At 45.7% G+C, this 288,358-nt stretch overlaps 1 protein-coding gene across 1 annotated transcript; it reads left to right on the forward strand.

Moving 5' to 3' along the window:
* Positions 1 to 35,470: 35,470 nt before the first annotated feature.
* Positions 35,471 to 220,186, forward strand: LIN7C (lin-7 cell polarity scaffold C). Its single transcript, XM_086959478.1, has 5 exons — positions 35,471 to 35,563; positions 84,225 to 84,343; positions 122,039 to 122,110; positions 175,866 to 176,075; positions 217,162 to 220,186. Exons 1-5 carry the CDS (start codon positions 35,527 to 35,529, stop codon positions 217,315 to 217,317), a joined length of 594 nt encoding a protein of 197 aa, XP_086815604.1. The 5' UTR covers positions 35,471 to 35,526; the 3' UTR covers positions 217,318 to 220,186.
* The last annotated feature ends 68,172 nt before the right edge of the window (positions 220,187 to 288,358 follow it).

A 288,358-nucleotide genomic window follows, 5' to 3' on the forward strand; every position in this document is an offset into this window, starting at 1 on the left:
ACCATACTTTCACTTCTGGCCCATTTGTCCAATTCAGTCGCCCAGCGCCTACTGGATGGGCCCTCCGACGACTTCCAGCGCCAGGTGATCTCTCTTTGGGCCAAAATAAGACCTAGGTCCATAAATTTACTGGTGACCTTCGTTTTCTTCGTGTGAGGGAACCAGAGCAGCAGACAGGCCGCCTTATCAAAAGTCACCTGTCTATCCATTACTCCATTCAGGAGCTCTCCCACTTCTGTCCAATACAATCCCAGTTTTGGGCAATCCCACATCATGTGGTCCAGCTCCGCCCCTGGGAGGAAGCACCTCGGGCATGCTGCCCCCTCGACATGGAAATGCCTCTGTATCTTGCCTGGAGTTAAATAAGCCCTGTGTACCACAAAGAAGTGTACTTGTTGAAAGCGGGCATTCCTGCATCCCTTCCATGCCCTCCTCAGGAGATGGCCCCATGTCTCATCCGGTATAGGCTTCCCTACACTCTCCTCCCATTTCAGTTTCAACGAGGTGAGGGGTGTCAATCCTTCATGGAGCATTCGTGAATGCAAACACGTAACCGCCTTGAACGTTCCCGCTGACATCACCACAAATTGGCACGCCATCGTGGTCGTCGGCTCCAACTGCCCTGCCCTCCAATGCTTCTTTATTGCCACTGTTACGGCCATGTACAAGAGGAAGCTCCCAGCCGGGATTCCAAATTGATCCCGCACCGCTTGGAAGGGCGCCAGATGCAACCAGCTGGCCGAGTTCTTTTCTTCAAAAATCGACAAAATTCTGACCTCACTCCCGGCCCCCACAAACCCCCATCACCCCTCGCCCCGAGGCGCCACGCCTTCGAACGTTTCCCCAGATCACCACAGAGACTTTCTTGTCCACCTTACAAACTGTAAAAAGTGGTGCCCCTTCAGACCCAGCTCCTATCAGCAAATTAAAATTGGTCGCCTCCACGGTGGCTCCTTCTCTTACTAACCTCATTAACGCCTCCTTTAAATTTTGCTCTGTTCCGGCCAACTGGAAGAAAGCCACTGTCAAGGCTCTCTTAAAAAAACCTCACCTCGATCCCATGGACCCTACCAACTTCAGACCCATATCGCTTCTCCCTGCGATCAGCAAAGTGGTCGAACGAATTGCCAACCACCAACTCTCTAATTTCCTGGAAGCCAACCACCTCTACGCCGATCCCAGACCGGGTTTAGACCGGGACAGGGTACTGACACCGCTCTGCCGTGGTCGAGGAGGCCCGATCCATCATGGACGCAGGAGGATCAGTGGCAGTGATCCTCCTCGACCTGAGTGCCGCCTTCGACACGGTGGACCACGCCATCCTCATCCACCGGCTAAGTCTGATAGGAGTCGCTGACCCCGCCCTATCCTGGATCAAATCCTTCCTGGAAGAAAGATCCTTCCAAGTGTCAGACTGCACCGCCACGTCCAAAGCCCTGCCACTTCAGTGTGGGGTTCCCCAGGGCTCCTCCCTGAGCCCCACGCTTTTTAACGTTTACATGTCCCCCTTAGAGGACATTATCGCTCCTTTTGGCATCAAAACAGTCATGTATGCCGTTGACACCCAGCTGGTGGTCTCTATTAACCAGTCGAGCAATAACCTATACAACTTGGCTACATGCCTAGATAGGGTTTTTCAATGGATGTGTGAATCTCGACAAAAATTGAACAGAGAGAAATCGGAGATACTTCTCCTGGGAAACCCACACAAACTCCCTACAACCCTCGCTTGGCCGCCATGCATGGGAACGCCTCCAACCCCCAAACCCGAGGTCAAAAGTCTTGGCATTTGGCTGGATCAGGACCTCAACTTCAAGACTCAGGCCAGAAAAACCTCAGACACTTGTTTTGGCCTCATCTGAATGGCCCGAAAAATATTCTACTTGATCCCCTTCCAATCAAGGAAACTATTGATGCAGGGGTTGGTGAACTCCAGACTAGACTACGGCAACGTCCTGTATCTAGGGGCACCGGCATCAGTTGTTCGCAGACTGCAGTGCACCCAGAACGCTGCTGCCAGAATCCTAACTGGAACCAAATCGAGATGCTTGGCTAAACCAGCTCTCAGAAGCCTTCACTGGCTCCCAGTGAAAGAAAGAATTACTTTCAAGACACTATGCATCTCACACAAAATAATGCACGAGAAAGGCCCCCCAATTCTGAGACCCCTGATTAAACCTTACCAGTCCAACAAACAATTAAGATCAGACTCTCTCGCCCTCGCCAGCATTCCAAGAATAAGAAAGGCCCGATCGGGGGGGCGTTTGTTCTCTTACAACACCCCAAAACTGTGGAACACCCTCCCACTTGCTATGAGGAGAGAACACAACCTCCTTGCTTTTCAGAGGCAATTAAACACCTGGCTCTTCCCTTAAAACCTCTCAATCTTCCCTCTCCTACTTCTCCTCTGGAACTAAGGTCTTGTCAGAGCTGGGATGCCCTAGGGTAGCTACGCGCTTTATAAATCCCAACTCAACTCAACTCAACTCAACTCAATTCAACTCAAGGGCAGCAATTCTCCGTCGGCGTACAAATCGCCCACCATGTGGAGCCCCATCTCCTCCCACTCCATGAGAGGGGACCAGTCTCCTCCATGCGGTAACGCCGTTAGCATGACCAGGGGTATTTCCGGGGCATATGGGTGTACCACTCCCGCTCGCTTCTGACTCCTATTCCAACCCTTATCTGGGTTGTAACCACATTTTCGCTGCTGCTAACTCTTGACTGTTCTTAATCTGTGTTGTCATGGAAGCACCTTTCCTGTATGTAATGGTAGGTTGCGCAGAGAGCCTTGGGGCAAGCACTCCATTCGTTAGGAATATTGGCCAACTCCGCCTTATTATTGACCTGATCTTTCTTTCTTGTTTGTTGTATGCGGTTATCAATCTAGGGGCATTGTTCATCAGGTTGAATGCTTCCTTTGTCACATTGGTGGAAAATAGGGATTCCCTAGATCTCCCATTCACCTTGCCTACTGCCTCTTGAAGAATCGCATCACTATATACTCTCTTTTTAAATCTAGAGGAGAGAGCCTGCTGGGTACTAATATTGAGATCATCATCTGTACTGATGATTCTTTTGAGGCGTAAAAGTTTCCCGAGTGGAATATTTTTGATAAAGTGTTTCAGATGTGCACTACTGGCATGGAGTGTAGAATTGCCCGCAGTGACTTTTCTGTTTAGTGTGGTGGCTATTTTCCATCTTTTATATACACTTTCACATCCAAAACTTCAATGCTTTCTTTGCTGATATGCGAAGAAAATTGGAGGATAGAAGTATTTGCATTGATGTTATGAATACAATCAATGGCACTCTTTTTGGCTCCTCTCCTCACAATAAAAAAAATGACCTCTGTACCTTAACCAGTGTTGAACATGATTAACATACTCCGTGTAGGGTGTGCACTTAAGGACCCGTTCCTTCCACCAGCCAACGTGCAGACACACATAGCTGGGGGAGAAAGAGTGGTAGAGTGAGGGCGGTAGAGTGGTAGAGTGAGGGTGGTAGAGTGAGGGCGGTAGAGTGGTAGAGTGAGGGCAATAGAGTGGTAGAGTGATAGTGGTAGAGTGAATGCGGTAGAGTGGTAGAGTGAGGGCAGTAGAGTGGTAGAGTGAGGGTGGTAGAGTGAGGGCGGTAGAGCGGTAGAGTGAGGGCCGTAGAGCGGTAGAGTGAGGGAGGTAGAGTGATAGAGTGAGGGTGGTAGAGTGACAAAGTGAGGGCAGTAGAGTGGTAGAGTGAGGGCGGTAGAGTGGTAGAGTAATGGCAATAGAGTGAGGGCGGTAGAGTGGTTGAGTGAGGGAGTTAGAGTGAGGGCGGTAGAGTGGTAGAGTGAGGGCGGTAGAGCGGTAGAGTGAGGGCGGTAGAGTGGTAGAGTGAGGGTGGTAGAGTGGTAGAGTGAGGGTGGCAGAGTGAGGGCGGTAGAGTGGTAGAGTGAGGGCTGTAGAGTGATGGCGGTAGAGTGAGGGCGGTAGAGCGGTAGAGTGAGGGCAGTAGAGTGGTAGAGTGAGGACAGTAGAGTGGTAGAGTGAGGGCGGTAGAGTGGTCAAGTGAGGACGGTAAAGTGAGGGCGTGAGGGCGGTAGAGTGAGGGTGGTCCAGTGGTAGAGTGAGGGTGGTTGAGTGTTAGAGTGAGGGCGGTAGAGTGGTAGAGTGAGGGCTTTAGTGTGGATGTGGTAGAGTGGTAGAGTGTGGGCGGTAGAGCGGTAGAGTGGTAGAGTGACGGCAGTAAAGTGGTAGAGTGAAGGCGGTCGAGTGAGGGCGTTAGAGTGGTAGAGTGAGGGCGGTAGAGTGGTAGAGTGAGGATGGTAGAGTGAGGGCGGTAGAGTGGTAGATTGAGGGCGGTAGAGTGGTCGAGTCAGGGCGGTAGAGTGAGGGCATTAGAGTGAGGGCGGGAGAGTGGTAGAGTGAGGGCGGTAGAATGAGGGCGGTAGAGCGTTAGAGTGAGGGTGGTAGAGTGGTAGAGTGACAGTGGTAGAGCGGTAGAGTGAGGGCGGTAGAGCGGTAGAGTGAGAGCAGTAGAGTGGTAGAGTGAGGGCGGTAGAGTGAGGGTGGTAGAGTGGTAGAGTGAGGGCAGTAGAGTGGTAGAGTGAGGGCGGTAGAGTGGTAGAGTGAGGGCAGTAGAGTGGTAGAGTGAGGGCGGTAGAGTGAGGGCGGTAGAGTGAGGGCGGTAGAGAGGTGGAGTGAGGGCAGTAGAGTGGTAGAGTGAGGGCGGTAGAGCGGTAGAGTGAGGGCTATAGAGCGGTAGAGTGGGCTGTAGAGTGGTAGAGTGAGAGCATGAGGGCTGTAGAGTGAGAGCGGTAGAGTGAGGGCGGTAGAGTGGTAGAGTGAGGGCGGTAGACTGGTAGAGTGAGGGCGGTAGATTGAGGGCAGTAGAGTGGTAGAGTGAGGGCGGTAGAGCGGTAGAGTAGGCACTTCCATACAGACACCTATTCAATGTGGGCTATAAGAGAGGTGGAATGTATCAGGCACACTACAGACATGCAAATTAACAAATATTGCCAAGTGTTACCTTAGTTTGTGATCGTTGACCTCATTCAGTCACATCGATCTAATTTTAAACACTTATTTTGATTTTTGTTTTGCAGATTACCTAACCTCCTTGCATTGGAGTCTATCGAACATTTTGTTTATTATATTGTTATGTTAAAGTTATTTTACTAGTTATTTATTATATTGTTATTTTAAAGTTATGTTTCAAGTTATTTATTGTTGTTTTAATAAAAGTTAATTAAAAAAGTATATACGGCTTCTTTTTCTGACATTTCACTGTTATTTAGTGTGATAATCATATGCTTACAAAACATTTAACAATTAAAATATAAATGATGTTTATAACTAGAAGTATAATACTGAGGCTAACTCTTTACCTGCTCTTTACCAACGTCTCAATCGGGGATTAACGGTTCCTATGGAAAATTTTAAAATCTCCAGCACAGTAACTGTTTGGATTAGCAACATTGTGTGGTTAACTTGCAACCTATGTGCTCACTTAAGTATTCCATGAACTGTTACTATGGTAACAGGCAGTAAGCAGTTTGGAGGTAGAGGTGAAATGTACTGGAAACCATTATATTTACCCAGGATCCTCTACATGACAGAAAGGAAAGCAAACTAAGACAGAAGACTGTGTAGCAGATTTACAAGCCCCTTGCACCACTTTCGCGTCACTTTTACCATGTTAAAAGTAATGCAATAGTGACGAAAGAAAATTGTAAATCTGCCACATTGCATATTCAACGTGCTTAAGTCTACTACAGAACAGATGTTAGGATTCAACATAAACCGCAATTAGCAAGAGTTTTCCTATCGGTCCTCAAATCCAGGGCCGTCTTGTAAATACAACGCTATTGTCATACCTCCCTCTTCCTTTTTATATTCTCATAGAAACACCTACCTTCCCACTGACAACACCTACATTGCAACTCATTAGAGATAGGAGGCGAGCACTTAGCAAACCGACTGCTAACATGCATCTTAGCGTCGTCTAGTAAATAGGGCGATATCATTTTCACCGCGTTTTTGGCTTTTTTTATAAAATCGGTGAAATGGTATTTGTTAATATGCCCTCAAGTTTCCTATGACAGAGCGGGAACCTCGACTCACGCCCTGCCATATCAAACAGCAGTGTCCCGGGGGTAGACACCCCGAGACACAGCAGGAGCCGCTCCTGGTGGTTGGTGTTCCCCAAGGCTTTCAATTGCTCCCGAATGCAACTACGCCCCCTCCCAAAATCTAAAACCCCCCAGAATCTGGTAATCCCCGGGGCTTAGATGGACCTTTGAGCTCCCTCACCCATTTATTTTGTAGCACTGATGAATGGCGGTCCCCGGGCTACAGGGTCCTCTGGACCCCTATCAAATGTAATATTTTAGACCCCGGGATATGATCCTCCCAGGTAGCTAATGCTTAAACAAGTACAGGAGCCCCGCTTTGTTTTTGTTTTTGTTTTTATTTTTATTACGGCGGATCCATGCACCCAACGCACATTTCTCAGTTTAAAAAAAATATATATATTTTTTTTTTGGGACCCTAGGGGTACTTGTGGGACCCCATAATCAGTTCTAGATGATCAAAATATATCTTACATGCCCCCTTTATACCTTTTAAACACTTGTCCCACTATTTTCTAGATCCTTGTTCCTACCAAGGCACAAAATGGCTACCAACAATTCCTGATTTCGAATGTTAACAACCACTTGACAGCCAATTAGCATTCAGCGCGTGATTGGGACAGTGCGCTTAGTGTGCGCACAAGATACGTGCATCCCCGAGGCCATAGATATATATATACTTTTACTTGCAATTTTCTCAGAAACTACTGAACATATTTACACCATTTAAGCAAAAGGCACGAGTCTGAACCGAGGACTACCTCTTTGCCAAAGTTGGTACAATTCCATTCAACCTTATCTGACCTTTCTGTGTGCCTTGGCCTGTTTGTGAATTAACTGTCTGGTTTGTGAGTGACAGGCCTGGGGGATTCCAGGAGACAGAATTAGTCCGCCCAGTGGTGAATAGAGAGATCTGCATCTAGGTGGGAGGGAGGAGTTGCACCTGGGACCTGAATAGGACTGTGCCTGCCCCCCCACAGTGCTAGCTCCACCCCCTGTGGTGCGTCTGATGTGTCTACCCTGCACTGTGAAAGGCGAGTAGGAATCATGTCAACAAAGTGCTCCAGGGCTGTGCTTTCCCTCCACAATGCTGGCTCCACCTCCTGTGGGGCGTCTGATGTTTCTGCACTGTGAAAGGAACGAAGGAGTCATGTAAACAGAGTGCTTAGTTATTTCAAAGACAATATTTTATTTTATTTCTTTTATCTTTTTTGCATTTTAGATATTTATACATACATACAATTTATTTTATCACATGACAACATAATCAAGAATTGATAGACTTTCAAAAGAAATTTTGTAAGTTTCAGCAAGTGCAGTTGAAGCAGAATTTTGAAGTATATCCCGAAACTCCACACCAATCTGAAAATAAAAGAAAGGCAGGCATTAAAACTACTACAAGAAAACAAAGACATCACGATCAAGCCCTGCAACAAAGCAGGAGGGATAGTAGTTATGAATACAAACCACTACTCAGACAAAATTGACCAGATGTTAAAAATAGAAGAACACTACAAAAGAACAAACAGGCGAGCCCTAATCGCTCTGACAGAAGAAATAAAGGAAGTAGTCACCAATGCCTTTACGGAAGGATATATCTGTCAAAAAGAGATGGACTACCTCATTAACACTAACCCAGTGGTTCCTGCTCTCTATGGTGTCCCCAAGACACACAAAAATGCAACTGACCCTCCCCTCAGACCTATTGTAGCATCTATCAATTCCAGCACGGAACCCCTGTCTAAATATCTAGACACCTTTTTATGCCCACTTACCACAACCTATGCATCTTACATCAAAGATACAGGACACATGATTGGTGTTTTAGAACATACTCCATTCAACAATGTCACACAGTTGCTTGTCACATGTGACATTGAATCTTTATACACCAACATACCTCAGGACCAAGCTATAGAGTCGGTGGCAGCGCTCTTAGCTAGAACATCGGGATCCAGACCTAATATGTTCATATTGGAATGTCTCAGAATAGTCCTTCAAAACAAGATCTATACCATCAGATCAAAGGGGTAAGCATGGGGGCCTCTTGTGCCCCCAGCATAGCTAACATCTACATGGGAGAGTTTGAACTCAAAAACATCTTCAACAAGATTGCGCCATTCTATGAAAATATTACACGATGGCACAGATTTATTGATGATGTCTTCTTCATCTAGACTGGATCAGAAGACATGTTGAAAGAATTTATTGAATGGCTAAATCTTGCAGACAAAAACCTATAATTTACCTGTAATTTTTCATCTGATAAGGTAGAATTTCTTGACATATGGATACAACACACTGAAGGTGAACTCACTGTCGACCTATATAGAAAACCGACAGCCAGAAACACCATCCTTGAACACAGGAGTTTTCACCCAGGTTGTCAAAAAGACTCCATCCCCTTCGGAGAATTCCTAAGAATTAAAAGAAATTGTACCACCATGAAGGACTTTATGATACATGCCAGTATGTTAACGGACCTCTTATTACTGCGAGGATATCCCAAAAGACTGGTACGAAATTCCATGAAAAGGGCAAAATACTACAACAGAGATGCCCTCCTCCACCCTACAGAAAAGCCCATGGACCAGAAACTAGTATGCGTCCTCAATCATTCAACCATAAATAACAAGATCAGAAAAGTGATCAATAAGAACTGGAAAATTCTTAACATCAACGAACAAGAAGAGGAACTAAGCGGGCCAATAATAGCTTTCAGACGAAACCAGAATCTAAGAGACAAATTGGTCCATAGTAGATGGAAAAGCAAAGATCCAACACGACAACTGACCATTGATGGGAAACCTTTACCCAAAGGAAACCACAAATGTGGCAATTGCCACGTCTGTGACCAAATAATCCCAGGAGAAACATGGACATATGGCCAAAAAAAAGGAAATCTGAAAGAAATGACCAATTGTAAAACATCAAATGTAATATACCTAATTATGTGCCCTTGTAACATCGGGTACATAGGAGAAACATCCAGAGAATTTCGGACGAGATTCTCAGAACACAAATCTGCAGTAAGAACAAATAAAACCAATGCCCCCATGGTATCGCATTTTTCACAATATGGTAACACCTAAAAAGACATGAGATGGCAGATCCTAGAACGTATCCACGCCACACCAGGTAAAGAAACCACCAGCATCAGAAAAAAACGCGAGACATTTTGGATCTATCATCTAGACACTGTACGATATGGCCACAACGAAGAGATTTTATGGATAGTGAGCCAATGACTGTTTCAATCATCTGTCCTACACTCCTTATATCAGTAATCGTTGTGCACAGAACAGCCTTGGATGACATCCTATCATAGATAATAGCTATGGGCTTTCCCACTTGGTATTCAACCACAGCCTTTAATAAATACTAATAGCATTTGCCACTTCACCCCACCACATATGTCTAGATATGTGCACTATGGTACTAACAGAGACCTAGTGTTATCTGCACATGGACCCTCACTAAAATCTTATAGACTTTGTAAATAGTTCATCTATCAAACGGACTGTTAAAACAGATTGATAAAATCAATTAGGATATTTCAAAAGCATTTACATTAATATGTCTTGTCTCAGCCCCTATTTTCTTCACATCTATCTCAGTATGAGCATATTGCAATTTTTACTTTTTTTATCTATGCCATACGAAAAGCAGACTAACTAGACTTAGAAAGATGTCTAACATGCATCTGCAACGTGTTAGTTCGACTTAGACTCCATGTTGTTAATAGCAATATCGACACGAAAACAGTCCCATTTTTATTTCTCCTACCCACGCTGAATGCACAGCAGTCCTACTTCCCTGTCTCCCACCAATCAAACCAGAACCGGGCAATCCTGCTGTATATGCATCAGTCCTATCTCACTGTTACCTACTAAACACACTATAACTGGGTAATCCAGCTGCACCTAATTAAACTCAGAGCCGGCGGGAACTTGCCTATTTAAAACGGCGTCTTATGTCACAGTGTTTCGTACATGGTGCGGACACGCACGGAACCCCCTGCCACAGCCGTCTTCGTATTCGCTACGGTAAGGAGATCGCTAGAAAAACAGAGCACTAACTATCTTATCTTTAGCCTTCTAGCATAATACTGAAGGGTTCTTCCTGTAAAATCTTTTGGCCCGCTAGCGCGTTGTTTCCCTGTATTGGCAACACACGTTTATATCAGCACTAGCACAACTGTAGGTTGTGTGCTTCCATTCGAAAGAATGTACTGTTGCAATTTTTCTTTGCATCACAATACGTCCCAATACAATCCCTACGCTGCAAACTCTGTTACCAACAGTCACCTTCCAAAGTATTAGCCGGTAATGCACCCGAGCACTGCCAGATAATATAAAATATATGTACATATGCCATTTTTCGAAATGTTGTTACCCAGGGGCCTGTCATTTGTGCCATCTTATGTCGTCTTATTAGCTTTACGAAAATAAGCCTAAATAGTATGGGGCATCCAGGCCCGTTATACAAACTCGCTAAAAAAAAATTCACGTACAATGCATAACAGAACCCCCTTTTTAACTGACATCGTGAGTATTAAAAAAGTGCCCCCCGTTAAAGCCTTAGAATGTAAAAATGTGTCCTTTGACTACATCTTCTAGGTGGAGTGAAGATACCCCAGTAAATACCTGGCATTTGAACAAAAAGACAAACATGTCCAGGTAAACTAATAAATTAATGTATACTGCTTTAAAAATGCTCAACAGTAACTATATGTGGTTTGTAATGTTAGCTATTGAAATTCCTTCATGCAGAATTATGAGAAGAAATCAATGCACAAAGCTCTACCGCTAAATGACACATTTTTATCCAGACCCCAATCAATCCCTGGATTTTCCTCGTACATCGGCTATATTCTACATTCAGGTAACCCCTCCTGACTTTTTGGTAATTTCTACAGATTTACTTTAAGCTAAACAAAATAAAGAATCCTAATAAGCCTGATCACATTTTTTAGATACAACTTTACCTGTGGCAAAAATATTTTTTCCGAAGTCCATTCCGTGTATGAAATAGAACCCAGACGCACAGAAATAGGTAACCTCTCACATCCTCACCATAATCCTTATCTTTTTCACGTTAATCTTATCATCTTCGGTATCTATACCTCATCCTTGGCTGTCCTCAGCACTATAATCACTCTCAATTTCTTATCACTGAGACCTCACTGGGTGTCCCTTTGCTCTACCATTGGCTGCTTGGCACTAAGTTTTTCCTTCTTTATACCTACTATGTCTCTAGAAAGCTCCCACTAGACCTTATACTATAGCAGGTTCTTTGCTCTTATACTTGTAAACAGATTGATCTAATAGACAATCGCACTAGCAGGATGCTATATTAAAAAAATGTTTAACTTAAAACATTTTCTGCATGTAAACTAATATAAAGAGTACAAATGTTCATAGATGCTTTCTCTTACTTTTCAGAAATTGATGAAAAAAATGCCCTGCCCCTTCTTTTAACTTTTTGTATAAGTCTGTTATAGTATATGTTAGCTCTTTTTGTTTTTTGGCCCTGAAGAAGGTGATCCAACCATCTATCATCACCGAAACGTACGTAGGCCGTACACTCTAAAAGACCTGGACAATGTACTGCTGATTGGACAATAATGTATAGATCTATTAATGACTAACTGGTGGGACCCCTATATCCTACATCTATAGCGGGCCACCAGAGATACTTTCGGGTTATTTCTATGTAAAGTTTTGTTTATATGTTTATATGTGTTTTTATAAAAAATAGTGAATGCAGATGTATGTAAGGTATGCATGAGAGAATGTATGTCAGTAGGGTATGAGAAATTGTTAGGGGCATCTTGCTTCAACTGCACTTTCTGAAACTTACAAAATTTCTTTTGAAAGTCTATCAATTCTTGATTATGTTGTCATGTGATAAAATACATTGTATGTATGTATAAATATCTAAAATGCAAAAACAAAAAAGATAAAAGAAAGAAAATAAAATAAAGTCTTTGAAATAACTAAAAGTCTTCTTCTTTGTCTATAGCATCCTTCCTTATGAAAATGTTTTTGGATAACTCCTTATGACAAAGCAATATAGGTCTTATTAGAGGTACTTCTTATGCTTAGTTTATTCCTTTCTCCCCCCTCTGGACCTAAAATAAATTGGGAGAACTCTTCTTTCTATATGTAAACAGAGTGCTCCAGAACTGGTTTGTACCGGGCACAGAGCCCTCCTCCAAAAAGGGAACAAAGACTTTTTGGGGTATAAGTACAGGAACCCAGACCACTGAACTTTAGATCATCCTGGAATCAAGAAGGAACCTCTGGCAAGGAGAAAGCTGGAAGACTGAAGAAAGAAGACTGTCCTGCTGTTGCTTTGCTGCCAAGGATAGGGGAAGGACTTTGCTTTGTGCTGTGTCCCCTTGCGTGAAGGAATCTCCAAGGGCCTGAGAAGAGCTGGCTCCCTGTTAAGAAGTCCCAGGAACAAAAGGACTTCACCCCCAACTTTCCTGAACTCTGCTGAGAGAGTTATGTCCTTCCTACATTGATTGGGCCAGTTGTGGTGCCTCTGGAAGTTGTACCTGTGTTGGGAAGCTGGAAACCAAGATTTTAAAGACTTTCTGCAAGTTTTAACTCATCGCTCGCTTGCGGAGCGCATCCCCGTCAGTGCGAGGAAATTCCCACTGCCGCGAAGACCGAGATTGTCGCAGCGCCTGTTGCCGCTGCCAGAGTCGGCACATCCTTCGCCTGCGGCACTTATACTATAGCAGGTTCTTTGCTCTTATACTTGTAAACAGATTGATCTAATAGACAATCGCACTAGCAGGATGCTATATTAAAAAAATGTTTAACTTAAAACATTTTCTGCATGTAAACTAATATAAAGAGTACAAATGTTCATAGATGCTTTCTCTTACTTTTCAGAAATTGATGAAAAAAATGCCCTGCCCCTTCTTTTAACTTTTTGTATATATCTGTCATAGTATATGTTAGCTCTTTTTGTTTTTTGGCCCTGAAGAAGGTGATCCAACCATCTATCATCACCGAAACGTACGTAGGCCGTACACTCTAAAAGACCTGGACAATGTACTGCTGATTGGACAATAATGTATAGATCTATTAATGACTAACTGGTGGGACCCCTATATCCTACATCTATAGCGGGCCACCAGAGATACTTTCGGGTTATTTCTATGTAAAGTTTTGTTTATATGTTTATATGTGTTTTTATAAAAAAATAGTGAATGCAGATGTATGTAAGGTATGCATGAGAGAATGTATGTCAGTAGGGTATGAGAAATTGTTAGGGGCCTCTTGCTTCAACTGCACTTTCTGAAACTTACAAAATTTCTTTTGAAAGTCTATCAATTCTTGATTATGTTGTCATGTGATAAAATACATTGTATGTATGTATAAATATCTAAAATGCAAAAACAAAAAAGATAAAAGAAAGAAAATAAAATAATGTCTTTGAAATAACTAAAAGTCTTCTTCTTTGTCTATAGCATCCTTCCTTATGAAAATGTTTTTGGATAACTCCTTATGACAAAGCAATATAGGTCTTATTAGAGGTACTTCTTATGCTTAGTTTATTCCTTTCTCCCCCCTCTGGACCTAAAATAAATTGGGAGAACTCTTCTTTCTATATGTAAACAGAGTGCTCCAGAACTGGTTTGTACCGGGCACAGACCACTGAACTTTAGATCATCCTGGAATCAAGAAGGAACCTCTGGCAAGGAGAAAGCTGGAAGACTGAAGAAAGAAGACTGTCCTGCTGTTGCTTTGCTGCCAAGGATAGGGGAAGGACTTTGCTTTGTGCTGTGTCCCCTTGCGTGAAGGAATCTCCAAGGGCCTGAGAAGAGCTGGCTCCCTGTTAAGAAGTCCCAGGAACAAAAGGACTTCACCCCCAACTTTCCTGAACTCTGGTGCGGGAAGATTACCATTGCTCTGAGTATCATCGCAGAGCCTGTCGTCACTTTGTGAGATTGTCACACCGCTTGCTTGCGGACTGCATCACGTCGCTGCGAGAGTCGTTGCAGAGCCATCGCATTGAGGGGCCACGAGAAGAGAAGATCGCTGCTGAGCTGCGCATCATCGCCGCACCGGAGATCGTCGCCGCCCCGAAGATCGTCGCATCGTACCTTTTGCGAGCCGCTTCCACAAAACTTGTGCACCGGAATCCACGCAAGGTAACACATCCCTCCCCATACAGACCGGAGTCATCGCAACACGCACGCTACGTCCAGTGGGCTTGTCGCATCGCCTCTCCAGGGTCTCAGGAGCGACGCATCACTTGCTTTTTAACGCTACAGCTTTCACTTGGAACTTTTGTCACATCTAAAACGTGACACAACTGTGGATTATTTGAACGCAACCTTAAGAACTCTTTTGAAACCATATTCTTGAACTGTTTGATTTTTGTTATTTTGGTCTTGTGTAGCTTAGATTAAATACTTTTATTTTTCTAAACTGTTGTGGAGTCGGGTTTTGGTGTTTTCACTGTGTTAATGTGAGTGTTGGTACAAATACTTTACACATTGCCTTTGATAAGCCTGACTGCTCTTACCAAGCTACCAAGGGGCTGAGCAAGGGTTATCTAACCCTGACTAGAAGCAAGGGTCTCTATTTGGACAGTGGTACCTACCTCTGCCAACTAGAGACCCCCAGTACTAACACCCACTTTATATGCTTTAAACACTTGTGCCACTAATTTCTAGATCCTCGCTTCTACCGAGGCACAAAATGGCTGCCAACACTTCCTGGTTTCGAATGTTGATAAACACTTGACAACTAATCAGCATTCGGCGCGTGATCGGGGTGGGGCGCTTATAATCCGCGCATCCACCGAGGCCATAGATATATATGTACTTTTAATTTTAATTTTCTCATGAACTACTGAACAGATTTACACCATATAATCAAAAGGCACGAGTCTAAACCAAGGACTACAACTTTGCCAAATTTGGTGTAATTAAAGCATGGGCTGAAAATTCGTTCCGCTCGCGGAATTTGTGGATTTTCCGCTATTTTGCGATACGCGAATCTCGCGAAATCGCGGTGAAATCCGCGAATCAGCGGGGACGAATTTTCAGCCAAGCACTTACAGGGTTACAGCAGCAGGTGCAAAAGTTGAAGCTAATTTTTTGTAACCTTTAATAAAAGGGTTACAAAGAAATTAACTTCAACTTGGGCACCTGCTGCTATAAGCCTGTAAGTGCTTCCGGGCGCCTCGTTGCCTACTTGCAACTATTCTCTGACCCTGCTCTGACCCTTGACAAGTAGGCAATGAGGCGCCTGTCACAAAAATTAAACCTCAACAGGAAGCACTGACAGATATAAAAACAAGCATTTGCAATGCAATAGGTCTCGCATTAGGAAAGTTTGGGCTATTGGTCTTGTAAATGAATTTTTTTTTATTTATGTGTTGGTTTTGAAAATAGCTAAATTAATAGCTTTGTCATTTACAATGCCAATAGTTATAACTTTCGCAAATGTGACACCTATAGCATTTGTAATGCAACATGTTTTGTATTTACGTGACTTAGCTGTATTGATATTACAAATTACAATGGCTTTTAATTTTTTTAAATAATTAATACTTAAATAAAAGTGATTTTAATTTATAATGGCAATAGCTTATACTTTTGTAAATAACTTTGTGAAGATTATGTTCAGTGTATTTTATTGTGACGAAAATCCAAGAACAGAAGTGAAATATTAACATCTTTTTGTGACATTTGTAATAAAGTTTGAAACATTGAGGGAATATATTTGAACCAGTTGTTGTTGAATGGTTGCGCAGATTGATGCTGGGGTGGCGCTGAGTGGTGCTGTAGTGGTGCTGAGTGATACTGGGATGGTGCTGAGTGGTGCTGTGATGGTGCTGATTGATGCTGTTGTGGTGCTGAGTGATGCTGTAGTGGTGCTGAGTGATGCTGTGGTGGTGCTGAGTGATGCTGTGGTGGCCCTGAGTGGTGCTGTGGTGGTGCTGATTGGTGCTGTGGTGGTGCTGAGTGATGCTGTTGTGGTGCTGAGTGATGCTGTGGTGGTGCTGAGTGGTGCTGGGGTGGTGCTGAGTGATAATGTGGTGGCACTGAGTGATGCTGTGGTGGCGCTGAGTGATGCTGTGGTGGCGCTGAGTGGTGCTGTGGTGGTGCTGAGTGATAATGTGGTGGTGCTGAGTGATAATGTGGTGGTGCTGAGTGATGCTGGGGTGGCGCTGAGTGATGATGTGGTGATGCAGAGGGCAAAAAGGCACCTAAATCAGTCTAACAAAGGGCAGAAGGGCAGAAAAACAAGGGAAAAACAAGTCTAACAGAGGGCAGAAGGGCACAAAAAAACAGTCTAACAGAAGACAGAAGGGCAGAAAAAAAGGGAAAAGCGATTCTAACAGAGGGCAGAAGGGCACAAAAAACTAGTCTAATGGGGCAGAAAGGCATAGAAACGAGTCTAACAGAGGGCAGAAGGGCACGAAAAATGAGTCTAACAGAGGGCAGAGTGCTCCCTCGTTGGCTAAATGTATAGGGGCAGATTTACAATAACTGGCGCATCCCCAGGGATGCGCCAGTTATTGTGCGCCGCAGCTCCGCCACCCATGGTGCGGCGCATTTACAATACGGCGCACCATGTGGCAAAAACGGCACGGATGCGTCACGCATCTGTGCCGTAAAAGCAGCGCATTGCTGGAACTGCATCGAGCTTGCGACGCAGCTCCAGCAATGCTCTGGGGGGTCCTATCTCCCCAATGCTGCATCAAGCCTTGCACCTGCTTCAAGCAGGCGCAGGGTTTTGACGCAGCATTGGCCTAAAAGTGACTGAGTGAATACTTGTAGATTTCACTCAGCCACTTTTAGGAGGCGTTCCTGAGGAGGAACGCCCTCTCCTGCGCCGGAACGCCTCCTGATGGCGCAGGGCTTTACAACGTGACGCATCTCTCAGAAGCATCACGTTGTTAATACCCAGCACCATGGCGCATCTTTTGTGCTGCTGCTGCGTCACAAAAGGTCTCGGTAGAGGGTGGGAGTGGTGAACCAGAGGGTGGCAGTGATGAACCAGAGGGTGACAGTGATGAACCAGAGGGTGGCAGGGGTGAACCAGAGGGTGACAGTGCTGAACCAGAGGGTGGCAGTGCTGAACCAGAGGGTGGCAGGGGTGAACCAGAGGGTGTCAGTGATGAACCAGATGGTGGCAGGGGTGAACCAGAGGGTGGCAGTGGTGAACCAGAGGGTGGCATGGGTGAACCAGAGGGTGGCAGTGGTGAACCAGAGAGTCGCAGTGGTGAACCAGAGGGTGGCAGTGCTGAACCAGAGGGTGACAGTGGTTAACCAGAGGGTGGCAGTGGTGAACCAAAGGTGCTGTGATAAACCAGAGGGTGGCAGTCATGAACCAGAGGGTGGCAGTGGTGAACCAGAGGGTGACAGTGCCATATCAGAGGGTTGCAGGGTTGAACCAGAGGATGCTGTGATGAACCAGAGGGTGGCAGTGGTGAACCAGAGGGTGACAGTGGTTAACCAGAGAGTGGCAGTGGTGAACCAGAGGTGCTGTGATGAACCAGAGGGTGGCAGTCGTGAACCAGAGGGTGGCAGTGGTGAACCAGAGGGTGACAGTGCTGTACCAGAGGGTGGCAGGGGTGAACCAGAGGTGCTGTGATGAACAGAGGGTGGCAGTCGTGAACCAGAGGGTGGCAGTGGTGAACCAGAGGGTGACAGTGCTGTACCAGAGGGTGGCAGGGGTGAACCAGAGGGTGCTGTGATGAACCAGAGGGTGGCAGTGGTGAACCAGAGGGTAGCAGGGGTGAACCAGAGGGTGGCAGTAGTGAACCAGAGGGTGGCAGTGCTGAACCAGAGGGTGACAGTGGTTAACCAGAGGGTGGCAGTGGTGAACCAGAGGTGTTGTGATCGAGCCAGAGGGTGGCAGTCATGAACCAGAGGGTGGCAGCGGTGAACCAGAGGGTGACAGTGCTGAACCAGAAGGTGGCAGGGGTGAACCAGAGAGTGGCAGTGGTGAACCAGAGGGTGGCAGTGGTGAACCAGAGGGTGGCAGGGGTGAACCAGAGGGTGGCAGGGGTGAACCGGAGGGTGGCAGTGGTGAACCAGAGGGTGGCAGTGATGTACCAGAGGGTGGGAGTGGTGAACCAGAGGGTGCTGTGTCCATACACGACCGCATGGGTAAGTTCGCCATGCAAGCGGCCCACGAACATGCAAAAAGCCCCGCAAACATGCAAAAAACCCGCGAACACGCAAAAAAAACCCCGCAAACACGCAAAAAAACAAAAATCCGCAAATTCGCACGAATTCGCGGATTTTGCGGATTGCGAATTTGATTTTGCGTGAATTGTGAATAGCCTCTAGATTTAAATCGTTTAATGCTATCGCTAGCTGCCTTATCATAGTCTTCAGATCTTGAGCTATTCCTTTTAATTCGTAATAGTTCCCGATAGGGGATACTTCTTATAAGGGAGGCTGGGTGGCTACTACGTCTGTGTAAAAGAGTTACCAGTTGTGGTTTTTTGGTATGGGGCTGTTTGAGTAACATCAGAATCAACATCTGTTCATTACAATAAATCTGTTCAGTACCTTTAAGTCCAAAAAGTTCACTTCGCTTTTACTCATCTCGCTGGTGAATTTTAGATTGAGATCATTGCTATTCAGGGCGGAGATATATCGTTCTGCTGATTTCATTGATCCCTTCCAAATTATGAAGAGATCGTCGATATATCTCCGCCAGCAGATCACCTTTTCCACCCATTCCCCCTTGTCATCGGCCCAGGCCCCTGCTTCTCCCACCAACCCACAAACAAGTTCGCGTAACTGGGGGCAAAACAGGGTCCCATCACCGTGCCCTGTATCTGCAGATATCTTTGGCCCTGGAAGATAAACATTTTGTTATTCAAACAAAACGAGATGAATTCTAACAGCATCTCACTGTGTTCCACATATCTAACTGGCCAATGTCCCAAAAAGGTTTTCACTGCTGTTAGGCCATCTTGATGTCTTATACTCGTATATAGATTGCAAATGTCAAGCGTGATCATGACAAAGTCGTTTTCCCAACCTACATCCTGGATTTGTTTTAAAAATTCTTTAGTGTCTTTTGTATGGGAACTCAATTGCGCAACAAAAAGAGTGAGGAAATAGTCAATGAATTTAGACATATTCTCCGTCAGTCCTCCTATCGATGACACAATCGGTCTTCCTGGTGGTCTAGCAGCGTCTTTGTGCACTTTGGGCAGATGGTAGAATGTTGGGATCTTGGGATGTCTATTCTGTAAAAATAACTGTTCCTCTCTCGATAATATTTCCTTCTCGTGCCAATTGTTGATCATATCAGCATTATCCTGGATACTTTTTTTGTATTCGTCTTCTGTGGTGAGGGCATAGTTATCCTCATCATGAAGTTGTCGCAGGGCTTCCTTGCAAAAGTAGTCCCGAGTCTTTAAGACACCGTTGCCCCCTTATCAGATGGCTTTATTATGATTGAATCTTTTTCCAAATTTTCAATAGCCTTCCTCTGGCTGAACGATAGTGTCAGGAATTCCCGACCTCCGGTAAATCACTGCCTGCAGTACACATCGAAACAAGCCAAAAAACTACATTTCCCATGGTTCCTAGCGCGGCGCGTCTGAATGACGATGCGCGACCAGGAACCAGGATATCTCAGCGTGCACAGTGGAGTCATTGCCGATAATTCGTTCTTGGCGGTTCTCTGGAGGTTCGTGTGTCAGACTTGTGGAGTTCGAGGGTCCAGAGGAGCGGCAGGTTGCTCTCTCTCTCTGGAAGGTTTTCCGTTCTGTTGGATTATCAGGTGGGGCTTAGGAAGCGCCCGTCCCGACTTGCTGATTCCCCGGGTATTTTTACTCGGTACCGCATCGCCTGGTGTGGATTACACGGAGGGGCTTTGGAAGCGCCCACAGCGCTGGGTCATCAAACCCGGATTCAGGTTTTCCCACGGAGTCAGTGGGTTTCCTTTTGTTTATGGGATTGCACGTATACATGCTTATTATCTCCTACTCGGCTGAGTCAGGAGGTTTGGTCAGACACTGAAGCTAAGTGTCTTTGTGGTTACAGGAGGAGTGGCACTGAGAAACTTCGGTGCATTAACGTACTGCCTGGGAGCACGCCACTCTCCTCCTTGATTGTTTTTGGCTGGGCAACATTTATGTTCTTGACATTCATTTCTGGAAGACTCCCTAATTGACTCCCGTGCTGGTTGAGATACTTTTAGGGTGTCTGAGTACCGGCTGGTACTATCCTTTCATTGTAAATAACGGAGGGGAAGGATTTTCATTTCATTTACACTGTGACGGTCAAGGTTAATCTCCACTGGCATCTAGGTTCCCTTCCTGTGGTTTTTGGGTAGGTTATGAATGTTCTGCTTTCATTGAATACCTTAGTTCTATCTTACAGGGGAGGGAAGGAAGGGGCATGTTCATGGTCTTCTTTATGTCTCTAAGCAGGAACGCCTGGGGAGTAAGAAAACGCTTGGTCTGTTACTCATTCTACGGTATCACCTGTATAGCTCAACAGGTGGGTGTCAACCATAACACTGTGTAGTAGAAGGTTGGGGCAGAAAGTGAAGTTTCCATTGATCCCCTGCTTTATATATTTTCAGGTGTCCATTTCCAGTTGCCCAGCTGTTCCCCTCCGGACTACCATCTTTTTCCCCCGCTTGATCTCCTTAATAGTCTGTGATCTACAAAGCCAGACTTGGGACGATCTAGAGGTGGGCCCCTATAGAGCATCAATCCAATCCCGAGGAAGTGCTACGATAGGCCTGACAGAATTATCGGCCCACGAGTTCATCTCCTCCTGGTTGGGTTGATTTAGGATGGCCACCTTGGACGATGTCCTGGCTGCACTTGCCTTGGTGCAAACAGAGCTAGCCACCTCTCGGCAAGAAACCGCAGCATTGCAGGCTCGGTTTGATGCCTCGCAGCGTAACCCCTTTGATGCAGGGGCCGTTGCCCCTCCCCCTGCCTCAGTGGTAGTGGAAATGCCATCCCCTGTTCCATTAGCCCCCCCAGAGCGGTTTATGGGTGATAGAAAAAAGGTACAAGTGTTTATGACCCAGGTGTTGTTACACTTCACCTGTAAACCTAAGTGTTTCCTCACTAACCAAGCCAGAGTATCCTTTTTATTTCGTACTTGGGTGGGGAGGCAGCTCAGTGGGCGGTTCCCATAGTGAAGAGTAATGACGCCATTCTGTATGACTGGGACCTTTTTAGGAATGAGTTCGAAAAGACTTTTGATAGAAGAGCGGAAACCTTTTCAGCAGATAAAGAATTGCTTGTGCTGAAACAGGGTTCTTCCGACTTGGTCACATATTTGAACCACTTTCGGAGACTAATAGCGGAAACCGATTGGCCTGAAGCCAAGCAAATGGTCCTGTTCTACCAGGGACTCACAGAAAACCTTAAAGATATCATAGCCCAAGTAGAACCACAGCCTACGACTTGTGCTGCCTTCATTGATTTAGCATTAAGGCTGGATCATCGTCTACGAGAACGAAAAGGTGAAAGAAGCAGTAAAGACCGACCTCTACTTCTGGGTGAGAAACCCGTCACGGGAGATAAATCGGATGGGAAAACAGAATCTATGGAGATTGGAGCGGTGCGGGCATCCCTAACCCAGAGTGAACGAGAACATCGTCGTAAATTTGGGCTTTGCCTCTATTGTGGGAAGAAAGGACACTTCTTACGGGAATGCCCTGTGAAACCTAAGGGAGGTCGTTATCGCTCAGGACAGGTGGCAGGGTCTACAGTGGAAAAGGGGTCGGAAAACTCCAACGCTTGAGTTTATCAGAAGGGAGTAACTCGAGCGCTCATTCCATCCCTTCAGTCACAGGAGAAGAAGTAGTAGAAAACCGCCTGTTCTTCTTAACCTTTGAGTTGTGGATAGACAACACCCCCAAGAACATCCGCGCAATGATAGACTCTGGTGCCACTGGCTGTTTTATGGATCTAATGGAAGCCCAGCGTTTGGGGGTCGTCCCTGTTACTAAATCTGTTCCTGAGGCAGTATTTGCAGTAGATGGACATGAACTGGAATCTGGCCCAATCAACCAACACACGCCAGATTATGAGATGTGGTATGAGGACTATCATACCGAAACTATCTCATTCAACCTTATTCATGCCCCTACATACGGGGTTATTTTGGGACTTCCCTGGCTGAAAAAACATGAGCCCACCATCAGTTGGACGGAGCAGTCATTGCAATTCCACTCCGCATACTGTCAAGAGCACTGTATTAGAGAAAATTCGAGACCTTCCATATCCTTAGCTGCTATTCATCACATATCCACAGCCGCTGAGAAGGAAGTAACGCTGCCTTGTTGCTATCGGAAGTATGAAGACGTATTCAGTAAGGTAAAAGCGGAAGTTCTTCCTCCTCATCGTGAATACGACTGCCGTATCGATTTGACACCAGGGGCTGTGGTTCCGTGTGGTAGGATTTATGCTTTGTCACAGCCGGAAAATGCACACCTCAGGGAATACTTGGATGACCTTCTTAAACTGGGTTTCATTCGACCCTCCAGATCCCCAGCAGCTTCCCCACTTTTTTTATCCCGAAGGCTAACGGGGAACTTCGCTGCTGCATCGATTATAGGGCTTTGAACGCTATTACGATCAAAAACCAATACCCGCTCCCCTTAATACCGGTGTTATTGGAGCAAGTGAGATCCGCCACTATCTACACCAAATTAGATCTAAGAGGTGCCTACCATTTGGTGAGAGTACGAAGTGGCGACGAGTGGAAAACCGCTTTTAAAACCCGGTACGGGCTTTTTGAGTATCTGGTGATGCCCTTTGGGCTGTGTAATGCCCCCGCCTCTTTTCAATTTTTTTTGAATGAGGTGCTGAGAGACTTTTTGGACATCTTCGTGGTCGTCTACATTGACGATATCCTGATTTACTCCAATGGGGAGACGGAACATCAAAGCCATGTATGTCAAGTCCTTTCCGCCTTACAACAGAACCACCTATATTGTAAGCTAACCAAGTGTGAATTCCATGTTTCCACTGTGGAATTCCTTGGAGTTATGCTCACTCCTTCAGGACAAATCATGGCTGAAAGAAAAGTAAGGGCAATCGTGGAATGGCCAAGACCTAACAACGTCAAAGACATCCAGCGACTCCTTGGTTTTGCGAACTTCTATAGAAGGTTCATTGCTCATTTCTCTGACATGGTCACTCCGCTTACCAAGCTCACTAGGAAGAACACTCCTTTTGTGTGGGGCTCGAGGGAACAGTCAGCTTTCGAACAATTGAAACGTGCCTTCACGACGGCTCCAGTGCTCACTCATGCAGATCCAAAACTCCCGTTTGTAGTTGAAGCAGACGCTTCCGAACTAGCTATAGGGGCCGTGCTCTCCCAGAGAAATGAGAATACTGGTCATCTCCATCCCATCGCCTTCATGTCCCGTAAACTGAACACCGCAGAGCGTAATTACACCATCGCAGAAAAGGAATTGCTTGCAATCAAAGACGCCTTCACGGAATGGAGGCATTGGCTGATGGGAGCCTCTCAGCAAATCACGGTGTTTACGGACCACAGAAACTTACAGTTTATGCGAGCTGCTCGTCATCTCACTCCTCGACAGCTACGCTGGATGCTGTTCTTCGCCGAATACCACTTCATGGTAACCTTTCGTCCTGGTTGTGACAACCGGAAGGCCGATGCCCTCTCGCGTCAAGAAAACACCTCAGCCATGGACGTCCTACCAGAGAAGAGCATCATTGATCCCAGGAAGGTAGTAGGAGTATTACACACCGAGGAACTCCTTCGCAAAGTAAAAAAGGGGATGCAGACCTTTGTCTGGAAGACATGGATTCGCCTACATCCTGAATGGAAGATCCGACAGGGATTACCAAGAAAAGGCTCACTGTTACTCCTGCCCACATTAGCATTGAGGCAACAGGCTTTTCATTGGTGTCATAATGTACCATGTGCAGGTCACACAGGAGGGAAGAAAACATTGGAGAAGTTGCTACGTACGTATTGGTGGCCTGCCATCCGTCCGGATGTCTTTGCATGGGTGCAACGGTGTGACATTTGTTCTCAGGCCAAAAGTGACCATCGTCCAACGCAAGGACTTCTGCAGAGCATGCCCACTCCTGTGAGTCCCTGGGAGAGCTTTTCTGTGGACTTTGTTGTGGGGCTCCCTAAAGATCAAGGGATGACAGCCATTTTGGTAGTAGTAGACTATTTGACCAAGCTAGGTCATTTCATTGCATGTAAAGGGGTCCCTACTGCCAGCCAACTTGCTCATTTATTGCTCCTTCATGTGGTTAGGTTACATGGGTTACCAAAGGTGATCGTTTCAGATAGAGGGGCCCAGTTCACAGCAAAGTTTTGGAAAGTCTGGTGTAGCAGGTTAGGCATAACATCCTCCTTATCCACAAGCTTTCATCCCCAGACAGATGGGCAGACCGAAAGATTAAACCAAACACTCAAGCAATATTTGAGATGTTTTGTTGACACTACTACTGAGGCATGGGTTGATTGGTTGTGGACTGCTGAGGTTTCATATAATGATGCTGCCCACTCTTCTACTTCCTACACCCCGTTTTTCTGCACATATGGGTTTCATCCTCGGCTCGCCCCGTTGAGTGTCCCGTCCTCTGAAGTCCAAATCCCTCAGTTGCACACAAGACTGGTGCAGTTGCGGAAAACGGTTCTTCTGGCTAGGAGAAATCTTGAGAAGGCCAAATTGAAATATAAAGCACAGGCTGATAAACATCGTAGGCCCTGTCCACTGTACAACAAGGGTGATTGGGTTTGGTTGTCCACTAGGAATATTCGCTTTCGCAAGTATAGTGTTTTCAACCCGAGGTTTATAGGCCCGTACCAGGTGCTTCGTCACATCAATCCTGTGGCTGTGAAATTGTGCCTTCCCGGTAATTTCAAAATTCACCCAGTTTTCCATGTGTCGCTGCTTAAACCCGCGAAGGGCCCTCGTTCCAAGCCCCCGGAACCGGTGTGGGTACAGCAGGACATTGAGTACGAGGTGAAAGGTATCATGGATTCTCGTAAGGTGAGGGGTCAGCTTCAGTACTTGGTGGCCTGGAAGGGGTATGGGCCTGAGGAGAATTCTTGGGAGCCTGCGGGTGCTGTACACGCCCCTAGATTGGTGAAGAAGTTCCATCTGTCTTATCCGGGTAAACCTGGTGGCAGTCAGTGAATCTTGTGGAGGGGGGGTGTTCTGTCAGGAATTCCCGACCTCCGGTAAATCACTGCCTGCAGTACACATCGAAACAAGCCAAAAAACTACATTTCCCATGGTTCCTAGCGCGGCGCGTCTGAATGACGATGCGCGACCAGGAACCAGGATATCTCAGCGTGCACAGTGGAGTCATTGCCGATAATTCGTTCTTGGCGGTTCTCTGGAGGTTCGTGTGTCAGACTTGTGGAGTTCGAGGGTCCAGAGGAGCGGCAGGTTGCTCTCTCTCTCTGGAAGGTTTTCCGTTCTGTTGGATTATCAGGTGGGGCTTAGGAAGCGCCCGTCCCGACTTGCTGATTCCCCGGGTATTTTTACTCGGTACCGCATCGCCTGGTGTGGATTACACGGAGGGGCTTTGGAAGCGCCCACAGCGCTGGGTCATCAAACCCGGATTCAGGTTTTCCCACGGAGTCAGTGGGTTTCCTTTTGTTTATGGGATTGCACGTATACATGCTTATTATCTCCTACTCGGCTGAGTCAGGAGGTTTGGTCAGACACTGAAGCTAAGTGTCTTTGTGGTTACAGGAGGAGTGGCACTGAGAAACTTCGGTGCATTAACGTACTGCCTGGGAGCACGCCACTCTCCTCCTTGATTGTTTTTGGCTGGGCAACATTTATGTTCTTGACATTCATTTCTGGAAGACTCCCTAATTGACTCCCGTGCTGGTTGAGATACTTTTAGGGTGTCTGAGTACCGGCTGGTACTATCCTTTCATTGTAAATAACGGAGGGGAAGGATTTTCATTTCATTTACACTGTGACGGTCAAGGTTAATCTCCACTGGCATCTAGGTTCCCTTCCTGTGGTTTTTGGGTAGGTTATGAATGTTCTGCTTTCATTGAATACCTTAGTTCTATCTTACAGGGGAGGGAAGGAAGGGGCATGTTCATGGTCTTCTTTATGTCTCTAAGCAGGAACGCCTGGGGATTAAGAAAACGCTTGGTCTGTTACTCATTCTACGGTATCACCTGTATAGCTCAACAGGTGGGTGTCAACCATAACGCTGTGTAGTAGAAGGTTGGGGCAGAAAGTGAAGTTTCCATTGATCCCCTGCTTTATATATTTTCAGGTGTCCATTTCCAGTTGCCCAGCTGTTCCCCTCCGGACTACCATCTTTTTCCCCCGCTTGATCTCCTTAATAGTCTGTGATCTACAAAGCCAGACTTGGGACGATCTAGAGGTGGGCCCCTATAGAGCATCAATCCAATCCCGAGGAAGTGCTACGATAGGCCTGACAGATAGATTCCACTTCCGTTTTTCCTTTCGAGTCTTCCTCTTTTTTTTTCAGGGTTTGAAGTTCTTGAATCACAGTGTCTAAAAAGATGTTGATTGCGTCGGTGGGCAGTTGAGGACAGAAACGTGATGATGGTTTAAATGGACTTTTTTCTCCTATTTGTGTTATTCCATCTCTGCTGCTCTTCTGGCATTATTGCTTTGTGACACTGGTTGGGTGCTGTTTTCATCTCTCAATTCCTCTAGCATCGCTAGAGTGTCCAAGTTGTGAATATTTATTTCTCCTTGTTCTAGCTCATCTACTGGTCCCCCTGTTGCGCCCCTTATTATCTGTTCACACGGGGTTCTTAGTTGAAAAACTTTAACAACTTGATTTTCTGAATAAACTTGAATAAGTTTAATAGCTTGTGGGGCAGAATGTTTGACCTAATTTGAGCACAGTTTCTTCCTCAGGTGTCAATGTTCTCGGAGAGAGATTCACAATAATTAATTTGACTCCCCGTTCCTGTTGGTTCGTCCCCTCCGGCTTCTGGTGGGTCTTGTTCCGCTTCCAGTGTTTTTTCTCGCCCCTCCTTTTGAGGTGCCTGTGTTTTGAGGTTGATCCGGGGGACGCCTTTTCCCCCCTCCCAGCCATGTGTGTCTGATGAGGTTGAATTCCACACGAAAAGAAGGCTGTTGTCTTTGCAATTGTCCCGCACTGGACCCCTCTTCTTCCGATTGCTCAGTGCTGGTCACTTCAGACTCAGAGGTATCTCTAACCTCTGTTGTTCTTTGTGGCGTTGTCCTCAGATTCCGGTGGGGTGCGTCGTATTTTCTTGCGGAGGTTAAAATCCTTCCTTGCTCGTAATCATGAGCGTCTCTTTCAAATTTTTGTTGTTTTCTTGCTTGGATCTTCTTTTCATATGCGATTAGGCATTTTTTTTATTATTTCCTTCTCCTCATCATGTTTTGTTTGTTCTACTGTCTCAAGAATGTTATTCTCCAGTGATTCAATATCCTTTAAAGCCTTCTCACGATCTCTCCAGGCAAATTTAATTAAGATCTTTAACATTCCCTCAGAGGAATGTGCTGTTTACTCTGCCCACTCACTTAGAAGGTCAGGTTCCGGATTCTCATAAACCGGAACTGTGGATATACGTAGGCCACGTGGCACTCTGTTTACCTCGACGTAGTGCTGTAGGTTGGTGGCCTCCCACCATTTTCTTATCTCCCTTTCATGAAGTCTTTCTAACTGCTGATCTTTACTCTTCAAACTTGTTTGTGCAGCACTTTCTGCCTGGTCTGCCCCCTGTGTGTCTCCTCCAGGGCGGGTTTTAAAGATTCATATATATATATATATATATATATATATATATATATATATATATATATATATATATATATATATATATATATATATATATATATATTCTCGCTCCAGGTTGTCCACCTCTTGAGTAGCACACGAGCAGCAGCTTAATTTATGTGTAGGTGAGGACGGGGATCCGCTTGTAGATGCCGCTCCGTAATGGATCTGCCCGACGCGTTTCGAAGCTCCATCTGCTTCTCTTCAGGGGCTTTAACGGAAGCGGTGTGCGCACCCGCTGACACACTTCTCCAATTTCCATATGACACACCCGCCGATGGGAGGCTCCGATGAGACTGTGCATTATGGGAAGTGTGGTGCGGAAAGCACACAATCAAGTCCTGTATGGACCCCACAAGTGGGCCCGTCCTCGATTCCATGTACGGCTGCTGCTTCACTGCCGTGACCCCCAAGGCTAGCGGGGTGGTGCCTACTCTGCGGCTGGACGGCCGCAATTATATTCTCGCTCCAGGTTGTCCACCTCTTGAGTAGCACACGAACAGCAGCTTAATTTATGTGTAGGTGAGGATGGGGATCCGCTTGTAGATGCCGCTCCGTAATGGATCTGCCCGACGCATTTCGAAGCTCCATCTGCTTCTCTTCAGGGGCTTTAACGGAAGCGGTGTGCTCACCCGCTGACACACTTCTCCCATTTCCATATGACACACCCGCCGATGGGAGGCTCCGATGAGACTGTACATTATGGGAAGTGTGGTGCGGAAAGCACACAATCAAGTCCTGTATGGACCCCACAAGTGGGACCGTCCTCGATTCCATGTACGGCTGCTGCTTCACTGCCGTGACCCCCAAGGCTAGCAGGGTGGTGCCTACTCTGCGGCTGGACGGCCGCAATTATATTCTCGCTCCAGGTTGTCCACCTCTTGAGTAGCACACGAGCAGCAGCTTAATTTATGTGTAGGTGAGGCAGATCCATTACGGAGCGGCATCTACAAGCGGATCCCCGTCCTTACCTACACATAAATTAAGCTGCTGCTCATGTGCTACTCAAGAGGTGGACAACCTGGAGCGAGAATATAATTGCCAAAACTTTCTACCCAAATCCTTAGGTCAAAGAAAGACGGCAGCACTCACGGGTTCTTTTGGCGATTTGCAACAAACTTTAATTCAAGATAGACAAACGCGTTTCGGGAAGCGTCCCTTCCTCAGTGTCATGGGTAAACGCGATGCAGGCGCCATTTTTAAAAGACAATCTAAAACAGTGCCATGATTATCGACAAAGGACAACACTTTTGCGCGACTGTAAGCGCCATCTTAGAGTGTATGTTTGTTACAGTGTTAAGCCCACAATATTCGTGTTTAACCAAATACAGTACATTTCCATACCAAATGCGCGTTGTGCTTTCAGACACACATTTTCCTACCATCATGCCGTGTATCGGCATTGGTGTCTCAACATTAGGGAGACTAGTCCAATGTAACCGTAGTCATGCAATTACTGTTATTTTGGCAGAAATGAATCAGTGTGCATCCAGTGCATATCTCCATCATGCTCCTGATATATGAGGATAATGTGTCAATCAAAAATTTATGTATGACACTAAGGCCAGTATGGCCAGATTTATGTATTGCACATACCGTGCTTACAATGATTCAACTTTTTGCCGTGGATCGGCAATTGCAGCCTAGTGGCTGCATGTCCTCTAAAAATATATATCAAAGAGCCATTTCAAGAGAAACGGACTACAGATACACACCATTCTTCCTGCCAAATAAAATTCTATGGGAATTTTTAAAAAACCTTCAAATTATTTTCATATATAGAATTCATAAGAGAGCTGTCAAACACATTAGAACAGAAAGGTAATCAAATTAAAGACATTGGTCTGAGTTTTCATACAGAGATGTTCTTTTACATGCAACATACTTCATAGCTGTTATCCCAGATGGGAAGAATAATGGAGTTTGGAAGGAGCACTCCGTTTGTTGACTGAGTCTTAGGATTTTATTCAAATGGTGCTGCGATTGTTAAGGATTGTCGGTCCTGGTTCAATGATTCGTTATGGTGGATAAGGGTATCCACCCAATCGCGTACTGTTCACTTAGTGCTGCCGCACCTTTTTGTCTTAGCGTTTTTAAATACAATTTAAACCAACTATGTATCTTATTTTTATCTTTTAGTTTTTATTTTGTGCTGATATTCACCACTTCATATAAACTATAGTTTTGTTATTCACCATTTTCATAACAATTTGCTGTGAAATACATTATTTCAGTACATATTCAATTTCATCATATTTTCCAACATTTTCAATATTGTACATGACACATATAATCAATATTCCTTGGTTGAGCCCAATGCATTTCGGCACTTTTGGAGTGCCTTCATCAGGGGCAATTCTGCAGAAAGATAAAAGTAAAAGAACATGGTGTAAGTGTGTTGACTTATTTGATTCTAGGGGGTTCTCTTGGTTTGTAATATATTGAATGGCGTACCTTAGTATTGCTGATATGTAACGTATGAATGCTGTGCTCCGACTTGGACACAATGCCTTTGTATAAAACAAAATGCAAACTTCTCTGTAAGGCACCTAGTTTAATATGTAAACCTTATATTGAATAACCGACCACTTGATAACCAACGTACCTTCTGCTATTGTGCCAAGGTTTTCTGAAACAACAAACGGGAAATGCCTTAGTACCTAATTATTGTGATCTATTAATGACTAGCCAGCCACTCAATGGGCAACGTACCTTATATTCATGTGCCACAAATTTCTGAAACGACAAACAAACAAACAAATACCTTAGCACCTGATGATAATGAAATATGGGCTTAAAACAACTCTCGGCTGCTAGCCGATTTTACCTTATCTTGCGTGTTCAACTCGTATCTGAGGAAACCAGAACAAAAAATAATCACCATCAGTTGCCCTTCATCTCGCAATGTTGCCAGTTACACTCCTCTAAAAATCAGCATAACGCTCGTTTGTCATACCTGTGTGGAAGCCTTCTGCCGTCCTCAATGTAAACCGCAACCTAGCAAGTTGTTTTACCTTCGGCGTGAATCGAAAATATCTGGGTTTGAAATCACTGCGCAAGACTACGGGTCGGCTCCGCGAGATAAAAACCAAAAACGGACTGTCTGTTGTTATCGTTGTGTTCACTACTTTCCGTTGGGCGCCATCTTAGAGTGGACCTGATCCTGTTGACATTAATAGAACCCATTGTAACAATTCACTATGACCGCATTAGTACTACCTTTCCTCATACTCTTTATATTTAATAGGTGATTATGTTTAAAGATTTATGCGTTTCAGATAGTATAGCGATCTCAATTCTTTAAACAAACCAAACACTCATTATGTTGTGTCGAAAATATTGGGGTTTAAAATCACTCCGCAAGACAACGGGACAACTCCGCGAAATTAGAAGCCAGAAACGGACTCTCTTTGTTATCGTTATGTTCACTACTTTACATTAGGCGCCATCTTAGAGGGGTCCTAATCCTGTTGACTTTAATAGAACCCATTATGACAATTCGCTATGACCGCATTATTGCTGCCTTTCCTCATGCTCTTTATATGTAATAGGTGCTTTTGTTTATAGGTTTATGCGTTTCAGATAATATCACGATCTCAACACTCTGAACAAACCAAACGCTCGTTATGTTATGTGGTTAACTGTTGATGCCACTATCATGGTTGGTCATGAGTGTAGTACTGCTGGCTATAGGATTGCATGTGTAATTTGGTAGTGGCCTTTGGAACGGGGGATATGTGTGACATTGTTGTCTGACTCTCTCATGTGAATATATACATGCAGTGCATAGCAAGATTATTATGGATATTTCATCATAGTCAAATTGACTTCCTCATGTGATTGTATACATGCAGTGGATGGCAAGTTTGTCATCGATGTTTCATTATGGTCTAATTGACATTGAATCAATTTTAACAATCAGAACAACACATTGAGTTATACATCCCTAACTTCAATTGCTATTCAGTTTAACTGCTGTCCCTACAGAAAACACGCTAAATCATATTTATCATTAAGGCCAGTTGGTACCATGGTATTTAAATATTTGATCCAAAACAGTTCACGTTGTAGTAGTTTTTGATGGTTATTGACTCCTTGTTTTAAGGGTACCTGTTCCAAGACTAGAAATCTAAGTTGAGAGATACTGTGTTTCTCTTGTATCCAATGGTGTACCAATGGTGAAGTCAAAGAATTATTGCGAATTCTGCTCTTATGTTCTGATATTCGCACTTTTATTTTACGTTCCGTCTTTCCAATGTACATCTTTCCGCATGGGCACTTAATCCCGTACACCACGTTCTGTGAATTACAGTTACTGGTATGTTTTAACTGAATCAATTTTCCTGAGGTTGGATGAGTACATGAACTTCCTATTATTACGTTGTTACAATGAATGCAATTGAGACAGCGTGTTGTTCCTTTGTTTGTTGTTGATGATGATGGCTGTTGTTTGAGTTTCAATTTTTCTTTTAAGTTCAATCCTCTGGTGTACGCATGTAGTGGAGGCTCTTTGAATAATCCATTGAAATCTGGCTCCATAGATAATAGTTCCCATCTTTTGGTAATGATGTCTCTAATCCTGTGTGATTGAGTTTCCCGTTTGTTGTTTCAGAAAACCTTGGCACAATAGCAGAAGGTACGTTGGTTATCAAGTGGTCGGTTATTCAATATAAGGTTTACATATTAAACTAGGTGCATTACAGAGAAGTTTGCATTTTGTTTTATACAGAGGCATTGTGTCCAAGTCGGAGCACAGCATTCATACATTACATATCAGCAATACTAAGGTACGCCATTCAATATATTACAAACCAAGAGAACCCCCTAGAATCAAATAAGTCAACACACTTACACCATGTTCTTTTACTTTTATCTTTCTGCAGAATTGCCCCTGATGAAGGCACTCCAAAAGTGCCGAAATGCATTGGGCTCAACCAAGGAATATTGATTATATGTGTCATGTACAATATTGAAAATGTTGGAAAATATGATGAAATTGAATATGCACTGAAATAATGTATTTCACAGCAAATTGTTATGAAAATGGTGAATAACAAAACTATAGTTTATATGAAGTGGTGAATATAAGCACAAAATAAAAACTAAAAGATAAAAATAAGATACATAGTTGGTTTAAATTGTATTTAAAAACGCTAAGACAAAAAGGTGCGGCAGCACTAAGTGAACAGTGCGCGATTGGGTGGATACCCTTATCCACCATAACGAATCCCAGATGGGAAGCCATCTCTTCCCCCGTATTAAGCCCCCCCGGTGTCTTTGTTTCCAGATCTACTATATATCTGGATTCAAGACTCCTCAATTTTTGCAGTTTGTTACCTCCTCTGATGTTTTGAGGGACATGATCTATACAGAAATATTTTAGAAGACTTCTATCACTGTTATGTTTGATGGCAAAATGGCGAGCAACAGGATAAGTAAAATCTTTGTTTACAATCGCTCGCATGTGCTCGAGAATTCTTAATTTTACCGGGTTAATAGTGCTGCCTATATATTTAAGATTGCATGGGCAGCTGAGACAATATACTGCATGGCTGGTATGACATGACATAAACTTATCAATCTTCCTTCCCCCACTGTGCCCTCTGATGTCATAAGAAAGGACCCGTTTACTAGACGCGCAGGCCAACATTTTGTACACGGTACACCAACGCGTGGCAGCACCAGCCAACAGAGTGACTCGTGGTACTTGTGGACCCTGGAGCTTTGAGATATATATATATATATATATATATATATATATATATATATATATATATATATATATATATATATATATATATATATTCAATGAAAAAACCATAGGTTATAGACCATATATAGTTAGGGATTAGCATTTAAAAAACCTTATTTTATTTGCACAAAACCATTGAAATTCCATATATAGTTAGTTGCACTAACTATATATTGCGGACCCGCAATCCACTGCTAATGATGTCACATATTACATCATTCATGACATGGTCAGTGACATCACTGATGACATCACTGATGACATCTCAAATGACATCACTGATGACATCACTGATGACATCTCAAATGACATCAGATGTATTTACATCCGTCTCTCACCACCAGCGTGCACTTCCGGGTCTCGCACACTTTGAAGTAATGGCGGCGCCTGACACTTAATTTCGGTAAGATACGGAGCTTCCGTATTGCATATTCTTGGTTTCCTTTAACTGTTGGTTCACTTGGTAACTTATAGGGATATTTTCATGTTTACTTTCGCAGAATCCATTCGGGTTCTTATCCCTACATAATCACCTTATGGACGCTATGACGCTTTAAGGTACTGTTTTTTACATTTTGCGCTTAGCCAGATAGTGGTGACAGCTTTATTATTACATTTGTTTTCTCATTGGCATACTTTGGCATTACAGATATGTACTAGGGATTGAACATTAAATACGTGCCTACGAGACGCATTAACGCTCGACTTCTAAGGTATTTGGTTCATTTATGTTTTCCTCACTTTTTGGACCCCGTTCATTTAAAGCACAAACGCAGATCTCCTTCAGTTTGAACCTCGTCAATGATATGCACAGCGTTTCCGTAACACACCCAGTGCTAACCGGTTCCACTTACACATTTATTGTTTGACATTCATTTGAAATGCATCTATATATCTTTTTACCAGGCACCGTGAGGGTTATAAGGTTTTACCAGTGGTGTAAGGCATTAATTATGATGCATAAAGATTGCAAATCACTATGAGTGACGAATATGTGATTGTTCATGTAAATTGATGTATACTTCCTTTGTTTGTACAGAATTTCGAGCCCCTGAAGAAGGGCCTAGTGCCCGAAATGCATTGGGCATATAATTAGAAAATGTATATAATTGTTTGGATGTGACTGCAACATCACAAAGAAAAGATTGGAAAAATGAAAACATAACCAAAAAAGAACTTTGAATAAAACTTTATTCGTGTAAATCAAATTACAACAGTTTTACAATTTTCTTTACTGTGTGCGTTTGGGGACGTTACCCTCTTTCAGGATAATGCTACAGTGAGTTGACAGGACCCCAATACTCAGTGGGGTATATACCAAACAGCACCTACCTACTCATATTAAAACATTACCTTCCCTTTTGAACAAGGAGTGCGACCGTTCTTTCATTTTCGAAGATATTAAAAACTATTAGTCTTAGGGTGGTCGTCCAACAAACCTTTTGCCTGTTCCTATACTGCCTTGCATTTTTTTGTCGGCCATATAACTCTCTCTGTACACTTTACCATTGCTAACCAGTGCACTTAATTGGCATATTTAATTTGCTTAAAGTACTATTTTAGGTTGTTTAATTAGTAAGTCAGCTTTAGCTGTCTGGAGAGAGCGTCAATGCAAAGAAGCCCCGTCACTTGCCCACAAGCTGCGAGACCGATTGGCTTTGCCAGTGCTTGTTAAAATGTTGCGAGCGTCCAAAGCCAGCATCCACCCTTCCCATAAGGCTGTCTGGTGCGGTCAGGCAAGAGAAAACACACAGTGGCGCTTTAGCTTTGGGATAGTGGTGGCCTTTTAGTCCTTCTTTAGTTACGGCGCCTCCTCCCTCTCCCTCTCCCTCTCTCTTTGAGCGCGTCATTTCCTGACAGTTCATCTCTACGGCTACTGGTGAAGATGGCGGCGCTGTGCGAACCTGCTCGGCTGGAGAGAGGTAAACACTGTCCCCGTTGACTCTTTTGTCCAGTCAGGGGGCTTCGTTCTCGTAACTCTGGCTGACTGTCGCATTTAGTGCCTGTGAATTATGGCAATGATCTTAGTGTCACAGTCGCTGCTGGTCTGTTTGCATGGTATTAAATGGGACGACCCAGCCACTCCGGTACCTGCAAGATATTACTTCGAAAATGAACCCTGGTGGGGACCTCGACTACTGGCATGTTTTGATTCGATAGCAGAACGGCCCTTTGGTCGGCTTATTTTCGTCTGCGGGACCAAAATAACGACATAATGGAGAGTTCCGCCCGTCACCTGTCTTTCGATAATCCCCGAATTCTAACAACTAATGTTATTCATTTGTTAGGTGGTTAAATGTCTTCATTGGAGATATGAATGAGAGGTTCTTTCAATTTTTTGTTAAGTCATACGATTCTCACATACAATGAATACAGTGTGCTTAAAATAACTGAGAGAGGACAGAGTATGTTGAGGGAGCGCTGTCACGCTATATACCTAGAAAAGAAAGACCGTATGTCTCGTAAATATACATAAGCAAGATAAAAGGATGCTCGTTGGGTCAAGTTCAGGGTTGTTAGATGTGGCAATTTGGGCTTTTGCCATATAACTGTCAACGTAGTACACCTTTGTTTTGTTAAACATTTTTCTCTCTAGATTGCTTTGGAGAATGTTGAGATTAAAAAAATCTTATCTGTGGGTTGATATTGTTATGCTTAGTCATACGTCAGACGTATGGGTTTTCTAGAAAACTAATCATCAATCGCTGTACCCATATTTTAATCAACGATGTTAATAATGCATGCTTACTTACATAATTCTAATTTAATTGCATAACTTGTTTTCTCTAGCATCTTTAATAACCAATATTTTCACTTGTGTAGCACTTGCGAATGTAACTGGTTTTTATCCTCATCTAACTGCTGTGGGGTAGAGGAGTGGTTACCTTCTTTTGTTGCCTTCCCAGTCAAAGCGTGTAAATAGCCGATGTGGGTATTCTTTCTGATTTATTAATTCTCTGCTTTTTTAGGAAAACCGGTCTGTTGTTAAGAAAGATCAATCAATTGAATGAAAACACTAGCGTATCAGACACCTGTAGTTCAACAATATTTCTTATTTTGTAGCATGTGAATGCAATTTCAATACGATCACTAGTCCAAGTCTTTATCAGTGCGAGGAATGGAGGTACAGGTGGAAATCCTGCAAACCTTATTAGAGACACCAGCTTAAGGAGCTCCATAGCAATATTTTATTTTATTTTATTTTATTTTATTGAAGTTTTGTATAGCGCTAGCTGGACCCGAGGATATCCGAGCGCTTCACAGCAAATAAGCACCAAAAAGATAGTGTGGACGGTAAACCAGAACAGGGAGCACTCGGGGGAAGTAAAAGTCTGCACAATAACAACATGAGCGCACTACAGGGTGGAGATCGGGAGCGAATCATCCGGCTCTGGGATCATAGAGATAGTGGTCTTTCAAAGTCAAACGTGGGGTTCTCGTTACGATCCAGAGTGCTCAAGGAAGAGGGCTTTGAGTAGCATCTTGAATTTTGGGATTTCGGGAAGTAGGCGGTAATTCTGATATGGGTGGGTGGGGGGGGGTGGAGTTCCATATCTTGGGAGCATTACCCGCAAAGGATTTATTAGAGGTTTTGTGTTTCTGTGATTTCAGAGGGATGAGTAGGAGCAGGTTGGAGCTTCTGAGGTTCCTAAACTCACCGGCCCTATTGAGTTTGGTGGCCAGATATTCTGGTTTGCCTGTATGCAGGGCTTTGTGTGTGACGCAAGCTGTACGGAAGCTGGCTCGTTGGTCAATAGTGAGCCACTTCAGATCCTTGAGTGCTGGGGAGATGTGCTCGTATTTCTTTGTTCCCCTGACCATTCTTGCTGCGGCGTTGAGGGTAGTGGTCTGAGGTCCCAGGTGAGATTTGGCTGTTACAGTCAGAGCTGCAATGCCATAGTCGATTCTGGAGAACACCAGTGCCTGAGTGGCCTATTTCAGATCTTTCGAGGGCAGGAAGAGTTTTAGTTTGTAGAGAAGTTTCTGGTTAAGGAAAGCACTTTTGGCTGTTTTTGAGATGTGTTCTTTCATGTCCAGTTTGGGGTCAAGAGTGATCCCTATAGATTTTACAGAGTCTGTAGGCACAAGAGGAACATTAAGGGCGTTTAAGGCTTTGAGCCATTGTACTATTTGGGGGTTTTCATCTTTATTCGAGATGAGGAGCACTTCTGTTTTTTCTTCATTGAGTTTGAGGTGGTTGGATGAGAGCCAGTGTTGAACCTCTGTGAGTGTGCCATTCAGTCTGTGAATGTCTGCGATCAATGTGGTTTCCAGATAGAGTTGTGTGTCGTCCGCGTAGAGGTGGAAGGGGATGTTGGAGTTCCTTAGAATTGATGTGAGGGGCACCATGTAGATGTTGAAAATTTGCAGGGAGAGTACTGATCCTTGTGGGACTCCTCTACTAATGGGGAGGGGGTCCGATTCTAAGCTTTTGATTTTTATTCTTTGTGTGCGGTTGTTGAGAAAGGAGGAGAACCATTTTAGAACAGTCTTTTCCATTCCCGCTCCCTCTTGGAGGACATTGAGTAGCAGGGTATGATCAACTGTGTCAAACGCAGCACAGAGGTCTAAGAGTATGAGAAGGCTACATTGGTTGGAGTCGAGTGACATGTGTAGATCATGCAGGACATTTAGGATTGTGGTTTCAGTGCTGCAGCCTTTTCTGAACCCTGATTGGTGTGTGTCGAGTAGATTAGTGTTCTCTAGGTGTTGGGTTAGCTGTGACAGCACACATCTTTCAAGAATTTTAGATAAGAGCGGAAGGTTCGAGACCGGTCTGAAGTTGTTCATGTCCTTGGGGTCAAGGCCGGATTTTTTTAGGAGTGGCGTGACTTGACCTAGTTTGAGGCAGTCAGGAATTGAGCCCTCGCTCAAAGAGCTGTTGATGATCTTGGCCCAGATTGGGGCTAGAGTAAGCTTCAGGTCTTTGGTCAGTCTCGAGGGTAGCTGATCAAAGGAGTGTAACGAGGGTTTAGCGGTGGCTATGAGATTGCTTATCACTTCGTCCTGGATAGGCCGGAAGGATCACCAGCAAATAGCTGCAGTTGCTGGCCTGATGTGGTTAGTTGCAGGAGGGCGCGACTCTGTGCGGGAGGAGGGCATAGCGCTGAATGATCGATCAATTTTGGCAATTTTTTCATTGAAAAAGATAGCAAAGTCGTCACATTGGGATTTGGACTCCGCCATGCTGGCTATCACTGGATTGGAGGTTTGGTTCCTGATGATGTTGAAGAGTTCTTTGGGGCGGTTTTTAGCCTTGTCTAAAGCAGAACAGAAGAAGGATGACTTTTTGCTCTTGATATGATTATAGTAGATTTTGCGTGCTGCCTTAAGTTGGTCCCGGTTGAGGGAGGAAGGGTTGTTCCTCCAGGTTCTTTCAATGGATCTAAGGTGTCTTCTTTCCTCATTAATGTCAGTGGAGAACCAAGACCTGGAGGGGATGCTTCTGGGTTTTTTTAGTTTCAGAGGTGCCAGCTGATCCAGGTTAGAATGGTAAAGCGAGGTGAGTTCAGTGGTTGAGAGGAGTTCCATCAAGTTCGGGAGGAGTGAGCTAAGTCCTTCTTCTAGCCTGTCTGGGGGGACTCTCGATGTGTTTCTGACCTACTTGGGGGAGGTTTGAGTAGGTGGGAGGGATAGGGCCGAATGGTTGATATGAAAGAGAATGACGTGATGGTCTGACCAGTCCACCGGGATGATGTGATCAATCGTGATTGCATTTTTGTCCGCAATGATTGCATCCAGGATCGCTCCTCTATGGTGTGTTTCCTCTGAACAGTGCTGGATCATATCGTAGTCTTGCAGAAGGGTGGTGAGAGATTGGAGGAGCAGGTTTTTGGTTTCATTCCATTCTAGGTTGAGGTTGCCCAGAATTATTCTGAAGTCGCTATTGAGTGCGGCTTGAGTTATCTGATCTGACAACTGAGCGCCAAATTCGATAGAGTTGCCTGGCGGATGGTAAAGGAGAAGGCATTGAAGTGGACTGTGGCTAGGCGAATTGAGGTTAACCGAAAGGCATTCGAAGGAGTTATACAGGTAGGAAGGCGATTCAGTGATGGCGAGGTCACTTTTGTGAATAATTGCTATTCCGACACCTTTGTGTACGGGCCTGTCTTTGTGGATAATTGAGAAACCGGGCGGCACTAGCATGTCCATGATGGGGGAAGGATAGAGTGTTTAGCCATGTTTCCGTGATGAAGGCTACATCCAGGTCATGTGAGAGGATGGCGTAGGCTATTTCCGTTGCATGTTTGACGGCGGATCGGCTATTGATAAGCATAAACTTAATGGAAAGGTCTTCATTTGATTTCAGATTGTCAGGTTTAGCTCTGGGTATGGAGAATTGGAGGATAGATATGTTGGGGGTCTTGTGGCTTTTCAGGGGGGCGGGTCCCTACCCACTCCAGTGATGACTTGAATCGAGGAGAAGAGTTAAGAGGTTGGGCTTGGGCTGGCTGGTTAGAAGGGGGTTTGTAAGATGAGACGAGAACGCTCACTTCCTGGGGGGAGAGGGTGGGAATAGTTCTTCTAGGACTGTCTACTCGTGGATCTGTCCGGGGTTTAGTGATGGAGGCCGGGAACCTGGGTGGGCAAGGACCCGATAGGGGGTAGAGAGTCGTTCCTAATGTAGATGAGATGAAGCAGTCAGTTGCATCTGATTTGATCCAGCTGATGGATGGGACATTTCCTTTCTCTGAATAAACTTATCCTTTATTCATCACCTTGGAGAATTATCTTGATTTTACACTGATCTTATTAACCCCTTCGACGCTTATGATGGAATCGTTCCGTCACGCGCCTCGGGTGAGCTGTGCTAGTGACGGAACGGTTCCGTCACGGCCCGCTCAACGCGCCTGCGCGGCGCTGATTTCGCGCCTGCGCGGCGCGTTCTATTGAGCGGGCGCGTTTGTGACGGAGCCGTTCCGTCACTAGCACAGATCACCCGAGGCGCGTGACGGAGCGGTTCCGTCACAAGCGCAGGTGAGCCGTGCGACCCCCCCCCCCCCCCCCAACCCACTAGCACTGCGGCGGAATTGCCGCTGCAGTGAAGGGGTTAATAGCAACAATTCTTAAAAACAACAATGACCGAAAACATAGGCTCAAGATCAAGGAACTACTAGGGCAATGCAAATGTATTCAAAACTAAGACAGTAATTCATACATAGACACGAAAGGACAATCCCATCATTTTATAAATAAATTCAAAAGTTAATTTCATTAAAGTGACACAATAAATATGAATAATAATACCCATCCACATGCCTACTTAAATCATGTCAACATTCACTCTGGCCACATTTTATACAAAAGAGACATAAAAATACATGGACATAATCAGTGACATAGTACACAAACGTGTCTATTGACACGGTTTAAGTAGGCCTGTGGATGGTTTTTATTATTCATATTTATTGTATCACTTTAATAAAATTTACTTTTGAATTTGTTTATAAAATGTCATCGTCCCTTCATGTTTATGTATGAATTATTGTCGTAGTTTTAAATATATTTGAGTTGCCCTAGGAATTTGTCATTTTCAATTTTTCCCTGCCTAGAGTAACTCTCATCCAGTAGCAGGGGTGTCTTTCTCTATTTGCATTTAATAGCCAGCTCATAAAATTACATGTACGTATCTGTATACATCACCATATTGTGCCTGGGGTTCTAAAAGTGCTCTTGAAAAGGTTTTGCCCATCCTGAAACTGCACTGCCTTCCACACCCCAAGCATCAGATAGTCTCTTCCATGGGATGGGCTAGAGGAAGCGTGTCAGAATTGGGGTGTTGGGATGGGAATTTCTGTTTCATGATGTAGAGCTGTGCCCTCTGCTATGAGTGCCCAGTATCTGGTATCCTGGTCCTCATTCTAATCTAGCATTTGTGCTACTGTCTAGACCTGCCCTTCATGTGAGTGCTATTCTGGATCTGGAGCGTCTTACCAAGTATCCTCTACTTGGCGGGAGTGGACTACCATCCCTGTCACACGTGGTCTGTAGAGCAGTGGTGGCAGCATACTGTGTTTTAGTGATTCTATAGTCGCAAGCTGATCTTTTTCTCTGTCACAGGAGAAGTGTCCTTCTGCCGCACTTGTGTAAAACTCACCTGCTATAATCTAACCTGTTTTCTGGAGCCTATTTTTGCTGGCTTTAGGAATCTGGATTTTACAACTGATCTACAGTGAAGCACTGTACTTCTCTCTCTAAATTATGTGCTGTAATTTGGAACACCCTAATTGGACTAGTTAATTTCCCTAAAAGCCCACTGTAAATGGTGCTTTAAATACTCTCCTAGGATGCAAAGTTAAATGTTGTGTGGGCTGCATTGCGTATTTACACCACCCACATATATATGACAAAAATATATTTCTGCCAAGAACTCCACTTTACTGTAGCGAGGCTGCGGTTTAAATGCCCCTCAGTGACACATGGGGGAAACTGCCTTTGCCATGTAGAAAAGCCTATTTTTATATTTTTATTAGCCCCCCTAAATTGTGCCAAGTAAGGGCACTTCGGTAAGGTCACTTATATATATAAAGGGGCATACTTCATATTAGCGTTGGTGTGCCCTCATAGTGCAATAAAAGGCAAATGTAGACCTGGCTATACTTTAATAGACCTAGGTGGGATTTTCCACCTCCGTTATGAAAGGAATATGCCATAAAAGTTCTTCAAAGTTATTTCCTGCTTAGTTTTTATAATCTGACCTAATGGTGAAATATGATTTTTGATTTAGGCAGAATATTAACTTTTGGTAAAAATGTGTTTTAGTCTGCATGAGCCACAAGTAGCTTAAAACCAGTTCTGCTACTCTTAACACATCCAGAGCTGGAATACACTGCATTGGCTGAGAGTACACTTCATTCTCTGAGAGAGTGAACCATTCGATGTGAGAGCAATGGCCTGCCTCTGGGCTAAGAAAAAGCCAATGGGTGTTAACTACTGACCTTTTAGCAAGGATTATCTGTCTAGGAGTGGACGGGGACAGTTGACAGAATAAAGGACAGCTTTAGCATTCCAGGAGGGATTCTTCGATTCACTCCCAGTACACTCTTAGACAGTAAAGGTGCAGTTGGAGGGAAAATCAGTTTTGACACAGTCAAGTAGGGGAGTGGCCAAGAAGCTGACCTGGTGGTAATTTGGTCATGCCGTTTTAAGATGGCGTATCCTGGGCAACTTTACCGTAAGGCAAAGCGGAAGTGCCGCAAAAGGAGGTGGGGGAATTGTTAGGATTGGGTGTAGAATTTCTGTAACCACTGGCTAGCGCACAGGCTAAATCTAGCACCTCTTCCTCAGAGCATTCCTGAACCTTGGAAAAATAAGAAGGCCCTAATGGAAAAAGACTCACACAAGGACTTGAGGACACTTGAATCCTGCTGGCATCTAGGGACTGAAACAGCTCTCCAAGGGTCAAAAGGTTGGCCTTCTATATACTGCTTCAGAGACACAAAAATCAGGACTCCTGACTCCAACATGTGACAGCTGACTAAAGAGAATGAGACCACACAATATAGCTGGCTGTAGGGACCGGGTTCCCACAAGCCTGCCCTGAGGAGCTAAGGGCTTGAGTACTGACCAGAAGAAGGTGTTGAAGCATCTGTAAACTATGTCTGAAGGTAAAATGGGGAAACTCGCTTGGTGTATTCGACTTCTACTCCACTGCGGTTTGCCTGAAATGCACCTGGGTCCCAGTTTTCAGCGAACTGTTGTTCCCTCATAGGACTTCACTTTTTAAATGCTCTTTTTGCCTTTAAAACATGTTTAAAAATCATGTCTCTGGTTCCCCTTAACCATTTTGATGACTTAAGTATCTTTATGTACATTACATTTTCTCTATTTTTCTAAATAGATTATTGTGTTATATTCCTTACTTTAGAATTGTTGGTACTGCTTGAACTAAGAATGCACTTCTCTGGGGATTGCCTGCTGCTAGTGCTACAGCTACCAGGGATTGAGCAAAGATTCTCTCAGAACTCTCTTTAGGCCTAACCATTGTGGGTTTTTTGAGTTGGCCGGGGCACCTCCTCCCAAATCAGTAGCCCCATTTGTGACGCATACATCGTGCTTCTAAGTGGACCAGAATCAAAGAGGCCTAACGGTTCAATTTTGGAAGCCCTGGCCTGCTCATATGGTCAAGGTGGAGGAGGTTACTTCCCAAGCCCTTTGTCTTTCTTCCTGATTGCTGTTGGTGTGGCTTTTCATAGTCTGGTACAGAATCTTCACAACTCTTTGTACCTCTGTTATGGGTGCTCTCAGCTGACAGCGGCCCTGCTTTGAGGAGTATCACTCTCTCCAAAAGCTGAGTCTGGATGCTAGCCTGAGAAGGACACATTAAAGGGGACCAGACCCAATTATTTTCTGAAAGCAGACAGAGAATTCACATCATTTTATAAACTTAAGATTTGAAAAAGGGACCTTGTTGGATCAAGAGGGTTGAGAGGACCATTTGTAAACGAAGGAGGAAGGCGGGATACGTCCTCCCATGTAAATCTGTTTCAACCCAAAAAGTATCCCACCTAAAAACACACAGGTGCTCCTAACCAAACAGGAGGGACAGGGGATATGGGGTTAGATCACCCTAGATGGATACAGTAGCTCTGCATGGCTAGTGCGGGAAAGAAAAAAAAAGTTTTTACATATATATACAAACCCTCACGCACTCTAGTAGTGTCATGCTTCATCATTGGGGTCACCCTGACTTCTAGAGGTCAGTGTAGGCTCAACCGTACTCCAGGGAGCACTTATGAGAGGGATGACGAGGAGGCTTAACTAGAGGTAAAAAATCCCTCTCCTTCTCCAAGGTATCCCTTTATTAGGTCTCGGCTAGCGTAGGCTGCGCCTGCGTAGTCTCACTGGCAAGATTTTGTTTCCTTGTATGGAGGCTTAAACCCGCCCCTCTTCTCCATTGGCTGGCTTCCTAAACGGCGGCCAGCCATTGGAGAAGAGGTTTGTTTTTCAATTTAAGCCCAGTCTTTTTCGGATTGAGGGGTATGTTTTTTCGTTTCTTTCTCTTCTCTTCCCATTGGCTGGAATGTAAACAACATGTCAAAACACACCCGTTATTTACATTCCAGCCAATGGGAAGAGGAGAGAAACAAAAACACGCCCTCTGTCTGAAAATGACGGGCGGTTCTGAGATCCATTTCTGCTTGACCTCGGAGAAACATGGTGGTGTTCATGGCGTGGTCGGGTGCCACCCCGCGTATGTGATTGTTTTTATTGCGTGGGTTCCCACCCTCGACTTTTTCCCAGCATTTATATTTTTAATTCCTAAGCGGGTGCCCATCCCGCTGTTTATTTTCAATTTGGAGGGAGCCTACCCCTCATCTGCCCTGTTTTCACCGCCGCAGCCCGGGACTGCAGGGAATCACCACCGCGGCCGGGGATCACATGAAGTGAGGCAGATTTCCAAAGAGGAAGTCCTGCGCCCGCCGCCGGAAGAAGAAGAGAAGCTGCCGGTGCGGGGCTCCTGTGGTTAAGGGAGAGTCCTGCAGATGCCCCTGGTGCAGCCCGACGGCGGAGGGGGCGCGAGGCACATTGCCGGTACCTGCCCCCACCGTGGGAGAAGCAAGGGAGAACGTCGGAGTCCTCCGCCTCAGCCGGTGAGTTTAGAGGAACTAGATGGGACGAGATCAAGGGATGCATGGAAACCACAGACAGAGCAGGTGAGAACATGCACACAGGGAAGGAATGGCGCACAGGCAGAGGCGAGTGGTTGACTTGCATGCACAGAAGGCAGGTTATTGACCGGCACTTAGCACGCAGAAGGGCAATGACCAAGGCAGGCGCACCGGACATGAAGAGTACACGTTCCAATGGCATGTACACCTGACTGGTAATGGTAAGGGCACCAGTGGCTGGAGAGGCGTAGGACGAAGGCCGAGAACACGGGGCCCTGACAATCACAGGTCACGTGTACTGGCTCTGTTCTTGCTTGTAATGCTCATTATTGCCGGCCAGTTCACTCTTACATTGTAGTGCACTGCAGGGGGGTTTGCACGGAGAAGCGCTAAATGTGCAGCCCTGCAGAACCGGCGAGCAGCAAGAGTCGCCGGGTATGTGACTGGGCTCGGTCCACGAGGTGTCCCCATGCCTTGAACGACGCGATGACAGCAGAGCAGTTGTCGCACTCCACACCATGCGCCGCTCCGACCTCGCACGGGTTAACGGTGGCAAGCGGTTCAGCCTGAAATGCGTTATTTGAGAACTCGAATTGCAGACTGGCAGACGGCATCCCCTCTTCTCCAGGAGTGATTGCACGCGCTGCTTGCAGACCACAGGCGCTGCATTTTCTCTGCCTCCTAGACATCATGCATTGGTCAGTGTCACAGTTAACCGAAATGCTGATGATCCCAATTCGATATCCAAACCACTAGGCCCTCTTTCGGCCTTGTTTGGGCTAAACCTTGCATTCACGTGTGTTTGTGTGTGGCTCTGTGTGTGTGTGTGTGGCTCTGTGTGTGTGCGTGTGTGAGGCTCTGTGTATGTGTAGCTCGGTGTGTGTGGGGGGCTCTGTTTGTGTGTCTTTTCCCTGATTGTGCCCGTTTTCTTGCCTCTGTTCCCTGGTTGTGATCATTTCTTTCGCCTCTGTTCCCTGGTTGTGCTCGCTTTTCCTCCCTCTGCCCTCTGGTTGTGCTCTTTTTTCTTGCCTCTGCCCCCTGGTTGTGCTCTTTTTTCTTGCCTCTGCCCCCTGGTTGTGATTGTTTTTCTTGCCTTTGTTCCCTGGTTGTGCTCGTTTTCCTTGCCTCTGTTCCCTGGTTGTGATTGTTTTTTCTTGCCTCTGTTCGTGATCGTTTTTTCTTGCCTCTGCCCCCTGGTTGTGCTCATTTTTCTTGCCTCTGCCCCCTGGTTGTGATTGTTTTTCTTGCCTTTGTTCCCTGGTTGTGCTCGTTTTCCTTGCCTCTGTTCCCTGGTTGTGATTGTTTTTTCTTGCCTCTGTTCGTGATCGTTTTTTCTTGTCTCTGTTCCCTGGTTGTGCTAGTTTTTCTTGCCTCTGTTCCCTGGTTGTGCTAGTTTTTCTTGCCTCTGTTCCCTGGTTGTGCTAGTTTTTCTTGCCTCTGTTCCCTGGTTGTGCTAGTTTTTCTTGCCTCTGTTCCCTGGTTGTGCTCACTTTTCTTGCCTCTGCCCCCTGGTTGTGCTAGTTTTTCTTGCCTATTTTGCCTGGTAGTGCTCGCTTTTCTTGCCTCTGTTCCATGGTTGTGCTCGCTTTTCTTGCCTCTGTTCTCTGGTTGTGCTCTAAAATCGATAGCAAAAAATGGAGCAAAGGGTGGATACATAAAATAGGCATGGTTGGGAAAAACATACATGGGTATGGCCTACCACAAATATGTAGTATAATCTTTTCGAGTAGTTCCGCATGTGAAAGAATATAATCATGTAAAACATTGATTGGCCTTAGCTGGAGACAGTTCTGACAATACAAAGTGCATGTATGTCAATGCGAGAAATAAAACAAATAACAAAACTAGGTATAGAAGATCAGCACTTCACTTCAATTAATTTAGAGCTAGTGTGTATATGGCTCTGTGTGTGTGTATGTGGGGCTCTGTGTGTGTGGCTATGTGTGTGTGTGGGTGCAAATGCAATAGGTCTCCCATTTGCAAGAGATTAAGCTATTACTCTCTACTACTCTCTAATGCTTACCTATTGCCATTGTAAATGACAATACCATATATTTATCGGTTTAAAAAAAATGAAATAAATGACATTTGCAATGCCAATAGCTCTAATTTTACCAAAGACAAGACCATTGCATTGTAAATGCTTATTAACTGAGGAGGTAGAGAAAGTAAAAACAATAAATAGCGGGTACTGTGGACTATTATGGTCCAACGACCCTGTTTCAAACCGACATGTTTCAGCCCAACTCTAAGGCCCAAAAAGGTCCGGGGCTTTCATCAGGGTTGTGGAGTGGTACCTCTCTGGGTTTGTGGGTGAAATTGATACGTGGTTTATTTGTGCAAAACAAGTTAAAAGCAGAGCAATGATAATCCTTGCCCGAGTGTAGTCTTTTATGCGTGATCGCTTAGAACAAGAGCACAACATTGTCCATATTGTAGTGTGCGTACATATCTCATACTCATTTAGTGCGAACATTGTAGTTAGCACTGTGTTAATTCCAAAGGTATTTGTGGCAGCACTCATCTCCCACTGCATGCAAGTCATATCGTGTATGAGACTACTGGTGTACATTATCGTTCTGTGTTAGTTACAACAGGTAACGGTTGTAGGGACGGCTGGTAAGTGGTCCCTGCTTCCATTTCAATTATTCATCCACACTATTAGTGTGCATGCATACAGTGCATGTATTCTGTTATGGGATTACCGACTAGTCATCCTGATAGTTACACACCTCACTTTATTGTGAAAATTTCTGCGAAATGTTGAGGTCCGTAAATCCACAGTCAAGCTGTACTCATCAATTTAATTTTCCATTCGTGCTCAGAGTGATATGTACTGGACAAACAGTGGAACACTCAAGCATATTTTTTACCTGGCAATACTGGCCCACTATTGTTGGGTAACGTGTATCTCGGGAGCGGGGCGTCCTGTAGTCACACTCCGAAGGTGCCATACAGGAGAAATAAAGAGAGCTTCAATTTAGAAAGGTCGTCTGTCACCTTACCTTCGTGGAGCGTGTGAAACCTATTCCCAATATCCTTTTTATACAAAAAGACACCAAGGGTTGAGGTAAAACAAATTGCACCTGCTTTCACCTGTGGCTTATAATTCAAATTGATGGTGCTTGTGATTCCAAGGAACACAACCCTGTTTGTTTCGTCAAGGGCAAAGCCCAAATCTAAATGTACAATAAGAAATCAGCACCCATCCAGAAAATATTGTCTTTTTAGTCTCAAATGTCCATAGTACATATACAAATGCCCCTTCTTGTAAAAAAAATAAAAGGGATCCAAATTCCTGCAGACCTTCTTATTCAAATTCTTTATTAAAGTGTTTCGGCACAAGAAAAATCCAAGAACACAAAAGGATTCACTTCTTAGCCAGCCAACGCGTTTCGTCTCTTACAATGAGACTTCTTCAGGGCTAAGGATAAAACATATCATAATTAAACACCATACACCATTTACATATGCAATTAAGTTAAAGATAAAAACATTTTTTACAAAAAAACACCTACAATTATGTTGTCTCCATTTGATTTGCCCAAGTTGGCCAATGAGTTTAAATACAAAAGACGTTTTAAATGAAATTTTGTGCAGAAGAAGAGAAAGAATTGATTGAACAAACAGAACAGAAGGAAGCACTGTTCTTTTGAAAGAGCCCTACTTATTACACTAAAGTGCTCACAACCTTTTTTGTCTGTATACAAAGTTTACAGAAAACTGATAAGATTGCAATGCAAAACAAAGTTATACAACAGAAAAAGCAACAGAAACCTGGACCAGTAGCATACCTTCAACGAGAAATGGTAAGCACACATCAATACATCATGGTAAGTTTCTCAAAAACAGGATATTAAGGTAATTTTCTAGAAAGTGCAAAACAAAAACAATTTCCACTTTAGATTATATGACAGAAAACGGAGAAATCCAGCACGAAATGATAACATTTAGGTAAGTCTAGCTCTAAAAGATTATCCATTGCTGCCTATTGCGAAAATTTGGAGTGTTTAATAGTTTGTGACCAAAAAATGTATCTCCCTGGATTCAAGGCATATTCTTATCAATTTGTTGACTGATTCTTCTGCAACGGTACATTGTTATCTAAGTAACCGCTTAGTCTTGTAACCAAAAAGCTGTTTAAGAGCCATCAGTGACAGCCAGGATATTTTTAAGAAGGTATGGGACATTATAGTGTCCCTTATGACTGTATTGCTGTTGGACCTAATAGTCCTCTCTTACATTAGATAAAATCCTGCAAAGTTTATTGCATCAAACTATGTGATTACCTCTTTGTTCTGACGAGCAGTATTCAGGAGGACAGAACCCATACAACGTCGGGATTCCCGGTCTGTTAGATAACTGTATTGCTCACACTGAAAATAAATGCCATATTGACATCAATATCTTAATATTACCCATTAAATTGGGATAAAAAGTTCATAAATCATATAGTCATTGAACATATTTAGAATCAAAAACCTACCTGTTTTTGCTTTGCTTACTCTTAGTAGTTTGGGCATGATTCATAGAAAGAAACGGAAAGGAAAGCATGTCATTATGAGTGTATATCAAATACTAGTTATTAAACAGTTCTAATTTAGATCGTTTATGGAGATTCACAAATTCACAGATTCGGGCCTTCCAAGTTAGTCATGACATTCTTTCTTTATAATACCAGAGTCACAGGCTGTTTACACTTAAATCTAGTATTTTATAAAAAATTCCCTATCAAAACACAACCACTAGTACATAATGTGCAACCTATATTCAAAGTACCGTACCGACATTGAACATGATTTTATCATTCTCCTTAAATTTTATTCAGTATGTCTTTGATTAAACTTCCCTCAGGATTTATCCCCACCTTATAAACCCTGTGCTATTTTAACAAAATTCTTTTATATAGTTAATGGACCAGATAGCAGCTTCCCATATTTTTCTTAATCCCCACAGCATTTTGTTGGGATAACTTTGAATTGTCATACTGAATAAAATTTAAGGAGAATGATAAAATCATGTTCGATGTCGGTACTTTGAATATAGGTTGCACATTATGTACTGATGGTTGTGTTTTGATAGGGAATTTTTTATAAGATACTAGATTTAAGTGTAAACAGCCTGTGACTCTGGTATTATAAAGAAAGAATGTCATGACTAACTTGGAAGGCCCGAATCTGTGAATTTGTGAATCTCCATAAACGATCTAAATTAGAACTGTTTAATAACTAGTATTTGATATACACTCATAATGACATTCTTTCCTTTCCGTTTCTTTCTATGAATCATGCCCAGACTACTAAGAGTAAGCACAGCAAAAACAGGTAGTTTTTTTATTCTAAATATGTTCAATGACTATATGATTTATGAACTTTTCATCCCAATTTAATGGGTAATATTAAGATATTGATGTCAATATGGCATTTATTTTCAGTGTGAGCAATACAGTTATCTAACAGACAGGGAATCCCGACGTTGTATGGGTTCTGTCCTCCTGAATACTGCTCGTCAGAACAAAGAGGTAATCACATAGTTTGATGCAATAAACTTTGCAGGATTTTATCTAATGTAAGAGAGGACTATTAGGTCCAACAGCAATACAGTCATAAGGGACACTATAATGTCCCATACCTTCTTAACAATATCCTGGGTTTCACTGATGGCTCTTAAACAGCTTTTTGGTTACAAGACTAAGCGGTTACTTAGATAACAATGTACCGTTGCAGAAGAATCAGTCAACAAATTGATAAGAATATGCCTTGAATCAAGGGAGATACATTTTTTGGTCACAAACTATTAAACACTCCAAATTTTCGCAATAGACAACAATGGATAATCTTTTAGAGCTAGACTGTTACCTAAATGTTATCATTTCCTGCTGGATTTCTCCGTTTTATGTCATATAATCTAAAGTGGAAATTGTTTTTGTTTTGCACTTTCTAGAAAATTACCTTAATATCCTGTTTTTGAGAAACTTACCATGATGTATTGATGTGTGCTTACCATTTCTCGTTGAAGGTATGCTACGGGTCAAGGTTTTGTTGCTTTTTCTGTTGTATAACTTTGTTTTGTATTGCAATTTTATCAGTTTTCTGTAAACTTTGTATACAGACAATAAAGGTTGTGAGCACTTTAGTGTAATAAATAGGGCTCTTTCAAAAGAACAGTGCTTCCTTCTGTTCTGTTTGTTCAATCAATTCTTTCTCTTTTTCTGCACAAAATTTCATTTAAAATGTCTTTTGTATTTAAACTCATTGGCCAACTTGGGTAAATCAAATGGAGACAACATAATTTTAGGTGGTTTTTTGTTAAAAAAAATTTCTCTTTAACTTAATTGCATATGTGTATGGTGTTTAATTATGATATGTTTTATCCTTAGCCCTGAAGAAGTCTCATTGTAAGAGACGAAACGCGTTGGCTGGCTAAGAAGTGAATCCTTTTGTGTTCTTGGATTTTTCTTGTGCCGAAACACTTTAATAAAGAACTTGAATAAGAAAGTCTGCAGGAATTTGGATCCCTTTTTTTTTTTTTTTACATGACTGTGCATTTGTATATGTACTATGGACATTTGAGACTAAAAAGACAATATTTTCTGGATGGGTGCTGATTTCTTATTGTACACTATTCCCAATATCCGATTGTATGGTGGAGCCACTCACTTCCTCAAGAGTCCAGCCCCAGCTATTAGCCTAGATTTTCTCTCCGCGTTTCCTGGCTTGTGGTGAACGAAGTCCTGTTGGGCGCCTGTTTTAAATGTATAAACGTGGGTCAGTGTTGTCGCACTGAACCGCGTTGTGTGAGTGAAGTGTGACGTACCGTGTGTTGATTTTGTAAGGACGTAGTAACTTGTGGGTTAGAGCCCTCACTGTGACACAGTTGGGGCTCTAACACACAAGTTACTGACCAAAGAACAGCGCTGTGTTTATAAGTTAGAAACACACAAATCAGGATTGAATGATGATATACAATGGGGACAACTGCTGTATTAACTGCACAGAAGTTTAAAAAATATTACCTGCAGGGCTCGACAAATCCACGCGACCGCTCACATTTGGGAGGTAAATTTTATGAGGTCGACCTACGTTTAGGTCCTACTCGCAGGAAAAATGTGACAAGATAACAAGATTTGAAAGCCTTTTTATTGCTCACAAAGCAAATAAGCAATAAAGAGACCTTAAAATCTTGTTATCTTGTCACATTTGCTCCGCTTTCAGAGACGGAGGTCAAGTAGGTTACTGTTAGGTCGAGGAGTTTTTTTTAAAGTACTAGACCTGCAGGACTAGTACCATTTTTCAGATTTGTGAGTCCTGACCTGTACATAATGTATGTATTCTAATCAAAACAAAATAGTTATCTGCACTAACAATGCTGTGACGATACTACATTAGCTATCAAGCTATGATGTACAACTGACTGTAGATTTTTCCTTTCTGATGATACCATCTTATTACAAACAAACAGGATGTTACCAGTATACCTGGTTGCATACCAATCTTTGAATCTGGTGCCCCGTCTGTTTCACAGAATAAGTTTTCATAGGATTAACATTATCGCTTGCCAATCCTATATAAATATCATCCATATTAAATCTAATGAACCACCACGGGGTGATCTCACTATCAGGAGGGAGAGATACCAATGCTGTTAAAAAATTACCTGATCTCTCGTACTAGACCACAAAGTACTGGGGACTACATTTCCCATGTTTCCGCGAAGGTTTGTAGTCCGACTTCTACGCCCTTACACAATCAACGCTCGGTACTTCACTCACACAACGGGTGTCAGCGAGTTTATACATTTAAACAGGCCTTTAAGCATGTGCCTTCAACATAAGGCATTAAACTGTTTAAACATGTTTATATATTAGTATGGAGATTGTACTGTAACATCCTTGTCCATTGCTATAAGTAAACAGAAACCTACATTGCTATACAATTCTACTGCAAGTAATAAAAAATAGATAAAAGCTTATATAATATTTTAATTTACTGTACCACAGGGGCGTCTTCAACTTGTGGGAATATATGCCCAAAGTTGTGATCTTATTTGCAATAAGTCTTGTCTCCATCTTTGATGTTAATAATCAATTTATCAAGAGCAAGGACAAAAACTGTGAACCGTGTAGTATCAGCTAAGTTTTAGAAATTGTCTTTAAAAAAGAAAGTTCTTAGCTTAAGTACCTTGAGTCAAGTTATATTCCTTTGATAGAGATGTCACTTGTGACACTAAATTTAATTACATATTTTGACAACTCTTTAAAAGTTGGCATCATGATTCATACATATATATGGCCCTGTGGAAGACTTCGGCTAAAACGCGTAGGCTTTGGAAAAACTGCACAATGTACTTTATTTGTTAAAAAGGTGAGAAAGATTAAGTAAAAAGGATTTAGATTACCTCTGAGTTGTTCTACTTGGACTAGAAAGTATTGGAATAGGAAAAGGAACTTGTTTGGTGAAATATATATATACTAGCAGCCCGTCCCAACCTTGTCTGGGAGCAACAGGCTTCCCCGCCCGTCCCAACATTGTCCAGAAGCCCGGACCCCGCCCAGTACGTCCTCCGCCTGCCACGACCCCCGCCTGCTCCGACCCCCGCCTGCCCCGACATGGGTCCCCTTACCTCTTCCGCCGCTCCTCCCGCCTGTCCGCTGCTCGCACCGCCGCTAGCCTGTCTGCTGCTCCTCACGTCACCGCTCCTCCCCCGCGCCATGTCCGCCGCTCCCTTACCTCAGCTGCCGCTCCTGCAGCCTGTCCGCTGCTCGCACCGCCGCTGGCCTGTCCGCTGCTCCTCACGTCACCGCTCCTCCCAAGCGCCATGTCCGCCGCTCCTCGTCGCGCTCCTGGACGCCGCTCCTACCCGCGCTCCTGACGTGAGCATGCACGTCGCGGCCGGCGCTACTTCGGAGGGACTACTTTTTTTGTTACTGTAAATTTTTTAAATAACGTTTTTTTTTTAATTTATATAGCCTATAACCATCTACTCACCCTGACGATTCCAACGGTGTATCGGGTGTGTGGATTGGCGCTGTGGTTCCCGAGTTTACTCGCCTCAAAGGCTGAAAGTTCTTCCTTTATTATAGTAGTATAGATATATATAGTCCAAAATGAATGTCCAATAACCACGCTCTCAGAAATCAAAACGTCTCGCACTGGATCAAGTCCAAGGGTGTTTATTGCAATAAACACCCTTGGACTTGATCCAGTGCGAGACGTTTTGATTTCTGAGAGCGTGGTTATTGGACATTCATTTTGGAATTTGAATTCCTGCGTGCTCGGCCGGAGTACACGCCACCTCCCACGGGGCCACGAGCAGGTGGGACGATGCAATGTTGGCAATTATATATATTTCCGGTACCAGGATTCCGTGAAGCCGAGGTGGGGCTACCAGTCGCCCTACAAATCAAAAACACCCAGTTCGTTCATGAACAAGCCGTAAGGTGAAACGCGTTGTTTCCTGCCTAATAAACTTTCGCCCGCTAGCAACTGAGGCGTCAGAGTACGTTTGTTCATATGAACTGGGTGTTTCTGATATATATATATATAATATATATAATATAAGAATTAGTGGGCTCTTGGAAGATCTTGTAATATTCCTAAGCAATTTAAATTACAAACCCATTTGAAAACTTTCTTATGATTTCATACTTTCAAGATGGCACCCCATGTTGGTGAAATGACACAACATGAGCCATCTTGGAAGTATGAAGAAAAAAAAAGATGGTCACTGCATTGAGTCAAGTCAATTGTTACACAACTTGAAATGCATTATGATAATTTTCACATAGTGTAAGAAATTCATCTTCAAGATGGCTGGTTGCCTCAGTTGGCTTTGCCATTGTTGTTTCATTTTTAAAACATTCGGCATTGCCAAAACCAATAGCAGCAGCCACAAAACAGTTGAAAAAGCGAGATTGGTCGACTTTGCCATTGCTTGTAAATCATTGTTTGCTGTGAGTTTCCAGTTAATGCTTGTGAATAAGGTGGTGGTGAGAGGAATGTTGATCCATGGTCAGGTAATCATAATAGCTGTGCATAGAGTTCCTGAGTTAGTCTTTTAAACTCCAAATGCTTAAACGTGGGACATTGCTGTTCTTGTTTTAAAGTGTTGCATTGCTAATTGCTGAACAATTACTAACGTTAAATCATTACTGATTCCGGGTTTTGATTCGGTTTCAAGAGGTCGTGTATTGTATGATGTTTCTTTGAGACACAAATCAGATCATGCATTAACTTTTTGCATTGTGAATATTCACAACAAAATATATGTACACTGCATCTGAATGGGTTAATTTGCATTTTAACTAAGAACCTGAATTGGTGAAGCCCTCGCACACAGCACTTAATATTTCAGTATAGAGCTTTTTCTCAAATTAAAGGTAACTGAAATGTTTTGGGCTTTACTGCAGTTGAACAGCGATCTCAGAGCGAACATTATATCTAATGATGATAGTATGACTGTTAATTTTGTGTTCATAATGAAGTTTGGTAACCCTATTAGTCCGGTTATCTTTTTTCCGATTTGTGTGTCCAAGTGTGTTTCACTGTAGTTGAACACCTCGTTTTTTTGTACGCTATTTTCACCAATTGCTTGCTGTAGGTTTGCATGTTTTTCTCAGCTCTCTTAATGACCGAAGTGTTGGCATTCAGATTAAGATGTGGCCCAACCTAGGGGGGGGGAGGAAAGATTGTTTGACACCTCCTGGAGCCAGAAATAGACTTAACCATGAAAAATGATGGATGCCACTGTACATCCTTTCCCTACTCACTTTTTTAGAAGGCATTCCTACTTTACTTACTGATAATCCTATTTGTCATATTTGTACTCTTTCACATCCAAAGCCTTGCTTTTGAAGCGGAGTTCATGACTGAGACCAAAAACTGTGCTGCCAGCATTTAACACCATCGGTGCGGTGCAGATTTCCGCGGTGCGCTGAACGCAAACGGAAACCTATGCGTTCATGACTAGCTCAGCTCGTCATGAGTGTACGAGAGGTGTACCTCATGACGAGCTGAGCTCGTCATGAGCGTCGGAGGGGTTAATAAAACCAACTTCATGGGCTTAGTCACTCCATAATCTTCTTGCAAATTTGTTTACGTAATCCGGTCAATTTAATCCCTCATTTGAGTGGGAAAGCAGATTTTGAAGCCTAGAGGAAGTTACTTTGTGGTGTACGCTTGACAATAAATACATTAAAGTGTTAGTAGGACTAGAGTAATGAAGAATACGGATGAGTAATGAAGGCACTACCGTTAAATCCGTCCTCCTCATTAGATTTGAGTCCTGCCACATCATAGAAGGCCTTCAACTAAATGTCACAAAAGACACCAAGGCTTTCTATACGCATTCTTAATTAACTTCTCATCTTCACTCTGCATGAAAGCTGTAGTTCTCCACAACAGTAAGGAGAACATTGCTGTTCTATGAAAATGTCCTGTAATGGAATTCCCCAGACATTAGCTGCGGAGATAGCCATCTCCCCTTGAGAGCATCCCATAATTTCGGTCAAACTAGGCTTCTGAGATACTTCGAGAACCACATAAATTGTTGAATAGATTAGTCCGATAGGGCGATGCATCCAGATGTAGGACAAGTGTTTAGGAAAGGAGTGAGTGTTTTAATGCAGTGTTTACCTTGGAAGCCGAAGATGGGGTCCCTGGTACTTGGAAAGGCTGTGGAGGAAGCCAATTTGATTGGCGATACCAGTTTAGATCTCACATAATTTCAATTAAGAAATCGAAGGCTAAGTGTAAGTACACGATAATTCGAAAGCTTGCTTGCTGCTTGGATGTGTTTAGGAATCATTTCATAGGAAGCTAAGAAATCTGTTTAGCAAAAAATGTAATGTATCCTAGCTATCGTAACAGAAAGTTTCATTTCTATTAAGGACTTGGAGGTGAAGATTATGCTTATCTCTCTCCAGGAGCCAGTCTTATTGCAACCTACATTTCCCAAAAACATGGGGGGGGAAAAAAGAACAAGCGTTTAACCAATCAAATAGAGTATTGTCCATAAAGTCCTCTTTCAAAGTTCATGCCTCCTCTTTCTTCTTGCGGTAAGCGCAGTAATCCAAATCCAGACTATTCCTGTTTAGTGGAATCATTGCCTTTAAAAAGAATATGGAGAAATATATTTGAAAACTGAAAACATCCACAGACTTCAAATCAATATACCTGAAAATAGCTGATACTTTAACCAAATGTGTAAATATATGTATTTTCAGCACTGACAACAATTATATGTATATCTAAAAAACATTTATAAAAGGTGATCTTTAACAGAAACTAATTACTTAAAGAATTACAGCTTCTTAATCAAATCCTGAAGACATATAGAGTCAGATGATCTACCCTGATCATGTGGAGGAATAATCCTCGCCTCCAAATTCTTAATAGAATTCCAACTTTCCGTTACAATAGCTAGGAAATTTGATATTCTATATCGGCACCAGAGGTGAGGATTTTGCTTTTAAGGGTTTGACTACTTCTGTGGCCAACATCTAACACTGGCTTAAAATAAAACCTCTTAAAAGTAAAATCTTAGGACCGGTCAGCTGCGTTTAATATATTGTCTAGTCTGCGGCGCTAAAGAGCCCAGCAGCAATATGGCTACAGCATGGTGAGGCTCTGCTTAGAAAACTGCACTGCTTATTGGGCCTTCCATCATGTCCCAACTGACTGCACAGCGGGAGATGCCACTATTGTGGCGGTAGCAGCTGAGGGACAGTTAAGCTTCAATGTAGTCAGCCACGGCCTAGCGAGTGGCTTTGGCCCATCCCACCACAACGGAGTACTCTGGAAATAGCAGGCCCGTGCTCCCGGTCTACGTGCTGCTGTCACCTTGTTGCCACACAACACCAGCTGAGGTGCTGCCCCCTAGGAAGAGCTTTGCTGACATCACCCGCGCTTTCCTAGCGGGAGCCTTTGCGCTGGGAGCAGCCAACTGCCATCAACTCAGCAGTCCTGCCTCTTTATGGTCAACACCCAGGGGCTGCCATGGCCTGGGAGGAGCGGTGCAGCAATGAGGGGCAGCCTGCCTGTGTGGAACACTACCTTGTGTGGCGGCGGCCCTTACCTCTCCAGCTAGAACATCATATGAGGCGACTCCAGTGCTGTTGAGGCCTCTGCTGTGGCTGGCAGTTTCCAGCACTCCCGCCACGCTATCACCCCAGGGGATTGTGCTGCTCCTGGAGGACTAGAAGAGGTGCCAAAACTGGCCGTCCAGGGCTCGACGCTGCATCCCATGCTTGTATCCCTGCATAGAGGCTGGTGTGCTGCTCCCCCCCCCCCCCCCCCCCCCCAACTGGTCAACATTGGGGTGTGGGGGGCAGGGGGGAGTATAGGTGGAGGGCCGGCAGACATTGCCTACATATATGACCTGACTGGTGATACCAGAGCGGACACAAAGGGGGCAGGTGAGAGATGATGGGAGGCGTATTCAGATGGTGAGGATGCCCGGTCTCGAGATGCAGTGGCTATGATTCTACCTGGGGCCCCCTGATGCTTTGAAGACCCCGTGAGACATAGAAGGGGCCTCCTGTGGCGGTCTGTAACCCCAATCTGCCAAAATGTGTTGCTTGTCAGCGTGGACCCCTCACCCTGCTTCAGTCCTGCTTGTGCCCATTAACTGGTTACTGCTTGACTATGGGGTGAAGCGGGTCCCAGGGACACCTGAAGATCACCCCGCCCTCGAGCCATTCACAGCTCACCACCTGGGTCATGGGCGCCTCAAAAGGCCTGAGCATCTCCATATTCCAACCTGCTGACTCCCTTGGCACGATCTCTGGGAGGTGCTCTTACCTACGCTACTTATTCCCCTAGAGCGTGAGACCTGAGTGTAGCAGAATTCAACGAACAGCCCTCTCCTCTGCCATCGCACCATGGGGAAGTTGGAGGCTCTCCAGTCCAAACTTGTATTACAGAGGAAACTCCACACAGACCACAACAGGGATGCTGATCTCCCTCACCCCAAGTTGTCCCAAACCGCCAGTGCGCAAGAACTAGACATCAAGAGGATGTTGGTGGACATAAGAACAGCCTTTGCACAGAGATGCCAAATAGACTTCTTAACCAGCCACATTGACTACATTAAGGAGAGAGTGGACAAGCATGACGACTGCCTCGACCATCTAGAGACCATAATCTCCGGTGTGGAGGACACACAGACTGCCTCAGGTGAGCACCTCCTCCGCATGGGTAAAATCGCGGTAGTCCTTAAGCAGAAAAATGAGGACATTGAGGCACTTTGTAGGCGCAACAATCTTTGTATCATCTGGGTACTTGAATACACTGCTGTTGACAAAGTAGAAGATCACGTTGAACGCATGCTGCGGTCGCTGTTTGCAGATGCTCTATTGATGGTCTTCATCATGGAAAGAGCCCACTGCTAGCTTGACCCTCTCCCTCAGGGTGCACTGGCACGACCTATAGTGGCAAGACATACAAATCACAGAGACCGCAACACAGTACTATGACGTACAGTCCAATATCAGAACATCTATCGTTCCTTATACCCCGACTTCGAACTCACAGTACAGATGGCCTGATGTGAATTTCTCACCGCATAACGTTTGCTCTGGAGAGCTGAAATACCTTGGTTTCTAATGTACCTGGCCAAACTAAGGATTCAGCACAATGGCAAGCCTCATTAGTTCACCAGGCCCAAAGCAGCGATTAAGTTCCCTCGTCAACTAGCCAACTCCAAAACCGTCCCTATCACGGGGCCTGCCTTGCAAGACGACGTCCATCTAAGCAATAATAAATAAGAAGCTACCCGCTTTGACGCAATCGCCCAGCAGAAATCCTGCCATCGGCCTCAGTCCTTCAAGTGTCTCCATTGCTAGACCCTTGCTGATACTATCCATGCATGACATGCCCTGATGCGATTTCGAAGATGGAACACTCATGACTGAATTGCACCAACCCCTTAGCCCACCCCCCACTCCCCCCCCCCCCCCCACTAGGTGGTTCTTCCACTGCCTGTTGGCCAACCCAGTTAATCCATACCTAGTCAGGGTGCCTGGCTCTTTGTTGCCTCACAGGATGATTCCCACTGTATTCTGATATTGTTTGGGGATCCGGAGGGATTGGGTCTCTCAACAGTTTTCAGGGGTTGAAGTGGGTGGAGGGTGTGTTTGTAGGTGATAGATTTGGGGGTCTCTAGTTGGCAGAGTTAGGTAACTTTGACAAATAGGGACCCGTGCGTCTAGTCAGGGTAAGGGGTACACTCCTAAAATAACCCCTGCTCACCCCCTTGGTAGCTTGGCACGAGCAGACAGGCTTATCTCAGAGGCAGTGTGTAAAGCATTTGTGAACATATACAGTAACTCAGTGACCACACTACAGTTGTAGTATGAAAATAAGTATTAAGTATTTTTCCATAGACTTAACACAAGACCACAAACAACAAAAATCCACAATACTGTAATTAAATTGGTAGAAATAGGTTAGTTCTCTTAAGATGTAAAATGCGACACTTTGAGTCAATGTACCTTAGGATGCGTAACGCTATACAACTAAAGTGTTGCAGGGAAGGTGATGTGTCGGTGCTTTACACGCAGGAACGGTGATGCGTCGGTTTCTTACTGCTCTTCCTTGGCGGTGCGTCCCGCAACGCCGGGAGGCGATGAAGATCTGGTGCAATGAAAACAAAGATGGCGTCTTCTTCTTGATGCAACACAATGCGTGCATGCCTGACGGATGTGCAGTGACTCAACAATTCTTCTGAGTCGTGACAGGCCCCGCAACACGCTTCTCCGGTGATGCGAGGCGCTTCGGTGGTGCGATGAGATGCAACAGCTGCAGCAGCGACACCCTTCTTCAGTGATGTGATGACAGAGGCTGCGGCAGCGACGCGCTTCTCCGGTGATGCAAGACGCAAGCTCTTTCTCAAGCCATTGGAGATCCTTCACAAGTTGATGAAAGTACACACAAAGTTCCTCTCTCCTCTCTTTGGTAATTAGGCAACCACTGCAGGCCAATACCCCAAGCAGCGCTTCAGCTTAGGGATAGTCTCTCCTCAGTCTCTCTCGTTCCTCTCCTCAGCAAATGTTTCTTCTTGTTTCCCAAAAGTGATCTAAAGTTCTGGGTCCCCCTTTTATACTACTTTTCTTTGTTCTCTGAAGGCAGAGAGGCCTTTGCCTAGTCCAAACCAGTTCTGGGCAGTCCTGGAGCACTTTGTTGACAAGACTCCTTCTTTCCTTTCACAGTTCAGGGCAGGGACATCAGACACTCCATATGAGGTGGAGCCAGCATTGTGGAGGGCAGGCACAGCCCTGTTCAGGTCCCAGGTGCAACTCCTCCCACCCATATACATGCAGATCTCTCTATTCTGCCCTGTGCTGACTCACCCTGTCTCTTGGAATCCCCCAGCCCCTGTCACTCAAACTCCAGACAAGGAATACACAACCTAGCAGAGGCACGCTTGGATGGTTAGACAAGAAAATACCTACTTTCTAAAAGTGATATTTTCAAACACAGAATGTTAAAACCAACTTCACTAAAATATGTATTTTATCATTCTGAGTTCAGGCATACTAAACTCACATTTTTACCTAGTCCCCTGAGTCAGTTAGGATTATAAGATGTAATAATCAAACTGCCCATTCTGGTCTATTGGAAACAGGTAGCCTTGCTATAGTGAAAAACAAAAATGGCTATAATTCACTATGAGGACATTCCACACACACCAGGGCATGTCCTACCTTCTACTTACAATGCACCCTGCACTTGGGCCTACCATAGGGCTGTCGGATATGAAGAAAAGAGAAGGTTTTGGGACTGGCAAGTGGGTGCACTTGCCCAGTCAACATGGCAGTTCCAGACTGCACACAGGCTCTGCAATGGCAGATCTGAGGCACACTTTTACAGGCTGCTTCTGTGGGTGGCACAACCAGTGCTGCAAGCCCAGTAGCTGCATTTGATTCACCAGCCCTGGGCACCCGCAGTGCACTATACTAGGGTCTGACAGTAAATCAAATAAGCCAATCATGGAGTCACTATTCCATACATCAATTTGCAATAGGGAGAGCATATGCACTCTAGCACTGATCAGCAGTGGTAAAATGCCCAGAGTCATAAAACCAACAAAAACAGGTCGGACAAAATACAGGAGAAAGGCAAAAAGTTCAGGGATGACCCTTCAAAAAGGGCCAAGTCCAACAGTAGGTTTGTTTGCTGTTCTTGGTTTGTCACTTCCCTGACCCAGAGCTGGCGAGACTCCACACCATCACACTGTCTCCAGGGGCTTGCAAGCGGCTCTCTGTCAGTCCCTAACATCGCCAGTATTCCATCCCTAGACACAGGCTGACCGCTGTCCGCTGCCTCACCTGGAATATCCGCAGACTAAAAACAGACGGAAAGCCTTCAGGCAAGGTGGATTGCAGAAACGTACGCGTCCAAGTACTTCAGCTACGCGCGGGGAACTGCCATTCTCATCTGTAAAAGATTACCCTGACGCTTGCAGCAGACACCGTGAAATAAGGAGGGGTGCTTTGTAATATCTGCTGCCACTCTGCACAAGCACACAGTTATCCTAGTCTCAACCCCAATATCGACAGGCCAGGTTTCTTTGCAAACTTTGACGTCTAATTGCCACCATGGTCCCTGTAAACATTATCTGGGGCGGCTATTTAAAGCACCTATATTCATGGTAAGCATGTACACCGTTGCCCAATAGACATTTACCCTGAAGAAGACCTTAGACTTTTTTAGGCCTATATAAATGTCGAAACATGTTGGTAAGAGATTTCAGGTCAGGCGATATATTGATTTTCGCTGGATGACCACACTTTGTTACTTGTTAAAGTAATTTTTAAACATACCAGAGGTACTCGCCGAATAAAATAATATTTTGAGATTACCTCTAGGTATATTTCATAGTCACCCTGTACATAAAAAAAAAACAGGACCAACTGGATTGTCCTGAGAACAGATTTATAAGTACTCCCAGGGCTAGGTTAATTTCCCTCGGTCGAGTCTGCCGGGTTGGCATTGCTCCTAACCCGGTGTGAAAGAGCATCAAATGATGAAGCATGCCTTGATAAGTTGAGGGTGAGATGACCTCTCAAAAAACTTTTGATGACCCACGACCAGGTAAGGCCAGATAAACCTAATTGGACACAATTGGCCCCAAAGACCCTCAAATCTCTTTCTTGTGTTGTACAGTTTTTGGAGGTTAGACTTGAGGTGGAACCTCCCTTACTCTCTTTATAGTTATGTAGCGGCGATTTTAATGTCATCCTTGATCAAACTATAGAACGCTGTGGTACCTCCAGATGACCCCACCCAATGCTGCATACTCATGTGCGACAACTGTCTGTCTGATGTCTGGCGATTAAAGCATGCTGACAGCGCAGTGGCCACTTGCATTATGTCTGCACATGGTACGTGATCAGGGATAAACTACTGGCTGCTCACCCATAATTCCCTCATCTAGGCCGCGGATGTGGTGCATCTACTCCACACTCTATCCAACCAGATCCCGGTTCTACTAGAGCTGATTCCCCGTTGGCCACACTGCGTGCCTTCATGTGGCTCTTAACACCCAATGCTCTCTGTGCCCCTGTCTTATGCGACGAAGAAGGGAACAGTAATCGTTGACTACTACACACACAACAAGGGCTAGGTGGACTCCCAGACGACACTGTGGGATGCCTCTAAAGTCAAAATCCACAGATTGTTTAACAGTCAGGTAGGCTCAGGGCGATTCAAATGCAACTATCCGCCCTGGAGGGGGAAATCCGAACCCATGATCTTGACCTCTTTGCGAAACATAATATCCAGGCCCTCGCTGCCATTAGGGAAAAAGTAGACTTGTGGCGATCGCCCTGGGAAAACGCTGGCACCTAAGCTCCAAAAACCATGGCCCCTATGTGGTGGAGATTGTTTATGACCAGCAGGTTAACTACACGAAACTGAAGGACTATTGCAAACCATGAACTAGTACTATTTCCAGCTGTACAGCGCTGCTGTAATACCTGATTCAGTGGCTCTTGCCGCCTACCTCGACCCAATACAGCTGCTATGGCTCAATCTCGCCCACTGCATGTACCTAGACGCCCCCTTCTCAGTGGAGGAAGTGAACCAGGTGATTCAGAGCCTCCTCTGGGACAAAGCACCAGGACTTGAAGGTTTCACCACATCCTTCTACAAAGAGTATGCTGTGATCCTAGCCACTTGTTTCCTGCTTTTGTATGAGGACTCCCTGACAGCTGGTGTGCTCCCGCCATCTCTGTGGGAAGTTCCTTGCCAACTGGCTACTTCCGCTATTGCTGGATATTGTCATCTCTGACCAGTCGGGATTTGTGCCGAGCTGCTCCACAGCACATAACCTCTGCACGATGTTCACCCTCATGAATGCCATAGAGCCCAGGCTGGCCTTGGTTGTTGCCAAGCTTGATACCACTAAGGCATTCGACTCCCTAGAGTGGCCATACATATTTCATCTCCTCCCGCGACTCTGGCTTAGCCCAGTTCTTGCACTTGTTCCCCCTGTTATATAATTCCCCGACCACGCGCCTCCGCCTTAATGGCATAACCTCTGCCTCATTTTCGGTCACCTGCAGGCCTAAGCTGGGATGTTCCCTATCCCCTGTCCTATTTGATTTATCGATGAAACCCCTGGCTGCCAAGCTGCATCGGCACCACACTCACAGTAGGTTCAACTTTACTGCAAGGCGGATCTTAGTGTCAGTGTATCCTGACAATATTTTCTTCTATGCAAGGGAACTCCAAATAAATCTGTCTCCAATAATAAGCGAAGTGGTAAGGTTTGCCAAATACTCCGGCATGAATATAAACTAGGTTAAATCTACCTTATTCCCCCCACTCCTGGAACACAACCATTTGAGTCCAACTTCCCCCTACAGTGGGCCGATCGCTATCTGGGGATTTTGCTCAGCTGTGATATTCTAAACTCTTGCATACAATATATAGCCTGGCTTTAGGAGCGAGTCCTGGCCTGTCCCTGACTTCCTCTCTCCATGGTGGGGAGGATAGCTATTGCCAAAATGATGGTATTGCCCAAATTCTTATATCTCTTACTCAATCTCCCACTTCTGCTCACCACGTAATTTATGAAACCACTGCGCTCCAATTTGCTCTCTCTGGCCTAGGTGGGAAACAGCAGTGGATTGCATGAGAGAAGATTACCCTGCCCTTGAGGCAAGGCTGCCTGAACGCGCCTGGCTTGTGCCTATACGCTGTGGAGGCTGACCAGGCGGCACCCTGCCCTATAACTACTGCGTTATATCAAACTTCGAAACCTCTCTGTGCCAAGATTGACACTGTGGCTTGCGTTCGCTGGGCGTGGGATGGCCTGCATCGACTCGCCCAGCTTTCCTGTATATCTGCTCCCTCTATGCCATTCGCGCGAAATCCCTTGCTTACACTTCTGTAGGAAGAGGGTGCTAGACGTTGATTCCATCAGCGCGTCCTCTTTGTTTTTGCAACCTCAACCCAGAAGATCACTACTTACCCCCAATGAGGCTAACAAGTGCCCCCAATGGGTGCTGGATGCCCTGCGCTTTATATGCTGCTCGATATGTTCCCGGTGCCACCCCCTGCACCACATGCCCTAGAAAACCTGTTAACGAATCCAACCTACCACCCCCTTAAATTGGTCATTTGACTATATGCTACAATGCAGGACAAGGCACCGTCATGTAGACCTAAATCCAGCCATCTCAGAAGCACAGTGGCTGTATTGATGCAACCAGAGTGCAGCCTTGTTGGCCAACTACAGACTTTAGCTCATTCACTTCAAATTTCTGAATAGACTATACCAGACCCAGTACAATTGCATCGCATGGGCCTGCTGGAGGAGGTGTGCTGCCCCACTGGCCATATTCTTGCATCTCGCTTGGGACTGCCCGCAAGTAACTAGCCATTGGACCATGGTTTATGGTGCCTTTACCCAGATAGAAAAAGTTAAATCATTTATAGCACAATCGTGAATAAAATAATTAACCTATGCAGGATTCCTATATTTGACAAAGGGAGTCATCCAGATAAGAAGATTTATGTATTCTTACGCATATGCATAGTAGATGTCCCTTGAGAAAGATAGGACATCCTTCTGTTTGCCCATTCTGCACTTAATATTGAGAATACTGGTCCTGATAAAAATGTTTAAAGCTTAAACTGAAACGCTGCGTAGACAACTTTTCTCTTTCTGATTTTAATGATTGTATGATATTTTTTGATGATTCCAATGTTTTTATTCATGATTGTGCTGTAAATTAATTTATGAAGATGGAATGATGAGACTTGAAATAAATGATATATATTCTCTTTTTTAAACATTTTTCTTCCTTTTTGATTTTATGTTGTGCATTTATATTAATTTTCCTGTTTTAATTGTTGGCATTATTGTATGGTGTACTATGAGCTCTTGACAACTACGACATCCTTCTGTTTCTTGTACAAAGTGCAAACTAGGGACTTTGTTACTTTTTCGTACCTTCCCCTGTCCCGAATTGGATAGTTAGGGGACCTCCTTAATTTTTCTTCCTTTACCCAGATCACCAACCACTTGCCATCTTTGATCCCACTGGCGGGACTCCTGGGATATGTAAAAGATGCCCCCCCCCCCCCCCACCTTCCCCCGAAGCCCAACGCCTCACTGATGCTACTGTTACTGGCTAGAAAGTGGATGGCAATCCATTGAGGCTATTATAAGCCCCAAATTACCCCAATATAGGCTTAGGTAGCTGTATGACCTTTTCCCTACATTTATCCTACCTTGCTCTACATAACGGCTCTAGTGCTGACCTATTGCCTAGTTATGTACCAAAAAAATGTGTGGTTTTCACCGAAAGCACGCCTCATTTATCATGCATGAGTATTTTTAATATCACACAGCACGATTACCATCTTCTGTATAATAACTCTGTACAAAAACCACCACTATCGTCATCCTTGAAGAACAGGCCCACAGTACCATTACACATCTAAGGATACCCCTCAGAGGGTACCTTTTGTGTATATAAGCACCACAACTTTGATCGGCAAGCCAGGGGAAAAGCTTCCATGTTGACACAAGGAGAAGTCCCTGTATGCAAAAATTCCAGAATGTAGTGGTCTGACATCCCCAACTCGAGACCAAGATGGGGTCCTTCATTCTTTCCCATCAGGTAATGGGGTTGGCTCTTTCCTAGGGGAATTCTTGGCTTCACACCTACATATATCTATACTACTATTATAAAGGAAGAACTTTGAGGCGGGTAAACTCGTGAACCACAGCGCCAATCCACACACCCGATACATCGTTGGAATCCTCAGGGTGTGCAGATGGACATATGCTATATAAATTTAAAAAATACGTTATTTAAAAAATTTACATTAAAAAAAAAAGTAGTCCCTCGAAGTAGCGCCGGCCGCGACCTGCGTGCTGACGTCGTCCAGGAGCGCGAGGAACGTGAGGAGGAGCGGCGGACATGGTGCAGGGGAGGAGCACTGACGAGCGGCACACAGGCGGTGAGCAGCAGCAGACCGGCAGAGCGGCGAGGAGCACTTCACTGACGAGCGGCGGCTGAGCGGCAGACATGGCGCGGGGGAGGAGCACTGACGAGCGGCACACAGGCGGTGAGCAGCAGCGGAGCGGCGAGGAGCACTGAACTGAGGAGCGGCGGCTGAGGTAAGGCACCGGGGGACAATGTCGGGGCGGTTGGGGCACGCGGGGGACGGGGAGTTACAACAAAAAGGCTCCGGGGGACAATGTCAGGGCAGGCGGGGGACCCTCTGGCATAATTGTGCTCAAGCTCCCAACTCCTGCCGACCGCTCCATACTCTGTGAACTCCTATTCATATCCCTGCAACCTCTGCTCATCCTCGCCTCCCTGCAAACAGAGCGCCAGAGCCCCTCTTACCCAGAAAGCTCCCCAGTGCCTCAGGCGCTGCTGCTGGCCACCACTGCAAAACTGGGCCTCTGGCATAATTGTGTGAGGTAAGCCTCCGGAGGACAATGCCAGGGCAGGCGGGGGTCGGGGCAGCCGGGAGACGGGGCGGACGGGGGACCGGGCTGATGGCCAATGTCGGGGCAGGCGGGGGTCGGGGAAGCCTAATTGCTCCTGGACAAGGTCGGGACGGGCTGCTAGTGCTAGATACACTTAGGTACACTTAGCTAGGGTACACATCTTTGGAGTATGCTTGATTATTGCTATGTATCAATATGCCTGCATTTATTCACTGTTTAGCAGCATGGTAGATGTTTACCTTTTATTTATGATACTTGCAATCATACATATCTGTTTCTGTCTAATAGTTGTCGCAGCACACATTTTATACTAGAATTATGCTGGTTCAATAAATACTTATTGAAAACGTCCCCATCATTTATTCTGTTGATCTTTCCGAGACTGAGTGAGCACAAGTGACTGAAAGAAAAGTGCTGTACTGTTTTCCAGATCCCTGAAGGATCAAGGGTTTTCATGTTCGATAGTTGCCAGAAACTATTCACTCCTCGGTAAGGTTAAGGCACTTATAGTGGCACTGTGAGCTAGCTGGTCTAAGGGCTAACAAATTCTTTGGGGGTGTCTGGAGTCAGTCTGGACACCAATCCCTTAGTTTATGTTGTCTAAACATGCAGATTCTGTGTATCATTAGGAACTACACGATGTGAGAAGTTGGCCTGATATGTGATGCTCACTAATTCTAGTGATCACCTTGTATCATGCCAAGCAACCCTTATGATGATTGGTTGTAAGTCAACCTTATAGACCAGTTATCCTAGTGGTAACGTGGACAAAGCAGTCTTAGGCTAAACTCTGAAAGGCATGTGAAGCCAGCTGTATTACCATACACAACCCCCTTGAATACCACATGAAAGGAGACCACACAAAGATATATATTGACACAGACATATATATGCGGGTGCATAGGGTCGAAATAGTGTCGGGTTTCGTCACGCTGGTCGATGGTGCTTGGAGCTGAAGATGCTGCAGGCGGCTCGATGTGAAGAGTTCCGGTGGATCCAAGGGTGGATCTGAAGTTGTGAAGACCTGAAAGCAGAGGGGACAATGTTCAAAGTCACTAGCCAGTGACTACAGTGGAACCAGATTGGAACCAGGCGATGTCGGGTGCAAACAGGCGATGAGGTGTAGCTTCTCTCTGAAGCCACGTGGACACGAGGGGTCGAGGACGTCCGGGAGTCGATCACGAGCTGTCCCACGCAGGCTTCTCGCTGTTGGCGGTGTCGGCAACTTGATTGGAGCAAACAGGCCTTGGCTAATGCAAGCCACGCAGGAATCGAAAAAGGCTTATCACTCGGACCAGCAAGGTCAGAGCAGGTGATCCTTTTTACAGGAGCAAGGGCAAGTCTGGAGCAACCAGACCCGCAGTGTAGTTCGTCGGTTTCGTCGCCAAGATGGCCGCTGACCACGTGGCTAGTGGCCGGGATGGCGCGTCGAGTGGCACAATGCAAAAGGGCCCGACGCAGATCGTGGAGATGCTGGGGGGCTGATTTTCGGTGCAAGGGCTGCTCGGTGGTGGGGGTTCTCAGTCCCCAAAGCACAACGTCGAGGGTGCCTCTGATGCTGCGCAGTCAGCTTTTCGGGTGTCTTCCAAGAGGTCCGGTCCCACGTCTCTCGGTGCCTCCACGGGTCCCTTCTTCGCAGGGACTGTGGATCGGGCTGTGAGAAGTCTGGGAGTCTGGGTCTTGTCAGGCTCTGGGCTCTGGCTCCGGCGGAAGGCGGCGGCAAAGCAGACGTCGAGTTGCTGGTTGGTACCAGTGTTCACAGGGTGGCCACTCCTAGGCCACAAGGGAGATACTCTTCAGTCTTCTGTGCAGCAGAATGTCGAAGTCCAGTCGTCTTCTTAGTTTCAAGTTGATTCAGGATGATCTGAGGTGCTATGGCACTGCTCCCACTCTTATTCCCAATCTGAGGGGTGGATCACCTGCTAGGTCCCTCCTCTGGGTGGGACCAGGAAGGGGGGCGGTTACACCCCCTTTCCTTTGTCCAGCTCCTCGCCAGCCCTGGGTCTGGAAAGTCCCAGGACCGGTTTGGACTGGCTTATGCACGGGGACACCTTGTGTGCCCAGGGCATGTCTGTTTCTATTCCGCCCTGTCCTACCCAATACACAAAATCCTGTCTGGGGTGGTGCTCGCACCTCCCAAGGCAGGAAACCCTTTGTCCAAGCCTCCCTCGCTGGAAGGACTCCCAGCAGCAGGAGGTCAGACTTGTGTCTGTGGTGGCAGCATCCATTTTGTGATGCTGAGGCTCTGGTTAACTTTAACCGGGGTTAAGGTTATGTACATGTTGTGTCCCTCTAGAAGGGTGGAATGCTATCCCCGTCGACAGAACTGTCGAGGGGATAGTATTCCAAATCGTATGACACCTTACTCGACATGTTTTGATAAAGCCAAACCAAAGTTAGCATATAACCGCGAGGATTATAATGCACTTAAGAGTATATGGTATGGCAATATCCCGGAACAGCTAAGGGAGTTGTTCCTGACAGCTGCAGACAGGCTCAGCTCATGCTAGAGCACCATCTCACATGAAACCACGCACTCTGCCCCCAGGATACCAGGGGCCTTCCATAGGAATGGCTTATAGGTTACCATGTGCCCAGTTTAAGGTTAGATATAGGGATACTATATCTAAGCAAGAGGTGATTACACCAACTTACCCCAGCTGAGTGATCAGCCAGTTGTGTCAAATATGGAGGCCAGGCCAGGGGTGGCACAATACATGCTGCAGCCCCTGGTAGGCCTTGAAAACACCTATGCCCTGGGTACCTAGGGTACATTGTTACAGGGGCCAATAAGGTGAACCAGTTCCAATTGTGTATGCACCTAAGGTACATGGAGTCCATTTTAAGGAGAGAGCAATCAGCCTGGGGCCCTGAATAGCAGGATCCTAGGCCAACTATGTCAAAAACCAGCTAAACACCAGGCAAAAAGTTTGGGGGTAACCATAGTCAGATATCCACCTTCCTACACACGACAGTGCAACCAGCCTGCACCAACACTTGTGGACTGGCTGCAGGATGCAGCGTACTGCCAGGAGTTGCTCTCCCACTATTGGGAGCGCATGCCACCACTCTCACGGCTGAAGGACATTTGAGAAACACTGACGTCTTAACTCTGACACAGAGAGCAAGATGCAGCTTTAGAAATGGAGGGGACTCATCCAGATTCAAGGACAGAAGAAGAAGCCCACCCCCTGCCGAGATATGACATCCAATCTCTGATCGTTTGAGCTTCTTGCATCCGCCGTTAAGACTGTCTTGCTCTGCGCTATCCACAGCCTGCTTGTCTATGTGACCTGGACAATACTACTGATCAGATCTTTCGCCAAATTGTGAGATCGTATAAACTGATGTATGCTGTATGTCCCCTGCTTTCTCATTTCCCTCTTTCCAAACCCCTTTTTGGAACCGATTGTTTATTTTCCTAAATACCAGTAAAACAAGCATTTGCAATGCAATCGGTCTCGCCTTTAGGATCTTATATGTGTTTAGCTATGCAGCACATTAGCCTGGGTGCTGAAACATCTAATGTTCTTTAGCATGAAGGGAAAGTAAGCACCAAACTGCGTGTCATGCCTGGTATGGAAACTCTCAGAGAGAAATATTGCCTTTCAGCAGGAAATGTTCTTGTCTAAAGCTCTGTTTCTAATATAAAATCAGGGACTTCGGTAGTCATATCGCTGAAAATACAAGATTTGAAAAAAATATTATTGTCTACGGGTGCTTGTGAAAGACTATATCTATAGACTGGAATCTAGAGAATGCTAAAGTGGTTCTGGTATTTTACTGACCTCTGCTGGTCGTTTTCTATCAAGACAGTTAAATAGAGGCAATGCACTCAGTAGCGTGGCTAGGTTACACCTTGCGCAAAACCAATATTTTAGTAATAGTATGACCAACATTTTCTCCAAGTGCCCTAGGGAACGAAAAGGGAACGGCCACCCACGCCCCAAAAGGACCTCTGTGACCAAAGGGACACAGAGGATATACAGTAAACAGAGAATCGCTCCCGAGCTAATAACCATTTAATATTCACAGTTAAAGCATATCCGGTCAATTCAATAAATTGTCCAAATTCAGGGTGTTATCAAATTCATTTTCTTCTATTTTTTTTTTATTGTTTTCCTTTGTCTTTGTTAGAAATGTAGTTATATTGTACAACAATTCACAATAAATAAGTTGGTATAGATGACATCGCCAAATGTAGCCAGTATCTGACACGTGTTTTGTCTCAGGGAGATTCACCCGCTGACTTCCTCAGGGCTAGAACAACAAAATGTACAATACTCAGATGGTGTTCAGCTAAAATACGCGATATTCAAAAATTCAAAAACCGAAAAGTTTTTTATGAATATAGAGATTAGCAGATGGGTAGTAACCTAAGCCCATAGACACCAGAAAGTCACCCAGCGAAAACAATCACACACATGACTAGTAGTGCAGCACAGAAAAAAAAGAAGCGTGCCTCAGAAATCAACTCACCCATAGTAGTCGCAGAGGTAGTACTGTTGTGTCCATATGAACATAGAACTTCATGATCCTCCTAGGTGGTTAACATAAGCTAGTAAATGGCTAATTCCAATAAAGCAGACATCCATTGTGATAGTTTATTTACATAAGGTGAAAGCACCTGTGCTTGTGCAGACTCATAATAACGCAGACAATACATGAATTGTCCACTCACCAAGCACAAATTCTCTGGGAGCAAATTCACCACATTCCAGGTAGAGCCTGTGTGTGGTGTCCTATAATATGAGTCTGCAACAAAAGGAAGGAATAAGAGATACTTAATATGGAAAGGGAATGCCAAATTATATTTCATTCCCTTCACGATCGGAATACGACCACTAAAGCGACAGTGGATGCACAAAGTATCCACCATACCAATATAAATGCCACTAACAGATGACACACCCATAATGCTATTTTTGATAAATGATCCATTCTCCAACCAATTCTAGTTAAATATCTATCAGAAAGGTCATTAAATTTGGATAAAACTTGTAAATTACCGAAAGAGAATATAGACTATGAGTATCCTTCAGCATTCTGACGATTTCCATTAAAAAAATAGATCTAGAAATGGAGAGGAAGAGAATATTTGTATGTATAAATAAATTAACAAGTTAAATTATCCTCATCAAAGCTAAAGATCACAAGGCCCGCCAGGCCACGAACTCCAGTCTAGTTCAAAATTGTTGTGTGCTAATATACAGGTACACAGTCTCGATATTTCATGTACTCAATATTCAATATACTTAATATTAAGATTCAAGAGAGGGTTACCTCAATCGGACTTGTAATATGGTTCCAGAAGAAGATATATAAAGTCAGTTCTAAGATCAGAGACAAACACAACACAGATTGGTTCATGTATGTTAAGAGCACGGAGCCGTCAGGCCGAGGGAGACATTGGCCTGCAGCCGCTGAGAAGGGACGCCTAGATCTGACCCAAATGGCGGCTGCCATTGCACAGACATCGTGACCTGTTTCTCCGATACGGCGGGGATTGACAGAAAGCCCGGTAGGCCAGCGCGTCTCTGCTCCCCGCCCTCCCCCTGTCGCGGGTCAACGAGGCCGCAGTCGACCAGAACCGGGCACACACAGACTGGCCCATGCGGCGGGGGCCGGTGCCTGGGGTAGAGCCGCTGGCGTAAAAAGCTGCCCCGGGAAGACAGCACGCATAGAGACAGCAGCGGGAGAGTCGCGGATCCTTAATTTTGCAGGCTGGAGTAGACGGGCCGAATCTTCTGATATCAGGGCCTTCTACCCAAGAGGCACATACATAGGGCTGCCTTAAAGTGATGTCCTGTGGGGCCCCCGCTGGGTGTAGCATGTGGGAGGCCAAACGTACAAAGTCCACAGTATCAGTGATTGAGAAATGTGAGAAGGGAAGAACCCATAGTACCGGTGTGGACAAGACAAGAACTATACCGGGTAACGGCCCGTAGTCATTCATCATGTTCAGCAACAATATATAGACACTATCCAATAACAGACTGGCTCCTGAGCAAATGGTGTACTGATAGAGGGGCCCAACACAAACGTCCCTGGAACCCACATTGACACCGGCAGGGGGGTAGCTCTACCCTGGCGCCATCTCGCTTGCGAGTAGGCCCAGAGTCAAGCCAGCAACGTGCACAAGTGACCCACGGGGATTGTGTGCTTGTGCATGGCTGTGCGTGTGATGGTGTGGACATGTACTTGGGTGTTTTTGTACTAGAGCATGTGATTCTATGTGTGCTCGTGTTGATGTGCACAGATGTTTCTGTATGTGTGCTTATGTCTGCGCGTGTGAATGTGTGTGCATGTACTTGAGTGTTTTTGTACTAGAGCATGGTGTTGTATGTGTGCTTGTGCCTGTGGATGCTTCTGTATGCGTGCTTGTGTGCGCCCTCTGTTCGCGTGCTGTGTGCGCTCATTTGTGTGGGCTTTATGCATGTCTGTACGTGTGATGGTGTGTGTGTGCATGTACCTGTGTGTACGTCCTTGGGTATTTTTGTTCTAGAGCTTGTGAATGTATGTGTGTTTGTGGTAGTTTCTGTATATGTGCTTGTGTGTGTGTGCGCGTCTGTGCGTGTATGAGAGTGTGAGCGGATATGTGTGTGCTTGTGCATGTGATGGTGTTTGCGTGTGCATGTACTTGGTTATTTTTCTACTAGAGCATGGGATTTTATGTGCACTTGTGTTTTTGGATGTCTCTGTGTGTGCATATGAGAGTGTGTGCCCACATTTGTATGTGCGTGGGCATATCTGTGCGTGTGATGGTGTGTGCACGCTGGATTTGTTATTCTCTGGCAGCCACTGTCCTGGAAATTGACTTTACCTGCCAGACGCCTGACCTTAAGATGGCCACCAGTGTACAGTACAGTCCCCTGCCTGAACCCAAGATAGCTTCCATAGTGGTCCCCTCCACGTTTTTTTTACTTCCCAGAGACAACAATTGGACATTGATCAGACCTTGAACCTATCCCCTAACCTGCTTACACATCAGGACTTGGAACCTGTGGAGCTTACCCCAGACTGTAGAGATCAAGCCATTTGGCGGATTCCCAGTGGAGCTACCATATAGCTAAAGAGGAGAGGAGTTGTGAACACCCCCCATCACCTACCCAGCCGGACCTTGGGCAGATTTTCCCCTCATCTCTACGACCTATCTTCCTCCTACCCCTTTACCCTATCCCCTTATCCTTCCTTGCGCCATTCACCTTGTCCCCTATGTTCTTTAAATGCTTTTCTTGATACTTATGTAATTTTTAACTAATGTAAATTGCAACATTATTGTTCCTCATGTAAAGCGCTCGGTTTCCTTTGGGTCTAGCCAGCGCTATATAATAACTCATTAATTTAAATTTGTTCCCATGTAGTACTCTTACTCTTTGTCTACTTCCCTAGCTCCTATCCCCTCTCCCCTGAATCTTTCCCCTTGCCTCCTTTTCCCCTTATGTATTTGTGCTTGTTTTATCTCGACCTTACAAGTAACTATGTTGCCATGCTCTAATAACTGTGTAACCTTTGTAACGATGTAACGTATAACTATGATCTGATGCTCATGTAAAGCGCTCCAATACCTCCGGGTCTAGCCAGCGCTATATAAAACCTTTAAAATAAAATAAATAATACATTAAAATCCAAAATTGTAGGTGGATTATTTATATATTGTAGTCAGGTTGTTTATCCAAAGATCCCCGTAAGTTATTTAGCGCCAGTAAGCAAAGCTATTTTAGACGAAAAGTAAGTTCGGTCGTAGGTGCCATACAAACAAGTGGAGTGACCTACATCAGGAAACCCATTGCATCGATAATAAGTAAGCCTGCCTATCACTAAAGAAGATATAGACATTTTCTAGACTAGAATCCAGGCAAAATACACCCTAATATTGTATTAGTAATATTTTGTCAAAGGCCACTGTAAAATAATTGTAGTACATAAGGCAAGTCTAGATAGTCAGGCGAAAAGAAACCTATACCCTAAGTTCAGGCGAAATTGCCAAACAAGCCAGTAAAGCAATATGCATCCGAAAAGCCCATTGCCCCGCCAAAGGTTAAGCCCGCCTGTTGGTAGGGGACATAGACAGTATCTGAAAGGGAGTTAAAGCAAAATATGGCATATCTCAGCGCATTAAAGCTTACCAGAAAAAGGAGAGTACTCCCGCCGTCATCATGGGTTCTAGCGTCCAAAGAACCCGAGCATGCTTGCACCCCCGTTTATATACCGGTAACTAAACGGCAACGTCCACTAATACAATGGCGAGCGAGGGCGGGCTATCTATTCCTTCGATGTGTATAGTATCCGCCATCTTTGAATGGTTTCCAAAGTCAAGCAAGTTAAGATTCTTCATTAGCGTTATCTTAAAGGGCGCATCTCGGCACAAGGATTATTAATATAATACACCAATATCAACAATTAAAGCGGTAATAAATATATTCCATAGTAAACGAGGGCGAACCATCTATTCCTACAACATATAGAAGTACATATGTAAAGTACAAATTGAATAACCTGTTGGATACTTACTGCTGTCCTCATACATCCCTTGTTTATGGACCACAATACTAATGTGTTATCATCATGTTAGGTGTATGGGTATCTCTAACACTTACTAATCCCTCCTCTCTCTTTTTTTTTTGTTGCTTTCCTGCTAACTGTTTGTGAAATACCCAATTCATGTAGTATTATCTGCTATAGATATGCGAAATCGGTTATACGTAAAAAAGAATGTCTAATCTGTTTCTTCTCCTCTTGACAACTTTTATTGATGTTGATCTAGTCTCTTAAATATGACTAATTATATTGATGAGATATTTCTGGATATTCTGCCAGGGATTTTAATCGATTACCTCATATTTAGTCTGATTAGGATTTGAACCTTTCCCCTCTATGTCTGATATGGACAGGGGTGGTTAAGACGATATGACCCCTAGTATCCCATAGATAGGCACTGGAGGAACCGTCAATGCTGTAGTAACTGCTGATGCTAGATTATACTATTCATTTCCATGTTGAGATGCACTTTCAGGATAATAACCTTAATGGGGAATCCTAATTCTGTGTACATTTACAACAATCCTAACATACTATTGTACAGAATATGACCAGTTGTACATATGATCACATTGGATTCATATAGATTATTGATAGCACGCAAAGGGGACACATATCATTCAAATAGATTTCTTCACTTCTAATATACACCTATATGGAAACGTATGAAATGCATATTGTTTCAGCGTCATTCTTCAGCATTAGGTGCATTCACAATTTAGAAGACATGTCAAAAAGAAGAGTCATTAGGGCAAAGCGGCACATAATGTTACAAGAGACAGTGCAAACATATATGCAGAAAAAAGTTCTTGAACAGAAATATAGTATAGATACATTGGTGGCTATTCACATTTGTAGAAAGTAGTGTAATTTAAGGTCTACATTAATTCCACACTCGACTGCTCGAAGTTTTGAAATCCATCTTGCTTCACACTGTCTCAATTTAAGCTCTCTGTCCCCACCCCTTGGGTCATTATGGATAGTTTCTATGCCGTGAAATTGAAACCCAAGTGATGTTCTCTGATCCGGACATATATTAGCATGGCTCCCTATTGGGTATCTCTCATCTAAGTTCTTTAGGGCATGGAAGTGTCCAGGCATTAGCTCCTTTAATGGGCGAATAGTGCTGCCCACATAGATCTTTATGCATTTACACTGAATCACGTAGACCACATATTTAGTCAGGCAGTCTGTGTTCATGGATCTGAAATTTACGTGAGCCATTGTATTCAATCTCCCTCACCCCTTTCTTAGCAAGTCTGCACATACTGCAGCTGTCACATGTATGAGATCCAATATTAAGTTGTCTAAGCCAAGTGGTTTTAGTTCGAGGCTGAGCTGGATAACTTGGGCTAATAATACTCCGAATCGTTTTGCCCTTCGTGTACGTAATGCAAGGGGATTTGGGAATATATTTTTCCAAAGATTTATCCGCCGTAAGCAGAGCCCAGTTCTGTTCAAGTATTGCAAAAAGTTTCTGAGACCAGCGATGATAATTGGTCACCAATCGAACATTTGCATTCTTATTTTTTGTTGTTTTCAAGGTATTTTTAAGGGTGTCAGGACGGTGTAATCTTATGGTTCTGGCTTTAGATTTTTGAATATCAAGTATTTTAGCTGAACACGATCTGAGTATTGTACGTTTGTTATTGTAGCCCTGAGGAAGTCAGCTGGTGAATCTCCATGAGACTGAACGTGTGTCGGCTATTGGCTACATTTGGCGATGTCATCTATACCAACTTATTTATTGTGAATTGTTGTACAATATAACTACATTTCTGACAAAGACAAAAGAAAATAAGAAAATAAAAAGAAGGAAATTCATTTGAGTACACCTTGAATTTGGACAATGTATTGCATTGACCTGATATGGTTTAACTGTGAATGTTAAATAGAGGCAGTTGAACATAAACAAAAGTCCCTAAGCAGAAGCAGACAAGTCCTAGGGCTGATCTCCAGAGCCCACTAAGTACATACACATATAAGTATATACTAAAGTATATAAATATATCCTAAAGTGTATACCAGAGGTCTTGAATGCTTGACCTGAAAAAACGTGTAGGCCATCTCCTATAGAAAAAGCTTTAGAGGCCATAGCCACTCTAGCAGAATGTACACAAGAAGACTTGGTATCAAACCCTGCTTCCTGCATAACCCAACCTACTCATCTGGTAATGGTTGGGAATGAAACTGCCTTGTGTGCCTTACGAATGGAAATTTGCAATTTATTTTTACACTCAGTCATGTTCTCCTAAGCCTTTGAACATTGTACCATACACAATTTAGGATCATTTCTGAAAGCAGGGTTGGATACCACTCTAGAATTATATTTTGTTCTCCTATAAATGTTAAAGGTAACCCCATCTGGGGTGAATACTCTACTTGTTGCGTCAAGGGATCTTACATATGAGATCCTTCTACAAGAGAACAAGCAAAGAAGCATTGTTAACTTTGCAGATAGCTCCTTTGGTGACAATTATTTGTTGCTTTGCCTGGAGAGAAACAAATTTAAGATTCAGACATCCCAAATGTTAAAATATCTAGGATCTGGAGGGAGAGAAAGATTAACACCTTTGGACAATTTCCTGACTTAAGGATGTTACCCAAACAGGGTTACCATCAATTGAGTTATGACCTGCTGAGCCATTCCTTGACCCATAATGTCTGCAAGAAAATTCATTATACTTACAACATCTGACCCCCACACCCGTATGCAATCACCATTGTACCAATCTGGTCCATACCAGTTTATATCTTTTAACTGTTCCTTCCGCCCGTGCTCTAGAAAGGAGGGACTGAGCCGGCCTTGGAAGTCCAGAGCTTTCCGTCTTTTCCTGTAATCCTCTAAGTCATAACGTGCCTCTGTCACAATGTGATGATGCATCCCTAAGGAATCTTGTGGAAGATCTGGGAGATGAGATAGAGGGTTTGGAAAATCCCAGAAAAATGTAATCAGAACTTGATACCATACCTGAGATCTCCGAATCAAAGTCAACACCTCTAGGTCCACCATATGTCTCACCTCCTGCGCTGATAGGTGGGTTAGCATTGCGAACGAGGGAAAATCATTTCCCTGTATCTTTGAACAATCCTGCAGAAATGCAGACACTTCTAGATTCAGTCTCCAACTGAAATATCTTAGAAGTTGATGGTCTAACCTGGAGTCGAAATGATGTATCAAACAGATCCTAGAGATCTGGTCAAAGATCTTCGGCTAGAGCTTTAAAGCACTTGCATCTTTAAAATGACAAGAGTGCCAACCCTCAACCATGTTTGACCTCCCTTTACCAAAAGAGGTATTCTGCCATAACAAGATATTTTTCTCCGGATATAATTACCAGAAGTTCCTGGCCAGAGCCACTAAAATCTTGGATCCTGTTCCTCCAAGATGATTGATATAACAAACTGCCCCAACATTGTCCATCTTTTGGAGTACTTTGGATTGAATCTTGACTCTGGTACAAAATTGTACAGCAAAAGAGCTCGCTGGGAGTTACAAGCAACAAATATCTAATTTTCCAAGGATAACCATCTCCATCCTGTAGTAAAATCTCATACCTATTGCTTAAGTGAGGTAGGAATTCTAGCATCTTTTGAAAGAAAAACAGAGATTTACTTTCATATCGGAGGGATGTCTTGCTGTGAAAAAACTATTGTCCATGATTGTGAAATTTGAACAGGGGTTCCCATAAACTTGATTCAGAAACCTTGTCATGTCTTACGTGCCAAAGCATCTGAATTAAAAATCCACCAATTGTGAACAAATTGTGCCTACCTGTCTCGTACCTTTTAGTTGGAAGGAAGGGGTAACACTCACCTGAGTGAGCTGATCCCGAAGCACCTCCTAGGAAATGGCTTCTGCCTCCCCTGTTCCTCTGGTAACCTTGAGTTGAATGGATCCACCTACTCTAGACACATCCTGCCACTGTCCGCGCTTGGCTCCTTTATCTCTGGAAGGGGCTTTGTGGGCAAAATAGATGGCTGAGCGCACCCAGCCATGACCGACCTCTGCAAAAATCCTTTAGGGGAAAACCCCCTTATTGATGCTTGAGTTTTGTCAAGAGAAGTGAATGTGGCCAAAAACGTACCCAATTCCTTCCTAAATGGATCCCCAAAAAGGCTCCTTGTGCCACTCGGCTAGCCTCTAACCAAGAGGGATCCCCAAACTTTGGGTCCCCCATAATAAAGAATGACCTTCAAAAAAAGGGTACAATTTGCTTTGTATAAATAGATCACCCTATGAGCCCTTCTGGAAAGAATGTCTGAAGGAATTGGATAACCTGATTGTTTAGCCTTTGTGGCCATATCCAGTATCTTTGTTAATGGAACTGTTATGCCATGAAACGTATCTTGGCATGAATGTCAGGAACGAATAATGCTCTTCTTAGGTTCACAAATATACTTATCCAGAAAGGTGGCCATATGTGCATCAATTTCTGTTGTGAGAGCCACTTTTTCATCCAAAGAAGTGCGAGGACAATGGGCCATGAGGCGATTGCACCCTTCCTTATGTAACTGTTTCCGTAAACTACTTGCTGCATTTGCAACTACCAAATAGATCCCATTTCTAAGGGATCCAGCTCTTATGGCTCATCATGTGAGGGGAAACCTAAATAATGTTCCTTTAAATGCTCTCCATGCGATTTTAGAGTCAGTCTGTTTTAAAGATGCAGAAGCTTCAAGATCAACCTCTTCTACATGTTTTCTCTTCACATTGGTTTTTTATTGGGAATGTTTTATTCAGGTTTCTCCTGAGTTGGAGGGTTTATAGGTGATCTGTGAAGAACTTCCCTTTGGAATATAGGTTTTCAACATTTACGCTCCAACATGGCTAATTTCTTCTCTAAATGAGACATCACATTAGGCACTTACCTTATAAATTGAGGCATGAACAGCCTCAGAATCAGAAGAGCCCTCATCCTAAACAATAGATGTATGTTAGGGCTGTACGAACATCTACACATCACACCCTCTTTCCTCTCTCCTCCTCCTCTCTCCTTATCGAGGCAAAACCTTTTAAAGTCACAAGGCAGCCAAACCAGGTCAAAGTCTTACGCGCCCATTTATAAATAGCCCCGGGCATGGAAAAAGCATAGTAGCTATTGAAAGAGAATTAGTCTCTATAACAGACCCCAGGAGGGGTGTCAGACTCCGGGCTGCGTAGGGTGTAAAAAAGAAAAGTTGCTCTGTGCGGTGCTCCTTTGTGGTAGGAGTTTGAGGAGACAGTCTTCCCCCATCATTGCGATTGTCACTTTGGAGCTCGAGATACAGAGATTTGGTCAAGTCAAGTCAAGTCATAGAATTTATATAGCGCACTACATACCCAGAGTGCTGTCACGCTGTCAAATGACGGCTATTGTTCACGTCTTCACCCAAGCAAAATACACAAAGCTGACCGCAAAAGAAACGCGGAAGCATTTCCGCAGTCACTAAACAGACATTAAATGCAATAAAATAAAATTAAGCCTTAACAAAAAACCTATACAAAGAACATAAAATGAAAAGTATTTTCCGGTCCTCCGAAGAGAAACAGGAGCACTTAACGGCTGCTGGAGCAGGGAAGAAAGCGGGGCATGGACATTGAAGGAGGACGTCCCTTTCTCCTCTCTCTGTCTCTAACTTCCAGTCAACTATGACATTCATCAGGGACTGGATGAACCACAACCACCTCAAGCTGAACCCGGATAAAACCGAGCTGGTTCTCACTGGTGGTTCGTCCAGCCCCTGGAACTCTCTCTCTTCTGGCCCCCCTCTCTTGGTCCCGCACCGACCCCCTCCACCACGGTCAAAACACTCGGTGTCAAAATAAACAACCAGCTCACCCTCCATTCACAAATTAGTTCCGTGGTATCCTCCTGCTTCCTCACTCTCCGCACCATCCGCACTGTTTCCCGCTTCTTTTCCCCCCAGGCACTTAAGATCATCATGGCCGCACTAGTGATATCGCGACTGGACTACGCAAACGCTCTCTACCATGGCATCCCCGCGTACAGTTTGCGTAGACTCCAGACTATCCAGAACCAGGCAGCCCGGCTGGTGTACGGCCTCCCTCGTTATCACCATTCCACCCCTCTTCTCAGGGAGCTTCACTGGCTCCCTGTAAAAGAACGTTCCCTCTTTAAGATAGGCTGCATGGTCTTCCAGGCCCGCCAGGGCACTGCCCCCGCTTTCATCTCCTCATTAATCAATCCCTATGTACCTGCAAGAGAACTTCGGTCTTCCTCCAAGTACCTCCTTCAGATCCCTCGCTTCACTCGTAAAAAGTGGGGCGGGGCCAATTTCTCCACCCTGGCTCCAACTTTCTGGAACTCACTCCCTGATCACCTCCGCTCTGCCACCCAGTATCTCCCCTTTCGTAGAGATCTGAAAACGTTCCTCTTCAGCCAGGCTTTCCTCACTTAAACTCTCTCAATACCCCCTTCATCTTCTCTTGGTCTTTTTTCCTCAGTTGCCGATCCCCCTAGCGCCAAGAAACCGCAAGGTGTACGCTGCGCTCTAGAAATATTTTAAATTAGAAATTAGTTATAGACAATACTCTATTTGATTGGTTAAACTCTTCTTTTGTTCCTAACGTTTTTTGGAAAATGTAATTTATTGTTGTTAAACTAATATGACTGCTGAAGAGAATAAAAGGAGAAAATGAGCTGAATCCTAGTCTCCAGTCGTGACTGAACAAGACTTGTGCTAGAGTGTTTTGGGATGGTTGAAAGCGAGGCAGTATGCGTTCAAGTGAAAATATTTTCGCCAACACCACCTCTTTGATGGAGAAATAGATGGCAAAGGGTGAAACATGTTTATGATTTTAGATAACCATATATCGTCGGGTGTCAAAGCATTTCTTGGGATGAAATTGAGTATAGGCTGAGGACCAAACTTTCTGTGTGTACAGTCGCTTGGTGTAGAATACCTTCCATAAGGTTTTATCTAAATGTCAGTCATTCCTAGTTTGATCACACCATTGCTCATAACAGCACTCTTTGCAAACTAACGTTTAGCTGTACTCACTCATGGATTTTAATTTTACTAGCTGCTCTATCTAAAGACGACTGGACCCAAATTCACATTCGTAGCTTAAATTATGTTAAAATATGTTATTGATTCCCCCATGCCTTTGCAAGCAAATGTTTATGGATTAAACAAAGATGCCAATGACTAAATATTGCTCGCTACATTTCCTCCACTCCTCGGCCCCCATTTGCCTTTCCTTCAGCATATTTTGAAAGGTATTTCACTATGGTAATCTGTGTATTATATTTAATTGTTCACCTTCTTAGGTACTTTGGTGCCTTCTTAAATGCTCATTTTGTTCTCAAATGTGGGCCTCAAAGCAATCTCGTTTTAAATAACTTCATTATTACAATAATGACCCGGGGAAGGGGTGTTGAGCTTTGAGGGTATAATTGTTCGTCTTCGTGTGTTTTCTGTGTCATATACACATGCTTTTACTTTATTCCAGATATATCCAGAGCAATTGAATTACTGGAAAAACTTCAGAGAAGTGGAGAAGTTCCGCCGCAAAAACTGCAAGCTTTGCAAAGAGTCCTTCAAAGTGAATTTTGCAATGCTGTGAGGGAGGTGAGTAAGTGGATCTATTTTGTATGTAGACATTCAATCTTCAATACTAAGTAGCTCATTAGATTTAAAAACATGTATTGGCAAAGCCAATCGTTCTAACTTTACTGTGCCAACACATCTTAACACCTGAATCAGTAAACACTGTTTACAGTCTTTGCTTGTACAAATGCTGTTAATCATTTTAAAGCCTACAATATTGGCGTTGCTAGTGCTAAAGGATTTTCTGTATAGAATGCATATATAAGATAAATAATTGAATGTGACAAATGGGGTGATGATCACGCTTGCTGAAAAGTGATATCAAACGGCCAATAACATGAGGTGAGAAGATATTACTCCAGTGGGTGAGGCCAAGCCCACTCTATGTATGTTTTTGAAAAACTGGTGACAATCCATCTAGCAGTCAGCTATACCTTAAAGCCAGACCTAATTTATGATCCAGAGGCTTTGTATTTCCATGTAGTAAACTTGTGTTTATGTCGCCTGTCTACTATGGAGAAAAACAAAGTGAGTTTCATGAGGTAGGAGGGAACAATGAATATGGATAGCATTTGTTGGCACAGAACAGTACTGATGGAGGTTTCTTTGAAGAAGTTAATAACTAGCACAGGTTTGCTAGGTTTCCCTATGTGCCCCGGCTGCGCTAGGGCCCAAAATCCACAGGTAGGCACATCCTGAAGAATATTCAGCGCCTAGTGGGTTTTCTGCCACCCCGCGGAGGGTGTAAATTGAGGGCTATCGCCCCGATAGCCCCCAAGGGGGGGGAGGGGCAAAAGGACTGTGGCTATTCTTTTGGGGGTTGGGGGCATTGGGATGCCCATTCTGCTAAGCCCCCACCCCTACTAATAGAAAAGCCAGCATTATCGCTGGCGCCTAGTGGACTTTCTTCCCCCCGGGGGGGGCAGATCAGGTGCTACTGCCCCTATTTGCCTCCTTTGGGGGGGAAGAAAGGCTGTGGCATCTTTTTGGGGGCGCATTGGCATGCCCATTCTGGGCAACCCCAACCCCGAACTTTGGAGAAAAAAAATCCCTAGTGGCTAGTGGGCTGTCTGTCCCACCCCGGGGGGGGAGGGGGTCAGATAAGGGACTATTGCCCTATCTGCCTCCCTGGGTGGGGAGCAGAAAGACTATCATTTGTTGGGGGGCTTAAAGCCTTGACCTGCCCATTCTGGGCAACCCCCACCCCTACCTAAATAAAAATAAATCCCTGGCGCTTAGTGGGCTTTCTACCCCCTCCCCGGGGGCAGACCATTGGCTATTGCCCCCATGTTCCTCCTGGTGGGTCAGCACGTCTTTAGTTTTCTTTGGGGGGTAGGGTGGTGGCATTTGCATGCCTATTCTGGGCAGCCCCCACCGCGGGCCTATTAAAAAAAAAGAATCCCTCGTGTGTAGGGTGCTTTCTGCCCCCCAGGGATGTCACAAATAATGAAATTTTGTGGGAGGGAAGGTGGGGGGCATTGGCATGCCCATCTCTGGCAGCCCCCACCCCTATAATTTACAAAATATAATAAATCTCTGGTTTCTAGTGGGCTTTCTGCCCCGGGGGAGCAGAAAGACTGGAATTTTGTGGGGGGAGGGGTGGGGGCACTGGAATGCCCATATTGGACAGCCCCCACCCTAATAACATATGGCAACTGAAAAATCCCTGGGGTCAAGTGAGCTTTCTGCCCTCCCGGGAGGAGGGGGGCAAAAAGGCTGTAATGGTGGCGGGGGTGTGGGCATTGGCGTGCCTGTTTTGGACAGCCCCCACCCTTATTATATATGCCCTACTAAAAAAATCCCTGGTGTTTAGTTAGGGGGGCTGAAAGACTGAATATGCCCAGTTTTTTTGGGGTGGGGCAACGGCCTTGCCCAAGGGGCCGCTCCCCACTCCCTGGAGCCTAGTGGGTGCATCCCTGCTTGGAGATCGCCCTCCTGGGGCGATCCCCAAGCAGAGATCCACTAGGGAAGGGAGTACCATTGGAATGGGGAGATTCTCCCCTTTCCAACGATGCCTCTCAGGGGGCTGAGATAGCTCCCTGAGCACGTAGAAAGTGAAACTGAAATGAGCCCCTTGGCTCATTTCAGTTTAATTTTCATAGCAATGACATCAGTGCACCATGTGCGCGATCAGCATTGCAAAGAAAATGTAAATTGGCTTTGGGGGGTTGGGGAAGCTCTTCCCCAACCTCCCGAGGACAATAAAAAACAAGCACTTAAAATATAATAGGTTTCGCCTTTTGCTTTGATATACAATACCATTAGCAAAGCAAATGGTTTTAACTTAATAAAAGGTGAGACCTATTGCATTTTCAATGCTTGTCTATTCCGCCTCTGGTATTTTCCAGTTCAGCTAAAAAGAACCACAGGACGTGCTTGAATCTCAGGCCTGGATTAGAGAGAGGTTCTCTGAATACGCCAATTACTTCTGAAGGTAGTAGTGATGGCGCTTTCGGTCGTGGCCACCCTCTTCCCGGAGAAAACGTTAAAAATTGTTAACATGAGAGACATGCACGCTCCAACTTGAAACCCTCAAGCAGCCGCGAGGCGCTGCCCGCGGTGCATGGAACACAGGCAGTCACTTTTAATGCACGTTCCCTTCAACCAGAGGACCTGGGGGCGATCAGGTGGTGTCCTTGCTCCGTTAAAAAGTTCCATGCGTGCTTTTTGTTCAAATCTGTCTGTTGAATTTCAAGTCATGTACGATTAAACACAAATGAATCATACAGTTGTTGCCAGGATAAACGTAAAATCATTTTAAAGTAAGTCATAAAAATAATTCTACACGATTATTAATATATTTCAGCCCACATGTACATCATTTTTCTCTGTGTTTTAACTAATGCTACTGATCTATTTAAATAATTCTGTACTTTTTAAATACTACTGCAATCAAAAACTACTAAGATACTTAAATACCTGCGCACTTCTAAAACCATTTAGCAGTTTTAAAGACTTGCGCAATTCTAAAAATAATAGTGTTGTTTGTAAAACGATTCTTTTATTTGCAGAACTTTTATAAAATTCTTCTTCCTTCTTTTATAATTATGCTAACTCTTAAAACGAATGTACCTACTTTTAAGTAGTAATGCACACTTTCAATCAAATGCACCAATTAAGTAAAGCTTTGTGTTATAATCATTTTATTTTATTTTTACATTAGTAAAAGTTTTGTTTTGTTAAAGGTTCTGAACACGTTTTGCCTGCGTGTTTTTTTTACCCCCTTATTCTTCCGGGTAAAAATACTGCCCTAGGCCACTTTCGTCCCACTCCTGTAGGATTCGTCATAAAGCAACCTACCACCACACAGGGGAGACAACTCGCAACTTTTCCGCTGAAATAAACCGAATTTACATTATATTGTCATGTTATTTTGTGAAGTTGTTCTGAACAAGTGGCGCGTTTTTTAATTATAAATAAAACATGTCTGTGCAATACGCTTTAGTATGTGTGTGATATATATAGTATGTATATGTAACTGTAACGTAGTCAAAGATGTCCTAGACAGGCACATCAACCCTCAAAGCTATTTCACTAGACCTAGAACCCCTGACCGACAGACTTACACAGATCTCTGCAGCAGTTGACTTAGTAGGACTAGAAGTTATGACCCAAAGGTTACACACCATTCCGTGCAACGTGCACTTCAACCCATTAAGCTATTTTACAACCAAGCAGCTACACACAAATCTTTGTGGTAGGCGCATTAACCAGCTAGGCTATCCTGATTGGAACCTGTAACACGCTGACTTCTGCATCAGGTGAACCTCTTTAACTGAGACCGCCAGTTACCTTACGAACATGACTTATCAGCTGCAGGCCTCACAGCGACACCTGCAGTAGGTATGTTAACCCCCTCAGCTGTTTTCCGGAGGATAGACCCCTGTCCTCCAGATCATAGGAGATGTAACAAGACCCTGAAGTTTTTATCTCTTATTGCAGCTAGTGATAAACAGACTTTTCGCAGATCTCAGCGGCAGGCACCCTACCCCCTCAGCTATCTTACGGAGGTTAAGTCCTATCTGTGCCGGGCCTTGAGGTCGTGGGAGGGGCTGGAAGCCTTAAAAGGACAGCATGGGAGCTTTAGACTTCTCATTTGTCCCTGTTCGAACGTAATGACCCTCTGAAATGTAACCCCCTCTGAAATGTATTAATTTTCCGGAAGTGGACCCCGTGTTCAGAAGGTAGTGTAAAAATCTCGACAACAGGTGAATTGGCTACCTGAGCTCTCTGTACGAGAATGCGAACTGTGAGTTCACAGAGATCTATGCTGCAGAGTCAAGGCAGCCAGCCTGGAGGCCGCGCACAAATACATCACTGCATTATGTGCATGAACCGTCTGAGCACCTTTACTGGAACCTACCACCGCAGATCTCACATGGGTGGGTCTCTGTGCAGGGCTCCTCGACACCCTGAGCTGTGTATCCGGGACTGGGACCTGCAAATCTCACAGGGATCTCTTTGGCAGGCGCATTAACACCCTGAGCTATGTATCTTGGACTGTAGCATGCAACCTGCAGATCTCAGGGGGGTTTCTTGAACGAGACACCCTGTGGATATGTATCTGGGACTGCATCATAGAAATTGCAGGACTCCGTGGTCTCTTTAACAAGACACCCTGTAGCTGTGTATCTTGGATAGCAGCGTGGAACTTGCCGTCCTGGGGGATGAGGGTGGGGTCTCTTCAGCAAGGCACCCTACAGTTGAGCGGGGGAGGCCTACATTTGCCCTCTAATGTAATTAAATAAAGACACGAGGCCGCAAAAGTGAAACAGGCTACTGCCTCGGCCCTGTGCGCCTCTGCGCTCTGTGCCTGCTTCACAGCTGCGCTGAAGACATCTCTTATCTACTTGTTAAATTAACAAGCAGATAAGAAAAGTCTTCACGACAGCAGCAAAGCAGGTGATGGTGTCCGGAGGGGCCGTCCAAAAAACGGACAGGGCGGCAACCAAAAACCCTCCTTTCCAAAGGGAAGCCAGTGTTTACCATAAACGCTGACGCTACGCAATGGAAAGGAGGGGCGGGGCTTGGAGTCCCTTTTACAAAACTTACATATACAATATCTCTTGTAGAGGCGGAGCAGCGCTTTGCGCTGCCACGCCCACGCGAGACCTAAAAAGGGAATTTCTTCCCCCTGTCCTCATGACGGAATGGTTCAGTCATGAGCACCTGTGCTCATGATGGAACCATTCCATCATGAGCGCCGAAAGTGTTGAGCTAAAGCACGGCGTGCCGCAATTGCAATTGCTACAAAACTTAATAAATAGAAAAAAAATGCAGCACAACAACTTTGTTTCTATTTATTTACATTTTTATCACTTTCAGCACGCCGCACTTTAGCTTCAAACATCGGAAGCTAAAGCGCGACATGCCGTGATTGCTACAAAAGTAAATAAACAGTTAAAAAGGCGGACGGCTACTGCATTTCTTTTCCATTTATTTACTTTTGTACCAGTCGCTCTACGCCCCTCTTTAGCTTTAAACATCTGAAGCTAAAGTGTGGCGTTAGGCATATGGCTTTCTGCAGTTCTTGTGCACCTGCATTGTGTTACATCTTCCTCTGTCCTGCACGCCGAAATATCAGTGTGTGCAGCATGGATTTCAACGAGTTTGAGCAAGACAACAGCCACAGCAGCAGGCTAACCTCTACCGCGCTTCCTGTGTGTGTCAGCGAGCCCTGTTGCGTGGACCTGGCCTGACGGGTCTGGACCCGGTCTTTGGTTGAGTTATATTCTTTATTATTGTAGGGTGCAATATCTTAACTCCTTCCATGCTGATGACGAACCCCAGCCGTCATGCACTATGGTGCTCGTGTGCTGATGACGGCTGGGGTTCGTCACGGCCCGCCCCTGTTCGTGTCGTTTACAGCACACCAGGGGAATCGCGGCCGCATGGAAGGGGTTAAATGGCTAATCAAGGTTTACATGAACACCAAGTAAAAGTCGAAGGTACTGCACCTTTTCCTTGCTTCATGGCGGCGGGAAGGTTGGGGGGGGGTGGGAGGGGAGAAAGGGGAGGAGAGAGAGATCGAGATATCTTTCGCAAACAAATGTAGCTTTCCTTTTCTTTCAAAGTATCAGCTTGGTATTTTCATCACATACTGAAATGTACAAGTACCTCAAATGGACAGATGCTTCTTCAAATGCCCAGGTGTTACAAGCAAAGGCCATGGATTTTCAGCATACCACCATGGATATGTATAGTATGCTGATAATGCCACCCTCATACCATTGTGCCAGAAATGGACAAGTTAATGGCCAGGATACCCTTGTTATTATGGGGAGGGCGCCGTTATATCATGGATGCAAAATTTAGGCCAGTTGTGCTCTTAATATGTCGATTATTGCTGCTAGTAGGCCACAATTACACCAAGAATGTCTAAAATATATCAAGGTAGACCAATATGCCATTACCACTTTAATTTCATTAACAAATACAGTTGTTCCAGAACCCTTTCTGATGGGAGCAGCATATACTTTTCGTGGTCTTTAACAGCAGGCAAACATTTGTTGATCAATACTGTTTTTAAGGAGGTGCACACGCACACAGATACACACACACACACACACACACACTCTTTTTCTCTCTTGCTCTCTCTACCTCTACACACATTTTTTGAGGCTCTTAATTATCTCTGTTCTGGATCCAGACCTCAGATCCTGGACTGATCTGGCACCTAACTTGCACATTTGAAATTTGGCGCTTACAGCCTGTAGGAAGCCGGCTCTTCATATACTATAACAAAGTGAGGTATAGTGTGCACAGAGTCCAGTGGAACTCAAAAGGTAGGCAGAGGTAAATTCAGATAGCACCTCACTCTCTATTTGTGGTAGTGTGGTCGAGCAGTACGGCAGTATCAGAGGACATTTGTTGTACACACTCAGTCAACAAATGAATTCACACACTCAAAAACTGAACTGCAGACTAATTGTTTTTGTGAAGAAATATTCTTTTAGTTATTTTATTTCCTAGAATCAAGCAAGCCTGGCACAGTACTTTACTGTATATGTACTTTGCAGTAGATATACAGATTGTAATGCAGTTTAGATTGCAATTGTAAATGTGCTTTGATGTGATTACAGTAGTGTTCTTGATAATGCAATGCTTTTCAGAATACAGTACATATACATATACTTTGAATGGGATTTTCAGTAAGATTACTGGTAAGTTACTTTTGAGATTACTTTTCTTACATAGAGTAGTATACCTGGAAACTAGTCTCAGACATTTCCTGTAAACAGGTAAGCAAAATCGTTTTTGTTAAACAGTACAATTTTAAAGAATTTCTTTGGGTTTTCAAACTCCACACTTGGAAGCTTTTCACAGAAAAAAACAGCCAATGTTATCCTATGGAGGAAAATAGTGTTATCGGTTTTGAGGTAAGTATTCGGTAGTGGGAGTTGAGGTGGGTAGACTCGGGGGTTGCCCTGGGTCAAGGATGCACACTTGTTACACCCTCAGCGGCATTAGTGCGGCTGGGTGCAGACTGCTGAGGCCCAGTGTTATCCAATGAGGGATAGGGGGTCTCCGGGTGGTGACTGCTGACGAGCAGGCCACTGGGTTGTAGGAGCAAAGCTCCTGGACTTAAGCTCATGGTAAGTAGGGGTTTAGGCCAGCACAAAAGTTCCACCCTCCGCTGCACTTGGGTGGCTGATGCAGTGTGTTGCTTTGGCATCGGAAGCCCTGTTGCTTTCAATTGGGAATCTCCGGCTAGCAAAAGCACTGCAGGTTTGGGGACAAAGGTCTTCTGGGTGCGACCACCATTTCGAGAGGTAAGTTCTAGACTGCAGGCGTTGGCTGGAGGCTTGAGGCAGGTAAGGGGTCGCCGGATCTCGGGTCAGGATCGACGGGGTGACCTTCTCGTGGTATTTGCCCACTCAGGATGTGGATGGCGGATGCAGAGTGGTGCGGATTCGCAGTTTCCAGCCATGGCCAGAGGTTGCAGATGAACAAATCCGGTGTTCCCAGGAGACAAAACCATTGGGGTTGAAGGCGGGCAGGTCCTCCGGGGTTTTCGTGGTTGCTGCCTGCAGGACACAATGGGATTTTGCAGGAGCAGGTTTGAGGTGGAGACAGGCCGGTAGGGTTGGGGCAAGTCAGTGAGCATCTTCCTCTTGTTAATTGCTACACGGCTGTTCGGTTCTTCTTCTTCGTCTTCTTGTTGTTTCTTCTTGTCTGAGGAAGCAAGGTTCAGGTGTGCCCCTAAATACTAGATTTAGAGGCGTTACCGGTAAGTAATAGGTAGGGACCAATAGGTCCCTCCTATTATGCCAACCTCCAGTTGGAGGGTGGCATGAGCCTACTCCTGGTTGGCTGAATCCCCACATCTGCAAGATGGCGGGGACTGAGCATTGTGCTTCACCTCTCCTCCCCCACCTGAGGGGTGTAATTGACAGAGGTGGGCACACCTCTCTTCCTCACCTGTTTTTTTCCCCCGCCAGTTCTCTGCCCCAGAGTGAGGGTCAGAACCAGTGGGGACCAGTTGCTGAGAGCAGAAAGTGGCCTGGGGATGCTCACAAAGGCAGCAAGCCTTTGAAGCTTCCCCTTCGTGAATCCTGCCCATCCTGCGGGAGGACGTTTTGTACCTCTCCCCAGGATGTGTATTGTTTCAGGGAGCCAGAGAGCAGCAGGCTCTCGACCCATGGGTCCGGAAACATGTCTGGTGGTGACAGCTGAAAGCAGCCACTCAGCATGGACACTAGTGGTAGGTTAGTTTTCAAGGCGCATCTCTAAGATGCCCTCTCTGTGCATTTTCATTAAATCCCATACTGGCATCAGTGTGGGTTTACTGTGCTGAGAAGTTTGATACCAAACTTCTTAGTTTTCAGTATTCCGCATGCAATGTTATGTTCCAATGGAACATCACATGTGCCGTTCATGAGCCCTAATGTTTAGTCATTGCTTCCATCACTTTATCTGAGGGCACAAACTGGCGAAGCACATCAGTTATATATTAGACTTAATTACTGTGGATTTCAGCCAGCTCTCTTCCTTCATTCATCTGTTGCTGTCACATTTTACTTTCTCCCGCTACAGCATGGGGCAATGGATCCGCCCACTTCAGCCATTGTCTACCTTCACTGAGTGATGACATTTTGCTCCTTCACAAGTAGATTCTCACACAGAGTAGGCCCTTTTTTAGTACAAGGGACTACTATTGTCATGTGGACTTTTTGATGTAAAAAATAGTTTTTGCTTTCCCAAAAACGATGTCAAAACTAAACAAGAACTATTGAAGCCAAAAGGCCTGCAGTCCTAGCTAGATCTATTAGCTTTACCAGTAGTACTTGTTCAAATTACAAGAGTTCAATACATCAAATTCGTTTTGCATTAACTCCGATTAGCCCCGAAGTTTGCATTGGGGTTGGTGTTTTGATTTTTTTTCTTCCTTCCAAATTCTAGCAGGAACGCCAGTTAAGTAAAGGGCTAATTAGCACTTAAGAACCAAATTATTATTATTTTACGACCTAGTTTTTCGTTGGCGTCTCACAACTGTAAGTAAAACTTTACTCCTATCATACTGTGAATTGGTGTGTGTCTTATGTAGGTACATTTCAGGCCAAGAAGTGGAGGAGTCAGTAAATGGTAGGGAGGTGTTGTGAGATGTGGGTAAGAAAATTAATTTAGAGAGATCTGCTTGGGGGTCATGGCCTTTCAGCTTTTTCGTTTTCTTAAAGGTTCATTCACCTTTTCAAATAACCTGCACTGTAGGCTTTCAGTGGTTTAAGTATGGGAGATTAACGGTCTCCTACTCCACTATGCCCCTGTACCCCCCTACACTCCAGCCCTCCATGGAGCTGTGAGGTCAGTGTGCACAAGCTATGAGGCCAGAGACGCGGTTTCTATTGCCTGTGTATTTGGAGGGTGATGGGCGTAGTTGGCATACTCTTCTCTACTCTTGTGCTTAACTAGACCTTCATGCAGCTCCTCAAGATCACGGCGCTCCCGCAGCTGCACAGAATAAGACATCACTATGCTTCAAAGGCAATACTTGATCATGTAGCAGCTTTCACTGTATGCTGTTTGTGTTAAACGTATTTAAACCTAATGCGAAGGGCGGGTTGTGCATGCTTATCTTCTGTTCCATGCGGGCCCAGATGCTGCTTTCCTTGAAGGGCCTGCAGCAGCTCAAGCCTCGTGATGGTGAAGGTCTTATACAAGAACATCTCATATACGTTGGTTGATAACTAATGCCTAATTTTGCAGTAATATACTTATATCTGTATTTTGAACATTTGTAATGCACAGACTGCTACCTCATATACGTTGGTTGATAACTAGTGTCACTTTTGATTTGAATGTGGGATTTACGTACGTTATTGTTTACATCTGCATTCTGTTCCTGTAATGTACTTAAACTGGTACCTTGCAGTATTCTGCACATTCTCGCAACTTGCACTTATCTCCACTTCTCTATCCTAATAGGCACCTACTGTTACCTCATATATCATATACTTCTTTATTCGGCATTATTCTGCACAGTTCTGCAAACTACATCCATTCTCACTCTTCTCTCCTGTAATGCACCGACTGCTACCTCATATATCTCTTGCTGCTCTCTAGTGTCCCCTCTACATGTTATTTTTTAAACATTTGTAATGCACAGATTGCTACCTCATATAACTTGGTTGCTAACTAAGGTCAATGTTGATTCTTGATTTTTGATTTATGTAAATTGGTGTCTGCATTTGTATCCTGCTCCTACACTCTATCAGTATTATACTTTCACCCGTATTCTGCACTATCCTGCTCACTTCCTCAACCTACACCCACTCCTACTTTTCTACGTATCACGTATCTACGTAGATTTTGTTTCCTGCCCTTATATTATATCAGTATTGTACCTACACTTACACCTTGTACTTTGCACCTTGGTAATTTATAACTTATTACTGTGTAACCTACTGTACGCATTTGTTTTATGCACATTTGTACCACTATAGAGCACTAGTGCACTCTCCCATTGTACCCTACATCTATATACTATCAGTATTATGCCTACTCTTACACCTTGTACCTTACAATTTACCGTATGTATTTGCCCTACTGCTCACTCTTATATCCTGGTTATGCTGGTTGATTACTAGTGCCACTTGGGTAATTTATAACTTATCACTGTGTAACCTACTGTATGCACCTGTTTTTCTGCACACTTGTTTTTCTGCACATTGGTACCACTATAGTGCACTAGTGCATCCTCCCATACCCACCTAATCCTTCAACGCAACATGGACCCCATCGGCAAACACACATACAAAATCAACTACCCACCATCACTCACCAAAAACGCCGCCAAACGCTTTAAACACAACTTCCTTAGGTCACACTCGGAAACGCCCTTTGCTGACACCTACTTCTCACCGGTCAATGGATCCTTGAACACCGATATCATCTTCCACACCACACGCAGAGCTCAATGGAGAAAAGCGTTCTTCACCCCACTCACCGTCTCCTCCACCAGAAAATCCGCTCACAGCCTAACTCTCTCCATCACACCATCCCAAGTCTTTCCAGGCAGAGCCACCATCACTATTTATAATAACGGGATTGTCCTATCACAATCCACAGGCAGGAACCTGGAACTGCTAGACAACATGTTCCCCACCTTCAAAGAACACCTCTCCAATTCACGGACAAACACTCATATCTCCCCCAGTCCCACCAACCTTGACCTCACAGCTACATACTCTTCAATCAGGGACACACCTACCACCCCTGACCTCCCATCCCCTACCCACAACCCCAATTCAGCACTCAATCACAGACACAGATCGCTCCCCCTCATACACCGCTCTTTCCCCCGCCCCTGCTACCAACTTGCGGACCTCCACACATACCTTCAACACTCCTATCACACCTACAGCGGGCATTAACACCTCGCTCGCCGCTGACAGCACAGCTCCCACCCATAACACACCTAACTTAGCCCAGCACCAGAATACAGGGCTCGACAAATTCACTCGACCGCTCGCATTTGCGAGTGAGATTGATTAAGGACGAGTTCTTTTTAGGTCCTACTCGCCCTTTCTGGCGAGTAGGAATACAAACTTGACACTTGACCTCTGCCTCTGAAAGCAGAGGAAATGTGACAAGAAAGCAAGATTTAAAGGCATCTTTATTGCTCACAACGCAAATGAGCAATAAAAATGCTTTTAAATCTTGTTAACTTGTCACATTTGCTCAGTTTTCAGAGTTTGAGGTCAAGTTCATTTAAGTTAGGTCGAGGAGATTTTGTAGTTTACTAGACCTGCAGGTCTAGAGCATTTTGTATGATTTGTCGAGCCCTGGAATAACACGCACTCCGACAATTCCCCCCCTTTATCCCCCCCCCATCCTCAGTCCTCATTACCCTCTAACCAACTGCGCAGAACATACCCCCTCTCTTAATTTAACTCCACCTCCCCTCAACAGGACCATCTCCAATCCCACTTCCCCTCCTACTCTCAGCCCCCATTACCCTCCCTACACCCCCACCAAGGCTACCAGTCTCCCAGCCTACACCTTGACCCCCCCGCCTACCACCAATGCCCTCACCCATAACGCCAACTTCCTCCCTACCTCATCCACACCCCTCCCGCCCAAAACCTCTCGCCTCCCTAACCCCATCCCGCACACCAACACAACGCAGACCTGCTCGAACACCAGCCCTCCCTCCCACCTGCACACGAATTCCCTGGTCAACCATTCACCCCTGACTGCCACTCCCACCCCCACCACCTACCCTACGATGCAATACATCACGGCCACCCTCACTCAGATCAAAGAAGACATTCATGCCATCAAAGAACTACTCTCCACACACCCCATACACCCCCCACCCACCTCCACCCCCCCTCCGAACTTGTCCCCTACTCCGCCGGCGGACTCCCACCCTCATCACGCCCCACACCTGGCGTCAATCCCTGCTCATAGGCGCAACTGCCCTCGTCCCCCACATCGCCCCTGCAAACCCTCACACACCTACACCTCCCCGCCAAACTTGTCCCCCACCCCTCCGACTAACTCTCTCACTCAGCTATCCCCCAATCTGACCTCAATCCCAGCTCTTAATCGCAACAACCGCCCTCGCCGCACCCACAACTCTTCTTCTGACCTCGACACACTCACCCTTCTCCGCTCCTATGACCCAGCCCCCCAAATTCACACAAGCACCCCACACCGCAACATTCCCACGATACACCCAAATCCCCTTAGACCACCCACACTAAACAGCAGATTCTCCATCCCCAATAACCTTAGAAAAGTCCCTCTCTCGCTAGAACCATCTAACACCCTCTACACACCCCGTCTCAAATGCATTCTTCTCAACTGCAGATCGGCCACGAAACATTCCGCAGCCATTGCTGACTTCCTCCTATCGCGGGACCTTGACCTAATCATCCTGACTGAAACGTGGCTAGCTGAATCCTCGACACCCATAATGGACATTCTGGTTCCTCCCAACTACCACATTATCAGGCTCGACAGAACAGGCCAAATAGGTGGTGGAATCGCATGCATCTACAGGAACAACCTCTCTGTTCAGAAAGTCAATTCCACATCCCTACCATCCCCAACATCCTGGAAATACATCTGCCTCGACATTATCAGTGAGGGCAAACCGATATGCTCTCTTCACAGCATCAACCACCCACCCAGGGACAACCTCACCTTTTCCCAACAAATCATGGATATGATCTCAACCAATTCCGGACGGCAGCTCACCCAAATATACCTTGGTGACTTCAACCTCCACTGGAATGACCGCAACGACGCGGTGGTAAATAGTCTTAAAAATGTCCTTGATGCCCTTAACCTCACCCAAATATGCAACAGCCCGACACACGAGAAAGGTTCTACCCTCGACCTGATCATCTCCAAAGAGGACTCTATCCAACTCGAATCCATCCAATCCTGTGACTGGTCAGATCATCATATTATCACATTCTTTATCAATGAAAAAGTCATAGTCAACCCGGCTCAACTCTCCAAGCCCAAAGTCTGGAAAAGAGACTCGAAAAAGCGCAACCCAGGCTCTTTGCCCCCTAACAGTTGCAATCTCCTACTCCCACCTACAGGCGCCACGGACGTCCAAACTCTGACTGACCACTATCTCAACGCTATGACCTCTATAATTAATGAGGCTGCACCTATGCAGCTAAAAAGAGTCTCTACTAAAATCTCCAAACCATGGTACGACGGGAGTCTCAACGAGGATAGAAGATACATGCGAATGGCAGAACGGACCTGGAGATCAGCTCCCTCCGCAATGCACCTAAAAGATCTGAAGAAAAAGAGAAACGCCTACTTCAGGAAAATAAAACGCTCAAAATCGGACTTCTTCAGCCTCCAACTCGACCAAGCAAAAAACCGCCCGAGAAAACTGTTTGAGCTAATCAAGTCACAATCCAAGGAGCAACCACAACCACTCAACACTGGGCGTGAGGCACCCTCCTGTGAAGACTTCGCTGCTTTCTTTATCCAAAAAACTGACAAAATAAAAAGCGATCTCCTCACTGACGCAAGCCTCTACTCCAAACCCCAATGCCTAGCACCCACTGAACCAAAAAACAATGCTACATGGTCAACCTTTGGCACATACTCGGAAGAAGAAATTGGCAAATTACTCAGCACCCTGAAACCATCCAATCACCTCACGGACCCCCTCCCTGCCTTCGCAGTAAAAGACTTTACCCCTTTGCTTCTCCCTCTCTGGACTAAAATCATCAACAGCTCTCTCCAGCAAGGAAGCATACCTGACTCCCTCAAAGTTGGTCAGGTCACACCTCTACTAAAGAAACCAACAGCCGACCCCTCTGATCTCAACAATTACCGTCCCATCACCAATATCCCCACTCTCGCCAAACTGCTGGAAAAATGCGCACAACTACAATTGACTAAACACATTGAGCAATTCGATCTCCTCAACCCTCACCAGTCAGGCTTCCGAGCAGGACACAGCACAGAAACTGCTATGACTCACATAATTGACGACGCACTTCAAATGCTAGACCAAAACGACACCTGCCTCCTCATCCTTCTTGATCTCTCCTCAGCATTCGACACCGTTAAACATGAGAATCTACTAGAACTACTAAACACAAGAATGGGCCTATCTGGAACTGTCCTCAAGTGGTTCACTTCCTTTCTTCACAACAGGTCGCAGAAATTCAAGAGCAACAACCGGATGTCCTCGCCAATACCTGTAACGTTAGGCGTCCCCCAAGGATCCTCTCTATCCCCAACTTTGTTCAACCTAGTCATGGAACCTCTCACCACCTTGCTACAAGCATCCAATGTACACTTCCACATGTACGCCGATGACACCCAACTTTACCTCAAATTACAATCACCCAATGACATCCTGCTCCTGAACTCAACGATCAGATGCACCTAATCCTGGCTTGCCGACAATCACCTCAAACTCAATGCCCTGAAAACAGAGTTCCTTCTTATCTCACCTCCAGCAAAGATATCCACCACTCAACATTGGCTTAAACTCCTAACCGCACTCAATGTCCAACCCACCATCGTGGACTCAGCAAAATCTTTAGGCATAACACTCGACACCAATCTCAGCATGCAGCAACATATCAGCAAGGCAACAAAGGGAGCGAACTTCCAGATCAATACTCTGAGGAAACTGAAACCCTACCTCCCAGCCAAAGACTTCCAAACTGCAGTACAAGCACTAGTCATCCCACGAATTGAATACGGCAGCACCGCCCTCTGCGGACTCCCCCTAACTACAACCGCACCACTAAAAGCTTCTCTAAATGCTGCAGCGAGACTCATCACTGGGTCAAACAAGCATTTACAATGCAACGGTTTCGCCTTTGGAAAAGTTTGAGCTATTGGCATTGTGAATGACAAACTTTTTATTTATGTGTTGGTTTTGAAAACAGATAAATAAATGGCATTGTCATTTACAATGGCAATAGCTTAATCTCTCGCAAATGCGATTTGGATTGCAACTATTTCAGTTATCATTTTGCACTACGATGAAAACTGGCTTGTGCATTTACTCCTGCAGAAGAGTATCAAGAGGAGAGTCAGCAGGTGTCCCTGTAGGAGGTAGTGTATTCAAGACTGTGCAATACAATTCATGCTCCCTTCCCAACTCACTTGGTCTAGAACGCCCAGTCATACACTGCACCACCATACATTGCGACACAAATTGAATAACAAATTGAAATATATATTTCCATCTCGGCTAGAATGCTGGTTAGTTAGAGCAACCAATCACTGAATGAATCAGCTATTGTCTATAGGGTCCTCCAGAAGCTGACAGGACAAGGGCAAGAAGGGTGAGGTAACTAACAGAGCGCTGTAATGTCATAGGGTGATGTTAACAGCAGAGCCGCAGATCAGTGTAATGTCACAAAGTAAAGAAAACAAGCAGAACACTAGGGTGAGGTACAGCTGCAGGGCACCCTGCTGTTACAAGGTGCGAAAAACAAACTGAGCACTGTAATATCATAGGGTGAAATAAATAACGAGGTGGTATAAGCATGCAGAGCACTGGGTGACATAAAAGAGCAGAGTACGATGGTAAACAGAGCACTGTGATGTCACAGGGTGATGTAAAGAAGCAGAGCATTGTGATGTCAGAGGGCGATGTAAATAACTAGGTAGTAATAGCAAGTAGAGCACTGGCTGACATAAAAGAGCAGAGCACTCTAATGTCAGAGTGAGGTAAACAAGCAGAGCACTGTGATGTCACAAGGTGATGTGATCAGGCAGAGCTTTGTGATGTCACAGGGCGATGTAAACAGTAGCACTGTGATGTCACAAGGTGATGTAATCAAGTAGAGCATTGCGATGTAAACAAGTAGCACTGTGATGTCAGAAAAGAGATAAACAAGCAGAACACTGTGATGTCAGTGTGAGATAAACAAGCAGAGCACTGTGATGTCAGAGTGAGATAAACAAGCAGAGCACTGTGATGTCAGAGTGAGATAAACAAGCAGAACACTGTGATGTCACAAGGTGATGTGATCAGGCAGATCTTTGTGATGTCACAGGGCGATGTCAACAGTAGCACTGTGATGTCACAAGGTGATGTAATCAAGCAGAGCATTGTGATACCACACAGGGCAATGTAAACAAGTAGCACTGTGATGTCACAAGGTGCTATAAAGAAACTGAGCACAGCTGGGTGGTATAAACAATGAGGGTACTGTGACATCACACGGTGATATAAACAGGAAGAGCATTGTGAAGTCAGAAAGTTGTGTAACAGTGTGCTGTGATGGCAGAGTGAGAACATATCACTGCATCTCTAATGTAAAGACTGGATTTACCAATTGTTTGTCAGCTAAAAAAAATTACATGAACTATTTGGAAGTCTACTTTGAGATCAAACTAAATAGTTTACTCTACAACCACCCAACACTCTCATCCTATCCGCCTTCCCTCAATGTTGTTGCATCCTAACAGACCCTAATACATTGGGCGCTGTTTCACCAAACTTTGAGGGGTAGCACACGTGATATCAGATAGCCTTTGTCCTCCGATGACATTACAGGACAGGCCCTTTTCCCCATCGTTACCCCCAAAGCAGCCTCTTATTGTCTGCAGAGAGACTCCAGAAGTAAGGAGGAGGAAAGGACGGTAAAGAAAGTAAAGATGGCGGTTAGAGCTCTGTTTACCACCTGCTACTATCCCGCCAGTGAAGGAGCATCCAGGACAGCACCAGGTGCTAGCAGCAAGGCTCGAGTAGCAGGTAACCCCGACTAGCCCTAGCTGAGGCCCACGCCTCGGAGGCACCTCAGTGTCATGCTGGCGCCTTACAAATGCATCATGGTTTAGGAACTCAAGCTTCTTTAGGCCTTTGTGACTGTTAGTGCCTGGAGGCAGCTTCTCGGCGCATACATGTGATACAGATGAACTATATCATAGCCTGTATCCAATCCTCCCAGGTGATCGTATTATCAAATTATGCTGTTAATGCCGCGTGCCACCAAAGTATACATCAGGGGACTTAAAAAAAAAATACAGAAGAAATCCAGCAAGCTTTCTGCTTGCATTTGGAGAAGGAAGGGATTTATTCATGATATTATGCTTTAAACCCAGCATCCCTGAGACCCCTCATCTGAATAAACATGTGCCTCCCAGCAGCCTGTGTGCTCTGCGCACTAGAGCCGGAAGAGTCCACGAATCTAAATTCAAAGCAAAACACGGTGGAGAAATTGCTTTTTCAAACAGACGCAGATATTGTTTGCTTGAGGAGAGGATGAAAATAATTCTTCCTTTAAAGATCCTATTCTAGGGAGATTTATTTTCATTAACTGCTCCGTGTCAGTTCAGAAATGCTGTTTGACGGAATGAAACCTTCCTTTAAGCCCCTAAACCCAGGCAGTTTTTTCTCGCACAATTACAGGTTAAAGTCAGCACAGAAAAGACAGGAATAAGAAAGAAAAATGTCCCTCTTTGAACGCTTCACCGCAAAGTGTCTGTTTGTTGAACTTTCTGAGAGATTGTACTGTGTCGCCCTTGCTTTTAAATAGCGCCTGCTACCCCGCCTTCACAATGCTCCCGGCCCGCTACCTGTTCCCCCGGTCCCCCATCTCGGGACCGGGCCGTCAATGGCTCGCGCTGTTTGTTTCTTTTTCCCGGCGGCAGCGAGCAGCCAATCGGTGCGCGGCGGCAGGCGGGACTTCCCTCCAAATGCGGAAGTCCCGCCCCGCGTCAGGCACCGTAGTGCCTGGCTTCCTGTTTTGCGGCGCTCGGGCCGCGGCGGTGATTCTCGGGCATTTAAGAGGGGTGGACACCCTCGAGACCAAAAGTAAACAGTGAAGCGAGGTGGGCACTCGCAAAGGGCGCCATAATCGGGGTGGCACCCGTCAATTAAGAATAAAGTGCAACGAAGCACTCGGGGGTACCAAATTACTGCAAACCCCGGAATCCAATCACCACACGGCAACATTGGTGACGCTGCGCCGCACGGGCCAATCCCGTCGCGGCGTTTGGTGAGGGGGCTCGGCTCTCCCGTCCAATCGGAGAGCAGCGGGCTCGTTTTCGGTCGCGTTGGTACCGGCAAGGTACGGGGCCCTTCGTCGGGGGTTTACTGATCCCGGGTTGCGGTGGTGAAGCTGCACACAGGTTATTTTAGTGCGCTCTGCTCGGGGAAGGCTCACAAACCTTCAGTCTGCACCAAACACGTGTCGATGGATTCGGGGGCGTTCCCGGCGTCGCGTGACGTCGGCAAAAGCCAAAGAATCTCGGGAACGCCCCCGTGTCTGGTCCGGCATTGATGGACAGGCCCCTCGTCCCATGGCTAGGCTCCATTTATGGAGCTAGCCAATGGGACGGGGGGCGTGTTCCATAGTGCCTTACTGTACTCAATAGATTTCTCTGGAGGAGGAGCCTAACGGCTCCTTTCTCCAGCGAAACCTAAAAAGCACTCCCACAATACCCCTGACTTGAAATCCCTGAATTGGCTGCCTTTTGAAGCCAGAATACATCTGAAAATCGCCTGCATGACACACAAGGCGGTACACCTAAACTCACCCGGCTACCTTGCTCAGAAACTGACAATCTCTGGGGGAATTAGAAACACGAGAGGCACAAACAATCTTCTGCTGAAACCTCGAAGATTCCGGAAGGAAAAAACATACAAGCGCTCCTTCTCCGGAATGGCGCCTAGAATTTGGAACTCACTCCCTCCCGAAACCAGGCTTATCTCCTCCACTACACTCTTTAAAAAAGAAGTAAAAGCTATCCTCATGGCTAAATACACTTGAACTACTATCTCGAACCCTATTAACACCCTGCACCGATCTGAACTACATGTTTGACCCCTTTACTTATTTGTTTGAGTTGTCTTATTACTCACATGATTGGCTTTGCAGTCATTTATTTGTACTATTTGTACTGTGTGATCTATTGATTTAATTGTCTGACTATGTTCCCTCATGTACCCTTCTATGTAAAGCGCTCTCATATCTGCGAAGATCTTGTTCGCGCTATATAAAACTTTTAAAATAAATAAATAAACATAACTGCAGCGCTTGCTGTGCAGAAGGTGGGCTATGCCCACACTGAGGTTGTACTGAAGAACATCCGTGTCCATGGAAAAGCAGCATCTATCGTCGATGTCTTTTACTAGCTGATTTCGGCAGCCAGCTAAGGCGTTTAGGAGACCAGAGCTTGTTGTTATTGAAATGCATCATCATCTTATACATACAAGTTCGTAGTGAATGTACTGGGAGGATTAAAATGGCAAAAATGGGTTAAATCAGCACAGTGAAGCATAACACAGGCTGTGCTGCTGGCAGGTTGACCACAGGACTTGAAAAACACCTCTAGAAGCCCAGCCAGTTAACAGGTGTGAAAACCCTGTGCAAAAAACAATGCGGCCCCACACTAAAAAAAAACTTTTTGTAAAAAACGTTCAATTTGTGATTAACATATTTGTTTTGTGTAATAACGGGTACAAATTAGGTTAAATCACAAATGGTTTTGTAACATTCTTTCAACTAAGTATTTATTGCACAAAGTTTTATTTAACAAATAACCGAAAACCCATGATCCTCCCGAAAAAAGATATACATATAATGTAGGTGTGACACTAACTGCAGACACAACGAAGGAAAAATCGCATAACTTCTTCACGACTGTTACATTGGTGTGCATTCATGCTCTACACTTAATAAAGAGGCTTGTAGAACTAAGGCAAGGTGCACTGCAGCAGTAATACTTACTGCTGCATGAGTCACTATTGTATAACGTAAACGTTCAAATAAAACAGCAGCCATCCTTATTCTGTTGCTTTGAATTGCGATTGTTGTTGTCTGCTAGGCAGTGGACCTACAGCAGACTTCCGGTCACGAGAGGCATTGTGCTTATTAGCCTCTTAAAGAATGCATGTGCACGTCACCATGCTCTGGGGTCTTAAAAATGGACTGCTTTACCACATCGCTTGTGCTGACCACTTGCCAGGGAACAGGTGATTCTGGCTGCAATGGCGCACCTGTATGCATTGTGTGTAGCGTCAGCAATGCCCCCAGGCTATTAGAGTGTGGTGAAGGGACGGTAAATGAGTACTTATGGAAATCTGATCATGCGATTAGGATTACTGAGTGAAGGAGCAAAAATCTTTATTCATGTTAGAGTGTGTAATCGGCCATACACCAAAGACTTACAAAGGATGGAGTAATCTGGCTTGGCTATTAAGTTCTGAATGAGAATGTAAACATGCTTTCAAGATTAATGATGAGTGTTAAAGCCATTTTGAACATGTTTGATGGATCATTGAGCGATGAAACAAATTTGAACATGTGTAATGGTGCTAATTCTTCGCATATTGTTGGCATTGTTGACACCAGTGTGCTTAACACTTGTGTGGTGCTTGCACTGGCATTATATCTGTTATTCTCATCACTTGTATAACTATTACTACTGCTGTCTGAGTCTGCAGCCTGTAAGATAAGTATAACCTACATGTATCCATCAACAAGCTCACTCTCCCAAGCACCCAACCATCCATCCATGAACTCACCTGTTCACCCCTGCAGTCCTCCAATCACCCATCCCTGAAATCAGTGACCCATTACTTACCTTTGCCCACAGTCACTCACTCAACTATTGTCTCAATTCTTAAATTTACTCTCTGCTCACCTACCTGCACCGCAACACACAAACTCGGCTAAAATATAGTAGATGCTCTTTGTGTTGTCTTTTCGTTGCTCCAAGTCTGAAAATAGTTTACGTTAGGTGGAAAAATAGCGGAGAGTACTGTATAGGCTTGTCTGTACATTTTTTTTTTTAGGTTTTCTGCTTTGCATTAGCAATGAAGCAAGCACTGTAGTATAGTTCCTATATTCCCAATAGGCTCTACGCATTGGAATAATGTATCCTATAGATGTGACGTAGGACTTAGGTCGACTAGGCCTCTATCGAATATATTAGACTTAATTGTGAGTGCCAGCTAGCTCAGAGGTCACTAGAAACTTACTCGAATACACAAGAAGGGGTTTGTTTCTGACAACCTCATGAACATGACAACTTTGTTTCCCCAAGATAAAACGTATCTTCAGAGTCGTGGAAACAATAGATGGATATTTCACTCAGTCAATCGTGCATGCTTCGTTTCATCAGAGGAGCAGAGAAATAGAGAGACGGGCGTTTTCAATAAAAGTATTTATTGATCAGTCTTCTTTCTCATGCAAAAGAAATGAACTGCTACAATCGTAATACTGGCTGTGAAGTATAATGAGTACAGCAAGAAGAGTATTATAAAATAGTACTGTAAAAGCATGGTATGGGTTCTAAGCCATAAAATACATACATAAATGACAAAGACTAAAAATACTCAACTGGTTCTTCTAAAATACGCCTACCCCGATGTACCTAACCTAAGTCTAGAACGAGGGAAGAAGTAAGTGAGGTGTAGCATAGGTTTAGTTTCTTTGCCAAGAATCTATCCAAGATTTCTCTTAGGGTCTAATCAGCTCCTTACCTTGGTTTTAGGATGAAGGAGGTCTGATATCTCTCTCGGGACTCGATTTCCCAACAACACGCAAGGGGAGCTTTAAAACACTGGAGCTGGATTCTCAGCGAGAGAAAGGCAGCCACTCTGTCAGTGCGTCAGCTGGAGGGTTGGCTTCCTTTGGCAATCACTGTAGCGAGCTGCGTCGGGCAAGTAGATAGTCAAACTGATCCAAACCACTGTGTGTTTGCTAGGGCAAGTGTGGGCATATTTATACCTTGAAGGTGCCTTGTTTGACATAAAGTCGGACATAGTACCGTCACCAAAGAACCCCAAGGGAATGGTAGTTCTTTGAAAATGCCATGACTTCTAGGACAAATCAATATTCAAGAAAGGGGATGTCCATGACTGCTGAAGCAGGGTTTTCCAACAAATCGTTGTGGCTTTTTGGAAGTAGCCATGCCTGTATTTGGGCTGGATGGGTTATTTCTAAATATGGTTATGATTTATATGCCTATATAAGGGCAAGGTGAATTATACCTATATAAGGGCATGAATCGGTAAATTACACTAGGGTCCTAAAACGCTATACAACACCCACTCCATTATGTTCAATATTACTAAATACTGAGCAAAAACATATCTAAAGCATGTTTTTACAATCCCACCCAAAATACATAAAATGTATTCGAAATGGTTGTACACGAAAATTAGCATTTGTGCTGTATGCGTTTTTTTTAAAAAAAGCAATATTTTTATTCAAAGCATGTAGTGTGACATTGGAAAAATGCTTATCAGAATGAGTCATTAAATAACATTTATGAAATGGCTCTGAAATACAGAAGAAAGTTCGAGACCATTCAATGACTGAATATATGAACTGTTTTGGTTTTGAACGAGGTCAAATATTGTCTCTTGGAAGTGTTCAAATAATTCTTGTTCTCTAAGAATAGTTCTACTTTAAACAGATTACTTTGTGCCAAAAAAAAGTTTAATTTCGAAAAAAGTCAAATCGTAGAAAATATAGAGTTCTAAAGTTGGAAGTTTTGTTTTGAAAAGTGAAGGTCGAATGCAGAGTCCCATAGAACGCTGTGTGCTAATTTCAAAAGTCATTCTCGTTGTTAGGAGAAAACATTAAATCCTCTAAGCTGGTAAAGAAATCGTCTACTATAGTAGGTGAAAGTTGGACTGCCTCGTTAAGCACATCAATTGTACACAGATGAGAAGCATCACCGTCAGCGTCAGTCGCATTAGCAATGTTCGTAGTAGATGGTACTTGTGTGCCTGTTGGTCCTTGTATCTCACCGTCAGCTGGTTGTGCTGGTGAGACCTCCATGAATGCCGTCATCAGGATTGGTAGCCGCTCGGGACAAAACGATGCATGAGCCCTTACCGAACCAAGCAAAGCGTCAACATCCGTTGGCAGTGCTGATGGAAGTGTTAGACAAATGTCTAGCACGCATTCTTCTCCACATAGCAGGCATCATAGAACAGGTAAGATGTAATCTTGCAAGATTGGTCTGAATGATGGAAACCATGTGGTATTCAGATCTCTTAAACGAGCCAGACCCAGGATCTCGATCACGACACTTCATTGCCAGGAGAGTGTTCTCAATGGTAATCTGGTTGTTGTTGCTGACCGGACTTGCCATATCGGAGCAGAAGGAACAAGAATAGTATTCCTGCTACGAGTCCAAAAATGAGAGGCGGGCTGCCAAACACAGAGTGCATGAAGTTTGGAAAAATGCCGAGGACTGCTTCAAAAGGTGCTAACAGTCCCGAAAAAATTGTCTTAAATACATGTACAATACCACTGGTATCAGACATGTTTAAGATACGACTCAACATTTCTACGAAATGGAGGACCTTGCAACTTATAGATCATACGTCTCTTTGGACGAGGTCAGTGGCACAGTTTTTTGTAAAATAATGGCCTTCATTCTGCTGAAAGTATCAATTTGAATAGAAGAGATGTTCAGTGAAGGTCATAACGGCGACTCCCAGTCTGTCTTAGCTTAAGGAAACAAAACTTGCATACAACAAGTGAGCCTGGCTGACCCAGTTACGAGATAGGCAATTCCTGCCATCATTCCACAACAGCTGTGATCATTCAACATTATGTAGCTCCCATTGTAAAGCTGCCTAAACATTGGATCTATCACTGCTGCTGGAGAACCTTGCAGGTGGCAGGATAAGTTGGTCGAAGAACCATCACAGGCTCCATGTAAATTAATACTCTGGCAAACAAGCATTTACAGTGCAATGGTCTCGTCTTTGTTAAAGTTAGAGCTATTGGCATTAAAAATTGAATTTTTTTCATTTTTTGTTTTTTTAAAAACAAATAAATGATATTGTCATTTACAATGGCAATAGGTGAGCATTAGAGAGTATTAGCAGACACAGAGCCCAACACACACACACAGAGCCCAACACACACACACACAGAGCCACACACACACACACACACACACACAGAGCCCGCCCCCGCCCACACACACACATACAGAGCCACAAACACACATAGAGCCACACACATACAGAGCCACACACACACGCACAGAGCCACACACACAGCCACAGAGACACAGGTCAGCCGGTGCGCTGGCGTCCTTGCCCTGGGCACCCACTGCCCCGATCCGACACGCTCACCACTGCCCAGTAACGCCCCAGGGGACAGAGACAAGAAAAGCGATCACAACCAGGGAACAGAGGCAAGAAAAGCGAGCATAACCAGGGAAGAGAGGCAAGAAAAAACTATCACAACCAGGGAACAGAGGCAAGAAAAGCGAGCACAGCCAGGGGGCAGAGGCAAGAAAAAACGATCACAACCAGGGAAGAGAGGCAAGAAAAAACGATCACAACCAGGGGAGAGAGGCTGATTAAATAGGGCGGAGTAGTAGAGTCAACCTGCAGTAAGTACAATGAGTTCTCATGGTCTAACTGTCAGTTGATGTAGAGTATCAGTGGCAAAAAAGAGCTTGTACTTTAACGTAAACATAACCCCATAGTTCCTGGGAACACTCTTCGCGGGAACCGAAATTCTAAACGCCTATTAGTTAGTGCGTGAACAGCGTTCTCGTTTTAGCTGGTGGGGTCCCGTTGCTTCGAAAGTGATCATATGAAGGAGGTCAATGCCCAGAGGGATTGTATTGTCGTATGAGGCGTGACCCGAGCTCCCTGGGAGTCCAGATGAAAAGGCTCTTGTAAGAAAGTATATTGATCAGCGCTGGAGGGGCTACTGAGGATATCGAGGACACTAAGCCACTAAGGAAGCGAAAAGAAGGGGGTAATGCATGTGGCTATAAAGATGAAAACTTACAAATAGGGAGGGGGGCTTGTGAGTTAGGCTGTCATAGGAATGGGGAAGTAGAATCACTAGAGGAAATTACACGGGCGTGAGAGGGTGGTAACTGGATCGAGAATAAGACGGGTGTGTAAGAGAATATGACGAATAGCAGGAGTGGGTCACTGGGGCAGGACGTGAAGGGCGAGAAGTCATTTCAGAGTGTCCGCCAAAGGGAGTCCGGTACACCTAAGCATCAGGTAGCCCTATGAAGAGGGTGGCATAAATGGCTCTCTAAGCAGCTGCTGGAGTACAAAGGGTATGAGGGCGGCTGGGCGTGAAGTTATGCACACAGAAGGTGGTCAAAGAGGTTTAACAACGGAAACAGGCACTTAGAAAAAAGGGAGACAAAACAAGGAGGGGCATATAGAAGAGGGATAGGTGGCATTACAAGATATCCTGGAACTACCAGATTTTAACGGTTTGAATAAACTTCTTCTCCCTTCCTCAGTCCTCTCAAACCCTCTAGCAATGCCCCTAATTACCTGCCGGGCACCCCGCTTCTCCCGCCTGCTCATGTGGGTCCGGGCCCCAGGCTGTTATCCGCGGGTTGGGCTCTCGCTGCTGACGGTATCCTGTAGGGTGTGGAAGGCGCTAGGTCCGTCCTTTAAAGGTGGGCTTCGGTCTTCAGGAATAATGGAAAACAGCGGTGTCCTGTCCTCAAAGTGGGGCGGTTTTGGTTCTCACAGGGAAGCTTCTGGTCCTCAAGGGGGTGCGGGGACGACCTCCGGTCTTTAAACCTTTCCTTCACCTCAGCGGGCGAGCTCCGCAAAAGCCTCACCTCCTTACAGCTGCCAGGCCGCCGTGGCCTCCCGCGGAGCCGGGCCCGCCGGTGTCCTTGCTGCCGAGTGTTTCAGGCACCGTCAGTGGTGACGTAGGAGACGGCCGCCGGAGAGGAGTAGGCTCGAACGGCGGGAGGCGAGGAAGATGGCTATTGGGAGGGGGATTGGTCGTGCAGGGTAGAGGGCTGGAAGTAGGGCGAGGGCCAGTCAGACCCAGCCGCGGAGAAGGGGCGACGCAAGGAGGTCTGGTTGCAGAGTATGGAGAGGGGACTGGCGGCGGGATTAAAGTGCGCGTGCTCACAGGAACGGAGGGGCCTGTTGGGACTGCTAAGGGAGCAGTGCGGGGATGGCGCGTGCTGCTGGGGAGTGGGGATGGCCCGTGACTGTAAGAGGAGGGGGCATGGGAAGTGGCAGGTTTGGCGGGTGGGCTCAGACGTGGAGCGGAGCACGCTCAGCAGCAGTGGCTGCTGAAGAGGGGTGGCACTGGGTACTGCCTCCTGCCGGTGCTGGAAGAGGGCTCCAGTTCTGCCCGGTGCTGCCAGACTCCTTCCGGCGGCGGTCAAGCAGAAATGACTCTCCGAAAAGCCCCGTCATTTTCCGACAGGGGGGCGTGTTTTTTTTCTCTCCTCTTTCCATTGGCTGGAATGTAAAATTCCAGCCAATGGGAAGAGGAGAGAAAGGACCGAAAAAACACGCCCCTCAATCCAAAAAAGACGGGGCTTAAATGAAAAGACGCCCCTCTTCTCCAATGGCTGGCCTCCGTTTAGGAAGCTAGCCAATGGAGAAGAGGGGCGGGTTCAAACCCCACTCTGGAAAACATAAGATCTCACCAGCGAGACTGCGCAAGCGCAGCCTTCGCTAGCCGAGACCTAAAAAGTGTACCGCTTAGTGTTCTGTTACATTGTGTACCATTAAGAAATACTTCTTTTCCCCCACTCCAACATTTGTGTGTGTATGGTTAATCCCAGGTTGACGTTATGTATTCTTTACCCAACCTTTCATACAGGCCTGCTGGTATGTGTTTCAAACAATACTGAGACTGGAAAATCGTCACTGGCAACGTAATGGTGCCATGTATTATCCATTCTATGACTGGTTTCTCAGAAACAGTCAGTGGTAATCTTTCCAGTTTTTCTATGCTCAGCACCGTATAGTCTGCTCCCCTTTGTGCCAAAGAGATTTGTTAGGTTAAAGGTTAAATACAGTAAACTATGACGTGTTGATTAGATGCCAAGGCACATAGCCTGAACAAAGATTTTGTAACGTCCAGCCTAGCAGCATTATAGAACGCAATTGAGACTGTCCATGTTGTAAAATGAGCAAGTCCTGTTCCATTATGTCTATGGCAGAGGATACAATGCTGTCCAAAGAATAAATTCTGGATGACAGAGTTGTTAACCCATTATCAACTAAAGAGAGCGCTTTCTCTAAATGAATACAATCAATTTCTCGCATTTGTTCTGCAGTTTCCATTTGCGCGACTTTCCATGCTTCATTATAAGCAGCATAACTACCGGCGTATATGAAACTTTTATGACGTGGTTAATGAGCCCCTAGTAAGAAGTCTCTCAAATCAACACCATGTTTAAGTAAAGTTAAGTGTTGTTTAACCTCTGTAAGTGTAGATTTTTGTAGCCATTTGAGCATAGTTTTCCTACACTGTATGTTGTTACTATCCCTGGATGTTGTCTCTGGACATATCTTGGGTCTGGCCTAGTTACTGTAAACCATTGTGTCTTATTCAGGAATCTATCTTAACAGTTATTCGTGTATGTGGGCCAGATTAACCATTTTTTACAATCAGGATCAGTTCTGTTTTTGAGTAAAATCGATGTTACATCGACCCCTCCCTCTGAAGTGTTTATACTATCAGCTGTAGGTACAGGTATGGATGGTGTGTTTACATCTTTTATCTTGGCTAGGCCAAGACAGGATGTTTGTTAAACATTTTCATTCAAAAGCATTATTTGTTCAGGAATAATACAGGCTCGAAATAAAGCTTCTATTCCCTGTACTTGCCAGTCTTTTGAGCCCCAGACGGTTTTTGTTTCTATGTTGTCACTCCAGAAGTCGAAACCTAACGATGACAGCTGGGCATAAAAGGCTGCTGAATACATTTGCTTCGTATTTGTTAACATACTTTTAATTCCTGTCTTATTTACATTTTTAAAATAAAATGTATCCGGATTTGTGGTATTAAAACCTGAGAAGTATGGACATTTTTCATAAAAATGTTTTTGAGCTACCCTTTGGTTGCAGAGGACAATGTTCCAATTGATTATAAGTATAAACATTTCTAGGGTTTGCAGATTTCGGCAAGTAATGATGACCATAGTGATCGTAACAATACATTTGTTCATAATCTGATGAACCTTCTAAATATTCATGGTTTTTAAATGTTGCCAACATCTCTAAATCTGACATATTATTAACCGTCTCAAAGTCCCAATTATCCGAAAATTTGCTGGGTGAAACAAAGTCACTCAAGGAAACCTTAAATTGATGTGGAATCTTCAACAGCTCGGCAGGACCATGAATGTCATAAAATCAGTTCTGTCCCATACTATACCACCAGGTATAGGAACGGCTGTGATATTCACTGATGACAGGTCTCTTTGTTTACGATGAGATGATTTGTGTGGCTTCAAGAGCAAGTTGATGTTCTTACTTGCTGTGTCCATTTTACTATATTTTCCATCTATCAGCTTTCCCAAACTTAATACAAGAATGAGCCAAAGTAGGAGAAAAAGTACGCCTAACACAATCCAAAATTCAACCCAATGTGAAACCAGATAAGTCTTTTCTAGTTGCTGAAAAAGTTCTGTTACTTGGTCTTTGAAAGTTTTATTTGCTCGCGTTGTTTCGGCTTCACTGGGATCCTCCAGAAAACGTATCAAAGTTGATGAAATAGCCAGAGGCAGTTCTGTCAATTGTTGGTATTGCATCCGGATTACTCAAAATCGCTGGAGCTGTTTAGTCCCTTGTCATTAGTATAGTCCAAGGCTATATCATTGTAGACAGGAGTGTCTTGACAAACTGTTATTTGGGTTTCAAGAGGCACAAGTTCCATTGCTTTGTTGCATAGTCCTTCTTTTATTACTGCAGATTCTTCAAGGGTGATGAGTCTCTCAGTTTGAACCTCTGGGATAGTAGCAAGATTTGGTTGTCTGCTACATCTTTGGAGTCCACTGGGCTTACTACTTATCGGCCACATGATGTGGTTTTACCAGGTCGAGGCTGCAGTAACACTGTTCTTGATCCGTGGATTGCTCACACAGGTACTGGTTTTCTGTGTGAAGGCCCAAATTCCTTCTTATCCGTGATCTTTTCTCTGACTAGATCCCCAATCTTTGGAATCCAGACAGGCCTTGCTGGGACAAGTGTTTTTTTTCATCAATGGTCGTTGCTTCTGTAATGTGTTGCTTAAACTTCTTTTTGTTTCATTTAAGTCCTCTAAAACAGCCAAACGGTCTTTGATATTAAAGGGTTTTTGTTCTACCACTGAAGTATGACGATCAAGGTCTTCTACAATCATTCTAGTACTAAAAAGAATTTCCGTATGGAGTGATTCATTTCTTGGCAGATTGTTTAAACTACGTTGGACACTTATTAGATGTTTGACCCACCCATCACCCGAGCCTAATACTCTAGCTGTTATAGATTGCTTTATGTCCCGTTTTTTTCTTTCCACTACAGAATTTCCCTCAGGATGGAATGGACTTGAGTACCACAATGCAACACCCAGATTGCCCATAGCCTCTTTGTAAGCTCGAGAGCTAAACACAGGACTCTGGTCAGAATGTAGCGTGCCGATTGCGTAAGTGCCGATAAAGACTCGCAAATCTTTTATAACAGTTTGGGCGTCAGCCGAGCGCTGAGGCCACATCCAAATGAATCTGTCCTAATAGTTGTGGGACCGCATTCGTCCATAGCGACGGCTGCGTGTAGAAAGCCTAATGCTGTCTAACAATGGTGTCTGTACTGGGCTGGCTACACTGCAGTCAGGTATCTGGCAGCGTTCCTTGCTGCGATCTCTATTCCAGTCATGGTAATTAATTGCAAACTCATAAATATGGGCATTCATCCCTGGCCACCAGTACGTCTCTTTTAATTCCATAATGGATTTAGAGATCCCTCGATGTATCGGACCCTCTTCCAAATGTGCTTCTTGTATCAAAGCTCCTTTACGTCTCCTGTTTGGGATTACCCTATCCCCCACTCAAGGGATTCGAGCAAAAGGGACGTAGTTGGCATCAATTATGGATGCATATTTGAGTGGATAGTTTAGAGGTAACGCTGCACCGCTGCCTTTGCTTGTGGCATTGACAGCTAGCATTATTTTGCCGTCCATTTTTGTTTTTGAACGAGTGATTGCAGCTACGGAAGCCGTTTGCACAGCTGCCTTTGCGGCTTCATCAGCCAATGAATTACCTTCAACGTGAACGCCATCACTTTGATGTATGAATCACGTGAGTCTTTTGTAGTTCTTTCTGTAATTGAACTACTTGTTCCCAGAGCAACTTATGCTTGATTGTGCCACCTTTTTCATCTTTGAAACCGTTTTGAACTCAGTTCTGCAAGTATTCATTGTAAGATTGGACGCAGTAATCCGAATCGCACACTATGAGTGTGGGGAATTCGTGATCAGTATTTTCAAGCGCCATCTTGAAAGCCTGTAGTTCTGCTCACTGAGCTGTACAATCTCCCAGAGATTGAGTTTTTGTGACCATAGGTCTGAATTCACCACCGCGCCAGCGACCATTAACAATCGCGCACGCAGCACTATAGGCTTGTTTACCCCCAATTGCGGGCTGTGCTGATCCGTCTTTTTAAATTATACATTTGTACTGTTCTAGAGGCAGAATCTCAGTGGGCAGAGGACATTGTTGTTCGTATAAAAATTCTTGAGTTTTCAAGTAGGAGTCAAAAACTTATTCAATGTCTGTTGCAGTAAGAGAGTTAACCCATTGTATCCATCTTGGATGTAAAGCCTTTACATTAGGAATGCTCGCTTTTGTCACTGCCTCTAAGGCAGGTACAGGAGTAACAACCATTATGCGTTTTCCCTGTGCAAGAGCTCTCTTTTGCTACTGCAGTTTGAACCGCTGTCAGAATTTTTTCTGTTGAAGTGAATTTCATTTCAGCTTGTGTGTACAAGTGTGATTTGTAAGCAATTGATACTTTTTCACCTTCATTAAAGGTTAAGTACGTAAATCCGCATCTCCCTAGGATGATTCAGATTACAAGGTTGTGTACGTTTACGCGTGTCTGTAAATGTGATGTTGCTAACATGTCAGTTTGCACTGACCGCAAAATTTCTGTGTCTTTTTGAGTCCAATTTGTTGTTTCAAAATTGGGTTTGATTAATCCATAGAGAGGTTTAACCCTTTCTGCGTAATTTAGAATGTATGTTCTTTCGAAATTCAGGAAACCTAGAATGGACTGTAAGTTTTTCCGCGTTTTTGGAGATTGGAGCAGAGCACACTTTTCTAAAAAGTGTGCTGCCAGGCTTTTGCCTTCACTTGATAGTTTGTATCCTAAGAATAAGACGATGAGGTGGGCAATTCTTGATTTTTTTTTAAAGTTCAATTTGTACCCTTCAGATGCGGAACCAAGTATTATGGTGTTCACTCTGTTCAAGTGCCTGTCCAAGTCATCGTCTGTTAGATAGATGTCATCGACATAAGATAATGCTTCAACATCATACGTTTGTAGTAACTCGGTTACTCTGGCTGAAAATAACCCTAGACTATTCTTGAATGCCTGGGGGAGACGACAGAAGTGACGCTGTGTCCCCATAATTGAGAAAGCGGCTAAGTACCTGCTTTCAGGTGCGATATTTTGACAGAAGAAACCGTTTGAAATATCTAATGTAGTTTTATATTGTAGTTTTATATTTTTTACGCACAATGTTATTCATTAGTGCTGCACTGTGTGCATTTTGTACTCCAAATGTTTTGCAACAAGAGTTTAAATGTCTGTAGTCCAAAACTAGACGATATGTATTGTCTGGTTTGGAGACAGGAAACAAAGGATTGTTCATTGATGAGGTGCATGTTTCAATCACCCCTTGGTATTCAAATTGATCTAAGATCTCCCTGACCTGTTTTTTAGCTTCTTGCTTAACTGGATACTGCCTCTGAGCAGTTGGTTGATTTTTTAACTGGATTTTATGGTGAGGAGATTCCTCATCCCATCCCACATGATTTTTATATAATGCTGGAGCCTGGGCTACTGCCCATTTTCTGGCATAGGTATATTTTAAGTGAATTTGAATAGGATTAGAGAAGGCTGGCATAATGATGTCTTCGCCATGTGGGCACTCCTTGGCAAATTTTGGTGGCCAGTCTTTCTCAGCTAGAAGAATGTCATAACCCTTAGAGAGCTTATCCCAAAAGAGTGCTCTTATTTTCCTAGTTATGTCCCCCTCCATCCGGAGTGTTACTTCATATAACTTATGGGGTACACTAACCCTGGTATCGGCAGTTTGAACTTGAATGTACTCATTCAAGTCCACTGTCTAAAGATGATCCTTCAGGATCTTGCGAGCTATGGTAATTTCTGCTGCGCTGTCCAGCATTGTCTGGGCCAACTCCCCGTTCTTGAGTTGTGTCCTCAAGCTCCTCGGCATGTCCGATTTTTAGACCTGCTACCTTCTTCTTGGTGAATTGGGTTTTTTTGTTTTTTGGAACGTTTTGATCGTCTTTGGACTTCACACGTTCTTCCTTGTGTTTTGACCGTCCTCTTCTATCCGATTTCAGTGAGGAAGTCTGAAAGGTATGAGAGGAACGTGTATCAGTATCTTGATATCGATCAGGTTTTCTCAAATTATCCCTGTTCCTGAGGTTATACCTCTTTTCAGAGTGCTCCTTTTGAGGAGACCTACCTCTGGGTTGAGAACGCTTCTCTTTAAGATGTGTCTGTCTAGTATTTTCCCACTTCTTTTTAGGAGTAGCGAGAGTGTTTTTAATAAAAACCTTTTCCGGGCTTTCTGTTAGTTGGGGCTTAACTGGTTTCCCACCCAAACTATCTCTACCTAGTTCTTCATAGGATTTTTCTATTATTCTGGGCAATTCATATGGTTGCTCAGTTACATCAAGTTCTTTTAATTTTTGGCGGTTCGCCACGGATGTTGCTTCTCCTTTAATGTTAGCTAATATAGCTGAGACCTGTTTGAAATCTTTAAATAATTTCATACCCAGACTTAAAGCAGGCTCTGCCCCGTATTCATTTCGAATTTGTTTCAGGACGTATGGTATTACCACCATAGACGGAACAGCATGTGCTTTTGTGGAGATTGCAGCAAAGACTGTACCCCAAGTGTCGCAGTCCTCCAGGTGTGGTGCGATCCCCATTGGTTAACAAATTGTTAAAATTCTGTGTTTCTCATGAGGTATACTATGTGGAAATACTGCCTCTATTTGAGTAATCTTTTGAGCTAACCTGAAAGGAATTTCTTCCCGTTTTGCTGGTAATTAACCAATGACTGATTGTATAGGTCTGTGGTGTACTTTTATTTGTGTTCCCCTGGGGTTTGCTGTGGAATCCTTATAGGAGGTTGGACTGTTAGAGTCCGCATGACATATTGAACCAATTGTCCATGTATTTTTATTAGTTGTTTTAGTTAAACTAATAGTTCTGGACCTGACATTTCTTCAATGGCAGGATGTGGTGTATAGCTGGCTAGTAACGGCCATGTTGCTCCTGGTCTACTTAGGGACCGAGCCTGGTAATGTGATTTTGATGTTGTAGGGCGCCTTTAAAACAGAGCGCATGCTCTTGGTATGTTAATGGAATTTCAATATCCTCGAAAGGAGTGTATTCCGTTGGAGTTTCCTCTTCTTTGTAGAGGTGAAACACATGTGTTCTTGGATTTGCTTCAGGGAAGACAATCCATGAAAAGTCTGTCTGCCGATATTCATGTGCCTCTATGATAAATATTACCCTACCACCTCTTGGTGATAGGCCATTTGCTAAAAGCTTCATAGTATTGGTTTCCGTACGTTTTCCGGGATAATTATATCATCCGCATCAGTTTCTTGGAAACCTGTAACGTCTAAACCTGGTTGGTTTGCATTTACTGCATCTCCACCGTTCTCGGTGTCACTCATTTTGTTGACTCAGAATTTGCAGAGCCAGTTTCAAGGAAACAAAGATAAGGTGCACAATATTTTGGAACACTGTATCCTTCAACGTTGAACAAACCAAAAACTAATACATAGGATTTTTCGTCCTACTCAGTTATGGCGGATATTTGATCCTTTTACCCACTCCAGACGTCTATTGGAGTATGTTATGGGAAAAAGTGGTCTCTGTGAAAAGCACGACTGAGTTACTATAGAATCTAGCGTTTAATTAGTGCCTTACCAAACGTTGGGCGCCATGTAGTGTAGTTCCTATATTCCCAATAGGCTCTGCGCATTGGAATAATATATCCTATAGATGTGACGTAAGACTTAGGTCAACTAGGTCTCTGTCGAATATATTAGACTTCATTGTGAGTGCCAGCTAGCTCAGAGGTCACTAGAAACTTTCTCGAATACACAAGAAGGGATTAGTTTCTGACAACCGCATAACCATGACAACTTTGTTTCCCCAAGATAAAACGTATCTTTAGATTCGTGGAAACAATAGATACCTATTTCACTCAGTCAATCGTGCATGCTTCGTTTCATCAGAGGTGCAGAGAAATAGAGAGACAGGCATTTTCAATAAAAGTATTTATTGAACAGTCTTCTTTCTCATGCAAAAGAAATGAACTGCTACAATCATAATACAGGCTGTAAAGTATAATGCGTACAGCAAGAAGAGTATTATAAAATAATACTGTGAAAGCATTGTATGGTTTAGAAGCCATAAAATTCATACATAAATAACAAAGACTAAAAGTACTCAACTGGTGCTTCTAAAATACGCCTAACCCGATGTACCTAACCTAAGTCTAGTACGAGGGAAGAAGTAAGTGAGGTGTAGCATAGGTTTCGTTTATTTGCCAAGAATCTATCCAAGATTTCTCTTAGGGTATAATCCGCTCCGTACCTTGGTTTTAGAATGAAGGAGGTCTGGTATCTCTCTCGGGACTCGATTTCCCAACACCCCTCAAGGGGAGCTTGGAAACACTGGAGCTGGATTCTCAGCGAGAGAAAGGCAGCCTCTCTGTCAGCGCGTCAGCTGGAGGGTCGGCTTCCTTCTGCACTTGCTTTAGCGAGCTGCGTCGGGCAAGTAGATAGTCTAACTGCTCCAAACCACTGTGTGTTTGCTAGGGCAAGTGTGGGCATATTTATACCTTGAAGGTGCCTGGTTTGACGTAAAGTCGGACATAATAACGTCACTAAAGAACCCCAAGGGAATGGTAGTTCTTTGAAAACGCCATGATTTCTAGGAAAAATCAATATTCAAGAAAGGGGATGTCCCTTACTGCTGAAGCCGAGATTCCAAGAAATCGTTGTGGCTTTTTGGAACTTGTGGAAGTAGCCATGCCTGTATTTGGACTGGATGGGTTATGTCTAAATATGGCTATGATTTCTATACCTATATAAGGGTAAGGTGAATTATACCTATATAGGGGCATGAATCTGTAAATTGCATTAGGGTCCTAAAACGCTATACAACAGCACCTCAACAAACATGGATTTCTAGGTGGAATTTTACTTCTCATTTGTATCTCTTGAGCTCTGACCTTACAAAACTCATAATCTTTTGGGGTAATATCATAACGTTTTTGTAGGAACCACAGCCTTTCATGAACGTGTTATTTTCTGTATACATAGTTTGGGATCGTACGAGTAGCTTTTATAGCCATTAGAAGTATATAAAATAGGCACAGTGAGCACAGAGTTTGTTTTTTACTTTAGAAAGACCACAAACCTCGATGTAATGACAGTCATTGCAATCTACTGCATTGGAAAGCCATTGACTGTTTTCACTTACTCTCCTAATGTTTTTGAACGCAATATATCTATGTTTATAGTCCAAAGACTCATAGAAAACCTGCTTTAAATTTAAAGCAAGAATTGAACAGTGAGCAACCCTAAATACCCTTGAGGGCTTGGGTAAGTAAATAGAGAGGTAAAGATGCCTTTAAGGGAATTCGTTTAAACAACTATTGGTAGTTCAAATTTAGTTCAAAAGGATAAATCAATATACCTTATAAGAATTTAATTTCATAAAGTGAGTTACTGATTTCAATTAGCACAATTAGTCAACGAAAACAGGTTCAGTCAGTTCTGCTGCCCGGTTACTGACTGAACCTGTTTTAGTTGACTACAGTAAGAGTCTGACGAATGATATTAACTATTCTGGAGATCTACATGATCTTTTCGTCCTGTCTGGGAACGAGATTTCTACGCGGTGAATTACGCTTTTTAACAAGACCGACCGCTCGATACCAAATTACTGCTGAACCCAGAGATATAAAATCGTCCGGCACTTCGGGGGTCAAGCGATATAACGCGTATCTTGTCATGTTAACAACGTTATTTACTGTGTTTACGCCTTGGACAAATACCTCTAGATTCGCTATCCGTCTTTACTGAAATTGAAAGCGTATCGAAGTGAAATACCATTAACACGGGGAATAATCATACGAGCTATCTGGACTAACGCCTATAACCGACAGATAACGTTGCCCCTTTCCAAATTAAGATTACACTTGGTTAAATATACAGTTTTCAATTGACACCAGTCCTGAAGATGGTCTCTCAAAGTACTCTCTAGGAGACTGAAACGTCGACCTCTGCCTCATCCTCATTTTTATGTCACTTATTTTGATTTTGGATAGGTGTTCTTAGGTTCTGTTGAGTTACTCATTAACATACTGTTTGTATACCTGCAGACCTAATCAATCTTAAATGTATTTTTCCTGTATATGAAATTTACTGTTTTACCACTTGATAAATTCTATTTTTCTTATACACCTTGTGTTTGTGTTTGTTATCCATGTATTGTTTCTATGTCTTGATGAATTGTCCTCATTGAAATCAGTAACTTACTTTATGAAATTAAATTCTTATAAGGTTTTTTGATTTATCCTTTTGAACTAAATTTGAACTACCAATAGTTGTTTAAACGAATTCCCTGGAAGGCATCTTTACCTCTCTATTAAAGTAAAGGCATCAAGACTTTTTAAAACTAAGATACTGCAAATTGCCATCTAACCTTTTAATACTTCGTTTTCATAGGTTTATGAACATGTGTATGAGACTGTGGACATCAGCAGTAGTCCAGAAGTAAGAGCTAACGCAACTGCCAAGGTACGGCAAATGAGTTTCACATTGGCTAGTTTTAAATTTATTTTTAAGAGTAAATAAGCCATGTCTGTCTAGAGTGAAGGAAACATTCCCACCAGGTACTGGTTCTTTAAATTGCATAATATTGCAGACTTGCATTATATTACTTTTCAAAATAGCCTGATAGTGCTTGATGTGGTGTCAATTGGAGTCTTCCTCTGGAGTTGTGCATATTTGGTAGTATGTTGATTTGTCTGCCTCCGTTTGTGGGCTTGCCGGAGAGCTGGAGTGCCCTTTGACCTTCGGTCAGATCCAGGTCCTTGTAAGGGGTGGCAGTTGCTGTGAATGAGAAGTTAGGTGATACTGTTGTCTCTTGCTAGTGTGTGAATTTCATGAAACATGAAACACATGTAGTGATGTGCAAAGGAGAGTCTGATATGAGCTGGTTGGCCCTTTATACCTTTGAGCTCAATTTCGCCTGTGTGTTTTTATGTATTGATGCAGATCTGCACTTAAGGGGTATGTGCTCTACTTGTGTTGAGATGTGTGACTGTTTTTCATGATATTTAGCCTTTGATGTTGTGGCAACTGTGCTTTTTCCTTATATTGATGATCATGTGATGATAGTAATACGTTCTTATGGTCTTGTTTTGCGCAAGATCAGTTACTTCCAGAGGACCCTTTGATTTTTGCAACCGTAATTTGGAAGAATAGAATGGTGTAATGTGTATTATGTCTGTTACGGATAGGGACATGTGTTGGAGTGTGTCTGTGACCCTTTATTTTGGAACGGGGAGGTTGAGTTATCGGTGAAGTGATCATACTGTCATAGCCTCAAGTGTTAGCTTGTACGAGTTGCAGTTATGACTTGTTTGGTGAGATTCGATGGGTGTGTTAAGGCTTGTGTGACATTTTGTTTTATAGTGTGGCATACTGTTATGCAATGTGCTGTTGATGAAACATGTGTTGCTCTGATGAACCATCTAGTGTTCAGGTGGATGTTTGGATATTGAATGGTTTGGAGATATATGTTGTATTTTGGGTTGAATTTGTGAGTGTGATGCAGTTTGTAGAAGGCATATTAGCAGTTCATTTCTGTAGCTTGGATTAACTTTGAAGATGGTTTGATGTGTGTTGTGTTCAAAGTTATGGATCATATGATCTACTGGTGCAATCCTATGTTTTGGGTGGCAAGGCCAGTTCGTGTTTGTTATTGTGGTGCAGGTTTTGGGTCAAGTTCTTCAGTTGGATATCTTGAATATGAAAGATGTAGGTCTCTGATGTAGAAAGGAACAGTTTTATATTTTTGTAGCTTGTTAAATTATGGATTTGTATCTCAGAACATCTGTTTATCTATATGCCGTCAGTGACTTCAAATTTGCCAGTATGGAAGGGTGTGTGGTTATGTTGTATTATGGTTTGTGTATAGTCATTTGATATAGTGGATGTGTATTGATATATTTAAAGTAGTATGGCAGCATGTGATTCAGTGTGTAGATGGTTGTGGGTGGTCGAGTGGTGCTTCATGATAGTGCCCTGAGTCATGTTGATGGTTGGTTTATGCTGTTGTTGTACATATAGTGGAAGTCTAGGGTGTGATAATATATTTACATTGGTTTAGCGTATCGTGGTGAGGGGGTTTGTGGCGTGTTGCAAGGCTTAACACCCAGTCTCTAGTGTTTCACTCAGCATGGTGAGTTCTAGGAGGACTCCTAATTTGCTATCATTGTTGTGTGTGGTTTGAGATATAGTGAGAAGTGTGTGTCATTGTTTTCTATTGGTGTTTAGTGTGTGTGTGTGTTAGTGTGGGTTTGTGTTACTATCCTTGTGGGGACTTGGGTGTGATAACACACTCACGCTGTGGGGACTTGATTGCACTGTGGGGACCTGAACCCAGGTCCCCACAAGGTAATGTCCTCTAAATGATAAAAAATGACTTCAGGAACATCTGTGTCAATTTTTACAAATTTTTAAAAAATTGTCTTGTGGGGACCTGTGTTTCATAAAGTGTGTTTATATTTTTGCTCGCTCTGTCCCCGTAGACAGGAGGGGGTACTGCAGTCTTAAACACACTTTGCATTTAAACACACTTTGGTCACCAGGAACACAAGTTAGCAGCAGAAAGCACAGATATTTCAAAGGAAAGGCTGCAAAACCCGTGGTTAAAACATATTTTTCATGCAAAGTAACATTTTCCCCATTTAATAAAGTAAAACTTTATTTACATGAACATTTTGAATTCAGACTATTTGAGTTTAAAAATTGTTAAACATTGTTACAAGCAATTTGGATACGATATGAATCCCAGATTACATCACTATTGTGGTATGATCCTCATCTACAATTAAAGAATGTAATATAAACTGATCTGACCACTTTTTACAAATTTGATTACATATTAATATGCACTTTGGAATACGTTCTTAAGCTGGGCCATAGTAATTGTAATAAATGTGACTTTTAGATTTAACCTAAATATTCTTCATGTTAAAGGCTTGCTCTCAATTAACTAAATACCTGACTTTCTGAGGCCTTTTCACAGGGCTGCTGGAGATTATTTTTAAATGGGAAAATCTGTGGTGCGTTTTGAATAACCTGCACTGAATTACCCACTGTTAAGTTATATTAAATCCCATGAATTGTGAGTGCATCAAGCTAGTGTCTCTTCCTTCCATTCAAGGCTGAGGGAGCTCCCCTGGATTATTCTTTTGAAAAATAGCAAAACAGCAGAACTTTATTGGCAATACTGGTTTAAAATAGATTCAGATTGCCCCTGCCTCATCTGAAAAAAGCTTGGAGGAAAATGGGTGACACTATAACATGAATATGAGATGAATGGTTTCATCTTTTTATTCTGACACTTGGGGAACTACATTTAATATAGGAACATAAACAAAAGGACCATGGTGCGAACAAACATAAGAGGGCTAACTATTCGAACCATCATTGATAGTGTACAAGTTGGCAGCTGTGAAAATGCAATCAGCTTATTAGAAAGATTGATGTAAAATGAAAAGGAGATCTGGACTTATGGAGGTAAGGACAAAGATAAGACACATGTAGATAGAGCAAGACCTGCCATTCGAAAACATGTCAGCAATAACTGTGTAAGCCCATACAGCAAGGTTTGTCATGCAAGCATGGAAAAGGAGTCGAGAGCAGGACTTGCTGGTGAAACATGCAACTAAGGCAGGAAGTCCTGCTGCAACGGTCAGGGTCCCTTGCATGATTTGCATGCATGCATTCCTGGGCTGTTACCTCTAGATCAGTGCACACTCAACAATCAAGTGTGTACACTGAGGACCATTTTATGGGTTTTTTGCAGTTTTATATAGCGTGAACTCGACACAAAGTTATTGGAGCGCTTTACATAAGTACCAGTTACATTACTCAAGGACACATTCACATTGCACTGCCGCAGTCCAGCCAAGCATATTACAAGTTTCCCCTCCGCCACAGTTTTCATGGTGGTGAGCCCGCAATGAAAACTGTAGTGGAGAGGAAACAAAAAGGCGCCCTTTAGGGCCCCCTGTTGCCTCAGTGCCATGGGGTGCATGTAGGGAGGCACATGTTGTGCCCCATGTGTGAATATACCCCAGTATTGCAGCTGTGCATGAACTGATTTTGAAGTTCCCATAGCAGTGCTTATTTCATATGCACCATCGTGGGTACGCCAAAGAATTGCCCACCAGACAGGGGAAGACTCCTAATATGGTGGGTCAACCACAGGCTTGGCAGTGCAGGAGTGGGCGGTCCCACTCCCGCAATACCAAGCTCATAATAAGGCCCATAGACTGCCCATTGTACAGTGATTATCCGTTTTGATAGTACTAGCATAAACATTTAGCTCAGCAACACTCATTCTTATGTATTGCATACATACATGTGTGCATGCTTGGTGCCATATGTGTACTTGCTCAGTACATATTTGTAGTTCAAATTAGTTACAGTGAACTGGTCAGTCAGTCCTCCTACCTCATCAGATGCTAGGATTGTATTATATTGTATTGCATTGCATTTGCATTTGTATAGTGTTTCCTACCCCATGCAAGGTGTCAAAGAGCCCTATAGTGGATGGTACACTACTTCGGAACAGAAGATTAGTGCTTAGTCTAGTGATCCATTATATGAATTTAATACAGTCTATGGTTTAATACAGTTAGGGGTGACTATAGTAGGAAGTATGTGAGCCCATGTCAATGGTTGGCGGAGTAAATAGAGGAGATTAAGTATTGTTAGACTGCAGGGGCGTACTTTCAAAGAAGGACAAGTTGTGATCTATGAAAACTAGGTGTCAGCTTTGCGGAAATACAATAATAGAGAATTGAGCAGACAGATGTGTAACTTAGAGTAGGCTATACTCAGAGTGGAGGCAAGCAGAGGAAGGGGAGTACACAGAGGCTCATTTGATACAAAGGAAGGAGAGAGAGAGTTAAAACACTCCATATTTTTAAATTAAGGTTAATTTTTCATTCAGACTTTTGGGAACATAGGGACAGGCTTATTAACTTTAGTGCAATGCAGTGAAACAACTAAAGTTACTGCACTGCATTGTGTCAACAGGAAAGACAAAACAGTGCCATAACTATAAAAGATTTGGCGCTGTTTTGCCCTACCCAGCGCTGGCACACTTTTGGCTTCTGTGCGCCAATTTACACATCCTTGCACCATAGTGTAAGCGTGTGTGCGTTCTGTCAAGAATAGGTATTGTCTTGGATTAGGACCCACCCAATACAAAAACTGTCCTTTCATACTTTTCCTATTTTGGATGCGTGCTGTATAGTGTAGCACACACACAAGGTTTGCAGTGTTTTTGGTGCAATACCCTGTGTACCAATGTTAGTAGATAGGAATTTTCATAAATTCCCCGTAGGGGCTGCATGAAAACACCCATACAACAGCCATGGAATCCTCTCTTGCCGCAAAGCAGTACAAAGTAACTCCCAACAACACAACATTTTACGCTAAGTTTGAATCACTTTTATGAAGTTTTATCTATAGAGATTCAAGAGTTCTTATAATAACTGATATGAGCACAGCATAAGAGATGAGGAGAGATGACTTAATGCTCATGAGGAAAGAACTGTGGGTGAGAAGTGACTTTCACTAGATGATTGAACCACTGCAGGTACTAAAGGGCTTTTGTTTTAGAGAATGTCTTAGTGTGTTATTTTTGATGATGCAGGATAGGGATAGATTTGCAGACACGGTTTAGGGCCTTCTTTCTCTGTAGGGGTCTATCTATTAGGTGCAGCTGAGAATGGTAAGCTACTTGTGGTTTAGATATGGCATCATCTATTACACTTCTGGTTGGATGAGGGAATATAAATAGGTGCTCATCTTAATGTAATCATATGTGGGGCTATTCTCCCTGTTAGGGTTTCTTCCATATTATTTGGGTATATATCTGTTCTTTCTGTTAATAAATATATATTTTTTTTAAAGAGAGGATGTGGCTTAACGGCTCGGGCGGTCAACGTCGAATCTTGGGAACCAGGTTCGAGTCTCTGCAAGGACACTCGACATACTGTGATTCTGGGCGAATCACTTAATCTCACTGTGCCTAACAAAAGAAAAAAATGAATTAATGTGTCCATCTGTAAGCAATTGTTGCTCCTGTAAAGCGCTCTGATACTTTCGGGTTGAGTTTTAGCTATATAAACTCTGAAAAAAAAAAAAAATGTGCGCTATTTCCTAAACCTCATTACTAGGTTTAGTGCTGTTTTTCTTCCAGATATCATCACAAGATTGTTGTAGCCAAAGCTATAACATGCTTGCAGCTTATGTGCAGGAATTATTATGAAGTAAAGAATATTTTTTCTACTGCAACATTTGGAAGTCTTGGAGAAATCATTTGAGTACCCAACCAAAGTGGCATTACATATATTTTGAGCCATTATATTCAGTGTATCTGGACTTTAACACTAATATAACTGATAAACTATGAGTGCTCCACTATTCTCTATTTTCTTTTATGTGGACAGTAAGGTTCAGTGATCCAAACATACTCGTTTTGGTAACAGTGGTGTTGTAATTTTTTTCAAACACCATTCGTGCCAGTCACTTCTCCAACAATAGAGATGTGTGACTACTGTACCACTGTTGTTGTTTCTTTTGTATCTAAACATCTGTTCAGCATGCGCAATAACCATTTTTTTCCTTGCTGATGCTGATCACTAAAAGACCAGACCTATTGGCTTTGCTAGTGCTTGTTTTTTCTCTCTCCATTCTGGCACTTGTGACCCTTTTTTTGTAACGAAAAAAATACTATAAATAGCCAATGCAGAGAAGATGTGCCTGCAACTGAAGATGGAAAATCACACACATTTTACCTCTAAAAGTAAGGTTATGTAAAAGTTCAAACTAATACAATGTATTTGACATTGCGTGCATTTAAAAAATACTTCAGCGTTAGTGCATGAGTAGAAATAGATTTGTTTTTAAAGAACTGTTTAGGGAATTTAATATGAAAAATGTTTATTTCACAGGATATGTTATTAATTATTGTATGGAAATTTCATTATATTGTTGAAATTGTAGTGCAGATGCTAGTAGTTTTGGTTGGGTTTTCAAAAGTGCTAGTTACTGAAATGCCCAGGCATGTGTTACCGCTCTTCATTCTCAGCTAACTGTCCTAACCAGAAATATGTAGGCGCGGTATTCATTGCAACAGGCCTCCCAGCTCACCTGTCATATGCAAGTTGGGAGCGTCTCCTCGCCCCTGTTGTCATGGGGATGGCCCAGGCCCAGGGTTAGGTGTGAATGCCTCTGACCCAAGTTCAGCATAACAAAGGGCCGAGCGCTTGACGCACTCGGCTCCATTCAGGCCTGTTCACACCCTGGCACCAGCGTCTATACAGAGTGAGCATTCCTTGGGCTCACCTGCAGCAGGGGGGCTGTAGATGGGGGCGGGGGGAGCCAGTGGGGCTGATGTCTTGTGCTGGTTTCTGCTTCTCAAAGGAAGCAGTCTGGAGACGAGTTTAGCAGACAAAAATATCGGCTTTAACTAACTGGGGAAACCTTCAATTGATTTAAGCAGGGCATGCACGTTTACAGCATGTGAAAAACGAACTTTTTCAGAACTGCATACCTTCAAATCTTTAAGGATAGAAAATACCATGCCTACTTCAGAGGTAAATGTTCAAGGAGACATAGCTAGGTGTTCCCACGTTTACAACACTATATGATGTTTTTCTGCTTGGTGACAAACTTTAGCGCTCTTTCTCCACATGTAAAATGCTCTGATGTTGCAAGCTGCTGTTATCAAAATTTAAATTTTACAATAAATATCAAAGTTATAAAATGTTTATTCATCTGATGATCAGCGATGACAGCAGCAATTTAAATTTAATAAACTCACACCAAATCATTTGCAAGCGTAGCATACTTAACGATTTAGCAAAAACAAATTATTTCATTTGCAATTCTATACGTCTTTAAAAAGTCCATTTAAACGAAACATTCAAAGCTGGAAATACAGATGGTGAAGAGTGAATTATTCATTTTGGTAGGAACATTTAAGTTAATTATTTTGAACCACATCTTTTTCGGGCTCATTTATGAGAAAGTGATGCTCTATTCAGGCCAGAGCTTGTTTTATTAAAAAGAGAAGCACTTTCATTTCACTGCAGAATGATATACTGTACACATCACTGGGGGTTCAGTAGAGTCCCAGACACGATCTCTCAGTGTCTAGATTTAGGCCTCTTGTTACCTGTTCGTTGAGATGCAGAACAGCACAGGAGTTAGTGGTGCTCACCATTCACAGTCGCACAGTCAATGCCTCAGCCAGTGGGCATGGGATTGAGGGAAGCAAACTCACACCTCAGGACTTTATTGATGGATGCAAAAAAGCATAACAGACCTTTCCAGTTGTCACTAGTTTTCAACAGTCACAGCCTTAAGGCAGGTGGGAGTCCTTTGCTATGGCAGTATTTTCCTGCCTTCAGGACTGCAGCTCCACCTGTTCACATTGTCATGATGCCAGATGGAGCACTGTCACTTGTAGTTGACGGGGCTTCATGTGTTTACTAAACTACTGAGTCTGGTGGCTTAATGGACTAATGCATCCACTGTAGGAACCTGTGTTTGACCTCATGGTCACAGGCTCAATTCCCGGCAGGTCCACTCAGCCTTTCATCCTTCTTTGTTCGATAAAATGGGTACCATTGTGTAAAACTAAACGTCTGTTATTCTGCATCAAGATACCCTTCTGGGTGAACGTGCGCTTTACAAATACACATGTTGTTGTTTTAAACATGCCACCTAAATTTGGGATTTGCTACAAGACTGAGCACCAGTCCTGCTCTTCCTGTCAGAAACCTGTTCAACTCCATCCTCTGCTCACATTATTGCCATGCCAATCTCCCTGGATACAAGATCTCAAGACAAGCAGACTAGCGGAATCACTATCCTCTTCAAAGAATCCATCCAGTGCTCCACCACCTTGGAAAGCACCTCCAGCAACATGGAACACTTGACCTTCAAGCCCCTCATCATAGTGAACTACATCCTGAGTGGCACTGTTATCTACAGCTATGTGCCACCTTCAGTGGCACCATCGCAAACATTTCAACCTCCCTGATCCTTGACTCAAGTGCTAGTTTCCTCCTTGGGACGTCAAATACCAACTGGAGGACCTCACTGATCTCAACACCGCCAACATCCTCGAGGACAAGTCCAACCTTGGGCTCTCAAAGTGAGTGGAACCCCCACACATGCTGCCGAACAACGACTGGACATCATCTTCACCAGATTCAGCAAATTCACAGTAGAGAAGCCTGCACCGATCACCTGGTCTGACCACACCCTCATCAACTTCAGCAGAGCCATGCCATATCACAGTAGAAACACCATCACAAGCAGTCGCGGCCGGCATGACACGCGGGTGGGGGGATCACGCAGGGGTGCGAATTTTAAAATAAATAAAAACCTTACCTTATCGGGTTCCGCGCCGCCTCCACTCCTGGCAGGGTCCTGCGCCTGCTTTCCTGCTCTCCTACCTCTGGCAAGAACAGGAAGAAGGCAGCCTCCCTCCCCTAAGCCAATCACAACGCTGTAATGACAGCGTTGTTATTGGTAAGGAAGGTGCTCATCCGGGCGCCTATGAGGAGGCCATTTTCTCTATGTAGGCTGCATGCAGCCTACATAGAGAAAATGCAGAGTAAGCATGACTGGTTGGTCGGCCCCCAGAGGCCCGACCAAACAGTCAGGGCCCACAGCATTGGGCAAGCCACTCCTCTCCAACCCGAAACCCGCCCGCCCACCCAACCGGTCATAACTTTCTGCTTTCTCGAAGTGCAAGAAGCAGAAACATAAAATGGTATTTAAAATACCATTTTATGTTTCTGCTACTCGCACTGAGAGAAAGCAGTGGGGCGGCGTGCCTCTGCCCTAATGAAGCAGCAGCTCCTGATCACAAGGTCTCAGAAACATCCTACTCTCCGTACTCCTACACCACCAGCCTTGACACAAAAACAACCTTCCCTAATCTATCTCCAACTTCAATGCCTAGATCACCACCTGCACAGATACCTTGGTGCCGCTGAAAGCCAACAAAGCCACGAGAACCAGACCGCAAGCAAACTGGAACAGGGAAGAGCACAGGCTCATCAAAGGCCTCTGCAAACAACTTGAAGGCAGATGGTGATACAGTCTGGATGCCACATACAGGAGCACCCACAAATCAGACCTCAGATGCTACCATCAGGAAATAAGAATCACCAAATGCTCCAAGGTGCATGCCCGTCGCAAACCCTAAAGGTTTTTTATGAAGCCACGCAAGGCCTCTGTGCATCACCCTGAGTGGCCCCATAAATCCGGAAATCGCTGCATTTTCTTACTCTGCATGAGAAAGGCATTCCTTGGGAATTGAATGGGTGCTCCCATGCAATTCCCATGGTTTTTGACGCATTCCCAGATTTCCTAGAACTGGTAAACCTGGGAATACACCCAAAATATATGCCTTCCAAGAAGAGGCGTAACAAGTTACAAGTCCGGGGCCCAGCTTTTCAAATGTAGGCCTTGAACGGTGACTGAAAGACAAGAAATACTGATGGTTGACTTGAATATAATGACAAAGCTGGGGGTAACAAAAAAGTCAAAAGTATGCTCTTTCTTGATGCTGACCATAATAGACTGGATAGCATGGATAGAAAAGAGGTCTGTTTTCCAAGAGGTCCTGTATCTGGTCCAGGGTCCAACTTTTGACAAATGGGATATACAGTTAACCTAAACGGTCCGGGCAGGCAAATCAAAAGGCCAAGAGTTTGTCTGAATATTCTGAAATTACCATGTGATTAGATTTACTAAGTTTTGGTGCAAGTCACATCAAGCTAAGTTGCTGTATCAGCAGGAAATACAAAATTACCGCTATCTCTTCAAAGATATAGTGCTGTTTTTCTTTCCCCTAATGTTGACACACTTTTGGCTGCCAGGCTCTAATGCAGATACCCTTGCATCTTGATGCTGAAAGATAGCAATTTATGCCAGTTCTAAATATCAAAGAGGAAATCTCAGAAGGAAAATTCTCATCCTTCACCACAATACTTTCATGCTGGCAAGGCTCCTACATGTAACCAATCCATAAAAAAAGGAAACCAGCATGATTTTCTGAAGTATAGGTTGGTATCCCTCAAGGAAGTGGAATTCAAATACGATGCCTCACTAAGATGTCCATGAGTGGGTAGAGCAGACAGATCGGATACCATAGCTCCATACTGGATTTCTGATGAACCGCTGAACCATCGATAACATTGTGGCACACGCCCTACTATCCCACAATCCTATAAGTCAAAGGCTGTTTAATGCATTTCTTATCGACTTTAAGAAGGGTTTCAAGATCACTAAAAGGAATTTGCTATAGCAAAAGTTGAACAAATAGGGTATGCCAGCCATTACGATAAATGCCATCATAGCTTTCTATTGTAATAACTGGATTCAAGTTAAACTTGGAAAGAATAACAGCCTGTACATAAAAGTATATGTGAATATCAATATACATCAATATAACCTTTTTTGATCATAAACAAATGGTCATAAAAGAAAAATTACACTTAGAATAAAATCAAGAAGTAGCAATAAAAAGAACTACAGTTTCTAAAGTACACCTGCAAAAGAGTGTGGGGTACCAACAATGCATTATAAAAAGTCATAATATATTATGAAATGAAAAAGGATCATACAGTCATAGTGCTACGTTTAAGAAATAGCGGATTTCTGAAAGCATCCTACATGGAAACAGATGAAAGGGCTTTCCAACATTGGTGAAAAGTACTAGGCAGGCTGTACTGTTCAAAACAATAAAATGTAAGTAAAGGTTTTTGGTATTTATTAGATAAAAGTGCATGATGCTTATATAAAAAAACTAAGATTTATCACATGGGCACATAAGAATGGTCTCTTTGTCGTACTGCTCTAATGGGAAACTGAGCAATGATCTAATGGTTCCTAGCAGAAATTTGGCTAGGAGAGCTCTTTCCCAGAAGCTGGGGACCCAAGTCAGTTAAGATTCTAAATAAGATGTCGTTTGAACCACAACCTAGTCCGGCAACATTGGTTTCTTTAGTTTCTCTTGTTCTTTGCAGGCCACTGTCAGTTCCCTAATTAGCATTTTAACTTAATGGATGTCTGATTTTACAGGGGCGAGTGGGAGGAAAACAAATCACTCCACCCTAGAAATTTGGCAGTGATTTGCATATACTTTAGACACGGTGTAGACATAGCCTTTTCACAGTTCAAGCAATCTGACATAATCTCCCTGTTAAGAGATGTATGACTGTTAGACCTAACAGACTCAGGGCGAACAAAGCAAAACCAAAGGGGATGATGGACGGAGTGTTGAACATTGCAAGCACTCACCCCCAGTCAACTGATCTGGGTTTAATCCATCATCATTCTTTAGCTCACTCTGCCACCCCAGTTCAGACATCGCAATATGCAAATCAGTCTGACCCTGTGCCTCATGGAAACAGGCCAAGCCATGTCTTCCCTGGACTGGAAACAACCATCCTGGGACCGGTTTCTGGCTAATAAGCCGTCATCAGCCAGGCTAGCTTTAATCCAGTGGCAAAGTAAGCAAGGGACCCACGTCTGGGCATACCCTGCCAACTTAAGGGCGAAAAAGGAAAACAAAGGATATCAACAGGCCCCCGTGCAGTACTTGTTGATAGTTATGAAACCAGTGTGCAGCAAATTGTGTTTGTGCAATGTAGTAATAAAACTCTAAATGGTGAACAGCAAAGCCACCCTGCTCGTACAGCCTCTGCAATAGCATTCAAGCTATTTTTGGGTGCTTGCCCGCCCAAGAGAGTTTGATTAAAGAGGATTTAACTGGTTAGAAAATTCTAGGTTCAGTGGGAATTAGATATTTTGGAACAGATATAGGAGTCATGGAAGTATCACCATCTTTATGAGGGCGATACAGCCCTCCATCGTTAAGGGTAGTTTGATCCGTTTATCAATATTGGTTTTGATTCAGTCTATTAGAGTACTATAATTACCGCATGGTATGACAGTTGAATCCTGGTGGATATGTATCCCAGAAAGTGGACAGAGACGACTCGCCACTGCAGGGAATTTATATGTTGTGGTGCACCTGTGCTGCCCTTGAGTGGCATCATGAGTGGTTTGAACCAATTTATGGTAAGGCTAGGCCAACATCCAAAGTCATTGATCTCAGTTAGGATGGGGTCTCTGACAAGGAGTAAGATTTCATCAGTGACACCAACACTCTGCGCATCCCAAACTAAATGCCCCTATGACTGTGCACTTCTCAGAGCACACTAACCAATAGCTCTAATGCCAGAACAAAGATTATCAGAGACAGGGATCATCCCTGCCTGGTACCACATTGTATTGCAATTGGGGCCGAGAGGCAGTCATTCACATGTATTCATGCAGTTTGTTTGGTATAAAGTAAATTTTTTTTTTTTAAACCTTTATTTAACGTTTGCAATCAAATACAGACAAGGGCCTACAACCCCCAGGGCTGGCCGCTAAGCATAGGATCTCAATTCACAAAGCGCATCGGTTGCAAAGGTAATTCAATTTAGACACAGGATAGGAGGTTTTCATTTTAAAATAATAAGTTGAAGGAGTCAGGTGTCGCACAGTGTCTCGGATCACAAAAGGGGGCGAGCAAAGAAACAACGTGTCCAAAAGAAACTCGCTATCAAATAAGTCAACGGAGTTAAGACGTAAATCATCAGGATAAACTAGCGCAGTTTTGTTTGTCTACTCCCTCAGTATTGTCCGCCCCAGAGCACCAAAACCTCAGAAAGTCATGGTACAGATATAGAGTCAAGGATATAAGAAAGCCGAACCCACTACACTAACCCGGAAAAGGAAAAGAAGAAGACAAGGGAAGAGAAGGAAGAAAAGAGGCCATAGAACAAAAATAAAAACGAACACCCATCCCCACACCCCCCCACCCTGCACCCCTGCTGATGACTACGGCCACCCCCCTCGCAGCGTGCCTGTCGCCCAGTAATCAGAACCCGAAATATAGAAGAAGAGAAAGAAATACAAGGCAAAGTACCCCACTCGGTGAGGGAAATCGGAGGAGGGCATATTTCTACGGACTCCCGGTCTCCTTTCCCCGTCATAACCAACCCCGCCCCGGACTCCGTTAGTTCAAGAAAATAATTCCGTCAAACCTAGTGCCACAAATAGAGACCCAGATAACAATCTCAACCCTGGCCCCGTCTATCAAATTCACTAAAGTCGTTAATTAAAGAAAGCCCTTTCCACAAATTACTGCAAGAATTTACAGAACAGGAGTAAACAGATGAGAAAAGTGCGGCAGATCTCAATGTGGATGGTTGGTGCCAATGTTGCCCCTCTCTATCTCCGAAGCCAAGCTGTAACCCGTCCACCATCTTGAAAGACCGACAGGGGAGGGGAGTCGACAAGGTCCAAAACAGCAAAGGATAAAAAATAGAAAGTTCCAGAATGGGGATATCATGTAAATGTTCCAAGGGATACATAATCGGGGGTTCCAACGCCTCCATTGGGTGATCGGGCACAGTACCGTCAGGTAGATCCAGTACAGTATGAGCAGACCCTGCTTCCTGCGCCGGGTCAAAACAAGTCTCCTAGACATATATTGAAATGCAGGCTGGTTGCCGGGGTACGGGTGTCGAGTCAGGATCCGCTCTCAGGTCTGTGAGTCCATCCGTCGCAGACAACAAACTGCAAGTCTGGACTGCAATGGTTCCCTTGAGTGCCATGAGTGCCGTTCGCAGTGACGGGCCAGTTCGAGCCTGCTCCGCTAGCTGCCTTTCTTCCTCCAACATGATGGTCCCCACGGAGTGGCTCCTTCTCCGGGGCAAAATTAGACGGAGCAGGAGTAAGCCATGAGGGACTGATGGTTAGCAAGCAATAATACGCAGCGAGGAATCGACCCGGGGGGATCGACGATGCGGATGTCGAACCTCCGGTCAGGGACCCCTGCGACACATCGCCGTGCGTCACTGTTCCCAGTGTGGTCGGCCACCAGGAGTTATCCCAGGCTGAGGGGGTGGTTCAAAGGATGAGGACCCCTCGTCTTGTCCGAGTTCAGCTTCAGACGGTTGCTCCTCATCCAGTCGGCGACAGCCTTCATTCCCTCGTGGAGGTTGGTTTTGGCGGTGTGTGGGTCCCTGGTGAGAGAGAGGATGAGCTGGGTGTAGTCGGCGTAGGAGATGATGTTGAGGTTGTGATGGCGGGCCACTTGTGCGAGGGGGGCCATGTAGACGTTGAACAGCGTCGGGCTGAGAGATGAGCCCTGGGAGACGCCGCAGATGATGTCGGTGGGTTCGGATCGGAAGGGTGGGAGGCGGACGCTCTCGGTTCTGCCGGAGAGGAAGGACGTGTTCCAGTCAAGGGCCTTCTCTTGGATTCCGGCTTCTAGGAGGCGTGTCTTTAGAGTGCGATGGCAGACCGTGTTGAAGGCGGCTGACAGGTCCAGGCGGATGAGGGCTGATGCTTCGCCGTTGTCTAGTTGGCGCCTGATGTCGTCCGTGGTGGCGATGAGGGCTGTCTCGGTGCTGTGGTTTCGTCTGAATCCGACTGGGACGGATCCAAGATGTTGTTGTCTTCCAGGTGGCAGGCCAATTGCATGTTGACGATTTTCTCGATTACCTTTGCCGGGAACGGGAGCAGGGGCTGGAAGTTCTTGAGGTCCGTGGGGTCCGCCTTGGGCTTCTTGAGGAGGGTGTTGATTTCAGCGTACTTCCAGCTTTCCGGGAATGTCGCTTTTTCGAAGGAGATGTTGATGACCTTCCGTAGTTTGGGTGTGATGCTGCGTCTGCTTTGTTGAATACGTGGTGTGGGCACGGGTCTGACGGAGATCCTGAATGGATGGAGTTCATGACCTTGTGTGTCTCGTTGACGTTGGACCAGGAGGTCAGGCGATTGGCGCTGGTAGTGTTCACTGGGGAGGTGGAGTCTGGTGTAGTTGGGGTGGTCGTGGTGTTGAAGCTGTCGTGGATGTCCGCGATCTTGCGGTGGAAGAAGATGGCTAGTGAGTCGCACAGTTCTTGTGAGGGCGGGATGTCGTTGGCGTTGGCGCTGAGGTTGGACAGTTCCTTTACGATTCTGAAGAGCTCCTTGCTGTCGTGTGGGTTGTTATCCAAGCGGTCTTTGAAGGAGGATCTCTTGGCTAATCTGATGAGGTGGTGATGTCTGTGGGTGGCGTCCTTGTGGGCTGTGTGTTTGTCCGGTGTGCGTTCGTGGAGCCATATCTTCTCCAGTTTCCGGCATGCACGTTTGGAGGTCTGGAGCTCGTCCTGAACCAGGTGGCTCTCTTGCTGGTGTGGCTGTTGGAGAGTTTCTTGAGCGAGGCGAGGGTGTTGGCGTAGTCGTCGATCCACTCTCTGAGGTTGCAGGCTGCGGCGTCTGGGTTGGTGGGGTCGGCGAGTGGGTTCTGGGCGAGGGTGGTGACCAGCTGGTCTTCGGTGACTTTGCTCCAGCAGCGGCGAGGCAGCTGTTGGGTACGGTGGTGCGTGGTTGGTTTCTAGAAGGTGAAATGGATGCAGCGGTGGTCGGTCCAGTGGAGTTCGTGGTGTGGTTAAAGGCGACGTGGTTGCCTGTGGAGAAGACTAGGTCCAGCGTGTGGCCGGCGGCGTGGGTGGATGCGGTGACGAGTTGTCTGAGGCCAAGGTTGTCGAGGTTGTCGATCAGGGTGGCGGAGTTGGCGTCGTTGGTGGAAGTTCAGGTACCCGAGGAGGATGTAGTCCGTGGAGGCGAGTGCATGGGTGCTGGCGAGGTCGGAGATGGAGTCGCTGAACTGAGCCCGGGATCCGGTGGGTCTGTACATGAGTGTTCCTCTGAGGGTGGTGTTGGGGTTGGTGTGGATCCGGAAGTGGAGGTGTTCGGCAGTGTTCAAGGGGTCGTCTGCGTGGGTGGCGACCTTGAGGGTGGACTTGTGGACGATGGCTATGTAGTAAGTAAGCCCCAGCTAGGCCTACTTGGTGCAAGGGTTTGCCCTGCTTTGCACAGAGTCCTCGGACCTTAGGAAGAAGTTGGCAATGAAACTGGGAATACAAAAACAAAGTTAATTATACATTTAAAGGTGCTACTACAGTCCACACAACACTCTTCAGTATTGTATCGAGTAGTACAAAGAACTGAAGCACATGGCCCCTTTTATACACAATGAGGGGGCTCAAGAAAAGGCAGTACAAAAGACAAGAGCAGATTTATGACCATACAAGGACTTTTTAGAAGGCACAATCGATAGATGGGCGGAGCTAACAGTCTCGGATCGCATTCCTGTCTGGAACCAATTAAGTAACGGTCACTGATTCTACTGCGCATGTCTGTACATGTTGGAAGCGGAGACTGCTAAAAATAGCCTTTTGCCGGGCAGACTCCAGGCGCAATGAACAAGAAGGTAGGGCCAAGCGCATGGCGAGCACATGGCAATGTTTGGCATGCAAAATGGCCGCTACAAATTCAATATGGAGTCTGTACATTTGGAACGATAATAGTTAAATGAAACATGTCTTCTGCTAATGCTGAACTTAATCGCCGTTGATTTACAACAGATGACCCTTTCAGCATTAGCTGAAGACATTCAATTTCCTAGGAAAGATATTCATCTCTTATATCAATGGCCATCATACTAGCTATTTCCTTCTTCAGATCATTCTGCATTTTCACTTCCGTAATATTACTTTTCGTTGGTATACAAGCATTGACACACATAGAACAGATCATTGGGCTACATTGAATACAGACACAACAAGAAAAAATTATCACAATAATTATACATAGGACTGTTGATACTTTCCAGCCCCAAGTAGAGATCAAAGTCCAAAGCCATCCTGTAAAAGTCCATGTACCATTTTCTGTGTGAATGTCTGCAGCGATTTTTGAAGTCTGATTGGTGACCCGAACAGCAGTTCTTGTGGCGAGTAACACCTGCTCCGGTCCACGCCACCTCAGTTCCAAACTGCTCGACCTCTCAAAGGATTTTAGAAGGACGAAATCCCCAGGTCGGAGGTTGTGACCTTCTCCTGTGGATCTGTCGGGAAGTGCTTCTCGAACCTGTTGATGAATAGAAACCAAGTTATTGGTTATCTGTGCCAAACGTCCCCTACAAAATGAGGTCCGTTATAGCTCCACAAAAATCTACAAACTCCGTATCGTGGGAAAAATTCCTTCAAAAGCACCTTTGCTGTAGTAATTGCAGTGTTGTCTTTTGTGGGGTACACCTCAATCCATTTACTGAAGGCACATACCACCACCAAGACATACTTCAAATTATTACAGCGTTCAAGCTTAATATAATCCATCTGCAAAATTACAAACGGTGCAGTCGGTGCAACAAACCCTCCTGCTGGAGTTCGTGTCCCTTTTCCGGGATTAAATCGTAAGCAAATCATACAGGACTATACTACTCTCTTAGCTGTGCTAGCAATCTCTGGATGCTCCCAAACTTGCGTACGCAATTTCACTATTGCTGAAGCTCCAACATGTGCTAGCCCATGTGCCATCTGAACCATAGGTTGCACAAAAACTATAGGCAACTTCCATCTGTCCATCTGCTTGTTTCTCCAACAACCTTCATCATCCAACTCTCCATATATGGACCATTGCTCTCGTTCTTTGTCGGAAGCGGTCCTCTGTATCTCTAATACTTCTTTCCTAGCTTCATGCCACCGCTCAGCTTGTGACTTCACTGCATACATGGAAGTAGTGTCAGGCTGCATCGCAGTTTCACGTGCCACTCGATCTACAAAAGCATTTCCTTGTCCCACCTCGTCAGTCACTTTCTTATGCACACTACACTTCACTATAGCTATCTTCTTTGGGTATGTTAATGCGGTCAACAGATTATGCACTAGTTCACCGTGAATTATCTGCATCCCGTGTGATGTCAGAAAGCCTCTTTCCTTCCAGAGCAGGCCAAAATCATGTGCCACTCCAAAAGCATAGCGGCTATCTGTATAAATATTCACACACAATCCTTTACTAAGCTCACACGCTCGTGTCAAAGCTATCAGTTCTGCTGCTTGAGCTGACTTCTGTGGTATGCGAGCTGTCTCCACTATCGTGCGAAGAGTAGTGATTGCATATGCAGCTGAAGTTGTACCATCCGGTAACTTCAGACAAGATCCATCCACCCACAATTCTCCATCCACATCTAGAAGGGGCGTATCCTGCAAATCAATGCGACCCTTTGTCTGTTCCTCAGTCAGAAAAATACAATCATATTTCTTCCGCCTCAGGCTGAGTCGCTGGAAATGGCAACAACGTGGCTGGGTTTAGTGTTGCACATCTCCTTAGTGCTGTGGTTCCCAAACTGTGCGCCGCGGCGCCCCGGTGCGCCGTAATGAGGTGCCAGGGGCGCCGCGCACACTATCTGTAATTTTGGCCATCACAGGGAGCAGCGCTGCTCCCCTGTGAGTGGCCTCACCCCTGCTGCTGGAGGCGCCTCGCACTCCTCCAGGAGCACGAGCAGCCCCTCCCGCTCATTGTCATTCAGTATGCCGCTGATTGCCACTTACTGAATGACAATGGGGCAGTCTGGGGGTGTGACACCATGTGGCGGCCTCCTCCTGCTTCAGAGTACAGAAGGGCATTCTGTACGATAAACGCTGCAACGTTAGAAAACACTTCATTTAAGGAGCCTGTAAAATAAGTTTAAAAGAACACTGTCCGGTCATTTTAGAACTGAAGTATTTTCAATATTGTATTCAACAAAGCCATGGTTGCTCCTTTTTTTTTTTAAGGAACTAGAAACCATTGACAAAGCCAATAGTCCTGGCTTGTTGAGGTGTAATGATTCTTGCTGTATTATATATCTGGATGCAATGACAGAGACAACATAATACCAGTGAGGCAGAACACTATGCTAAGCAAATATTTTTAGCCTAGGTGTTTTAAGCTGCACTCTTAATTACGTCAAACACCCCCTTTGAAGAGACCCCCCCAGTTTTTTTACACCGCTTAAAGCCCTGGAAACAACACCTTGTTACAGTAACCTCACATCCTGGCACTGTGCATCATGCATGACTTCTACGTTTTCAGCCTGCCTATGTGCAGGGGCATAGTAAACTCTCCACCAGCCCACCCCTTGCTTTAGTTCATTCTTGATGGGACTCTTCTGCCTGCCACTCTGCAAACAAAGGCTCTGCTCATAATGTGAAAAGGTGGGTGAGTAAATAAGTGAAGGAATGTCTGAATGGATTAATGAAAGGATGAATGCATGAATGAAAGGGGGAATGGATAGATAATGAAAGAAAGGATGGACGGATGAGTGAATGAATGGAAGTATGGATGAGAGAAAATGTAAATAGATGGATGTATGGGTGGAAGGGTAGATCTATGGGTGCAAGGGTAGATGGATGGGTAAAAGTGTGGATGGGTGTGTGAAAGGATGGATGGATGAGTGAAAGGGCAGCTGATGGGCGAGTGAATTGGTGGATGGGTGTGTGAAAGGATGGATGGGTGGATGAATGAAAGGGTAGATGATGGGCAAGTGAATGGGTGGATGTATGCATTGATAAGTGAAATGGTGAATGGATGGATGAGTGAAAGGGTGGATGTAAGGATTGATGAGTTAGTGAAAGGGGGTAGATGGACCAAAGGATGGATAGATGAGTGAAGTGAAAGGGTGGATGGATGAGAGAACGGATGGCTGAATGAGAGAACGGATGGCTGGATGAGTGAACAGATGGTTGGATGAGTGAAAGAATGGATGAGTAATAGGATCAATGGATGGATTCATGAATGGATGAGTAAATGGGAGGGTAGATGGATGGATAAGTGAAAGGGCGATGGAGAGAGAAAGGGAGGATGAATGACTGAAAGGGTGAATGGGTGGAAGGATAAATGACTGGGTGAATGGATGAGTAAGTGAATGGGTGGATGGATGAGTAAGTGAATGGATGGATGGCTGGGTGGAAGAGTGGATGCATGGATGATTGTACAGATGGATGGGGTGAAAGGGTGGGTAGATGAATAATGGATGCATGAGTGAAAGGGTGGATGGAGGGATGGATGAGTGAAATGATGGACGGAAGGATATATGGTGGATAGGTGTGCAAATGGTTGAATATGTTTGGATATAGATGGGCACACAGATGAAAGGACAGACCTTTTTAGTGTAAAAATAAGGCTGGGGATACTGATTACGTCAGACCAAACTCAATGTTCCATTTTCTCAGAGCGGGTCTCAGTACCAAAAGGTACTGAAAGCAGCAGCTGGCATAAATAACCCACCCACCGGTAAGAAAATGGTGGGGAGCCACGGCCAACTGCCGATTAGGCCAGGGGAGCCACAGGTCAAAAAAGTTTGGGAACCACTGCCTTAGTGTAATGTGAGGAGCTAACAGCGTCAGCTCATATCCTGTCAAACGAGCACTAGTTAAATGCTGCGTTTTTGTCTGATTCAGAAGGGCATCAACAGCATGGGGTATCAACACCAAAAGCTTATGTGATAAGACTATCCCTTCACTCTGGCATAGTGATACAGCTGTTGCTGCAACTGAGCAAAAACATCCAGGCAGCGCTCGAGCAACGGGGTCAAGTACTGCTGAAAAATATGCACAAGGACGTTGCTTGTCGCCGTTTGTCTGTACTAAAACTGACAATGCACATCCATCCCTCTCGTGTACATACAACGTAAAAAGCTTCGTGTAATCTGGAGTACCTAACACTGGTGCTGAATAAAGGGCTTTTCGTAACTGTCGGAAAGCATTCTCATATTCATCTGTCCAGGGGAGGGGTACTGGAGTATCTTTTGTTAATAGTGCTAACAAAGGTTTAGCGATGTGTGAAAATCCTAATATCCATTGCCTACAGGAAGAAGTAAGACCCAAAAATGCTCGAACCCCTTTCTGTGTAGTAGGTACTGGTGTGTTTAGTATTGCTTGAATTCGATCTGATGTGAGTGCACGCCCCTCCTTAGACAAAATGTGACCTAAGTAGGTTACCTTTGGTCTACAATATTGCAATTTCTTTCTGGAGACTTTATGGTGGTGCAAAGCAAGGAAAGAAAGCAAAGACAGCGTGCATGTCTCACATTGTTCGGGGGTATCAGCTGCTAACAGAATATCATCAACGTACTGAATGAGCGCCACACCCTCGGGTAAAACAAAAGAATCAAGTTGTCTTTTCAAAGCTTGGCTGTAAATACTGGGACTCTCAGTATAGCCATGAGGAACTCTACAGAAGATACGATTGATTATTCAAAGTGAAACCGAACAAATATCTGCTATCAGGATAATTAGGGATCGAAAAGAAAGCGTTCTTCAAGTCTATAACAGAGAACGTAGTTGCAGTAGGAGGAACTAAAGTAAGAAGTGTTGTGGTATCAGAATCGTCGAGATATTGTGGTACCACTATCTTATTTACCTCCCGTAAATCAATAATGAATCGATAAATCCTGGTATCAGTGTCTTTCTTCAAAATTGGGAGAATCGGACTGTTACAAATGTTAAATGGCACTTCCTCTACTACCCCAACTTGAATAAGATCTTGTACGATTTGTGTGAGCACTTCCTCACCCTCCTGTGAAATTCGATATTGAGGCAAACGTGGCAACATAGCTCCCTCCTGTACACTAATATGCACTTGTGGAATAACCATCTGACTCACATCTTTACCTGAAATGGCCTACAGGGTATTAGGTAGAGAAGCTAACACAATATCTTCTTAAACAATACAAACTCTGTCCGTTATAGGGGGATTTTCATTCAAAATCACACGCACTCCTTCAGGGGAACATCTTATTGTGGCTCTAAAATACTTGAGCATATCAAGACCCACAATATTATCTGGTGTGTTCGGGGAAAGCAAAAACGGGCATGGGGCAGTAAACTAATCGACATGAAACGCAAGTGGTTGTGACAATGGGCTAAGGGAAGGAGTTCCATCGAACCCTATCGATGTAATTGTTAAGCCAGACAGGGGAGCCTTTCGAACCAATTGTTTAGATAAAGCGCTACGAGTAGCTCCTGTATCAACCAGAAACTGATCAGTAGAACCCAAAACGTGTGCTGTAACCTAAGGACCACTCTGATCTACTGGAACTTCAACTGATTCCTTATCCCATCCTACGCAATCCTATGCAAAAGCAGAATCATGTGACCCAGGCTGCGCGTAATCAGACATTTGATATTGGTTACGCCTAACAAAAGCATTAGACCCATTTTGTACCCACACATTAGAGTCAAACCTAGCGCGATCATTCATAGCGCCTCGAAAACCTGAATTCCCCGAGCGATTCCTCATGGATCCTCGGCCACGGACATAGCGCTGTGTGCGCAACAATGGACGCTCCTCTGCCCAGTGACCAAATCTCCTACAGAACTCGCATTGATCAATAGCCAAAGGGTAACGAGTAGAGGAGGAGTTAGAAAATCCTCGTCCGCCTCTCTCATTACCTCGAAAAGGTGGACCATAGACCTGAGATAACACTTTTGTTTTTAGTTCTTTAGATTTCTTTTCCTCATTAGCCTTTGCTTCAAGTTCCTGACGCTCGTAAAATTGAGCTATTGTCAGGACGGATGCCGGAGAAGAGGTGGTCCAAGAGCTTTTTCTAGCTTTCAAGCGGTTAGCCACTCCTGGTAATAGGTTTGTAACATACTTGTCTACAAATAAATGGCGGACCATATCGTCCGTTAGCGACTGACCACTAAAATTGCGAAATGCCTCCTCAAAACGTGTGAAAAAATCAGAAACCGATTCATCTGTCTTTTGTTTGCAGGATGCTAAAAAAGTCCAATCAATCTTTTTAGGGGGAATAATTGTTTTTAATTTAGCTAATATTGCACCGGGAAGATCTAAAATCAATTGACATGGCTTTTGTGCTGGTTCCCTGTCCGCATCTTCTCTCTCTCTCTTAAACGCCCCAAATGCTGTGCCGTCATCGACTTTACGCACAGTGTGCCACATATCGGGCGGCAATATGAGCCAGAAAAATAAATCGATATCAGCCAGCGTCATGGTACAAGAATTTAAGGCTCCCTCAAATTCTTCATAAAAGGCAGCAGGGTTTTTACGCGGGTCAGGCAATGCAGCTTTAAGCGCCATAACATCTGCTCTATTCCAGGGAGTATACACCCAATTAAAAAGAAATACCCTTTAGCATCTACAGAATATTTATCGTCACTCGTACCCGCTCCTTTAGAAGGAACGTATAAAGGCGCGGCCTCTCGCATAGGCTTCGCATGCACTATCGCGTTCTTATCTGTTTCGAAAATAGATGATTGTCGACCGATCCCGTCCGTTCATCTGGTTTAGCTTTCCGTTGCTCCTCTCGTAGCCGTAGCGCATCGTTTCGAACTTTAACTAGTCGCCTGATGATATCAGTCACCTGGGAAGCAAGAAAAGAACCTTTACGTAATTGCTTAAAATCAGTTGCCACATCATCAGGTTCAAGAACATTAGACACTTTTCGAAACAATCCAACAACTTCTTCTGCAAAATACTCAGTAAAATACAACTGTTTTTTTTATGCCACCCCTTAAGAGCTTCTATAATCTCTGAAACCATAACTGTATCTTTAAGTGACTTCCGAGCCATGTTCCTAAGTTCAGCCGCCCATTCGACCGAAATCATGGAGCGAGTACCTGGTTTCGTTTGATCAGCATCAGAATCCTCATCGTCGCCGGATGGGGCAGACGGGACAATATACAGAGGTGGAAGGCGATCTAACAAAGAAAAATCATCTTGCGGATTATTAAGGACAGGATAAAGAGGTTGTCGAATAGCATATTGGCCAGATTATCTGTAATCTACGCTCCTTTTCCTGTCTTTCGTCCAACTCTTTTACTTCTTTCTTTCTTAGTCCTTGCGCTTTTTCCTACACATTCTTCCGTTCTTTTTCAATCAGCGCTTGCTCACGTTTCTCACTCACGTACTTCTTTCACCCACATTCGCACACTTTCAAGCATATCTTGTCTAGATTTTCGCTTAAACATACACTGTTCCACATACTCAATCTTTCGCATATCAAACGACCCATACTTTGGCCAACATATCTCAGGATCCTTTCGTGTGTATTTCCGCCACAATGTGCTGTACATTATAGAAGAAAGACCATATTTCAAGTACATATCTCTATGAGGCGTCCCCTCTGGGGGAGCCGGCTGCTATTCCTCAAGTCTTAACCGGTTATCTCCACAAAAGCAGCACAGCCTACGAAATGTGCTAAGAGCAGGCATGCCAAAAATAGTGCAGAATATGCAGTATTATAATCAAAGTAGCACTTAAGGTATCTGTAATACGTTGTGCCGTTCAAATCAGAATCGCATTGTAGAGAAAAATCTCCTCATTACCTGCCTATATATATTGCAATACATATATTACACATACACATTGACTAGTCATTACAAAATTGCCACAGCAAGCGTATCCTAAAACTGCCTTGCCACTCACAGGCTTCCAAAACCCACAGCAAGTACCGTATAACGGTTCTTACCACTCACAGGGTCCAGTCTCCAACTGCCAAGTTCTAAATTCGACCAAACGGCCACTGCACGGCAAGCCAACAGAAGAGATCTCAGTCGAGGACCGGCACCACCTGGATGGTCAGATCAGAAAGAAAGGAAAAAACGCCGTGGATGCCAAGACTCTGGTCTCCTCTGGCATGCGTACGCTTCCGCAGCGAGATTCCAATCCTTCGTCACGACCGCTCCTTCGGGCATCCGAGTCGCCGATGAGCCCTTTGTTGGGCGCCAATTTGTAGTAAGTAAGACTCAGCTAGGCCTACTTGGTGCAAGGGTTAGCCCTTCTCTGCACAGAGTCCTCGGACCATCGCTAGAAGTTGGAAATGAAACTGGGAATACAAAAAGAAAGTTTATTATACCTTTAAAGGTGGTTCTACAGTCCACATAACACTCTTCAGTATTGTATCGAGTAGTACAAAGAACTGAAGCACGTGGCCCGTTTTATGCACAATGAGGGGGCTCAAGAAAAGGCGGTGCAAAAGACAAGAGCAGATTTATGACCATACAAGGACATTTTAGAAGGCACAATCGATAGATGGGCTAGGCTAACAGTCTCTGATCGCATTCCTGTCTGGACCCAATTAAGTAACGGTCACTGATTCTACTGCGCATGTCTGGACATGTTGGAAGCGGAGACTGCTAAAAATAGCCTGTTGCCGGGCAGACTCCAGGCGCAATGAACAAGGAGGTGGGACCAAGCGCATGGCGAGCACATGGCAATGTATGGCATACAAAATCACCGCTACAAATTCAAGATGGAGTCTGTACATTTGTTACGATAATGATTAGATGAAACATGTCTTCTGCTAATGCTTAACTTAATCGCCGTTGATTTACAACAGCTATTCCTCCTCCGATTCTGTTGGCGCGATCCCTGCAGGTGATCTTATAGCCATCCGGGATGGGTATGGCGATGTCGGGTGCCGAGGAGTCGTTCCACCTGGTGTCATTCACGAAGGCCACGTCTGGGGCGGAGGTGTTGAGCAGATCCCAGAGCTCGACAGTGTGTTTGCGTGCGGAGCGGGTGTTGAGGAGTATGCAGCGGAGGTGGTTGGGTCCAGTGCTTGGAGGCTCTGTCGCAGGTGAAGCTGCAGGTGCGGCAGAGTGTAGGGTCCTTGGGTCCATTTCAGGGTGGCCTGGAAGCAGGTGTGGTTTCGGCCGGTGTTGAGTGTGTGGAGGGTGCTGGCGTCGTAGTGGAGTCTGGTGTTGTGGCGTTCGTGGGGTCCAGGAGTTCTGGCGCTGGGCGTTGTCCAGACGCGGACAGGCACAGACGGGCTTGCCTTAGGCGCGCCAGCGGCACGCCCGCTGCTCGGCTGTGCAGCGTCCGGCATATATGGGGAGGTGGGAGGTGGGAGGGAGGATGAGCTGGGAGGCAGGAGCAGCGAGTGGGCAGGGGTGGGGCCGCAGGGGGCACAGTGGCAGGAAAACAGTGGTACAGAAAGCAAAATGGGGCACAAGGGGGGGAAGCGAGTGGCACAGACCAGAAAACGAGGCACAAAGAAGGTGAAACAGTGGTACAGAAGGCAAAATGGGGCACAAGGGGGGGGGGGGAAATGAGTGGCACAGAGCAGAAAACGAGGCACAAGAGGGGGAGACAGTGACACAGAAGCAAAAAGGACGAAGGACACTTGGCAGCAGGAGCACACAGTCGGAGCTGCTTGGAGGGGGAGCGACCTATCAGGAGGGTCAGAGGTGAAGGTATTGTGGCATGCTGTAGCACTGATTTATGTATAAAGTTGTGAAGGGAAATATGGTATGAAGTGATGTGGAATAGCAGGGTCATGTTGTATTGTTTAGTGTGACAACGTGAATTTGGTGAAGGGGGAGGTGAGCAATGGGGGAGTATGATATTTAAAGACAAGTAATTCTGGGGCGAGAAGTGTCAATCAACCACAAGGAGGATGGGAGGAGCAAGCAACAACACTGGGCATGAGCAGATAAGTAACACTGCGCAGGAGGGGGCAATAGCAGCATAAGGGAAGGAGGGGGCAAGCAACAACACGGATATTGAGGTGAAGAAACTGGGAGGAAACTTGCATTAATGAGAGGCATGGGACAAACGACAAGAAGGATACAGGCATGGAGGTAAGTGATGGTGACAATCAACACGAAAACACGTTATGTTATGTAATGTTAAGATGAATTTATAAAGCGCACGGTCACCAAAGGTTTCATGGCACTAATCGGATGAATGTTAATGCGAGAGACCAGATTAATATGGTTGCCCGAAAAGGCATGTTTTCATGTTCTTTCTGAAGCCCAGTAAGTTGTCACAATTCCCGACTGAGAGTGGAAATTAGTTCCAAAGCCTGGGTGCAAGATAGGAGAACCTACGTCCACCCTGCCTTTTTAGTTTGATGGTGGGAGAAGTGAGAAGATGGAGGTAAGCAGATCAAAGGTTTCACATAGGGGCATATTTGGTGATCTAAACTATTAAGAAATTTTGGGCTCATACAGTACAGTGTTTTGAAAACTATGCTGCCTGTCTTAAGGGCGGTGCATTGTGCTATGGGTAGCCAATGTAGTTTAGACAGTAGGGGCCTGGCCGATTGCCATCTCGGATTTTTGTAGATCAATCTCGTTGGCTGATTCTGGATCATTTGGAGGCGATTGAGCAGGCCTTGAGGGAGGCCAATATAAACGGAATTAGAAAAATCAAGGTGTGAGAGCACCAGAGCTGGATGGGACAGCAGGTGTGGGATTTTCCTTATTTTACGCAGCTGGAAGAGGCTGGTGGAGACCACGGCGCCCACGTGTCCTCTCAGTGAAAGATCTGAGTCGATCGTCACCCCAAGACTTTTTACTGATAGGTACTGGGGTAGGCCTAATTTGCCTGGCCAAAAATGAAGTCCCCAACACGTGGAGCTCTTCCCAGGCAACAGCAGTTCCGTCTTGCCTGGGTTGAGCTTCAATTGATTCAGATCCATCCAGCGCTGGATGTGAAGCATTGTGGATTGGAATTCGGCGACAGCATTAGGGGACTCCAGAGAGATAACAAGCTGAAGGTCTTCAGCATAATTGAAAACAGTGGTTCTCATGGCTTTAAGTGAGTGAATCAGAGGCCTGATGTAAAGGTTGAACAATAGTGGAGAGAGGGAGGAGCCCTGTGGAACCCCGCAAGAAGTGGACAGATTGGAGGCAGTATAGTTCCCAAGACGCACTGCTTGTGTTCTGTCTGTAAGTAAGGACTTTATCCGCTTAAAGGCGGCGCCCCGGATGCCAGCTTGTTCGACACGGTTCAACAAGATGTTATGGTCGACCGTGTCGAACGCCTCTGACAAATCCAGAAGCACAAGTGCTTGCGGGATCCCCAAGTCAGCATTGGAACTCAAGGTATCCATCACCGCCAGGATAACTGACTCCGTGGAATGAGCCGGCCGGAATCCGGCTTGGTTAGGCTCAAGGTAATTTGTTTTCTCAATGAAATTAGAAAGGCACCTAGCTACGTGGGCCTCCAAGATTTTTGCAAAAAAAGGGAGGAGGGAAATAGGCCGATAATTTGATGAATTTGAGGGATCTGCTCCTGATTTCTTGAGAAGACTAATGTGATGTGTTTGAAGGCTCTAGGTACTTCTCCCTTACGGAGGGATTCATTACGGAAAGGAAGAATACTGTGGGGTAGGGCCGCAAAAGTATCCCTCAAAACAGAGGGAGGACAGCAGTCCTTAGGAGAGCCCAACTTGACTCTGGACATTAAATCAAGTAAGGTGTGTAGACATATAGCTGTAAATATGGGTCATAGTCGAGGGGTCGATAGAATTGTCATCTAGAGACTTCACCTGAACAGTAATGGGAATACTGGCCCTGATGGTTTCAATTTTTTCCACAAAAAGTTATTTATTTATTTATATCACGTAAGAAGCGCGCTGTTACCAACCGGTGTCCTGGCGCTGAAGTGGTAGCTCCCCAAGTTTCAAGCCTCCCAACTAGAGGGTAAAAAGCCATGTTTTCAGATTTTTCCGAAAAGCCAGCAAGTTCATACTTTGCTTAAGGGCCAGCGGAAGGGCATTCCATGCCTTCGCCGCCCCACCGAAGAAGGCTCTGCCCCCCCAGCGCACCTTCCTGATGCGGGCTGTCTTAATCAGACCCTGGTGGCCGACCTTAGTTGACTGCCTGGCATGTACCATTGGAAGTGCTGCTGTAGAAAGGCTGGGCCCAGACCATGGAGCGCCTTGTAGACTATGCACAAGGATTTGAACATGATCCGTTTCCTCACTGGTAGCCAATGTAGCTTCTCCAGCTCACGAGCGACCGATGCAAACTTGGGCAGTCCAGTAATAAGACGGGTAGCCGCATTTTGCAGGACCTGTAGCTTATTAAGCAGCCCCTGTTGTGCCTCGAGAAGAAGGCTGTTACAGTAATCGAGGCGGGAGAGCACAAGTGCAGATACCACCGTTTTTCTACTCCCAACCGGTAAGAAGGGGAGGACCTTCCTGATGATATTCAAGGTCCAGTGGATGGAAGAGGTGAGGGCCTTGACTTGGGGTTTAAAGGAGAGTTGATCATCAAAGATAACTCCTAAGTTCCTCACCTTTGATGAAGGGGAGGGAGTAGATCCCATGTCTTCCGGCCACCACTTAGGGCTCCAAAGATTTATGTTGGAACTGAAGAGTAGCACCTCTGTTTTGGAGGAGTTCAGTTTTAGGCAATTCTTTACCATCCATGTGCTAACTGCTGACAGAAACCTGACCGCCACGCCTAGTTCTGTCCCCGGGAGCAGCGAGACCACGATCTGAGTGTCGTCTGCATAGGATGTTAACTCGAACCCGAAGGATTGGATCACCGGGGCAAGCGAGGATACGTAGATGTTGAATAAAGTGGGGCTTAGGCAGGATCGCTGAGGGACCCCCCCTGGGAGTTCGAAAGGTCTAGACTCAAAATCTCCCATCGCCACCACTTGGACCCTGTTCATAAGGAAGGCTTTCAGGATGCTCAGTGCTCACCCCTGGACCCCGCAGTCCTCTAACCGGTCCACCAAAACACTGTGGTGGACCGTATCGAAGGCCGCCCACAGGTCGAGGAGGACTAGCACCGCCTGACCCCCAATGTCCAGCCCCTCCCTAACCTCCTCCGTGGATTTAATCAGGGCGGTCTCAGTGCTATGTCCTTCCCTGAACCCATGTTGGGCTGAGTCCAGACCCTGCGAAGTGCGCAGAAATGCACAGAGCTGGAAATTCATGGCCTTCTCAATACGTTTGGCAGGCAGTGGCAGTCTAGTGATAGGCCTATAGCTATTAGGGTCAGTGATGTCCAATGAGGGCTTCTTAAGCAAAGGAGAGATAGAAGCCCGTTTCCAACATGAGGGAAAGACTCCCATTTCAAACATCAAGTTAAAGAGATTAGCTAGGGTGTCCGCTATGGGGAGGGCTGCCAGTTTTGCCACTGACGCCGGGCAGGGATCATAAGGCGATCCTGATTTTGTTGCTTGCAGCAGTCTTAAAATATCCTCAGAGCGCACTGGCTCAAACGCCAAGAGTTTGACCTCCTTAGAATTGGCGAAGGAAGTCCTATGTGAGCCCTCCAATAGGCTCTGAGCTACCTGAGGTTCAAGTGTGGCAAAAATGGCTTGCACCTTGCTAAGAAAAAATGTGGCTAGGGTGTCTGAGTTCGAGGCTTGTTGGAACGATCACAGGTTTAGGAGTGACCAGGCTAGACACAGTATCGAAGAGTTCCCTCGATGAGTTCTTAGCCCTCTCGATACGGTCGGTAAAATATGAGCACTTGGCCTTCCTTATACTGTCTTTATATGCCCTTTGGGTGGCTTTCAGTCTATTTTGTCCAAATCATTATAGTTAGCTCGCCAAATACGCTCAAGCTTCTTACAGGCTGCTTTGGCTTCTCTGAGCTCCACCGTAAACCACGGAGCTGACGGGACCGACCGAGTAGGCCGGCATAATTTTGGCGGGGCTAACGTACGACAGGCCTGATCGATCCAGTCCGTATACTTGGCGGCCGCTCTGTTCACATCCACTGGCAGAGCTGTCCTAGATGTCACCAGCAGTTCCTCAAGGGCATTACCGTCTGGATTTTTCCAAGACCTACACATGTAATGTAAATGTGTGATGGTGTCTTGTAAAGCACATGTATCACCCCGCCATGGGGTATCTCATCGCTGTAGACCGCTGGGGAACCCGTCCTGGCTTTCCCTGTGAGATGGTCCCAGCTGGGTATCTCCAAGATGAAACCAGGCATCCCCGGCGTATGTGGGGGGCCATTGTGGAGATAAGGCAAGCTAATGCCCAGAGTTGCTGAGTGTGATCCCTGGTTAGAGTAGGCACCGAGGCGAGAATTATCGAGCCAGGCCGGTGGTGCAGGAACGGCCAGTCCCCCATTCTAAGAGCTAGGATTTCTTTTCCCAGAACACAGTATAGAGGCACAACCGGTATGGAACAGCCATCCATGGCTTAAATCCCGATACGATCTTCCATGCATTCTTAGGCTTTGCCAGTTGCGCACTATCTGAATGAAAGGACCAAGAGCAAATGCTTTTTTTGATGTATATTGGGATGGATTGGTGCTCCAAATTTCTTTCGCTTCCAAAAGTTGTAAGGCATTATCTAGGTGACGGGGATCCATTTTAGTGGCTGACTCCTTGGATTGATGTGTTTTATCTAGGAACCTGATCAATATTGTGACCTTATGCCCCTATACGGCTATAATCAATAAATATCCCTATAATGGCATAATAATCAGAGCCATATTTCAGTAACTCGCCTCTGCAGTCCATGACACAGCAGAAGCTACATCCTTAGATTCCTAGAAAGCACACCGAGTTCTTTCGACACACCAAACCCCCAGCAACCTGGGAAAGCCTCGCTTGCTTTGTTTTGATTTGTAATAGAACTCCTGCGAGCACTGTAAGAACGACCAGTTCTTAGTGACATCTTTATTGACGTCTTATGTCCAAAACCTACGTCAAACTCGGCACCTTTCAGGTATAAATATACCAACGTTGCCTTAAGCAAACACGGTGGTGAATACTGGAGCAGAACAGCTGTCCCCTTGCAGAGAGCCCAGCAGACGCGAGAAGCCCACGGACGCTGCCCCTCCTCTTTGACGCGCTGAGAAAGACGCTGTCTTTTCTCCTGCCGAGAAAATCCAGCTCCGGCGTTTTCCAGCCTACCCTTGCGGGTGACTGGGATATCGGGTCCTGAGAGGGAGTCACCAGACCTCCTACATTATATTCCAAAGGTACGGTGCTGACTAAACCCTTAGAGAGAATTCTTGGATCAAACTCTTGGCAAAACCAACTTAACTTAAACTGCTACTTACTTACTCCCTCCCACGTATTAGGCTTAGGTCAGGTACACCGGGGTAGGCGTAGTTAGAAGCACCAGTTGAGGTCGTTAGCCAATGTATCTATGAATGTATATATTGTATATATTTTATTCATTTTAACTATCTTATGGCTAAGAAACCATATCAATGCTTTTACAGTATTATTTCATAATACTCCTTTTACTGTACGTAATTTACTTTATATTAAGTATTGCAATCCATTTCTCTTGCATGAGAAGGAAGACTGTTCAATAAATCATACCCTTTATTGAAAACGCCCGTCTCTCTCATCTCTGCACTCTGGTGAAATTAAGAACGCACGTCTGACTGAGTGAAATAATTGTCTATTGTTTTCACACGACTCTAGAGATTGACTCTTATTCTGGGGAGCAAAGTTGTCATGTTTATGCGGTTGTCGGAAGCTGAATCCCTTCTTGTCTGAGCCAGGAAAGCTGATCACTTCCTATTCAGTCAAGAAAGTTTCCAGATACCGCTGAGCTAGCTGGCGCAAACCTAAATTAAGTCTAACATAGTCAGTAGAGACCTAGAAGACCACAGTCCTACGTCTACACTGCTGTTTGTTATTCCAATGCGCAGGGCCTATAGGGAAAATAGGAACTACACTACGGGATCATTGAAGATCAACCAGTGCTGCACTGTTGAATGTATAGGAAGGAGTAACATTTTAGCAGTTCTTAGGATAGATAGTTCATATTTTTTACCACACTCCCACTTTGTCCCTCAGGCTAACTCCCTCACCTCATACGATTGATTGATTTGAAAGGTGAGGTTGGAATATCCTACTTCCATGCTCCAGTAAAAACACATTTCCTGGTATGTTAATTAAATGTAAAAATAGTGCTTAGAAGCCATAAGCGCTTGGGGGGGGGGGGGGGGGGGGGGTTTATCTGGTCATTCTGGACTGGGGCAAAGTTAAGAGTTCAGGCTGACCACGATATAGTGTGGGCCAAAACAGGAGCCACGCAAGGCCTGCTGTACTAAGTGCCTGGATTATGGTTTCACCAGCGAGATGCGGGTTTCAGCCTAGCGATGTGTCGATCCCTTAGTTGAGGTGATGTGTTGATTTTCTCCACACAATGATGACGATCAAAAACCAGGATTCGCTGGTTCCAAAGCCGATGTACCTTGTTTCTCCACGGATTTGATGGGGTGTATCGATCGTCTCTCACTGCAGGGGAAGCAATGCAGCAGTTCAGATGCGTCGCTTCTGTAGGCGATGCGCTGGTTCCGAGTATGATGTGACCGTTCTTTTCATGCTACCGCTGAATCCATTGTTTCTCCTTCACACAGCAGATAATGCATTGGTTCCTCTGAAGCAAGCCATGGATCCACTTCCAGTGGACCAGGCCCAGAAGGTGAAACTTTGATATGCATGAGTCTCAAAACAGGAGGCAAGCCAGCATGCCCTGGAGTTCACTCTAGGTTCAAGCAAGAGTCAAGTTCTTCCTCAGCAGGGGTAGAGAGTTGCAGGGAGCACAACAGAAGAGCAGTCCTTCCATAGCAGCAGCCCAGCAGAGTGGCTGTCCTTGTAGCAGCACAGCAGTTCTTCCAGGCAGAGTTTCTTTGCAGGTTAAGAAGTGTCTGATTTGATGGGGTCAGCGACTCAGTACTTCTACCCAGTTGTGCCTTTGTAGTAGAGGTTACTTCAAAGAGAAGTTTTGAAATGCACAGATGGTTCTGCCTTCCCATCCCTGGCTGCAGATTCACTACAGGGGGTTATATAACCCTTTGTGTGGGGACAGGACTCTGCCCATTCAGGTGTAAATGTCAACTCCTCCCTCCCATCCTATCCAAGATGACCCATCAGGATGTAGATGGCCACTCAGTCACACCTAACCTTCATTTATGTGTGGCTAAATAAAGGAAATGCACAAAGTTCAGCTGTCATCCACCCCAGACTTGTATTGGAGACAGGCTGCAGGCATACAGAGCTTTAAGGGGCGAGAAATGTCATCTTTCTAAAAGTGGCATTTCTACAATAGAAAATTTAAATCCAACTTTGTCAGCAAAGAGGATTTATCATTACCATTCCAATGATATTAAACATGATAGAGCGATGCCCTCTCAGTCAGGAATTGCAGTTTAAAGTGTAATAAGGAATGCCTAATGTTAACCTATGAGACGGTTAGGCCTCACAATAGTAGTAAAAAACAAATGTAGGTGTTTTTCACTACCATAACATGTAACATTTAAAAGTTGATGTCCTGCCTTTTGGTTGCACCACACCCTGCCCTATGGGCTACCTATGGCCTACCTTTGGGGTGACTTACATGTAATTAAAGGACTGTTAAAGGCTTACCAGAGTGTTTTAAATGGCAAGTCGACATGTCAATGTAAACTGCACACACGGGCTCTGCAGTAGAAGGCCTGAGACATGTTTAAAGGGATACTTGTGTGGGTGGCACATACAGTGCTGCAGGCCCCGTAACATTCAATTTAGAGTCCCTGGGCAGTGGTAGTGCACTTTTCTAGGGCCTTATCAATAAATATTCACAATAAAACCATATTTAGCAGAGAAACCTATGCACATTCGCACAATTTATCGGACTAAGGCCAACAAAAAGAATACAGCAAACATTGTAGGTAAGTAGGCCAAAATTTGGAGGAAGGTCTTTCACCAACTCATTCAGCATGGGGAAAATACATTGGGCCCTTGGAGGATGAGAAATGGACTTGAGCTCTGATAGCCCCATGAGAGTTGATTCTCTCTACTAGATGTGACCTTATTCAGTTTAAATATCTTCATAGAACATACCTTCACTCCAGACAAGTGTTGGCGTCTGCAGTAGGGGCCTGACCCCAAATTCTTTCTGTATGGGATGCCGGAATTTCCTCCACAAAATATGGGCCTCCATTCAACAATTTTCACACAATCCTAGGACGCCGTACAGATCTGAACACTAAGATAGTATTGCTGAATATCCTGGAGGACAGTAGCTTCATAAGTTCTGAAAAAATATTGCTCCCTCTCAGACTAGTCCTGGGTAAGCGGGGTATTTCCTAACATTGGAGAAAGTCACCCTCTCAAGCATCATTAGGTGGAAAAGGGGACCTGCTGCACTCTTGAGTTCCTTGACATACGAGGATATGGAGTGCCCCCAGAAGCATTGCAGGATGTGGTAGTAATAGACAGCTGATATGGAAAGAAAAAAGGACTTATAACTGGCTAAGTCCCCTCCCGCATGGGGAATGGGCGAAACAAGAATGAAATAGAGTTGGTGCTTGAGATTATTTTTTTGGGCGGGGCGCTGTCCAGGAAGAGGGCAGCCTCATTGCTTCACTGATTTTGTCTCTATGATCGGGCTTAAGGTGTATGACGGCTAAAATCCGTAATATATGCATAGCCTGTTAATGGTGTTTATTAATCTGGAAAAGGTAAAAAAATTGACAGTGATGGCCTGCTTGGTGTATCCAACCATTGCTACATCATAGTCGGCCTGGAATTGGGCCTAGGAACGCGTCACCCACAAGTAGTGACTTTTGATTGGCACTTTAGTTTTTCTTGGAGCAGTTTGCTTAAAACTTTATACTTTTTACTGGGATAAAATAATTTTGGTGTTTATTTTCCGGCTACATTTTTCTTTTTTTATTGAAAATTCATTGTGTGATTTTTATTGTGTTGCATTTTAACATTATAATTATTTGGTACTACCATATACTTTATACACTTTTCATAAGCCTATCTGCTGTGTTCCACAGCAGCCAGGGGTTGAGTCCAGGTTTGTTTTTATTAAACTTGTGTGTTGGAACTGGATTTTAGACTTGTTAATTGGGTAGGCCTGAAATCCTCGCTGAGTAATAACCCATTTTCTTATACTGGGTGTCAGCTGATCCATGATCGGGGGGACCAACGCCAAAAACAATGATAATCTTATGGGGCACTCTATAATCTGACTCTGAGAAAAGATTGCAGGTCTTAGCAGAGACCACCAGTTCTCCCAGTCTATCTGCCTGGCACTTCTACCAGGTCCTGGACCACTAAAAGTATAGCTGGGTCCATGAAGAAATCAAAATTTTAGAATTGATGCAGAGCAGGAGTTTGCTACACTCAGGCACATCTGTGTTCACCTGCACTATTAGACATTTATTTCTTGGGTGGCCATTCTCTGATAGTGAGAGGTGGTACAACCTTTAGGTACTCTGTCAGTATTTCTGGGCTTCTTGGGCTGGATGGCATGTTCCATGTTGGCAAAGCCACTAGCACTTTAGCCGGGACCTTCTGGCTTGTTCATAGCCGGCCGGAAACTAACAGCACTCATTTCCATGTTGCTCCTATTTGGAGCATCTTTCTTGCTTAACCAATGATCATTCAGGTTGTTCTGGAATATACAGTACAAAGTTGGGGCCTCCTTTTGCTTTGAGGATGGGCTCAGTACTTTCAGCTAGTTGCCCGACCTGCACTTTTGCCCGGTTTTAAGAATACCAAAGACCAATTTTCCTTAGTAAAATATGGATCAGTGCCACAAGTTCAAGCGTTCCCTGCATTGTCTGTATTTTTTAAAGCTAGAAGCTAAGGAAATAGAACCCTTCTTAATGTTAAGATTTCATCATGACTAACTAGTAAAGTTACAAATACCCCATTCAATGTACCAATTTTTTATTCCAGAGGCCTGTATGACAATTAGTGCTGTTGCTTTCTAGACATTCCTGTGTTACAAGAATCAGTTTACTAGATATTTTTCCTGTGCATTATGGAAAGGAAATTGTAACAAATCCACATTTTCTGTATGGTTACTCCATATTTTTTGCCTTTTCTGTACCCTGTTTTTTCTGGACTTAAAACTCTGTCTAATTCATCCCTGTTAAACAGGATTAAACTGCCGTGCTACCTCTTTAAACAGCCCTGTATAACGCGACTAAACTGCCTGTGATCCCCCTTTAAACACGGTTACATTATCTTATACCTGGTTGACTTAATTAACTTGCCTAGACGCGCCTAATATATTGCATAGAAAATGCACTCTGGGCTGAACGTTAAATGCCACAGGGTTCGAAAAATCATACAAATGTTACTAGACCTGCAGTTCTAGTAACTTGAAAAATCTACTCAACCTCACTGTAATGTACTTGATCCGTGAACTGGTCTCAACGCGATTGTCACACAGTTCACTTTGCAAAATTCTCTAACTTCAGTCACAGAAAGATAAGTAAATGTAGGAAGACAAACTGATTTTGACCTTTGTCTCTGAAAGCTGAGCGAATGTGACAAGATAGCAAGATTTGAAGGCATCTTTACTGCTTGTACACTTTGCGAGCAATAAAGATTCCTTTAAATCTGATCTTGTCTCATTTGCTTGGCTTTCAGAGACCGAGGTCAAAAGTCAGTTTGTCTTCCTACATTGACTTTTCTTTCTGTGACTTAAGTTAGATGATTTTCAGCTTGCCAGAAAGGGCGAGTAGGCCCTAAAAATAGCTTGTCCTGATTAAATCTGGCATGCCATAGCGAGCGGGTGAGTGGGTTTTCCGAGCCCTGTGCCACCTTTGGACTGCAGGTCCTATTGTGCCATCCCCAGATTGGGCCTGTGAAACATGACTTCAGGCCTACCATGTGTAGTTTGACTGCAGCAGCCTAAAAACCTGTCAAAATGTTTTTTTTTCTAAAAGGCAGGAAACCTTGCTATTAATATTAATAAATCACCCCAATTGCACCTTGTTGTCCACAAGGTAGGGTGCCTGATATTTAAAAGTGGTGCAGTATTAAAGTTGGTACGTTCCTCTGGTTAATAGTCCCCAAAAGCTAGTTTACTAGCAGGGCTGTAGCTGGACCATAGCAAATGTCAAAGTACAGATTATAAACATTACTCTGTAACTTAAGACACAAAAACTAGAACCGTCATTTCAAGTCTAGTTTTCATATTTATTAACAATCCAATTTATTTGTGAAGGTAAACTTTTAATTAATATTTAAGAAATGTAGCTTTTAGGAAGTTACATGTTTTCAGGCTAAAGCTTCTGGAGTCTAGTTTGCCTTAGCCTACCAGTAGTTGCCCTGCCAGTGATTGCCCTTGGTGAGATGGGAATACTGCTCCTAATGGAGAACCATGGCTTAGCCTTTGTGAAAGGCTGGTCTGGGTGCAGGAAATGTAATCCCTATCCAGTCAGGGAAAAAAAACTTCTAGTGGGCCCAGTAGTTTCAATAACTTGAAATGGATGGGCGAAGCGTGCCATTAGTGTAAAAGCAGACCTGAGAAAGGGGAAGCCTTTGTTGCCCTGGCCATCTTGAAGCTAATATAAAAAAAGAAAATGTGCAAAATTGGAGAGTCCCGGAAGGCATTATGGTGCACTCCTCTGCAAGCAGGGAATATTATAACATATGAGGATCCTGAGGGTTTAAAAAAAATGTATTTACTTTAGAGGGGTGCCCAGTCCCACCCTTTCACTCCCTATGCCTCCTTATGGTGGGGGCAGCTAAAGGCGCCCATCCCTAACTGCCCTGTATGTTCCTGTGCAGCTTGCACCTCCGTTTGCAGCCATGGGAGTCTGTAGAGTTTCTCTCCCTGCCCGCTTCGGCAGGTCTTCTCCGGTAGTATAGCCACTACCATTAAGGGGGTGTGACAGCGGTCCCTCCTTCTCCTCTGCTTCAGGTGGCTAGGGTGGGGTCCCGGCTCCCTTTTCAGTGAAAACTGCCTAGGAGTTTAGGTCCCTGGGCCAGCTGAGAGTCCTGGAGAGGGACCCCAAGCACACCTCCTCCTCGAGGTAAAATTAATAAATTAATCTTGTGCCCTCCCCTGGGCTCTGACCCACCCTGGAGGTAAGGGGTGAAACAGCAGCGAAGCCGCTGGAACTTTGCAATTTCAAAGGTGCTCCTTCTTTAAACTGCCATAACTCAGGCTCAGTTGGGCCGCTTTTGACAATCCTGGGCTCATTTTACTAATGATGGCATGCTCTAGCCACCTAGGGCAGTCACATCAGACCTCTACAGAGGCACATTACTCAGGAAGCTGGTTCTCCTATTTCCCTGTGCCAACCTCACTGGCCCTTGGAGAGACCCACTGGTCCTAGGGCTTAATCCTTGGTCTTTTGTGGGCGTCGGGGGGATTCTTTGTTCCAATTCTACTTGGCGGCTCAACGGTCCAACACCAAAGCACAGAGAAATCACCGGGCAAGAGAGTCTCCTCCTAGTGAAACAGTTTTCAAAGGGGAGAGGAAGATGCCAGAAGCCAGCCCTCCCCCTCCCCCCCACCAATCCTAGGGTGCCAGTTTCCCCCTCGATCCCTGTCCTAACCCTCCTGCACAGCATACTTGAACAGTTCAAAATGGCATCATTCAGGAGTCACTAGTCACATCGCATCTGGGGGCCTCAGCTCCACCCCACACTGAAATCACTGCCAGGGCCTTCCTCATAAAATTTTCAATTCAACGGGAGTGCCCTTGTTTGCTGGCTCCAGAGATCTCCCTCCTTTGTTCAATGGGCTTGGTAGGCCCATCCCTTGCATATATCGACAGGTGATTGACTGATTTATTCATTGATGCAGATTATTCCATCCCATCTCATTCCTCTTCAGGAGCTGGTACAAGTGTCTAAATATAATGAGGGAACTTTGCATGCTGGGGTAGTTGCCTTACTGAATATGCTGAATTAATTGGCAGCATTTGATATGGTCCCTCATTCTATACTGTTGAACCTTCTCCAGGCTATAGGAGTAACAGAACAGGTACTGGACCGGATAACATTTTAAGCTTAGAGGATCCAACTAGTTTGAATTCCTCCTTACGCTAACACTCCATGTGTTGTTTTGGTGGGAGTCCCCTGGCCCAACTTTCAGAAGCTTTGGGAGCAAAAGTGATCTACGCAGATTATACACAACTGCTGTTCTCTTGGGATTAGGAAGTTAAGTCTAAAGGTGCTCAGATTAATTTACTATGGTTTTTCAATGGTTAGCTACTGCCCAACTCAAATGCAATGAAGAGAAAACAGAAATTCTCTTCTTCTGGAAGTTTCCGTCACATCTTTGGCAATCCTTTTGGCCAGATCATGCATCTCCCCTTTGACAACAGCATGATGTAGATAAGGATCTGGGTATAACATTGACACCCGGCTGTGTTTTGGACCTCAAGTAGAGGGGTTAGTTGGCACATGTTTTGGAAATATGAAGTCCTTAAAGAAATGTTTGCCTCTACTGTCGTCCTCAGTTAAGAAAATGGTCATCCATGCGCTGATCACTTCAAGAATTGATTACAGAAGCGCACTATATTTGACCAACAGAGTACCTGATGGACAGATTGCAGGTGATTCAAAATGCGGTGGCTCAACTTAATTTGAATGTTACTGGGAGAACACGCATGTCGGGCACTTTACTGGTTGCCCATCATAGGAAGAGTGAAATTTAAGGCCCTTGAATAAGTGCATGATGCCTTATATCAATCAGGTCCAGCCTATCTTAATGGCAGATTCTGTTTTCACAATCCTCCAAGACCACTAAGAGAGCCAATACATTTTTGGCAGAGATACATAGGATCTAGCATGTAAAACTAGGCGGAAAGTCGATATTGTACTTTGATTCGGATGAACCTTATCTCATATTCTGAACCAGCAGCTCTCATGCCGGGACACTCTGTCAAGTAGCTGTGCATGCAGTAAAATGAGATAATCATCAGCTGAGTAAAGCACTGTTATTTGCTCTCTTTCTCTATGCAGGCCTTTGTTCCTGCTGCTGGAGAGAAATGTAGTTAATTGGGCTCTGATCATGAGTTGAGCCAGAGAAATATGACCATTCTGGATGACCCAAATTGTATTCCGATATCTTTGTGGAACTTGCAGATTTGATTTTCCTGCACAAGTTACACCCCAGTTGGTTATGTCACTGGTCTCTGTAGGCCAAAGGGTAGTGAAACTGCACTCTAAGGCAGTTTTCTTCCTATGTGTATAGATAAGTATCACTACAGATGCAATAATAAATTGCACTGACTTACCGTATTAGTGTACACTAACATGAGAAAGTATATCTTATGTCATTATTTAATCCTGCAGAGTCTCCACTGTGTCAGGCATTCTGTGTGCAGTTACCGGGCTGCGCATGATGGTGGTCTCCCATACGCAGCCTCCACACGTTTACATGCCTATTTACTTGTAACCAGCCACGGCCTCCTTATCTTTGCTGCATCAAATCAGCCTTATCTTAAAAAGCAGATACTGGCGGTAAACAAGCGCAGTCTATTTGCCATGTAATTACAGTGGGTGAGACACATGAAGTGTGACTAGCCCACAGTAAAAAGTCCAAAACCGTGTGATCCAAAAAGCAAAAAATCCAGGTGTACTGTAGGGGGGTGGAACCTGATTGCAACACCACCAGAACCAGTTTGGGGTGGACACAAGGTTGAGTAAGGTGTTCTGTGCGATTGTTTGCAGTAGGACAGACAGTAACTTCTGAAAAGGTCGGCGTGGTTATCCCTGGGAACATTTACCTCTTTGGTTAGGGTTGTCCAGAAGTCAGCCATGGGCTCTTGCAAACTGTAAGTGTAGCACCCCAAGGATCACTACTCAAAAGAAATTCTGGATCTGTGCAAGATGAGAAGAGGACTGGACCCTCTGTAACTCGAGAGGAGCCTTGAGGGACTGGACCTGCTCCTTGTAACCAGGACTCATAGGGTCAGGTGGCTGACCTCCTGTGTGGTCACAGTGACACAACAAGCTACGAGAGGCCATTTTCCTGATGTGACCAGTTCTAACTAGACCTGTACTGGATATTGCTGGCACCATCTCCTGACCCCAAGTTATGTCACTAAGGTCCGGGAAGGCTTCAACGTAACCCGGAAGATCTGCTCCAGAACTCAACACATTTTTGGACTTCACAGCCTTCACACATCTCAGCGAAGCTTGTGACAAAGGCGTTCGATTTTGAGGAAACTTCATTGTATACAGCTTCTGGCTGCCCCGCTGAAGGATTTAGAGTACCTTAAAAAAAAGACGCGAGTCAGGAGGTAGAAACTTTCTGACCAAGACAAACCCGCTCTGGGTATAAAAGTGCACCTGGGTCCTGGTCTACTCCTTCCATAGATTATACTAGGTGCTTTTTGCAACTATTTTCACATAAATATTTTAAAATTCATATTTCCACTTTCCCTTATTGGATTTTTAACATTTCAGCTTCTTTCTTTTAATTAAAATGTACTCTATTCTAATGTTGATTTGGTATTTTTGTTTGGTGCTTTTACTTTATTACCGGTTTGATACTGCATACAACCTAGATTATAAATACTTTATTAAACGTTTTCCTAAATTAAGCATGTTTCCTCTATGCCCTAGTTTCTAGGGTTGAGTCCAGGTTAATTTTGTCACTTTTGAGCTGAAATTGCAAGTTAGTTTTGATATTTCTTTAGATAGGTGACCTCCCAAGCTGCATAATAATCACTTTCACACTTTCATACCGAAGTACTGTAGTAATAGAGTAAATAATCCCTATTTTAATGAATGTATGAGGACTGCCTCCGTGCATCACCAGGTTTTTACACTTCATCTCAGTGTCAGAACATTTGTCTTTGATAGTCTATCAAACACATGGGATCCTAAAGTATTTTTTTAAATAAATGTATATATGCAAAAGTAGAAATAGAGAAGTCTATTTTTTTAAAGCAAAAGTATATTTTGGTAGTCTTTCTGCCAGCCAATTTGGTCAAATAGTATGTATTCCTTTTTAAAGAGGAAAAAGGAGCCAATTAGAATTTGCAAAGTCAAGTAGTGTAAAACAAGTGACTGCGACACTCTTTCGCAATTTATAAAAAACAAAAAGTTAAAGAAATGTTTCTTGATAGACGGCAGCCTTCAGTAGGCGAACACTAACACTGCCATGCCCATGCCATGCAGGTTACTGCAGGTATTTTTTCCAGCTCCTATAAACAGAATGAACACTAAGTCTGGCCTTTTCAAGAACCCTTTCCAACTTTTCAAGAAACATTTCACTCGATATTAGAGTAACAATTTTTACAGATGTCATCTCTTTTTATGAAATAATTTTTGTGTTATAGGAAGTAGCCAGAGAAGGAACCATAGTATATCTCCATGATCTTTGATTTGCATGTGAGCCTGATACTAATCTTCCTGAAGAATGTCCACTCTGTGTGACCATGTCCTCTAAAACCGTGGCTGACGAGGAGAAAAATAGACTTCATGCCAAGCAAAAAGATCTTTGAAGACACCATGAACTATTGTTGAGCAGGCAGAAGAGCTTGAATAGCAAGCTCCTTCTACCACAGCTCAACCCACGACCTATGAGGACTAATCTAGAATGAGGTTCTCTCATGAGGATTACCACCACTCACTTAAGGTATTAAGATCCATGATGTTTAAGAAGTCTGCAGGGGAGGGGAATTCCTATCGCCCGACGCCCAAGACATCTAGATTTCTTGCAAGGGCAAGAAGTTTTAATGTCTGTTTTGTCCGAAGGACAAGAAGACTGTGCACTGTAGTAATCGAGACACCTGACGGAAACAAAGTGCTTTGTATGAGATGCAGTTACATTACACAGGGATTCATATTTTATTTTTAGGCACGGGGAGATTAAAAGATTTGCCCAGACTCACAGGATGTTGAACAGACACGGAGAACCAAACCTGCTTCCCCAGCTCCAAAGTCGGACACTCCGAATTTTAGGCAGCATCGTCTCCATTGAATTTGAATAGGAGTATGAATATGTTCAAATTGGCAGGTTCAAACACAAATTGCAATGCGCTGTCAGCTGAGAGGTTTTTGTCGGTCTCCACGCAGCTTTCATGCAGCTTCCAGGCTCCTCTTCTGGCTCTTTCAATCCTTAGAGCAAGAGGGAACAAGCATTTACAATGCAATGGTCTCGGCATCATTAAAGGTAGAGCTATTAGCATTGCTCATGACATTTCTTTTTTTTTTTTAAATCATCAATGGCATTGTCATTTACATTGCCAATAGCTTAATCGTTATATAAATGGCATTGTCATTGACAATGTCAATAGCTACACCCTACACAGAGCCACCCTCCCACAGACACACTCAACAGCAAGCTGCAGTCTGTACTCAACAGCACACTGCACTCAACAGCACTCTGCAGTCTGTACTTGACAGCACACTGCACTCAACAGCTCTCTGCAGTCTGTACTCAACAGCACACTGCACTCAACAGCACTCTGCAGTCTGTACTCAACAGCACACTGCACTCAACAGCACTCTGCAGTCTGTACTCAACAGCACACTGCACTCAACAGCACTCTGCAGTCTGTACTCAACAGCACACTGCACTCAACAGCACTCTGCAGTCTGTACTCAACAGCACACTGCACTCCACAGCACTCTGCACTCCACAGCACTCCACAGCACTCCACTCTGTATTTACCTCTGTGCATTTTGGATAGCACAACAGAGGGCTTTTAGCCGCTTCGCATTACACAAAGTTACACCCATTTGTTTCTTAGCCATGGGAAGATTTTGTGAATAGCTGAGACACTCAAGATAAAGAGCTGATGGGGAAACTCCGACCCGGCTCCCCAGGTCTAATGTCAGCAGCTCTGGCTGTAAGGCCACATTCTGAATAGATTGAAGGTGGCAGTCAGAAGTCGCCTGAAAGCTCTTCTCATTATGGGATCAAGTCTTCAACAGGACCATGAGCTGGGGGTTGAGCAGAGCATTGTCGAGGCAGAAGTACATGGTATGGGGAGGCGCTGAGAAAGCGTGACGCGTTCATTCTGGAATTGATCTTCTCTGCCATGTCCGAGGGCAGCCCTGTGACACCAGAGGCGCGCGCCCTGCTGGGCTCAGCAGGAGCAGCAGAAGCGAGTCCCTGCTGCCAGGGGTCAGTTACCGCCACGGGGTCGGGTTCCTCTTTCGGACCCCTGCACTCCTCCTCCTTCCTCGCCGCCTGCAGCAGGACATGCCTCGAGCGCCCAGGGCCTCGGTTCCCGTCAGCTAGGGGTATTTCTCGTTGGTCTGTTTTTACTGCGACCTGACGGCACACGACTGTCCCCGTGCCGTGCTTTATATGTTGGCGTCAGCTAAACAGAGCGGCACACAGCAACTGGCACTGTAAACACTTGGTTTGCGGTGCCAGTGAGCAGGGAGCAATAAACCGGAAGTGGGAAGCGCCGCGTGCATTTAACCTTCCTGTCCGACGAGGCACTTAGCTCTCTTTTCTGCCCATGAGCTACATCTGGCATGCAGAACGCCCCCAGTGCGTGGTCACTGTAGCCTCACCCTTAAAGCACAGTTTTTTTTGCCCAGGCATACAACGCTATGCAAGCCAGCATAGGTACTTTATTCCTTTACACGAGGCACACTGCAAAAGCAATCGCCCTTCCACGCCTAAAAGCCCAAATAATTGCATCAATAAATAGTCTATGTGGACTCGATAGCCACTAGCTCCCAAACGCTCATTAAAAAAAAGTGCGGCCTGGAAAAAACCCAATTTGATATTTAATAGTTTAAAGAAGTCCTGATTCACAGTAGAGATACTCTTCACACCAGTAATAGAGTATTCGAACATCCGTTGGCTAAACAAACAGGCCTGGTCTTTTTGACCTACTGGCTTTGGTAATGTTTTACGCGCCACTGCCGGACACCATCAGCAAAAATATATATTTTAAAAAAGCAGATTTTTCTTAAAAACGCTGCCGTGCGCAAGTAAGCATGCATCATTCCGTTATAGTTAACTAGTTCGAACATGTACCAACATACATGCATGCACAAATGACATGACACTGCCTCCATTTTTATATCTATATATTTTTTTTTAATTTCAGTTATAGTGCAAACAACATTTGAATTTGGAGTTGTAAATAAAACGAGCGCTGCACCAATCAGTGCGCAGCTCTCAGGCAAGCCCCGGTGACGTCATCAATGGTTCCCAGGACTAGAAATCAACTTGTATTATAATAGTATGTGTCCTAAATATTACAACATCTGATATTTTAGAAATACATGTCCTTAGAATATCTTGTATCATTTAGTAGAGGGACTGTATGTAGGGATTTCTATTTGCCAGTCTCACTTCTGGTTGTGGTTCCTTATATTCATGTCTTTGCTATGCTAAAAAGCCTGACGTGAAATGCTGTGCTACAAAATACATCACACCTTCAACAGTTACTCACAGAAAAGTATGGGCATCCTCAACCTGTGCTCTGGATGGGGCTCTTCCAGTCTTCCCTTGCATTTGAACTTCCAGCATACCAAACTAAAAGGTAGCAAACCCCTTTTCGGGAGTGAGCATGCAACAGGGATGCAATGCAGTTGATGCACTGCATTTAAATGGCAGCCTTTTCAAAGATTGTATAACTATTACAGCCAGGTTTGCAGCAGATAGCCCTGTTCAGCGGAGTCAAGCACTTTAATTGGAGACACTCCCGATGGAAGCACCACTTCAAAGCCTTGGAATGCACCCAAGGTCAGCTTTAACTCGGTATCCGCGAGAAATCAGCTCCCAGCATGAAGGGATGCGGTGCATTTGCTTTAGGAAGTGGAGTTCGAAAAAGGAAACCTTCACGTACCTTGCCAGCAGTCCACCCAGAGTCAGGACATGCTATTGGATCGACTGTTTTGTAGCGAACCCATATGTGGTTAGGGCAAGCCTCTGAACAACCTAAGTGCTTCTTAAGCACTCTTAATTTTTCTTTACAAAAATTAATCATTTGTAAGTAGATATCTTAAAAAAGGGTCTACGAGAATTATTTATCAAATTAAACGTTGTTAATACATACGCAAATAGGGCAAACCTTTTAAGTAGTGTAATTCTGAATGAATTGTGTGCGGCATTTACTATGTAATCTTAATCAGGTTTCGACTTTTGACCACAAAATGAATGGGTGCTACGGAGGCGGGGCCTAGCAATACAGACTGGATGAGTCCCTTTGTGGGGGGGTGGGGGGAGTTTACTTGCTATCGGCTGACGTCCTTTGGTAAATATACTGATACACTAAAACATGCTGATTTACACTCTAAATTCCAGATAATTCAATGTCATGGGACAGAACATTTATAGTTCCTTGCTTTCCTTCTCGAAGGTGTTCTTTTCAAGTGTATTCACTCACAATTCTAATTCGAACGGAATTAAGAATAAAACTCTTGGCTGCACTAATTTTGTTAAATGACCTTTCAGGACTGGGAACGAGGTGCTTCGAAGAGTTGTCCTAAACTCCCCAGCGTGACAAAGGTGTTTTACTGGCAGCTGGGATGGAGCTGTGTGACTCGGCTGCCATCGAAAACAAGACGAGGAAGAGGAAAAGAACGACGCTCGAGCTGCGGGCGGAGGGAGGGAGGGGGGACCGGGACGAAGAAGGGTACATCTGAGCGTGCTTTGCCTCTGGAGTCAGATACAGAGGTGGGCTAGTGAGAGGGTCTGTTGGATTTGCTGGGGGAGGGGGAGGGGGAGGGGGGAGCGGGACCGGAACGAAGAAGAGCTGCGGAGGGAGGGGGGACGAGCAAAGCAGCTCTGTAAATCACCCTGCACTGCAAGAATGCAGCGGCTCACGTGAGGGGAAGAGTCCATCAGATTTCTTATAAAGCGCCACTCCTCACCCGTACGGGGCTCATGGCCCTGGAGACCCTTACGGTTGGTTGCAAGAACAGTCTTCTCTCGGGCAGGATGGGTGTGGTGGAGGGTGACCCCTCTGAGGGCTACAGGGAGGGGGGAGCAACCGTATCAGAGCGGCAAGTGCCCACCTCCGAGATGGGGGCCAAGTCAAGGGCCGCTCGAGCAGACTGGAAACAAAGGCAGAGATGTAAAGCGCCTCTAAGTGTGCACTTTAGTGCGCAACAGTGTGCATGCAGGGAGTTGTAGTTTCACACTCTCCGAAAGAAGTAGAGGCGCTAGTATCCTCGGAACACGAGCTCTAGCCGCTTTGGAGTGGGAGCCGGGCCATCCCCCGATAGGCTGCCAGGGGTGGGTTTGTTGCTGGTTGGGGCGGGGGCCGATTTTTTGTACAGTCAGTACATTAGTCACTAGCACTTGCTCACTAGTGAGCTGTCCTGTTCCTTCTCACTGTCTCCTCGCTCCGTGCGTGGGGGGAATCAATGCTTGCTAAATAATGTAGAAGCAGGAGCACGCTCAGCCTCTCACTTTAGGAGGGGGGGGGGGCGAAGCCTCTCACCTTAGGGCGGTGGGGTGGGCGTGCGCGACCAGCTCAGCCTCTCACCTTAGGCCGGTGGGCGTGCGCGACCTGCTCAGCCTCTCACCTTAGGCCGGTGGGGGTGGGCGTGCACGACCTGCACAGGGCGGTGGGCGTTTACTTGCTATCGGCTGACGTCCTTTGGTAAATATACTGATACACTAAAACATGCTGATTTACACTCTAAATTCATGATAATTCAATGTCATGGGACAGAACATTTATAGTTCCTTGCTTTCCTTCTTGAAGGTGTTCTTTTCAAGTGTATTCACTCACAATTCTAATTCGAACGGAATTAAGAATAAAACTCTTGGCTGCACTAATTTTGTTAAATGACCTTTCAGGACTGGGAACGAGGTGCTTCGAAGAGTTGTCCTAAACTCCCCAGCGTGACAAAGGTGTTTTACTGGCAGCTGGGATGAAGCTGTGTGACTCGGCTGCCATCGAAAACAAGACGAGGAAGAGGAAAAGAACGACGCTCGAGCTGCGGGCGGAGGGAGGGAGGGGGGACCGGGACGAAGAAGGGTACATCTGAGCGTGCTTTGCCTCTGGAGTCAGATACAGAGGTGGGCTAGTGAGAGGGTCTGTTGGATTTGCTGGGGGAGGGGGGAGCGGGACGAGCATCGCAGCTCTGTAAATCACCACCGTCTTTCTCCGAGGCAAAGCAGAAATGCCTCGGAGAAAGCATGGTCATTTTCGCATTTGGGGGCGTGTGTTTTGCTGTTCTGAGTGACGGGCGACGTCACTGTCTAAAGAACAGCAAAACTTACGCCCCCAAATCCGAAAAGGACGGGGCTACATCGGAGTGATGGATCTCTCCTCCAATGGCTGGCCTCCATTTAGGAAGCCAGCCAATGAAGGAGAGAGGACGAGGGAGGCTGGTTTAAGCTGCCACACTAAGAGACAATAATTCTCGGACATCCGGTCTGCGACCGGATATTACCGAGACCTAACAATAATTCTCGGACATCCGGTCTGCGACCGGATATTACCGAGACCTAAAAATGATGCAGCTTCTGCAGTCCGAGAACAGCCACCGCACTGGCGGGTAAGAGCCTGGCAGACCCTGCTCTCACCTGGGCTCTCTGTTCACCCTTTTGATGCGCCACCCTTGGGCCTCTCAGATACAGCCCTCAGGTCGCAACCCACTCACTCGCATTTGAGTCCTGGAGTGAAGTAATTCACGGCCCCCTCCCTTCGCACATTGCTTTCCCTCTGCACTTATCTGGTGCCTGTGCCCCCCACCAGGCTCACCTGCAGCCCCTGCTCCCTGCCCCTCGACATCTCATGTTACAACCAGGGTGTACATTAAAGCTCCGTCCAGTACTTCCCATTTCCATAAGCCTCTCACATTTCACACGGTGCCTGCACTATGCCTTTATCTCTCCTCGTGGCTTATCTGGCCCTTTGACCCTTAATTTCAATTAAGTAACGTTACCAAAACTTGCATTTAAAATTGTCAGGGACTTCACATGCTTTTCTGTGCAGCAGTAAGCGTGACTTTAGGGATGCACTGGGGCGCTAAACTAAGGGTGATCTCTTTAATTTAACACATGCCCAGGATCACACAAAGTGGTTAAGTGGTTGTGATTGGAGGCTCAGCGCCCTCGTGTGGTAGCTGATAATAAAGCCACATTTCCATAAGAGCCTGGCGCGTTGTGTGCCTACATAAGGCAGAAATGTACTTCAAATGTACTGGGAGGGGTAAATGAAGCAGCATGTACGGCAGGACAGTGGGTTTATGCAGTGCACAGAAACGTGTTTCTTAAAAATAGATAGGAAAGAAACTGCGTTGAGAAGGTAATGTAAGTGTTTCCAAAGAAAATTTGCCTATAGAACCCCGGATTCTCTTTCACAGCTACATCTTGCAATGAAACTGAACATGAAATTACACCACAGATCCAATACTTTTACTCCCAGGCAGTCAGGAAGGACGTTCTTTCTGCTGGAAAGTAATCCTATGCAAAACAAATAAATACATCACATGGAAAAGTTCCAGTTAGAAGCTGCTTAAAGCAGAAACAGCTAACTTTGCAAACCTCTCAGGAGAGGCAGCAGAAGCAATTGAACGTGTACTTATGCTGTGTGCCAGCCGGCATAAATTACAAACTTACCAACTATAGAACATCCTCTACTTGCTACGTAACACCCTAACCACCTCAAGCTATGTCTACCACCCTTACCTTCTCCTGTTTGCGGTCTCAGAACTTGTCTTTTTTCTAATTCCCTGCTCACCCCATCTCCTTTCTCTTGCTGGGTCTAAAGTCTCTGCCATTGGTACAGTTTACCATTGTGACCCAGTCTAACCCCCATGCTGTATTTTTTACCCAATAAAAGCCCCCTTTTTTTTGCTTTTTATATATATCCTTATACATCTCTAACCAACTTTGGCTCCCTTCCTTTGCTCTCAAACTACCAGGGTAAAACCACTATTCCTCCACTTCCCTGCTGCCCTCCCTTCTTTCTGCCCTCTACTAACCATCTAGTTCCCTGTGTTTCTCATCTCCCTTTTCTGTTAAATGCCAAACCATCTCTCTTCTTCGAAAATCAGCATAACCCTAGCTTTGTTGTATTCCCTACCCTGAAGCCATAAGTGCTTCCTTCTTTAGGACCTCTCCCATATTTAGATATTAACTAATGGGCCATCCATGGTTCCCACTTTAACCCCCACCTAAGGGCATTGCTGCCTTCCTCTGCAACTCCTCCTTCCTCCTGCCCACCCTGTTATATCACTGCCACCCTGTGTACCTCCTCCCTCAGGACATCACTGCATCCCTCCGTAACCCACCCTGCACCCCCCGATACATCACTGGCTCTCCATGTAACCTCTTGATCATCACTGACTCCCACTGTAATGCGGATGTGAATGTTTGTAAATCTTGTTACCTCTGTCATACATGTGATGGAGGGTTTTCCATGTTCTGGTGTCGGGCGTGCTTAGAACATGTTACACCTGGAGGACACTGACAGGTGCTTCATTTTAAAAATCTTGTGTACAGTGCACAGGTGCAACACTTGCCTCAGTGGTCTCTATTGACTTGTTCTCTGGCTGCTGTCCTGAGGGAGACACCTACGGATTTGCGAAGTATTAATCACATTCTGGGGATGTTATCAATTTTTGGAGGCTGAATACTGGGGTAGCCACCTCCATATTAACCTCATGACCAAGGTGACTATCGCATTTACTGTGAGTTCATTCTTTTTATCCTATTTTTCCATTCCTCCTTCTTCTTTTGCAAATGTCTGACTTTTTATGTTGTCTTTCTAACACCCAACTATGTAACCCTTTCTTTAAGTTGCCATTGATTTTTGACCCTATTCCATAACCTATCATTCCTTTCTGTCTATCTGCAGACTTGTGAGTTGGCTTTCCGGGACAAAATGATGGTTGAGCAAATCCGGACAGCACAAAGTAAAAACGATTCATAAGTTGTTGTTTCTGGTCAAAATCCTCAGTGTCTGCGCCTATGTCCTATCAAAATGCCCTACAATTTGCTAGAGTCTTCTCGAGCCTCCATCTGAAAAAATGGAGAAAGTTTTGAAAACAAACAAGTTAATTCTTCTGGCTTTTGTCATCAGGCCCCGGAGATCTTTTTTTGCTAGATTTGTCCTGCCAGTCACATTATTCATGGTTCTCCCTGGATGTCTGCTTATACCACTGTGTACTTTATTAAAACATGCCAGTCTTGGTTCTAGCTGATTTGTGACAATCTTTTATATTCATTGTAAATATCTTGTACAAAAATATACGTCATGTAAATATGCAATATTGATTTACCAGTATAGCATACACCGGGTAAAGTGTAATTTCTGATTCCTGTATGCTCCCTCTTTGTGGACATTGTTCTCCCAATGCTTCAGCACTAGGATGCCTAAAATGCACTCTCTAAGATCAAACGTACAATTTTGGCGGTCGGTTTAACTGATTTAGGAAATAGGTAAGACAAGTAGATTTCTTTGCAGGACAAGTAGTTTTCTGCACAATTTTGTCCACTGGACAAGTACATTTTTTAAACAATTCCACACAGAAGTGTACAGTTTTACAACGTTTTTACCATCAGTGGCACCAGTCTTAATGGTTAATGCACACCAGTAGATATTCTAATTCGCTTATAGGGGTTCCACTCTGGACCACAATTGCTGCTTCAACATACACTTCTGCCTTGTGTCAGAAGGTATTTTCCCACATTCATTGATTCTCCATGCTCCTGAATTTCACTATTGGATTATATTGTTATATTTCATGAAGTCCTCATTAGTCTCAAATGATGCTTCCTCCACCTAAAACGACATTAGTGATTTTCTAGGTGCTGCGTCATTGGAAAACCTATAGCACTGTGTTGCCTCTTGTTTCACAGTTGGTGAAACGAGCCCAGGAGCATTTCTGGACACCTGGTTTATTGCTGCACCTTCTCAGCTTCTTAAGAAATGCAGGCCACCATACCAAAACTCCTTTGTATCTTTAATCTCGACAGCAAAATTCCAGCATCTTGGCTACGATGTATAGCCGTGTCACAACTCAATCACCTACAGACTATCCGGTCAAGGAGAAGTAGCATCCGGACTCTGTTAAAAGTAAAGTTCGAGATAATCTGCTACTCCTATGAAAGTGGCAAGTGCTGCACGCTTGCTTGGCAGGTCCAACAGATCCTGGTTGGATTCCCTCTATTTTTATGGATTAAAGATGTACACTGGGTCCAAAGTGTGCAGAGGTCAAACACCAGCAATACCGGTCAGCAAACAAATTGAGGTGACAATGCAAAAAGAGGCATTTTCTCCTATATACAGCACAACATTTAGCCTTAAAATGGAGCCCAATAGCTCAGGAAGTCGCAATTCGACTAATCTAACATGTAGGCAATAACGATGTTCTTTGTCCCATAGTAATATCCTTTGATACTCCAGAAACTCAATCCTCATTGGACAAATATCATTAAAATAGTTACTACCACCCTTTAGAAGAAAGCCACTAGAAAAAAAGAGAAAAGATTACCTAATGAACTTCGATATATATTAAGGGTCTCGCACATAAAGCACAAGGCTGCAGCCAGTCAGAAAGCCAATACTTCTATCTTCTCTAGGAATGTTGAAAGTTCAAATAAGATTGTGTTTGTGTGGTGCAAGAGTGTCTGATGGCGCAGAGCAGTACAGGTAAAACAACCCCTTTTGACCATAGGATGTAAATCTATTGTAGGACTTGCTTGCTACAGTGTTAGTGTCATTCTTTCTTTACCATTTTGCTAATGATTCAGAGACTAACATGGTGAAATATTCAACAGCATGCAAGTAGTCGAGGTAATGATGTTAACGTAATTTGTGTTTTACTTTGCTATTTTTTTTTATTTTTCAGATCAGAAACTTGTTTGGTATGGAATATGTAGGATATATTTAGGCTGTGTAAAGAATGTACCGTTCTTTTTTAATAATATACAAAGTTTGATATACAAAGTTTGAAACGTCTCCTTGTCTCCTTGCAGGCCACTGTAGCTGCGTTTGCTGCCAGTGAAGGCCATTCCCATCCAAGAGTAGTCGAACTGCCAAAAACAGAAGAAGGTCTTGGATTCAACATAATGGGTGGCAAAGAACAAAACTCGCCGATTTATATATCTAGAATTATCCCTGGTGGTATAGCTGACAGACATGGAGGATTGAAACGTGGTGACCAGTTACTGTCCGTAAATGGAGTGGTATGGTTTTATTTTGTAGTTACATTTTATTTTTCGTGCCAAATTATGTGCTTTTTGTAGGCCTGGGCAGTAAATTCCGTTCCATTCGCGGAATTTGGGTAATTTCGCGTTCCATATAGAACACTTGGAATGTGGTATTAATCCTAGGCTACTGGCGCTTGTCAGTGGAATTAACACACGTGGATTATGTTACAGCAATTATATGGGACGGTGCTGCGAAGGTGTAGAGAACCACCAAACTCTACAAACTTTGAGCCTCAACTCAATATACAAATTATTTCACTCCCCAGCACACGTCAGATTTACAAAAGGATTTTCCTATTATGGTTGGAAACAATTCAATTGATCATGGTCATACAGGTAAATAATCAACAATTCCATCTGGTTATTCGTTGTTTTATATCCTTGTTCTTGTCTTTTAGTAGTCAAAACAGCCACTGCCAACACATGTTTCGTCGCTATAGGGGGGTCTGTTCCCGCAACTTACTCAAGGCTAATACTGCAAATCCGTAATTTTTGAAATGTGATGATAATTCCAACCCACATTGGGGTTCAATTCTAGCGACGCGCCCAGACGGTTCAGTCAAATTCAATATCTCCTTTTAACTCTTGATTCAGGTATCTTCTACTTCCGTATTCCACAGAACGGCACGTCGCTCCACGTTGTGATCGTGTTCGTAGAACGCAAAATTGCCCAAAATTCTGCGTTCCGCAACTTCGTGAAATTTTTTGCTTGTTCGCGTTCTCAAATGCGTGTTCGCGGGATATTTCACCCCGAGCACGCAAGCAGCGATTGCGAACAGTAAAAAAGCATCGCGAACAAGCAATTCCGCATGTTCGTGGAATTTCTGCGTGTTAGCGGAGACTTTTTACCGTTTCGCGGAGATTTGCGTAATGCGATTACGTAGATTCCGCCCACTCCTAGCTTTTTGTTGATTTAAGTGGTCAAAGTATAAAAGTTCTTTTATTTGTTTTTATGACATGCCGGATTTTAGGTGCTAGAAAACTTAAAAGAAGGGAAAGTAAATGCAAAGTACTCCTTTATCCTGCTCACCTTTGATAGAATTTTTTTTCATGCATATGATTTTCATCAATTTTGATCTGTTCTCTGCACTCCTTGCTATGTTGTTGCTACCTATTGAAGACAGGAAACACCTCTTGTATTTGTTCGTGTTTCTAAATATCCAGTCTCTCACTGTTTAATTCACTTGCTCTCCCTTATACGCTATCAAACATCTAGTTTTTGACAAACCTCAGTTTAGCATATTTACTCCCTGTTTATCACTGAGTCAAGGCAAGGTTTGCAGAAGATTGTCTTAAATTTGTTTCTAGATCGTCGACAATAGAGTCAATACAGGGCCTTCATTGTTGCTTGGGAATTATTTCATTGACAAGGTTACTATTGCATTGTAAGTTTTCTTTTCATGCTGTGTGTTCTTTTCTGTTTTCGCACATGGTATATTATAGGTTTGTCCGTCTTTGGCACACCAAAGGTGCTTTAGTGTTCAACCATTGTGACATATTTGTAGGTATCAGTTATTTCTCACTGTTTTGTAATGTTTTCCCCCAAAGACCAGAATGTGCTTAGTTGCTCACCTGTTTGCTAAGTTCTAATATTTCTGCCTGATTCTTTTTGCAATTAGATTATTCTTTATCTAAAGTTCTAATAAGATAAAAAATAAGCTAAATAAACGTTTGCCATCGATAAATATGAATATGTATATTTTAACACAAGATATGCATAGTGCATTTTGATATGCAGAATTTAAATGCACACTTAAATTGGGAAAGTGGCCAAAACAGGAATGAATGAATTGTATTTAGTCATACACATTTTAAAATCTATATGGACTAAAAGAAAGCATTTTCATGAAACAGAACTATTTTAATTCAGCTCACTTGGCGTGTTAGTTAAAAAGAGGAGGCAGTATGTGATCGTATTCTGGTCTTAGGCTATGTGGCTGTTAAAGATATCCTTGCGTAGGACAACTTTTTTGCTTGAGAAAGGGCGTTCTAGAATGATTTCCTTGCACTGCAAGTACAAAATGCAGCTTTTCTTTAAAAGAGTAAAGGTAACACAATCTTGGTTTTCAGAATCCTTTGGTTTCCAAACAGTACTGAAACCGGATAGTGTGGGTGGACATCAGAAGAATACGGTTTGAAATGTTCTCACATCTAGGGGAGAGGACCGGGTTCGAGTCTCGACAGGGACGCTCCATATTCTGGGCAAATCACTTAATCTCCCCGAGCCTAACAAAAAAATTATTGTGTCCATCTGTAACGTAGCTGGTGCTCATGTAAAACGCTCTAATACCCTCAGGTCTAGTTTGTGCTGTATAAAACTACACCCCAAAAAAATCTATATGTAGAAACTCACTTAAATAGCTGGTGTGGAGATAGCTGTTAATGTGTTATCGATTTATGTTAATTCTGGTAAATTTTTCACTTCCAAAACGCCAATATGCTAGCAGTGCAACATATATTATGAACAGGGGTCCAGTTCTCGCATCCTTCTAATAGCAGTTCACAGTTGACCATGCACATCTTCTCCAAAAGCCTTCATTTCTTCCACGAGGAGGAAGTACAATGAAGCATCTGTATGGCTCGCAAGCAGTGAGGACTGAAGGGCAGTGATGCCGAGGCAGTGACGAGGTTACCTGCCATCCAGTTTAATTCTCAACTAAAGAGGTAATTAGAGCAGTCGCGAAAAAATATAATTGCTTCCCCCATTAATAAAATGTGCTGCTTCTTTCACAGGTCATACTTGGTAAGTATGTAGATACAGTTGTAAAATGACTAGTTATCTACAGGATGTTTGGGGCTCTAAACAGGGCCATCGGGCTAGGGATATGATAAAACCTCCATTTCAAAAGGCAAAGTAGTGTGGCTCACTTGTTAGAGGCGGCAGACCCGAGAGCAGAGGACGGCCCGGGACCAGGGTTCGATTCCCGACGCGGCAGGTTTCTGGACCAGGGTCAGCGGACTCGATAATTCTCTCGCCTCGGTGCCCACTCTGATCAGCGATCACACTCGGCAACTCTGGGCACTAGCTTGCCTCATCTTCACTAACGGCCCCACCAGACCGCCGGGGATGCTTGGTCTCACCCTGGAGATACCCATTAAGGGACCATCTCTCAGGGAAGCCAGGAAGGGTTTCGCAGCGGTCGAAGCGAGAAGGTACCCCTTCGGGAGTGATTCCAGCGCTATATAAGCACATAATTAATTAATTAATTAATTAATTAATTAAAGTATTCGAGTGAAGTGATTCCTATCATTTTGAGAAGTAGGTTCCTTTCCAAATTGAAAAAGGATTGAGGCTATTCAGTTGTTGTCAGAGGTATTGTTTAAGATCTTGGAGTGTTGATTCGGAAGACCTATCTTCTGTTTGTCCTTTTCTATCATTCCTAGTATTGTTGAATAGCACTGAGGTGGTTATTCTTTCACCAGGTATACAGGTGTGCCGATTCTGTTGGCCCTGTTTTTGATGCAGCTGGTCCTGAAGATGATGCACGCTTGCAGGAGTAGTCCGTGTAATTCCTTTGAGGCTGATGTGAAAGGATACTTCTCCAAGCCTTGTCTGAGATATGCAGCAGTGTGTAGGATGACTTTCAACAGGGGTCAGTGTTGTGCTATGAGCTGCGTCAGGGAGACAATATAACAAGGAATTGCTCCATTTTAAGATGACGAAGGCTTGGACTGAGTTCATTTTCTGCGTAAAAAACGTTTCACTTTTTTCAGGTGTGAGAACTTATATTATATGGTTTTGCTCTTCTTGATGATATTTTCTGTAGGGTTTACCATCAGGGCTGAATTTGAGAGATTTTGCATTGGAGGTCAGCTGGGGTCTACGCTGCCAAATTTTGTTTTGGCGAAACAGACACAACACTTGTGTTGTTGCAGTTAGGGAGATTTCTCTCTTTATTAGGTCAAGTTTTAGGTAGGCACTGGACATAGAATTCTAAGTGAGAGAATATGGTAGGTTTCGAGTTGCTGGGTGTCGTGATCTGTAAAGATTTTGAGGTAGAGTTGTAAGTTTTCGATGTGTGAATGGGCCTTGATGCTCCTGGCTGAGAGTAGGGTATCAAGTGTGTGAGAAGTTGGCCTGATATGTAGTGTTTCCAATTCTGGAACCACTTGGTATCAGTCCAAACAAACCCCAAAGATGTCTGGTTGTAAGTCAACCTTGTTAGACAAGCTATCCTAGTGGTAGCATGGACTAAGCAGCCTTAAAGGCTTAACTTAAGAGGTCGTGTTAAGCGAGCTGTTTTACCACATACAATCCTGTAATCAAATGAAAGGACACCACACAAGTATATATTATAAAAATATATGTATTTATTTCTAAATTACTCCCCAGTACTCTTTATGAGGAAAGGGGCACAAGCGTTAAATCAAAAGCACAGTAAAACATATAAAGTTGCACAATTATGGATGAGGGCGGGTGGCCACTCAGACCATATACTAAAAAAGTGGTATAAGTAACACTTCTCGAACAGTGGTTAGGCCTAGGGCCTAGAGATTCGCTGGGAACAGTCAGGACTAGAAATGCTGAAGTCGGGAGTAGCCCACAGGAGACGGGTGCAGCACGGAAAGTGCGGCTCGCACCAATGCAATGTCAATGGTGCGTAAAAGTTAGATAAAGTGAATTAAAAGATACTTCCGCTGAACCTAGAGGAACAAAACTTTAGACACAGACCCTAGAGGTGTGTACCAGTGTATGTACACCGGCGTTGCAATGTTACCTCACCCACAGGCCGTGGGTGCACAGGGTCGAAGTGGCGTCGGGTCTTGACACGCAGGCTCTTGGTGCTTGAAGCTGTTGCAGCTGCAGGCGATGTGAAGCGGAAGTGTCCGGTGCGATCCAAGGGTGGATCGAAGTAGAAAAGTACCTGAAAGCAGAGGGGACAGAGTCTGGGTCACTCAGCAGTGACCAGGGTGGAACCAGGACGGAACCAGGCAATGTCGGGCGCAATCAGGTGGTTGTCGATAGGCTTCTCTCCGCTGTCACGTGGGCTCTGGGGCATCTGCGACGTCCAGGAGCAGGTCACGATCTGTCCCACGTAGGCTCTCGCCGTCAGCACCGTCGGCTTCAAGATTGCAGCAAACAGCACTTGGCAAAAGCAATCCACGCGGAACCGGGAGATTGCTTATCACTCGAACCAGGAGGGTCAGAGTGGGGGCTCCTTTTCACAGGAGCTGGTGCAGATCTGGAGCAACCAGAAAAGCAAGTCGTATTTCAAGTTTCGTCGGCACAGGGGCCACAAGCCAGCTGGCAAGTGACCGGGCCAACGCGTCGAGCCAAAACAAGCAGAAGGGCCCCACGCAGCACTTGTCGAGTGTGGAGGGGTGAGCTTGGGTGCAAGTGTAGCTCGGGGTGGGGGCTTCTCAAACCCCGGTGCACAGCTTCGAGGATCACTCGTGGGCTGCACGGTCAGCGTCTCGTGGCCTTTTCAAGATGGCGTGCCCCACGCTTCCGGTCGCCTCCACTGGTCTCAGCTCTGCAGGGACTGTGGATCGGGCTGGGAGAAGGCAGGCAAGCTTGATCTCGTCGATCTCTGTCGCTCGAGTTCCGGCGGGAACTGCAACAAAGCAAGGGTCGAGGGCTGGATGGTGCCTGTTTGCACAGGGTGGTCACTCCTTGACCACAAGGGAGATTCTTCAGTCTTCTGCGTTGAGTAGAAAGTCGAAGGGTCCAGAATTCGTTTCTTATGTTTCTTCAGGATGATCTGAGTTGCATTGGCACTGCTCCCACTCTTATTCGAATCTGGTGGGCTGGACATCCTGCTAGGTCCCCTCCTATGGGTGGGACCCAGGAAGGGGGTGGTTACACCCGTTTCCTTTGATCCAGGCCGCGCTGGGACAGGGGCTGGGAGGCCCCAGAACCGGTTTGGCCGGATTATGCAAGGGGCAGCCTTGTGCTCCCCAGGCAGTGTCTGGTTTCTTTGAAACCTCCCTACTACAATCCACTATCTCCTGTCTGGGGTGGTTTGACACCGCCCTGCGACAGGAAACTCTTTGTCCAGGCCACCATATGCTGAGTTTCGGTCAGCAGCAGGAGGCCAGACCCGTGTCTGTGGCAGAGGCATCCATTTTGTGGATCTGAGGCTCATTTTAAATCAACCGCGTTTCAGTAAAGTAACATGTCTTATCCCTCTAGAAGGGTGGAATGCTACCCCCGTCGCCAGAACTGGCGAGGGGGTAGTATTCCAATTCGTATGACACCTTACACGACATGTTTTGATAAAGCCAAACCAAAGTTGCTATATAACCGCGAGGATTATAAGGCGCTTAAGAGTATATGGTATGGCATTATCCCGGATCAGCTTAGGGAGTTGTTCCCGACAGCTGCAGACAGGCTCAGCTCATGCCAGAGCTCCATCTCACATAAAACCACGCACTCTGCCTCCAGGATTGATGAGGCCTTCCATAGGAGTGGCTTACAGGCTATATATGTGTCCAGATATAGGTTTAGATATAGGTATACTATATCTAAGCAAGGGGTGATTACACCCACTTGCCCCAGCTGAGTGATCAGCCAGTTGTGTCAATTTAAGAAACAGCCAGGGGTGGCAAAAGCTATGCTGCAGCCCCTGATAGGCCTTGGATGCACCTATGCCCTGGGCACCTATAGTGCTCTGTACAGGGGCTGATAAGGTGACCCAAGCCAATCTAGTTATGCACCTAGGGTACATGGAATCCATTTTACAGAGAGAGCAGATAGCCTGGGGCCCTGATTAGCAGGGAACCAGGCCAACTAAGTCGAAAACCAGCTAAACACAAGGCAAAAAATCTGGGGTAACCATAGTCAGGTAGCCACCTTCCTACAAAGTGTTTTCCATGTAGTGATTGAATATGATGGCAGACAGGATGGAAGCTTGAGGTATTCAGGAGGAGACGGGAAGTTTCTTGGATCTTGATATTCTCATCTGTAGCAATTGGTGATGGTTGACGAGGTAAGAGATGAACCACTGCAGCACCATGTCCAAGCTGGCCATACATGTTTCTAATGTGTGAAACAGTGCTTGGTGGTAATGTTTGTCAAAGACTATGCAGAGGTTGAGCGGGAACAGGAGATAGGGATCATGTTTGTCCATCTTCATGAAGCCTTTCTGTGCTTGGAAAGGGTGATGAGGTGGGTGACATGTGTTTTAGAATTTTTCTTGCAACCAATTTTTTGCAAGAAATAAATTGAATACACTGCATAGCTAGATGTATCTGTTGCATCAATATTTGTATCCATTCAATCTTAATCACTATGTTATAACCCCATAACATTTTGGCCGACCATTGGTATTCTGAGGTTGGATGATTGTAACAAAAAAGATTGAAGTGACTCTCATAGTTGTTTAGACACTTACCAATTAGTCAATGCTGTGGATACAGAGCAGAAGATTTCTTGGGGTACTGTCATCTTTAGTCACTTAACGCAGTACTATGGGTGGTGGAGGTGGGTACAAGTGAGGGAGCCTGTGCAGCAGCAAGAGTCAGAGGTGGGGTCGGTCAGCTGAGATGCAGTGTAGTGGTATCAGTGCCATAGTGTGGGGTCATACCCATTGTGAACGTACCCACAACCCACCCTGCTGTAGTACTATCCCAGTCACCGTGGTGTTAACTGCCATTGCTCAGCCAGACCTTCCTCTTTTACTGGGCCCAACTAAAATAGCCCAAATCCTGGCAAGGTCTGTGGGTGGACGGAAGCACACCTTTAACAGATGACAAGGATAAAGAATCACAAGGTCCTGCAAGGCACATCTGAGCAGTCATAAGGTCTTTGTTACTTCTACACCTCCACAAATTTCACGGAATGAGCACTGTAATCCGAGGAAACTTGGTGTATGGTGTTGTTTTTTGTGGACTATAAGTACCATCTAGAGTACAGATCCATTTCATTGCAAATTGCAGTTGCATTGAGTAGTTTACATCTGTTTTTATTATTTTATGTAGTGGTATTTAAATTAGGTCAACTACTGTAAATCCATCATGAGTGGGGAAATTTGGTTGGATTAACCCAAGTCACCCCATTCTGGATTTCCCAACTTTTCTACTTTCCGGAAATGTATGGTTTATTCTGCTGTGAACCAGCGCCACTTTTACATTTGTTCTATGAAATCATGGCACTTGATGGGCAAGATTTTTATGAGTGAGTATTTTTGGGGGGTTTAGTTTTACTTTTTTTAGCCTGCTCTGTATTCTTCCCATAAGGTTTTTATTTTGTCTTCTCTTCCGCCTCCCAGTTTTTCCTCCCTCTCCTTTTGATTGTGTATAAGCTCACTTTGAGCAAGTGAGTGCTTACACTTTTGGAATCATATTTTGCTATTTAGACTGTGATTAGTTACCCGTGTCCTCTTATTTATATTCCCAAAAAGATATCCACAAAAACAGCTCAAGAATTAGGTTTTGGCCGTGGCTAGCTAGCTCCTTTGGTGACCTTCATGAAAATAGTCACTAAAGACAGACTTTTGGTCATAGGAAGATGGAAGCCCAAATAAATTGCTGCACTTTATACCACTCTTTCCAACAGACCTTCAGTCCAGCAACTTGAAGATGGAACCCCAGAAAACCTTCTCAAGCTCTGTGCTACTCAGGTGTAACCTTTGGTAGAAGATAACGATTTCTTAATTGTTATATCCTAACTACCTCAGACTGCAGTATTCTGTGGATGCATGAGATCCTGTACAGACGCTATCTAGAGAGAACCCCCATACAGCCTATTCTGTCTAGTCTATAAAGAAATAAGAGAGAGAGATTGGAGCCGGAGGAAAAGGAAGAGAGAATGAGGATGGAAGTCAGAAACATGTACTCTCTCATAGGTGTCCATAAACATTTTTATAAAATGACAGCCCAAAGATTCAAAAGTAGCCTGCCAAATCTGAAATTTCAGGCCAATCGGCCAATCCAATTTTGATCCAAAGTGAATTGGCTTCTCAACCACATTGCAAGTATTTCCTCCCATGCTGCTTTTCGTGAGCACTTGAACCTGGCTTTTCTCCCTACCATGGTGGATAGGTCTTGTCATCTCTGCTGTAATTGCTCTTACACTCAGCTAGCGCTTTGACACCCTCGGGTACAATGCACTCTACACATTTTCAAATCCAAATACAAGTGTAAAAAAAAAGAGCCGCTCGTGCTGGGTAGAGCCCCCATAAAAGTGCCTTTTGTGTGGTGGATGTTCTTTAACAAAATGGAGCACATCGTCTGGTTCAGGAGAAATCTCATTTAGAGGATTGTTTGTATACACATTTCGTGAGCCAAATTACTTCCAGAAAGAAAGAAAAATCAGACTCTTGGAAGAAATTAAACCGGAAAGAGTCTACAAACCCAAAGACAAACCGGACTATTAGTAAGGAGCTATATAGGTAATCAAGAGGTGGAATGGACACTTGTTACTGCTAGACCTTTTGGTTAGCATGGAACATCTTCATAAACGCAATGTTGTTCGAATGCGGTATATTACTGTACTCCGCCCCACATTAGCGTTATGGCATTTATCATTGGATGTCCAATTACGTGCTGTATGCCAGCCTCATCCAGAGGCAACCTTAGATTCTGGCAACAGTGTCCAGAGAAAAAGTGTTAAAAAATGAGGAAAAAATGGTTAAAAAACAAAACTTAACCTGAGAAGAACTTTAATGAAAAAGGTTAAGATTGTCCTTAAAAATGGTGGGTATAGGTATGAGAACAAGTTATTGGATCTCACTATACTACTTTGTAAATAGCGTCGACATGTTTCAGCTCTCTAGCGCCCAGCCGGGTCTATGGAGCCTTCGTCAGGACAAACACACATAGATTACTTACACTACTTGTGTAGTAATTGGCAGTGTCATAATGCGAACACTGGGATAATTGCCCTCAAATCTGTAGGGAAAGAGAAAAAGGAGGAGACAAGCAAGTATTTGCAGAAACGCTTGTACACATGTATAACAGCACATCTTTATGGAATACACAAAAAAATTCTTTGTGTAAAATTGCAGCTTACATTGTAGCTAGTAATTCAGAGAAATGGTTTATACAGAGGACGTCTTGATTGGCCTGTGCCTACTGCAAGGTTTTAACAAGAAACTAAGCAAAGTTATCATGTGGTCGAGTGAGATTGTTGTTAAATGTACACTCATATTCTAAACTGTTTGACAAAAGGTCAATTATTTTATGGGCAAGAGTCGTGCTCATTTGATGTCACAAGGCTTACTAGCGCGAACTCACATTAACCACTTGTTGGGTATGCACCGTGGTTGTTACAAATCGCCTACGTTTAGCGTTATTCCTTATATGTAAAGGTATCGTTGGAAAAGTAGCGACAGACTAATTGAGAGGGATTTGAATGTCTGTCTAAATAACTAGGGCGAGAGGCAAACTAATGCGGATTACGCGCTTGTGCAAAACATCGAGGAAAGGAAGCGTATATATTTCATGCCATTCTACATACCTTAAAAGAGGGTACGTGATTCCTCAACGGGGGTGAATTTTACCGTTATGGATTAGAGCTGGAAAAAGGGGCAACATGGAGAGTTTAGTTGCTCTGTGCAAAGCTTTGTTCTAAAAACGTGACAGGTTAAACAAGGGAGAACGCCAAACATACCCGCGCGTGTAGGTAAACCGCTGCTTGTGCTAAACGTAGGCGATTTGTAACAACCACGGGTCATACCCAACAAGTGGTTAATGTGAGTTCCCGCTAGTAAGCCTTGTGACATCAAATGAGCACGACTCTTGCCCATAAAATAATTGACCTTTTGTCAGTTTAGAATATGAGTGTACATTTAACAGCAATCTCACTCGACCACATGATAACTTTGCTTAGTTTCTTGTTAAAACCTTGCAGTAGGCACAGGCCAATCAAGACGTCCTCTGTATAAACCATTTCTCTGAATTACTAGCTACAATGTAAGCTGCAATTTTACAAAAAGAATTTTTTTGTGTATTCCATAAAGATGTGCTGTTATACATGTGTACAAGCGTTTCTGCAAATACTTGCTTGTCTCCTCCTTTTTCTCTTTCCCTACAGATTTGAGGGCAATTATCTCTGTGTTCGCATTATGACACTGCCAATTACTACACAAGTAGTGTAAGTAATCTATGTGTGTTTGTCCTGACGAAGGCTCCATAGACCCGGCTGGGCGCTAGGGAGCTGAAACATGTCGACGCTATTTACAAAGTAGTATAGTGAGATCCAATAACTTGTTCTCATACCTATACCCACCATTTTTAAGGACAATCTTAACCTTATTCATTAAAGTTCTTCTCAGGTTAAGTTTTGTTTTTTAACCATTTTTTCCTCATTTTTTAACACTTTTTCTCTGGACACTGCTGCCAGAATCTGAGATTGCCTCTGGATGAGGCTGGCATACAGCACGTAATTGGACATCCAATGATAAATGCCATAACGCTAATGTGGGGCGGAGTACAGTAATATACCGCATTCGAACAACATTGCGTTTATGAGGATGTTCCATGCTAATCAAAAGGTCTAGCAGTAACAAGTGTCCATTCCACCTCTTGATTACCTATATGTTCTAAATGGGGAAATGAATGGACAACCATCAATTCCTCCTCCCCCCAGTTGATAACTTATAAGTAAGGAGCCACATGTGACAAAAGTAAACCATCTATATCAGGCAGTGATAACCTGAACTCCATCAGCAAAAAAGGATTATCTTTGGAGAGCTTGAGCAGCTTGTGCCTGTGGAACGGCTACCTCAACGGTCAGGTATTTGCCCATATGTCCACACTCAATCTCATATTGAAGATGCAAGTGACCTATTCCAGTGTCTAGCCCCAAGTTAAAGCAACTTTAAAAAGAGAAAAAACAAAATTCCGCTTGCTAGATGATCTGTCCAGTTCCCAGCATCATTTGATTCCTTTGATCTTACAGCTCTATCTTTCTGCTCGGAGGAGCACGGGACATGTGGAAACATTTTAAAATTCACAAGATGGATTCCAGTCATGGCTGACTATAAGTTGAGATCTACGAGTTATGAGAAAAGAAACATTATAATCACCAATGTTCTAACGTGTCCGGGCAAGAAACATGTGAAAGTCTATGGATCAAGGTGATGGCTTGCATGGGAGAAAAGGCTTGATTGTGTCTTTTGAGCAGTTGAAAATGATCCATATTCAAGAATGGGCAGGACATAGCAACTGTATCCTCATCCTCATAGTGTGTGAAAATGGCGGCAATTTACTATAGACCCTACGTAGAAGCACAGAGCTGGGCAGAAATCCCTCATTCTGCAAAACCCTCAGTAATGGTTTTCCTGTTGTCTCACTCCCCTAAAATATGTAAGCCAAAATAAATTTTTGCCTCACTTTGTCTCAAGTGTTTGTAGTGGTTAAGCTCATTTACCATGTGTTCTTCCACTATCTTCTAATGTTAAATACCTCAAATACCCCTTTCCACATCGAGGTGCTATATTCATTTTTTTTTTAGTTTTTGTTTTTATTCCATAAAATATACAACTGGCAGTCTAAAAAACACACTGTTATATCATAGAAATATATGCAGACATGTTGATCGGGTAAATGTAACATTTTTACTCTGCAGGAACTGACATGACATCCCCAGCCAAAGCAAAACAGCACCCGTTTGGATCATTCGGGGACCCCAGCTTGTACATCCCTAGTGCCATTATAAATAATCTTGTCAGTCTCGGGGTCTGAATCTGTGTCTGTTGTATTATCAGAGGAAGGGACCTAAGACTGTCAACGCCCAACATGTGTTTATTGCTTCCTTGAGTTTATCATCCCTTCTACTTATGCGTATGTGCATTTCTTCTGCTAGGACCCACTCCGCCACATCTTTGAGTCTTAGTTCTAATGTCTGGGTACGCTAAGAAGCCATGTAATGGCAACTCTACCACGAACCAATACCATCGCTAGCTGGCAGAATTTATAAGTCCTCTTCTGGCCCTGTGCACATCTAACCAGTCCCAACAGGCAGCATCGGGGGGTCAATTCAGCGTGTAGCCGCGTAGCACACTCCAATTTGTCTGCTGCCAGAAGGAATATACAGCTTTGCAAGGCCATGCCAGGTGAATAAAATCCGCACCACTGGTATCACACCGTGGACATGTATCTGAGCATGTGGGGTCCATTCTATGGGGATGTGCTGGCGTCTAATATGTCTGGTGCTATATTTTTTTCGTAATCAGTTTTGTGAACTACTTTGTTTCCAATGCTTAAATCGTTCCTTGCTCATTTTCACCCCGAGGACCCTTTGAGAACTGTAGTATTTTTATTCGGATTTACTTCTTTGGCTTCTAATGTTTAATTTTATTCTGTTCATGAAATATTTTCAGTCAAGTGTCTAAGTCGACTTGACTAACCCTGATCTAACATACACACACTCCTCACTCTACATTCACACCTCTCACCCTTCACTCAAACAGTCACACACCTAACCTTGTACTTGCAGAGGGGCACAGCTCACCCTGCATTCACACACCTCTCTTGCTGAACTTGATACACTTGGCTAGCTGGGTCTGCTGGTCCCATTGAAGAACAAGAAGTGCGTCTATAACATGAAAGCTGGGGGATTGTTATTGAAGCTCACTGACCAACTACAGGGAGGGCAATATAGTACCTTACTGCGGTTATTCAGCGGTCTGAGTATCTCTTTCTATTGTGAACGGCTGTGTTCATCCTAACCATGCAAGTGCTTGATTGTCCAGAGGGTTTGAGCTTTGGGTTACTAGGCTGTTACAAATTGGGGTTCTGGTTGGCAGAGGTATGCACCCTGTCCAAGCAGGAACAACAGTCCTAGTCAGGGTAAGTCACAAACACACTCTAAATTAGCCTGTGCTCACCCTCTGGTAGCTTGGCACAGAGCATTCAGGCTTAAATTAAGAGGCAATGTGTAAAGTATTTGTGCAGCATTTCAAACAGTGAAACAGTGAATTGTTTTGCAATGTTAGGCCAATTTCGCTCGTAGAGTATGTAGACGCATTTCAGTGGGGGTTACAATGTGTTACCCCCTTCTTCAGGATTCAACGGAAATTTGTCTCCCACACATGTGTTCAAAGTAAAAAGTGTTAAAACCCAATAAGTCAGACCCATGCTCCCATTGTGTGTGGCTGACTAGAAGGAATACACAAAGCCCAGCTGATCATACAGATAGCAGGTACCAAATGGCTAAAGTACAAACATGCCAGCTTTCTAAAAGTGCTATTTTTAGGGTTTGCAATTTTAAATCCAACTTCATTGTAAGTTGTGATTTCAAATGTCAAATTGTGAGCCCAGAGACACCAAACTGGAAAAGTCTGTATTTTCACAATTGGGAATTATACTTATGAAATGTTGTAAGGTAATACCAGTGTTATCCTATGGGAGAGCTAGCCTTTGCAATAGTAAAAAACACATTTGAGAGTATTTCACTACCAGGACATGTAAAACTTAAAAGCATGTGTCCTACATTTTAAAGTCACAGGAGAGCAGCCCTAGTTTTGCAATCTTGGTGCATGCTTTGTTGGGGGGAGGACAGGTGTCCTTGTTTCTACCACAATGGAGATCCATAACATTGGATCAGTGGGTTTTAAATATTGTAGAAAATGGGTATGCGCTTGCTTTTACAAGAATTCCCCCCACCTTTTCCTCCCCATAAAGGTTTTTGTTCAGAAGACCATCTTATAATTAAGCAGGCTTCCAATCCCTACTTCAAAAGGGTGCAGTAGAGTTGGTTCCAAAGCAGAATGCTGTTCCTGGTATGTCCTGATTCCCAGAAAGGGCGGTCATTTGCTACCAATACTAGACCATAGGGTTTTGAAGTTGTTCCTCAAGCAGGAAAATTTCAAAATTCTGACCCTGGCACATGTGCTTCTTGCCCTGGTGAAAGAAAATTGGAGGGTCTCAATCAATTTGCATGATGTGTATTTTCATATCCCCATTCTTCAATCGCACAGGAAGTATCTCCGCTTCAGGTAGGATATCAATATTACCAGTTTGCAGTCCTTCCGTTTTGTCTTACTTCTGCACTTAGAGCACATCTCAGAAGGTGGGAATACCTGTATTCCCGTACCTGAACAATTGGCTGATCAAAGCCGTCTCCAGTGTTGATGTTGCATCACTTGCAGTTGCCAACTCAGTAGTTGTTTGACCTGGGCTTTTCCATCAATATGCCCAAGTCCCACCTATGGTCCTCTCAGCACACCCTGTTCATAGGGGCAGTATTTGACACTACAGTGAATCAAGCCTACCCTCCCATCAGAGGATTCTGGACATTCAGGTTATGGTTCAGATGTTTCAGAATTGAGCTATAATTCAAGTCCTGAAGTTCTTGCACCCGCGAGGGCTGATCGCTTTCTGCATTCTGTTGGTCTCCCATGTATGCTGGCACGAGAACCCTCCAGTGGTGCTTCACAGGCAGTGGTTTCAACTCAACAAGGATCTCGAAGAGTCTGTCAGGATCGCCAGAGACACTGCAGCAGATCTTTGGTGGGGTGTGTCCGGTGATCTGTCTCAAAGGGAGCTGTGTGTTACCCTCCACTTCCGGTGGCTACACTCTTGGGTGGGGAGCTCATCTGGGGGATCTGGAGATCCCCAGATGACTTTGGTCTCTAGAGGAACAATTGTTTCACATCAATCTGTTGGAATTTCGGGAAATACATCTGGCTCACAAGACCTTCCTCTCTCCATGTGTGGTCAGTCAGTGCAGGTCTTAACGGACAATACTACTGCAATGTGATACATAAACAAATAGGGAGGAGTAGGTTTGTATCTTCTAGTCCTGAACTCAGTATATTCAGATTTGTATCATTGAAAATCACTTGGCTAGATTCCTAAATGGACAGTCTCAGTCAGCATTTTTCAGCCGATCACAAATTACATCTCAATCCGGAAATGTTTGTTCGCATTTTCTGGCTATGGGGAACCCCTCAGATAGACCTGTTTGCCACTCAAGAGAACACTCACTGTCTTATCATTCTGCAGCCTTCAATATCCAATGCAGGGAGCATTAGGGGATGCATTTCAATTGGACTGTAGCTCCTAGCTGTTTTACGCTTTTCCACCCATACCCTTGATACTCCTTGGGTTCAGAGGAATATTCGCCATGACTGGGTCTAAGTCATATTATTAATCCTGGACTAGACGTGAAGAATGTGGTACACAGACCTTCTTCACCTCACCCTGTGCCCTCTGCTCCGTCTCCCTCACAGGGCAGACCTCCTCATGCAATCCCAGTGGCTAGGTCTATGACCCCATCTCGAGAGCCTGCACCTACATGCCTGGAGATAGAACAGAGCAACCTGAATTCTTTTTCACTCCCCCCTGATGTAGTGGATGTTATTTTATTGGCCGGAAGACACTCTGCCTAGTCTGTTTATGCTTTTACGAAAAACAATGGTCCTTGACACAGGGATAGAAGGGTATAATAATTATAGGCCACAATGTGCACTATAATGGCAAAAAAAGTCCAGCCGGACTTGCAAAATTTATTCAATAATTCATATAACCAGTTGAAAAGAAGCAATAAAACAGTGGGACACAGTCCTGTATCCACAAAGCTTACACAGACTCAGAGACAATACAAACATATACAAATACATCAGGCATGTAAACGAAAAAATGGAGCAAGAAGGGGACTCTATGATATACTTGCTTCACATATGTGGGGAACAAAACATATTATGCACATAATAGTGAACTAGTGTTAAGCCCACATATCATGTCGACGGCGTTTCGATCCTTTCATGGGTAACGGATCATCATCAGGACTACCATTGTTTGCCTGAAAAAAGCCTGCAAAACGTAAACAAGGGGAACATATAACAGGGAATTAATACCATGTGTATCACGTAGAATACCTCTAGAGTTAGCAATCCTCATACCATGCTCTTAAGGTGTTGCTAATTCATACTTGTGTGGAAGGTGTCAGGCACTCTGTGCTGAACATACACGGCGCAATGTGTTAAAAACCATGCAGGATGAGCAAGGTGTATGTAATGATTGTGACTAACTGTGCAGAAAAACATGCCATTGGTGTGAATCACTAAATGGGTTTTTTAAGTGAAGATGGCGTAAGAAAAAGGATCAGTATAATTACATCAACTTGGTGAGTGAGACATGGAAATCCAGTGGTGTACGGACGTGGTCGCGGTGAATTAACCGAGGTACATCTGGCCGCTAGTAAATAGAAGGGAAATTACCAGTTGCAGTGATCAGGCTACTTAGCTAGGCAGCTAGATAATAACTAATTGGAGAAGGCACAGGGGTTGTGGTTACACATCCCATGGGTACAGGCCAACGCTTACCTGCATCAACAATAATAGGCTGAGCGTGTAAAAGGGTAGCTATAGACTGAATATCTCGAAGACTTCGTGGGGATCGGGCAACTGTGTGCCGGTCAAGGATTGCTGAGCGTCCTGTGGTCTGCAGCGTGGACCTAGCGTAATTAAGGATAGGAAGGAGAAGGGTCAGCACCTCAGGGGGGTTGTTATTATAAAAGGGTGTAATGGGACCGTATGCACTTACCAACGTGGCACTACTAGAAGGGGTAATGCATGGGCACTTCTAGGTTAGTTGAGGGATAGCGCTGAGGTAGTGAGCGGGGATCCAATTAGGTAATAGCCTGGGGTTGAGAAAAATTAAATTAACAATTAGTGGCGCCGCAAGCGAGATAACGATCGGCGCGAGGAAGGGGATTCTTACCCGCAGTTCCAGCAAGGGATAGGCTGAGTCGGTACCTGAAGGGACAAAAGAAAGGGCCGGTCTGAGTGGGCTGTGGGCTGCCTCTCGGTGAGGTGAGAGGGAGCGGGCGGCAAAGCGAGGCTTACCTGCGTTCGTAGTAGAACGGCAAGACGGCGTCCCGGTGCACAATCGCGCCGTGGATCAAAAGGAAGTGCACTGAAGCACCGGATATAGAGGACTCGGCCATATTGGGCGGGGAATAGGTCTAATGGAACCGCCATATTGGAAGGGTAATTTCGAATAAGCACTCATTATGGCTTAATACCTACTGGACAACATGCGTAAAATGGTGGGCCAATTGTGTTTCTGATTTTGGGTGATATTAAAAGTGAGCTAATTTAAACATCAGTGAAGTGTCTAGGCAATCATGCATATTTTGTTACTCAGTCAAGTATACAAAAAGATATAGAGGACTCGGCCATATTGGACGGGGAATAGGTCTAATGGAACCGCCATCTTGAAAGGGTAAAGATTACCCGGAATGTGTTCAATTTCGAATGAGCACCCATCCTCGGCTTAATACCTACTGGCAAACAGGCGTAAAATAGTGGGCCAATTGTGATTCTGATTTAGGGTGATTTAAAAGTGAACTAATTTAACCATCAGTGAAGTGCCTAGGCAATCATGCACATTTTGTTACACAGTCAAGTATGCAAAAGGAGAAGGCGACCCTGTGAATACAATGACCCAGACAATAATTATACTCCTCTGGAGGCCAGAACCTTCAGTACTATATCAGTGTACATGAGTCAATCACAAGAGCGAGGTCCAATCCTCGGTGCGGTTCAAACCATTGTGGATACTGTCAAACAGGAGAATCATTTTAAGTTCCTCTTTGTTGAGTAAGAGTCCGATATCTCCTCCCCGTGATGGCAGTTTCACACTCTTCAGGACAGTCCATTTTAGTTCATTGTCTGAATGTCCTTTTGTACAGAAATGATCCACCAAGGGGGCGTTTGGAGTTTTGCAACGTATTCTGCTGCGATGCTGACCAATTCTTGTCTTGACTTTCTGCCTTGTTTGCCCAATATATACAAGTTTGCAGGGACATTGGATTAAATAAATAACATCAGTACTATTACAATTCGTGAAATTTCTGCATTCAATAGTGACTGTATTAAATACAAAGGATTTACCCTCAATAGTGAGTTCACAGACATTGCACGAGCCACATTTTGCATGTCCTACCAAGGGAGTTTGTGTCCATAAGGCATCAATTGTACTCAGATTTGGAGGGCTAGGGAGGGCTGCGCGAACTAGATGATCCTTTAAGTTAGAGCTCTTTTTATATGCAACTTCTTAGAACTCCAAACGGAACTTTTAAGATTTTACCGCAAGGTACGTTTGGATGCATTTTTCCAACTTAATCCATCTCCATTGGCTGGAGCCAATACCCCATTTAGGCCTCCTTCTACCTTTCTGCCAACAGCATCTATGGTGCCCCCAGAGGTAGTTACCTTTGAGAAACTAGTCAATAATGACCTTAACACCATGAAAACTAGAAAAAGATTTATTCCCTATAACTTACCTTTGGTAGAAAAGAAAGCCATCAATTCACTAAAAAACCTAGAAAACCTCGTCATCAAAAGTGCAGACAAGGGTGGAGGGATTGTCCTACAAAATAGGGACCAGTACACTCATGAAATCTTAAGACAATTGGCCAACACTGATCATTATATGAAACAAAGAGGGTACCCAAATAGATTGGTAAGAACATCTGTCAAACGGGCCTGGTACTGCCCCAGGGAAACACTTCTATCTCCCAAAAATAAGGAATCTACCACAAGACTGACTTGTGTCACTACTTTTTCTCCTTCATCCAATGAGCTCAAAAAGAGTATACTGAAGCATTGGCCCACTCTTAATGCAGGTATTCTGCAATTTGACCGGCCGTTATTTGCATATAAAAAGAGCTCTAACTTAAAGGATCATCTAGTTCGCGCAGCCCTCCCTAGCCCTCCAAATCTGAGTACAATTGATGCCTTATGGACACAAACTCCCTTGGTAGGACATGCAAAATGTGGCTCGTGCAATGTCTGTGAACTCACTATTGAGGGTAAATCCTTTGTATTTAATACAGTCACTATTGAATGCAGAAATTTCACGAATTGTAATAGTACTGATGTTATTTATTTAATCCAATGTCCCTGCAAACTTGTATATATTGGGCAAACAAGGCAGAAAGTCAAGACAAGAATTGGTCAGCATCGCAGCAGAATACGTTGCAAAACTCCAAACGCCCCCTTGGTGGATCATTTCTGTACAAAAGGACATTCAGACAATGAACTAAAATGGACTGTCCTGAAGAGTGTGAAACTGCCATCACGGGGAGGAGATATCGGACTCTTACTCAACAAAGAGGAACTTAAAATGATTCTCCTGTTTGACAGTATCCACAATGGTTTGAACCGCACCGAGGATTGGACCTCGCTCTTGTGATTGACTCATGTACACTGATATAGTACTGAAGGTTCTGGCCTCCAGAGGAGTATAATTATTGTCTGGGTCATTGTATTCACAGGGTCGCCTTCTCCTTTTGCATACTTGACTGTGTAACAAAATGTGCATGATTGCCTAGGCACTTCACTGATGGTTAAATTAGTTCACTTTTAAATCACCCTAAATCAGAATCACAATTGGCCCACTATTTTACGCCTGTTTGCCAGTAGGTATTAAGCCGAGGATGGGTGCTCATTCGAAATTGAACACATTCCGGGTAATCTTTACCCTTCCAAGATGGCGGTTCCATTAGACCTATTCCCCGTCCAATATGGCCGAGTCCTCTATATCTTTTTGTATACTTGACTGAGTAACAAAATATGCATGATTGCCTAGACACTTCACTGATGTTTAAATTAGCTCACTTTTAATATCACCCAAAATCAGAAACACAATTGGCCCACCATTTTACGCATGTTTTCCAGTAGGTATTAAGCCATAATGAGTGCTTATTCGAAATTACCCTTCCAATATGGCGGTTCCATTAGACCTATTCCCCGCCCAATATGGCCGAGTCCTCTATATCCGGTGCTTCAGTGCACTTCCTTTTGATCCACGGCGCGATTGTGCACCGGGACGCCGTCTTGCCGTTCTACTACGAACGCAGGTAAGCCTCGCTTTGCCGCCCGCTCCCTCTCACCTCACCGAGAGGCAGCCCACAGCCCACTCAGACCGGCCCTTTCTTTTGTCCCTTCAGGTACCGACTCAGCCTATCCCTTGCTGGAACTGCGGGTAAGAATCCCCTTCCTCGCGCCGATCGTTATCTCGCTTGCGGCGCCACTAATTGTTAATTTAATTTTTCTCAACCCCAGGCTATTACCTAATTGGATCCCCGCTCACTACCTCAGCGCTATCCCTCAACTAACCTAGAAGTGCCCATGCATTACCCCTTCTAGTAGTGCCACGTTGGTAAGTGCATACGGTCCCATTACACCCTTTTATAATAACAACCCCCCTGAGGTGCTGACCCTTCTCCTTCCTATCCTTAATTACGCTAGGTCCACGCTGCAGACCACAGGACGTTCAGCAATCCTTGACCGGCACACAGTTGCCCGATCCCCACGAAGTCTTCGAGATATTCAGTCTATAGCTACCCTTTTACACGCTCAGCCTATTATTGTTGATGCAGGTAAGCGTTGGCCTGTACCCATGGGATGTGTAACCACAACCCCTGTGCCTTCTCCAATTAGTTATTATCTAGCTGCCTAGCTAAGTAGCCTGATCACTGCAACTGGTAATTTCCCTTCTATTTACTAGCGGCCAGATGTACCTCGGTTAATTCACCGCGACCACGTCCGTACACCACTGGATTTCCATGTCTCACTCACCAAGTTGATGTAATTATACTGATCCTTTTTCTTACGCCATCTTCACTTAAAAAACCCATTTAGTGATTCACACCAATGGCATGTTTTTCTGCACAGTTAGTCACAATCATTACATACACCTTGCTCATCCTGCATGGTTTTTAACACATTGCGCCGTGTATGTTCAGCACAGAGTGCCTGACACCTTCCACACAAGTATGAATTAGCAACACCTTAAGAGCATGGTATGAGGATTGCTAACTCTAGAGGTATTCTACGTGATACACATGGTATTAATTCCCTGTTATATGTTCCCCTTGTTTACGTTTTGCAGGCTTTTTTCAGGCAAACAATGGTAGTCCTGATGATGATCCGTTACCCATGAAAGGATCGAAACGCCGTCGACATGATATGTGGGCTTAACACTAGTTCACTATTATGTGCATAATATGTTTTGTTCCCCACATATGTGAAGCAAGTATATCATAGAGTCCCCTTCTTGCTCCATTTTTTCGTTTACATGCCTGATGTATTTGTATATGTTTGTATTGTCTCTGAGTCTGTGTAAGCTTTGTGGATACAGGACTGTGTCCCACTGTTTTATTGCTTCTTTTCAACTGGTTATATGAATTATTGAATAAATTTTGCAAGTCCGGCTGGACTTTTTTTGCCATTATAGTGCACATTGTGGCCTATAATTATTATACCCTTCTATCCCTGTGTCAAGGACCATTGTTTTTCGTAAAATTGATACCCCAGGTCCTTGCCTACCTAGCGGGTTCCCTTGTTCTTTATAGTAGTCTGTTTATGCTGGCAGATTTGCTAAGTTTGTAAAGTGGTCTGGAGTGAATTCTATAGGCCCCTTAAAGGCCCATTTGTCTGATATTTTACGCTTTGCGCACTGTCCTTGGTGCAGCAAGCCTGTGCAGTTGCAACAGTTAAAGGATGTTTTTTTACCCTTTTGGTATTCCTTTGTTTACTTGATGAACCATCTCTGTTTAAGACCCTTATAGTGTTAAGGTTTATTAAGGGACTTACTAGCATATACCCGCCCTCACCATTTATCATGCCTCACTGGGACCTTCATTTGGTACTAACTTAACTTATGTGTTCTCCGTATAAACGTTTACATAGTTTTCCTTTAAAGCTACTTACTTTTTAGACCATTTTTGTAGTTGCTATAACTTCTGCTAGACAAGTTATTGAGTTGCAGGCTCTTAGTGTGAAGCACCCTTCATGACTTTTCATGCTGATAAGTTGGATTAAGAATCGGACTGCTTTTCTGCTGGCTCTGGTTATTCCCGTCCACTTGGGTCAGTCTACCACCCTTCCTACTTCCTATCATCATTCACATCTGTCTAAAATGGAGGAAAGGCTTAATTGTTTGGACCCTAAAAGGATAGTTAGCTTTTACGTGGATAGGACACGTGATCCCCGGCTGTATGATCAGTTGTTTTTTGGCTATCTGTGCAAGATGAAAGTAAAAGCACTGCATAAAAACTTTATCCAGATGGATCATCCTTTGCATTAAGATCTGCTACACCATGGCTCACAAAGAACCTCCAGAAGGTGTTCAAGCTCATTCCACTTGAGCCCAGTCTTCTATTCAGCTTTAGTTACAAGTATTCCTGTAGTTGACATCTGCAAAGCAGCAACTTGGGGGCCTCCCTCTACCCCTTTACGAAACACTATTGCTCAGACTCCGAAGTGAGGAAAGACAATCACTTGGCCATTTCTATTTTACAAGATTTTTTAGTATAGGCAGACAGGCACCCACTTCCGGGTGCGAGACTGCTTGGGGATTCTATTCAAATGGTGAGGCATAAACAGGTAGATGTATCCATCAGAAGAACAAGTTACTTACCTTCGGTAACGCTTTTTCTGGTGGATATGTATCTATCTGTGTATTCCTCACTGACACACCCGCCTCTGTTTTGCTTGTCCACATATACCAAAACGAAGTCTATTTGTATATTGTGTATCTATGTATGTATTTCATTAAGTGTGTATGTATGTGTGTGTGTGTATATATATATATATATATGTATATGTATGTATATGTATGTATGTATATATGTATATATATATATATATATATATATATATATATATATATACACACATATACGTACATATATATATGTTCGAGGCATGTGGGCTGCTGAATTCAAATCTGTGCATAGATCGCCGCCTAGTGTTGGGTACGGATGATTGCACATTGTTGTCCTGGAAGAGTCTTCGAAGTATCACGAGATAGGTGGCTCCTCCCCCGGACTACAGTGCGCATGGGCATCCTCTCCATCCTCAGATTTCTTTTTTCTGCCATTGGGTTCGGATGTAACTTTTCAAAAGGCCTTTGGGGTCGTCGGTATTGTTTCGATTGGTGCCGAGATCTTGTTCCAGTTATTCTTGAGCATGACGTCGAGGAGTGCCGTGTGGCTTTTTCGACACCGGAGACCGATCGTCGATGGAACGGAGCCCGTTCAAACGATGCCCCCTTTGTAACTCCAAGTACCCGCACATCGATGTACACCCGGTGTGCAACAAGTGCTTATCACCGGAGCACAATGAGGACAACTGTCTAGCTTGTGCTCGATTCAGGTCGAAGAAAACGCTTAGACTCCGACGTGCAGCGAGGCAAACTATGTCGAGGCCAGCGCCCGACCCGGTGAATATCTTTGACGAATAGGACGATGAGGTCGTCGAGACTGAGGATCCAGAACAGCTGTCGGATCCCAGCTCGGAGCATGACTCCAACTATTATGAAGACGACGAGAAGAACGTCGAGGATGAAAACGTCGTCGAGGTAAGGGACGGCGTTTCCCCCATCGGAGCCGTTTATGACGACTCAAGCGATGAACCAGGCCCAACAGTGGGTACGGGGCCCGAAACAGAAACTCAAAAACTTCCAAGGGCTCTGGTCAAGGCATCGCCAGAAGGCCTTAGACAAGATCATGAAGAACGTTCTATAGCCCCGCGTCAAGGCCCGGCTAAGAATATATCACAAGAGCCATCGGTCCAACTCCTTAAAACGAAACCGAAAGCCATCGAGTCGAAAACAAAACTGAAACTGTTGAAATCAGTTCTCGGATCGAAGAGCTCGAACCCATCGGAGTTGACGAACAAAAAAGGTGTCGACGACCCTACGGGGTCGAAGGTGAAGAGTGTGCAACCGAAGATCGGTGCGCTAAAGTCCACCATTAAGGTCAAGCACGTCGAACCGACGAGGTCGACTTCGACGGACAGCGACACAAACAAAGGACTCGAGTCTCGGAAGCTTCTCGATCCGAAGCATCATGTCGACAGGCCCCAGCTCATCAAAGGCCTCGAGTCGAAGTCCAAAAGCGCCTTGAAGGACCACGTCGAGTCAAGACAAAAAAGCGAGCCTCCGACGCCACAAGCACCGAAGTCGACGCAACGACATAAACTTATTGGCAAAAAGGCAAAATCTGTTGGCCCTCCATCGACGCCGGCCCCGAAGAAGGTCGGTCTGTCTAAAGACACTGTGCCGCCAATAAAATTCGGTCTGCCCCCGACTGCACGCCCTAAAGCGCTCAATCCGAAACCTGGGGTCGAAACGACCAAGAAGGTTTCATTGGGAAAAAGGGCATATCTCCAGAAGAGGACGTTTTGTACCAAGAGCCCTCATATGATGACCAGTCGAAGCTACACATCGACTCCGAATCTGGTAGACTTACTATTTATCAAAGGAAAATCAGGTCAGAAAATCCTCTGGAATCATACAAAATTCCCCTCAAAAAGAAAAGGGATTCTTCAACTTCGCCTGTCCTTTTTGAGACTGTGAGGCACCATGGCCAGGACACTTCTGCATACTCTCCCACACCAACTACTGAGGATATGGGGTATGACGATGATGAACAATATCATTACCCTGCGGACACAGATCAGGATGACCAGACTCAAGCCTGGACGGACCCTGCTGACCAGGGGGAGTAACAAACTATTCCGGATACTCCGTCTTATTCTGTTAAAACTTCACCAACAGAAGATACAGCTGCGTTTAACGCTTTGCTTGAAAGGGCAGCACTAAATCATGATGTGAACATGCATGCTGACCCAGTTGACTTCCTGTTTGACACTTTCTCCACTTCAGAGAAATCTACCAATGCTAAAGGGTGTCCTTAAGCATGCGGGGGATATTTTCAAAGAAACCGCTAGAGCAAGGGTTATCAACCCCAGGATTGAAATAAAATACAGACCGGCGCCTGTGGACCCTACATATATTAAGGGACAGTTGCCATTAGACTCTTTGGTGGTCTCAAATGCTCGTAAGCGAGCCAACTCACAAACTACTAGTGATGCTCCTCCTCCAGACAAGGAATCAAAAGTATTAGAAGCTTCAGGGAAAAGGGTGGCTGCTCAAGCAGCTAATATATGGAGAATTTCTAATACACAGGCCCTATTAGCCAGATACGATAGGGCGCATTATTACACTTTAGAGCAACTGCTTCAACATTTGCCTGAGGCCTACAAAGAGGGAGCAGAAATGCTAATCCAGGAGGGGAAACTCATATCAAGCGCATCCATTAAATGCGCGCTAGACGCGGCAGACACCGCAACCAGGTCCATTAGCACAAGTGTCATGCTCAGGAGACTTGCTTGGTTGCGCATCTCTGGGTTCAAACCTGAAATTCAAATTACATTATTGAATCAGCCCGTAAACCCTGATTTTTTAATTTGGTCCTGATGTGGACACAATCTTAGAAAAGATTAAAAAAAAGACACAGAAACAGCCAAGTCTATGGGTGCCTTGCAGTCCCAACAGTTCAGAGGAGGTTCCTTTCGTCGCTCCGCTAACAGAGGAGCTACGCGAGGCCAGGCATCACAACAGACTCCATACAATAAAGGGAGCACGCAGACCACCTATAATAAAAACAATAGAGGTGGATACCGTGGAAACAGCAGCAAAGGCAGAGGACGAGGGAACAACAACACCAGATCCTCTGCCAATAATAAACAGTGACACCTTGTCACTTCCCCTGGACCATGTAACACCGGTCGGGGGCGATTACAACAGTTCCTGCCAGTCTGGGAGAGCATTACCACAGACAGGTGGGCGAGACAACTTATTCAGTATGGCTATTGTCTAGAGCTTACTTCCACTCCTCCCAACATACCCCCAAGACACCGTCCTATGTCCGCAGAGCACATAGACTTATTGCAGCAAGAAGTTATCAGCATGCTGCAAAAAGGGGCCATAGAACTCGTCCCCATACAGGAACAGGGCACAGGGGTATACTCGCTGTACTTCTTAATACCCAAAAAGGACGGGTCTCTCAGACCAATACTGGATCTCAGGCCCCTAAACCAATACATCTTATCAGAACATTTTCACATGCTCACTTTACAACAGGTTCTGCCATTGCTCACTCAGGGAGACTTCCTGGCAAAGCTAGACTCAAAGGACGCATACTTCCACATACCAATACATCCTGCACACTGGAAGTATCTCCGGTTTACCATACTAAATCAACATTACCAGTTCAAGGTACTACCTTTCGGGGTAACAACAGCCCCCAGGGTGTTTACCAAGTGCCTAGCAACGGTAGCAGCGCACCTGAGGAGAAACCATGTCCACGTCTACCCCTATCTGGACGACTGGCTCATCCAAGCAAAGTTGATCCAGCAATGTGCCAGCCACATTTCTCGCACTATTCACCTCCTCCACAGCCTCGGATTCTCATTGAACTACGCAAAGTCTCATCTCCAACCCGCTCACGTACAACAGTACCTGGGAGCGACGATAGACACTTTGGTAGCAAAGGCACACCCAAACTCAGCAAGAATCAACAGCATTCAATTACTGATTCAGAAATTCAGACCCCAACACTCACTCCCAGCACGAGTGTTTATGCAGTTGATAGCCTCCTGCATCTTCATAGTCCCTCACTCGAGACTACACATGCGTCCGCTTCAGAAGTGCTTAGCACGACAGTGGAACCAGGCTCAAGGACGATTGAAAGACCTAGTGTTGGTGACCGGTCGCGCATACCACTCTCTGCTTTAGTGGAACCAACAAAACCTTTGCAGGGGACGACCGTTCCAAGAGCCTGTACCACAAATAGTGCTGACGACGGACGCATCTCTCCTGGGCTGGGGAGCGCCTGTCCTCCATTACACAGTACAGGGACTATGGAAGACACAGCAAAAGAAGATGCATATTAACCTATTGGAACTGATGGCAATCTTCATGGCAATGAAGGCGTTCAAGGTACATTTGTGCAACAAAGTCGTGTTGATCTGGACGGACAACATGACTGCCATGTACTACATACAGAAGCAGGGAGGGACACACTCTCCACAGTTGTCACACCTAGCGCAAAGCATGTGGAAGTGGGCCATTCAAAGGAACATATTCCTCATGGCGGAATACCTCCCAGGCAGGGACAACCAGATGGCGGATCTGCTCAGCAGACACAGCCACCAGATGCACGAGTGGGAGATGCATCCCTCAGTGCTACAACCGTACTTCCAGCAGTGGGGTCACCCAGAGATAGCCCTGTTCGCCACAAGGGAAAACGCAAAATGCCAAAGCTTTACCGCCAGGTTTCCACATCCGCAGTCTCAGGGCAATGCAATATGGATGAACTGGTCAGGCAGGTTTGCGTACGCTTTTCCCCCAGCCCCGCTCATACCACTAGTGGCATGCAAACTGCGACAACACTCCATGACACTCATCCTAGTTGCTCCAACGTGGGCGAGGCAACCATGGTACACCACGTTCCTAGAACTTTCCGTGGTGCCTCATCAGAGGCTGCGATTAACACCTAGTCTTTTAACGCAGAGCCATGGAGACATTCAGCCCCCAGATCCGCAACAGTTGAACCTTGCGATCTGGCTCCTGAAGTCATAGAGTTTGGTTACCTGAACTTGCCTCCTGACTGTATGGATATTATCAAAGAGGCAAGAAGACCTGCAACCAGAGCATGCTATGCGGCGAAGTGGAAACGATTTGTCATCTATTTTACCAATAATGACATAAATCTGCTGGATGCATCCACTCAAAACATCATATGTTACATTTACATAGATGCAATCTAGCCTACAGTTCCATGCGTATACATTCGGCTGCGGTGGCAGCTTATCTTCAGAACAGGCAACACCTTTCACTCTTCAGAGTACCTGCTATTAAAGCTTTTATGGAGGGACTCAAACGAGTGATTCCTCCGAGACATCCACCTACACCTGTCTAAAACCTCAACTTGGTTCTAACCAGACTAATGGGCCCACCTTTTGAACCTCTACACTCGTGTGAGACTCAATTCCTAACATGGAAAGTGGCTTTCTTAGTGGCGATTACATCACTTAGGAGAGTTAGTGAGCTACAAGCCCTAACTATTCTGGAGCCGTTCATACAAATTCATGCAAATAGGGTAGTGTTATGTACAAACCCTAAATTTATGCCAAAGGTGGTATCACAGTTTCACAGTTTCACATCAATCAGACTATCGAACTGCTAGTGTTCTTCCCAAATCCAGATTCAGTGGCAGAAAGAGCTCTACATACCCGGGATGTTAAAAGAGCTCTCCTGTACTATATAGACAGAACAAAACCTTTCAGGAAAACTAATCAACTGTTTGTTGCCTTTTCACCACAGTACAAGGGCAACCCCATTTCAAATTAGGTATAGCCAGATGGATTGTTAAGTGCATACAAATTTTTTATCAGAAAGCTAAACGAACATTAACAGTTCCCCCAAGGGCGCATTCCACACTCAAGTTAGGGGCATCCATGGCTTTCCTGGGAAACATTGCTCTAGAAGACATATGTAGAGCAGCCACATGGTCTACCATACATACATTTACCAAACACTACTGCGTAGATGTACACTCCAAACAGCAAGCAGCTGTAGGACAGGCTGTACTCAGGACTCTTTTTCAGGCTGGTGCAGCTGGCACGGGCAACCACCGCTAAGAGGGAGACTGCTATACATTCTATGCACAGATATGAATTCAGCAGCCGACATGCCTCGAACGGAAATGCTACTTACCAGTATACATCTGTTCTTGGCATGTAAGGCTGCTGACATTCATATCACCCTCCCTCCTCCCCGGTGCTTGTCGCAGCTGTAGCACTCAAAATTATTCTATAGCATGGACATCACTTACTGTATCATACTCCATCCCTGCTACAATGGCGAAAAACAATCTGAGGATGGAGAGGATGCCCATGCGCACTGTAGTCCGGGGGAGGAGCCACCTATCTCGTGATACTTCGAAGACTCATCCAGGACAACAATGTGCAATCATCCGGACCCAACACTAGGCGGAGATCTATGCACAGATATGAATGTCAGCAGCCCTACATGCCAAGAACAGATGCATACTGGTAAGTAGCATATTCCATATGTATATGTACATCCAAAGGTGGCCCGTTTATATGGTAATTGGGCGCTCTTACGGTGGTGCAACAGATCGGCAGAGCCACGCCGAAATATTTCCAAAACACCTTTCCTTTTCAAAGAAAGGAGACTCCTCGCACATGCAGCTATAAAGATTCACGCCCAAGTAGCAAACAACCAGCACCCCTACGCGTTTCAAGACAACCTGTCTCTTGTTCACGGGGAAAACACAAACCAAACGCCACATAGCAGCTGTTACATTTTCAAACAATGATTACTGACATAATTTCCTGCTTTGTGCCCCTAGGCATTCTGGTGATGGTAGTTCATGGCAAAAATTAATTTTTGTATAAAAACACACAAATCATTGCAATTTGGTCACATTATTCATTCTCCTGAATAATTGAAACTTCATCATTGTTTAAATAAAGGTTATATCAAATCCACAATAACATTCATTTTAGCGGTATTGTAGGACATCTACGCAATGACATTCAACATACGATCTGACCCTCCGGTGGGGCTACATCATCAATATCTAAATTAGGCTCAGAAATACATTCTGCTCTGTTCCTAAAAAATCAAGCCCTCCAGTGGGCAATAATCATGTTCCTTATCTCAATTTATAACATTTTTTATGTCAATTATAGATGTTATCCCAGATCCATTCAGTGAGCCTCACACTGTAATCTTGTCAGAAAACAATTCTATACAGCATAGACCAAACGATTTATAAAACAAATTATAAATAAAATAAACAATTAAACTGTACTTTCCAACCATCTCCTAAAAAAGCCTTGGGAAGTTTATTTAGGACAGGTTTCATTTTGACACATTTAATTCACACCATATTTACAATCAATGACTTGTGAGCCCACAATTTCAGGATGTGGTGTCTTCTCTAGTGTACAACAGTAACTTTACCCAGATATTATATACTTGGATGATATTTATAAGTGAGAATGTAACTCCTCATCCTGATTAAGCCCCATCGGGGTCAGAGTTCTAAAATTTAAGATATGCTTTGATTCTTTCAGTCTCAGAGTTCTCTCGCGGTCCCCACCTCTCACATTTAGTGGTACTTGCTCCACCGCATAAAATTTCAAACCTTGCCATTTGCTAGAGTGAAATTGTTCCATGTGTTTTGCAATGGCATTGCTTCTATCATTGTTTGTGGTTGCTCGAACATGTTCTAGGATGCGCTTTTTTAATTCACAGATCGTGCTGCCCATGTATTTAAGCGCACATGGGCATTCTACGATATAGATCACATATTGGCTTTTGCAATTAATTGATTGTTGAAGTTGCCATTTTTTCTTATTAGCCATTAACCCTGCTAATTTTAGACCGATATCTCTCCTTCCTTGGGCTGCAAAAGTAGCGGAGGCTCACGTTAATAACACTCTTGTGTACCTCCTGGAAAGTAATCACACCTTGGACCCCTCTCAGACGGGCTTCAGCCCGGGCCATAGTACCGAGACCGCGCTTTTGGCCGTCTGTGAACATCTGCGGTCGATTCTGGACAAGAGTCAAACAGCGGCGCTGATTTTGCTCGATCTCAGCGCCGCGTTTGATACTGTCTCCCATCAGATCTTACTTTGCAGGCTGGAGGAGGCGGGGGTAGTGGGCCTTGCTTTGGATTGGTTTCGTTCCTTTCTTGCGGACAGGACGTTCCAGGTTACTTCGCCCCCTTTCCTTTCGCATGTCCATGCTAGCAAGCACGGGGTTCCTCAGGGCTCTGCCTTGAGCCCCTGCTTGTTTAACATCAATGTCCAGCCTCTGGCAAGAGTGGCGCGTGAAGCCGGCTTGACCTTAGTGTCATATGCTGACGACACGCAATTGGTGGTTGCTCTCTCAGATGGTGGAGTCTGTGGTCCATTGCAGTTTCGTACTGGACTTGAGGCAATTTCGGAGTGGATGACCTCGAATTGTCTTCAATTAAATGCTAGCAAATCGGAAGTACTGCTGGTTGGCAAAAATAAGGACCTTTGGAGCTCACAGTGGTGGCCTACTTCTATGGGCAACGCGCCAACTCCCAAGCCAGTTGTAAAAAATCTGGGGATCTGGCTTGATTCTACTCTGGGGTTTCAGGACCACACCAAAACGGTGGCTGGCATTTGTTTTGGTCTCCTACGTGGCCTTAGGCCCATTTTGGGATTCTTTGATTCTGCCACTCGCCAACTGATAGTTCAGGCCACCATTCTCTCACGCATAGATTATGCGAATTCTCTGTTGTTAGGAGCCAACAAGGCGGACGTTCTCTGTCTGCAGAGAGTCCAAAATGCAGCGGCACGGGTCCTGTTTAGGCTCCCTACATTCTGTTCCGTGTCAGGTGCCATCAGGCAACTTCATTGGTTGCCTGTTCAAAAAAGGATCAAATTTAAAGCACTCTGTCTTACTTTTAGGATTTTAAAATTTTCTTCTCCTGAGATTCTATCCAATTTAATAACTCCTTATGTTCCCAACCGCCAGCTTCGCTTCTCTTAGCAGTGGTTCCCCGTGTGAAGCTGGCCAGAGCCGGGGGAAGTCTTTCTGCCTTTTGGCGGCTAGGCTGTGGAATTCGCTCCCTGCCTATGTTTGCCATTTGGATGGTCTGCTCCCCTTCCGTAAGGCCATCAAAACCCTCCTGTTTCCTGCCTAGACTGTGCCGCTGCCTTTGCCCTGCTTTTTGCCTCTAGCGGCGGGACGCCCCTTTGCTGGGGCAGCTGCGCGCTTTATAAAATTACGTTATTATTATTATTATCACTATCTCTGTGGTGTTTTTTGCGATCGCGCAAACCTTACATTTTGAACATTTCTTGAATCCCACTGATTTCAGCCAATTTTTAGATTTTGTGTTGGTGAAATGGCTGTGCACTAATTGATCTTTTAAATTGGTTGCACGTCGATATGTGATTTTAGGTGCGTTTCCAACAATTTCAGCCACTATTGGATCCAAGCATAAAATATTCCAATGTTTATTCAGGATTTTTTTGATCTGTTTGTTTTCAGTTGAAAACATGGTTATTAGACTAATTTCCTTATCATCTGATGTGTCTTTAGTTTTTACGTCAAGTAAATCTGTTCTCCTCATATGGTCCGGGATGCCCGCCACCCCTTCCACCACCAATCCCAATGGTAGGATACAGACACATTTTGAACTTTTGGAAGGCAGGGGAACCTCGCGACCCCCCCGGCCATATTTATTAAAATATGAAACAAAATTTAAAACTTTAAATTAAAAACGTTTCATTTATCATGTACAAAATTCAACTTTCATTACACTTGATGAAGACCGGTATCCAGGCTAACCTTAACAAATCTCTAATACAAAGATTTTCCTAACCGAGTCTAACATCATGACATCATAAATTGCATACGAATTTTGTACATCCTATCGTTAGGGGTCAACGGCAAGGTCTTAACCGGTGTCAGATTCCTATCACCAAATTTCCGCGCCCACGTGTGAGTGGCGCATGCGCAGAGGACTTTACCCTCGTAGCCAACAGTAACTTCCCTTGTCATGGGGGCCTCCTTCCACTCGGCGCCATCTTAAGGACATCCGAGTTCCCATGCGGGGTAACTGTAAGAAGGACAGTGTGGGCTCGCGCCCCCACCCCCCCTTTCCCCGCACTCTCTTCCGCCGCAGCGGATATCCGGCCCCCGGGAAAGCCATCTCCCCCTCGGAGGGGCCTATGGCCGTCTACCCCTGGGCGATCCCATCCGTAATGGGTGGCGCCCCCCCCCCCCCCCCCCCCCGTGGGAGGGACCAATGGCCGCCTCCCCCCGGGCGCTCCCATCCATAAAGGGTGGCGCCCCCACTAGGGACCTTGAAATCACTGCTCACCGATCATGACCTTACCGCCCGACCGAAGACTAAATAAATACGACAGTTAATGACCTACTAGTGGGAAAAAACCTATGCATAATTACATCACAGCTAGATATATCCCTCACTGCTACCCCCGCCCTTGTAGAGCGGATGTCCCAGAATAGTACCCAACATACTATAAACATTGCTACAAAGGAGAAAAGGTCCTATAACAGAGAAACCATTTTATTGCATACAGTTTATCACACTTCTACAAAGGAAAAAAGGCCTATAGACAAGTATTCAGTTGCATACACAATCTTGGAATCAATCTACAATGGGAGAAAAGGCCTAGACAAGACGTTTATGCATTACAATCAATTGCAAATCACAACTTTGTTTACTCCCAAACTTCTGCAACAGGGGCTGGTGGGTGGGTCAAAAAATCTGTTGCTTGTTCCCTTGAGGGCTCACGAGCGACGAGTGGTGCAGCCTTCAGAGCGCGGGAACAAGAGGACGCCTGCCTGGACCCCGGCGCCTTTTAACTTGCAGCGGGGAGGCGGGGCGGCATCCCCCTCCCGCCCAAAAGTGCACGGACTTCCGGGCGGGTGTTAGGACAATCCTCTTTGGCGGTGGGGGCGTGCTCCAACCACGCCACTTTATACATACCGGCCGGGGACACGCCCCCCGCCTGCAAAGGTTTCCTGGGCGGTCGGGGCACCCAGCCATACGTTCGGGGTGACCAAGAAGTCTCCCCTTTCCATAGGGTCCGGGATGCCCGCCACCCCTTCCACCACCAATCCCAATGGTAGGAGACAGACACATTTTGAACTTTTGGAAGGCAGGGGGCCTCGCGACCCCCCCGGCCATATTTATTAAAATATAAAACAAAATGTAAAACTTTAAATTAAAAACGTTTCATTTATCATGCACAAAATTCAACTTTCATTACACTTGATGAAGACAGGTAACCAGGCTAACCTTAACGTATCTCTAATACAAAGATTTTCCTAACCGAGTCTAACATCATGACATCATCTGAAAAACTAAAACTGGATAAAAAGATTAAAATATGGAAAGAGAATAACCTGCTGAATGACGACGAAGCCAAGTATCTAACCACAGCCCACCCAAAAACAGCGACTATATACTTTCTACCAAAAATCCATAAGCACCCGACAAAACCGCCTGGAAGACCGATAATTTCGGCTAAAGAATCTCTTTTAGAGCCCTTAGCCAACTATATCGATGTCTATCTGGTACCATATGTAAGGACATTGACATCTTACTTGCAAGATACAGGAGATTTATTGCGGCATATAGAAGACCTTCCGTGGGCGAATTCATACAAATTGATTTCTATGTATGTGGTGTGCTTATACACCAATATTAACAATGAAATGGGATTGAAAGCTTGTGAATTTTATTTGAAAGAACGGAATATCCAATTCTCCAATCACAACAAAATGCTATTGGAAATGATTAATATCTGTTCAACAGAAAATGTCTTTTTATTTGGAGATGAAGTATACAAACAAGTGAGCGGAACTGCAATGGATTTTGCCCATAGTCCCAGTTACGTATGCCTAACTATGAGATGGTGGGAGACCAACTATGCCTGGAATTCAAACGACGACCAATACGTCAGTAAGATTGTTATGTGGCTTCGTTATATAGACGATCTACTAATCATCTGGGACGGAAGCAGTGAAGACTTCGCTGAGTATTTCAATATCCTAAACAAAACAGATGTCTGCCATCAATTCCAGGATAAAGTGCTGACAGCCAATCAGATCTCACGATGATATGTATGGTTAGGCTCCGCCCAGATATGGATGTTTTTTCTTCTTCAAATTTCTTAGGAACTACAGAACAGATTTACACCATATAACAATAAGAGTTCTTTCTGAACCAAGGGCTACATTTTTGCCAAATTTGGTGTAATTCCGTTCAGCAGTTTGGTCTGTAGCCATGTCTAAAGTTTCCTATGGAAAATACCATGGAGAAAACAGGTTTTGGGACCCCCTTTTTTCTCAGCCCCAGCTTGCCGAATCACCCCAAACTTTCAAGATAGGAGCGGACCGGAGCGCCCCACGAGTTTTTAAAATGTTGCGAAGATTCGTCAATCGGCGCCAAAGTTATTGGGAATAGAATGTTGCGATTTCCTATTGTAACTAGGTCCTAACTATAACTAGCGACCGCGAGTAGGTGATGTGTATATATAGATATATATACATACATACATACATGGGTAGTTGTTCCTTTCAAGTGGTGGCTTCTCAGCTACCAGGTGCAGGATCTCCTGGTCTTTAGAATAAAACTAAAGACCTGGCTTTCTCAATATTAGAATGAGGTCTACCTCCCTTGTTGTACACTGCTGATCCTGTGGTCTTTTTAGCCCCGGGACACTCTGTGGAGTAGCCGCGCGCTTTATAAATGCCCAGTAACATAACGTGTGTGTGATTTAAAGTTTAGAAGGTGTTATTGCACTCCTGTCACCCATTCGCCTGGAAGGCATGAAAAACTGGGTGGAAACTGATGTCAGCAGTTGACGTGGGCCTCTTATAGCTCCATTATTATCACGCTGAGCCATATGCAGAGCCGTGCGCATTGTGACGTCCTCTTAGTCGTAAGAGAGCTGTCGAAAAAAGTTTAAATGGAATGTGGTGCATTTTGATATTAAAAATGTGAGGTATCCAAAGGTAGATACTGTACGCACCAGAAAAAGCTTTACCGAAGGTAAGTAACATTTTCTTCTGATCAACAGGCGCCTTGAATGTATGATGGAAGATAGTCTGAATCCACTTCAAGTGAATATGGCCAACAGCTCTACATGTTGGTCTCAATTACAACTGTCACTGTGAGGACGCATACAATTGGTCAAAATGGTTCTAGCACTAAGTTTTAGCTATTCCCTGGGCATGTTACCACCACTTTACTGATCCTAAAACATAGAGATATTGACCAGGTAATCAAATCCTTCATCTGTGGAAACATGTAGCCTAGCTTAAAGATATCTAAACTTTGTGCAAAAAGACACTCAGGCGGACTTAGACCTAAAGCATATTAAATCCTACTACCAAGCACTTCACCTGTCTGAAGCTACATATATGCTTCCCTGAACCACTGAGGTTCATCTGTGGATAGCATTAGAGATGCACTAGTTGAAAACCCAACAGTCCTCCATTATACACCAATCTTACTAACCAGTAACCCAGGGTTGCCGAAGATGTTGCATAAGCATACAAATGTTGATCATTATGTTCACAAACACACCCATTTTGCATAATACACACGTATATGCATAGGAGGCCTTGGTCAGCCCAGGCATGCATATGCTGGATCAGTTATTGGCGAATGATGAAATGAGAAAGTTTCACGCACTTGAGGATTAATTCAACCCTAGTACCTAACACCTGCAGTTCACACACTGTCTCAAGGGCTGACTTTAGAGCAGGGGTCTTAAAACTGTGGGGCACGACCCCCAGGGGGGCCGTGGAGTGATAGGAAGGGGGTCGCGGATTCCCTTCACACTTCTGCCCAGGCCTATAGCTTCAGCCCCCCTCCTTCCCCGTAGTGTCTCTCAGCCTGGGCTGCTGCAGTGCAGCTCGCGCTGCTGGGGGCTCGGCTGGGAGGTGTCTGGAGTCTTATCCCCAGCCGCCTGAGCTTTTCACAGGTCTTCAAAGACCATGTGCATATTTACATGCCTTTGTTAACTAGTTACCTAGGCTTAGTTTTTTTAATGGCTCCAGTACCCCCTGGGCCCCCACTCTGCCTATTCCTTACATTTGTATTTTTACACTTACTGCTGTAGTGTGAGAATGCATTTAATGAAAAGAAATATAAAGTTGGGTAGCCAAAAGAAAAAATTGCTTGCTGTGTGTGTTGTTTAAAGAGACCTGCTCTTGACACTAAATAGTTATAAATAAAAAAGTATATTAATTAGCTATGTGACTTTTCTGTCTTTGTTCTCTTTAATTATCAGTCATGGATCATTGAGGCAGCCCTAGAACACAATTAAAAGTGCTTTCTATTTATATTTGCTGTTTCAAGTATTCACAGATAAGTGCTAAAAATACAGCTTTAGGTGACTGCTTATTTCTGGGCCTTCAAAATAATGAGCTGTATAAGCACATTATTTATTTCCTCCACCCTCGATCCCTGATTAATGCCATTATAGCAATAGTTTAACTTATATCTGAAACCCTACGCTTCAAGTTTCTGGGAATGCACCCTGCATTCAGACAACTCAATCCTCATTCTCGCCTTCACTTTCATGCTCGCCCTGCACTCACACTGATCACCATTCACTAATAGTGATCACAATGCACTCACAGTGATCACAATGCACTCACAGTGATCACAATGCTCTCACAGTGATCACAATGCACTCCCACTGATCACAATGCACTCCCACTGATCACAATGCACTCCCACTGATCACAATGCACTCCCACTGATCAGCATGCACTCACACCATTCACCCGCTCACCCTGCACTCCCACTGATCACCATGCACTCCCACTGATCACCATGCACTCACACTGATCACCCTGCACTCACAACATTCACCCGCTCACCCTGCACTCACAGTGATCACAATGCACTCACACTGATCACAATACACTCACATCATTCACTCGTTTACCCTGCACTCACACCATTCACCCGCTCACCCTGCACTCACAGTGATCACAATGCACTCACACTGATCCCCATGCACTCACAACTGAACTCAGTGATCACTCTGCGCTAACAATGCGCTTGCGTTGTTCACCCTGTACCTCACCCTGCAGTCATATGAGCACACTACTCACCCTGCACTTATGTGACACTTCACTAACCTGTCCCCCCTCACTGCTCAATCTGTAGCTCACTCAAACCAATCAATCAATCAATCAATCATGACACTTGTATAGCGCGCTACTAACCCGGAAGGGTCTCAAGGCGCTTGGGTTGGGAGGGGTACGTTACTACTCGAAGAGCCAGGTCTTGAGTTGCTTCCTGAAGGAGAGATGGCCCTGGGTTAGCCGTAGGTGGATGGGGAGGGAGTTCCATGTCTTGGCTGCCAGGTAGGAGAAGGATCTTCCACCGGCAGTAACTCTGCGAATGCGTGGAACGGCAGCGAGGGCTAGGCTGGTCGACCGTAGCTGGCGGGTGGGCGAGTAGAAGGTCAGGCGGTTGTTGAGGTACTTGGGGCCCAGGTCGTAGAGAGCCTTGTGTGCGTGGGTGAGGAGTCTGAACGTGATGCTCTTGCTGACGTGGAGCCAGTGCAGGTCTCTCAGGTGGTCGGAGATGTGGCTGTGTCAGGGGATGTCCAGGACGAGTCGTGCGGAGGCGTTCTGGATGCGTTGGGAGTCTTTTCTGAAGTTTGGCTGTGGTTCCGGTGTAGAGGGTGTTTCCGTTGTCCAGTCGGCTGGTGATGAGCGCCTGGGTGAATGTATTCCTGGTTTCGGTGGGGATCCATCTGAAGATCTTTCGGAGCATGCGCAGGGTGTTGAAACAAGGCCCTCACTAACCATGCATTAGTTCGCTCCACTCTGCTCTAACAGCCGAACCCAAATTCATATGGTCACCTCACTCACCCTGCAGCCACTCCTTTTACCCTACTCTCACACTGTTGCATCGCTCACCGTGCTGTCACTTGGGTACTCTTGTCACCCACACAGGGTTTAGAAATTTTTGTCAGGAGGCGGTCCTTACGCCTGAAAAGGTTGACAGGGGGGTCTCGGCATCTAAAAGTTTGAAGACCTCTGCTTTAGAGTAACCCGTGGACCATGCCTTATTCCCCAATACTGCATTATCTAAAAAGGTGAAGATCAACATAGAGGGGTAATGCTGGTCTGTACAGAGTCTTAATTGACGTCTTATCTCTATAGCAAGAAAGAAAAACTTCTGTAACTTAATGCAAGTGCTCCTCGGTCATGAGTTATGCAGAGAAGACTGGTTCCAACTCATATGGACACATTAAGCGGACATTAGTTAAGTGCATCTAAAAGGTAGCTACTTTAAAACTCTACACAGCTGGAAGTGATTGAAAGTGCCCAAAGCCAAATGGACTAATGACTCCCTGTGTTGAAGATGTGCACGACTTGTCCTGTCCCAGGCAAACCTAATTTTGGACAGCAGTCTGGGACACGCTACTCTGTTCCTCTCAATACTCCCTAATACTAGGCATTTGCAAAACTGGAGTCTATTGCTTTCGTGTTACTTTGTGAAATTTAAGGTGAATTACATGTAATTGCACTTAATAGCAAATCCAACATTTAGCTAGTTAGATTTTTTTTTTTTATGAAAGTTTTTCTCTTCTTTGATGTAACGTCCTATACATAAAGGTGCTTGTTGTACTCTTGCTATTATATTACGGTCCTCTACACTTTGGTGAAATCTGGCATATCAGTTAGGGGACTGGCTAAAATCTGAGGTTGTCCTCCTGCGACCATCCAGTCCATCCTTAACTTGGCAATCCTATTTATTTAGATGATGAATGTCATCCTTTTCCCAGATAGGGCAGTATTTCGACGTCTTTAGATCGCCAGATAAAGGTATTTGTCAGGTTACATTTGTAACTCTAAAAATTGAGCCCCTCTTTAAGAGGACAGATCAGGCACCAAGTGAAAAGTACCTCCTTGAAGTTAAGAAGTATTTTATGGTCATATAATGCTATCTCTGGATCTGGTGGCATGAAGCTCAAAGGCCAGCCAGTTTGGCGCTGTCACTTCACCCATTAGATTGTGAGTAAGACCTGTGTACTTTTCTAGCTGTTTCACTGTTCACTACTCGATGATCAAAGTAAGAAGCGTTTCACCAACCTGTGCGGAGATATCGTGCTGGATTTACATCATAGGCCTTTACATCACACAGGTGAAATCTCGCGGACTTTTCCCAGTATTGTCCGACCACTAGTTAGTATACGTTTATGCCTCGCGTTCACTGCAACCGCGCAATATTTCTCCACAAGTACTTGTGAGGTTTTCAGTCTTTTTCCACTGGACTTTGAAACTGGATGGCTGAACAATTTAATAGCGGCACACGTCCTGATTTTATTGTGCAAACTGACATGCAGAATACTGTGAAAACTACCAGTAGCCATGGAGTACAAGAATTACAAGATGTTTCCAAGGGGAAATCTGTGCAGCTTTGTAAACCCCATACATAACATGCTGGTATGTAGGCTTTCCAGCGAACTCTGCATATGAACTTATTTTTGTACGAAAAACGAAAGCCTTCATGCCTTGGGTTTTAATGGCTAGTTTGTGTGTGCATTGGGATGTATGTATTCGTATATTCATGTTTATATGATGAGCACGACCCAAAGATTTGACCGTAACGCCCCTACAGATTTTGTCAATGTTACCAGACGTGTATTGCTAATCTTGCTCTTGTCAGAAGATACTGTGGTCTTAGAGCCCTGCTTCCCATGCACGCAGCATTACTCCCTGTTTTCTGTTTCAGAGCGTGGAAGGAGAGCACCACGAGAAAGCAGTCGAACTTCTCAAAGCGTCCCAAGGGAAGGTGAAGCTAGTCGTGCGCTACACACCAAGAGTACTTGAAGAAATGGAGTCACGATTTGAAAAGATGAGATCTGCGAAACGTAGACAGCAAAACTAAAAATTTGTCATGCTGTAAAAGTTCCACTTTATATTAAATTGGTTTATTGTCTGACCGATGAATGCACTGCCCAAAATGAAGAAGGATTTTATTGTAGAGTACTCTTTGCAGTTCTAAGCAGCATGTTCTCATGTACATCATCACTGATGTTCGCAACGAAGGCTGTTGGTCTTTCTTATAAGAAAGGGTTATACGTTTACGTGGGCACTTACATAACTTGTCTAAACTTTGTGCGCAAACCTAAAGTTTGTGATATGCATTTTCAATAGGTAAAGAGTACACGTGAAATCATCGTCATTCTGCAAAATATTTGTTTTTTTCTGTTCGTGGCTATCCTCGTACACTGTTCAAAATATATACGACAGGACAATTTGCAATAAGCTTCGTCCAATTCTCATAGTCTATCACAGAGGGGGAGAAATGCCTGTTTGGTATTTTACACGATTAACTTTCACATTTTGAAATCTAACTTTGGTACAAAACTTTTTATTCGTGAACTTTTTTCTATTATTCGGCAGTAAAAGTATATATTTATCTCTAAAAAGTTTATGTATAAATGCATCCCTGCTGAAATAATATTTTGAGAATAATATTTTAAAAGATTATTTGATATATTTCCCATTTTAAACTGGGAATGTACTTTTTTTCATTTAATCATTATTCATACAAGCATAGGGGAAATTTTTAAAACTCATAACCCCCTTTTTTCCTATCCAATTTGAGAATAAATTAGCAATAATGTTTGGTTCACTCAAACAAATTAACCTGTACATCTCAGTTTTTGTAAGTCATCATAAATACCTAATGATAAATCCTCACACTACAATGCAAATTCAGTGCAAAAAACAGAGCAATATATGAATTGAATTGTTGCAGTTGCAATGTCTTTGTGATTCAGCATTCAGTAATCATTGCATGTATCTGATCTAGGTTTGTGAATTCTAGTTCCAGGTGTCATTATTAGGAAAAAACACTGTCATACTTGTGCTAATTTAAATGGAGATCCGGTAAAAATCCCATACTTCAGATTAAAGCCAGACGTGAATGGGTGGTTTCACACTTGGTGAGATCGTAGCCTCTATGACACCGACTCAATGTCACAGGTGTTGATGACTGACCTTCAGGAATCTGTTGGTTTCATACGATCCTTCTGCTACCAACGGAACATAACCAGCGGGCTAGATGGGACGAGCACTATTGAACCCGTGGTGGCGGTCCAACCACCGCCACACTGCAGGGCTGACCGCAGTATTATGAGTGTGGCAGTAGGATCGCTGCGACCGCCAGAGATCAAGGATCCCTTCGCGGTGGCACAGCGGTCAGGCATAGTAATGTGCTGGTGGTGCCACTGCAGCACCGCCAAGCATTTTACGAGTTACCTTTTCACCACTCTTTCCAAAAAGAGTGGCGGAGAGGCACAGGGCCCCCTGATGCTCCAGGGAGTGCATGCAGGGGGGCACATGTGCTCCCTGTAAATATGCACCCCAGTTGCTGTATGGTGTGACATGCAATGCACCACATGGTCCATGCTGCGGTGGTGCCTGTCTAAGGCTCTCCTGTGAGCCTTAAACAGGCATTGCTGCAGCACCATCCACCATCCACCATGGCTTTGGCAGTCCTCCTGCGGAGCGCAGCCATGGCTGCCACCAGGCGGACTGCCAAATTCATAATAAGGCCCCCAGTTTATGTGCTACCCTAGCTTGGACCTCTAGACTGGAACTGGTGATTTCTACCACAACCATTGTTCCGTGAACTGTGGCCGATGGTGCTCCGGAATGGACCGGGGCGGTTTTTGGTGAGTGTCAAGTTGATTGCTGGCAGAGACAATACAATGATGCTTCCCGGCCATCACGCGGGTGTTTCTCATTAGCCTCCCGCTCTCCCACAAGACGGAAGGCTTTTACATAGTCTGGTGTGCCGGACAATGGGCTTTATAGGTGGATGTTCGGAAGAGGTCCGTTTTCTTGTCTTGTCTTTAAATTGTCCCTCTTATTATCAACAACAATGAAAAACACTTATTATAAAAAGTACGATTGTTAACCCCTGAAGTAAGACCATATTTTGTAAAACATTTACTTTACTAAATTTAGATTCCGGTGCTAGAGATCATGTTGGTATTTTTTTACATTCTGAATATCCAACATTTAAGCAATTCTAAATCTGAATGGAGACGCTTCGGGGTGCCTATTACCTTTTCTTTTACCTGCTATTATCCCGTTTGGCCACTGGAGGTCACTGCAGCGCAATTAAAAGCTCTGCTTCGGTACAGTTCCTGTGTTAGAGGAACCGTGTGCTCCATGGATACATTAATTTCTCGTTAGATAAAGCAATCGTGCTACAGACTAAATAATTGTTCCATTTATAACAAGCGTCAGCAGGTACAACGATCTGGGTAGGACTACACCACAGTTTTTGTCTGTAGATATGTGTTGATGGTGAAGTTACCATGTGTTCACCCGGGCCGGGTTTGTTGGGAGGGGGTCAGGGGGGGTTCAAAAGTAGATCTGATTATAAACACTTTTTGCATGTTTGTAAACACTGAGAACCGTTTCTGTTGTTGGTGCTTTTGGTTGTAGGGAGTATGAGACACTAAATGTACTCGTTTATATATTTAGATTCTATTGAGCACTGAATTGCATGATTGGACATGAATGTGTTTAGTTCAATGTTAAAGATTCCTGTCTTGGATCATGTGGTTAAAATATATATTTTTATTAAGAGATTAATGTTAAACTATTGAGACCAAAATCAGTAGCCTAGAGATTGTGTATTAAGATATTTCTTTTATTTAACTGTGAAACATTAAAAAAGTGTTTTAGAAACGTGGATTATGAAGAAGAGTGTTAATAAAGGTAAATATATAATGCTGTGTATGGCTTGATTAAATGCTTCTCTGTTCAACTCAGCGATTCTCCTTTGTATGATGACAAACTATGGTAAACAATCTTCTGATGAAAAAACGTTGCACAATTGAGAGCATAACATGGAGCACACGTGCCCCGAAAATATGGCAACATGAAGGCGCTCTTGAAATCAACAGAAGAAATGAGGACTATTCTGGATCTTGGCGGAAAAGCGGCCCTGATCCTGCTAGATCTTTCTGCAGCATTCCACACGGTCCATCACGTATTGTTGATGGATCTGCTGCAGGAGATCGGGGTTCCGGGCGCGGCCTGGAGACTTTTAAAATCATTTCTGTCTAACCGGACCCAGCAGGTGGCGATGGGAGAATTTGTATCTAAACCTTTTTCATTACCATGTGGGGTCCCTCAAGGGTCCTCACTGAGTCAGACACTTTTCAATATTTATGTGTCCTCCCTCGCACCCCTAATTCAGTCCTTTGGGTTTAGCCTTACTAGCTATGCTGACAACCCCAAATAGTGGTGTCTCTCCTTCCGGCAGAGTCTAAAAGCACAGAAATCCACTTTAACGACTGCATGAATGCAGTAGGGACTTAGATGGCCCAGAACTGCCTCAAGTTAAATTCTAACAAGACAGAGTTGGTATGTTTTGGGAATGATGCCAACTTCTGGACGCCAGACTGGTGGGCTGATACTCTGGGTCCTCTTCCCGTAACTATCAAGAAGGTAAAAAATCTTGGGGATTGGATAGATCAGAAGCTCAGTTTTAAAGACCAGGTTAATTCTGTGGCTTCTGCCACGTCCTATGCCCTGAGGTCCTGTAAGAAAATTCTGCCTCTGCACCCGTCCGAATGTCGTAAAACAGTGATTACAGCTCTCACCATGTCGAGGCTGGATTACTGTAACAGTCTGTACTTTACCATTCAGGAAGGTTCATTGTAGAAGTTACAACTCTTACAGAATGCAGCTGCCAGACTGCTGTTGGGCATTCCTAAATATGCTCCAATAGCGGATGAGATTCGAAAATTACACTGGCTTCCACTCAGGAAGCGTACCATGTTCAAGGTGATGTGTTTAGTACACAAGGCCCTTTACGGAGCAGGCTCGGCTTATCTAAAAGAACGCCTTTATTGGTATACGCCAAGCAGACTATTACGCTCATCAGATGCCAAATTGGTTCATGTCCCATTTGTCAGAAAGGCCACCAGGGATGGTAAAAGCTTTGTGGCAAATGCAGCCAAAGCATTAAAGAAGCTTCCCCGTCGGCTCAGAGCTATTTCAAAACTTTTCATCTTTCGAAAGAACTTAAAAACCTGGTTGTTTTCAGAATAGTTAACTAAGTATCTTGCTTGGCTCGGTCCCTCTGGAGAGATTTCACATAGCGCCAGAACACCCATGGGTAACAGCGCGCTCTATAAATGTCATAAACAAATAAATAAATAAGAGTATAAAACGAAATGGAGCACCTGAGTCTCTGGCTTTCATTTTGCTACCTGCCCCTTACACCCGTTGCTGCCAGTTCCTGGTCTCAGTTTTTGTTATTTACGTTTTTACTGTTCATGTTTTTTTTGTTTGTTTTTTGACGAGGGCTTCTGCAAAGATCTCATGGGCCACTCACTTGCAGCTTGATGCCAATCGCCCATGTTGAAAAGATGAATTAAAAATGCTAAAATGGCAGCCCGTGCATTACTCATGATGCATGCTCATTCATCGGCAGCCACTTTGGTATGTTTTTCTTAATTAGAAAACCCATTGGTCTGAAAGTGTCGTGCCACACTGACCACCATTTGCCTCTATCTGTATCATCCCGCATTTAGGTGTTGTGAGCCCCACTAGGCGTTGTTTCAGTCCACTTTCCATGCCCTTTCCAACATTGCAAAATTCTAACACAATGGCAATTAAAGTAAAATTGCATTGCACGGGCTCAATCGAGCCATTGCTAAACTTGTGGCGCTTAACTCCTGGTGGTCTAACTGCCTCAAACCCCACTCAAAAACACTTGTTTTGAAACATAGAATCCGGTGAGAAGCACTCCGAATCTGTCTCAATATATCTTCATTAAAAAAAATTCCCTGTCATGCTTAGGGTGGCATATCTGTATACAGTATAAAGATACAAGAAGTAGGAAAAAAAAGATGATTTCTGCTTCTGAAGATTGAAGGCGTTTTTCATTGGATGATCCTAGAAGCAATAGGTCGTATATCTTATGTTTAATTTTCCTGCTGAGAGGACAAATATTTTAGGCTTTTTTGCCTTGACTTCCATGAATTAGATAGTTCAATACAGATTTGAAGCGCTGCACACAGGATTCTATGTTTCCAACACTGTAGCCAAGTCAGGGGAAGAACAAGTGTTGATGAGTATTACTCATACAGTGTTGAAGTTGTTTAATTTGGCGGCTATCGTTAGCACCCTGTAAAGAGTGAACTGAGCAGGAAAGGAGGGCGATTGGTAGTCTGTACCCTAAAATCGTTACTCTTAGGCCCTTTTTAATATCGCAAAAAAGGTATGTGATGGAGAGGGCTGCAAGTGCACATTAATTTGACCAGAAACAATATGATGAATACAGGAATCTTTAACGATCACTCTGTTAGCCTGCTTGCCTATCTTTTCTGGCAGCCCAAGAGGTCGGAAAATAACTACTTTATACATTTTCACCTCGTCTTCCGGCAACTTTCAGAGAAGCCTAAATGCTTCTTTAGGGTATTGGAAACATGTGTTTTCTAAAAGCCTTAATTTAGCAATATATAGAGAACATATTGTTTGGTTTCTGAATAAACAATTGAAGGTTCAATTAATACCATCCCTAAAAGTGATTTTGCATAGTTTGATAGGAATATTCTAACAAAGCATGGTCAACTTATTTTTCATTTGCTACTTTAATTGTATGATCTCTAATTAGAACTTTGTGGAAATCGCCAACCACTCCCACATTTGATCAATGGCGCAATAAAATGTGCAAGATTAGTAAATTGGAATAGGCTGTATTTATTGTAATCCAAATGAATATTTCTATGAAAAGATAGTGTGCAATGCCTACTAAAATGTAATGGTTATCATTCAATTCACATGTCTGCGGTATTTCTTCCAATATGTGTTCTTAAACTTTTGTTCATTATGAAAGTTTTCAGCATTCCCCTGGAAAAAAATGTAGGAAAGAGTAAACCCCTGATGTGCGAGAGGATTGCAGGTCATAGTACAACGAAGCCCAGAGGGAAGAAAGTATGCCAACCAGAAACAAAAGGCCACTCCTGCACATCCCAAATGCTATCTTCACCACAAGGTCCCTGAAGCAAGGCTGTCTGCTATTCATTCCCGACTAGGCGGTCAGTCTATCTCGGTCAGAGCTGCCAGGGCCTGGATGCTCTCCCCCTTTATCTAAAGACTGCTCCGACCATCACGGCCTTTAAGAAGGGGCTAAAAACTCACCTCTTTAACACCATTCTGTAAACTATTTCTCTCTCTTTTTTTGCCCTCTGAATCGACCTCACCTTCCCTCGCCAGGATACTATTTTAGTAATAGAGCGCGCTACAGAAGCTTTTATATTATATCATATCATATATTGTTACACATCCGATTAAGCAATCTTCCCATCGATCTCTTAGATGTTGGAGAGACACCCCAGTATGTCCAAGAATATGTGATCATTCTAGGTCCATTACCTACAGTGTGCAGTGTTTGTAGTACAGTATGCGTCTGGGAGAGGGGGGTCCATACAATTCTTATTCCACTGCATTTTGATCTCATGGGTGATATAGCCATACAATAAAAACTGTACTCCCCTTAGCCCCCATACCTCGATCAATGTAGGAAATTCTGAAATGGCCAAGTGGATACTTACATCCTCCCAGTGAGTCAGTCCCTTGAATACAAGCGCTCTGGTTCTGGTAGGTAAGCCCTTCAGCAGAAGCAACTGTGTATATGGCAGCATGAGAGTGTATATTGAAGAAAGCGCATCACTGTTAAAAACACTGTCTGGACCAGGATAGAGAGGTCCCTTGAGAGTTTAGGTCACAGAAATAAAATTCTATAGAAATCGCCGGTGTGAATCTGCTCCCTTGTTATTTGCGGTCTCACTCAAATGATGATTCGCTATTCAGTAGGCCACCCATTGAAGGTGATCTGCAAAAAAGTTGCCACAGAATTCAGGAACTCCCAACCTTCCTCACCCTCTGCTACCCCAAATGAGATCAAGCAGCAAGGAGTACATTTGTTTAAAGTACATTGCTGAAATGAACAAAGGGAGATGTGCAAAATATTACAGGAGACTGAGTGCACTATAATTTCTAGGTTGAGCATTGGAGAACTCTTGTATATACTTTAGTATATACTTCTATCTTGTATATACTTTAGTATAAACTTATATGTGTATGTACTTTGTGGGCTCTGGAGATCAGCCCTAGGACTTGTCTACTTGTCAGTCCTAGGACTTTTTTTCTGTTCAACTGCCTCTATTTAACTGTCTTAATAGAAAACGACCAGCAGAGGTCCGTAAAATACCAGAATTGCTTTCTGCTTAGGCACTTTCTTTTAAAAAAAATTCTGGCACCTGCCTCTATTTAACTTTCTTGATAGAAAACAACCAGCTGATGTCAGTAAAATACCAGAATCACTTTAGCATTCTCTAGATTCCAGTCCGTAGAAATACTTTTATTTTTCTGGCAACTGCCTCTATTTAACTTTCTTGATAGAAAGCGACTAGCAGAGGTCAGTAAAATACCAGAATCACTTTAGCATTTTCTAGATTCCAGTCCATAGACATAGTCTTCCCTGAGCACCCATAGACAATAAAAAAATGACTACCGAATGCCCTGATTTTATATTAAAAACAGAGCTTTGGCCTATACCCTTTATTGCTGAAAGGCAATATTTCTCTCCATGTGATCCCATACCTGGCGTTTCACACAGTTTGGTGCTTATTTTCCCTCCATGTTAAAGAGCAGTAGATGTTTCAGCACCCAGGCTAATTTGCTGCATAGTAAATACATGTAAGGGCCAAAAGGCGAGACCAATTGCATTGCAAATGCTTGTTGCTATTGCGACCCGGCAGGATTTGGATCTCAGTCTCACTATGAACTATCAAGGGCTGATTTATTTTCCTACGTGCAGAGGGAAGACAACTAATAAGGTTAAGAGAGCAATGTAGATGGGTAGGGAAAAAAACGGGCGAGAGAGCAACATGTGTGGGTAGAAAGAAGCACACAGGCAAAAGAGAGCGTGAAGGGGACAGAGAACTACACCAGAGAGGCAGCTGGAAATAACACTTGTGGAGTTGTGGAAAAGCAGTTTTCTCTAGACCACCTTCAAGTACTGCTTGGCGTTAGTCGCCACTAAACCTCGCGATGATTATCAAATAAAGAGGCAGGCGCTGGAAACTGGAAAGCAGGAAACAGGTTTTTATTTCTCCAGAGCAAAGCACGTCAGATCAGACAAACAGGGTACTGTCTCGAGGTTCTCTAACTGCATCTCTGTGGCCTGGCCTCTTGTATTGTAGTTTATTGCTTTATTGCATGAAGACACATTCTTAACATTACTTTGAAGTACAGTAAGAAAACCCCGGAATCCCCGCTTCAGGCCCGTTCCCACACGTATTCACAGTAGAGGCCCCCACCCCTATCTCAGCAGATGATGACTATCGCGCAGCTGGACATTCCATTGGGAACCGAAATGTGCGCAATCGGTCGGATCTCATGGGGTGGTGACATTGATTAATCCCAGCTCTTTTGATGAAAGGCGAGATTCTACAGTATGGGGGGGCAATAAACTGCATCCGCAGGGCTAGGTGATGGCCTGGGATCGGGTCGAACAATCGGGTACAGGGGAAGGGATTATCAAAGGGACTGTTCGTGTGAAAGGGATGAAAGAGTATGTGGGTCCGGCACGGGAAGTGGCTCCGGGGCAGGGTCGTGCTGTAGGTGTGTTTGTGGTTCAGGCATGTGTGCATGGGGGCTGTCAGCGCGCAGGGGATGTTTGCGAGGTCAGGGAGACGTTCAGGCGAACGGCGATGTATGAAGTGGCGATGGTGCCTAAAATGGCTGCCACTTACGCGCTGGAACGGGTCTAGATTTGGACAAGATGGCGCCGGTAGTGTTCATATCGTTATCTAATTTCCCACAGTCCTCCCGTTAAACATATCCTAGCCCAGAGGTCTTCAAACTTTTCCAGGTTGAGCCCCCCCCAGCTGAATTCCCCCAGATGTTGGGCCCCCCACCACCCGACAGAAACCTCGGGAATCCAGCACACCACATGATCGACTGCCACGCGCACACCACAGGCCATATCCGGCAAACAATGCTCAACACAACAAGAGTGTCTAGCAAACTGCAGGCCTGTGAGTGGGTGTGACGAAACGACAGAGGCGTACCAGACAGCTCAAAACACAATCCTCCAAGACAAAATGTGCGCAAATTCTCCCCACTAGGATGCCCTGCCTTACACAGGACACAGATCAACAACAACACCACCAACATGAATGTGACGGGTGTGCCGGTGCCCAGCCACACCTAGACTCTCAATCTGTGGGTGAATCCCTGCCACTGCCATCCTCAGGCTGTGCTCCACATCCAGTTCTAAACGGTACCTAGTCTTCAACACCGCAAGTGCTGAGAACCCAATCTCACAAACTCCCCAACAAATAAACAAATACATTGTAGGATGTAAAGCACCATGCACAAGTGAACCAAAGGGAGGACTGCTGTGATGAACCCACTATAGGGAACACACCATGGGTGCTTCACCAAGCGGAACCCAAAACATGGAACCCGACCTTGCTCATGTGGGCCCCGCATTCAAGTAGCAGCTGGACGTCACGCAAAATGTCACACGCCTGATGCATAGATCCCACACATGAGCACACATAGAATACAGAACAGTAACACATAGGCAAGGGAGCAGCCAAACAATTCAAATACCTTCCACTCTGAACCACAGCTCTCATGGCACCAAGAATCCAAAGGAAGTCATCACAACCCTCCCCATCCATCATGTACACCTTGTCATCCACCAACTCCCCCACCATTCATTCCGTCCCTCCATCTGAGCCCCATCCACATCCAAACCCCTTCAACCACTTGCAAACCCATCCACCTTCCATCCCTCCATCCATCATCTCCTCTTCATCCCTCCATCCACCCCCTCACCCATCCATCCATCATCCATCCATCCCTTCACCCAATCTATCCCCTCACCAATCCATCCACTCTTCCACCCATCCATCCACCCACTCATCCATCCAACCATTCACCCAAGCTATCCTCCCACTCATCCATCCACTCCTCCACTCATCCATCCACTCCTCCACTCATCCATCCACTCTTCCACCCATCCATCCACTCCTCCACCCATCCATCAACTCATCCATCCAATGACCCACCCTCTCACCCATCCAGCCATCCCCCCACCCACTCATCCATCCACCCAGTCACTCATCCGTCCACCCACTCAACCCCCCACTCATCAATCCACCCATTTATCCCGCTCCCCACCCCCTCCACTCATGCATGCACTCTCTGACCCATCCATCTCCATGCTCCTCTCCTCACCCATCCATGCACACACCTGCCCATCCACTCTGCCAATCATTCATCCATGTCATCACTCATCCATCCATCCATCCATCCTCCCCCTCTCTCTCCATTCCCCCCTCACCCAGCCACCCATCCCTCCATCCACCCACTCATCCATCCACTCATGAATCCATCCATTGACCACTCATCCACCCCTTCACTCCTCCATCCATCCCCCCGTCCATCCACCCTCCTCAATCACCCATCCATCCTCACATCCACCCCTTCACTCATCCATCCATTCATTCATTCTTTCATCCCTTCACCCATCAATACATCAAACCATCCATCACCTCTCTCATCCATCCACTCACCGACTCGTCCACCATCCACCCCCATCGATCCATCCACCATTTCACTGATCCATCCACCCCTCCACCCATCCATCTACCCTTCCAACCATACACACATCATCCACTCCCATCCATCCCTCCACTCATGCATCCATCCTCTCTCCCACCACCCATTCACCCCTTCACTCACCATCCATCCCCTCACTCATCCATCCACCCCCCACTCATACATCCACCACTCCACCCTCACACCTTTTATGATTCAAATTCGAATCTGCAGACCAACATCCCTGAACACCAGGTGCCCACACAAAGATCCTCATGAGTTGAGGACCGCAGACCAGAGCCCACTGTCCCGATTAATGGCCAAACCCAGATTGCAACCTCTCCCTCCCTTCCCAAAACTGAAGGACTCCCGCCCCCCCCCCAACTCCCCCTCACTCCCACCCCCCCTTGAAAGGCTGGGGCCCTGGACCAGAGCCCACCCTGCCCATGCCTCAAAACCTCTGCAAAACCTTCTCTCCCTTCTGGGAAGAGCTAACTCTCCCAGGAGGGGGTTAATTCACAGAGCTGACAGCTTCAGCTGCAGTGGGAGGCAAGGGGTCTCCTCTGCTAAAACTGAAAGCGTGTCTGTTTGTTAGCTTTCGTTTTTAGCAGAGGAGACCCCTGCCTCGCACGCAGCCGAAGGTGTCGACTCCGTGAATTGGCCCCCTCCTGGGAGAATCACCCAGACAAAGAAACGGGCACAAAGGGAAGATGGAAGTGGAGCCCGCGCCCCCCCTGGGATGGCGCCGAGCCCCCCCAGGGGGGCGCGCCCCACAGATTGAAGAACCCTGTCCTAGCCAGTTGTCAGTCTGCATCAATACTCATTATATTTCGTACTTCTAGGTCATATAAGGCTTTCATATATTCGGTTTTTGAGTCCGAAGTCTTAGGGCAAATAGAGTTTGTGAAAAGAGAGCACAGAGGCGGTATGCATTGTATCCCCAGGCAACAACCACATATTATGAAAACTGGTACCAATACTATCATCAATAACTTCAAGCTCCCAAGCGACCAGCCTTCTTGTTCCTGATGGACCTCTGATGAAAGTCTGTGGAGGTGTTCAATTGCTTTGAAAACTGATGGTGAGTTATCCGGTACGAAGGTGCAGCAGCTAGATCCGATGATGCGGCATGCTCCTCCACGATCCGCTAGTACCACGTCTAAGACAAGACGGTTGTGTAGAGCCACCAGCCGGACCGCCTGTAGCTCGGCTGTATTATTCGTGAGGATGCCAGCAGTGATATTCAATGCGGTTTCGACTGCTTGGGTCAGATGACGGATGGCTCGACTGTTTGCCATCGGACTCCAGAGAGGAATGAGTCCTTTTGCTGCATCAAGAAACTGTGATGTGGTGAAGTCTGCTTGTTCTATGTCTTTTGCTTGCTTCTGCCTGTGGTGATTTGCTGGTGCCACATATGTTGGAGGGAGGACAAAGGCAATGTAACAGGTTCCCCCCAGCCCTTTGGGAGCCAGTTGTAGGCTTTTGTACCGCAGACAAAGTACATGTTCGGAGAGGCAACGAAAGATGGAGGATCAGCAGTGTTCAGAGTCCTTGTGACGCGGCAGGAGCTGTGGCCCACGATTTTCGTCCCATGACCTTCAATGCAGACAAGGCCTGAGACGTTCACCACAGATAGGGCCACAGTCAGAGTTGCGGCAGTCCGTTTCCGAAGGTAGGAGAAGGTGGGTCTGGCTGGATTGTTGAACACCTGTATTTCGATTCTTTCTTTATCCGGATGTTCATTTGAAAAGTGGTGTTGGAAGTCCGAGGACAAAAGGGAGCAGAAGTTTTACCTGTTTTGTTCAGCCAGAACTCATCGTGGAACTGTGCAACTGTTTCATCGGATGTTGCATTGTCTTTGTAGCTCCCTTGTAGGAGTATCAGCCAGGCTAGGCAGGACCCATGTACAGAGAAAGGTGAAGGGATGAAGGGGATGGAATGTTCAGTTGCATGTGGCAGTAGCCCACGGATCCAGCAGTTTGTGGCATTGGCGGCAAGGTAATGTTGGTGCAGCAATTGTACGAATGAATTGTTCCAAAACAATTTGCGCCGTTTCTTGGAGTTCGGGTGAAAGCGAAATGAGATAATGTTCTTTCTTGGTGGTGGGCTGCACAGTGGGTATCACGGTCTTGTGAGCTGGAGCACTTTCTTCCACGATCCAGACTGTGACCATGAGTAAGAGGCAGGTGAGGGAGGCAATGAAGAGTGCAATTGTTTTTGTGCTATGCAGCTTGGCAGTCTTGGGGTCTTTACGGTGGGTCTTCGGACGTACGGGATCTTCCATCACCTTCAAGAGGCTCGGTGACGGGCAGGACCACATACTTCGTCTAGCGTCTCTCCTGGTAGCCTTTGTAGTGTTAGCTACCGCTCTGAGATTTTTGACTTAGTTAGTGGTCTGCTTGACCGAAGCACTCTCCTTTCGTCGCAAGTTGTACCCTTTTCTGGATGGCACAGTGGGACCTGGAAATTCTGCCAATTCAAGTGTCTCTGTTTCTGGGTAACAACTCAGGACTGGTCGGTCTTTCGTCAGGGTACTCTTCTTGGGTGTCCACATTTTTGGTCGTTGTCAGGGTTGAGGATATCCTTCGACAATGGTGTGCATGAAGCCAATTTCGTTTTCCTTCTACTCGAAGTGCAGTTCGGGTAGTGATCAAGACTTGCCAGGGGCCCGTCCACCTGGGTTCCAGGCTCTTTGTTCGCTGAAGTTTCGGAACAGGACAAATTCACCAGGTTGGATGTCGTGTCCGGGGCCCCTGGATGCGTCTTATATGGCTTGCTGCACCTGTTGGTGGATAACAGTTAGTATTTTTGTCAAATTGTGCAAATAATCAGACATTAGGATGTCCGGGACATCATGGATGGATGTTGTAATGTAATGTAATGTTGTAATGTAGTGGTACTTGTATAGCGCACAAATCACCATGAGGCATCTCGGCGCTTGTACGAATACGGTCTTCCTGGCTTTTCCCTGTGAAGTGCTCACTCCTGGGCACCCCCAAGGTAAAGCCAGGCATCCTAGCGTTGTTGGGGCCGTTGTGGAGATCAAGAAAGCTATTGCCCAGAGTTGCAGAGTGGGACCCATGATTAGAATAGTCACAGAGGCGAGAATTATCAGGTCCGAGGAAATTGAGCCCAAGAGCCGCAGAGGCGGGAATTGAACCCTGGTCCCGGGCCAGACCTCTGCATCAGGGTCTGCCGCTCTAACCATTGAGCCACACTTTTCCAATGTTGGCTTCGGCGCGGTCCATAGATTCATAGGCCGGACAAAGACAACTTCGTACGGGGTCGGGTGGTGTTTGGTTGGAGTGGAGCGCATTGATAGCAATGCCAGTGGGAGGGCATCAGGCCATTGCAGTCCTGTGGTGGCAACTATCTTTGCTAGTTTCAATTTGAGTGTGGCGTTGTGTCTTTCTACCAGGCCTGCAGATTGGGGATGGAAGACTGCGTGAAATTTTTGTTTTACACCCAACCCTTTCAGTATGAGTTGGATAAGTTCGGCTACGAAGTGGGGGCCATTGTCACTCCACAAAATCCGACAAAGGCCATAGCGTGGGAAGAACTCTTTCAATAACACCTTGGCAGTAGTGATGGCGGTGTTGTCTCGAGGGGGTAAGCTTCCACCAATTTACTAAATGCACACACAATAACTAGTACATACTTTAGACCATGGCATCTTTCTAGCTAAATATAATCCATTTGGAGGACTTCAAAAGGATGGTCGGGGACCCCAAACCCACCCCGAGGCACTACAGTCCCTTTCCCTGGGTTGTGTTGTAGGCATATCATGCACTGCTGAACTAGGCGCTTCGCTGAGTCTGATATTTTGTCGTTGTGCCATACTCTGGTGATTAGCTCAGTCATAGGGGCAGATCCTATGTGTGCAGGTGAGTGTACCATGGTCAGTATGGGGATCAGGTAAGCATTGGCCAGTAACCATTTGTCCGTGTCTTTCGTCCTCCAGCAGCCTTCATCGTCTTTTAGTCCCACCCGTGCCCATTCAGTCAGTTCATGTGGTATACTTGTCGATTGGATGTCTTTTATAGTCTCCCTAGCCTCTGTCTATTTCTCTGCTTGTGACCTGGTCACATACATTCGTGTTGTCGTTCTGTTTTCGGCTGTGGTTCAGGCAGTGATGTCGGCCAGCGCATTTCCCTGTCCTACAATGTCCGTCACTTTCCAGTTTGGGGAGGAGGACTGCTTCAGTCAGAGCGGAGACTAGATCTCCGTGTAAGATCGGTGTGCCGTGTGAGATCAGGAATCCCCTTTCTTTCCATAGAAGCCCAAAATGGTGAACCATCCCGAAGGCATACTGGCTGTCCGTATATATGTTTGCTGTCGTCCCTGCTGCTAAAATACACGCTCGTGTGAGGGCAATTAGTTCTGCCGCCTGTGCAGATCGTTGGGTAATGCAGGCTGTTTCAACAACAGTTCGGGCTGTGGTAACTGCATATGCAGCTGAGGTGGTGCCGTCGGGGAGTTTGATACATGAGCCATCTACCCATAGCTCTACGTCAGGTTCTGGGAAGGCAGTGTCTCGGAGGTCTACCCTACTCTTTGTCTGTTCGTCAGTGAGGGTCACACAGTCATGCAGGGGAGTGACATTGGGGTCGTTCTCAGGTATTGGTAACAAGGTAGCCGGGTTCAAAGTTGTACATCGCTTCAAGGTAATGTGTGGTGCCAATAGTGTCAGTTCGCATCCAGTCAGTCGTGCACTAGTCAGGTGTTGAGTCTTGGTCTGGTTCAAGAGGGTGTGAACAGCATGGGGTACTAACACTGTAAGGGGGTTTGAAAGTATAATTCCCTCAACTGTCGTATTGAGACAGCGGCAGCTGCTACAGCTCGTAGGCAAGCTGGTAAAGCTCTGGCTACTTGGTCAAGAGTGGCAGAGAAGTAAGCACAAGGGTGTTGTTTGGGGCCAATGGATTGCGTTGGGACAGATAATGCACATCCCTCCCTTTCGTGGGTGTAGAGGGAGAAGGGTTTGGAGTAGTCTGGGGTTCCTACAACGGGTGCTGAACAAAGGGCATCTCGTAACTCTTTGAAGAAAGTTTGGCATTCGGGAGTCCAAGGGAGTGGGAAGGGAGCATCTTTGGCCAGAAGGGAAAGTAAGGGTTTAACAATGAGACTGAAGTTCGGCAACCACTGTTGACAGAATGAGGTGAGGCCTACCAAAGAGCGGACTTGCTTCTGGTTCTTAGGAATGGGGGTTTCCAAAATGGTCTGGATTCTGTCGGGCGTGAGTCTCCTCCCTTCTTTAGATAAGAGGTGGCCTAAGTATGTCACTTGGGGTTTGCAAAACTGTAATTTCTTCAGGAAACCTTGTGACCATTCTCTGCAAGGAAATGTAGGAGTCGGATGGTGGCTGTGACTGCGAGCGGAGTGGTGTCTGCTGCTAGAAGGATGTCCTCTACATACTGTATCAATACCACTCCGTCCGGTAACTGAACTGCATCTAACTGTCTCTTGAGTACCTGGCTATAAATGCTCGGACTTTCGGTGTACCCCTGGGGTGCTCTACAAAATCTATATGTTTGGGATTTTAGGGTAAATCTGAAAAGGTAGCAGCTGTCTGGGTGGATGGGTATGGAGAAGAAGGTGTCTTTGAGGTCAATCACGGTGAATGTGGTGGCAGGGGACGGGATCAGGGTTAGAATGGTGGTGATGTCAGAGACTACGGGGTACTGTGGCACAACTATTTTGTTAATTTCCCATAGGTCGATGATGAAGCGGTACGCTTTCTCATCTCCCTCTCCTTGCTTTTTGATAATCTGTAAGATAGGGCTGTTGCAAATGTTGCTAAATACTTCCTCTACCACTCCTGCATTCACTAAGGACTGGATAATTTCTACCAATGCTTTCCCGCCTTCGGGTGATATTTTGTACTGCGGTATTTTCGGTAGCGTCGCATCCTGTCGTACAGTCACATGCACTGGGTCTATCATCATCTGTCCTACGTCTGAGTCTGCCTTTGCCCATAAGTATGAAGGTAAAGTGTCAAGCAGGGACATGTCGGCATCAGTCATGGAGTACATGTGTCGTTAGGGGCAAGGTCTGAGCAGGTTGGGATTGTCGTATGAAATGACTCGGACTCCGTCGGGTGAGCATCTAAGGGTTGCTCAAAAATGTTTCAGCAAGTCAAGACCCATAATGGTATTGGGGGTATTGGTGGAGAGAAGGAATGTCGTGTTGGTGATATTATTTTCCAGATCAAAAGGGATTGGTTTGGACAAGGGATTAGTGGAGGGCGTACCATGAAAACCTATTGATGTTACGTGTGAGCCAGACAAGGGTGCCCTTGGAATCAGTCGTTTGGATAATGCACTACGTGTTGCTCCCGGGTCTACCAGAAATGGAGACTTTGTGCCTAGGACCTTAGCGTAAGGGCCTTGCTGGTCAACATAGAGCTCGACTGGATCCCTCTCTTGCCCAAGGCAGTCCTATGCAAAGTTGTAAGCGTTGTCATAGTCGGATTGTTGGTATTGGTTCTGTCGGGGACGGTCAAAAGTGTTCACTCTACCGGGCTTTTCGTCGCTAGTGTTGTTTGTGTACCCTTGCCTGCGTCCTCTATTTCTTGGTCCGTTCGTTAACCCCTTCGATGCTGTTGACGGAACGGTTCCGTCATGCACGTCGGGTGAGCTGTGCGGATGACGGAACCGTTCCGTCATGACTCTACCCGCGCAAGGCGGAGTCAGCATGGGCGGGGAATTCGCGCCGCACGGAAGCGGTTACGTCTCTAGTCTATTTGTTTCTGTTTATTTCTAGCAGGACCGGGCCTTGCGACTTCCAATGTCCGTACAATGCGCATTGGTTCTTGCCTTGTCATATAGCTACTTCTTTTCTATATACTGTGTTAAGTTAGCATGAGCTTATTAAATGTTTAAACGCCATTTTACCTTTCTGCCTCATTTTGCACACGACACATAATTGTTGATTTAGCTTTCAACCCAGAAGAGCTTCGTGATTTACTTAAGAAATAATATGTTATTGCTCTGATATCTGTTTTGCTCAGTACACTGTCTGCACAGTGAGTGCTGAAGGCTGAAAGGATAACTAAACACGATGTTGTTGTGAGGTCTGATCTTAGCACATCCATAGACATAACACACATGCTGCTGCCAAAATCTAGCTCTAGGCGGGTTTTATATTGTTGTGCTGCACACACACGAATACACTTGATGGTGCTTCGCGTGCAGAGAGCTGGTGGAAGATGATGTGATCCTCTGCCACTGAGATTTTGAGGTATGGGCCCGCCCTGCTAAAACCCAAATGAGACCTTCATAGATATAAAATACTATGCTAAATAGGAAGGGTGTGAATTAGGTATTGTTAATTCCTATTCAATACAGCATATTTGTATGCGGTCACCATTCGCCTTTTATGGACTAGTAACTATGCTGATAACTTTGATGCTAATAATGTTTGCTAGTATTGTACAAGATACTGCGTTTGAGAACCTTGCATTAGTAAATAAATATTTCAAACATGCACGTGTCCTCTTTTACTCCACGTTCTGGTTTGTAATGATTATATAATGAAAGAGTGTTCATGTGTTCCACGATACCTGAGGTAATCTAAGTTCATGTTCTGGTCTGTTTAAGCATTGGGAGTTTGTTATGACCAATGAGACACTGTAGCTAGCTCGGTAAGGGGATTTTGGGTACTGAGGTGAGTTTTGGGCCATCCTAATTCACCGAGGTTCCAGGTCTCTATGCACAGTTTTGCAGCGTGAATCTTTCTGGATTCACTATGCTGTGCATATTCTGCTGTCTTGTGGTTGGGTCCGGATTCGTAGTCTTTTCTTTGTTTTTTTTTTTTTGTTCGTAGCCCTTGTGGGCGTCGGCGTCACACCTCCTCGAGTGCATTTCCGGTGACGTCGGCATGCTTCCTCCGGAAGCTCCCACACTTGGGCGCCATCTTCAGATTCTTTTTTCCGCGGTCGGGTCTGGATCGTTCCCGTTGGGCTCCAGACATTTTTGGAGAAAGTACTGAAAAGAGTGGAAGTTGGAGAAGATATTGGAAGAAGAACACTAAAGAAGACTTCACAGAACATTGACAAAGAGAAAAGAAGGTGAAAACCTCGAGAATTCGACGATCGTTGACGTCCACGCGGTCAGGGAGGCCTGAACGCACGAGGATGGACAACACGCCGTTCAAGTTCTGCCCGAACTGCAGACACAAGTACGCGCAGAAAGACCAGCACCCGGTTTGCAACCTTTGCCTGCCGGTAGAACACAGAAGCGAGGACTGCAACGCCTGCTCCTTCTTCGCCCAGAAGACCCTTCGTGTGAGGAAGAGACATCGGGTAGCACACGCCACCCTCGAAGGAAAATCCCCGATGCCATCACTGTACGAGCTGGGGATGTCCTCGGAGGAAGAGGACAACGCTGCCGCCGAAGACGACAGCTACACGGTCGTAGAGACCGATTATAAGAAGACACCTGATAAGGTAGGAGACTCGACATCCCACAAGAACACGAGAGACTCTGAGTCTCGAAAGTACGAGGCCAAGAGCCCGAAGGCGCCGACGCAGCGACATCTGCCGTCCGCGACCACAAGCAGGCCCAGCGGATCCTCGGAGGAGTCCCTGGCGCCGAAAGCTGTTGACCAGCAGAAAGCGTCGAGGATCGCCGCCGAAAGGGACCGATCGACGTCGAGGGAGAAAGACCCTAAAGAATCTCGCCGCCGAACCAGGCGACGAAGAGAGGGGCCGAACGTTCCGAAGCCGAAAACGCGGCCGAGATGGAAAGGAAGAGACGTCGGCTAGAAGACGAAATGGCAGGCCTCTTGCAGCGGAGGAAGGATTTGAACGCCGAGATGAGTGGCTTCAAAATTCCACACAAGACCAAGCACGCCGTGCTAGATCTGGTCGAAGAAGAAGAAGAACATGTCGATGACCATGTGCCTAGCGACGAGATGGTCGACGACCAGGAAGGTGAAGAGAATCCCTACGAGGATTACAGCTATGAGGAGGAGGAGGAGGGCAGTAGGTTGGACGCCGAGTCGGCCACCTCTGACCCACGCGAGGAGGATTACCTAGACGTCGACACCGAGAGCCCGGAAGAGGCGGTCGACTCATACCCCTCGAGGCCCTCGCCGCCGGACGACATCGGGGCATACAACTCGGCGATACAATCTGCCGCAGCTGCATTCAAGCTAAAGCTCGACGAGGAAAAGCAGAAAGCAGACTTCCTGCTAGACATTGCTCCCAACACAAACAAGAAGCCAGTTCCTTCCAATGCTCGAGAGCGTCTTGGCTCAGGGAAAGGAAGCGTTCAAAGAGCCCGCAACATGCAAGGCGGTAACTCCCAGAACAGAGAAAAAGTACAAACACTCCTCAAAGGACCCGTCCTACATTCGGGGCGAGATCTCGGCTGACTCCATTATCACGGCCACAGCTAGGAAGAGGGCGAGCGTATCCACTACCTCGGGCCCACCACCGGATAAGGAGAGCAAGAGGATGGATCTGGTGGGGAGAAGGATCGAGCGAAATGCCGCGACCCACTGGCGCATGGCTAATTCCAACGCCCTGTTAAACAGGCACATGTACCAGATCATGGAGGGGCTGGGGCAGTTGGTGAAGGACCTACCCCAGGATGCCAGGCAGAAGGCCGAAAAATTGATTGAAGAAGGGAAGAACGCGGCAAATTCTTGCCTTAAGACGGCCCTGGACGGAGCAGACACCGCCAGGAGGCTCATGATGATGGGTGTCACGGAAAGGAGACACGCCTGGCTCAGGATCTCAGGGTTCAAACCTGGGGTACAACACAGTATCCTGAACACACCGTTCAACGGCGAAACGCTTTTCGGAGCAACAGTTGACGAGAAACTATGCCGACTCAAAAAAGATAACGAGACGGCAAGATCCATGGGGGCATTGCAGTTCAGAGGCAACAGGCGAGGCACCCCGGCACGGAGGCCCGGCGGGAGAGGTGGAAACCAGCCAGGTACCTCGCACCAGGCCTTCCAGCAGACGCACCAGGCAGACTCGCAGGCTCAGCAAGGTCACCAGAAGCAGTCCTGGCAGTACCAGCCAAGAGGTCAGTCCTTTCGAGGGAGAAATGGACGTGGCCAGAATAGAAGAGGGGGGCAGCAGCCCACCTCGAAGGGACTTCAGAGACCTCCGGGTGCCCGACCACAGAAAAGATCCCAGGGGGCACCACGTACGAAGGGGTCAGGACAATCTAAACACCTACGACCACATGACACCAGTGGGAGGAAGATTAAAGTTCTATCTCCAAGAATGGAGAGAAATAACATCAGACAAATGGATCCTAAACATCATCCAATTCGGATACTGCTTGGAGTTGGAGAGAAAGCCAACAAACAGAAAACCAAGGGGAAAGCCACCAGCAAGAGAACAGCTGGCGAGGCTTCAGGAAGAAGTGCAAGAACTTCTACAAAAACAGGCCATAGAAAGAGTTCCCTTCAGGGAAAGGAACAAGGGAATATACTCAACGTACTTCCTAGTACCAAAGGTCGACGACAAGATGAGACCAATCCTAGACCTAAGGTTCCTCAACAAATTCATAAGAACACAAAAGTTCAAAATGACCTCCCTGCAGGAGGTGCTGCCGCAATTGCAGGTCGGAGACTTCATGGTCACGATAGACCTCAAGGACGCCTACTTACACATACCGATGAACGAGAGGCACAAGCATATGCTCAGGTTCGCAATCGGAGGGGGCCACTACCAGGTCACAACGCTGGCCTTCGGACTGAAATCAGCACCGAGGGTATTCACGAAGTGCCTCGCGGCAGTCGCAGCGCACTTACGAAGAGAGGGGATACACGTATACCCTTACCTGGACGACTGGCTGGTGAAAGCAAACTCGTACCAGAAGTGCAAGCAGCATGCACATACAGTGACGAACACGCTCATAAACCTGGGGTTCTCCGTCCATTGGAAGAAATCATCAATGGAGCCGGAGCAAGTGAAGATCTTCCTGGGGGCAGAGATCAACACCTTACAGGGCAAAGTGTTCCCCAGCGAGTAGAGAGCAAGAGCACTGGTCAAGGAAACTCGCCTCTACCGGAAGGGACAAGCTCGGACAGTGAGGACTGCGAGCAAGATCATGGGGATGATGGCATTGTGCATCCACCTAGTGCCGAATGTGCGGCTCCACATGAGACCCATGCAAGAATGGCTCCAGGAACAATGGTCACAGGCTTCGGGGCGTTGGGAGGATCTTGTGGTGGTGACGCACGCAGTGCAGAAGGAGATGACATGGTGGACCTTGGAGAACTTAACAAGGGGACAGCCTCTAACACTCCCAACTCCGACAGTGACCATCACCACAGACGCATCCCTGAAGGGATGGGGCGCTCACATGGAGGAACTCAAAGTGAGGGGTCTTTGGACGCCAGCAGATGCGACAAAGCACATCAATTACCTCGAATTGAAGACAATCTTCCTTGCACTGAAAGCCTTCCAGACAAGACTGTACAGGCAAAGGGTGTTGCTACAGACAGACAACACCACGGCGATGTTCTACATCAACAAACAGGGTGGAACACAGTCAACAACGCTTTCAACGCTGGCGCAGGAGATATGGAGGTGGGCCACCCCTCTCCAGATAGACCTGCTAGCCATACACCTACCAGGGAAGGAGAACATTCAGGCAGACTGGCTGAGCAGACAGACCTCGGCATCCCACGAGTGGGAGCTCAATGCTCAGGAGACAAGGAGGCTGTTCAACAGGTGGGGAACGCCATCAGTGGACCTGTTTGCAACACGCCAGAATGCGAAATGCCGAAACTTCGCATCCAGACAACACGAAGAAGGGTCCCTTGGGAATGCCCTATGGATAGATTGGTCCGGGACATTTGCTTACGCTTTTCCCCCGATACCACTGATACACAGAGTACTGAGCAAGTGCAGAGCGAGCACCATGACCCTGATACTGGTCGCGCCACAGTGGGCGAGGCAGACATGGTACTCGCAGATCATGGAGATGGCACAGTGTGCACCCCACAGATTCGGCAGAAGAAAAGACCTGCTCTCCATGCAGAACGGAGAGGTGCTGCACCCAGAACCAGAGAGCATGAGCCTAGTAGCATGGCTCCTGAGGACATAGAGTTCGCACATTTGAGACTGCCAGAGAGCACCCTCAGGGTAATTCGGGAGGCACGAAGGCCCAGCACAAGGAAGTGCTATGTCGCAAAGTGGAAAAGATTCACAATGTGGTGCAGGAGGGAAAGTCTCCACAATAAAATGAAAAAGGACTCCACGGTACTGAAGTACCTGACACACTTACTGGAGAAAAACCTCAGCTCGTCCTCCTTGAGAGTGCACCTGGCGGCTATAGTGGCATACAGAAGGGGTGAGATGGGCAGAAGCTTCTTCACATCACAAGTTGTAAAGAGGTTCCTGGAAGGAGCGAAAAGGATTGCACCACCCAAGCGTGTGCCACCACCGGCATGGAACTTAAACGTGGTCCTGACGGAACTCATGAAGGAGCCCTTCGAGCCGCTTCACAAGGCCTCCTTGAAGATGCTAACTATGAAAACTGCTTTCCTGGTTGCAATTACGTCCTTACGCAGAGTGAGCGAGCTGCAAGCGCTAACGCTACAGGAGCCCTACTTACAAATACACAATGACAGGGTTGTGATGAGGACCGACCCACAATTCATGCCGAAGGTGGTGTCCAAGTTCCACATGAACCAGTCCATACAGATACCGAGTTTTTTCCAAAAACCAACCACTAGCGCAGAGCGAGCTCTGCACACCCTAGACGCCAGAAGGGCGGTCATGCATTACATTGAAAGGACAAAAGGACACAGGAAAACGAAACAGTTCCTTGTGTCGTTCGCCAACAGTTACATGGGCAAGGCAGTGACTAAGACCACTATTGCACGCTGGATCGCGCAAACAATCCAACTCTGCCACAAAAGGGCAGGAGAAGAACTGGCAGAGGGGGCACGTGCCCACTCCACTAGGAAAAAGGGGGCTACAATAGCCTTCCTGGCCAATACACCCATACAAGACATATGCCTGGCGGCAACATGGGCTTCGGTGCACACATTCACGAAACACTATTGCGTGGATGTTCAGATGAACAAAGAAGCATAGGTCGGACAAAGGGTGCTCCAGCATATATTCAGAAACCAGAGCTCATTTTCCACCCAGCCGCCACAGAAATGAGAAACCGCTACGAAATCTATGCACAGCATAGTGAATCCAGAAAGATTCACGCTGCAAAACGAATAGTTTCTTACCTGTCGGTGTAGTTTTGCAGCTTGAAGATCTTTCTGGATTCACTAGCGAACCCACCCACCTCCGCCAGAAAGATGAGGCTGGAGAGAGAAGAGGTGGTCAAAAAAAAAAAAAAAAGAAGAAAATAGGGGGAGAAGAAGTAAGAGAATATAAGGACAAGCGGTAAAGAAATTCTCACCTGAATAGAACATTGCCATTACTTCGGGAAAGAAGGAAACACAGAAAAAAGAATCCGAAGATGGCGCCCAAGTGTGGGAGCTTCCGCAGGAAGCATGCCGACGTCACCGGAAATGCACCTGAGGAGGTGTGACGCCGACGCCCACAAGGGCTACGAAAAAAGAAAAAAAAAACAAAGAAAAGACTACGAATCCGGACCCAACCACAAGACCGCGGAATATGCACAGCATAGTGAATCCAGAAAGATCTTCAAGCTGCAAAACTACACAGACAGGTAAGAAACTATTCGTTCTGTAGGAGAACGGAATTCCCGCTACATGGCACCCATACGTTGTTGGCCTTATATCATGATACTCGAGTAGTATATCATTCAAACCTTAACCCCTTCACTGTCGTTTCCGGAAAACTTTGGTGTCGGAAAAACCTACCTATTTTTGTAATAGGTCTTTTCAAGCTTGATTCTTTATAAAACGGTTTCCTTGAATTACTACCCAGTTGTGCTACAAAGTTTACTTTGTTTTTCATATTTCTTGTGCCGTCATGGCTGCCGTGGACATTCCGCTGCATAGTCGCATTTCGGTGCGAGATCATTTGCGGATGTACAATGTGCCTTTGGAAGGCTTGGCTGTGATCATGGTGGTGAGTGCGGAACATGCTTATCCTTACGAACTGTTTTATTCGTGGGTGACATTTCCGGCAGTGGACGCTAATTCTGGTGTATTCCACACGTACACTCCCACAGCTGTACCCAATGAGTATACTCCGTACAGGGCACAGGAAGTTCCTATTGATGTTTGGCAGCATGGAGTTTGGTTTGGTGGCGCCCTACCCCATTCTTTAACCGCTCCGAGGTTAGGTCCTTTGTCCATTCCAGGCGCTAGTTGGCCTGTTTTGGCTGGATTTACTCCTCATCCTCTACACGGCAATTGTAACGTGGCTGAACTCAGACGACTACATGTAGTCGCGATTGCCGTGATTAGAGCCTTAGTGCATTACATGGGCCGTAATCTTCCGGGTGGGGCTCCGGGGGGTGCGGCGCTTCCAGCCGGACATGGCGGTTTAAAAATCAGTCCTGTCATGGTGAATGCGGTCATGGGCAAGAAGCCCCAGGATAAGGATGATTTTCCTTTCTGGCTTTGCCGAGAAGTTTGACCAGCTGGAAGCTGTATTTCCTAATACGACTCTGGGTGAAAAACACCGGATTCTTACTCTAAGTTTGCCGAAAGATTTGGCCCCTGAGCTCGTTGACTGTGAGTCGTGGGGTAAGACTTTTGCAGCGGTCTATGTGAGGTGCTACGGCACCCCGTCTATGTCCGTGCTGTCTTCGGTCCTTAAATGTGTTCAAGATGATCACGGACCGGAGTCTGCGGTTGAATTGGGCATGCGCCTGTGTGGCACCTTTGATGTGGTTTGCGATCTGATCCTTGCGAATGTCAAGGGAGATGCAGTGAACTTTCAGGTGCCTAACGGGTTAGCGGCGCTTCCCGATGCCGAGAAACCCCGACAGTTAGCGAAGATCATTGTGGCGGCTTATAAAACCGTGGGTCGCAACGCCAAGGGACTTAAGCCTTTTTCTGTTAAAGAGAAAAAGCAGCCCCAGGGACAGGCTTCGGAAACTGACGTTCAGCCCAAGTCCATAAAACAGAATTGGCCTAAAAAACAGAAACAGGGTAAGCAACAGCAACAACAACAGACCCAAAGTTCTCGTTCTGCGTCTCCGTTGCCTGCGCAGTCGGAACGTACTTATGACTTGAGCGATCGCGCGACGATTAAAACACCTGATCGTTTTCAGGCTTCTGACCAACGCTCTCCTCGTTCCTTTCAGGACTCATCGGCCCGACAACCAGTGGTGGAGGGGTCGGAGTGGCCAGCAAGGACGTGACCAGCCCCGCCCGAGGAACGGTGCAGAAAAGCAGGAGGGCTCAAAGCCTAAGAGACCGCAGTTTGCCAAGAAGAAAGTCGCAGCCTTAACAGCACATCGATATGCCCCAGATAGTAAGAGCGCGGCTTCGGAATCTAACGTGGGCTCTGACCTTGCTGGACAGCGCGGCGGAGATTACCATAGTGAGAGAGGCCCTCCGTCCACTACTGAAGGTGAAAGCGACTGATACTTATGTTGTCATTGAAACAGCTGATACCAGAGTTGCTCCCCCTGATAGACTTTTTGAAATTGCCCTGTTAATTGAGGGTGACATACAGCGAACCATTAAAGGGGTATTTTGGGAAAATCTTTCGTCTACATATGACATTTTGCTTTCGGAGGCTGACTGGCCCCCACCTTTTGTGCTCGCTGCTCCGCGAGGAAAGGAGGTAATCCTCCCCAGTTTCGCGAACACAGTCTCGAAAGAGGATGCGCTGCACTTTGCAGAAGAGTGGGCTCTGGCTCTAGCACCGCCTGTGTATCGCAATCAATGTGGTTGGGATAGATTATCCCCGTGCCATTAGATTCCTTTACGGTCTCAGCGCAGCCTCAACCTCAATATCCCATACGGCGAGAAGCAAAGGCTTCCGTCGCGGCTATCCTTGAACAATTGGAATATCAAGGTGTGATTGAAATCTGTGTGTCACCAATGAATAACCCTCTTTTTACTGTGAACAAGCCAGACGGTTCATATTGTTTGGTATTGAATTACCGGCATTTAAATTCGCATTGCCGTAACTGTGCAGTACAGAATACCCACGCTCTGCTCTAGTGAATAGTTTTGTGCGTAAGCGGTTCGAAACCACGCTTGACATTTCCAACGGTTTTTATGTCCATCGATTGGATGCTCTAAGTTCCCAATGGACATCCTTTACTTGCGGCGGTGTTCAAAAACAATATCGGCGTTTGCCTATGGGCTATAAGAATAGTCCTGGGATTTTCACTGCCCGCATTGTCTCCCTGTTATGTTAATGGGCATTTATTGAGCGCACTGTCACCATGAGTTTCCTGGCGCTGATAGGACACAGACTGTACGAGAGGGATTTTATTGGGAGTGTGAGAAGAGCAGAGTTTTTAAAGATTTCCTAAATGATAAAAGGGAATATGAGGTCTTGAGTGAAAGTGGGAAAGAATTCCATAACTTGGGAGCCAGATGAGAGAAGCTGCGGCCACCTAGTTTGATAAGTTTGAACCGGTGAATGACTAGAAGCTGAAGATGGGTGGACCTCAGAGTACGGGAGGGGCAGTAGGGGATAACCAGGGACTTCAAGAAAACGAGAGAGGGACCAGTCAAGGCTTTGAAGACCAGGCAGCCGACCATAAAGGCTATTCTTTCACTAACTGGTAGCCAATGTAATTGATGTAATAAAGGTTTGGCCGACTGCCATCTGGGGATTTTAAATGCCAGTCTGGCAGCCTGGTTTTGGATGATCTATAGCCTAGACAGCAGGGATTTAGAGAGGCCGAGATACAAGGAGTTGGAAAAATCCAGACGAGATATCACCAATGCTATTAGGACTTGTAGCAAAGCTTCAGGGGTCAAGAGGTGGGCAGCTTTCCGTATCCTGTTTAGCTGGAACATACAGGAAGATGTTACGGCACTCACCTGGGCCTTGAGAGTGAGCTCAGAGTCAATAATGACAGCGAGGCTCTTTACACAACCAGCAGGAGAAGGAGATGGACCAAGCTCAGATGGCCAGTACTGGGGGCCCCAATGGGAGGCGCTTCTCCCAGGGAGGAGGAGCTCGGTTTTCCCAGGGTTGAGCTTTAATTGATTTTGATTCATCCATTGCTGGATGTGTATCATGACCGCCTTAAAGTTGGTAACGGCGTCAGGGGAGGAAAGGGGAAAAATAATTTGTAAGTCGTCAGCGTAATTGAATATGGTGACGTCCCATCTACCCAGGGAGTGAATAAGAGGCTAAAGATACAAATTAAAAAGGAGGGGGGACAGAGAAGAACCCTGGGGAATCCCACAGGATGATGGTGCACTGGTGGCGCTGAAGGGACCCAAGCTGACTGCTTGGAATCTACCCTCTAAGAAAGACTTAACCCAGGACAGGGCGAGCCCGCGGACTCCGGTGGACTCGACACGGTGGAGTAAGATGTTGTGATCCACTGTGTCGAATGCCGCCGACAAATCCAGTAGGACCAATGCCTGGGGGCGTCCTCTGTCGGCATTACATCTGAGGTTGTCCAACACGGCAAGGGAATTGACCCAGATGCTTGTTCGTATGTGGATGACATATATCTCACAGACGACGAACTTTGGGAGCATCTGTGTCGAGTTAACTGGATTATTTGTGCCTTTGCCACCTTAGGTTACAAATTCTACTTTGCAAAATTGCACATTGCAGAGTTCAGTGTTGTTTCTGGGCTACCAGCTCAACAATGAGGGAAAGGGATTGGCTCCTCACTTCCTGGAGAAATGCGTACAATTGCGCGCTCCAACAACACTGAAAAAATTACAATCACTACTGGGCTTGAATTTCGGGAGGACATACTTTCCGGAATATGCCCAGCGTATCAAGCCGTTGTATGCTTTGATACAACCATCTTTTTCCAAATCATGCTGGCTGCCTGAGCATTCGGCTATTCTGCAGTATTTGCAAGCTGATCTGCTCACTTCTAAATTCTTACAGACTCGTGATAACCAGGCTAACCTGGTGATAAGAATTATCCCTGGGACGGTGGGTTTCACGTACCTGACTTTTAATGAAGTAGACACAGTACCTATTGCTTACAAGTCACACTTGTACACTTCAGCTGAATTGCGCTTTTCCACTGTGGAGAAAGTTTTGACCGCTGTGCAGATGGCTATTCTTAAGGAACGTGCCCTGTCACAGGGAAAGCGCATGTTGGTTGTTACCCCGTGTCCTGCCTTGGAGGCAGTCACAAAAGCCAGTGTACCTAATTCTAAAGCTTTGCACCCTCGGTGGATTCAATGGGCTGCATCCTTGACATCCCAGGATGCCACGTTTATTTTTGACGCCTCATTACGGTCGCAGGAGTACTTGCAGTATGAATTAGTTCATCCGGCTCCTTTAGCAATGCGACCCCTGGAGGATTTCCATTGCATCATTTACACTGATGGTTCGGCACAGGTTGCGCATGGCTCTAAACATGCCTACGTTTCCGTATGCTCCATTGTGGTCGGTGCCATGGTGAACGACAAGTTCAAGTCCAGTGTCGTGCACACGCAGACACTAGGGGACTGCACTGCACAATTAGCGGAGCTTCGTGCTCTGATGCTTGCATTGGAGTACGCGGATCCTTGTGTGACAACTCTAATAGTGAGTGATTCTTACTACTTTGTCCAGTCTTACAATGAGAACTTGAACTATTGGATTCAGAATGACTTTCGTGATTCCAAGGGTAGCACAATAAAACATAAAATGATCTGGGTCCGAGTGGCTGAGCTTAAAGAGCGGTTGCCACTTGTGTTTGTGATTCATACTCTCGGCCATCAGCGTGTAGGGGTCCACGCTGTCGGTAACTCTCTTGCTGATGAAGCGCCGAAATCTGCAGTATCGAAATACTTAGTTGCAGCAGTTACACGGTCCAAAAGTAAAATAGATGATGACATCTTGGCGGCGGTTTCTGCCACTGAGAAGGGAGGTAAAGATCCTGCGGGGTTCCCTTCAAAGTACACATACCACTTAAGTCCAGATAAGGTTCCTTATGTGAAAATTCCTGATGTTGGTGAACGTTTGTTTCCGAATTCGGATCGCAGGGCTACTTTGATTACAGCGGCTCATGAAGGTGTGGCGTCTGCGCATGCGGGCGTTTCAGCCACTGTGACTCAGCTACAACAGAGGTTCTGGTGGCGGGGACTGTACAAACAGACGCATGATTATGTCCTTCAATGTGACATTTGCCAGCAGATCAAGCCTTCGACTGCTGCGCGTCCGCCTCAGACACAGTCTTACATATCTAATAAACCACTGGGTTGCGTTTATTTAGATCACTGCGGTCCTTTTTCTTCTGATACTGCATATAAATACATCTTAGTAGCAGTTGATTCATGCACACGCTTTGTGTGGGTGTGGCCACATCGCAGCGCTGATTCACGGACTGTCATAAGAGATTTGCGTGTCTTTGTAGGGATTTTTGCCTGTGGTACCTTCCATTCGGATCAGGGTCCGGCTTTCGCCTCTAAGGCGTATAAGGATGCTATTATTTCGTTGGGGGTCCAAGTCAAGTTTTCGTCTCCATACAGACCTGAGAGTAATAGTGTAGTGGAGCAAATTAACCGTGACGTAAAGCAATCTTTGACAGCTCGAGTTATAGGCACTGGCAGAAACTGGTTAGCCCACCTTAATGGCGTGCAGCGTGCTCTAAACAATCTCTCTAGAAGATCTCTGGGTGGCGGACCCTGTACGAAATGCTCTTTGGTATCAAGATGTATGTCCCTGACCTCGATGGTCTAGACTGCGTGGCTCAAACCACGGCCTTTGACGTGAATGAACATTGCAATGTTTTACAGGATCTACAAAAGACCAGAGACAGTCTAGCAAAGGAACATTTGCCCTCCACAGCGGATGATGCATTGCAGATCCTGGTAGTTGGCTGGCTACCAAAAGTTGGAGAACTGGTTCGAGAGAAGATCGATAACAAGAAAGAATTTGGTCCTTCCTATCGAGCACCGGTTCCCGTTCTTGGAGTGAAGGGCACAAGAACAGTCATTTTACCACCACTTCCAGGTCGTAAGGAAAGCAGGTTTATCTCAATTGACAATGTCAAATTACACAGGGTGGCCGATTCTTCATAGTATGACACTGGCAGTCTCCTGTCCTTCGGTGGTGAGAAATTCTGTGTTGGCCACTATTTCAAATTCTGAGCCGGAAGTCGCCCTCGAGATGCCTGCCATTTCCAATCCTTTATTAAATACTTTTCACGTTAATAACATTGATGACATAGACTATGCCTATCCTGCTGATTTGTCGATGCCTGAGATACAGACACGTTTGACCACAGAATCCCGATTCTCATTTGACTCTGTTTCAGTAAATTCGAAGAAGCCCTCACGTCTTGCAACATATGCCACGTTATTTAAAAAACATATTTTGGTTCCTCCATGGACATATATTTGGCTGGTGCTTTTTTCAGTTTATCTTTTTATGTCAATTGGATTTGTGTTTTATTTTTTCCGTCTGGTCGATGGACACTATGTCGAGGAGAGAACATGCATTCAGCATCTTAATGGAACTTTGGCCCCCCTTTCCTCGTCCCATCTGCACACAGACTAAAGAGAGACTTGAATTTTGTGAACATCACTGCTTGGCCGGTTCTTGATGGGATTGTGTGGGATGCAGTTAAATTTCAAATCCATGGCCCAACTGAAGTGGTTAATGTCCCTAATGTACTCAGAGTGAACATGGGGGATGTGGTAAAACAAAACATACGTTCTGATGACTGGGATGTTCAGGCCGTAGAGTCATTATTTTCTGATTTGAAATATTATGCTGCCTTTGATGCTAAAGATTTGTATTTAGAATCTGCTAATTATGGTGATTTGTTTTTGCTTTCAACATTTTGGCAATTATTTCTTGCATAAAACAAGTTCCAGGAGGGGTACTGTAAATTACACACAGTGGGAACATTGCCCGGCTCCGTTACAAGGCAGCTCCAGTACATTTTTGAAAAAGTACACTTATTTTACCGACTTTAATCAATCAAGTCCTGAGTACTTTTACTTTAAGATGACACAAAAGCCCATGTCCAAAGTTAGACTTACCGATACTAAATTATTGTATTCAAAGTCCTTTATAGACAGATTAGCTGCAGATGGCTATGAGCTATGGAAGGAAACCATTGACCTTAAATCGGTTTGGGGTTCTAAATATTGGCAGGTACAAGGCACTGAGGCTTTGCACCATGCATGTCTCATCCCGAATCATATGTTGTTTTTAAATTCTACTATTTTCCAGACAACATGCTTTGGATTGGCTACTTCAAAAAAATAAAATACCTCTTCTTTTCCTGATTTAGAAGAATATTCAGGTTGGGATAATTATACCCGGTTTTCCATTCGAGAATTGCAAACGTTGATGCACAATGCATCCTTCAATATATCCAGTTGTGACCCGAAGGGTTGGTTTATGTGGCATAGAAGCTCTGATTCTTGCCAACGTCGCTTTTTGGGTTTAGCTGAAGGATTTACACAAGTCAGGCCTGATCCACGTTTTGATGCTGACCAAACTGTCACCACATACTCAGTGGGCAAATTATGTCAGAATTGGCTACAACAGTCTACATTAGCTGCTGTTAAATTACATCTTTCAAAACTGACTGATGATTTGGATTTAAATGACTTCATAAAGGGCCCAGCTAATGGTAGATCTAAAAGGTGGATTTATGCGATTTACAATGAAATCTGGAAAACTTCACAGGTTGAGGCTGCTAAGCGCCTAAGAGCGATAGATCAAGCTAATTTGGAAAAAGTGCTTGCAGTTGTAGATAACAGTATTAACATGCTTTCTTCACACATTTATACATTGAATAATATTGTATCATCTGTTGTTGACATCGTACATGATGAAGTGTCTGTTTTGTACCATGGTCAGAATCAATTGCGTTCTATTATGCAATTTGCTTGGACCCTGCAGACGCTTAAGGCTGGTCGTGTGCCTTGGAGTTACATGAACATTTCCTCTCTTTTTGCGCCTTTTAATTTAACTGACAAACAACGCATGCTTTCAATGCGTGATGCTTCATTTTCCATGTTACACATTGAGAGGTTGGAGTCTTTACCATTTTCTGTTGCTGAAGCGACTGCTGCAACGTGGCTTATCCACGGATTAATCACATTGCCATTTGCCATGTACAAGTTTACTAATTGTATGCGTTACATAGCTATAGGGTAGTATGAACCTTTAGGGAACTCATTCCTACACGAGACGTGGTCTCTTTCATTCACTTATAGATCCTGAAAGACGGGAAAGAGGTGTACCTTAATGGGGAAGAATGCACAGAGTCCCCTGACCATTCATTGATATGCAGACACATCCAGTTACATGGTTCTTGTAATCAGGACCGGCCTAATTTACCCTGTTTTTTAAAAGGGACCCCAGTTCCTGCAATAGTTCCCACGTTCACATTACTGGCGAATGGTAGTTATTTGCTGCTGAACAACGAGGAGTGTTGTGGTTTAATTAAAGGGGTCGCTTATGTGGTAACTGTATCAGAGCGTGTAGTCTGTTGCAAAAACGTTCTGTATCCCCCTACACATGGAAGTTCAGCTGTTTCCATCTGGCCGCGCATCCCAACCTTGAAAGCAGAGTTCAATGGTATGACTAGAATAAGAGCCCTTTTGTCTCAAAAAGAAGTGGCCCTGAGTTCGGCCCGAGAAACATTCGTCCTTCACATAGCTAACACGCGCACAGAGCTGCAGGCCCTTTTGAACACTGATTTACTGTTACATTTCAGTGAGCTGGTTCACCAAATCTTTAATGCCTCCTCCACTTCTGGCCTGGCTCATTTTTTAAAATTGGTTAGCAGTGGTCTCTTGACTTCATTCGAGAAGATATTTGGAATCATCCCTAGCTTTTTCCATTCTATATTTTCGAGTCTGTTTGGCGGCTTCACGGTTTTCCTGGCATTAGCTTTAGGCGTTGTGATTATATTTAGTTTTGTTAAACATGGATACCCGTCCTGCGCTGGAAGCCGCAGAGCCCCTCCTACTGCTGTTTCGCAACCGGATGCTTGATTACTATGGCACCCTGCTGCTTGCGACTTTAAGCACGGCTTTTGGATTATCGTTTCGATTTTCCTATTTCACATGTGTCCAGCCTGTTTTTCATTGCCTGAGCTGCGATTTCGAATGGGCCCTTGATTTGTGTCTCTGCTTGACTGTGTCTCCTGACGTCGATTTTAATCATCTGATGAGCCCCGTAGTTGCTCACGAGTTGGTTTCTTCTGGCGAAAGGATTATGGCCTTGGCAGCGATGCATGGACTAATAGGTCATTGGAACATACTCACAGCAGCGCGTGAGTTCTTGGCACATAGCGCTCTGGAAAACCCACCGAGTTGTCCTCTGATGCTGCTAAAGGATCCAATGCTGGAGGAACACGTATGTTCTTTTCCACTGCTTAATTGGATGGCTGAACTGTTTTCGGATGATGACAGTGATTTCATTTTAGAAGCTGTTGCTGCATATTTTGCATATACGGTCCTGCCCTGAGATGCCTCGGAATTTTTTTATTTAGGCACGTACCAGTTTGTATTGTTTGATGGTGCCTTTAGCTTATACTGAGTTCCTTTTTTACGCCCCAGGCCTATTGACTTTATACGCCCCAGGCCTATTGACATTTTCTTTGATAATTTTGAACCATTTATTTGGCCACTGTAGGCCGTCATGTATGACTTTTAAGATTAGCTTTGCTCATTATTATTGAACTTTGCTTTCATGTTATGCCCCTATTCTGGTGTTACATTTCCTTGATTTTTGTCCGTGCTCGGATCATTTGGGGGGGTGTCATATAGCCACTTCTTTTCTATATACTGTGTTATGTTAGCATGAGCTTATTAAATGTTTAAACGCCATTTTACCTTTCTGCCTCATTTTGCACACAACACATAATTGTTGATTTAGCTTTCAACCCAGAAGAGCTTTGTGATTTACTTGAGAAATATGTTATTGCTCTGATATCTGTTTTGCTCGGTACACTGTCTGCACAGTGAGTGCTGAAAGGATAACTAAACACGATGTTGTTGTGAGGTCTGATCTTAGCACGTCCATAGACATAACACACATGCTGCTGCCAAAATCTGGCTCTAGGCGGGTTTTATATTGTTGGGCTGCACACACACGAATACACTTGATGGTGCTTCGCATGCAGAGAGCTGGTGGAAGATGATGTGATCCTCTGCCACTGAGATTTTGAGGTATGGGCCCGCCCTGCTAAAACCCAAATGAGACCTTCATAGATATAAAATACTATGCTAAATAGGAAGGGTGTGAATTAGGTATTGTTAATTCCTATTCAATACAGCACCTTAGTATGCTGTCACCATTCACCTTTTATGGACTAGTAACTATGCTGATAACTTTGTTGCTTATAATATGTTTGCTAGTATTGTACAAGATACTGCGTTTGAGAACCTTGCATTAGTAAATAAACATTTCAAACATGTACGTGTCCTCTTTTACTCCACGTTCTGGTTTGTAATGATTATATAACGAAAGAGTGTTCATGTGTTCCACGATACCCGAGGTAATCTAAGTTCATGTTCTGGGCTGTCTAAGCATTGGGAGTTTGTTATGACCAATGAGACACTGTAGCTAGCTCGGTAAGGGGATTTTGGGTACTTAGGAGAGTTTTCGGCCATCCTAATTCACCGAGGTTCCAGGTCTCTATGCACAGTTCTGTAGGAGAACAGAATTCCCGCTACAGCCTAAATCTCTACATCCAGTGTAGGGTGCGGGTGCATTATTTCTAGGAGGTGGATTTCTAATGATATTTTGCTGGTATTTTCCTTTGTAGGGTTCCTTCCCTAAATTTACTCCTTGCAACTGAGCTATCATGACTCGCTCCTTTAAGTCTTTCTTCTTTTTCTCTGAGGCTCTATCATTTTCATTCTCTTGATGTTAATAGTATTGGGCTATCTGAAGGATGGCCGCGGGCTTTGAGGCTGCCCAACTACTCTCGCTAGTCTGTAGTTTCTGCGAAACTTCCTGCAACAGACCCTTAACGTAACTCTGCACAAATAAGTGATGTCCGGTTGCAGTAGTCATGTCCTGACCGCTGTAATCGGAGAACACCGTTTCGAACCGAGAGAAATATTCTGAGACATCTTCTTGGGGTTTCTGGCGGCAAGCTGTTACTATTGACCAGTCTACCTTTTTCTCGGGGATTAGAGTCTTTATTTTCTGCACGATTTTATCTGGGAGTTCCAATATTGCTTTCAGGGGTTTCTGTCCAGGATCCCGTTGTTTGTCTATGACATTGAGTTGTCCCAAGGTATGTCCGAACAGCTCAAGGTGGTCGACTTTCCGGATTTGCTTCCACACGTCAGCTGGCAGACATAGCCCAAAGAAAAAGTCTATATCGGCGATGGGTCATAATTGTCGATCCTAGGGCGGTACCTAATTCTGTGTAGCAGGCAGTAGGGCTCTTTCGCAAGTCCGGAGAGGATTTACGGAAGGTTAGAATGTCTTGTCTATCCCAGGGTTGGTATACCCAATTGTACACTACCCTTCCTTTAGCGTCCTGGCGGTTTATATCATCATGAGTCCCCTGACCTCTTGGGGGAACCCAGTAGGGAGTGGCTTCCTTTATGGTCATCATAGTGCCTAATTATTCTGCCGGGGGTTTGATCGTTACAGGGGTTGTGTCTTTGACTATTGGTCTTTGTTCTGTTAGGTGGCGGAAGACCTCTAGCCTATGCGAGAAAAGGTCCGTCACATCACACTCACTCTCATCCCCAATATCTATTTTCCTGTACAGAGTTGCAAGGCGTTCGGGTCCCTTATCTCTATACCTTTCTTCCTATGCTGTGAGGGTATGGTAGCAAAAGCGTACAATAAAGTGTTGTTTATGGTTGTCAGCATATGAGCTACATATGTCCGATATATATACTCTTCCGTTTCTTTTCGGTCCACTAGCGTTTTAACTATCTTATCGATGCCCGCTTGTTCACTTTTGTTCAAGCGGGGGATTCTTGCTGGTTCTTTTTCTTTCGTTTCGGGTTTATCTGAGGCCTCTTTTGATACACTATTTAGTAAGAGAGGCTCGGTCTGTGCGGAGGCCGTGGATACCGAGGCCCTGGCACTACCTTCATTTAGGCTCTGGTGTTGTAGGTGCTGTACTAAAGGATGGGTGGGTGCATAAGGAGGGGGCATATAGATGATTGGGGGACCTAAAAGTAAATCATCATCTGTTCTTTGTTTTGATGGGAGCTCAGGTTAAAGCACTGAGGGTGTTCTAACAGGGCATTGGCTGGAGGTTTCTGATTCTTGTTCTCTTTTAACTCTTTCTCTTTCTTTGATTTCCCCTTCTAGCTGTTTACCGGCTAGATGAGCTGCTTTTCGTAGCTCTTTATCGAACCTTGCTTCGTCTCTCTTTCTGCGTTGCGTTGCTTCTTTACGCCACATGCCGAGTCTATCAAGAATGGTTGGCGTGGTTTTATTTTTATGAAGGGCTATCTCTAGCGCTTCTATTTTATCGAGGTCAAAAGATCCTATCAGTGGCCACTGACTTTCTCGATCTTTTTTAGTGTTTTTATGCCATAACTTACTATGAGCTACAGCGACTAGTCCATACTTCGTAAACATGTCCTTATTAGGGGTGCCTTCCAGTGGAGCTGGATGATCTACTGGTAATAAACGGTCCGGGCTAAACCAACTACCAATCAGTGGGGAGAAGATGGGCATGACGTAAATCGGACAAGTGAAGATCTCAAATAAAGGTGGACAAAGGTCCGCACTACCTATCCTTCACTACTTGCAAAGACTAGACAGAATATTTCTATTCTACGTTATTTTCAAACAGAGAATATCTCAAAAGAACCAATAAATATATCGAGTAGAAACGAAGTCTAAATGAATCAATCAATAAGTAATCCTAGTATTATCGTACAATCAATCAATCAATCAAACAAAAAGTATTGTGCTGCACGACCTTACCCGGACCGTATGGACAGTTTCTCGTCTTCCACTTCCAGCGCCCGATCGTCCTCTATTCTCCGTTATTGCCGCGGCACTCCTGAGGGCTCCCAGTCAGGACCGTAGATCACTCGAAAGAGGTCCGTTCAGAACCAGCGAAGGTCGGATGATCAGCCGCCAGACGATGGTCTATCGGGCAGGAGCTCTTCCCGATCGTTGCAGTCGTTCACTCTGTCGTCAGGACCTTTCTCGCTGGATCCACGTGTCGCTGATGGGCACCACGTTGGGCGCCAATTGTGGAAAAGCAGCTTTCTCTAGACAACCTTCAAGTACTGCTTGGCGTTAATCTCCACTAAACCACTCTATGATTATCAAATAAAGAGGCAGGCGCTTGGAACTGGAAAGCAGGAAACGAGTTTTTATTTCTCTAGAGCAAAGCACATCAGATCGGACAAACAGGGTATTGTCTAGAGGTGCTCTAACTGCATCTCTGTGTCCTGGCCTCGTATACTGTAGTTTATTGCTTTATTGCATGAAGACACTTTCTTAACATTACTTTGAAGTACAATAAGAAATCCCCGGAATCCCCGCTTCAGGACCGTTCCCACATGTATTCACAGTAGAGGCCCCCACCCCAATCCCAGCAGGTGATGACTATCGCGCAGCTGGACATCTAATTTCCCACAGAGTGCTTAAATAAAAGGAAAACATTATTACCTGAAAATAAGCAGTGGAGGGACACTAGTAATGTGTCCATGCTGCAGAGAATGAAAAAAAGGCTAGAGGAAGGAAAGCCCACACAAGCTAATGAAAATGAAATAGGCAAATGACTGTGGCAATAAAGTTACTCAGTGGTAAGCAGTTGGCAGATTCAAAGCCAGCTGTAAGCTAACAGTACATTCTGCAACACAGTGGATGCACTGTCTAGTAGGCGAGACCTAAAAAGCTGCTCAAGATCAACAACCAGTCTCTTCTTAGTTTTCAACTAGGCTGTTCTTATCTATTTTTATGGTTACTTACTCTTCACACGTGTGATGTATTTAATGTATAACTTCCAAAAGTTTTCAAACTATCTGCCTGATTGTCGAAAGAGTGCAGGGATTCTAAGGATACCAAGTGTAGTATAAGCACGAGCGGTATACGAGTCGACTGGCTGACTGTATATGTGATCTATGTGTGTGCTATTTCTAAAGCACAGACTTAACCAAAACAAAGGGCTGGCTGTACAGAGTCAAAGGCAAGCATAAAGTCAATGATTGTTACGAAAGGTAGTTGGTTTGAGTCAAGTAAATGCATTTTTATGTAGTATTCATTAGAAAGGTGCATCTTTACTCTTTCCTAAATTGGAGCAGAGTTGCAGCTGTTCCGATGAATACAAGGGTGTTGTTACAGATCTTGGGTGCATAGATATAAAAGGCCTGTTGTCTGGGGGGCGTGGCTAAGCAACATGGCCGGCTACACGCGTTTTCATCCAGCTCCTGCCCAATGCCTTCATAATCCTGTCACATTGAACTTTTTAGCACAGCTCCTGAGGTGAGAAGACCCCCTGGACCTCCGCAGTGCCAAAGCGACGAGGTAATCCTCACGTGTGATAGAGATACGCCCGGTGGCCCGTGGCAGACCAGCTGGAACCTGCAGCCTGCAAATGGCAGCCGCCATGCTGTGAGGTTGCTGGCTGCTTCGTTGGGGTCCGTTGTGTTGGCGGACGGGTTCTGGCTGAGGGAGGTGGTGAGCTGCTCAGCGGTGATCCTGCTCCAGTGCGAGGCGTCTGTTGTGGGTGGTGGAGGGTCGTGTTTCTCCTGAAGCTGAAGTGGACGCAGCTGTGATCGGTCCAGTGAAGTCCGGTGGAGTGGCTGAAGGAGATGTGCTTGCTGACGGAGAAGACGGGGTCAAGCGTGTGGCCAGCGTTGTGGGTGGGGGTGTTCACCAGTTGCTTGAGTCCGTGGTTGGTGAGGTTGTCCAGCAGGGTGGTGGTGTTGCTGTTGTTGTTGTTCTCCAGGTGGAAGTTGAGGTCCCCTAGGAGGATTTAGTCCGTAGAGGAGAGGGTGTGCGGGCTGATGAAGTCCGCAATGTCTTCACTGAATTGTGTGCGTGGTCCCGGGGGTCTGTAGATGAGGGTGCCTGACGAGTGCTAACATACCACAGGGCTGCAGACGTGTGGTGGTGCGACTTCCACCGACGAAGCCCGGAGACGGCGCGAGAGCTGGCCTGGACTGAGTGGACGGTGACTTGTGGCCAGAACCGACGGGATTTGCGTGGCTATAATCGCGGCCTGGCCAGGACTTGCTAGGTGGTCCCGGCTGCGGTTGCGCTAGATAACCGATGCGCCCCATGCGAGGGGCCCTCTGAGACGCTCTCGAGCGGTCGCGCAATTATGGGGAAAGACCGTCAGACAAGGGGAGCCCAGGCGAATAAGATCGTGCAATACACGGTCACAGGCCCCACATTGGCGGAACGCCCCAGAGTCGACCAGGAGATGGAGACCCACCAGGATACAGCAGCCTGGGACAAAGCCGATATCTTAGCAGCAATTCGCGACTCCAGGGTGGCGTTGAAAACCAAAATGGACGGGATGGCCATGGACATCAACCATCTGCGTCTAGACCTCAGAAAGGTGGCGGACAGGGTTACCACCACGGAGGGAGTCTTGAGTGTATTGCAATCCGAGGTGCGTCAGCTGAGGGAGACGGTCACAGCTCTCCAGGATCATACGGCCGGGTTGGAGGATCGGGCGGAGGATGCAGAAGGGCGGTCCCGGAAGAACAACCTTTGCTTCCTGGGATTTCTGGAGCAGACAGAAGGGCTGGCGCCGGACCTATTCCTTGAGGACTGGATTGGCAAGGTTTTTCCGAATCTGCAATTATCCAAATTGTTTGCAGTGGAGAGGGATCACAGGACTCTGGGGCCACCGCCGAAGCCGGGATCCCCACCTAGGGCAATCATAGCCCAGTTCTTTAATTTCAGGAACGGACTTGATCCTTCAACACATTCGCAGAACAGGTCCGCCCAAATTTGACTATCATGACATCCATATATTCCCAGATTATACGAGAAAGGCTCAGGATCTCAGGAACCACTTTCTATGGGTTAAAAGACGGATGCAAAGCAAGAACATTAAATATAGCCTGCTCTTCCCGGCCAGGCTCCGAGTGCAACACGGCGACAGGACACATTTCTTCGACCGCCCGTCCGACGCGGACGACTGGATGGACTCGTTGGGCCTGGCGGGCCACGACCACACACAGGGCTGGCAGGAGCAGAGACGTCGGAGCGGGCGACGGCGGAGCCAGCGGCGCGGAGAAGGTCAACCCCTGGGAGGACGTGCACTCGCAGAAAGTGGACGTATCACGGTGGGCCCGGATGGTACTATCCGGGCGGAACTAGAGGCGATCCCGACCCAGAACCTGTTCTCCCCATTGTGTTTGGTACAAGAAACACAGTGGGATTCGGGTGGGGAGCCCTCAGCCCGGCTGTTGAACCTGCAAGAGACGAATGACTGATGGACCCGGTGGCCAGAGCGAGACACAATGGGTCTTGGGCAATGTGAGTATCTTTATTCTCTGACCCGGGGGGAGCTGTACAAGCCCGAGTGACTTATGAAAGGGGCCATTCTCCCGGAGACTGGGGGGGGGGGGGGGAGTGCAAAAAGAGGAGGGGGGCTGGAAACCAGTTTTTTTACAATGACTACACTATTGTGCCGAGCATAGGATTAACTGACCGGCTGTAGAGTGCTGAGGCGGCCGGCTAGGCCACTGGTCGGGCAGGGCTGCGCGGTGCCAGTCAGTCGGCTGAACATCCAAGTAAGGGGAGAGAGACTCTTCTGGACTAGTACACGTGCAATTGTTGTGTTTTCCTTTTTCTATTCATTGATTACAAGTTGAGGGGGGTGGTCTAAGGGGGAGGGTGGAGCTTTGGGGCGGGGTTCAGAGTCTTCTGACCAGGATCGGATTAGGAGATGCAGTACTACCGCCTGCGGGTGGGGGGTGTTGGGGATCCATGTTTTGGTTATGGGGGGGATGCTGCAGGGCCGAATTGTAACCCTGTTGGGGGATGTATAAGTTGTCCGTTTTTTTTTTGGGAAGGTCACATTGCACTGTGATGGGGGATCACAGGTATGCGAGCTGGGTGCTGCGATATCATGGACTACAGACTCATGGCAGGTGATAAGTACAAATTAGTAACATGGAATGTTAGGGGGCTCAATAACATGATTAAGCAAATTAGGAAGGCCATCTACCTTCGGTGCTATGGGGTCAGTATTGCATTGCTACAAGAGACACATCTTTGGGGAGACTGTCCTAAGTATGTCCAGCGTAGGTGGCGAGGGTAATTTTTCGCCACATCTTACTCCGGGTTCGCCAGAGGTGCGTTGATATGGGTGGCACCAGGAGTCCCTTTCGGGGCCAAGCACACTAAACTGGATCCGGAGGGCAGGTTTGTGATAGTGGTGGGGACGTTAGATGGGCATAGTGTATGTTTGGTGAATGTTTATACTCCGAACAGAGATGATGGGGAGTTTCTGGGTAGGGTGTTGGGACAGTTAGACCTAGACCCGGACACGGAGCTACTTGTCGCAGGGGACTTTAACTGTGCCCTTGAAGGAGAACTAGATAGATACCCCCCTAAATTAGATGCCAAACCTGGCGAGGCGATGAACCAGATGCTCCAAAGTTATGGCCTGTTAGATGTATGGAGGCACCGCAACCCAGCCCATCGGGTGTACTCGTGCTACACGCCAGCTGCCAATATCCATAACTGATTGGACTAATTCTTCCTCCAGGGAACGGCAATGTATCAAGTAGCGGAGATCCAATATTTAGCTCGCTACATGTCCGACCACACCCCGCTCCTGCTTACGTATTCGATAGGGAGACCACGGCCCAAGATCCCGCTCTGACGACTCAACACAGACGCCTTGAGCGACACTACCTATAAAGAACCTATTTCGCAAGGGCTCGAGAGGTATCTGGAGCTGAACTGGGGCTCGGCTAGCACCAGGGTACTTCGAGGGATCTGTTTGTCCACGGAGGTAGGGGTAAAAAGGATGTTAGAACGGGATCTCCGACAGTATGAGGACAGTTTAGCAGTGATGGAAAAAGACTTTCCCACAGACTAGGAACGGCTGCCTGTGTGGACGGCCCTGCGCCAACAGCTGGGGGACATGTGGGCCTCGCTCTGCAAATTTAATAGAACGGCCAGTAGGCGGAGATGGTACTCGGAGGGCGATAAGGCTGGGAGGCTGCTGGCGTGTCTAATTCGGGCGGAAACTCAACCCCACCCGATTCTGGCACTGAAGAATGAGATGGGCCAGTTGGTGTATACTCAACAGGCGATTAATGATGTATTTCGGTCCCTTCTATGTAAAATTTACCTAGAGTCTCAGCCTTCAGCGGGCCCTGTGGGCTTGGAAACATTTCTTGAGGGGGTGCAGCTGCCCTGTGTGGACGCGGACAGTCAGGAGGACCTGGGGGGCCCCTCCGGGAAGAGGAATTACGAGCCAAAATAGCCCACCTGCAGACGGCAAAATCCCTAGGGATGGACGGATTAGCTGCTCAACTATATAAAGATTTTAAGGGGGTTTTGGTCCCGAAACTCCTTGAAATTGCAACAGAGGCTTACGACCGAGGCTCGCTCCCAGATTACATGCGGGCAGCGACGTTAGTCATGATCCCAAGGAAGGCAAGAATCCTTTTCTTCCCGGATCGTATAGGCCTATATCCATGCTGAATGTGGACTTGAAAATTATCAGCCAGGTGCTGGCCAGTAGACTCTTCCCCTACCTTAGGCGACTGGTCCACGACGACCAATCGGGTTTTATTCCAGGCAGAAATACGTTGCGGAATATTCGTCGCTTTGCCCATGTCATGCAGGCCTTGGGGGGGACGGGCCCAGCAAAACACACTAATATTTCTTGATATTGAACAAGCGTTCGACTCGATCCGGTGGGCCTACCTCTGAAAGGTGCTTTTGAAACTGGGACTGGGGGAGGGGTTTGTAAAGTGGATACAACTGCTCTATACCTGACCGGTGGCCAGGGTCCGCACGGGACGATACGTGTCAGATGAAACTGGGAGGGGATCCAACGCCCGGAGATAGGACTCCCGTGGGTGGATGATACACTTTGCTATCTGGGGATCTGGATCGGACGGAACTCGGCCACCTTCTTCCAGCACAATATGGGTAGGATAATACGGGGTCTGAAGGGGAGTATCACCTTCTGGAATACCCTTAAGCTCTCCTTGATGGGGGAAGATCGCCTTAATCAAAATGGTGGTCCTCCCGCACTGTCTGTACACAATGCAAGGGTCTTTTTATGAGCTGCCGCACCGGGTCTTTCAAGAACTGGATTCCTTATTAGTCCTATTGTGGAACGGGAAGCGGTGTAGGGTGAGTCTAGAGGTCCTGAAGCGTAGATGGGGAGCAGGGGGTTTAGAAGTCCCAGAACTGGAACTCTATTACTTTGCATCACAACTGCAACATGCTATTGCATGGCTGGATATGGACCCCTCTTGGGAGAGATCCTTGCTGGCAGGTACCTATTGGAGTGGGCAGTTGGGAGCGCTGCTCTGGCAGGTGGGGGGCGACGAGACCAAGGCCCCACCCTAGAGCGGTTGGTGGCCACGATATGGGATCGAGTAGTACAGCACCTGATTCGCAACAGACCGTTCGCCCCTGACATGGACCTCTTGCCTCTTGCCCGGATAGAACAGGTCATGTCCACAGACAAGTGGAAGGAGGGGGGCTGCCTGATGCTAGCTGACCTTTAGAGGTGGCCGATAAATGTATTACCTATCAAGCGGCGGTGAACTTCGAGCTGGGAACAGGGCAATTTCTCCAATTCTCTAAATTAGCGGCGACAGCGCGACAGCTCTGGCCGTCGTTTCCGGAGGCTCCGGTGCACACTGGCACTCTGGTCACCATGTTGGCGATGGCGGGGGCTGTAAGTTTGTGACTCACCTATACAGGGCATTAAGGGAGGATACAAAGTTGTGGCCCCTGAAGGTGGAAGATAAGTGACAGCAGGTGTGTCCGCAGGAGATTACCAAATACATGAAAGTGTGCGGAAGGTGTCAGTGAGCAACCGCTTTAAGCAAATCCAGTATAATATTATACACATGGCTTACCTCTCGTCCAAACTGCTCCAGTCCATTGATAGTACCAGAGACTCCCACTGCCCGAAATGTCGCAGTGCACGGGCGGATTTTATACACATGGTATGGGCGTGCCCTGTGCTCCAGTCTTACTGGGTGTTGGTTTTGGAGGTTCTGGCGAGGGTGACGGGGTAGATAGTAGACCTGGACCTGAGTGCTTGCCTCCTGGGCTTGATCCCCCGGGATCCCAAATGGAAAGTAACCAGGCGGTTCCTAATGTTAGGCCTGGTCACAGCCCGGCGTGGCATTGCAATCCATTGGTTGTCCCCACAGGGCCCAACGCTGCTGAAATGGAGGGCGGACCTATGGGAGTGGGCAATGGCAGAGCAAGGGCACATGCGGAATACTAGGATGGATGGCAAACTACCTGAGGTCTAGTTGGCTTGGGGGGCAATGTTCCAAGAGTTGGTGAGACTGGACACCCAATCGACACAGGGCAGTTCAGAGTCAGTGCCCACCGGGCAGGGGGAGGCTCCAGTTCAGGACGAAGGGACACAAGGTGACCCACCATAGGGAGTTTGTGATTCGGACCTTATCTTTTTTCTCTTTTTATGGACCCGGCAGCAGGGGAGGGGATGGGGGGGATGGGGTTGGGGGTTGAGGGGAGGGGGGGGAGTTCTCATAGAGTTGTATAATGTTTAAGTAAAAAATTAACTGCAAATGTGTTAGATGGAGGACGTATTCAAAAAAGCACAACATTTAAAAAAAATTATAAAAGAAAATGTGCTGCGGGTAGATATCTGCTCTTTGAAATGAGTAAGTAATAACTGTCATGTACTGCTATAAGTTACATTAACCTGTTGAACCTAGAGAGAATGTGAGTGCAGATGAAAGCAGTATGTACTGAAGACTATATGTAATTATGCCACTGATGCTGTGTGTTTAACCTGAAAATTCAATAAAAAAAAAAGTTTAACAAGTATCTTGTTCACCCACGTCCTGAAATATAAAACTGTTTTAAACTCACGAGTTCTCTTTATTTTGTTAACATAATGATGGAAGTAGTTAATTCTGTAAAGCTCACCATACTTCAGTGACTTGGTATCTTGGTGTATTTTCTCTTTTTTTCTATCTGGACACGATTTCAGTGGTATTCTGTGACTATCCTTTCAATCTTATATATGACTGATTAAGACATGATTTGGATTGAGTAAAGTATGAAGAGCTGTTTAAATACCATTTATGTTTGTGTTGATAACATATACCTTATTGATAAATATATTATTATTGTTTGGGTTGCAGCCCTGACTAAGTCATTTGGCACGTATTAGTGCATGACGAAACACGCGTTGGCTGCCTTTGGAGAATTTTGAACTGGAATAAATGCATTTCAAGAAATAAAAAGGCCTGTTGTCTTGTTTTTTCTATTGTACACGTATTAGTCTATTGGCTGATGGCATTCTCGCTGCAGGTGTGCCAAAAACCATCAAAGATGGCAGGCATGTCTGCAAGGTAGACCGGGGTTACTGGTCATGATGGCTTTGTAAGTGATGCTGCTGGTTTTTAAAGATGATGCAGGCCAGCCCGGGTATCAATTGGAGTTCCATCAGGTTTGAAGTGATGTGATCCTATTTCCTCAGGCTTCGGTTGAGATGTGCTGCAGCATGTAGGATGCCCATAAGGGGTGCCAGTTTGGAGATTGGGTGACATGGCTTCTGATGGATACATCTGCCAGTGGATTCCTCACCTTGTGAATATCCCCTGCGCCAGCAGCATTCGGAAATTTTTCGTAGCTCTCGACAAGTACGACCTCACAGAAGCATGGCTCCGCTCGCGGCTCCATCGACGCGAACAATTTTCTGGGACTCTCTGTGGTTTTGTTGCTACATTGTGTTTTTGGCTTGCTACTCTTGTTTCTTTTTTGAAGATGTCTTCACGGAAGTCAGGTTTCAAGCCCTGTAGGGAGTGTGGGTGCCATATGTCCTTCACATACCCCCAGGAGGATTGTGTCTGGTGCCTGTCATCGGATCACGATGTCGAGGGTTGTGCTTGCTGTCGCAAGATGAACCCGAAGGCGTTAAAGGAGAGAGAGGCCAAGCTATTCATGGCAAAGATGAGAAAGAAGAAGAGAGGTCGAAGATCAAGGTCCAGATCAAGGTCTAGGTTGGGTTCAAAGTCGACATCGCGTCATGCTTTGAAATCAAAGAAGCACAAGAAGAAGAGGCACGGCTCTCGATGCCATTCAGATAAGGACGCGGCTCCGAAGTCGACTTCTCCAACTCCTCAGCGTCGTAAGGATTGTCTCTCCATCTCCTTCAGGCTTGAATCAGTGTACTCCTGCCCGTTCTGCTTCGCCTGAAGCTTCACCGACTCGTTCTCTGACGCCGGTTCAGTCTCCTGCTCCGGTGGAAGATGTTCCAGTACCTGACGAGTCTTCGATTCCATTGGCTCCACTGTCGGTGCCGGGTGGCCCGAGTCCGGTAATACCTCAGCCTGAGTCTGTATCCGGGGCTTACCCACCTTTCACTGGCCCAGGTCAAGATCCATCACATTACTTAAATGCAATATATGGAGTTTTTGCAAAAGCTATGTACCCTTCTGGAGCACCTGTGGGTCCCATGGGTCCTATGGCCTTTAACCTGGGAGTTCCTCAGGCTTATGCTCAGGCTCCCTTTATGCCGTTTCGTCCATCAGAGCTGTCCTAGCATTTCCTGGCGCCGAGGACATCCATGCCGTTTCCTTCAAATCCAGCGCCGTCAGCTCGACCTCGCTCGACTCAGGTTGTGCCTCCGGATCTGTGTTCGACGCCGGCTCTGGGTCCGTCAAAGTCGTGTCTGGCGCCGCCGACGCCGGTTCCGAGGATGAGGTCCAGGCGAGAGGCGCAGAGAGTTTTGGAGGAGCAACGTTATTATGCAGAGGAAGAAATGCAGAAAGGTGTACTTGAAGAGTCAGAGGACTTATTTGAAGGGGTTGAAGGAAGCAAGTGGCTTGGATATGTCCCCGGAGTGGGAGCTTTCTCTTCATTCAGATGCTCCTTCTAAGGATGTACTGAAAGGAGGGGTCCCAGCAATCAAACAACAGTTATGAATGACTCAGAGAGTTTTTACTATGACTTTGGAAGGCAGCAGAGCTTTTGGATCTACAGCTTCCAGCATCTGAGTTCAAGTCTAATATTTTGACTGAGGTTCTACATTCTCCCTCCACTGTGATAGAACCTTTATTGCCTTTTAATGACACCATTACTGAACCGGTTTTGGAGGTCTGGCGTAAGCCCTTTTCAGCTCCAGCAGTTTCTAAGTCTGTCGCTGGGAGGTATAGGGCGGCTCCTGGAGATCCGTACTTCCTTACATCTCATCCTTCTCCTGAGAGCCTGGTGGTTCAAGCTGCCTGTTCTAAGAAATCTTCTGGGACTTTTCCTCAAGAACCCGGAGATCGAGACTCTAAAATGCTTGATCAATCGGCTAAAAAGGTTTTTCCCTCAGCAAGTATGACCTTGAAGTCCATAAATGCCACCTGTCTTTTGGTTCATTTCATTCATGCTCTAATGGACTCTGCAAAACAGCTTGCTCCTAAATTGTCTGAGGAGGACAGACAGAATTTTAACGAGGTCTTGGCAGACACTCGGGTAGCTGCACATCAGGTTATTCAGAGTGGTCTGGACACTGCAGACTCTGTTGCTAGGATTTTGGGATCTTCGGTTGCCACGAGAAGAAGTGCTTGGCTCAAATCGTCGGACTTCTCTACGGATATGCAGGGGACGCTTCTTAATCTCCCTTTCGATGGTTCTGGGCTGTTTGGTAAAAAAGCAGATGCAGCCTTGGAGAGGTTCAAAGACAGTAAGGCCACTGCTAAGTCTTTGGGCCTTCAGGCGCAGTCTAGAGGTTTCCGTTACAGGAGATAAGAGGTTCTGGAAGGTCATGCTTTCTGTCCTACAGGCAGCCTCAGCAGCAGCAATATACCGTGCATAAATCATATAGAGGCAAGAACAGGGGTTGTCCTCTAGATCGTCAGCCCTACTCCTCCTCCTCTACCCCCCCCCCCCATCTTGTCACAGCAAAGCAGCCCTAGATCCACCATTCTGGATTATGTGGGTTCTGTGGGGGATCGGCTTACCCATTTTCTACAAGATTGCGAATCGGTCTAGATCTTGTGGAAAATGGGTATACTCTTCCCTTTTGGGAAATTCCTCCAAATTACCCTCCTTGCCAAGGGGCTTGCTCGGAGGACCACCTCCTGCAGGAGAAAGTCCTATCATTACTGAAAAAAGGTGCGATAGAGGTGGTTCCAGAGCTGGAAAGGGGTCAGGGGTGCTACACCCGGTATTTCCTGATACCCAAAAGGGATGGCAGACCACGTCCAAACCTGGATCTCAGAATCTTGAACCTTTTTCTGAAGCAAGAAAAGTTCAAGATGCTCACCCTTGCGCAGGTTCTTCAAGCGCTGCAAGAGGAGGACTGGATGGTGTCCATCGACTTGCAGGATGTGTATTTTCATATCCCAATCAGGAAGTCGCACAGGAAGTATCTCCGTTTTACGGTAGGGTTGCAACACTAACTGTTTGTGGTTTCTCCTGTTTGGACTTAATACTGCACCACAAGCCTTCACCAAGATGATGGCGGTGGTGGCAGCTCATCTCAGGAGATTGGGGATTCCAGTTTTCCCCTATCTGGACGACTAGCTGCTCAAAGCGGAGTCGCCAGAGAAGGTGCTTCATCATCTGCAAGTGACAACCCAGCTGTTGTACAAATTTAGTTTCTCAATAAACGTGCCCAAGTCTCACCTGGTGCCCTCTCAATGCACCCTGTTCATAGGGGTGGTACTGGACCCTACTGTGTGTCGAGCATTCCCACCACCTCAAAGGATTCAGGAAATTATCCCTTTATTCTACAATTGAGCGGTCGTTCCAATCTTGAAGGTCCTTCACCTGCACGGTCTGTTTGCTTCCTGCATTCTGTTGGTCAACCATGCACACTAGCATGAGGGCACGACAGTGGTGCATCCGCAGGCAGTGGTATGAGCACAATGGAGATCTCAGGGAGTCAGTCAGGATCTCCAGAGAAGATGCAGCGGATCTCTCTTGGTGGAGCGTGGAGGGCAATCTGTCTCAAGGAAAACCCTTCCATCTACCTCCATCTGTGGCCACAGTGATTATGGATGCATCTACTTTAGGGTGGGGTGCTCATCTGGGGGACCTGGAGATCAAGGGTCCTTGGTCTCCAGAGGAAAGGTTGCTTCACATCAACCTTCTAGAGTTGCGGGCGATACGTTTGGCGCTCAAGGCCTTCCTCCCTTCCCTTCGCGGTCAGTCGGTTCAAGTCCTGACAGACAATACTACCGCAATGCGGTATGTCAACAAGCAGGGAGGAGTGGGGCCGCATTGTCTCTGCAGTGAGGCTCTGCGTCTCTGGTCCTGGGTTCAGGACCACCAGATTTGTCTGATGGCAAATCATCTGGCCAGAGTTCTGAAAGTGCGTGCAGACCGTCTCAGTTGGCAGTTCTCTGCCGACCACGAGTCGAGGCTTCATCCGGAGGTAGTTCGTCACGTCTTTCGGACGTGGGGAACCCCTCGGGTGGACCTGTTTGCCACTCACGAGAACGCTCACTGCCCGTCATTCTGCAGTCTCCAGTATCCGATGCAGGGAGCTATGGGGACGTGTTTCAGTTGAGTTGGAGCTCGCAACTCCTTTACGCGTTTCCTCCCATAACCTTGATTCCTCGGGTTCTGAGGAAGATTTGCCCAAGTCATATTGATCGCCCCGGATTGGCCAAGAAAGGTGTTGTACACAGATCTACTTCACCTCTCGTTGCACCCTCCGCTCCGTCTTCCTCTCAGGGCAGACCTCCACTCGCAGTCGTAGGGGCAGGTTCTACACCCCCACCTCCAAAGCTTTACACCTTCATGCCTGGAGATTGAACTGGTATACTTGAATTCTTTTTATCTCCCAACCTGACGTGGTGGACATTATTTTATCGGCCAGGCGACACTCCACTAGTCTATCTATTCCTATAGGTGATCCAAATGTGCCAATGGGTGCGGGGAGAAGTCTATTGACCCTTTGAGAGCTTGCTTATCCAACATCCTTCAGTTTGCACTCTATCTGCCCAGTGGGGTTTTGCTGTGGCTACTGTGAAGGGCTATTTATCAGCTTTGTCGGCGTTGATTTGCTTGTCGGATCATCCGTCTTTGTTCAAGTCGCCCATTGTGTTAAGGTTCATTAAGTGCCTTACTAACCAGTTTCCGCGGACTACCTTTATTGTGCCTCAATGGAACTTAAATCTTGTCTTAACCTTCTTGATGGGTTCTCCATTTGAGCCCTTGCACAAGTGTCCCTTGAGACTATTGTCTTTTAAAACAGTATTTCTTGTTGCCATTACCTCAGCAAGGAGGGTAAGTGAGCTTCAAGCCCTGAGTTCGAAACCCCTGTTCTTGACCATTCATGCTGATAGAATGGTACTCAGGACCGGGGCTGCTTTTCTGCCTAAGGTGGTAACTCCCTTCCATCTGGGGCAGCCCATTACCCTTCCTACCTTCTATCCTCCCCTTTCCAAGGAGGAACAGCGGCTTTACCGCTTGGACTCTAAAAGGGCGGTGAGTTTCTACCCCGATAGAACTAAAGACTTTTGTGTGGATGACCAGCTCTTCATGGACTTTATTGGCTGCAGGTAAGGCAATGCGGTGCACACGAGCACCCTTTCCAGATGGATTAACTTGTGCATCAAGATCTGTTACTCTTTGGCCGGTAAGGATCCTCCACAGGGTATAAGCTCACTCTACCAGAGCAAAGTCTTCTACATCTACCTTGTCTAGAGGTGTTCCTGTGGAGGACATTTTGTAGAGCGGCAACTTGGGCCTCCCTCCACACTTTCGCAAAGCATTACTGCTTAGATTCCGAGGTGAGAAGGGATGGTCACTTTGCGAGTTCGGTCCTACAGGACTTTTTGGTATAGAAGGAGTGGGATATGCTGTGGGACTCTTTTCACAAGGTGAGGAATCCACTGGCAGATGTATCCATCAGAAGAACATGTTACTTACTTTTGCGAACGCTTTTTCTGGTGGATACAGTATGTGCCTGTGGATTCCTCACTGACCCACCCGCCTCCCCGTTATCCACCCTTGTATACCTGCAATGTTGATAATGTCTATCTGTTACTTTCAATGGAAGTGTTTTATTCTTTTTGCTTTGCTGCATTGATTTCACACTGTGGTTTGAATACTGTGTACTGTGTATACTGTATATATTTGTGTTGGTCCGTTTGTGTGCCTCGAAGGCATGGGAAAAAAAGGGCTCGAGTGACGTCAGTGGAGCTGCGAGCAGAGCCATGCTTCTGTGACGTCGTCCTTGTCTATGTGGAGAGCTACAAAAAATTTCCGAATGCTGCTGGCGCTGGGAATATTCACAAGGTGAGGAATCCACAGGCACATCCTGTATCCACCAGAAAAAGCGTTACCGAAGGTAAGTAACGTGTTCCTTACCACCATCCTAGATAAGAGTATAAGAGCGTTACACGGGCCACCTTAGATTTTTTTGCCAGGTAAGATTGATGTCCAGGGTAAATCCAAGTGTCTTGGCATTCAGTAAGTGTTTGTGTATGAAGCTGTCAAGGTTCAGGTCATTGAGCCATGTATGTACTGTATCTGATAGAGACTACTAGCCGCAGATTCCTTAACATAAAATTATCCCCAGGAGCGAGAATTTTTTCTTCTCCCAGCATCTCTACGCGCCGGGGGTGGTACCGCGTGACTCCCCCCTGACGTCGTCCGTGGGCGTGACGTCAGCGAGGTCATATAAGCCCCACCCTGGTGCGCTGACATCAGTTTTTTCCTTTTTAGCGTGCAACGCAGATCCGGTTTGTGCTCTGTTCCTGTTTAGGCCTTTCCCTTCGCTATTGTGTAGTGATTTGTGGGAACAGTGTGCGGATGCCTTCGGGCTTTAAAGCGTGTTTGTCTTGTGGACGCCTGATGTCGGGGACGGACCCTCACCTCATTTGCATGTGGTGTTTGGGGGAAGATCACGGCTCCACTGACTGCGAGGTGTGCCGGCGGTTGAAGCCGAAGTCGTAGCGGGAGCGCCGGATTAAACTTCTCTCGGCTCGTATGTCCCCGTCATGGGTCGAGGCTGGTGGGGGTCCCCACGTCGATCCCCGGGCGCTCTCCTCCTTCCGCGCAGGCAGCTGCCTCGACTTAGGTCGAGTAGGCCTTGACGTGCCACAGGAGTCGGCCGACCCCTCTCGTCCCCTTGTGGGTTAAGGCTGGCGGGGGTCTCCCTGTCACTCCACGGGTCCCTATCGTCCCTCCGCTCAGCGGGTGCCTCACTGGAGGTCGAGTTGGCCTTGGTGCCGCCCTGTGGGTCGGCCGGCCCCCCTCGCCCACTAATGGTTTGAGGCTGGCGGGGGGCTCCTTCCCACTCCCCGGGTGCCCCTAGTCCTTCCACATAGGTGGCTGCCTCGTTGGAGCTCGAGCCGGTTGCAGACTCTAAGGCACCAGACAGGCGTCAGATCGTGCATTCGTCTTCGGACGTTCCCTCTTCCCCGGAGGTTGGGCGCCTGCAGGTGTCGTCCTCGCCAGGAGACGGGCTGCCGCGTCGTGGCTTTTTGCCCGACGTCCTCTAAGGCCTGCTCCTCACCATCACTATGGCCGTGGTTTTTGCCAGAGTAACGACAGGTCCCCCATTCCTCGGCGTCACTTTCTCCCTTCCAGACCTGGCCTTTCCCTACTCCGAGTGGCTTAGGGGATGGCCGCCTAAGTTTGCAACCGTCGCCACCAGAGGAGCTGCTTTCCCCACCGCGGGGCCATACGGAGGCGGGTGCGACCTTCGCTCGTGCGGTTTCCACGACTATGGGAATTCTTCGCATGGGTGATCCGGCTGCTCATTTCCCCGTGGATCATCTTTTGGAGGTTCTTCACCAGGGCTCTGGTGGGAGGGAGCTGCTGCTTCCCTTTTGAGGGTTCGCACCGTTCTTCTCTTATGTGGGCTTGGGGCGTCCCGCCACAGGGGATCCGGTTCCCCAACACCTTCTGCACCGGCACCTTTCAGGACCGCGTGACCCGGTGTGCCTTTCCCTCCATCACTCTGCCAGTGGGCCCCTTTTGCAGATTGCCTTTCCCTCCCTGCCATCGCTGTTGTCTCCACCATCACTGGGGGCCCGTTGGCTGGATTTCTGGGGGTGCAATATGTCCGCCTCGACCAGTGCAACTCTGTGGGTCCTTAACACTTTGTGTGTTGGCTAGGGCCACCTCTTGCTTGTTGGACTCGGCGGAGTCCCTTGGATCTGCAGCTGCTCAGGAGGGTGCTGGTGTTGACTTGCGGCACCACGGGCTAGATGGCCGGGAGTTGGCGGCGTTTATTCTTCGCTCTACTCTGGACATCTCGGAGGTGCTTGTTCGTGCCATGGCATCTTTGGTTGCCCTTCGCCCCCATGCTTGGCTTCGGGATAGTGTGTTCCTTGAAAATGTTCGGTAACAGCTCGTGGATCTTCCCTTCAACTGCACTCTTTTGTCCCACGCCCCGGTAGTCTCGGCCATCCGGAGGTTCTTGGCGGGGCTTCGGCCTCCTCCTCCTCCTCCTTCTCCTCCCCCTCAGTGATCTGTAGGTTGATCTGGTTCTTGGGAGCTGTTTTTTCGTTGGGGCGGGTCGCCCCATTTGTGTGATCTGTGTGATTCATATGCCTACGAGTCCTCTTTTATTGGTGTTTAAGTACATTGCAGGTGCAATTCCCTTCTAGGTGGTTGGAATGCCTTTGGCGGCGCCCTGTGGTACCCTTCTCCGGGGTCGCTGCGCTGTTAGCCTGGTCTGCCCTGCCGTCTGCGGCATGGCCTCATGGCTCTGGTTCAAAGTCTTTTTGTGTTGTGTGTGCGGACCCCTTCCTGAGGTGTGTCCGGGGCCTTCTTCGCCTTCCGGCTCTCTGTCTTGGGGGCTGAGATGGATTTCTGTTCCTCTCTCTTTCAGGTGCACCCTGCCCAGTCTTCCTGGGTGTACCTGGGCTGCTCTTTCTGCTTCTGCCTGCTTTATTGCTGTAGGCGCTGTTCTGTCTTGTCTTATAATTTCTACCTGTGGTAGGATCAGCTGCCCTGTTTGCGGGGTCTGTTCCTGGTGAGGGGGGACTTGTCTCCTTGGCGTCTCTGGTTGGATCTTCTTCATCTTCCTTGCCTTGGCCCTGGAAGGAGTTTTTTGTCACCTGATGTAGGCGTGGGGTGCTTCAGCCTCCTCTTGCCTTGCCCCTGTTTGCTCTACGGAGTGTGAACGGGCTTCCTCTTCCTTTCTTTTTCCGCATCCCCATTGGGATTGGTGGTGTTCTGACTGTAGGGGTTCCCCTTGCCTGGGGGGACAGGGCTCCTCATCCTACCCGTCGCATTCATCCCTTGTGGGACCCTCTGTTATGTCCAGGCTGGTGGGATCCTCTCACATACCCTCCTCCCCCCGTGGGTATGTCTAGAGTATCTATTCTCCGTTAAGGAATCTGCGGCTAGTAGTCCCCATCAGATGTACAAGTTACTTACGTTCGGTAACAATGTATCTGGTAGAGATGATTCTAGCCGCAGATTCCTTCACAACCTACCCTTCTTCCCCATTGTGCGAGGGCCTTTAGCTTACTCTTCCACACTCGCCTGCCTTTGGGTGCATTGTCTTCTGCGAGTGCCCTCTTTCACTCCTCCCTAGCGGGATGCTTGTTAGTGGGTTTGCATCCATTCCTCCTTTCTAGTACTTGACTGGTAGGTTCATGGGTGCTCCTGCGTCCCTACACTCTGGTGCTTCCAGTGTGGGGCTTTCTCATATTTCCCTTCCTTTTTCCTTGTTTGGAATATCTGACTCGCGTGCAGTCCTCTTGGCTGGGCCTCAGCCTTGGCTCCTTTCAGGGGACGCGACTCTCCCTGGTGGTATTGTCTTGGGGTGAATTTTCGTTGCTCTTCTGTCTTTCACTGTGAATGGGCTATGGTTGCAGACTTCTTCGTCTGCGGCACAGTTTTTCTTATGCTTTTCATGTCTCCAGGGAGAATGTTGTATTTGTTTGCGGTGTTGCTTTGCTGTGTCTGTGAATGCTCTTCCCTTATATGACTTTCGGTGCCACAGTGCCTGGCACTTTCCCGAATGGGCTGTTCACCTCCATTCACTTCTTTCCTTTCTGTTTGTCTGCTGTTTCCCTGAACCCTGGGGGACATCACAGGTGATGGGGTTTGGTTTGTGACCTGGAGGTGCCCATGTGAACAAGCTAAAGACCGTTGGAACGGTAGGATGAAAACAAGTGTACATTGTTGGTGAATCCTATTCGAGACTTCATGATTGATCATCCATTTGAAAGGCAGCTGAGAGGTCTAGCAGTATCAGGAGACGGGGGTCCTCTTCATCTGTGCTCAAGACTGCATAGTCTGCACAGTAACTTTCTGTGTCTGTAGCATGATCTGTTAATCGTGCAGGAGATGGTTAACATTAATGTGTTCTTAGAGTTCAGAATAGACTGCTTTTTTAAAGGCCTTGCCGGTGAATGCTAGGTAAGTGATGGGTCATAATTGGTGAGATCATCAGGTTTCTTTAGGAGTGGGATGAGTAAGGGATACCTGGACAATGGTGAGTAGGGATGGGAGACCTGGCTTTGAGATAGTTGAGTATGTTGGCCAGATCTTCAAGAGATAAGGCTTTGAAGGATGATCATTGTGGAAATCTAAGGAAAGGGGTGGGCATAAGAGTAGAAGCACATTTGGTGCTGTCAATATGCTTTCAGACCTTTTTCTTTTCTCTACAATGAAGAGATTGATGTTAATGGATTTCTCTGTTGTATACAGAATAGGTATGTGCGGTGCGGGGTTTATGCAGTGTTTGATTGGCTTGATGGGGTTGGTATAGTACTTTGCTTTGCTGTCTGCTTTTTGTGAAGACGTACTTCAGTATAATGAGGTGAGCAAGAGTTGTTTTTCTTCCATTTTTATTTCCAGATGGATCATTGATTGTCAGCAAGGCCTATAGAATACCAGAGTGCTAAAGTCTTTTGGTTGCACTTGCATGTTTCAGTTGGGGCGTGGTTGTTCAAGTGTTTTTTCAACAAAGTATTGAAGTTGTTTTTATGGGTGTTTGGCATTGGACATGGAGTTGATAGGGTGTGAGTTGAGTTTGAGCATTAGGTTTTCTATGGAGACATCTTTAAAGGCTTTGGAGGTTTAGTCTTTTTTTGGTTGACCTTGGTTTGTCAGTAGAATATTGAGTAGATATGAGTGGCAAAGTGGTCTGTCCAGTCGAAGGGTATTGGTGGCTTGCAGTGGATTGTTGGTGATGTTGAGAAGATGAGGCTTTGGTTTGTTTGGGTGACATGCTGTACCATATAGAGTGTGTCAATGAGGTTTTTGAGCTAGTGTTTTCTGGGAGGTGGAGGTCCCTCAGGAGGGTGGTGAGAGCATGTCAGATGGACAAGGTGGTGAACCTATTTGAGAATTTATCAATGAAGTCAGTGTTCTGACAAGGGCCCTGTAGATGAGATGGAAGACGATGGTCTGAGTTATAGAGAGTGGGAAATGGCCAGTGAGCCACTCAGTGGAGTTGAATGTTGCTTACCTAGGTTGCAGTACAAAGAGCATTTCTAGATGATTGTGTGGTCTCCTCCTCTCTTATGTGGCTTCATCCATTCTTTTATGCACAATCCACACAATGGATTAAAAGGGCAATGTGTAGGAAGTGCTAGGATGTAGGGAAGACCCATATTTCTATGATGAAGATGACTTCAAGCTTGGGAAAGATGATGAGCTCTGGGATGTCTACTGCATGGAGTACTGCAAAGGAAGCTTTAATGAACAGGTGTTGGAATGTGTGTTCTGTAGCTTGGGCATTTGTAGTAGTTAATGGGATGTTTATGAGGTAGATTCTGTATGAGTGTGTTGTCAAGGTATAATTCTGGGAATTGGCGGTGTGGGATGCTTTAAGAGGCACATGATTATATCTTACATTGTAGGTTTCAGTGGGGGTTCTAGCCCAAGCGCCATCCTGAGCCTTATTAGGGCCAATCAAATTATGCCCATGTCTGTATGCGTTCTCTACTGAAAACACATGAGCAATGGGACTCCCTGACGAGTAGGACAAAGGCAGGAAGCGATGTTACTTACTATGCAGATGGATGATGGGAAATTAAGTTATCTTGCCCGCCTTCTTCTCTAGGTTAAAAACCAATATTGTTTCCTGTGCAAATGGATGATGGGAAATGACTTTGTCTTACCTGTCTTCTTTTACAGATTGCTTTGGTGGAAAACCTGTCATGGCACTTTCTGTGTAGATGGATGATGGGAAATGAAGTGTGCTTGCCTGGTTTCTTCTTTTACAGATAAGTTTTGGTGGGAAACCAGTGATGCCACTTACATTACAGGTGAATGATAGGAAATACAGTAATATAATTTCCTGTGCAGATTTGGTCAAAGTGGGTGACATTCTATGGTCTGATTGCAAGTTAGCACTGGCCTCTGCCGCAGTGGTGTGTCTCCCTTGTGCACTCAAGGAAACAGTATACCAATTTAGTTTAAATAACTTTATTGAACTTGATGTTCGTAGTTAAATTTGTTTTCTTTTTTTTATCATCGCTTCATAGTGATTGTTATTCCTTCATAGCAATGGTTTGTAAAAAACAAAAGTTTATCTGTGCCCAATGCATTTTGGGCAGATTGCCCTTCTTCAGGGGCCGTACAACTGAAAAGTAGAGGAGACTCAGGTTCAGTACAGTGATGGCAAATAAGCCATAATCTTCCATAAGTTACTGTATGGGTGTGAAATGTATCTCAGCGTGTTTTACGCCATTATTCGGAGGAATATATTGTGTTTTAAACATGCACCATAATCTCGATAAAGTGGACGTATAATATACTCCGTGCTGTTAGTAACGTCAGAGCAGTAGTCAGGATAGAGCCTGTTACCCAAAGGTTGTTTGAGTATAAAATCGGAATCCCTACTAGTGCACCAGTTTTTTTGCTCACTTCCACACATCTTGTACTGTTGACCTGCTCACTTGGGGCCCCATTAGGAGGGCGGGCGGAAACCACCCTGACCGCCACGGACGCTGGAAACAACCGCCCGCCGGGACCGTGGATAAACCGGCGGTCAAATTAGGATCACCCACCAAAAAAGATCGACCGCGGAGGTAGCGTGTTAATAAAAACCGCCCTACGCGGGCAGTGACAATCAAAAACTGACCACGACGGTCAGAACGCAGCGGAAAATCAACAACCCGCCGCAAGCATAGCGGAGACACCGCACGGGAAATGAGGAAATCCCCGATGGTCCTGCGGTACGATCCGCTGTGTCCGACCACCGCGGTCCCACACTGGAGTGAATGGGAGAGCCAGCGGAAGAGCTGCAGCAGAGCCACCGCAGCAGAGGATCCTCACAAAACATGGCGGACGATGCAAAAACACCACAAGAAAGGCAAACATTGCACACTAAAAAAGTAGCCATGCTCCCCAATATACCAAACAACATCCCAATGAAACAAATAAATGCCAAACAGGAACATACAATTTCCAGGACAACTCCCACAACACACCTGACAGCAAAACACCATTGAGACACACCCACATAGCTGAGTATAAAACCAGCCCCTTCACTGACCACAATCCTTTGCAACACTCCAGAAGAGGAGGGCATACACCAGACCTGACAGGAGAGGCAGGAGAGCACAGCACACCCACCACCACTACCATCACACCAGCATCAACAATCCCCCAGCACATAACACATCTCGCACACAACCACACCCACCACCCACACCCTTGCACCCACAAACACTTTGCACACTACACACTATGGCATCACAGAAAATGCCCAAATTCACAGAGTGAGCTGACAGTCATGGTAAATGAGATAGTCCGAGTGGAACCACAACTGTAGCCTGGTCCAACAGACACCATTAGCCACAAGGACACAAATATGGCAAAGGATAGTCCAAAAGTTCAATGCAGTTGGGAACACCTTGTGATCCAAGAAGGAGATCATGAAGCGGTGGCATTATCTCAAGAGGGTTGTCAAAGAGAGGAGAAGCAAGAACTGGGAGCTGGCTGACAGGACTGGCAGTGGCCCTCCCATTCCACCAAAAACATTCACACCATGGGAGGAGAAGGTGCTTGCTATACTACATCCTAAGAGTCTCACAGGAGTACCTGGGGGAGTGAAGGCTGGTAAGTACAAACAAATGTTAACCAATACACTGATATGTACTTTCTTGCACAACCCAAACACCTTTGCATTGTTCACCTTAACCAACAGGTAGGTAGCCATCTTGCCTGGGAGGCCTGTTTGGGGGAGGGAGTCCTGTACCACTACTCCCACCATGCCCCCTGTCCCACCCCTAAGCAGGATGTAGCACTCCACCCCACCCCGAAGCACTTGGGAGCCATTGCATCACCCTCCTCAAACTTACAGGTAGGTAGCCACCTTCACAGGGAGGGTGTTTGTGGGTGGAAGGCCTGCATCACTACTGTCACCTTGCCCCCTGTCCCACCCCTAAGCAGTATGTAGCACACCACACCAACCCAAAAGCAGTTTACAGCTATTGCATTGTTCACCTTCACCTAACAGGTAGGTAGCCATCTTGTCTGGGAGGTCTGATTGGGGGAGGGAGGCCTGTACCACTACTCCCACCAAACCCCCTGTCCCACCCCTAAGCAGGAAGTAGCACACCACACCAACCCAACCCAGAAGCAGTTTGCAGCCATTGCGTTGTTCACCTTCACATAACAGGTAGGTAGCCATCTTGCCTGGGAGGTCTGCGTGTGGGAGGGAGGCCTGTACCACTACTCCCACCAAACCCCCTGTCCCACCCCAAAGCAAGATTTAGCACACCACACCAACCCAGAAGCAGTTTGCAGCCATTGCATTGTTCACCTTCACCTAACAGGTAGGTAGCGATCTAGCCTGGGATGTCTGTGTGGGGGAGGGAGGCCTGTACCACTACTCCCACCATGCCCCCTGTCCCACCCCTAAGCAGGATGTAGCACACCAACCCAGAAGCAGTATGCAGCCATTGCATTGTTCACCTTCACCTAACAGGTAGGTTGCCATCTTGCCTGGGAGGTCTGTACCACTACTCCCACCATGCACCCTGTCCTACCCCTAAGCAGGATGTAGCACACCCCACCAACCCAGAAGCAGTTTGCAGCCATTGCATTGTTCACCTTCACCTAACAGGTAGGTAGCCATATTGCCTGGGAGGTCTGTGTGGGGGAGGGAGGCCTGTACCACTACTCCCACCATGCCCCCTGTCCCACCCCTAAGCAGGGTGGATCACTCCCTCCCACCCACAAGCATGAAGCAGTCATTACATTGTTCGGCTTCACCCAACAGGTAGGTAGCATGTACGTGCAGCCACACATCTGTCACCAATGAAATGGTGCCATGTGCCAACACCAGCCCTCTCCATGCACAAATATGTACACCGACCCAGCTTGACATACACAGTAGTGTGCACACAGGTAAGCAAAGGGAACGGTCACAGATAACAAAGAGTCACACACCAATGGACATGCACGAGGAAGACCGTGCACAATCATGCACATCATACACTGATGAGTGCATTGCCATGTGGCCCAATCAACAAGGAGCATTTACAATCACAGGAAGCATGTGTAGGCTCATAAATACAAATATGTACATTACAGGTCAAAGTCATGCAGTACAATACAATGGCCACTCCATGGCCAGATGTGACGTCACCCAGGGCATACAAATCTAAATTCAGAGAACCATTAAAATCATTGGTGCTGGTCCCTACATGGCAATTGGTCCTGTGAACATGATCACAGCAAAAATTGCATGCAATGCATCGACATCTGACTACATGTACGAGTAATGTATATACCTCTGCATCGTCATGAGGCACAGTATTTCACATAACAAAAGATGTGAAGATCAGTCAATTGTGTAGTGTACAGCCCCTGGATGATAAACAGCTAACAGAATTCTTGCTGAGTGCTCAACACTGACCATTCCCCATCTAATACACCGGTGACCAAGAACTCACTGCTGAGGATATCATCAATGACCAGCAGAGCCAGTCTCCTCCCCCGGTACATGGACTCTCGGATGTAGACTCCAAGGATTTTCAGGACGATGGCTTGAGGCCAGCCCATCTGGTGTGCCAGGGAGCACCAGGTCCCAGGACCCCATCCTCCCCACCACCATGTCTGATGCAACAACAACAGCACAGCAGTGCCCTGCTGTTAAGGCCTGTGTGTTACCACCACCACCACAATCAGTGCCCCCAGCAACACCCTCCCTGTCTCAGGGGATGGCCAGCCCACACCATTAACTGTGGACGGCAGGGAGAGTGTGCGTGGACCCAGAGAGCGAGGCAACATGTCTGTGGCAGCAGGGCAGGTGGCAGGGCCAGGGTCACCCCAGACATCAGGAGGTTGGGACCCCATCCCTGGACCACTTCACCAGTCATCAGGGCCTATGAGCAGGTCGTCCAGGGACAAAGTAGCCGGTCTGATGAACTCTTACGCGAGTTCATCCTGCTGATGAGGTCTATGGACACCCTCATCGGTCAAATGGTGGACCTCATGGGCCAGCAAGTGGTATTACTGAGGGACAGGCCTGCGTCCCAACCAATACCTCCACCCCCCTCTGGGGTGCTGCAGGATGACAGTTCACCATCCTCCCCTCCGGCCACTGAGAGGGGTGAGTCCTCAGACGCCGCTGGCACCACAGCAGGGCCCACCCCAGCGAAACGACCAAGGGGCTGTCCAAAGAAGAGCATGGGAGTCTCTGGAGGCAAAGCACTAGCTAAACGCCAGTCACTGAGCCAGCCCTGATAGCAACTCTCTTCCCCACTGCGTTGACTGTTTGAACTGTCCTTCCCCACACTGCCTTGGGAATGGCACCTGTCTGTTGGACTGGGTCACCACATTGATGTGGTGTCCACTCATTCATCTCATTTACCATGACTGTCACCTCACTGCTCCATCGCCACCTTCATCTTCATCGCTTCATAGTGATTGTTATTCCTTCATAGCAATGGTTTGTAAAAAACAAAAGTTTATCTGTGCCCAATGCATTTTGGGCAGATTGCCCTTCTTCAGGGGCCGTACAACTGAAAAGTAGAGGAGACTCAGGTTCAGTACAGTGATGGCAAATAAGCCATAATCTTCCATAAGTTACTGTATGGGTGTGAAATGTATCTCAGCGTGTTTTACGCCATTATTCGGAGGAATATATTGTGTTTTAAACATGCACCATAATCTCGATAAAGTGGACGTATAATATACTCCGTGCTGTTAGTAACGTCAGAGCAGTAGTCAGGATAGAGCCTGTTACCCAAAGGTTGTTTGAGTATACAATCGGAATCCCTACTAGTGCACCAGTTTTTTTGCTCACTTCCACACATCTTGTACTGTTGACCTGCTCACTTGGGGCCCCATTAGGAGGGCGGGCGGAAAACCTCCCTGACCGCCACGGACGCTGGAAACAACCGCCCGCCGGGACCGTGGATAAACCGGCGGTCAAATTAGGATCACCCACCAAAAAAGATCGACCGCGGAGGTAGCGTGTTAATAAAAACCGCCCTACGCGGGCAGTGACAATCAAAAACTGACCACGACGGTCAGAACGCAGCGGAAAATCATCAACCCGCCGCAAGCATAGCGGAGACACCGCACGGGAAATGAGGAAATCCCCGATGGTCCTGCGGTACGATCCGCTGTGTCGGACCACCGCGGTCCCACACTGGAGTGAATGGGCGAGCCAGCGGAAGAGCTGCAGCAGAGCCACCGCAGCAGAGGATCCTCACAAAACATGGCGGACGATGCAAAAACACCACAAGAAAGGCAAACATTGCACACTAAAAAAGTAGCCATGCTCCCCAATATACCAAACAACATCCCAATGAAACAAATAAATGCCAAACAGGAACATACAATTTCCAGGACAACTCCCACAACACACCTGACAGCAAAACACCATTGAGACACACCCACATAGCTGAGTATAAAACCAGCCCCTTCACTGACCACAATCCTTTGCAACACTCCAGAAGAGGAGGGCATACACCAGACCTGACAGGAGAGGCAGGAGAGCACAGCACACACACCACCACTACCATCACACCAGCATCAACAATCCCCCAGCACATAACACATCTCACACACAACCACACCCACCACCCACACCCTTGCACCCACAAACACTTTGCACACTACACACTATGGCATCACAGAAAATGTCAAAATTCACAGAGTGAGCTGACAGTCATGGTAAATGAGATAGTTCGAGTGGAACCACAACTGTAGCCTGGTCCAACAGACACCATTAGCCACAAGGACACAAATATGGCAAAGGATAGTCCAAAAGTTCAATGCAGTAGGGAACACCTTGTGATCCAAGAAGGAGATCATGAAGCGGTGGCATTATCTCAAGAGGGTTGTCAAAGAGAGGAGAAGCAAGAACTGGGAGCTGGCTGACAGGACTGGCAGTGGCCCTCCCATTCCACCAAAAACATTCACACCATGGGAGGAGAAGGTGCTTGCTATACTACATCCTAAGAGTCTCACAGGAGTACTTGGGGGAGTGAAGGCTGGTAAGTACAAAAAAATGTTAACCAATACACTGATATGTACTTTCTTGCACAACCCAAACACCTCTGCATTGTTCACCAACAGGTAGGTAGCCATCTTGCCTGGGAGGCCTGTTTGGGGGAGGGAGTCCTGTACCACTACTCCCACCATGCCCCCTGTCCCACCCCTAAGCAGGATGTAGCACTCCACCCCACCCCGAAGCACTTGGGAGCCATTGCATCACCCTCCTCAAACTTACAGGTAGGTAGCCACCTTCACAGGGAGGGTGTTTGTGGGTGGAAGGCCTGCATCACTACTCCCACCTTGCCCCCTGTCCCACCCCTAAGCAGTATGTAGCACACCACACCAACCCAAAAGCAGTTTACAGCTATTGCATTGTTCACCTTCACCTAACAGGTAGGTAGCCATCTTGCCTGGGAGGTCTGATTGGGGGAGGGAGGTCTGTACCACTACTCCCACCAAACCCCCTGTCCCACTCCTAAGCAGGAAGTAGCACACCACACCAACCCAACCCAGAAGCAGTTTGCAGCCATTGCGTTGTTCACCTTCACATAACAGGTAGGTAGCCATCTTGCCTGGGAGGTCTGCGTGTGGGAGGGAGGCCTGTACCACTACTCCCACCAAACCCCCTGTCCCACCCCAAAGCAAGATTTAGCACACCTCACCAACCCAGAAGCAGTTTGCAGCCATTGCATTGTTCACCTTCACCTAACAGGTAGGTAGCGATCTAGCCTGGGATGTCTGTGTGGGGGATGGAGGCCTGTACCACTACTCCCACCATGCCCCCTGTCCCACCCCTAAGCAGGATGTAGCACACCAACCCAGAAGCAGTTTGCAGCCATTGCATTGTTCACCTTCACCTAACAGGTAGGTTGCCATCTTGCCTGGGAGGTCTGTACCACTACTCCCACCATGCACCCTGTCCTACCCCTAAGCAGGATGTAGCACACCCCACCAACCCAGAAGCAGTTTGCAGCCATTGCATTGTTCACCTTCACCTAACAGGTAGGTAGCCATATTGCCTGGGAGGTCTGTGTGGGGGAGGGAGGCCTGTACCACTACTCCCACCATGCCCCCTGTCCCACCCCTAAGCAGGGTGGATCACTCCCTCCCACCCACAAGCATGAGGCAGTCATTACATTGTTCGGCTTCACCCAACAGGTAGGTAGCATGTACGTGCAGCCACACATCTGTCACCAATGAAATGGTGCCATGTGCCAACACCAGCCCTCTCCATGCACAAATATGTACACTGACCCAGCTTGACATACACAGTAGTGTGCACACAGGTAAGCAAAGGGAACGGTCACAGATAACAAAGAGTCACACACCAATGGACATGCACGAGGAAGACCGTGCACAATCATGCACAGCATACACTGATGAGTGCATTGCCATGTGGCCCAATCAACAAGGAGCATTTACAATCACAGGAAGCATGTGTAGGCTCATAAATACAAATATGTACATTACAGGTCAAAGTCATGCAGTACAATACAATGGCCACTCCATGGCCAGATGTGACGTCACCCAGGGCATACAAATCTAAATTCAGAGAACCATTAAAATCATTGGTGCTGGTCCCTACATGGCAATTGGTCCTGTGAACATGATCACAGCAAAAATTGCATGCAATGCATCGACATCTGACTACATGTACGAGTAATGTATATACCTCTGCATCGTCATGAGGCACAGTATTTCACATAACAAAAGATGTGAAGATCAGTCAATTGTGTAGTGTACAGCCCCTGGATGATAAACAGCTAACAGAATTCTTGCTGAGTGCTCAACACTGACCATTCCCCATCTAATACACAGGTGACCAAGAACTCACTGCTGAGGATATCATCAATGACCAGCAGAGCCAGTCTCCTCCCCCGGTACATGGACTCTCGGATGTAGACTCCAAGGATTTTCAGGACGATGGCTTGAGGCCAGCCCATCTGGTGTGCCAGGGAGCACCAGGTCCCAGGACCCCATCCTCCCCACCACCATGTCTGATGCAACAACAACAGCACAGCAGTGCCCTGCTGTTAAGGCCTGTGTGTTACCACCACCACCACAATCAGTGCCACCAGCAACACCCTCCCTGTCTCAGGGGATGGCCAGCCCACACCATTAACTGTGGACGGCAGGGAGAGTGTGCGTGGACCCAGAGAGCGAGGCAACATGTCTGTGGCAGCAGGGCAGGTGGCAGGGCCAGGGTCACCCCCAGACATCAGGAGGTTGGGACCCCATCCCTGGACCACTTCACCAGTCATCAGGGCCTACGAGCAGGTCGTCCAGGGACAAAGTAGCCGGTCTGATGAACTCTTACGCGAGTTCATCCTGCTGATGAGGTCTATGGACACCCTCATCGGTCAAATGGTGGACCTCATGGTCCAGCAAGTGGCATTACTGAGGGACAGGCCTGCGTCCCAACCAATACCTCCACCCCCCTCTGGGGTGCTGCAGGATGACAGTTCACCATTCTCCCCTCCGGCCACTGAGAGGGGTGAGTCCTCAGACGCCGCTGGCACCACAGCAGGGCCCACCCCAGCGAAACGACCAAGGGCTGTCCAAAGAAGAGCATGGGAGGCTCTGGAGGCAAAGCACCAGCTAAACGCCAGTCACTGAGCCAGCCCTGATAGCAACCCTCTTCCCCACTGCGTTGACTGTTTGAACTGTCCTTCCCCACACTGCCTTGGGAATGGCACCTGTCTGTTGGACTGGGTCACCACATCGATGTGGTGTCCACTCATTCATCTCATTTACCATGACTGTCACCTCACTGCTCCATCGCCACCTTCATGTTTATCTGCCCATCCCCTCACATGTCAACTTTGTAAATAAAACACCTTACACACCTTCATTGTGGCAGCTTTGTCTTTAGTTCAATATTTACAGTCTTCAAGATGTCCATAATGTATCAGAAAGGTGTACTATATGTAGGAATGGATCAAATTGAGGCACCTAGGGAAACACAACATAACAACATTCACTGGTGTGAGTGTGGCATCTTAGACATTACACTACATAAACCATCTACATAATCCAACATGCAGATGACACAATGGGCAACAAGTTTCGGCAAACATGTCCCGTATACGTTCACAGATTACATGTCACTGTCAAACATCCACACACAGGCGACTTTACATCTGGCAGTCTGTACCATTTGTACATAGGCCTTCACGACAACAGCAATCACACCCAGAAGTAGCGGGGGATGAGCTGTTGGCGTATGTCACCTCCTTCCTCCTCTCCACTGTCCTCATCACTGGACTCAGGTTCTTGTGCAGGCAGGGACCTTGGGTCCTCATCATCATCCAGGAGCAGGGGAATCTGCTTGCGAATGGCCAGGTTCGTGGAGCATGGAGCATGCCACTACGATCTTACACACCTTCCCAGGCGAGTATGGCAGTGCCCCTCCAGTTTTGTCAAGGCCGAGAAAACTTTACATGAGCAGGCCAAAAGTACGCTCAACCACACGACGTATCCTGCCATGGGCCTCATTGAATCTGATATCAGCCGGAGTCCTGGTATTACTCAGTGGTTTCAGCCGCCATGGACGGCTGGGATATGCAGTCACCTAAGAATGACAAACACACATTGCAGTGTTGCATAGGCAGAGGGCAGCAAGTCACACACCCAGCATGCCATACGACAAGGCATACTCACCGACAATCCAAGCACGCTCGGGAAGCAGATTAGCCATCAGCCTGGGCACAATGCTGGTCCCCAGGATGTAGGAGTGATGGGCTCAGCCGGAGAATCTGGCACACACATGCAAGATGGTCATATCGGCCAGGTACACCACCTGCACATTGAGTGATAATGTTTCCTATTAGGGAAAATGTCCTCGCTCGCCTGTGGTGGCACAAGACCGATGTGCGCAATCTATGGCCCCAACAACATGGGGGATGTTTCCAAGGGGATAGAAGTCTCCCTTCACACCTGCCAATTCTGCTCCCTGGGGGAAATGTATGTATCTGTCCTAGTAGATCAAAATGGCTGCAAGAGCATGCCGCAGCACCATACTGAACATGGGTTGAGACATTTCAGCATCGCTGGCCACAGTCTCCTGGAAGGATCAATTGGCAAAAAAATGGAGGGCTGGCATCACCTTGTAAGTTGGTGTGTGGCGACGAGGCTGAAGGTGGGACTCCAACAGATCACAAATGGTCTTCAGGGTGTCTCTGTCGAGATGGAACTTGCGAATGATCGCTATATCCTACAGCAGTGTCAAGTGATGTATCAGATTCGGCCTCCTCCTAGTTGAGATGAAATTGGACATATGTCAATGACATCCATCATGAGATGGCCACAGCATATCACGTTCAGAATGAAACAGAATGAACAGACACTGACCTGAGGGATGTGTGACACACCATGTTACATGGGTGTACGTTTGAGCCACACAGAGGGCACACCTTTCCATTTACAATACACCAGTGCATAAAACACCACATAAGTCAATGTGAATGCACATATTTTCAAAGCCACATTCCACATGTGCATGCTTGGGAGCGTGTCATCCAGCCATTGTGCAACAAATCAGCACAACTGTCTCATACTCATCTGCTGTACTTGTCACACCTCAATGCATCATTCAAACTTGGCACACATCCGCAACACAATGATCACAGTTGGCGGTGAATTGACAATTGCGTGTATGAGCACACAGATAATCACAAGTAAGTAACAACATCATACAGTGAGACAAGCCTTGCCGAGGTCATCATTGCCCCACAACACATTCATATGTGTACATATTGTAGAGTCCTCTACAACACTGTTCTACATCACCAATGATCTTATGCATTTGTGATATGTTAGGGACTACAGACCAATGTACGTCACACATACACAACCATGGCCCATGTAGGCACCTGTGGAGTCAATGGAACATTGATATTGTGTGCAAGATGATGTGCATTTCACCATGTGGCCACTGTGCACTTTTGAAATGTTCCTGATGGACATTGACTTTGTATGTGCCACAAATTGCGGTCACTAACACCTAGCCCCGGCGGTGTGTCACCAGCACTACCCCTTACACTAGTGCGGTAGTCATTGGCATAGAGACATGCCCAAATGGCGGTGGGCATTCTCCGCCACTCTTCTCGCGGTAGCTACCGCCTGGCCATGGTGGTTGTCACCAGCACCACCCCTCACACTAGTGTGGTAGTCATTGGCATGGAGACATGGGAAGATGGCGGTGGGCATGCTCCGCCACCCTACTCGCGGTAGCTACCGCCTGGCCCCGGCGGTGTGTCACCAGCACCACCTATTCACACAAGTGCAGTAGTCCTTGGCATGGAGACATGGGAAGATGGTGGTGGGCATACTCTGCCACCCTACTCACTGTAGCTACCGCCTGGCTCCGGCGGTGTCACCATCCCCACCCCTTCACACAAAGTGCAGTAGTCATTGGCATGGAGACATGGAAAGATGGCGGTGGTCATGCTCCACCACCCTACTCACGGTAGCTACCGCCTGGCCCCGGCGGTATGTCACCAGCACCACCCCTTACACGAGTGCGGTAGTGCTAGCCATAGAGACATTCCCAAATGGCAGTGGGCATGCTCCGCCACCCAACTGGCCCCGGCAGTGTGTCACCAGCACTACCCCTTCACACAAGTGCGGTAGTCATTGGCATGGAGACATGGGAAGATGGCAGTGGGCATGCTCGCCACCCTACTCGCGGTAGCTACAGCCTGGGCCTGGCGGTGTGTCACCAGCACCACCCCTTCACACAAGTGCAGTAGTCATTGGCATGGAGACATGGGAAGATGGCGGTGGGCATGCTCGCCACCCTACTCGCGGTAGATATCGCCTGTCCCTGGCGGTGTGTCACCAGCACCACCCCTTCACACAAGTGCAGTAGTCATTGGCATGGAGACATGGGAAGATAGGCGGTGGGCATGCTCCTCCACCCTACTCGCTGTAGCTACAGCCTGGCCCCAGCGGTGTGTCACCAGCTACATCCCTTACACGAGTGCAGTAGTTCTAGCCATAGAGACATGTCCAAATGGTGGTGGGCATGCTCCGCCATCCAACTCACTGTGGCTACCGCCTGGCCCTGGCGGTGTGTCACCAGCACCACCCCTTCACACAAGTGCAGTAGTCATTGGCATGGAGACATGGGAAGATGGCGCTGGGCATGCTCTGCCACCCTACTCGCGGTTGCTACCGCCTGGCTCCGGCGGTGTGTCACCAGCACCAACCCTCACACGAGTGCGGTAGTCATTGGCATAGAGAAATGCCCAAATTGCGGTGGGTATGCTCCGCAACCCAACTCGCGGTAACAACAACCTGGCCCAGGCGGTGTCACCGCCATGGGGCATTGCCTACAGCCAATGGAAGCGATGATTGCGGTGTCATGATGCAATTTTGAAGATCGCGGTAGGCGTGCTCCGCCACCGCAGAGGGGGACATTGGATGCTTTTGAAAAATGCACCATCGCGGTAGCGCACCCTTGGCACCGACGGTGTGTCACACCCATGTGGCATTGCCTACAGCCATTGGGAGCGATAATTGCGGTGGCATGATGCAATTTTGACGATCACAGTAGGCGTGCTCCGCCACCGCGGAGGGAGACATTGAATGCTTTTGAAAGATGCACCATCGTGGTAGCGCACTCCAGGCCCTTGCGATGCATCACCGCCATGGAGCATTGCCTACAGCCAATGGGTGCGATGATTGCGGTGGCATGATGCAATTTTGAAGATCGCGGTAGGCCTGCTCC

This window comes from Lissotriton vulgaris, chromosome 2_2 (assembly GCF_964263255.1).
Source record: "Lissotriton vulgaris chromosome 2_2, aLisVul1.2, whole genome shotgun sequence".
In the NCBI taxonomy this organism is placed as follows: domain Eukaryota; kingdom Metazoa; phylum Chordata; class Amphibia; order Caudata; family Salamandridae; genus Lissotriton; species Lissotriton vulgaris.

Bases quoted from the DNA above. Each gene is read 5' to 3' on its own strand.
- LIN7C (XM_086959478.1), top strand. From the start codon at position 35,527: ATGGCGGCGCTGTGCGAACCTGCTCGGCTGGAGAGAG. The intron at 35,564-84,224 runs GTAAACACTGTC...ACTTTATTCCAG, and splicing joins ACCTGCTCGGCTGGAGAGAG to ATATATCCAGAGCAATTGAA. The intron at 176,076-217,161 runs GTATGGTTTTAT...TTTCTGTTTCAG, and splicing joins TACTGTCCGTAAATGGAGTG to AGCGTGGAAGGAGAGCACCA.